General features: G+C 33.4%; 11 protein-coding genes and 1 pseudogene across 26 annotated transcripts; 6 read left to right on the forward strand and 6 right to left on the reverse strand.

Annotated features, from left to right (window-relative positions):
* Nucleotides 1-10830: 10830 nt before the first annotated feature.
* Nucleotides 10831-37756, forward strand: LOC128159834 (putative ankyrin repeat protein RF_0381). 2 transcript variants are annotated; one of them, XM_052823031.1, is made up of 9 exons: nucleotides 10831-10911; nucleotides 11427-11491; nucleotides 11719-11905; nucleotides 14132-14239; nucleotides 14544-14607; nucleotides 33315-33490; nucleotides 34497-34526; nucleotides 34646-34675; nucleotides 35558-37756. In XM_052823031.1, exons 1-9 carry the CDS (start codon nucleotides 10890-10892, stop codon nucleotides 37084-37086), a joined length of 2211 nt encoding a protein of 736 aa, XP_052678991.1. In that variant the 5' UTR covers nucleotides 10831-10889; the 3' UTR covers nucleotides 37087-37756. The 2 variants fall into 2 exon arrangements, with proteins under 2 accessions (XP_052678991.1, XP_052678992.1); XM_052823032.1 differs by lacking the exon at nucleotides 34646-34675.
* An 18071-nt stretch (nucleotides 37757-55827) lies between these two features.
* Nucleotides 55828-133656, reverse strand: LOC128157864 (A disintegrin and metalloproteinase with thrombospondin motifs 9-like). Of its 5 annotated transcripts, XM_052820519.1 has the most exons (40): nucleotides 133403-133650; nucleotides 132986-133314; nucleotides 129782-129932; nucleotides 111380-111693; nucleotides 110136-110219; nucleotides 102542-102666; nucleotides 94506-94546; nucleotides 92049-92154; nucleotides 87744-87893; nucleotides 87224-87365; nucleotides 86975-87079; nucleotides 84553-84695; nucleotides 83614-83677; nucleotides 82695-82809; nucleotides 82217-82353; nucleotides 81928-82057; nucleotides 81704-81802; nucleotides 81341-81507; nucleotides 79995-80115; nucleotides 79541-79676; nucleotides 78876-79080; nucleotides 78309-78473; nucleotides 77822-77986; nucleotides 74881-75183; nucleotides 73299-73466; nucleotides 72154-72393; nucleotides 71768-71926; nucleotides 71289-71468; nucleotides 65874-66038; nucleotides 65403-65576; nucleotides 63100-63270; nucleotides 62580-62771; nucleotides 61290-61425; nucleotides 60953-61044; nucleotides 60769-60851; nucleotides 60489-60628; nucleotides 60094-60188; nucleotides 59752-59856; nucleotides 59463-59571; nucleotides 55828-59145 (listed from the first exon to the last, which is right to left on the reverse strand). In XM_052820519.1, the coding sequence occupies exons 1-39, from the start codon at nucleotides 133494-133496 to the stop codon at nucleotides 59479-59481; spliced, it is 5784 nt and encodes a 1927-aa protein (XP_052676479.1). In that variant the 5' UTR covers nucleotides 133497-133650; the 3' UTR covers nucleotides 55828-59145; nucleotides 59463-59478. The 5 variants fall into 5 exon arrangements, 4 of the variants coding, with proteins under 4 accessions (XP_052676479.1, XP_052676480.1, XP_052676482.1 ...); XM_052820520.1 differs by lacking the exons at nucleotides 132986-133314; nucleotides 133403-133650 and adding an exon at nucleotides 130625-131511; XR_008239870.1 differs by lacking the exons at nucleotides 55828-59145; nucleotides 59463-59571; nucleotides 59752-59856; ... (2 more) ...; nucleotides 60769-60851; nucleotides 60953-61044 and adding an exon at nucleotides 62254-62311 and having other exon boundaries at nucleotides 61348-61425; nucleotides 133403-133656.
* Nucleotides 133657-141083: 7427 nt separating this feature from the next.
* On the forward strand, nucleotides 141084-153556 carry LOC128158907 (peregrin-like). Of its 6 annotated transcripts, none has more exons than XM_052821884.1 (16): nucleotides 141084-141152; nucleotides 142266-142939; nucleotides 143104-143975; nucleotides 144230-144383; nucleotides 144629-144793; nucleotides 145082-145210; nucleotides 145319-145507; nucleotides 145985-146102; nucleotides 146448-146549; nucleotides 146654-146764; nucleotides 146917-147129; nucleotides 147496-148095; nucleotides 148600-148683; nucleotides 151222-151328; nucleotides 151484-151626; nucleotides 151864-153556. In XM_052821884.1, the coding sequence occupies exons 2-16, from the start codon at nucleotides 142298-142300 to the stop codon at nucleotides 152060-152062; spliced, it is 3828 nt and encodes a 1275-aa protein (XP_052677844.1). In that variant the 5' UTR covers nucleotides 141084-141152; nucleotides 142266-142297; the 3' UTR covers nucleotides 152063-153556. The 6 variants fall into 6 exon arrangements, with proteins under 6 accessions (XP_052677844.1, XP_052677845.1, XP_052677846.1 ...); XM_052821885.1 differs by having other exon boundaries at nucleotides 144662-144793; XM_052821886.1 differs by lacking the exon at nucleotides 148600-148683.
* Nucleotides 153557-156724: 3168 nt separating this feature from the next.
* On the reverse strand, nucleotides 156725-163677 carry LOC128161641 (inhibitor of growth protein 3-like). The gene is made up of 11 exons (XM_052824962.1): nucleotides 163521-163677; nucleotides 162449-162520; nucleotides 161699-161805; nucleotides 161265-161330; nucleotides 160923-161019; nucleotides 160495-160545; nucleotides 160030-160233; nucleotides 159707-159780; nucleotides 159145-159308; nucleotides 158625-158901; nucleotides 156725-158046 (listed from the first exon to the last, which is right to left on the reverse strand). Exons 1-11 carry the CDS (start codon nucleotides 163546-163548, stop codon nucleotides 157933-157935), a joined length of 1254 nt encoding a protein of 417 aa, XP_052680922.1. The 5' UTR covers nucleotides 163549-163677; the 3' UTR covers nucleotides 156725-157932.
* A 188-nt stretch (nucleotides 163678-163865) lies between these two features.
* On the forward strand, nucleotides 163866-171678 carry LOC128161643 (aminomethyltransferase, mitochondrial-like). The gene is made up of 7 exons (XM_052824963.1): nucleotides 163866-164055; nucleotides 166169-166546; nucleotides 166794-166872; nucleotides 167310-167455; nucleotides 169406-169592; nucleotides 170021-170137; nucleotides 170727-171678. Exons 1-7 carry the CDS (start codon nucleotides 163969-163971, stop codon nucleotides 170945-170947), a joined length of 1215 nt encoding a protein of 404 aa, XP_052680923.1. The 5' UTR covers nucleotides 163866-163968; the 3' UTR covers nucleotides 170948-171678.
* A 724-nt stretch (nucleotides 171679-172402) lies between these two features.
* Nucleotides 172403-177992, reverse strand: LOC128161639 (calcium-independent phospholipase A2-gamma-like). Its single transcript, XM_052824959.1, has 8 exons — nucleotides 177867-177992; nucleotides 176428-177264; nucleotides 176020-176174; nucleotides 175503-175769; nucleotides 175144-175201; nucleotides 174671-174862; nucleotides 174152-174347; nucleotides 172403-173864 (listed from the first exon to the last, which is right to left on the reverse strand). The coding sequence occupies exons 2-8, from the start codon at nucleotides 177238-177240 to the stop codon at nucleotides 173581-173583; spliced, it is 1965 nt and encodes a 654-aa protein (XP_052680919.1). The 5' UTR covers nucleotides 177241-177264; nucleotides 177867-177992; the 3' UTR covers nucleotides 172403-173580.
* Nucleotides 177993-178222: 230 nt separating this feature from the next.
* Nucleotides 178223-190906, forward strand: LOC128161640 (protein SHQ1 homolog). 2 transcript variants are annotated; one of them, XM_052824960.1, is made up of 15 exons: nucleotides 178223-178263; nucleotides 178491-178573; nucleotides 179202-179269; nucleotides 179396-179460; nucleotides 179798-179926; nucleotides 180443-180609; nucleotides 181755-181867; nucleotides 182436-182524; nucleotides 187825-187878; nucleotides 187997-188097; nucleotides 188407-188460; nucleotides 189054-189177; nucleotides 189373-189493; nucleotides 190114-190153; nucleotides 190587-190906. In XM_052824960.1, exons 1-15 carry the CDS (start codon nucleotides 178257-178259, stop codon nucleotides 190854-190856), a joined length of 1485 nt encoding a protein of 494 aa, XP_052680920.1. In that variant the 5' UTR covers nucleotides 178223-178256; the 3' UTR covers nucleotides 190857-190906. The 2 variants fall into 2 exon arrangements, with proteins under 2 accessions (XP_052680920.1, XP_052680921.1); XM_052824961.1 differs by having other exon boundaries at nucleotides 178257-178340.
* An 885-nt stretch (nucleotides 190907-191791) lies between these two features.
* On the reverse strand, nucleotides 191792-203018 carry LOC128161638 (ankyrin repeat and KH domain-containing protein mask-like). 3 transcript variants are annotated; one of them, XM_052824956.1, is made up of 10 exons: nucleotides 202790-203018; nucleotides 201983-202059; nucleotides 201404-201590; nucleotides 199895-200005; nucleotides 199566-199635; nucleotides 198544-198764; nucleotides 198348-198368; nucleotides 196611-196685; nucleotides 194512-194589; nucleotides 191792-193494 (listed from the first exon to the last, which is right to left on the reverse strand). In XM_052824956.1, exons 2-10 carry the CDS (start codon nucleotides 202043-202045, stop codon nucleotides 192308-192310), a joined length of 2013 nt encoding a protein of 670 aa, XP_052680916.1. In that variant the 5' UTR covers nucleotides 202046-202059; nucleotides 202790-203018; the 3' UTR covers nucleotides 191792-192307. The 3 variants fall into 3 exon arrangements, with proteins under 3 accessions (XP_052680916.1, XP_052680918.1, XP_052680917.1); XM_052824958.1 differs by having other exon boundaries at nucleotides 201404-201559; nucleotides 202790-202826; XM_052824957.1 differs by lacking the exon at nucleotides 194512-194589 and having other exon boundaries at nucleotides 202790-203016.
* A 4894-nt stretch (nucleotides 203019-207912) lies between these two features.
* LOC128161636 (serine/threonine-protein phosphatase 6 regulatory ankyrin repeat subunit B-like) lies at nucleotides 207913-229121 on the forward strand. Of its 3 annotated transcripts, none has more exons than XM_052824955.1 (8): nucleotides 207913-208205; nucleotides 220999-221054; nucleotides 222515-222701; nucleotides 222955-223065; nucleotides 224052-224121; nucleotides 224473-224708; nucleotides 226113-226232; nucleotides 227308-229121. In XM_052824955.1, exons 2-8 carry the CDS (start codon nucleotides 221004-221006, stop codon nucleotides 228555-228557), a joined length of 2025 nt encoding a protein of 674 aa, XP_052680915.1. In that variant the 5' UTR covers nucleotides 207913-208205; nucleotides 220999-221003; the 3' UTR covers nucleotides 228558-229121. The 3 variants fall into 3 exon arrangements, with proteins under 3 accessions (XP_052680915.1, XP_052680913.1, XP_052680914.1); XM_052824953.1 differs by lacking the exon at nucleotides 207913-208205 and adding an exon at nucleotides 208983-209076; XM_052824954.1 differs by lacking the exon at nucleotides 207913-208205 and adding an exon at nucleotides 218558-219596.
* Nucleotides 229122-254859: 25738 nt separating this feature from the next.
* Nucleotides 254860-267961, reverse strand: LOC128161644 (uncharacterized). Its single transcript, XM_052824964.1, has 8 exons — nucleotides 267820-267961; nucleotides 259525-259601; nucleotides 257852-258038; nucleotides 256857-256967; nucleotides 256551-256620; nucleotides 256032-256234; nucleotides 255824-255844; nucleotides 254860-255494 (listed from the first exon to the last, which is right to left on the reverse strand). The coding sequence occupies exons 2-8, from the start codon at nucleotides 259585-259587 to the stop codon at nucleotides 255478-255480; spliced, it is 672 nt and encodes a 223-aa protein (XP_052680924.1). The 5' UTR covers nucleotides 259588-259601; nucleotides 267820-267961; the 3' UTR covers nucleotides 254860-255477.
* A 4493-nt stretch (nucleotides 267962-272454) lies between these two features.
* On the forward strand, nucleotides 272455-273912 carry LOC128161172 (putative ankyrin repeat protein RF_0381; annotated as a pseudogene).
* Nucleotides 273913-279219: 5307 nt separating this feature from the next.
* Nucleotides 279220-285719, reverse strand: LOC128158982 (uncharacterized). The gene is made up of 3 exons (XM_052822005.1): nucleotides 284640-285719; nucleotides 284067-284284; nucleotides 279220-281829 (listed from the first exon to the last, which is right to left on the reverse strand). The coding sequence occupies exon 3, from the start codon at nucleotides 281654-281656 to the stop codon at nucleotides 280388-280390; it is 1269 nt and encodes a 422-aa protein (XP_052677965.1). The 5' UTR covers nucleotides 281657-281829; nucleotides 284067-284284; nucleotides 284640-285719; the 3' UTR covers nucleotides 279220-280387.
* Nucleotides 285720-288358: the final 2639 nt, after the last annotated feature.

A 288358-nucleotide genomic window follows, 5' to 3' on the forward strand; every position in this document is an offset into this window, starting at 1 on the left:
GTGTGCTATGCTCTGTTCGATTAGGATCTGCGTATTGGGGATTTATGTCTCTCAGCTTATGCGTTATGCGAGAGCATGCTCTACATACGAGCAATTTCTTAAGCAAGACAAGCCACTAACAAACAAGATGTTGGAACAAGAATATCACGAACCTTGATTAAAATCATCTTTACGCAAGTTTTTGGTTTATACGATAGCCTTGTCAGCAAGTACACTGTTTCATTTATAGACATGCTGACTGACTTTTTAGCCTGGCTCTGCTGAAAGCAGAGTCCTGGCTGTCGGCAGGCATATCGCCAATGTTACCATAAATAGCAAACTTCAAAAGTAAACAAAAAACAAAAACAAACGACGTCGAAGTAAAAGCTTCCGCTATACTAAATAGTTTCACAAAGAGCCATGTTTTCTCAAAATAGTTTCACAAAGAGCCATGTTTAGTCAAAAGTGTTGGCATTTTGCTCCTTTTTTAATTTCGAGAGAAGTGTCTATCTTTTTTAGTTTTCTTATTAATAACGTGTTTTAAAAACAAGACTATGCATTTTAGATGCAAACAATGCGCATAAATTTTATGAACAACTTTGCTGCGCGTTGAAGAAATGGGGATTGAATATACAACGCTAATTGCAAAATTCAAGGTTCTACTAGACAGACATATTTTTGTTTATAAGCCGCTTACAAAATTTTGTCGCTCTCTGGCGCTTTGCCGACATTAAAACATGAGAGATCTAGAGAGAAAGAGAGAGATAGAGAGATTTATTTCAGTCTTTACTACACAATATGCATATATAAACAGGTCGAGACCACTATATTTTGTGACGTCGGCATAAATTTGCATACTAAATTAGCCATCTGTTTACTTTTATCGACAAACCAATCAGGTGAATGAGTTGCAAGGCATTGTGGGCTACTACAAGTTTCAGTGTATACAAAACGTATTGAAAATATATACCATTTTGAATTGTCCTTTGGAAACTCATTATGAATGATTTTTCAGAATTTATGAAATTAATATGGACAGTTATGTCTGAACTTCAATTTCTATGCTCACATTTAAAAAATATTGCATATGAGGACTTAAATCAACCTATTTAAATACCCCATTGTCACTGTTCAAAAGAGAGGTACGTCCTATAGAATTAGAAGCAGCGAGTACCGTTTTTTCACATGATATCCCATATTTAAAGCAACATTATTAGAATGCGCGTTGATATTTTCTTCAGGGACATTCATCAGATTGCTTCACGGACAAAATACTATATGCTGCACAGCTTGCGCTTCTGCGTTTGTATATTTGTGCATTTCTACTACCGTGGCTATTCACGTATGTTACAATTGTACAGTTACCTGTATTTATTTCTAGTGCACAATGATAAAGTCACCAATACACAACTGTGCAGTTTTTTCTTATCAAAACCTGTTTGTACTTGTATGCGTATGTTTGTCAGTCGTTTGATACTGATCATTTTTGAAGCAACAATTGATCAACTAAAACAACAGTATTTTTCAATGTGAGCATGGAACAAAGTTAATGGTACGTAATCTTTCCTTTTTTACCTTCTAAAGTAAAAATCAAGATGTACAAACATTCCGGCAAGCAATTAAATATTGTGAATAAAACAGACAAAAACCACGTGCGTTTTTTGAATCGTAGACACGTTGTAGACCGTCATGCATTGCAACTCATTCACTGGATTGGAGAATCTGTTTGACGAAAATACTGTCACGTGTTAAATAATGCTATCCATATAAGGTAGTGTACCCGACCTGATAAAAGACACGCCAAAAGAGCCCAGTTTTCAGTACTTCAGTACTTTGATTAATATTTGTCAGTCCATTCCCTATCACTACTGGCTCTAAAAAGTACTGAAAGTGCCATTTTTTACTGATAATTTCTGATATTTACTGATATTGTACTGTTGGTGCTGAGAATTGCTGATATTTACTGATAATTTTACTGCTGTTACTGATAATTGCTGTTGGTTCTGATATTTACTGATATTTACTGATGCTTTTGCTGTGAGCTCTGATAATTACTGATATTTACTGAGATTTACTGTTGGTACTGAGAATTGCTTATAATTACTGAGAATATTTTAAGGCCCAAAACTTTGTCTTTTAATTATTAAATAACACATATTTCAGATTTAAAACAATTTATTCAATTATATATTCTTAAGTTTTATTTATATGATATTAAGCTTCTTTTGAACTTCGGAAACTCACAGATCACATTTTAGACAATATTAGAAAGCCGGTCAAAAATTGGTACTTAAACTTAAGGCAGACTCCACAAAAATTTTAATTTCTAAATGCAGTGGACATTTTTTTTTCAACAATGAAAAACCCCATAATTCTTAACATGATTATTTTTCTTTTCAAAATAGAGAGATACCCGGTTAGGACTTTATAATGTCTTTGAGGTTTTACTTCACAGAAAGATTCGCGAGGCAGTATCTGTGTATAGTATACATACTTTCAGCAGATCAAGAGGTTTGAATGTCGCAATTCAACCTTGTAAATTGTCAGTCTGGCACCTTGTGTATGACATTACGTAATATCCATATACAGAAATCCATGGTCTTGAGAATATTTATTCAAAGAGAAAAGTATTATTTTTATTGACAACAATATAAATAACGTATTAGAATGATTTTCATATTCATCATCTTATTTGTTCCGCATTCAATTGATTAAAAAAAGTTGGATAAATAATCTCTCTCTCTCTCTCTCTCTCTCTCTCTCTCTCTCTCTCTCTCCTCTCTCTCTCCTACCATTTGCTGAAATCAAAATAGGTAACAATCGGCGAAGAATAATTTTTATTGTCCGACCTTTCACTCTTTCTCTTTTAATACATATGTAATATATCTTCTGTTGCACGGCTAAGTAATGTTGTCATGATCTAGTTCTATTATTGTAAATCTGCCCACCCTGCTCTCTCTCTCTCTCTCTCTCTCTCTCTCTCTCTCTCTCTCTCTCTCTCTCTCTCTCTCTCTCTCTTGCTCGCATATATATTACCTAGTCCTAAAATTTGAGTTTCCAAGTCAAAATGGCATAACGACATTAGCACGATAAAGTTCTATTTCAGCATCACAACCGCCATTTCAAACACAGATTTCGAGTGTAAACTTTTCTAGGACTACAAAGAACACCAGCTTAATATAGTGAAAAAGTGTTACGGCTTATCATGCTTTAATTTTCTCTCTCTCTCTCTCTCTCTCTCTCTCTCATCAGATAATCTATTATAACGTCTTTTGAGGCGTCAATGCAGAAAGGCATAAGCATGATTATGTCCCATTACAGTATTATAACCACCGATTGCTACAGCGATTTGATTGAAACCCCCCTCTCTCTCTCTCTCTCTCTCTCTCTCTCTCTCTCATTAATTCTTTATTCATGCACTTGTATGCGGTTATATGACCAGCGGCTATATAATTTTGAAAATAAGACACACAATTTAACTGATTTTCCTTAATCAATGAACGCTTAGATATTTATTCTCCACGCCTAAAAGCAAGCAGAAAGAAATATTTTGTATGTCTGGGATTAAGAAAAACCTCAGAACTAACAGAGAGCACTCAGACTATACACACGACAGTGTGACCACGGCAAGGTGTGAAAATTGACCACCTGTGTATATGTCTGGCAGTCGCTGAAAAGATTATTTTGTATGTCTGGGATCAAGAAAACCCTCAGAACTAACAGACAGCGCTCAGACTATACACACGCAAAGTGACCGTGGCAAGGTGTGAAAATTAACCACCTGTTTATATGTCTTGCAGCCTCAGAATAAACAAATATAAATGGCCGGGAAATACAACGTGAAACAAAAGTGTTTGATTTTATTTTGAAAACAAAATTAGTGATTATGGCTGGGATAAAAACATCTTTAGTTTATAATTATAAATATTTAACACGGTTCAATTAAAGAGTTGATTGCTCAAAATTTAGAATCATTAAATAGATGTTTATCAATTACATAAAGTGGTTAAAATCTTTATAATGTTTTTTTTTTACTATGGATTGTTCTATATATACAATGTAACACTGTAGTATCGAGTGGATTGGCGCACGGGGATGGGATATATAGCAATTCTGCAATTTCTATATTCATTTATATATGTGCTGAATTGTGTTAATCAGCTAAAATAAAACTTAGAACAAGAACAAATAGAAAAAATATGCATTGAAATAAATAAGCAGATTATAAGAAGAATTATCAAATCTAATTTTTGTGGTTGTAAAAAAGAAGTTACTGTTGATAAAACTTTAGTTAGATCTTACATATTTCTTTTAATAAAATGCCCGGTATTTGTTTACCGATAACTTTAAATAAATATAATTTGCATGTTACAGTAATTAAAATTAATCTCTTAAAATCCCCTGCCTGTAATTCTCAGTAATTATCAGCAATTCTCAGTACCAACAGTAAATCTCAGTAAATATCAGTAATTATCAGAGCTCACAGCAAAAGCATCAGTAAATATCAGTAAATATCAGAACCAACAGCAATTATCAGTAACAACAGTAAAAATATCAGTAAATATCAGCAATTTTCAGCACTAACAGCACAATATCAGTAAATATCAGAAATTATCAGTAAAAAATGGCACTTTCAGTACTTTTTAGAGCCAGTAGTGTATACACCGGACTGACTACGGTTTTACCGTTATTCATGATCTTGACAATGAGCACACGGCCGGTGTGACCGGTCGGCAGGGGATGCTTACTTATCCTAGGCACCTGATTCCATCTTCTCATCTTTTAGAGGTCCGTGTTGCTCTGCTTGAATTTCTATTTTACTTTATATATATATACCTTGTTACCCTGTTTCAACAACAATCATCCAAATTACCTAAATCAATTGAAATACTTAGATTTAGCACCATGGGAGACAAGCAAAGAGCTGCAGCGTATTTCTAAAGTTTTTCCTTGCAGCCTGCAAAAGGGGATTGATTTTTTAAAACTCGCTTCTCGTAATTAAGAGAAATCGTCGTTCAACTTTACAAACTACCCAAACAAGAATCTGATAAGAAAGAATGCATGTACAGCGGTGGTGAAAGAGAGTATTATCCAAACAAGAACCTAACAAGTCTTTCTATAGTCTGCACTACAATAAAAAGGAACTACACTATTTTAATTAGCTTTTAACACAATAAAATATAGAAAAAAAGACAATGTTAGACAAATTGTAACCGCAAAGTAAAGTTGCATCTAGTTTTGCAAAGGGTTTCTAAGCTATCGAAAACGCTACTTTGAAATTCAGCAACGTGAGAGAGCGTTCATATTTTGCCTATAAAAATGGAACGATAAGATAAGCACATCGTAAAGTTAAAACAGCAAAATATGTACATGTATGTTTTATAATGTGAACAGGTTTATACACCATCAAACTTATTGATAGTTAATTTGTAAAATGTATATTTTAATAAAATGATTTCTGTTAACACTGTTCAATATTTTATCGCCACGTACTCATCTACAGATTATGTCTCACCTGCTGTATCCTTGGTTGAATTACAGCCGTACACGTGATGACATGGTAAACATGTGCACTCTTTTGAACATAAAGAACCGTAAAAGGGATAACGACAATTTTCAGAGCAGTAATATCCGTAATAACCAGCTGGACATTCTACAATTAATTATAATTTGGGTAAAGAAACAAATGCTAGATTAATAAAATCAAGTAAAAGTTGATACTAATTGTTTGCTAGTTACATAAATACAAGCAGCTACATCCAAAAATTACGAAGCATTTATTATCCTAAAATACTGATTATGATCATAATCATAGTATTATAATTCATAAAGTAGCTAAAATGTACTCCCTAAACAAATCCAGGAATGTGTAAAGCAAAACATAGGGCTGATAGTTAACATTGATGCTCTCTCTTTGTAAAAATCAAAATACAATAGAGCAAAGTAAAAATTACAAAACTAAGTTAAAAATAATGGCTACTTTTTATCCAAATAAACTTGTTCAGCAATACCTTTGCAAATATCTCCTTCTTTGTAATAATTGGCGCAGCATTCCTGATCATGTGGTCTAACAAAGTAAACATTGGAAAATTTAGTTTGATAACTGTAAAAATGAACAAATCATTTAATAAAGAAAGGTAAAACATTTTACTTACGTGTTGGAACACTTGCCCTCAATCTGAAATGTCAGTATCACAAGCATTGCAAATATACAATTCAATACAACTATCAATGTCATTTTCATCGCAAAATTAAATGTTGCGATATCCCCGTTTGGTAAAAAAGAGATTAGAATTTAGCATACGTGCAGACTGTATGTTAAAGAGATTACTGAACATTAAATGCCAATGAATGCAATATGAGTTGTTTAACATGTGTCTAACCCTTTTGACGTTTGGTTAAATAAAATTTGTTAAGTTCAATTCATGCAATATGAGGAAAGGAACTGGGAAAGGATATAGATATCTATCAATTCAAAGTTTGGTGTTTTCAAATGTTTTTAAATTACACCAGATGGCACAATTTCCTATTTGTAATTGAGTTGTAATACAAGCAATAATTGCTTCCTTTTGTTTAAACCAAAATCCAAAAGCCTAAAGTCAAGGGGCTATTTGTTTGAGTTGATGAGATATTTCTAAATAAATGAAAACAAACTGCAACACAATGTGTATGAAATTATATCAAATTAGTGCTTCCCATGTTAGTTGTTAATTATTAATTTCTATGGGCACAAATTGTTCTCTCCCATTGGCTGGCTTATTTTTAGATTCAAATGAAGCAGAGTTTATTTAAAAGCTTTTGCAAGAAAAAATAAAACACTTGTTGTGGCCTTTAACTCAACATTAAGGTATATTGATGATGTTTTATCCGTTAACAACAGTTACCTTCCATCATATGTTAACTCAATATATCATAGTGAGCCTGAAATAATAGATACCATAGATTCTGGAACACCTGCTTCATATTTAGAATTTTTGCTAGAAAAAAGACCTTAATCGTGATGATTTTATAGGCACGTAACATCAAGGAATTGCCTCCCCACTTTATTGGGAGCATGTAAAAATAGAATTGTAGGGGGAAATTAATCGTTTAATTAATGATATATGAAGTTAAAGGTGTGCTATGCTCTGTTCGATTAGGATCTGCGTATTGGGGATTTATGTCTCTCAGCTTATGCGTTATGCGATAGCATGCTCTACATACGAGCAATTTCTTAAGCAAGACAAGCCACTAACAAACAAGATGTTGGAACAAGAATATCACGATCCTTGATTAAAATCACCTTTACGCAAGTTTTTGGTTTATACGATAGCCTTGTCAGCAAGTACACTGTTTCATTTATAGACATGCTGACTGACTTTTTAGCCTGGCTCTGCTGAAAGCAGAGTCCTGGCTGTCGGCAGGCATATCGCCAATGTTACCATAAATAGCAAACTTCAAAAGTAAACAAAAAACAAAAACAAACAACGTCGAAGTAAAAGCTTCCGCTATACTAAATAGTTTCACAAAGAGCCATGTTTTCTCAAAATTGTTTCACAAAGAGCCATGTTTTGTCAAAAGTGTTGGCATTTTGCTCCTTTTTTAATTTCGAAAGAAGTGTCTATCTTTTTTAGTTTTCTTATTAATAACGTGTTTTAAAAACAAGACTATGCATTTTAGATGCAAACAATGCGCATAAATTTTATGAACAACTTTGCTGCGCGTTGAAGAAATGAATATACAACGCTAATTGCAAAATTCAAGGTTCTACTAGACAGACATATTTTTGTTTATAAGCCGCTTACAAAATTTTGTCGCTCTCTGGCGCTTTGCCGACATTAAAACATGAGAGAGAGAAAAAGAGAGATAGAGAGATTTATTTCAGTCTTTACTACACAATATGCATATATAAACAGGTCGAGACCACTATATTTTGTGACGTCGGCATAAATTTGCATACTAAATTAGCCATCTGTTTACTTTTATCGACAAACCAATCAGGTGAATGAGTTGCAAGGCATTGTGGGCTACTACAAGTTTCAGTGTATACAAAGCGTATTGAAAATATATACCATTTTGAATTGTCCTTTGGAAACTCATTATGAATGATTTTTCAGAATTTATGAAATTAATATGGACAGTTATGTCTGAACTTCAATTTCTATGCTCACATTTAAAAAGTATTGCATATGAGGACTTAAATCAACCTATTTAAATACCCCATTGTCACTGTTCAAAAGAGAGGTACGTCCTATAGAATTAGAAGCAGCGAGTACCGTTTTTTCACATGATATCCCATATTTAAAGCAACATTATTAGAATGCGCGTTGATATTTTCTTCAGGGACATTCATCAGATTGCTTCACGGACAAAATACTATATGCTGCACAGCTTGCGCTTCTGCGTTTGTATATTTGTGCATTTCTACTACCGTGGCTATTCACGTATGTTACAAATGTACAGTTACCTGTATTTATTTCTAGTGCACAATGATAAAGTCACCAATACACAACTGTGCAGTTTTTTCTTATCAAAACCTGTTTGTACTTGTATGCGTATGTTTGTCAGTCGTTTGATACTGATCATTTTTGAAGCAACAATTGATCAACTAAAACAACAGTATTTTTCAATGTGAGCATGGAACAAAGTTAATGGTACGTAATCTTCCCTTTTTTACCTTCTAAAGTAAAAATCAAGATGTACAAACATTCCGGCAAGCAATTAAATATTGTGAATAGAACAGACAAAAACCACGTGCGTTTGTTGAATCGTAGACACGTTGTAGACCGTCATGCATTGCAACTCATTCACTGGATTGGAGAATCTGTTTGACGAAAATACTGTCACGTGTTAAATAATGCTATCCATATAAGGTAGTGTACCCGACCTGATAAAAGACACGCCAAAAGAGCCCAGTTTTCAGTACTTCAGTACTTTGATTAATATTTGTCAGTCCATTCCCTATACACCGGACTGACTACGGTTTTACCGTTATTCATGATCTTGACAATGAGCACACGGCCGGTGTGACCGGTCGGCAGGGGATGCTTACTTATCCTAGGCACCTGATTCCATCTCCATCTTCTCATCTTTTAGAGGTCCGTGTTGCTCTGCTTGAATTTCTATTTTACTTTATGGATTTTCGATATGGCGGTTTGTTATTGTGATTTCCACTCAAACATATTGAATAAATGAAACATAAAATGAATTATGCAATTTTTGTATCCATTCAAGACATATTCGTATATTTGAATGGAAAGTCTTTTATTCCATCTTTGGATAGACATGGTCAATATTGCAGCACATTGATATCAGTTTGTACTTATCAATGAAAGTCTAATATCCTGTTTGATAAAATAAGCTACGAAAATGATGCCCCTTATTTCTATTCCTTGGATTAGTTTAAATCTGAATTCTGGTGTTAGTTTAGCTCAGCTACATATTCAGCAGTGTAATTTCTTTAAGGTAGTATGGGACATCTCCATGCTGTGACGATTTGTTTATCGAAATAATAATAAACTGAGGCGTAATGATATCAGTATTTACTTTCCCGATAATGTCACCTAACAGCGTAGCGCAGTGGGTTAGAGGGTTTACTACGAATCTGTAAGTCACGAGTTCGAATCCCGCTGGGTTTTTTTTTTAATTTTTTACCTGTTCAAATATTTGCAAAAGCTTTTTCCGTTTTTAAATATTGCAAAATTTGAAAATTCTAAACCGGTGACAGTATTCTAATTATAATGTACTTTAATCCACTTTAATATCAACAAATGTCCCATACCACCTTAAATGTATTCATATTAAACAAATTAGATCCGCAGATGGGGAGGGGTGTGTTAAGCTAGTGTCATATTGCAGAACATTTTTTTTCATTTAAATTAAATTAAAACAGATAATGAGATAAAATTCAAAACACTGATCTCTGCATTCCGCAATATTTCTATTTTGTTTTGTTTGCAAAGGCACGCATAACTTACATGAAAAGTGTTTGGATTACATCTTACATGCAGTGTGAAGGTTTTTGTCTTGAGCTGTGACGAAAAGCGGTTAAAAATATCTACATGTACGCACAAAAGATTGTAATATTTTAGCAAATCTACTATTTTAAACCAAATGAAAAGAATGTCTGTAAGGGTGTAGAAACCATCCTACCCAGGGGAGGGGATTTTTTTTCATGATCTTTACATGCCTGTAATATACATATTATTGAAATTGTTTGCTGTCAAAAAAGGGGGCAGGTCCCTTGCGCCTGTCCATCCCCCTTCCTGATGATATATGCCTGTTTAAACTCTCTGTCTTTCAAAGAGTATATGAAGTTCATTTTCAAACTATATTCATATCATGGAGTTGATCTCCCTACTTTTTAAGAGCATTTAAAAATTGAAGTGAAAATCAGGCAATTAACAATAAAATCAAAGTATTAGTTAATACACAACAACACCATCCCAACCACACCCTGATAAGAATGCCATGATTTCGAACCTATCTTTTTTTTTGGTTGTCAAGAACTGTCCCCTCCCCCACTTTCAAAACCGATGCTACGGGCCTGCAAAAATCTCCCACTAGTTGAGGTTTGTTCACTTAAAATGTTACGCTAAATCGCCTAATTATGGTTGATTAAGCTTTGCAGTACATTGTTAATTACGACAATACTTATAATATCGAAAATGAAAGAACCGGGAATACCGATTTTTTTTCGGCTTATCGACGCTTTAAAATGTTAAAACGAAAGTACGTTTCGTCGATCTAGATACGTTTTACTGGTTTGTCCCTTGAAATTTATATATTGTCATTTTTGTTCACATTTGATATTTGTTGAAATATTGGTATGTTTTAATCATATATCTTTTTTTATAGGCGCATATATACAGAACCCTTTAAAGAAATTGAGTAGTGAAGCAGAACTTCCTATTTAGGTTGTCCAGCTCAATATGCATCCTTTTGATTGGATTAGTAAGTTATTCATTCAATAAGAAGAGGTTATGTGTTTATACATCATAATAATAATAACGAAGTCAGAGTAATACATTTTGAATCTTATCTTTTCTTCTTTTTTACTTTTTTGTTTATATATGAAAGAGTTTGATTGCTGCAATGGTGGTAGGGAAACATGCATTTCTTCATATATTTTTGTATGCATAATTATTCAGTCTTCATAACAGAAAAGTAAACTTTAAAAATACACTATGTGTGGAAAAAACTTAATACATGTGAAACAAACAGACGTCGTAAGCATGAATTATTAACAAATATAAACATCAATCGATATTTATCAGATCTACTTATTATTCTACGGGTTACATACGATATTCATGTGTATTAATCTTAAAATATAATAAAGAATACAATTTAAACATGGTGAAATATATTGCTTAATGAATAAAACTAGGTACTTTATCTCGTCATCAAGATTTTTATTTAATTTATGTTTATTTTGTGTAATGTATTGCTAATCTCCATTGTTGTAGTAATATTCTGCTTAGACTGTATCTTATTTACGTTTGGATCAACAACACCTTCTTCAAATCAAAAGGTTAGTCTTGGTAATAAATCTACATCATTGCAAGTTATAATTATAATACAAAATCGTTGCCTTCCAATAACAATTCTTATTCTATTACAAAAATTATAAATCTAAAAAAAATTCAACAGATCTGCGGCGAAAAAAAAAACCAAAAATATCTCAGAACATCTTACGTGAAAATCCATATTAAGATGATAAATATAGAAAAGAGAAAATAAGTATATGCCATTTTTTAGGAAGTATACAACTATGCCATTGATGTCTGGCCCGTTCTTAGCTGTCCAAATAATGAGTCGGAATGGCAAGCAGCTGCAGTAAGGGCTGGCTGTAGTGGAACACGTGGATACCATTGTGTCCCGGACAAATTCCATTCAAGGCTCATTGAGTTTTGCTACAACAGAACGCGTATTTTTGTACCTAAAGGTAAGGTGTTTTCATTATTATTCAAGACCTGTCAATCCTAATATATTAAATAAAAACACCAAACTGAACAGATTTAAAGATACTTCCTAATTGTCAAACAATACAATGTATGATAAAAACATACGAACAGTGAAGGATTTAGGCTTTATTGTACACTTCCGACTATTTGTATTTCAAAATACACTACAAGTGGAAAGTGCACGAAAACCATGTTCCTCCAGGCAAAAGCAAACTCGGTGATAATATTTCTAGTTAAATTTTAAATTTATTGTATAAATGGGAATAAATCATTTAGAATTTGTTAAGTGTGAAGAACGATGGTAAATTTGAAAGAAAGGATGGGCGAATTATAAATTTTCTCTTTTCGAGATATTTTTTGTAATTTATAATAGCGCATATTTATAAAGTTTTAACTTCAAAAATTAAGTTGAGTGGTTTCAATATAGCATAGCAATTGTTTGAAAACATTGGTAAGAACAACATTATTAATGTATGTATAGAAAAAATCATTCTCTTGTTAAAGGGGCATGGTCACGATTTGGGTAAACAATTATTTTTCCGATTTTGATATTTACAATGCCTCAGAAAGACATTTTCAATAGGCAACTGAAATTTGATTGTCATTTGTTGAGTTATAAGCGAGTTACAGAGATTGAAATTCCTTGCAATATAAACATAGCGTTTGTTTACATTTTGAACGTTGAATTAAAAATTTCAGTTCTAAACCTAAAACGAATGTTTTAAACTTTAGGAACTGTTAGTCTATGCTTAAGATAAATAAACAATAGACAAATAAGCTGGAAAAAGATTTGTTAACTGGTATATTGAACCCATGTAAACAAAAACAGGGCACGAGCCTTGTTTACTTGACAAAGAATTGTGAGCCCTGTATATTGCTTAAAACTCTACAAATGACTCTCAATTTTTTTTTTATCATTAGAAATGCATTTCTGAAGCATTATAAATAATAAAAACATAAATTAGAATTTGACCAAAATCGTGACCATGCCCCTTTAATGTTCAATAATTAACAAGGAAGTATCTATTAACAATACTTTATCTTAGGAAAAAGGAAATCAAGTTTTACCGCACTTCTTGTAATCTTGTTCATTGTTTTCTAAAACATCTATCACCACTGTAATGTTTCACACTATTACAACATATCACTAATTCAATAATTTCGAGTTTTGAATGTAATTATTTCCGTAGTACCAAAATCCCGTGTATTCAATTTGTTAGCATTTTCATAAAACCGTTTAAAAGTAATTTGATACAGTTTTGATACGTTTTTTGTATAAATTGAAAATCTCACTATGATGGAGACTTGAACATATCAACAATTACATGAATAAAAATTGGAAAAGTAAAGGAGTAAGAGTGGTCGAAAGTACATGGAAACATTTAAATTCAAAGTTTTCTTTAGCTTTCTTTTAAAAAAATAAACAAGTATATTTTTAAAATAATATATTCTTATAGACTATGACGTCGTCGGGTTAGGGAATTTCTGGACTAACATGTCTTTGAGTTTACTTAAAATATGGATTCATCCATTCTTATGTCACCTGAATAACAGTTCATCATAAGTAATGTTACACTTTCTACTAATGAAAATTGAAAATGCTAAATTGTGGTTTAAAAAAAATATATGTTCGTTTTAATTAGCTCGATTTAATGAAAGTTCAAATAAGCTTTTCTGGTAACTTTTTTCCGGCGTAAGTATGTACAACCGTCTACTTACTTACAGCCAATTTTAGTCAAACTTGACATAGAGCATTTTCAGGTGAAGATTTAAAGTTTTATTTAAATAAATGGCCTCAACCTCATTCAAGGTAATAATATATTTCAGAAAAACTAAGAAATTGTTCACTTCTATTCAATCCCCGGGGATAGGGTGGGGCATAAACAGGGTTAAATTTATACATCAGTGTGGATAGGAAATATTTTGTAATAATCTTAAAAACTTTCTTATAAACAGCTTGTGTACAAGCATAGATAGATTCTATCTTTTAAAAATTATCAAATACTTGACATTTAACATCGGAATATGTGCAGAAAAAAATTTAAGCAAGATCTACACCCTATAAAGTCTTCCGGACTGCTTATATTTGACTAGAGAGAGCTGATATGATAAATTATTGTTATTGTTGCGCAGGTGAGAGATATGCCGCCTAGCGCGTCATCCTTATTTTTCCTACAGTTCTTAAATTCGCATTTCATATATTTAAGAACACTGTCTAGAACTTGCTTCAAATGGAGTTCTAAACTACGTGAAATGCCATGAGTTTACAAAGGGATGTCCAGAAAATCATTATTTTAGTAATGAAATATACAAATGTAAGTACCAGATTTTATAATATTACTGAAGAAATTAAAATTAAGCACTTTCAGCACAAAATCAACTGTGGGCTTATTCATTTTTTTTCATGAAAATGAGAAAAACAAAAATTTACTTTAAATCCTCAAAAAAAATTATTAACATTCACGGTCGACTTTCAGAATCTCCACAAAGTGTTTTCAGTTAAACTAAAGCCGGTGTATTTACATGCACATGTTGTATCTTTTTGCATGAATTGTTCTTGTCAGTCTCTTTTAATTTAGATAGCAATTCAGATTACATACTTAAAATTTCAATTTTCAGATCCATTCTGTCTAAGTTTGGCTTTCCAATGTTTCACTTCGGACATCAAATGCCTGGATCAAAAGTAAGATACACAACACACTTCAAAAACATATTAATAATTATATTTGTTTGTATCAATTTATTTGGTTGAATATCCTCAAAACCCAGTAGTTAAATGATTCGTTTTGGAAATCGCAGATCACTTGTTCGAATAAGCAAGCGCCTTTCTTCAAATTTACTTAATCTTAATTTTATAAGCATAATTTTATCCAAAATTGCAAATTTTTCGCTGATTATGCATTATGCTGCCTATCACACTTAAATAATTTCCTTCTGATTTAGAAAACAATTTCAAGGTGTAGTAAGCCATATTTCATGAATTGAAGAAATTTCTTTTATATTTAGGAAGCTCCTCCGTTGGAATAGTTTAGATCACAATTTTCTCAACAAAATACCATATGATAATCATTTTGTTTTTGAAAGGTTTGGCTAAATGGTTGAGCCCAATAGATTATTTACTCACTTTTCTCTCTGACTTCATTGATATTGATTTACGAAACTAGAAGCATAGACTTTTCCTTGATATTAACTACTTGATAAAAGTAAATTTTAAAGTAACAAAAACTAAGGTTTTTAGCTCACCTGAGTAGCAGTGAGATTTTTTTGATCATTGTTTGCCGTCGTTCTCGGTGTCGCAAGCTTTTCACATTGTCATGTTTTTCATTTTCATAATGGCCATGCCCTTTTAAAGGGGAAGATAATTTAGAATATCAGAAAATTTGTTTGCATTTTTCAAAAATCTTCTTCTCAAAAACCATTTAGCTAGAAAAGCTCAAATTTGTGTGGAAACAGTTTCAGGTCGTGGAGATCAAGTTTGTTTATAGCATGGTCCTTATGGGTTGGGTGAGGCCACAATGCGGAATGAAGTTTACAAAGGAATGTATAGATAAAAATTTAATACGAGGGTTGTCCCAAAATAGCGTAGACAGAACGCATAACTTAAAAATCTGTTCATTGCTATCTTATTAGATTTCTGTGTTTTCTTCAACAGCCCTTTGGCAAACAATACTGAAAAATTCAAATCTGTACTTTATTAATTTCTTGAGAAAATGAATAATTAGTAACAACAAGTTTTGTATGGCGGTGCAATGTGCGACGTCAAATATTTCCAGTCTTAACGTTGTTGCTACACCCCCCACATCATTTATGATAACATATAAGTTTTATTTCCACAAATTTCTTGAAAAAATATTTTCTTTGAACATGAATCCTGAGTGCACATTCAACATACATGTACATTTCTTGTTTTGTTTAAAAAAAAATATTTACTAATTACAAACGATATTCAGACTCCAAACGTGCCCTGTATTACTTGTTGTCTAACGTTCGTCCTACCGAAATGTGTTGTTCAGCATTTTCACGTCCATTTCTATCGGTTTCTTTTTTCTCTAACTGTCATCATACTTGTCCAAACATGTTCAAAATGCATTTCTAGGTGATTTTGTTAATTTCATTTACTTTAAAACCCGCGTAGGATTTGTTTCAAGGTCTTTACAAAAAAAATTCCCTTGTCGCTGCGCCGCCTTAAACGCTGACGTCGTCATTTTATTACAAGTCAGCAATTCAGTTTGTCACAGCTATAAAATCTTTTAAAACTTTGTAATAGCCAAAAAAATTATGGGTATATAATTGTATTATTAACAAATACAAATGTAATTTTTATTTGAAGTTTTTCATTCAAAAAGTACTTTTCCTCGTATTTTTCATTTCATCATGTTGATTTTCAAATTTCTTTTTTGACATTGCGCCGCATGTCTAATTTATGATTAAACATTCTTTTATATCACTTATTTAATCTCAAACAATATTTAATTTTAAAACATAATTTAAATGCAAATTACTTAAACCCCTTGCGGCACAAGTTTTATCTGTCTGTGTCTTCGATTAACTGAATAACGCCACTTGTCTACGCTATTTTGGGACAACCCTCGTATATCTTCTTTAAAAGGGAGTAAGTCAAAAACATGTTTTAATTATATAAATAAAGTGGCTTAAAAATCATACTACTTGAAATAAACTACATAATTAAGTTCCAATGCACCCTTGAACATTTTTTTATCTATTTCGGTTTGGTTAACATGTACAATGCACACAATGCTTTGAATAAAACGCTGATTCATGCCTTTCTGTTACTGAAGTGACTGAACAAAATTGAAGGTGTTGAGGTTCACGCGTAAATTTAAAGAATTATTGTAAATTCCTTATTAAACGCCAGGAATTCTTATCCGCGTAAAATCGCAAGAAGCACACCTCGCGGTTTTAAAATCATGTCATTTTTTTCTGAGAGTTGAGAACTATAAGATCTAGAAATGTGAAAAAATGTTCCGCGTTCACGATTTTATATTCTTGCGATTTGATGCAAAACAGCGGGATCGCGGAAATGAATACTCGCGTAATATAAGGAATTTACAGTAATAACTGTAGGCATAAATATATGTATCTTTATTCAATAAATGACAGCTGTTAACCTGCTGCCATTCAAAGTTGAAAATGACCTCGTCTAATTTTTAGACGGGGTCACGTGACCCCGTCTATTGGTTTAATGTCAGCCGAAGTCTCAAACCGGATGGCACGCGTAGAACACATGAATTGAGTCTACGCGTAAGAAAATAGTGCAGAAACTTTTCATGCATTTCTGTAAATATATATTATAAAAACACGCATTAAATCGTTTTAAGTCCTTTAAGTGTAAACCAAATTCTATAAAGAAAATAAACAAATAGCTTTATTGATCAAAATATTCTTGCTTGGGTTCAATAGTTGTAGTGTTTTGTGGAATGGAGTTACGTAAAAGATTCAGTTGGTGTATGACCTCATAAAATCAATAGAAGAGGTTGAAGGTTGAATCAAAAGTAAAGTTCCCAAACGCAATGTGCCGTTTTTGAAAAGTTGTGAATTTTAATACCGAACTTCATGCGCGAGCCGAGGTTAAAATCTGGACGGGTTATTTAAACAATAAGATGCTTTCTGTGGTGATTCATTCGGGATATGAAGGTAGCGACATTGCAGGAAAAATACATAACCCGCGTTAGCGTGTTATGTAAATTTTTCCTGTAATGATCGCTGTAGGTTTAGACCAATCGGAAAACAGGGCGTGTAAATTTCAGTCCTGTCACTTTCAGCCGCTGTAGATTTCGACCAATCGATAAATGGGGCATGTAGATTTCAGTATGGCTGTATCTATAGAGTTATGAATCAAGGAAGGAGTCTTCTCGTTATCAAACATACTTCTTATAATAAGAAATTAATGAAATTTTGACACAGTCAAACGGATAATATTACCAAATGATTCTTTTAGTTTAATCAAATTTGACCTTTTTGTTTTCGCATAAAGGTCAGGTCAAGGTCACTACCTTTTTCCTCAATGTAAAGGATGATAAAAATAAGTGTAGCTCTTTATAGTTCTGTAGACATTTGTTTAAAATTTGAAGATTCTATTCTTCAATGAAATGATAGAATATCAGAATGTGTATCAGCTTATACTTCTGAATTGAAATAAATACGTACACTTAAATTGATATTGCTTTGCCCGCATTTCCTCTTAAATTTTGAAAAATTCTTGATTTTTTTGTATGCTTTCAATAATAAAATATTTCTGATTTTTATGTATTATGAAGACTTTATATAAAGATATAAATTGACAGAAAAGCTAATATAATGACCATTTAATAAGAGAGAAAAACTGATTTTATTGATTTTTTTCACAAAAATCAAGGTATAGAATTGGCGATTTAAAAAGCTTATAAAAATGTAATTTGATAGGCAAATCATATTTTAAAATCATATTCTGAAACCCAAGTATCATATCATTAGTTCACTTTAGTAAAAAAAATCCAACATTAATGTTATAGTTTTTAAAATCCTAAAACATACTCATTAATCTGCAGCAATTCTAATTGCGAAACATGTGATATTTTCCTAGGCCAATATTACGCTAAAAATATAGTCCTTGTTAGATTCTAAACATTGATTACTTTTTTCTATGCCAAGTTGTATAATAGTAAAAAAGAAAGAAAAATATACTATTTTGATTTTCTTTCATCTTGATTTAATAAACAATTAATCAAATTTACGTTTGACAAGTCGAAAACCAGAAAAGACCCCTTCCTTAACTATAACTTTCCGTAAGAAATAGAGGAAATTATGCTTGGTAGATGTAAATATACACAGATATTCTACATATTTAATAGCTGTTTCATTGGCTTCCAGTCTACACGCGTTATGACTGCTGTTCATCTCTAAAGAAATTTTGTACATAGAAAATAAAAACAAGTCTGAATTTGCCTTCTCGTTCGTTGGCTCTTTAGTTCATTAAACTGAATTTAAATTTTGAACAATGCATTGTAAGCAAAATCTATATAGATTATACATTTTGGGTGACCAATAGATAAATTGATATATACAATCTTATCGATTGAAGAACCAAGTTAAATGTTAATGTTCATGTTGTCCAGCTTAGTTGGAATATACAATCATGTAGTTGTTTAAATGTTATGAGACATTTTCTATTCGTTTTAAGGGACAAAACCAGTCATATTCATGATTTAAAAGAATTCTTCATCAATATCTTAATGACTCTCATCAGAAACTCAGCTGATCTTTCTCCAATTGAAAAATATCTCGCACCAATATAAGACCTATGAATTCAGAGAAAATGCATGGTTGTTATGTTTTAAATTTTTAATTCATCGTGTGGTAGTACATGTAAATGAATAGGACTTATCTCAATTTTAAGAAGATAAAAAGTACGTTTTTATCGTAGTTTTAAAATCTAGATTTACAAATCCTTTATTGTAGCTCTTCGAAAAATTTGAAATTAAATCGCTTTCGAAATTAAGTTCATTTTTCCAAGACACGCATTAAATTGTGCGTTTTATAAACGAGAGTGTATTGAAAGGACAAAGATCTCTGAAATGACAAAATCCTACAACATTTGTTAATTTTACTGTTAATAGCGTTAACTTTGCATATTTTAGAAAGAAGATGGGTGAATAAGGTGTGTAAAATGCCCATATGAAGAGAGATAAGATATTCAAATAAATCTGAATCAATAGCTAAAATTTACAATTTACAATTATCATGTATAACAGCCAATCAGGAAAGGTCTACCCCAAAATATGACATGATTCATTTACTTTTAATCTCCAATTTCTAGTTTTATTGATTTGAAAAGCAGATGACTGAATTGTGAGTATGGTTTTTAATGAAATTTCAGAAACGGTTGTATCGTGATTCGTGTAAATGATGCACGAGTTTACACAAAAATAGCAGTAAGTGGCGAACGAATTATTTTTTACCTATTAATTTTATTTGAATCGCTGCAAGAAAATCATGACAGGTTAGACAGTCTAAAAAATCAAAATGGCTACCGCGACAATTTTTTTTTATTGTTATAATAGCGAGCGCAGCGAGCTCCATAGACAACGTGTACGAACGGAGGAAATTCGAGTTGAAATCTGCACATTGTTCAAAGAAAATTTTGTGGACCCGCGTGAAAACGTTCTACTATCCCAGTGATCCTTTGCAGTGCATAGCAACATGGCGAAACAGGAAGCGTTTCTAAGGAAAATTCTTACCTGTAAATCGCATACATCATTTTCATTTAACAATAAAAAATCCGTTTAAAACCATTAAAGTAAACAACACATATGCTTACGTAAAAAACTGTACCTATGACGTCATTTCCTTCCCCGAATTTGTCCGACAGTTTACAAAAACTGTCGAGCGCAAAAATGTTAACTATGACGTCACAGTGATCTCGGTTTTATATCCCCGCGATACATTTAGAGGTGGATCAAGCATCTGTACTGAATGTAACGTGTAGGAAGTACTCAGTATATAGGGCGTCACCGTTAATACTGATACTGCGCTCGCTATTAACGGTGACTCTTTGGCTGATTAGTTTTGTTTTGATGATTTTTTTTTTGCTCAGTAAATACACATGCAAGTTCCATGCTAAATTTATTGTCATATTGATCTAATCATTGTATACGTTAGGTAGGTGACAAAAATTATTAAAAAAGAAAAGTCTTATCGTTATTAGATCTACGTGTAGCCACGTCATTTTGTAATGAATAAATAAAAGAAAAAAATTAAACTGTAAAAATATCTACATGTATTTGTTATACTTGCATATGTGGTCAAACCTTTCAATAATATTGGAGATCACACACTAAAAAGAGGGGGAGGGCACATATGTCTACAACGCTTATATAGCGTACAAAAATTAAAAAGATTAAAAACACAATTGATGTCACACAGGAAAATAATCAAAACACCGGTAACAACAAGGAACAAAATAAGAAATAACAGAGACACACAATTTATTGATTTTAATGATCATTATTAAAAGGTAAAGTAGAGATAAAAAATAAAAAAAACCGGCTTTGTGTTTATCAAAATATTTTTATAAGTCTGTTTAACATTTTATTAATGCTCAGTGGTAGTTTTTTGTTTAAGTGTATAAGCCTAAGAAGGGACCATTGGAATAAAAGTGTGATGTCTTCCGGTTCCTTGCGGTGGTAAAAGTTTTCGAGACAAAGCCAAATTTTTTTTGGTTTGGTTAAGTCCACGGGTTGCATTTAACAATGATGACATATGTGTGGCTCCTTCTGCGCTCGCCCCAACGGTCACACCGTAAAACATATTACTTGGAATAATCTTATTGTAAAAAAGAAATATTTCTAAAGTTAGATGCCTGTGTTTGTTATCGGTATACAAAAGTTAACTTTGTTCGGTAATTAAACAGTTTGAGAGTTTTCGGAGTTTTCAGAAACCTTGTATAACAAATACCGTCCGACTTGTAGATTTTTCCTTTGATCACTAAATAAATAAATCTGACGATTTAAATTATTTACCTAAATATAGTTGTTTTGATTTTCCCGGTTAGTTGTAGTTTTTTAAAAATTTTCTTGGGGTCTTATTTTACATAAAATACCGTTGTGTCATTTTTTTAACAATTATGAAGAACAGTCCCGGCCAGGATTTAGCAGCAAAATTATGACAAAGTATCAGGCAATTCAAAAAGCCAAACTTTAGCATACTAGATTGAAACAACTAATTCAAACTCATAATTTTTGAAACATAATCGAGGAAAACGTGAACAATTACAAATTCAAACTTTCAAGACCCCGTCTTTCAGTACTCTCAGTACTTTGATTTATTTCAACTCAAGTTCTACGGTAACTGAGTAAGTATGCTTTAATTGTAACCGGGAAATACATTCTCTAAAGTCAGAATACCATGGTGAAATTACAACAGCAGACACTTTCTACGAGACTTGGCATCTGGTGACAATTTTCACAACTATGCGGAGATGCCTCCGACACTAACCTTTGCTTTTAGATTTCAACGAACATATTCGACGTTGGTTTGTAATCTAGTGGAAAGTCAAAGGTAAAAGAACGGTCTCAATTGGTATTGTTTAAAATATTCTGATACTGATGCTATATGATCTTTAGGTAAAACAAACCGGAATAAATGGTGTGACGTCATTAAATAATGCAATATGGCAGTTCTCATAGTGACGGTAAATTTAAATTAAGCGATCGATTTTCTTAGTTCATTCTACCGGGATTTTTAATGAAAATAAATAGGATTTACAATTGTAGGATATGATATATTGTACAATATCTTTTAAGTTTCCTTCCCTCTCAAAACCCATTTTGCCAGAATATCTTGAATTTGTGTGGAAGCATTCTTAAGTAGTGTGAAAACAAATATGTTTAAAACCATGGTCCCCGGCTGTTGGATGGGACCACAATATATAAAGAGAAAATCTTTAAAATTTTTCTCAAAAATCATTTGGCCAGAAAAGCTTGTGTGGAAGCATTGTTTGGTACATGTAGTGTAGATTTTTTGTTCAAATGATGGTCTTAGGTGTATAGTGGGGCCACAATGGGGGATGTTACACAGACAAAGACACACACACACACACACACACACACACACAGATATATATATATATATATATATATATATATATATATATATATATATATATATATATATATGATTGCGCCCATGAGAAAAGGGTGCTTATGACATTTTTTGCACATTATTAGATTTTTACATAATTGAATGAAACACATCTTAAAGTTGTAAAATCCAAAATTTTATTGCTATACGCTAATTTTAGGTAGAGGTTTTGCCCGTATACAGTGATGCTATTTTAATACAAAAATCACGACGTCGTGTTCACATACGCAACGTCAAGTAAAGGTGATCACACAGTACTGTGAATTAGCCGTTTAATAAACGTAAAATACAGCTTTTTGTTATCAGTATCTTATCACATTGTTGAATATAGTTGTATGCCTGCATCTATGCTATTCATTTATTGGGCTTTTTTTAAATCATAAATAAAAATGTTTCTATTGACAGCGCTGTTCTCTGCCAGTGTAAGGTTATTATTCAAAAAATAAAATGGCGGTTGTGTAGTTACGGTTTATTTTGGGATATCAACGAGTAACCAGTTATGGAGTATTCTATGTGAACATATTTGATTTACATAAACACTGTCTTTCCATCTAAACTATCAATAGCTATAATATTTTAGTAGCTTTTGTTCTTAAACAACATATCTGATTTTCGTGACATTATCAAATATGTCATATTTTAGTCGTGAACTTTGAAAACAATATCAGAAGTTACGTATTATTCATGATCCATTGTACAACTTATTGATACAATTATAGTGGCATCACTGAACTATTCTTTTGAAGTTTTAAGAATAGTTTCAGTATTAACCTGTACACTCACAAACACAATAAAAAAAATGAAAAATAAGTTAATTAATTATTAAGTTAACTAAGTTAATAAATAAAAATAATAATTCTAGCACTGTCGGGATCATACCCTTTACACCACCCCTTCTGTTCAAAAGATTTTTCCATTCGACTTTGTGCAGAATTTATTGAAAAGAGTGCCCCTTCCCTGGATCAAATGATATTTCCAATACTGATAAATTTCCCCTAATTTAAAATGGTATTTCTTTAGTGTATGTGGGATATTTTTACTTTCCGATCGCTTGTAGGCACATTTTTTTTTCAAACTACTGTGATTGTTTTTCTACAATGCTTAAGGCCCCCCCCTACGCCTTTGCTTACACATTTAGGGCGTGCCCACACCTGGAGAACAACATCCAGACGATTATTATCTGTGCATGACTATCTTACAGCAAATATGTAGGTTTAGTATTATAGAGAAAACATGCAGTATGCAAAGATTGATTCAGTGTTTTGAATGTATATTTCACTATCGGTTTAAGACAACTATCAACCGTCGATTATCCATTATCTAAAGCTTATGCTTGCATTTAAACACACCGTCAGTGCGCTGTATTCTAGCTGTATCATTATTTTTTATGTTGTCAGACTTACAGTGGAAAACCATATACCAGTTACCTTTTGTCAACATTAAAAGTACCAAATTACAATGGCTGCAATTTAGAATTAATCACCACATTCTAACAACTAATAAATATCTGTTTAAAATAGGAAAGGAATGTAGTAAGTTGTGTAACTTTTGTAAACAACATGATGAGACAATTTTTCATGTACTATGGGAGTGTCCTAATGTTCAAGAACTCTTTCAGCAATTTTTTGAATTCTGTCAATCAAAGAGAATTACAATCCAAAGAGATCCTTTAATTTTTATATTCGGGCTACACTCTGACCCTATTTCTACAGAAATTTATTCTATCTTCTTGGTTATGAAATCCTATATCTGTAGGAAAAGATGTCTTAATGAAGCACTAACAATTCATGAATTACTTATAGATATTAAAACACATATATCAACTCTGAGGTATATAGCTATCCGAAATTGCAGATTAGATGATTTTAATAAGAGATGGGAAACTTGGCTTTTTCTTCTTAATAGACTTCACTGAACAATTATAGCAGACTCTGACTGTATAGAGATGATATAAAACTATAAATCAATTACTTACTCATGTTCAACGACCAATTCTCTCTCTCTCTTTCTCTCTCTCTCTCTCTCTCTCTCTCTCTCTCTCTTCCAAGGAAAATTTTTGTTTTGAAGTAAATTTTCTCAAAGCTGTTATCACTTTATTGTATACAAATGCATTTGATTGTTCAACTTCAAATAAAAAAAATCAAAAAAAAAAAAAGTTATTGATTAATTAATGCTGATCGAATTCAAAAATAAGTTCGGATATAAAACACGAGATAGGTTCAACGCTTATAATATTAAAGTAAAACATGGTTTTTTTATCGGTATTAAAGCAGAAAATAGCGAGTCAATAATTTTATATATGGTAGTAACAATATGAGCTGTAATTATGATGTCAAACATTTTTAGCAATAAATTATCACTCACTATCACTAATTATCACTAACTGTTTGGAATACTATTCCGAATTCTTGTGTCACCGTACATATGCATGTAGGTACTGGCACAATAACAGTTTCTCATTTTTTTTAGGCATACTGCGTGCGCCTAAAGAATCTTGATGTATTTTTTAAAATATCACGCAAAAACATAATGTACAAATGTTTATCTCCTTTTTTTATTTGTAACGTACATTTAGAAGTCAGGTCAATGTATAATTAGGTTGTGGTTATCCTGTAATAGGAATCACTTTTCTTTTATCTTTTTGTCAGTACTTCATGACCATTTTGTTGTTCTGGCTCTTTGTTTAAATACATAACTGGAAATAGGAAGATTTAGTTTTTAGAAAAAGATAAGAGTATGATTACATCATTTCTGATTTATTCTCAGGAATCAACATCTAGATGGTGACGTTCTGCATACCGGTATTTAACTTCTCTCGAGTTCATTACAAATAAGGAATCAGACCACTAATCAGGAATTTGACTGTTTAACACCTTTTGAACAGTATTAAAAACAAATTTGACATCATAAGGGAAGAATTAAAAACAAAAAATAAATATTTACATTACAATTTTCAATACAACATAGAAGAAAACTTTTGTTTAAAACGTCCTTTTTAACAAAAACACAGCCGATAAGAACATAAAATGGTGTTTTGATTAAGTTGTACACTAAGTAAGTTCTTTGTTTGTACATTTATTTACATCCACAAAATATCTTTCCCTTTATTTCTGAAGAAAATTAATTGTAATTCATAGCCCTGTAGAAACTGTAAGGACTGAAATCTACAGGCTCCGTTTATCGATCGGTCGAAACATTTATCAACCTAGCTAAGAAAAATCCACGACTGCACGAAAGAATCTTGATGATGTCAGACTCGACCTTCCAATTTAAGACGACTTAGCTTTTCGGTTTATTTAACGTATTGATGTACATTACCAATGATTTAATTAATTTTACTTACTCTTAACGACCAATCCATTAAATTGTTAACAGAAGGATGTAAATATAAACAATAAGATACTTTTATTGATGATTCATGCAGGTTATAACGGTAGCGGCTAGCGATCATCGAAGAAAAAAATTACATAACCTGCTAAGGCGGTTTATGCTAAATTTTTTTTATATTATTTTTTTTTTTTGCAATGTTGCCACCTTCATACATTGCATGAATCACCAGAGAAAGCATTTAATTGTTTGATTCGCACTTATCATACGCACCCAATTTTGCCCCTCTAATTCATAAGAAAAACGGGTGTTTCTATAGAAACTGAGAGAGCTGAAATCCTCACGATCCATTTTAGACATTAAATCGATCGGTCGAAAAGAAATCATGGGCAGAGATACAAACAATATGCGCAAAAAGTGAGATTTAGTGCATTTTCAACAAATTCCAATAGGGTCTTCTAAAAAACTTTATAACATTCAAGATTACACAGGAAATCGGGGTCACTAATATTTTTTTTTATCTAAGAACAATTTATATAACAGTAAAACTTCATGCAGGAAATTTCATCAAAATATATAGAGTAGAAATAAATAGACACGGCCTAAAAGAATAAAAACAAGAAATTGTGTATTTTTAAATGGCATATCAGATTCACTTTGTACATGTAAATGTAGCGTTTTACTTAACATTAACGATTCTGTGAGGAAACACAAGCACGTTATCTAAACTTAGGACAAATTAAACAATACAAGTATTTACCGGATCGGTGAAATGTGTGCAGAACTGCAGACATTTCATCTGTCTTTTTTTAAAAATAGATTATTTACTGTGTTCTTTTCAGCTTGTTCAACCAGAAATGTTTCTAGTTACTGCTTTTTTAATAATCTATTAGAAAATGATTTCGGAAAAAAAGCTAGTTTATAGAACATGTATATGCAGCATAAATTAAAAAGTCGTACATCGTTAAAACAATATTGGCAACGGTGCTTGCTGAATAAAGACGATACATGTACATGTATTATTAGTCTGTATTTGTTACGTTCATTTTTTTTTTTTTGCATTCTTAATCAACGCACTATTAGCGTAGATTCCTGTTTAAAGGAATAAATATCGGGAGAAGCGCATCTTGCGAATTATTTTAAAATCTCGCTTTTTTTAACATATGTAACCTTAAATTCGGCATTCGCGATTTTAGGTTCTCGCGATTTGATGGATACTGCTGAATCGCAGAATATAGTACTAGCGTAATATAATGAATCTACAGAACATGTATGTGGTCTGAATAATGATTTCCTATCTTTAAAACAAGATAATTTTTTTTATTTGTGAAAAAAATAAATATGTTAATATCAATGCGCTGTAAAAAAAAACAAAAAAAAAGGTGAAGCAGACACCTGAAATTAATAGCAAATGAATAGCAAAAAAACATAGCCAATTTGGAGCATTGAGCTAATATCGGGAAAAATAGAAATACATGTAGTTAATCAAATTTGTGTGCAAATAAAGTATAAAAAAAAAGATTATTTGAAAAAATGTGAAAATTAATTTTAAAAAAGGTATAAAAACAATAAGCTATGAAAATGACGCTTTATAAATTTTACTCTTTTCAGACGACGTTATGACGCAACGTCATATGTTTGTGACGTTATTTCTCTGTTTTGTCAAAAATGTCATAAGCACCCTTTTCTCATGGGCGCAATCATATATATATATATATATATATATATATATATATATATATATATATATATATATATATATATATATATATATATATCTATGTATATATATATGAGGAAGAATATATAAAAATCTTTTCAAATCATCTACAAAAGCAAAAACTTGTGTTAAAGTAAAAGTTGTGCAGATTTAAGTTTGATCAAACCATAATTCCCTTGAGAAAAGTAGGGGCACAAAGAGCGGATTTTTGAAATCACTACTTATTCAAAGGAAAAGAGAAAAATCATATACAAATACTTAAACAACAAAGGGGGCTTAGTTTGTACCATAAAACTATATGGATAAAAATTGATAGAAATGTTTACTTTTTGTGCAATATCTACTCCCTCTTTTCGTCAACATATTTTGAATTTAATACTGTAATGCTGATCTTTAGAAAAACAATTACGTAAAAATGATATTTTAAAAGAAATACCAAAACACGTACATTACAAAATATGCATCATATCCCGATGTATAGATTTGATTCTGTTGTTCAGTTGAGCAATGGGGCCTATGAGCTTTTTGTTTTAAACATTATTACTCAGAATATTAGTAGAGATTATATTGTTAGAAAATTCATTGAGCTCTGGGGTATAGAATGGAAACGTGTTAAAATAATAGAATGGGTTTTTTTTATTAAATCATTCATGTTTTTTCTTTTGGTTTAAAAAAAGTTTATTAATTTCAAAGATACAAACTTTATTACAGAAATGATTCTACCTAACATGTTTTGATATGTTTCGATCTTGAATGTGAAAAAAATTCAAATGTATATACAGTTTTGAAATCATTTTTAGACTGGGTCACGTGACCCCGTCTATTGGTTTACTGTCAGCCGAATTCCCAAACCGGCAGGCACGCGTAGAACACATGAATTGAGTCTACGCGTAAGAAAATAGTGCAGAAGGTTTTCATGCATTCCAGTAAATTAATGTATCATACGGGTTATACACAGATGTTTTACAAATTAAATAGGTGTTTGCTTCCAGTCTACTTGCGTTATGACTGCTGTTCGTCTCTAAAGGAATTTTGTACAAAGAAAATAAAAATAAGTCTGAATTTGCCTTCTCGTTCGTTGGCTCTTTAGTTGATTAAACTGAATTTAAATTTTAAACAATGCATTGTAAGCATAATCTATAATAGATTATACATTTTGGAAGATTTATACATCATATAATATATACAATATTATCGATTGAAGAACCAAGTTAAATGTTCATGTTCATGTTTTCCGGCTTAGTTGGAATCAGGCTTGTGGTGAATTATATTGTAAAATTATGCATTACATTACCATTACTTCATGATTTTGGGCATTAAATTACCATTACCATTACTTAATTTTCTTGTAGTAATGCATTACATTACCATTATGAGTAAAGTAATGCATTACCATTACTTTGTGAAAAGTCAATAAGTTTTTAAAAAGTAATTTAAAAACTAAATAAAGAGTTTTTGTAAATATTTCATAAATAAAACATGCTAAAAAATATTAACAGGTTCATGTTCACTATCAGGTTCAAATTTGATGACTTATACAAGATTGCTGTTGCACTTGCAGTTCTCAAAGTAAGGTTGGTCCCGTAACATTTACACGCTAATGGCGGGGTTGACAATCTCTGTTATTTATGTGTCTGATTTTCGGAGTATGATTTTTAATGAAAGGAACGGTTGTATCGTAATTCGTGTAGGTGATGAACGAGTTTACACAAAAAGTAGTAAGTGGCGAACGGATTTATTTTTACCTATAAATTTTGCATGAATCGCAAATGAAGAAAATCGTTCAAGTTCAAAGTTCTTGGAATTTTATTGTAAAAAAATATTTCTAACGTCAGGTGCCTGTGTTTGTTATCGGTATACAAATGCTCACTTTGTTTGTTAATTCAGCAGTTTTAGAGTTTTCGGGGTTTTCATAAAACTTTTATTGTACGGATACCGTCCGACTTGTGGATTTTCACTTGGATCACAAAATTGAATAAATCTAATGATTAAAATCAAAGTACTGAAGTGCTGACGTGAGTTGATTTTATCGATTATCATTTATGTTAAAATCAAGTTATCTTGCGTGGCAATTAGTTTCTAGTCTGTATTTAAATTACGCACCTTTTATAATATGAATTTTGATTAGACTTTTCAGATAAGAATTTAGAGAAACCCCATATGAATCACGTTGTGTAATATTTAAAGATAGATTTCAAACTATGTATTAGTAATCGAAACAATTCTAAAAATTGTATGGATCCAAGCACTAATGATATTGAACTCCAGCCTCGTTCAACCAGTCGCTCAGCTATCTCCGTTAATCTCCGACAAGCAAGAGAGCCTCTCTGTTTGTCGGAGATTTACGGAGACAGCCGAGCTTTTGGTTGAACGAGACTATATTAAACTCTGGCGTAGGAATACATGAGACTACATAAATATCTAAATTGTTAGTATTATATAAAATCTTACTATTTTCAATGTGTTTATAGATAAGTTTCCTTGAAAAATAATGCTTCAACATACATTACATCGAATCTTTCTATGATATTCAAGAACTAAGACTTGTCAGCGATGATGATTTGTGCTTAGGTCCAAACATTGTTTCACTTTTGGTTTGCCAGAGTGACTTCATAGGAGAGTTGATTAAAATCAACTCCCAATTATCTACTTTGATATAGTTATTTGATTTTCCCGGTTAGTAATAATTTTTAAAAATTTTCCTGGGGGTCTTATTAGTCCCCTTCCGGTTTTCACCAAAGGGGACTATAGCTTTCCTCTGCACCCGTCAGTCCATCTGTCCGTCCATCTGTCTGCCCGTCCGTCTGCCTTTCCCACTTCAGTTTTCCACACTTTTTAGGTCTTTCCACCTTTCAGGTGAAAGACCTTTTGTATTTCTTATGTTTTTTATTATTCTTATAATTTTTCTTTTCTATTTTCCTTGGGACAACTTTTTTATTTCAAGAGATATTGAAACAATTTTTTCTTTATGTTATTGGCCATTAAAAGTTATGGTACCAAATGACCCTTTGCTTGATAACTCCCAGAACTTACAAAGTTATTGCCCTTGTGTACGAAAAGCTTGTTATCGCTACTCCTCTGAAACTATTAGAGATAGAGACTTGGAACTTTTACCAATGTCTTCAGTACACTTAGAGGGTTCTTCAATCTACTAATACCGAAAGGATCCGAGCCCCCCTTCTATCAGTTATTGCCCCTGAAAGTATTTGAATTTCCATAAAATCACTTCCAACTTTTTTATTATTTATCATAGAGACTTCGGACCACTTGGGATGGAAGCGTCTACCTTGGCCAAACAAAATGAGATAAAGGTCAAAGGTCAAGGTCATCTGCAAATCTCTTAATTAATGAGTTTTTTGATCTCTTTTGTTTAGTGTAGTAAAGAAAAACTTTTTTATGGATGTAATAGGAAATCTTAAAACATTTTAAAATGTATCCCCTTGGCTCCTTCTTTTAAATAGTTACAGAGTTATTGCCCCTTTTGTACGAAAAGTTTGTTATCGCTACTCCTCTGAAACAATAAGAGATAGAAACTTGAAACTTTTACCAATGTCTTCAGTACACTTAGAGGGTTCTTCAATCTATTCATACCAAAAGGATCTGAGCCCCCCTTCTATCAGTTATTGCCCCTGAAAGTATTTACATTTCTATAAAATCACTTCCAACTTTTTCATTACTTATTATTGAGACTTCGGACCACTTGGGATGGAAGCGACTACCTTGGCCGAACAAAATGACATAAAAGTCAAAGGTCAAGGTCATCTGCAAATCTCTTAATTAATGAGATTTTGGATCTCTTTTGTTTAGGATGGTAGAGAAAAACTTTTTCATGGATGTAGTAGGACATCTTAAGAAATTTCAAAATATATCCCCTTGGCTCCTTCTTTTAAAAAGTTACAGAGTTATAGCCCCTATTGTACGAAAGGCTTGTTATCGCTACTCCTCTGAAACAATAAGAGATAGAAACTTGAAACTTTTACCAATGTCTTCAGTACACTTAGAGGGTTCTTCAATCTATCATACCAAAAGGATCTGAGCCCCCTTTCTAGTAGTTATTGCCCCTGAAAGTATTTACATTTTTATAAAATCACTTCCAACTTTTTCATTACTTATTATAGAGACTTCGGACCACTTGGGATGGAAGCATCTACCTTGGCCGAACAAAATGACAGAAAGGTCAAAGGTCAAGGTCATTTGGAAATCTCTTAATTAATGAGTTTTTGTGTCTCTTTTGTTTAGGATGGTAGAGAAAAACTTTTTCATGGATGTAGTAGGACATCTTAAGGCATTTCAAAATATCACCCTTTGACCCTTACCATGTAACAATTATAGAGTTATTGCCCCTATTGTACAAAATGCTTGTTATCGCTACCCCTTATTAACCGTTAGAGGTAGAGACTTGAAACTTTTAATAATGTATTCAGTACACTTAGACGCTCGTTCAATCTATCATACCGAAAGGGTCCAAAGTCCCTTTTATAGCAGTTATTGTCCCTGAAAGTTTGAACAATCAATAAAAACACAAATAACTTTTGAATCAATAATCATAGATACATCGGACCACTTGGTATTGAAGCGTCTACCTTGTCAGATCAAAATGACATAAAGGATAATGGCCAAGGTCAAGCAATAAAAAATTGCAAACTTGATCGTTTGACACTTTTTATGAAGTAACGCAAAGAAGTACTGTATTCTATCGAAACAATCTTATGTCAAACAAAAAAAACAAAGAGGTGGAAAGACCTCTAATTGTTCGAGAACAATTAGTCTACTAGTTTTTCTTTACGCGTTTGAGGAATAATATGAAATTTGCTGAACAGCTTCAAAATGTGAAACTACAGATCAAGTTTACACTATTGTAGCGTCTGGTTGACATACTTTCGAGAAAATTAATTTTTTATATTCCAATTTTTTAATGTTCGGGTTCGTTATTGGGCTCGGTGTGTATCAAATAAACGAGGAAAGTATGTTGTCAGTAATAATATCGTGCATTTCTTGGACCATTCCTTTTATTGTTTCTAACAAACAAATAAGTTCTGTAAAATTGTGTCAAGTATTGTGTTGTAAACTTAATCGACAGGGTTTAATGTATTATTACAACAGGGTTCGTTATCGGGTAGGTCTGTTGAGACGGTAAGAAATGATATTCTGCATAACAGTGCATTGTTTTCACAAATTTCTACAAACCGGTAGGGGACGTGTATTGCTTATGCTATACTCTCAGAATGCTTGTTTTACATGATATACCGTTGTGTAAATTTTCTACAATAATGAAGTAAAATTTAGACAAAGTATCAGACAATTGTAAAAAAGTCGAATTAACATAGATTGTAACAACTAATTCAAACTCATAAACTAGGGAAGCATATTCGAGGAAATCCAGGACAATTACAAATTCAAACTTTCAAGACCCCGTCTTTCAGTACTCTCAGTACTTTGATTATATATCTTTTTAGAAGAATACATGTACCTTTACCTTATTATGCTTAAAAAGAATAAAAATGATTTCTGTGCCGTTTAAATGATGACTATTAATTTAATGAGTGGCCAACTTTCAACATGGACCTGAATTTAAGATGTTCATTTATAATCCGTTTTGTCTTTAAACACATGTAAGTAGGAATTATTTAAAATGTATTCTAGATTTGATTGTTTCATCATTCATTATTTGAAGAATTAGCAATGATTATGTCATATATTGATAGGTTTAAAGAACAGCAGAACAAAGTAAGGCATCCAGACTGTACAACAACAGACTGTGAAGGGAAGTTACCCCCTGAAATAATTGTAGCATTGATTTTGATAGTGGTCGTACTTTGTTTTGGTGTTTCCATGTTGTTTTTGTGGATATACAGGAAAAAGATTGAGAAGTTAAAGCCAGGTAAGTAAAATTTTCTAATAATGGACAACAGTTATCTCTAATTCGTCTTCTTCTAAACTATGTTTACTATTTTTTATGAAATCTCATTGAAAGTTTTCTTTGAATTTGTTTTCACAAAGACCTACTTTTTTATATGGTCCATATATTTTGTATTTGACGACATGAAGCTGATTTGATCAGAGTTATGCCTATAGTTGCTCATTGGAACGATGAGGTTCCTTGTCTCATGTTTCATTTTATAACTGTTTATAAACTCATTAAATGTCATTTTTTATGCAGACAATTATTGCAGGACAATTTTACAATTTTGTCCTATCAAATTAACTATAATTGCAAAATGATTTTAAATAATAAATCGTCGACCGTTTTTTATTTTATTTTTAGAATTACGGTTTTTTTAATTTTATAGAATTACAAAAAAAATCAAGTATTTAAAGTTGATTTTAATACTTGTTGCTATAGGAAATGAATTTTTTCTTATTATTGATTTAATGTTCAGTTCAGTCGAGTTAGCTTTTTTTCATCGAATGATTCACTTCATTTAGTACATGTTTCAAATCTTGATCAATGAATTGTTGCTGATACCAAATGAATTGGTACACATTAAGTCCACGCATAACTGCTCAGTGATCATGCTATTGTTACAATTATCACTTGGTTATAATTGGCAATAATTAGTCATTAACTAATCATTGTCGCATCTAGGATTGAAAGAATAAACCGGTGTCTATTTAAACGAATGAAAGTTATGTAAATAAATGAACTTCTGTAACAGTTACATTAAAATTATATTCTAAAGGAATACCAATACATTAAAATCTGCAATATATCCCGAAGTATAGATTAATGAACAGGATGGGCCACATCGCTAATCTCAGCAACAACTTAATCATAAAATTTTCAAAAAAAACAGTCGGCGTCTGCTTACCAAAATAAATGAAACAATCTCGACATCAATCTTTATTATTTTCTTCTGTCAATTCTTATTTACTAAATCGTATTTCAGATTCTGCTTCTATGGAACAAGAAGAAATGGGTAAGCATATAATATAGGTTAAAACGCTTACACCATCTATACAATTGATTCAGAGAGATTGAAAAGGAGAGTCAGTGATAACATTATATACTATTTAACAAATTTAATTATGATTTCAGTTGAAAAAAGACCAGCCGTTGGCATATCGGGTAAATGATTTTTTTTTTATTAATCTAATACTATTTCAGTTTTTAAAAATGCTTTACCGTCCGTTTTCCTGTCACAATTTTGTTTGCATACAGTTTTTAAACTTTAGAATTTAACAAATCATCGTTTATAATTTGATATGTGTTGTAATGTTGATTTGCAATAATTATAATCATGGAGACCAGCAAGTTCCTAAAGATTTTTTTTTATCAAAAGACATACATGAAACTTCTTTTTAATTGAACACATATGCATTATCCAAACTATACCCTAGAAAATGATTGAAAGTTCTGTAGATTCGTTATAATTTTACATTTAATTTAAGTACATATTGTAGATAATAATCAGTTACAGTATTAGTGGTAGTGTCACGTTTATGTGCAATTACGTTTTAGTTTTTATTCTATTTTTGGGGTCAAAGGGCAATAGAAATAGCTTTGGAGGGAAAGGATATTTAATAGATTTATATAAAGCACTTCATCTCATAGTCGTCAATCCCTTGTCATATCTCTCTTTAAAAGCTCATTGTTTAATAATATTTGTGATATGTTCAATATTAAACGGAGGCAAAATACAAATTAAACCAGGCCATTAAGTGAACTAATGGTAACTGAATTGTTAACATGGTAACTTCATTACCGCGTAACAAAGAAAAATAGAAACAAGAAGACGATGAACTTTATATGATAAAAAGAAGTTATTCAAGCATTTGGTTAGCTGAACTAAATTGTTTCACATTTTTTTTACGTGTACTTGATATCCATGAATTCACTTTTTTATTACTGCAAGTGTATAAAATATATGAAGTGCGAGTTTAAAGCATTTTAACGCCATCAGTTTTTTTAAAATAAATAACCGTTATAAATAAATAATTTCTTTCACAGATGATCTACAAGTGTTAGGAAAACTTCAAGGCGAGCTTGTTTTTGAAGACATATATCTCTCATTGCTGTTAAGGAGACATTGTCGAAATGGTGTTTTTAAAAATTTCATATATTTGTTGGAGACGAGAATAATGAAAAAGCAAAAGAATGAATATGATGTTAACCTTCTAAAAATTCTAACAACACGTGACGAAAACGGTTTTACCTTATTGCATTATGCAGCAGAGGGAGGTTCGGTAGATATTGTGAAAGCGTTGATTAAGGCAGTGGATGAGGCGAATGAGCATTTAGAAATGGAGGACAGAACAAATATAGACGATACAACACACGATGGTCTCACAGTGTTGCACATTGCCTGCAAGAACAAAAATCGCTCTCTTTGTAGACACCTATTGATTGACGAAAACTATAAAGATCTTCTATACAAAAAATCGAAGCAAGACTGGAATGCAGCACATTTTGCTGCTATGGGAGGAGACGAACATATAATGAATATGCTCGGAAGTAGGGATTTAGATATCAAAGATGTAACAAAAAATGGACTGAATATTTTTGACATTGCTTGCATACACAATAACACGGAGATGTGTAAAGATCTAATGAGCCGTGAAGATTTGAAACTTCCATTAGACAAATCTGATTTACGTGGATGGACAATCGCACACTTTGCAGCAATGGCTGGAAACGCAGACATAATTGATTACTTAATTGCGAAAAAAGTCCAAATGGTGAAAACTAAAAACCAAAAAACCATTTTGCACGTGTGTAGTGAATTTGGGAACGAGGAATTGTGTAAAAAGATATTGAAGCATTTTGGCAAAATGGTGCATGACAAAGATGAAGAAGGTTGGAATGCACTACATTATGCTGCAAAAGGAGGAAATCTGGGGATATTTAAGAAAATAGAAAGATTCTTTCAAGGACGTGTGTGCGAAACAACAGATGACGAAAGAACAGTTTTACATATAGCTTGCATCAATAACAGAACCGACATTTGTCATTACATTTGCAATAAAGAATCATACAAAGACATAATTAATAGTACGGGTGAGTTTAGAGGTTGGACAGCAGCTCACTACGTCGCCGTAGAAGAAAGACATGATGGAACTGAGGAAACTCTTATTCGTACGTTAGTAGATGGTGGAATAAATATAAAATCTACTACAGTCGATGGACTCACTGTGTTGGGAGTAGCATGCGAACACCGAAATGGAAACCTGATCAACTTCTTGTTAAACGAATATAATGACTTATTGGGCGTTGGAATAGAATATTTAGAAACCGCAGCTAAAGCTTCGAATGATGATTATATTGTTGCTAGAATTCAGGAAGCTTTAAAACATTACAACGGAGAAATAGTCCATGTAAAAGTAAGAAAGGTATCAGAGAAAGAAGGCAATATCAGATTTGAAAGAAAACAAGGATCTGAAGAAAATGTTGCTATGCCAGAAGAAGAAGAAGAAAGAGATAGCACGTTCGCAACAAAACAAGGATCGGAAGAAAATGAAGCTTTACTAGTACCTGGATGATAAACTTTCCAATTTTTTCTGACTTAATTGTCATTTTATGTTTAAATTGAAAATATTGATTATATTCAAAAGTGTGCTAGTGAATGACACATAAACCACGAAAAGATATATGAAACAAAGAAAAAACGCCCCCAAATGTTTACTTTTTTTAAATACCAATTGCTAGATGTAATACCTATTTTCGGCTGGCTTGTCCATCACATATATTTTAAAGATCATCATTTAAAAGGCATATACATTTCGCACATAAAGCATTGTAAACATTCTTCGCTACGTGGGGGGTTATAACATTTATTCTTTAATAGTTAAACTATATTGTGTGTATTCCTGGTAAGAATGATTCGTCTAATCAAAACAATTTAATGGGATGTGGTGATATGCATGTATTTGTTATTCATTTTGCTTTAATACTTTGCATTTCTTCACTTGTGAGTGTTTTGCTTTTGTCAATGATGTAACGATGTATATCCTTAACAATGACGGGAACATTTTGTAAAAGTGAATGCCTATGACAATGTTTTCAACCAATCCCCATAGCGACCACGTTATTCGTAAATCAAAAATATTGATTTATGAAAAATGAATGGGATAATTTGTTGCGTATATATCGGATCTCTCATGACTTGCTATGGTATATGATTTTTATCCAACGAGATATGTGTTTTAGAAAACACACAACGAGTTGGATAAAAATCATATACCATCGCAAATTATGAGAGATTCTTTATAACACATGTTTTACCACAAGATAAATCTCAATCTTTTGTTAAACCTCAATCTTTCTGTAAACAATGTAATTGTGAGCCGCCCAACACATTCGCTGCAAGACGTCGACAACTTTATGCATGAAAGAAAGTTCCTTGAAGATAAACCAAAAAAAAATTCATTTTTCTTGTATATTTTTATCAATTTACAAAAAAACTGAAACAGCATTAAATGCTGCACATTTATAACTGTACCCTTTCAACAGAATTATTTTGTTACTCTTTTCATTCTATGTCAATATAATATAAATTATGACGTCACGTTGCGTAAGAACACACAGTGGCATATCAAAAATCAAGCCCATGAGTGATATCCACCGAATATTGAGATAAACATGTGATAAATATTATATACTTGAGTCCATAACAGTTTATATAAATTTCAGTAAAAATTTTCAATTAAGGTCCAATCGTTTTCATCAGTTTTAGACTAGACTTTAACCCGTGCGTGCACGGGTTGGCATATAACATAATTATGATATCGGACATTTACGAAATTGTCACACCGTATTGTTGATATTTACATAACCAAGCTTTAAGCCTACAATAATGCTATTAATTTCAATACACTGCTTAGTCAGAAAAATCTAATTGAAAAATCTCGGGACAGGCCTTCACCATAGTTAAAACGCCTCCAATATATACACCCGTAGCATGTAAAAATTGCAGAATCGCTTCGAAACGATTTTGGAGAAAATTAAAAAAATCAATGAAGTTGCATTGAAAAAATAAACCAGTCAAATTATTCACAAAAAATCATTTTGGGGCTGTTAATACCTTTCATCTGAAAATCTAATTCATACTTATGATGAAAGAATTTAACACTTTTCACATACTTTTTTCCTCGCTTTGAATTTACGTACCATGTTGACATTCAGAACTCCCGTATTTCCTTTGATGAATATATGACAAATTTTCAATGGAAAATTACACGTATTTGTAGTATCGTTTTTTAGTTTATCCATGCATTTCACCAACTTTTTTCTTCGCTTTGAATTTACGCACCAATTTGACTTTCAGAAGTCTCAGGATTTTTCGTATTAAATGCATTGAGTTAGAGTTGTCTCCCGTATTTCCTTTGATGAATATATGACAAATTTTCAATGGAAAATTACACGTATTTGTAATATCGTTTTTGAGTTTATCCATGCAAATGTGATATTTTGGAAACATAAACTAAAGATTATCCTGTGATTTAGCGTGAATGTAATACGCATGCACAAGATTGTAAAATCCCGAAAATTCAGATGATTTCCCCGGAGTTTTGAGAGGAATTTTCATTGATTATTGATTAGCGAAGCGTGTTTGAGGAAAAATAAAAACAAACTAGATGCTGTCATTAGACAGTAATACCTGCACCAAGTGTTTGCACCAAAATAACACTGTTTTATACCAGTTTAATTAAAAATGAAGGCCACATGCAAGCTGTGGTAATACATTTAAAAATTATAATTTTTATAACTGAAGGATGAGATCCCTCCCCATATGATAATACACATGAGCAGCACTTGTGCAATGTGCAATTTGGGGTTGAACTGTTTGCAGTGAATTTCAGTTAATCAATAATCTTAACATTTCATGTCATAGAAAGTATAATGCTCTATATAATTATTACAAACAAAATTAAAAATTAAATTATGCCCCCTCCCCGTGGCGGTTGCCGGTCTCAGATTTGATTCTGTGTACCTACATGTACATAATCGTGTGCACAGATTTAGAGAAAGGGTGGGAGTGAGGGGTCCAGACCCCCCCCCTCCCCCCTCCCATGAAAATTCATTTATATCAATTGTAAATTTACCAAAAATACACTTTGGACCCCAATGCTCTTAGAGACATGTAAACGCTCTAAGCCATTGCGCTTCAATGTTGTTTATCTCAATAGGAAGTATACATCACAATATTCAGGTGCCCTGCACTACCTTAAAGCTGTTATTTACCTAATAAAATAGTGCAAGTGGATTTGAAGAATAGGTCATAAAAATGCATGCATGTTACAAATAACTGATCTTGTCTGAAGTTACGTACACAACACAGGTCTGCAGGTCTCATTAGCGGGTACTAGTTTTACCCAGCTCTTCGATTGTATACATACCATACATGTCATTACATACATGTCTGTGTTTTCCATATGCAGAAAAGGATTAGTTAAGATCAGCTAAAGGAATTCATTATTGTGTTTTAATTGGATTATCATTATGATGTTGACCAATATAGGTAAGCATAATACATGTAGTAGCAGTAGCACAATATAATGATCGAGATGCCAGCATACACAAGTTCTACTTTCACTTTCTAAATGTGATCTCCCTTTGACAGCATACTGTATCATCATCTTTTAATATTCAAAGAAGCTTATCATCGTTACCTATCCTATCGCATTTTAAAGTTTCTGTCATTGTAGTTGCAAAAGTTATTTTTTTCATTTGTCAGACTTGCACTATTGAGTTGACCCCATATTGACCCTGTAAAAACAACTTCTTATTAAATTTGTGTATTACATGTAAGTAAGTGTAGACTCTTATCATTTTTGTATGAGTTATAATAGGAAGGAAGGAGTATTTCTTTCTTAATGTATTATAATGCATCAAATACAACGTAGGTCATGACCTTATGGGACTGTTCTGACCCCACGGAAAATTGAATTAAGCAATTTCCAAAATGTTAATGTGCATCAGGAGAGAAAAAGCAATCAACCAATGGTTTGAAATTTGCTACTGTACACATGTAAGAATGTATTAAGAAGACTGAATCTTTAGAACCAGGTAAGATTGGGGGGGGGGGTGAATGTGGAGTATAAACATTTATAATTTGAATCATTTATATATAACAGTTTATATTTGAGTTTGTTTGGGGATTGGGGTTCCAAGTAATATATTTGACAATTTTTTAATGTAATTTAAAAGAAGACTAGGCCATACTAAATTCATGAACATGAATAGTATAGAACAAAACACAAACTAATACATGTATATATACATAGGAAGTATTAATTACAAAACATAGATGATTGATCTATATCTGGGTTCTTAAATTGAATCATATATCATGTACATATTATATTATTGTTTCTTTGTTCAAGGCATTTCAGATGGTATGTAGGTCATGATCCCAAGTGCTCTTCCTGAAATTATCAAATATCATAAAAACCATTGAGATCCCCACCTTAATCCAAAGATATTATTGCCTGACGTCATGACGTCAGGCATATCTAAGGTTTAAAAGTTGCAATCTCCGAAACAGTGCAGACAATTGGACAAGCAATATCATGATATTTCACAAAAAAGATTAACCGATGCATGTTTAAAATGTCAGCATTTACTTTCATAATTGATGAAAATGTTATATGGCATGTAAAAACAACAGCGAGCAAGAGTTTTCCAGTAAAAGGGACGGCCGGTGTAACGAAGAATATTGACCCGGGTTGAAAATTGACCCGGGGGTCATTTTTCAACGTTGAATATTGACCCGGGGGGTCATTTTTCAACGTTGAAAATTGAGACCAAAATCGTGAAATTTATACCCGGGGTCATTTTTCAACGGTATGAGAAAGATTTTTCTTAACTCTTTTGACCACGACACGTTGAAAATTGATCCTGTTGAGAGTTGACCCCAACTTCAAAGTTTTGATCTGAACTGGAACTTACTCTACACGGTTAAAATGTAAAATCACGCACATGTTTGAAAGTTTCAGTTTTAAAATGTTCATACTGTCCGATACATGCGGACGTGGCTGATTTATTTTAGCTTTATATGTCTGATTAATCATTTAAATTTGATACTGAAAATATAATATTCATTTATTAATACAATACTATGTAAATAAAGCTAAGAAGATGACCGTTTTTTCAAAATGGAACGGGCGAGTCAGGCTATAATAATTTTTGACAGAATTGATTTTTATTCCCTCATATGACAGAATTTAAAGTTTAAACTTGTCATAATCTCTGATAAATATATCTAACGAATATTGACTGTTATCGTTACTTTTCAGGCAATTCAACCGAGAGCTTTATTCGACAGGCACATGACATTGTATATTTTTCTAATAATCAAAAAATATAACCTCTATACTGTTATATTAAACGGGTATATATATTTATATTAAGAAAAAAAAATAACGTCAGGTACCTGTGCTTAATTTGAAGAAGTCAGAATATTTCCCGGTCAAAATAATAAATGAATGGTTGTCATACTGATTTTTATCCAACAAGTCGTCAACAATTTTTATTTATCTTATGCGACTGAACAATAGTTTTTCATAAACTTGCCAGATAAACTATTTTTGAAGCACCCTCCAACTTTCTGCATGTGCAAAGTCATAGTTCTTTTAAAAAATATAATTCATCTCTATTATTTTAAGTTTTCAGTTCCATTGTTTACCCGTAAAATAGAAACACAGGCAACTGACGTCATATATTTTCCCATAATTAAAAACAAATGCCCTGTACAGTAAAAATGTAAACATGCAATTTGAAAAAGTAGGCTTACATCTACATGTACAGTCAGAGGATGGTTGATCTAAACATATTAATGGTACATATGAAAAGGCATGCAAAAAGTTGAATAGATAAAGATTTCTCAAGCATACTATTGATAGAGAAACACTTGTTAAAGTTCTGCTTTTATCAGACCTAGACTGGAATATGGTGATGTTGTGCGGAGCAACTGTATCAAGGAAAACTCCGACGTGCTTAAACATGACTGTACAAATTGAAGCAACTAGGACATTAACAGGGATGAAAGTTAATTCTTCTAAAATCATTTGATATAGTGAACTAGGTTTGGAAACCTTACAATCCCGAAGGGACTAACATAAACTAATTCTATTCTGCAAGATTATTTAAATGTTTTAGCATCACAATACATGATACATTTAATTCAGTCATTTTTTCCAACTGTTCATGCATATAATCTTAAGTCGAGTGACCTTTTTCACTATCTACCACTATGTCGGACTTCTTATTACAATAGCTTTGTTCCTTCTACATGTAAATTATGGAATAATCTTCATGCAGAAACGAAAATTTCATCAACTTAATCTATTTTTAAGTGAAAACTTAAAAATAAAATATACCAAAAGCTTACAAACACTTCAGTTTAGGCAATAGGAAAGAAAATATTATTTTACTTCAATTGCGGAATAAAGTTAGTAATCTAAATGCTTACTTATTTAAGGATTTTTTAAATGATAAGAGTCGATGTTTATACTGTGGGACTAAATCTGAAGGAAATTCATTTTTTTTATGTCCAAGATACACTCAACAAAGAGACGAACTTTTTAAACAACTTATTGACTTTAGTGTACCTTTTCATATAAGTATATATTTTATGGTAGTTCTGATTTTTCATATAAATAAAATTGTAAAATTGTTTCACATGTTTATAGTTACAATGTATATTAGAGCTCCCAAGCGTTTTTGATTCTCTTAAGTTACAATACTTAAACATATTTAAGTATTATACATGTTTATTTACTTATTATATAGTTCCCTTTTATTTACTGTTCCTTTCAAATGTGCTGGATCATGAAAATCTCATTCTTATGTTTGTATCTCTGCAAGTATAAATGAAGGTGAAAGGTTTGTTAATGTAGGTGTGAATGAACATGTCTACCAACAATATGTCTTAAAATCATATATGGTAAATGTTCAGATAATTATTTAATATTCAAGTATCCTTTGTCTTATATACACAAAATATCAATAATATTCTGTAAACTAGTAATATATATATTCTTATGATCATAGATCATTTTATAACACCACTTCTTGACTTTGTATGTTTGAAAGGGTCTACATAGGCTATGTCTGTTATCCAATCCATTTGAATTTCAATAAAAAACGTTTAAATTAAATTAATAATGTAGGTGCCTGTGATGGGAAGGTCAACCTCTACTCCACCGCTGTTTTATGATCTTCTACATATTTCTATTCAAAAAATGCAATTTACCAATTTATTGACGAAAACAATTACCGTTAGTAAATTTATCTAAATTTTTGTGATCAAAGCAATTTAGAAACTATTAAAGCAAAATTATTTTATGGTCATCTTTAAAAATTAGGTTGCCAACTTGCTACCGATTCCATGAAGCAGAATTGTTTATGCCTATAAAAAAATAAAACAAACTCAGTGGGTGCAAAAACAAAACTCACAATATGACATACTGTAAATTTTGTATTTACACCCACCCAGAAAAATTGCAATGAACAATATTAAAGTTTCAATTTACTGGGTGAATGTAAAACCACAATTAAACAACGTGACGTATTGTAATTTTCTTAATTATTTATATTTGTACACTTATCCAGCGAGTTTGAAAAAAGGAGTGTTATTGAATTGAATAGTTTAACGTGTAACCATGTATACAAATACATGTATTCTTAAAAAAAAACATCTTTTTTTTAAATATAGTAATCACACAATACAGCAATACGCGAAAACTTTATTATGAATAAAATAGTTATTACATATTTAAAGGGATAATATGTAAATTCGAAAAAATAATCATTGAAGTCTCATTTTTCTCATTTTTTGCCCCCCCCCCCCCCCCCCCCATTTAAAACATGTGAACATGTAAATCTAAAGAATGAATATGTAAAAACTGATAATTTTTAATGAAATAAACTCAAGTTATAAATATTGATTCGTTAATTTGTGCTTCTTTCCTGTTGAATTTTGAACCGGTTTCATGATCAAAATTCAACGATGCGGGTCAATTTTCAACGGATTAGGGTCTTTATTCAACACCTTTCGTCTCAATATTCAACGTTGTAAAATGACCCCCGGGTCAATTTTCAACCCGGGTCAAAATTCTTCGTTACACCAGTCACCATGCAGAGCACGTGTGTAATCCTGCTTTAAAAATAGATCAGCATTCCTCCATATTTGAACGGTTAAAAAGGGGGAGAAGGTCATCGCAACAAGTTGTAACATATTGTCTTTTACGGTACAATGTAAGAAATAATTGGTGTTGGATTATCATTATAACAAGAGAATAATCATTTTGAATTAAAACAAATATATATTTATACAGCTGGAATGTTTACTGGAGGAACTAAATCGCCAAAGCGGGGTGTGACCCCATTTTCTTTTAGTTGGGCGATTTCATTAATCTTGAAAAGGGAACATAACTCGCGTGTCTTACTAAATGTACAATACCACATTTAAAAATTATTAATCAAGTGTGTTTTTAATTCAATAGATTTCTTCCAAAACATACATATATGTAGCTGTTACAAAACATGTCAAAAAATTCAGCTAACCCTCCCCCCCCCCATGGATCTCTGCCAATGGATGAGTTCATTCGTTGCGTGAACGGTAAAGCAGGATTTCGTGCCAAAATGTCTCATTCATAGTTTTTTTGCGTCGATTAGTTGACGAGTCTGTTGGGATCATGCAATTACCCAAGAGCACACCATGTGTTTACATCAAAGGCACGTAGCATCAGGGGTTGGGGTGAGGGAGGCTGCTTCCCCCTCCCCTCTTTTTTGACAGCTGGCACTTTCTTAACTTTATAGGATAAATGGAAATATCATGGATGTGCCCCCCCTCCCCTCCACTTTTGTAGGAGCATGCAATAATGAAAAGTTCTGCAAATAAGGAATTCTAATTGAATTGAAGTTACAGTTAGGGTTTTTTTCATGAATTTGAGAATTCACCCTTTTTTAATTGCTTGTCAAGATAATTTTAATGAAGCTGCCCACACACATTCAAAAACAATACGTGTTTGTATACCCTCTCATATTTAATAAGGTTGGAAGTTTTAAAAAATGCCTTTCAGTTGATTTTGCAATTAATATAACAAATACAATTTGAAAAAACGACTATTTACTCTCCAGCTTTCAAACTTACATGTACTTATATGGTATGTGTGCATTCCTAAAAAATTTAATTAATGAAATAAATGAATTTCAAGTGATATATATGTACATGTTCTAGATCGAAAAAAGACTAACATTTCGTCATAAATTTGCATGTTCCATTTATAAATTTATGATCAGCAGCGAAAATTAAAATTCATTTCTGATAAGATAGCCTAATTGATACATGCATGCTTCCATTGAATAATTTTGTTTAGTCAGGCAAGCTTTTTGGAAAGCTATTACTTGTTCCCTCTTAGGTCATGGCGCATCAGATCATTATGGCATGTAAGTCATGACCCTAAGAGGTCATCCTGACCCCCTTAGAATCAAAAATTGTCAATTATCTTTAAATTATTGATATTTGATGATCCTATCTCTATTTAATCTTTAGTATTAAGTCTCTCGAATGAAATTTGGAGACTTATTGTTTTTGTACAGTTCTTAATACATGTATTATTATTGAACCTTGTAGGAAGAATCGTAGACTCTATTGTAAATGGTAACTTGAAAACGGACAAAAATAATAATATAGGCTTTTCATAATCATATATTGACTGTTACTGGCAATATATAGGGTTTATTAGATCTGACCCCTGGGGTCATCCCCATCCCCCAGTAATTTGAAATTACCATATATCTCAGAAAGTGTTATAATCATGACCCCTAAACCATATATATTCATGTTTCTGATGTCAAGGAGCATCAAATGTTATGTAGGTCATGGGTCCTGTTAGTGGTCCTGACCCCCTCAAACACCAAGTCCCTTAATATCTTCAAAACAGTTGAGATCCCCACCCTTAAACCATATATATTCTTGTTCCTTGTGTCAAGGGGCATCAAACGGTATGTAGGTCATGGGTCCCGGGGGTGGTCATGACCCCCTCGAATAGGAAGTGCACGAATATCTCAAAAACGGTTGAGATCCCCACCCCTTAACCATATATATTCTTGATCCTTAAAGGGCATCAAAAGGTATGTGGGTAATGGGCCTCAGGGTTAAATTTAATTTTTCAAAACCGTAATGCACATCTATGGAACAGTTCCTATCATATCCCAAGACATGATGTGTCTATCCATTAAATCATAAAAGGAGTTCTAGGATCTTTTTTTTTTTGAAGTGAATTTTCTGCTACTTTTTCACTCCCTGGATGAAATTTAAATTTTTAAAACCTTACTGCACATATATAGAACAGCCCCTATCATATCCCAAGATATGATGTGTCTATCCATTAAATCATAAGAGCTCTTTGATCTATGGTTTTTTTTGAAGTGGTAAACGTCAATTTTCTGCTACTTTTTGACTCCCTGGATGAAATTTAAATTTTTAAAACCTTATTGCACATCTATAGGACAGCCCCAATTATATCCCAAGAGATGACGTAGCTACTCCAAAAGTTGTAAGAGGAGTTCTGGGAACCATACTTTTTTTGCCAAAAAAACGTCATTTTTTGTTGCCCACTGATCCCCTTAATAAAAAAAAAATTCTGGAACCTGATCACACCTCAATATGACACCCCCAATCATATTCTAGAAGATCATTTGGCTACTGCCAAAAAAAATGACGTTTTTGAAACCAGTTTTTTTTGTAAAAAAAAAAAAAAAAAAAAAGGTCATTTTTCAGCCATTAAATGACCCCCAGGACAAAATTGAAAATTCCGAAACCTTATTGCGCATCTATAGGATACGATCCCTAAAACATATTCCAAAAGATGATTTGTCTACTGTTGAAAATGTTGGAGGAGTTCGAGGAAGAAGGTTTTTTGTGAAAAAACGTCATTTTTTACCAATTATTTGACCCCCAGGACTATGAGAGAATTTTTGAAACCTTTTTACAAAACAACATGATACCCCAAATCAAACTCCAAGAGTTCAGTTTGCTGGTTTCTAAGATGTAAGAGCAGTTTGAGAAAGTAAAACGTGACAGACGGACGGACGGAACAGAGTAACAACAATATACCCGAACTTTCTTTAGAAAGTGCGGGTATAATTAGTCATCTTCAAGTACCAATGATGTTTAAAATATATAAACAAAAGACAGTACTCATCCGATATCTCGGTATTAAAGCCCAAAAAATCGAGTCTATTATTTTAATATAATATAATAGTAGTGTGGATTTGGCAAGAAAGTAAATCATTTTTATTTAATAACACTCTTTTTAAACAGATCATTTTACTCTTTTTTTGCAATTTGTAAAAAAACGTAAGCAGATTTTTACAATTCATATTATATGACTTGAAGGTTATTTTTGTCCTTTTTTTATTTTCAAAACCTCGTAATGATGTTTGATTATTACTGTGTTAAACCAGTTCTAAGTGTGATTAATAGTAACAGATTTACAATTCAGTATAGATGAGTCTATGTCCTAAGATGATCATGAGGAATAAAAGGAAACAAAAAAATATTCTGAATGAGTTTTTTTAGACTTAAATGAATGAATATATTATTAGGGAAACATTGAGTTTTCAGTGATATTTCGGGGTGATACGACCTACAACATTATTCAGAAAAATACACAATTTGCACATACTTATCTGTCTATTTATTTTTCAAGAGGAAGAATTAAGAGAATTGAAATATCACCTCGTGTAATGAACATAATACAATATATATTTTTTAAATTATTAGTGATACAATCCCAAAAAAATCTATTTACAAAACAAATACGGCAAAAATGTTAATTTTTTAAGATAATTTTTAAAAAATAAAGCTATAGGCCCAATAAATGTACCGGTAATTACCCAACTAATCCTTATTTAACGCGCCGGTCCTAATATTTTTATTCTAAATTCAGGTTGCAATTGTATATTTTTAAAAAGCAATACGCTTGGAAAACACACAATGAAAAACCACTGAAAGAAGTGTTTTAAATATTACACATGTTTACCTACCAGCTGAAATAACTATAAATCTGGATATCAGTTCTTCACAATATTTTTAATGTACAAAAAAATAAATTTTCTTACATCGAGATATGACCATTCTTATAACCTATAACCTAAGAAATCCAATCTGAGTTCAAGTAATCAGTAAATATAACTTAATTTGCAATCATATCGATGATTCTAGCACTGCTTGTTATCTTAAATTTTGTGTTACATTTATGGAACGCCATAGCTGCCTTAAGATCAATTTCATACTATATGCAATAGTAACAATTATATATGCAGTGGTAACATCATTATATCTAGTGCTAACATCATTATATGTAGTGCTAACATCATTATATGCAGTGCTAACATCATTATATGCACTGCTAACATCATTCATTATATGCACTGCTAACATCATTATATGCACTACTAACATCATTATATGTAGTGCTAACATCATTATTTGCAGTGCTAACATCATTATATGCAGTGCTAACATCATTATATGCAGTGCTAACATCGTTATATGTAGTGCTAACATCATTATTTGCAGTGCTAACATCATTATATGTAGTGCTAACACCGTTATATGCACTGCTAACATCATTATATGCATTGCTAACATCGTTATATGCAGTGCTAACATCGTTATATGTAGTGCTAACATCGTTATATGCATTGCTAACATCGTTATGTAGTGCTAACATCATTATTTGTAGTGCTAACATCATTATATGTAGTGCTAACATCATTATTTGCAGTGCTAACATCATTATATGCAGTGCTAACATCATTATATGCAGTGCTAACATCATTATATGTAGTGCTAACATCATTATTTGCAGTGCTAACATCATTATATGCTGTGCTAACATCATTATATACTGTTATTTCACAATTATATTCAGGGGTAAAATCTTTATATAGAAAGTGGCATTATCATTTCATTATGTCGTCAAATCATTATGTGCAGTAGTTTATTCATTATATGCTATGAATTAATCTTTATATGACATGCTTAACTCATTTCATACAGAGCTAAACTTATAATGAACTATTGTTTAATCGTTTTGTTATATGGTACACTCCTCATGTGCAGTTGCAAAATCCTTTTATGCAGTGCAATTATTTGATATTAGGTGATAAGTTCATTATATGCAGTACTAACATCATGTTATGGTGTATTAAAACCATCATGTATGGTGGTATACCTTTATGTATTGTGGTGAAAGCTTTACATGCAACTGTAAATCCTTTATATGATGTGACATATCTATAATATGCCGTTGATGAGTCATCATATTATAAGGTCAGTTCTTTACATGATGTGATCATTTCATTATATGGAGTGGTAACTTCTTTATATGCAGTCGTAACTCTTTATGATGAGGTTGTAAACTGGTTCTCGCTGAAAAGTTTTAATGGGGAGGAGGTCCAGTTTTATTTTTAAAAAGATGCCGCGTTCATTGTGAGGATGCACATTTCCTGGTCAACTTGACGTTTGTTTTGAAAAGAGAGAGAGAGAGAGAGAGAGAGAGAGAGAGAGAGAGAGAGAGAGAGAGAGAGAGAGAGAGAGAGAGAGAGAGAAAGAGAGAGAGAGAAAGAGAGAGAGAGAGAGAGAGAGTTTTTATCTGTCCTTTAAGGGTGTTGTTTACTCAGGGTTTGAGTTCTCAAATTCGGATTGTTATAAAGTTCAATGTCAGGAGTAAAATTTGTTCTAAACACAAAAAGTATCTGTGAAATGAATTATTATTGATATAACATTCGATATTTCTACTATATTATGGAATTATGCTAAAACAAAAATAGACTTTTAGCCAAACAGAGGAAATTCGGACTAAATTTTGCAGATTTTGTTTTCTGCTAAAACATTTTTGGAAGTACTCTAATTTTAATAGTTAAGATTTTATATTTTAGTCTATATAATTTTGCCTATTTTCTGGTAGTTTTACTTCATTTATTCATTATAATAACCGTATGGCATGAATTAAAAAAATATTGAAATATGCTTAAAAACTAGAAAAGACACCATATCTCAAAATTTTGATCATTGACCTCATATAAATTATATGCCAACAGAATAAGATCAATATTAGTGGTTTAATACTATAAATGTTTTTATATTATCATCATTCAATTTTTTGTAAAATTGAATCAAAAATGGGTAGGAATTTGAAAAGTGATAGAGGAAATTCGGACTGGAATATGTCAAAAAATTGTGAAGGAAAACATAATGCTTTGTATGTATTTAGTGTCACTGCCATTCATAAATTGTATTTCATTTTCAAAAGTGTTGAGCAATTTGTATTATTTTCACAATTAAGAAAATCTCAATCATAGTGTAAAATTTTAAGTGATTTTCCTTTAATTTTCCCAAAATATACAATGGCCATTAACTCAAAAAGTAGGTCATTGACCTACTTTTTTGAAAATAAAAAATAACACTACAATAAAAGGTCTATAACACACAATAGTTGGTTTTTCATTATCATCAGTGGAATATTTTTTCATTCTGAGTAAACGTCATCTTTAACATCGATATCATAATATCAATCATTGAACTCATTTTGTGTGAAAAATCGAATGTATTATTAATGCTTTTAATTTAAGGGTAAAAAATTACAAAAAATGAAGCAATCAAAGTCGAAAGACCTTTGTTTAAATGTACTAGGTAGGTGCTATTCCTCGCTGATCAATGCCTCCAACACAAAAGGAATAGACAGACATAAATAAAAATTCGTTTTCATTTTTTTTTTTAAATTAATTTGATTTTTAAGAAATAATACAGAAATTGGTTGGTCTTAACCTCTTTTTATGGTTGTTTCATCCACTGTTTAAAATCTAAGCTCCCCGGGCATGTATTTTTGTATTTTAAAACCTACAAAGAAGGTGTGGCAGTTCCTGTGCTATTTTCCATAAAGCTGTTGCAGATATCTTCATATCATTTTTATAAGACCATTTAATACACGATTCCAAAATTTTTTTTCGGAGGGGGTGGGGGTGCGATGAATACTGAAGTTTGCCGAAGGAGTGGGGGGAGGTGTGTACGAGGCAAATTTTTGATAATTTCATGGACATTTTTCTGGGGCGGGGTCCTCCCCGCGACCCACCCCCGTTCAAGACCCCCATGCATTAAACAAATTGTAAAATTGTTACACTGAAAAATGTTACTGGTTTCATAGCATATCCGATTTTTGTTTCAAAGAAGCATATTTTGAAAAATCTAACTTCGAAAAAAAAAACCTCCGAAGTTAAAAACGGTGTTTTAAATCTTCGCAAATTTCATCGTGTCTAGTATAGCTGAGTGGTTACGCAGGATGGCCGAATAATCACCGAGATTAACTGCTTGGTATTTTTAAAATTAATTTTTGATCGCACAAAAAGGTAATACCCCTATTCCGATGGTTTTGAAAATAATTAATGTCCGCATAAATAAGTTTCAAGACGCTTGTCATTCTATTATTATGAATTGTAATCATTTGCTGCTGAACGAGGGGTTTTAAAACAAAGTAACGCATTAATCGATAAATTTAATGGTTTGGTTTGTTTTGGGTTTTTTGGGGTTTTTTTTGTAAAATATGTCGTTTTCAAAATATATGTACATATTGTTCGACATCGTTAAAAGCAAGCCGTGCAATAATTTATGAATCAGCAGAATACGGATAAGTTTGTTCCAAGAACTACGGTTTATATGGATGCTATTAAAATTATTAGTCCCCTACCGGTTTCACCGGAGGGGACTATAGCTTTCCTCTGCGTCCGTCAGTCCGTCTGTCCGTCTGTCCGTCCGTCTGTCTGTCTGTCCGTCGGTCTGTCTGTCCTACTCCAGTTTTCCACACTTTTTTTTCTTTATGCGCTTGAGGAATAATATGAAATTTGCTGAACAGCTTCAAAATGTCAAACTACAGATCAAGTTTACACTTTTGTAGCGTCTGGTTGACATATTTTCGAAAAAAATAATTTTTTATATTCCAAATTTTTAATGTTCGGGTTCGATATTCTGCATAACAGTGCATTGTTTTCACAATTTCCACAAACCGGTAGGGGACGTGTATTGCTTATGCAATTCGTTGTCGGGTTGGGCTGTTTAACTGTTTGGTTTGATTCGGGGTACAGAAGTCGGTAAGAAATGATAGTGTGCATAACTGCATTGTTTTCACAAATTTTTACCAGCGAATACAGAATAGACTTGGCGAAATTACGGGAGATGAAATAAAGAGTATTATTTTACCTATTTTGTATTTAATTTCTATATCAACTATATAGTTTTAATTTCCTCTGTTCTTTTATCTCTGATTAAAGCATGACATCTCGTTTACAATAGCTCTGAAATAGTTGTGTGCTTGGAAGCTTTCATAGAATAATACAAACCGGTAGGGGACGTGTATTGCTTATGCAATACTCTCAGAATGCTTGTTTTAAATAACAATCAAGAGCAAAGTAACTCAATTTAAACGTTTTTGAAGAGACAGAATTAGATTAATTAATTAAGCTCCGAAGAATTGCATGTATATTTTAAACACGATAGCAAGTAGAAATCAAATTGTTCTATGTTAATATCAAGATACATAAAGTGATCTACCTAACTGTGTGCACGGATCTAATAGCAGAGGGGGGGGGGGGTTTAAATTTCTACACAAGTACAATCATTTTTTGAAATTTATTTTACTTTTAAAATTAAACGCTTACTCTACTAAAAATCCATTCGATTTATCACACACTGATTTATCAAGAACAGAGAAACTCTCTCTCTCTCTCTCTCTCTCTCTCTCTCTCTCTCTCTCTCTCTCTCTCTCTCTCTCTCTCTCTCTCTCTCTCTCTCTCTCTCTCTCTCTCTCTCTTTTCAAAACAAACGTCAAGTTGACCAGGAAATGTGCATCCTCACAATGAACGCGGCATCTTTTTAAAAATAAAACTGGACCTCCTCCCCATTAAAACTTTTCAGCGAGAACCAGTTTACAACCTCATCATAAAGAGTTACGACTGCATATAAAGAAGTTACCACTCCATATAATGAAATGATCACATCATGTAAAGAACTGACCTTATAATATAATGACTCAACAACGGCATATTATAGAATTGTCACATCATATAAAGGATTTACAGTTGCATGTAAAGCTTTCACCATGCCATAATACATAAAGGTATTACCACCATACCAAATGGTTTTAATACACCATAACATGATGTTAGTACTGCATATAATGAACTTATCACCTAATGTCAAGAAGTTGCACTGCATAAAAGGATTTTGCAACTGCACATGAAGAGTGTACCATATAACATTACGATTGAACAATAGTTCATTATGAGTTTAGCTCTGTATGAAATGAGTTTATCATGTCATATAAAGATTTATTCATAGCATATAATGAATAAACCACTGCACATAATGATCTTACGACATAACGTAATGATGTTATCACTTCATATAAAGATTTTACCCCTGAATATAATGGCAAAATTACAGTATATAATGACTGATGTTAGCACTCCATGTTATAATGTTACCACTGCATATAATGATATTACTATCGCATATAAAAGATATACCAATTCATATAATATGAAATTGACCTTAAGGCAGCTATGGCGTTCCATATACATTTATTTATTAATAACTTTCGGATGATCAAGAAAGTCATTTTACGTTGGTTGATAACTGTATCTAAATGTCATTATATATTCTACGAAGCATATCCTTTCCTTATAGTTAAATATACACAGGCCAAATTTCTGACGCCCCAATTTCAATATTTAATTGTTTAAAAAACCTTCACATCAGTTTTTAATATAATGACTTCATCAACTCTGAAATATCCTTAACGAATGTTAAATACATGAAAGATGTAAAAAAAAATTTATTATCAGGATTTATAGTTAAAACCAATATCCTTTAAATTATATTCATTCTAACATGACTTGGTTGGAGGTCCACGTTAAAAATATGCGTGTTCGATATTCACGCAAATCAATACACCGGACTCATCACATGTCAATTATCTAGACACAATAGGGGGCGGTGTATTTTCTTCAGATCTATTTAATTTTAATTGGCTTGAGTTCTGTTCTAAGTTAGTAAGATCATATAAAGAGAAATCTTCGTCATGAGGAATGGGCTACACTTCGCTCCGGCCATTATCTTCATTAACTGGTGGATAAAATGAGTTTTAGGAATAAGTATGACAATAGACAATATAGATATTTTTTGCTGTTGCGACAATTAACATGTTTAGCAGCGATCCCCTAAGGATTAATTTTCGATCCGTGCCTGACCTAGTAAAAGCATCAATAGTGAAACAGACTAGATTTTATGCAAAATGTTCCTTAAAAGTGACATACTGACGAACGAACGGACGAAGCTAACGTATATATCTCATTTACAGTAAAAGCGTGGGACAATATATAACATGGAAACAAAATGAATGCTAAAGAATCTGCATCAACTCAAATCGAATAAATAAAATAAATAAATTTTAAAGAAAGTGAAAAAGACACGAATAAAAAATGTACAAATATTTTGAAGGGGAAAATATACATTGTATTAAAGAAGTAACGTGAGAGTTTATCTAAAAGTAGAAGATACAGATTTTAAAGGGGCTTAAAACGCAGTTCTACATGTACTTTGATACTCTTATATTTTTAGTATTTAAAAAACAAAAATAATTTGATATTACTTAATTAAATTTAAATCATTTTAATTAGCTACTTTTTTGCATTTGCTAATGACGAATTCTTACGTGAAAATTTTCAGCATGGAATTAGTTTCGAAATATTTCTCATACTAATCACATGTGATGCATTCTAACTAATGAACCTCAGGACTAGCGGGCCTTCGGCCAAATTAACCTTCAGACTACTAGACAGTGACCGTAATTAAAATAAATATTTATTTAAGCCATCTTCCAAGTAAAATGTGGTTTGATCCAATCAATTAATCATCAAACCTATTACAGTGTACTCCTCTATATATGTGTTTTTATTAATTCCAATGCTCGTGTACATTCGCCCTCTCCGCGCACCTCCGTCGGGATGGAAGAAGGGGGTCCCCGGCCTTTTTTGTTTGTGCCTCCCCTCCAAAATAATCCTAGTTTTCTTTAAAAGCGCACAATTTCATTATACATGTACCTTGCTAGTGAAAAAAGCTCATTTGTCTAATTCGACAATTTGCATAGAGATTATAGTTACTTCAAGTTTCATTTTGATATTATAATAGTTATAGCTAACAAATAAAACAAGTAAATGTTACGTTACAGATAATTTATTTCTTAAATATTAAAAAAAAACAATATTAATAGATTCACAAAACATTTCATAACACTCATTTACCCTTGAACAAACATACATGTTGTGTCACATCAGTCATCCAGATATCCTACAGTGTCTGAGTTACTGTCTAACATTTCAACGGAAAATAAAATAATACAACCATCATACAATAACCAAAGTCAGGAGAATTTACAACATTCAAACAAAATGAAATTAACAAGAACACAATATTTGCTCGTCACAATACATTTTCAGCAGGTATTGCATTATACAAGAAAATGTTGCTCAAAGTTCATAAAAATTTCAACTGTATCTCCTATCAAAAGCTGACACAGATAATGTTATAAATAAATATTAAATGTTTCATACATGAACATAATGATGTAAGAACATACATTCACACTAATATCATAGACGAAGCAACAGCTGACATCAGAGTAAAGCTGAGATCTTGGTCTCTTCCAGGGGCTGCTTCATAGGTAAAAATATGTACACACACTGGAGTCTTTGTCTAATCCCTGTATAATCAACTCAAGTTATAAAGAAAAAAATTATATTGATATAAACCTATTCAAATGAACAGTTTTGTGATAAATTATTTAAAAAAATGATAATAAATCAGTCAAGAAAAGCATCTTCTTTTTTAAAAAAAATTGCAATTTTTTTCAAATTTTTATCAAATTTTTTTTTTCAAAGATGATCTAAATGAAATTTACAATCAATAATTTTCATATTACTTGTACATGGGACATGTTTCACAGCTAAAAAAACAGTAAACAAGATAATAGGAACATCAACAAGTTATATACAATCATATAAATAATTCATATGTACAAGTTTATAAATTATATAAAAAAGCTACCATATTTACAATTCTACCTAATTAAAACATGACATGAGTCAAAACTCAATTTTAAAAATGTTGCAATAATAAAATCATTTTCATAAAAAAAAGACTTAAAAAATAAAAAGGTTTCAAGTTTTTGGTAGAAATTTCAGTAATCCTTAAATAATCAGAAAACTAATATGCAAAACAACTGTTTAAAACACCTTTAATTTAGGTGCACTGTGGAGTCATTGTTCGTAGGGGACCAGTGTTTGTGGCTTTCGTGGGTAACCCTTGCCCATAAATTTACATCCCCACGAACCTATATACACAGGCATTTGTTCAATATTTATAAAAATTATCATAAACTTGCTACCAACAAAATAACTCCCATCCAAACGAACCAGGAACATTTTGGCTACCAACAAACATTGACTCCTAGGAATAAAATTGATTCCACAGCGTATGAAATAGTTCAATTTCAATTACTGGTATATCATTGCATTTTGCAGCTAAAGTATATCAAAAACTGGCCTTTTAGTTTACATAATGTTAGAATCTATTATATAAAACATCCATACAATATGAAACCAGCTGCAACTTGTCTTATGTATATTCTGAAGAAAATAACTTTGCATTATCAATTAATGGGGCAGTGAGTGTTTTTATTCAACTATTTATTAAATAATTAATATATTAGCTTAAAAAAATAATTAAGAGATTGGTGCACTTGTGCTTTCTATATCTTAAAAATGCAATGTTCACTGAAGGAGTATGTAAAGGTTATTAAAGCTATTAACCTATAACATTACAATGCATAACTTGAAAAATGATAACTACCTATAACTTATAACAAAAGACAGCTAAAAGTATAATTAAAATAAAACCGGTATAGCATAAATTGAATAAATTACTACTAATGCTTATGATAATGACCCCACGCAATGCAGATTATTTCAACGAGGTTTGACCCAGGGTAAGGTATACAAAATATGTGTTATAATCTATATATGAAAATCAAACAAAATTATTACCACAGTATTTATTTAGACATTTTTTTCCAATCTTCCCCCCCCCCCCTTTTTTATATTTTTGGCTTACAAAGCATTCTCAGATTTATCAACTAGATAATCTTTGGGTATAACTGATTTATTCATAGAAATGATTTGGTCTCCATTTCAAATACCGTAAAACATAAATATTCGGAGTAAACAAACATCAAAACTGGTTTGACAAGAATATAATGGCAGTGATGTTACAAATAACTTTTGATTTTAAGAGAGCCTGAGATTGTTATATATTTCAGCAGCAATTAAGCCTGACTTTGCTAGAGGTCTGTTCTTTTCAGACTCCATTAACCTCATTTCAAAAGAGAAAGAGAGCAAACACTCTTCAAAAAGAGATCTCTTTCTTAAAATATTAGAAATAATAACAGGTTTTTTTTGTTTTCTTCAAGAACCCCCCACCCTTTAACAAAACACAAAAAATAAAATTCATTACAACAAATTGAAACCAACCATTTGAAGTTTTAAACCTACTCTTGCTGCATGCCAACAATCATTGCTGGATGCCTCTCCATCTTACAACTATTTGTTCTCAGCACTACTGATATAATTATTAATATTGCACATGAATATATACTACACATATCTTTACAAAAAAACACAATCTGATGTAGTTTGTTGTTCTTGAGTCAGGACAAAAAAATGAACCGACAGAGTACAGACTTCCCACTGTTATCAACCGTGTATAAAATGTACACATACATGCATGTATTAACATCTGTTTCATCCTACATGGCATTGTACTACCCTGTTTCAATATTCTCTATGGTCTGAATAATCATGAGAACTTATCTGATAATCAATATGAATTAAAATTTAAACCAAATATTTGCTAAAAATTATGAAAAAAGGTTTTCCCAACAGGCATCATAGCTTTGCCTGCATGGTGAAAACATAAGGAAAAATTACAGCATTTTCCAGAAAATGATTATAATGATAATGAAAAAATTCAATGTAGTTTTCAGTATACTTGAAAATTAAATAGTAAATGCATAGAGTTTACATAGGAAGGCGATGGGTTTATTGAAATTATGTACAGAGGTGATTGGTGACAGATGAGAACTCATTCAGTGAAATGTTCAGATCACAATAAATACATGCAACATTGGTTTGGCTTGGAGATCATGATTTTCTTTGCTGCAGCTTCCAGGGCCTCTGTCAAATACCTTCTCCTGGAGTAAAGGGGACTTCTTTTAGAGAGCTAGGGTTCAGAGCACCTGCTCCTGGACCTTTAACCTTTGACCGAGCTGCATCTCACCCTGTGTTCCCATGCGGGATGTCCCTGACTACCTGAATACAACTGAGACTTCTCGAGACATTTGGGGATCCAAGGACGGAATAGCGAGTCAGGCACTAGGACTTGGAGGATTTGCTTGTTTAAGTTTGGTTAAACCAATTGCCTACAAAATTGAACATGATAAAACAACTTAGCAAACATCTAAAATAGGATTCCCTTATATTTAACATCCAATGCTTTAGTGGGAATTTAATGTGATTCCTATAAAAATTATCATTCTGAATTTTGATACGGGTTTAATATTGTCGATACATTTTATAAATGAAAGAAATGTCATTGAAACCCCAACAAATATTTGTGTTTTAACAGTATTAATTTAATTGGTGTGTCTTATAAACATTCAATATTTATCTTAAAGAGACTTCACATAATAAGATTTCAACCTAGGACTTGAGTGGTATCTGTGGTTCATTAACTGACCTATTCAGGACATTGGTCAATGCCGGGTGTCCAGTTGGAGTCCAGAGCCGGGGTCAGGGACACACTGACCACAGTACCCTCCACACTGACCACGCACCAACTCACCGTCCTGTAAACAGAAATAGCATTAATATTACATAATTATGATCATATTTAATAATCTACAATTAAGGGAATTTTTATTATTTAAGGGTCATCTTTAAAAGAAAACTGTTTCCAGGTAAGAACCTTCATTTACAGTTGACAATTATCTCTGAATTCATTTCATTGTGGTAAATGAACTACTTACGTTGAGTATCTGGATATTCTTGGAGGCGCTGGGACCCCTGAGGGACCAGCTGGTGTTCTGGGACACTATAAATCCTGTCCCTGCCAAGTTGATGCTGAATCGTCCCTACAACACAACACAACTCTGTAACCACTGTATCATAGCTGTCTTAGCACATTGCCATCATAGATCAAAATATTATATTAGGCATTTAAAAATGTGGAGCTACACCACATCATTTCACGAGGATAAAGAATTAAAGTATTATAAGATATCATAATTTATTTTTAAAAAAGCAAAAAAAAGTCTTTGTAAAAGATAATGTGTCCACTAAATCTGCCAGGGATAGAATTGGTAACATACCTGAGGGCAATTCCCCTGGGAACTGTAACAGTCACCAGCAGTGGCGAACGGAATGGTCTTTCCATAGCTGCCAGTGGTAAATGTGGAGTCATTGGCTAAAATAGATACAAGGGATGCATGTTTTATAATTACTACCCTCTTTAGCAACAGTATAAATTTTGCATTTGCTAACATAAAAGGAAAAAAACTATGAACATAATTTGCTTTTATAGATACATGGGATGTATGTTTTATAATTACTGCCCTCTTTAACAACAGAATAAAGTTTGAATTTGCTAAAATAAAAAAATAAAATAAACTATGAACATAATTTGCTTTTATCAGACCATGGCACTAATTCAGTAATAGTCTTTTTGGTTTCTTCAAGTAGTCTGGAGTACAACTAGTATACTTACTGATGACTTTGAGTGAGGTAAGGTCAATGCGTATTTTGGTGTATGTGGTGTTGCCTGCCTCCTTATAGAGGTTGCTTCTGCATTCCTTGCAATTTTCTGGCCTTGTGCCGTTATTCGGACAATTATTTGGTCTTTGTAACCTACAAAACAAAGTAAAAGTAACGCATTAAAAACATACTATGGACAATCTTCAATTAATTCCTGAAAACACTGAACCTTAAAGTGAAATGATTATATCATAATGCACTTGTATGAATAGGTGATATATTTATTTACTTACTTCAAACCATAGACTTCAGCAAAGTTGTCAGCTGTTAAGGAGACATATTCTAATGGCTCTTTCCTCATATTCTTGCAATATATCTGTCAAAAAGTTAAAATTCTATTATATATAAACTATTGCAATGAGTATTTATTGTACCTTTTCTCTTATATTCAACTGGGTCAGTAAAACCCAGACTTACCTGGAGTATTCTTCGATTGACCAGTAAACTGTAGGTGTCGTCATGGCGAATCTTGGTCTTTTCCTTGAGTTCTGCACAAGATCTTGCATAGCCTAGAAAATTTAATGGATTTTACCTTAATTGATACAGTGCCAGATAATCAGATTTTACCTTTGTTATGAATCTTCCTGGTCAGATTATAAAACTAGCAGTGTATTAAGAGATATCATATATGATATTCTAAGTACAATTAATTTAGCATGGTTCCTTTTAAAAATCTATGTGTTTATAGCTTTAAAAAAAATGTGGATATTTTTACCCTAAACTACAATATTTTGGGAATAGAAATCTTTCTTACATGGTCCAGTGTAACAGTCCTGTTGAGCCTCCGGTCGTAACTCAGGGTTGCACCGTTTCCGAGATTGTCGCCTTCCAAGGACGTCGACACAGAGAACGAGACGCCTCTCAATACCCCAACCACATCGTGCGGAACACTGAATGATAAAAATTAATGTAAAAATCAGGGCTAGGTTGCATCATCAATCTCCCTTTTAAAAATTACGCATTTAATGATAGCCAAAGACTAATTATTTATCATCTAATAAATGATTTATATATGACCTATTACAAATCTTTATCCTTTTTTATTCTTTTGTACATAAACCACACCATTTCTACAATGCAAATTCTCATTTATAAACATATCTATTGATCTATTTTTTTTTTTTTTTGCTACACCAAATACCAAAGGATTTTTATCTTTGTTATAATAAAACCTGAAAACTAGTTATAACTAAACTCAACCTTATAATCTGTTAATATCATATGTAAAAGATGCAAAATATGGCTGCTAAAACATTTTCTGAAAATGTGGTCTTGGCATCCACTTGATAAAAAGCTCCTTATAGTAAATGATTTAAAATCTAGCCACTCCTTCTCAAATATTGCTGATTTAATACAGCATAAAAAGCTACTGTGCAAAGGGCTTTTACGCATTGGACATTGTATTGTTTCATCATGTGTCCCTTGTATTGTAAGCCTGTCTCCTAATGTCTCATGAGCATCTCATAAAAATGAATATCGTTCTTTATCAACTTAAGTGAAAATTGCCTATATTCAAAAACATTATTTTAAAACAAAAACTGTATCGATATGGTACAATAATAACAAACTTCCTTTAAGTAAAAAAATGGATGATCAAAATAAGTTTTAGTCATTCCAACAACAAGTTTTTCAACTCCTTGAAGACATTGGGAGCAGGCTTATTCATAAAGCAATAGATGGGCTTAGCAGTGCTTGTTGAAGCGGTGAAAACTACTTACTCCCCTGGACCTTGCTAACTGCACCCACCAAGTGGGAAACAGTGCAAGAGATTTAGTGCTAAAACATAAACATAGTTCAACCATTACCTCAAAACACACACACATCAAACAGGAAGGACACTTGAAAGGTAGAATTTCCATCAAGTTTATCATAAATTAGTATATAATATATTCACAAGTATATAAATCAGTTAGTTGACATTAGTTTTGAATGAACTATTAATTATTTACCTAACCATGCATAAAGGAATATATCAACTTAAGAGAAAATTGTGCTTCTAGTGATTAATTCTATTTATTTGATAAAAGAATCAAATGGTTCTTACTTTCCCCCATGACCCCATAGCCCAGTGATGGGCGGAGCCACAGTCTCCATAGTTACAGCGCTGTACGGTGGGCGGTTTCTCCTCAGGGCGGCAGCCGTAGGGCACAGATCCAGGCAGGACCCACCCCTCCTTCGTGACAGCTTGACAGACAGTCGTTCTGGTTTGCAAACCATTCCCACAGGTAGCATTGCACTGTAGATGTATAAAGCCTCAAGTTAAACCAGAGTTATCTTCCTTAACACATCAGACATCTGTTTTGCACCATTTTTTATGGAAACAATTTATTATTGCTGCTTTATTGTTTTTAAACCTGCATTCTTTAACTTAATAGCATTTTCAAGCAGCATAACACAGTGATCAAGAAAGAGCAACAACCACTATTCTCGATAGGCAAAAGGAGTGACACAAAGTCTCAATTTGCAAAATATACATTAAAATAAATTTTCCATCACCTTGATTTGTTTTATTTTCCTATCATAAATAAAATCCCAGACTAAAACCAAGGATTGGTAGCCCATACCTCTGACCAGGGAGAAGTGTTCCAGATGTAGGGACAGGGGAACTCGTTACAGCGGCGCCGAGACTTGGGTTTGTGCAGCTGACCACAGAATGTGGCGTCCACCCGCTGTCCCCGGCGATCCACACAGTACACCTCACGGTTCTTTGTACCAAAGCCACAGGTCTGGGAGCACTGCAACAAGGACAATTACAAATTGTTACATCAACATAATGTTAACAATAAAAGATTTTTTAAAAAAACCAGTTTCAATTTCAATATTCCATCAAATTGAGTGATTTAAAAAAAAATAGTTTTGCATAGTAAAGTATTTCTGTCATTATAGAAATTTTTTTACCAGCATGTCAAGTTTTTATCAAATTTAATTTCTTTTTAAGTACGATAATAAAGAAAAGTCATTGAACTACAGAATTATGATTTTAATATTAATAAAACAAATAATAATATAAAACACAAAATACTTGGCAGGATCTTATTTTACCTTTTAAAAAAACTAAACAGCCATTTGCAAAAACTTGTGAAAAAGTCTGAACTACTGAATCATATACATTCTAAAAAAAACTTAACTTTAAGTGCAGGTGATGTGATAATAGTACACATATATGATGAACAGTTCATCCAACACAAGAATTTCCAAACTGACACTTCATAACAAATTTAATTAGAAGGAAACAAGTACGGATCATTTAATTAAATTTCTCTATCTTCCACTTTCTTTTTGAAATCAGCATCTTTATTGGAGCCTTCATTTAATGCTGGAATACTGGCATGCCCTCTCTGATAGTTTCTCCATGTTTGGGTGTTAAATTCCTCCTCCAAACCTTCAGAACATGCAATAGTGCATACTTAGACGGTCGCGAGCAGCAAGCTTCCGTGTGACCTAGATTCCCAGACAGACCCTCCTCCATCACAACCAAACGCTAATTCAATCAACAAATCGTGACGCAATCCCAGAAATACAAATTAAATTCCTCTCATTTTTTTCATCCATTTTTATGTTCTTCTAAATTACACCTTCTTAGTATTACCGGGTATTCAATTTTTTGGTTGGCATATCAAAGAAAATCTGATGTTGTTGTTATTTAGTTATTTTCTCACATATTTTATATTCCTTTGTAATAATCATACAGACATCCAATTAAAGTTTGGCCTTGATTTTACTGTATAATCAGAGAGCAATGCCCTTCTTAATTTTACATGTTCCAATATCTGTAACAATCATTTAGGAATGAAAAACTTAGACAGACAAAAATGGTTTCCAGCCAACTTAAAGCTAGGACAGTTTATTGGTAAAATTTAAGAGGGATCAGAAATTTAAGTACCTCATTTAACTTTATGCTCCCATGAAATGGATAGATGTTACAGTGTGTTACAAGGAACACTTTTTGTTGCAGAGGTTGTTTGGAAAACAGTGAAGTCATTTACTAGCAATAAAGGGTTCTGAGTAAAATTTCATGAAATAACAGCCTATCTTTAATTGATTCATTATCTTTGTACTAGATATGTAAACAGAGTGCAAATAACTACACAAAAAGCATTCCTGCCACAGTTGGAATACAAACATGTTTTTATCAAACACCAGCTCACAGTCTGCTAGTCTGACGTCTGTCATACACTGTACCGGTACAAGGGCTAGTGTACTAAAAGACTGATACTAGAACAGTCAGCCCCCACCCCACACACTCTTACATCTAGAGCTTCCCAGCAGCGAGACTGAGCAAATATCTTTTTAATGATATATGCTCATCCTCTTTTGAGAGCAATAATTTAACCATAATTCTGAAGATTAAAGAATTGTGAGAAATTATGGATGCAGGAGCTAGATGCTTGGTAAACCAAACAAACCACTTGACATGTTGATCATGGTGGAGTAAATGGGGGGAGCAGTGGGTACAGTGTGGATGGTGTGACATGTCTGACTGTGAGGAACTAGCTATCAAAGGAGTCGATCCTAAACCGCTAAAACTGAGCTATCACCAATACAGCAGCAGCCACAGAGAGAGAGAGGAGTTTCTATGACTGATGCCACAGTGACCACAATAGGTCTACCAACAGACTCATTCCAACCCATTTATCCATTTTAATCATTTCTTCCTAAATCTTAAGATATGGGTCTGTCAATACTTCGTTTCATAAGAACTGAGTCTAAAATCAACAGAATTCTGTGTACTTCATTTCTATTGTAAGCAACTGTTGTCACCAACTGAATTGTATCCTCTACTAGAACTGCTTCCTATTGAACTGTATTTGTCCAGTTAGGAAATCCCACACTGGACAAGGCTGCTGCCTGATTTGACAAATCTTACCTGAGTCCAGGAAGTTCTTTTCCAGGCAAAGTTGGAACATGGTCGACGGCTACACTCCTTCTGAGTTTTGGGTTTCTTTTTTGCACTACAATATGAGGCGTCCACAACTTGGAAATATCGAGTCTTGCAAATCAGATTTCTTGTTTTTACTCCTTTACCACATGTTACGGAGCACTGAAAAAAATAACCAATTTATTATAACTTTATGAAAATAGTGTGCAGTAATTCTACTCTGAATATGACAACCATGGCTTAATAATAAAGATGCAAAACTATAAAACAAGCATATAATGCAGTGCCAGGCATTAACAATTTTGATTCATTAAAAACATATTTCTAATCATTCTATCTAATAAATCTGTAATATGTTTTAAGTTTAAGGTTACTAGATCTGACTTCACTGTAAGCATGAATTCATTACAACCATGTTCACCATAACCAGGTTTTACTGTAGTTGATTCAGAGACTTACCCTGGACCACTTCTGTCTGTACCACTTCGGACACCTGCCCATGTGACACTGCTTGATGTTTCGAGGTTTACCACTGGGGCACTCCGAGGGGTCTTGTTCCGTTCCAGAATCATCTTCACACCTGACTGACCGCTGCTGGTGGCCTCTTCCACAGGTCACTGAGCACTGCAAACAAAAAGATACCGTTAGTTATGTTTGAAGATCACTCTCAATTTGATACAAAGAACCATCATGCAAAACCAAAGGGTGGGTTGTAAATGAGGTGAAAAAGGGAACAATTTTACTTAACATCATATCCAGAATATTCATATACGGTATTCATTTGTTTTGATCTAGGTACATTATGCTCTGAATTTACAGTGTAAATACAAAGATTTACTTTGATTCCAGCCTGACAAAGGGTGGGGTATATTCTAAGTCAAGGTACAAGACTACATACATGTACCTTATCTGTAACACAGGAATGAGTATTTAAGGGCGATACAGAAGCTACCACTACCATATATTATCTCCAACACTAACTGAAGATTCTCTATGAATTGCAATACTGTCCTTGGTACTTAAGTAACAAAAAGAACAGTCAATTGCAAAAGGATCTTGACCATACAAACAACCTGCAAGGCCGAGGATAAGAATAGAGGTTGTCTGGCCATTACTCTCATTAACCTTATGACTTTACCCAACCCAGTTTAGATCCTCAAAGGGGGAGAGGATACTCATGAATAATGGCCCCTCTTTGAATGATTTCCTGCATCAATCTCTTGATATGGATGAGTTTCTATCAATCTCCCTGCATCAGAGGGACAAGACCTTATTTTTCCTGTCCATTTACTGCACCACTTGTATTCTTATCAGCATGCAGTTTGATTAATTTGATTTAACATCTTCATAATTAATGTTTACAAGCCATTTCAAGGGTAATTAATCTTAAAAGATTTTTTTTTTAAAAAGCATACAGAATTAGGCTTATGTTTGGAAGAACCTCTTTGGTTTCTTGGGGTATTGCTAAAACATGATAGAACAAGCTGCAAAATAAAAACAAATAATTCTCTGTGGATTAACCTAGACCAAGCTTTTTGAATCTCAAAAGTGTAAAATTACAGGTGGCTTTCCCTGAAAAACAAACAAGGATTATCCCAAGGTTTGAATCCACTGATCTAGCACACTTATACAATAACCTTTTTTTCTCCTAGCTTCAACAAATGAAAATAAATGTACAAAACAGAAGAAGAACCAAAGAGTCAATTAAACTAACATTACAGTGTTTTTCGTCTCTGTGTTTAAATGCTTGCAGTTCTAGACAAAACCACTTGATGAGAAGGCAAATCATTAATCTCAAACATTCAAAAGCAAGAAGCAATAACAGAGACACAATGGTCCTATAGAACTGTTAATTTCTCTGTTAGTTGCCTCTTTGGTTGAAAAATTGTTTCAATTGTTTTTTTTTATGCTTAGTCTATCTGGCATAAATTACTTTGCACTTATTGAGACCTGCACAACAGCTTTTCAAAACTAAAACAATGGTGTTCATCCCGAGCTCTGCTGGAATGAAACACATTCCAAACCGTGGAATCTCACACATTTCTAAATTTCAAGGCTTTCAATCATCATTTTTCTTAAGTAATAGATAATTTGAAAGAATCTTTGCCAAAAGGATTCGGTAATTCCAGGTTGGACTGTAATTTTTAAATTTTGCAGAGAGTTCCATGCCATACTCCAACAACATCCACTCATTTCTAACACATGCCAGTTTTCAAAACTGAAGTATGTAGAGACGGGCCAGAATTGACATTTATGGGTGGAGCTACCTGCTGAACATGAGGCAGACTTTAAGAGAATTAGTCAGGTGTCTACAAGACTGATGGGGCTGCAAGCAGGGTATTTCTCCAAAATTTAATTGTTTTGAATAATAAAGCATCCAAGGCTCAGAATATGTGGGTTCTACTGTAGATTTGAAAAACTGACAAGGAAGCTCTCTAGGAGTGAAGGAAGATAAACTCTATGGGGCTCCATGACATTGTGCGTTACTCTTAACATTTATAATTCCTACGATGTACTTTTTTAAAGTAACTATTTTTAGTCTTCCACAGGAAACAATGGCAGATTGGAGATAATAATGTGATAAAAATATATACAAAAACTATGTAATTTTGCACCTTCTCATTATTTAATAAAACCTTAATGCCTTACTCCAATCTATCACACTGTCATTAAAATAGCTATTTCATACGGAATACAACATTCCCAGACAATGAAAGATTTGCAGAGAAAATGGGAAGTTTTTTGCCTTTTAAGTTTATATCATTTTGTAATAAAAGTACATAGTACAGTATGATTGTCATGGAGATATTTTAATGATGAATTCTGCCAAAATCATAAATTACCATCATTTGGTGCATCATCTGTACTACAATGCCAAAATACCTGATAAAAATATTCTTAAGGGAAAAGTGAAATGAGTTTGTGGAGAAAATTACTTCTTAATGACATAAAATTCAACTACTTTGGCTGAATCAGTAATTCATATACACTTGGGAATGGTGGTGCAATGGTTTTGGTGGCATAGTGCATCGGTTAGGTGGTGGTAAGTGGTTGGTGGTAGGGGTGGTGGATAAGGTTAAAAGTGGTTGAGTATCATTGCCAAAGCAAGGAATGGAACTCTCTCTAATTTGCCTTCTCAAAGTGGTTTAGAAACATGACAAGTTGTATCAAAAATAGCTTTAATATGACAAAAGTACAACATCTTCATTTGGCATAATATAAATATAGTAAATTACAGACTCAAAGTGTCTGGCAGAATATATGTATATATATAAAACTATCGTAATGATATAAATATTGCTGATAAAATAAATATATCCAAATATAAATAAGCTAATTAAAAATAACAAAAGATCATCATAGTATCACAGTTAAAACCAAATACAATCAAAATTGCACCTAAAATGACTAGAAAATATATACTGAAAAATAATATGCACAACAGATTACCTGAAAAATAACAAAGCACACATTGAAACAACATTAATATTACAAAATGAAAAAGAATCATCACCAATCTTATCTCATCAATCCTTTCTTTGTGATGTTTTTTTTTCTGTCATTGATATAGAATGTTAAATATCATAGTGGTTGTTTTGTCCTTTCTATGTTGTATAGAAAAGTACATTGTAAAGTGCAAAAAGGTTTCTAGGACATGAAAAACCAGAAAAGTTCAATATTTTAGCCATTATTTAGATAATTATGTCCGGTTTTGATTCCAATATTTGTTTGGGTGTTATACCTTAACTTTATTCATCATGTCTCATTAAACCCATTTAAAAGAAAAGGATCTGAACAGAGCAGAAAAACAAGTTGTGTTCCAGTAGAGGCAAGGCTGCTGTTTGGCTGGTATATACACTGCAGTGGAGGCTGTTGAATTTACCACCCACTGATTATGTAAACAGTGATTGTCTGATCATTTCAAAAATGTGATACAAAGTCAAGGTTCTTCCTTTACTGGTTCAGCCTGCACATAGTGATTCCAACAGGTGGATGCTCAGCAGAAGAATTCACCAGATCAGCATGGCCTAATGAAGCAATGGTTTTTGCAATTCCCTCCAAGTTTTTTTCAAAAGGGAGAAATAGAATATCAATTAAGAAATTTCTTAGGTTTTTTAAATGGTTGTCCTTGCAATGTGAAACAAAACAGGTAACTTGCTTGTTCTGTTAATCTAAGTTAACGGATTTCATTAAAAAATGGGGGGCCTAATAAATCCCTGATTTCCTTAACTAACTCTTTACTTACATTATTACAATCTGTATTCATTTAAACGCAATGGTTTTGTGCAAAAAAACAAAAAAACATGGTGTGCAATATGTTAGGGTTGCACCTTAATGTACAAAAAGATCAGAAATGTCAGATAAATGCCACAGACTGACAATCAAAAAGGGCTGTAAAGGGAGGTAAATCTGTCTGGACTGGGTGGATCACCAACCGATATTAAAAGGTCATAAATTGCGGTGAGCAGTTTTACTTTCAGATGGCAACAAGACACCCAGGGCAGACTTGGAAATTCGTCAATAAAAAGTTCTACGGAGCTGCCCTAGTTGGCAGCCTTACAAAATATCGTACAAATTGTAGAGAGTAAAAGAATTCTTCAAGATTTCCTTACAAATTGTTAAGTGAAAAAAAAGTAAGAGAATAACAAACCTGAAAACAATTATAAACTAGGTCATAAAACACGCAATCAAGGGCAATAACAATTACACTTATAATTCTGACAGGCTGTAATTGTTAATATTGCTTGGTGCGGGAGTTCTTCAAACATTGTTTATTACTGGCTTAGATCACTAAGGAGCATTTCAATTCTTCTTTACAGAATCTGCGTCACTTTGCTTTTCATCATGCGGTGGTTCCTTACATCATAATCAACAATTTAATTAACACTGCCCCACAAACTATCTGGTACATTCGTAAATTATTACATTTTCTTCCTGTGGGAGGTATTTCAGCAATTTTGTAATGCGTAAATTACAAAGTTATATGCACTCAAACTATGAAAAACATCTCTGACATATTTACAAGTCTACTGAGTAAACATACTAGGAGGTTTGCTGATGTTTCATAAAAAATATATGGTATGTTACATGGCAATGGAAAAATAAACAGCAAAACATGAGGTAGACATCGAAGAATCATTAAAGAAAAAAATCCAATGAGAAAAGATTGCATAGAAAAATAATAATTTTACAAGTTAAAGCTATCATGGCATACTGTGAATGCCTACAATCCAAAAATCTACAAGTATACAACAACAACACTTAAATCTAACAGTTTCTCCTAGTCCAAAATCAAAGGATATTCAAATACAAAAAGAATGCGGTAAACACAATCCATTAAAGAATTATTATAACTTATAAACTATATATATTTGTATCTAAAAAAATAATGTTGAATCTCTCTCTGTATCTCAACAATTCAGTCCTTCAATAGCCAGTGATCTTGGTTCTTATGAAGTAAACATGTATTAAAATATTAAATACTTCATTTTGTTCAAACTCTGTTATCTCAAAATAATGACATTTTATGCCTCTTTAATAATGATAAATAAACTAATTATCTTTCCAATTATACCAATTTTCATTTGAATGTCACATAATTTGGGATAAAAAAGTTTGACTATTATCTTGTATCAAGGATACTATAAACCTATGAAATTCTAATAATTAAAATCTCCGTCTCCTTTGTTGTTGTCTATAAAAGTCTGACCAGTATTTTCTTCGGTCGAAGCCCTGCTGGTTTTGATTCCTCACCTGGTTTCGATTCCTCACCTGGTTTCGATTTCGCAGCTGGTTTCGGATTCGTAACTGTTCTAAATACTGTCTATCTCGCAACATTTTATAATATCTGTCATACCATCTATTGCGTCTTACCGATTGCCAAGGGTCCACCTTCCAACGACGTTTTGTCTTGCATGGGCCGTTATTGCAGGCTTGGCGTACGATTGGACGCTGAGTGCTGTTACACATGGAGTCTTGGAGAATCCGGGTGTTGCCTTGTTCACACGTAACTCTACGACTTTGTACTCCATCCCCTCCACAAGTCACTGAACACTAAAACATACAGGAACAAATTGTTAATGCTACCCTTTCAATATCAAACAGAATGGGACACATTGTTCTGACACCATAAACTGAGAACAGACTCAAGTCCTGAAAAATGTTATATTTTTGATTTTTTGACTTCCACGTATTGATAATAATAAAAGGTTACCCTTTTGATGAATATTTAACCGTACAAATACAAAACAAAAATTCCATAAAACCATTGAAAGTAATTTGAAGTTGAATTAAGTCTGCTCTCCTTTAATTGTCTTGGGGCCCGATGTGTGTGAGGGGTGTAAAGGACTGACCTGAGACCAAAGTCCAGTGGTCCAGGAAGGGCATTGCGGCATATTACACTGCTGCGTCTCTTTGGGCTTGAGGCTGACATCACATCGCTCGCTGTGTTCGTTGTTTGACAGGCACACAACCAGTCGTCTCTGCCAACCCGAATCACAGGATGCAGAACACTGAGACAAAAGAAAGGATTTATTTAACCAGCAACGAAACTCGTTTCATTTGTTTCAGTTTTCCTTTTTCGGAAATAACTTTGTTTTATGATTTACTGAATATAACATTACAGATCACAACCAGCATATCATTTACTTCCTATCTTTTATTTCATATATTAAAATTAATATGAATATCAGCTTTCAATTTATCTCATACATCAATGAACCAATTGTACTGTCAGTACCTTTGTCCATGGACCTGTCCTCCAGTCACTAGAGGGGCTCGATTCTGACGCCGAATTACTCTTATTCATGACATTGGAGTTAACACTGGTCTCTACCGGACAGTCAGCGGCAGCCTTACAGCTTCTGGTGGTGTCTGGTCGGATGGCGGCGTTACACTGGTGATCTGAGGTCCGCTGATGGTTGTAGTTGAAACATATGACCTGTCGGACTATCTCCCCCTCCCCACAGCTAACACTGCACTGTAACAGTACAAAACACAAGTAAATTAGACATGGTATATAAATTACACTTCAACAATCTTCAATCATGTTAAAATTTCAAAAGGTAATGCATTCTGTGATACATTGGGCAAAACCATTTTAACTTCAAACCATAAGGATAGGTGGATGGGAGAGAATGTGTCATAGTATCAATGGCCATTTATCATATATATCAACACAGATTATTGAAAAGCAAACCATTTTTCTCTCAAGATGTCAAACTTAAAGTACACAGCAAGTATTTGAAGACAATAATTAATTTTACAAATTCTTGCCCCTCTCCCATGCTTTTCAGTCTAAAAACTTCCGTTTCTAACCAAGAAAGGTTCCTATATTCATAAATCATCTATGGATTATCTCCCCTTAAACTGATGGCTGCAACTCAAAACGTGGATTTTAAAAGCATATAGTGTCACATCAAGCCAGTTAATATCACTGTTAACAGGCTCTTTCAGCATTAAAATCTGCTTGGCTGTCAAAGCTTGAGCTGTGTTTCTGCTGCAGTGGAGATCCAGAATACAGATAGATGCTTTCTTCGCTGTGGAGCTGTCAATTCTTATAGCATACAATGTCACGTCATAGTTATGGGGGAATCCTTCAACCCTTCACTTAAATGTGCCCTCACAGCTGAGGAATGTGTATAAAGTGCAACTCTTCTCACCCCTATTCATATCAAGCAGAGAGCATGTGAAATCAAACCTGATTACTATATTTTTGTGTCTTGGTCTAAGCTAAGTATACAAGAGAGATCTATGAGTATATAATAGCTCTGACACTTAAATATACAGGAGTACAAGACAAGTCCTACTTTTAATCTGTAATGTTCAGAATGCATACGGTAAGCCTTTGATACCTTTTAACACAGAAAACGGTCCCATATTTACCTGTCCCCAGGGTCCAGATCTCCAGTACCCACAGGGTCTCTCCGTGCAGACCTGGGAACTGACCGGTCGGTCCATGTAAGCACACAGGGCTGGGCTCCGGACATAGCCTTGGGCATCTTCACATCGCACAAAGCGGTTCCGCCGTCCCTCTCCGCATGTCACAGAACACTGCAATCACAAAGAGAGCTCCAGACTCAATATCAAGTTCTGTTCAGACCCATCTATTCTGTAGTTATTATAAATTGTATCAATTTACGCAAGTACTTAATATTTCAATTCCACCATTTTGTGTCAAATCATGAGAATATAAAAATTTCTAATGCCAAACTTATGTTACAATATCATGTAGTTTACAAATATCAGAAATAGTAAAGCAAGATTTTTTTTAAAAATCCACGAGGGGTAAGTTTTCTTGCAATTTTACACAGATATTCCTTGCATTTGATTTGGAATCGACAGTATCTGTTGCCCTTTCAGTCTATCTACCGGTATAAACTACTTATAATGTTACATTGCTGATTGGATCTGTGTCCTCAGCTGACCCTCTCGCTGCCTTCAGTGTATTAGACCACACAGATGCCCTATGCTGTTAAACATGTGGACTTTGAATAATTAATATCGCTTCTCATGTTATCCTAATACCATCGTTACAAGCTGGCAAGATTTCCTACCAGGATAAGCTTGTCTGAGGCAGTAGATCACTTTACTCTTTACCTTGTTAAATTCCAATTAACAAAACGCATGTGAGATGCAGACTTTTAATGAGAGTCTTGTCTGATCTCTCATACAATGTTGGAATTATGATAATTTTCTTGGCTGTCTGCTCTGGTTCCTTTCCTAGTCTTCATCAAAGCTTACAAATTAGGAATCTATTTAAAACCTTAATCAAAGAAGTTGGCCTTGAGTTTTAAAATAACACTCAATTGTAATTTTAAGATTTGATCGAAGACTGGATATTCTGCAGTTTTAAAATAAGACCATCCGTTAAGCATGCTACCATGAAAACCCATCTTCTTTAAAACTCACTACAGACGTACTTCTCTTAATGTTCTGGATTGAGACATGCACGCAGTGGATTTGATACAGCAACCTGTTTATTATCATTATTGGCTATTAGAGAATCATTGAGAACTCAAATCTTGGCTAGATAAAAAAGGTAGGGAAAATGAACATAAAAAGATCTTAGACAAAAAACAGATTATCCCTGTTGGATTAGCTTAATGGACTGACACATTTTGAATAACAGCAGACTCATCATATTTGACTGGTACTAGCCTTACTTCCCTCCCCCCGAAAAATCCAAACTCCATCAAGGTCAAAAAGGTGCTCTGTTGAACTGACAATTAAATTTGATAGAATAAAAATCAGCAGACAGTTTCCAGTTTTAAAAAGCATTAAAAAACAACTTACTGTTGTCTTAATCTCTCAAAATTTCTTTGAACCTCACAAAACCTGATGCCAATTTACACATTTTGTGATTGTTCATTTTATCAAGTTCATGCATTAGGCAGATCGCTTGAGCTCTGATATGAGCGAAAAACTTTTGCACTTCTCCCAAGTGCAATTTCAAGTATAAACTTACCTGAGACCAATCGCTGATTCTCCACCTGACTGTGTTGTGATTTGCTGCAGTGGTGGTGGTGGTGGTGGTTAACCTTTCAGTGGTAGTGGTAGGAGTGGTACTGGTAGTGGTAGTGGTGGTCTTTTTTACATCGAACGCCGCTGCCACCCTGGGAGGCATCAGTGGGCAAGGTCCCATGTAACATTTTCTGGTGTCGTACGGCCGGCTGGAGGGGTCACATGTCCCCCCGCGTAGAATCTGGCCGTCTGTGCTTCGGCATTGGACATTACGGACAGAGACTCCATGTCCACAGCTGACTGAACACTGAAACCAAAAGAGCTCAAGAGTCAGCGATATCATCATGTACAAAATACAGAGGCCCTATCTAGAGACCCATAAATAACACATTCTTCACAAAATAACTGGTCCTTTTAAAACATCTTCTTACATGCCAACACATTAAATATTTGGTAATATTTGTCCTTTTAATAAGATTAAAATATTATTTTCAATATTAAAAGGGAATATAGCATTCCGATCCTTATCACTGATATTATATTTCACATTATTTTTTTTATCTAGATAACATAACTGATAAACAATAAGTGGTAGCTACTGCATCACTTGAAACTGAAACAAAATTGATGAAATAATCCTCGCCACTGTCTCTCTGACACATTGAGGTGACAGGGCGTTTGCACGGTCCCTCATAAAACATCCCTTTTTTAAAGCCTTAGTTGTTACCTAGAATGGTTTACAGGATCCTTATGAATGGGGGAGGGTCTATTATCTACTCATGAATCTCAATGAAGCTTACAGAGATAAAACATCAAGGTTATTAAATTCTGTAGAGGATCCCCTCGGCGACCTTCGGTGACCCTGTATGTCTATAAATGTCCTATCACCCTGTCTCCCTTTCCTTATCACGTCACATCAATTCTCACTCACTTATATCCCAGCGTCTTCCCCTCCCTCTCTAAATACGTGGAAAAATCATGGCCACTAATGTTTGACTTGATTAAAAATATTTCCTGACGACTTTTTTGACCTACCCCTGGCCTTTTCAACCCCTACTCAAAAATGTATAACACCCAAAATAATGGCCCGGTCTTGACAGTGAGATTAAGTCTAATCAAGTTTCCATGGCCTGATGTTTACCATGGGATAAAAATAAAAGTACTCTCGTCATGGTGAATGTATTTTCATTCAATCGGCTCCTCACCCACTTGATACATTCTAATTAAACAAAAGTGGACCAGAGCTTTAATTAAAGTTCTCCTTAATTTCCAGAATTTCAAAAGCTCTAATCTTTTCTGTATAATTAGCAGAGGTATGTTAACTTCTGAAGTATTGTTTTCATTAAGGATTTAAATGTCTCTATATAAATCAAACTTATTTTCTCATTTCTTCAACAAATATTTCAGTTTGAATTTGATATTTCAACAAGGACTTTGCATAATGCAACAATAAAAATTGTACTCATCTGGTTATATATATACAAGCTGTATAAATGCACTGTTAAAAGCAGCCATGAACTCTACTGTCACACTGACATTTCAACAAGATCTTTGCAAAATAAAACAATGGAATTGTATCCACGTAATTGTAATTTAAGAAGTAATTACATTACAAGCAATCTTCGTTTGAAGCCCTTAGCTCCACCTTCAACGAGCATCAAACTAGCAGCTTTTGTTTTATTGAAGATAGATAGCTAGATGCTTTTACTGCTTGTCACTTCAATCATTTCTACTCATCAATAATCCGTCAAGTATTGAACAAGGGGGGTTAACTCCAGGTCTATCACTGACCTTAATCCTAATGAGAGGCTACACTCACATGATCTTTTACTGCAGTAGCAGAGCCTCAGACATAGCTAGGAGAGCGACTTATGGATTATCTGGAGCCAGGAAGGAGAATTAAGCTGTCTAATCTAATACATGACAGATAATCTGAAAGATCAGGGGCAGATAATCCATCACACCACAGCTTCTCACTGACTGATAACCTAAATGAACCTAATCAGCTACCGATCTGCTGAGGGAATTGACAATAATCTGGGTATTTCATCAACCCTGTGAGTAGCTCTCAAAGAGAGTGGTCACTTGCATGTCCGATTGGATCAAAGGCCTCAAAGTTGCTGGATACTCAGGTTTAACATAAAGGTATACGGCACCAATCCAACGATAAAACAATTATCTGTATCTTATTATTGCTTTGATTTATTCAAATCAAAATCTATTTTTCTTTTGCTTAATCTGCTCAAACATATCTATTCGGGTAAATAGATGTGAAATGTAATAGGGAAACTTGTCAGAATTTACTTCAATCACTCTTGGTATCAGCTCCAGACTGTATTCACTTTATCTTATACAAATAAACTTGTCTTGCTAAAGACTGAAAAAAGTCTCTATATTGTGTCATTGGCAAATATCTCAAACAATATATTGCTTGGAAAATGTGTGCAATCAAAGGCAGTTAATATAGAAGTTTTGGTATCCTATTACATTTACAACCGTAGTATCTTTCAATGTTTGTAAACAGAACAGTATATACATTATGTGTCTTTTACAAATAAACTTTCCATTAGTGTAGAAAAACATTTGATGCCTTTACAAAGGTGAGCGTCTTACAAAACACATCCACTTGTAAACACTGGCACCCTACACCAAACTATAACATGTTATCAGCCTAATATCATAGACCTTAATCAGCTCATTAATGAGGCCTTCATCAATGCATAAATCTTGGGATTTTCATTAAGCTAAGCATGTAAAATGAGTCTGGAGAAAGACTAGACCAGGATTTGAATCTGGGCTTTCTTAATTTTCTCTACTCAGGTGCTCTACACACAGAGCTATCTGTTGCTAGAGTTTGAACTGGTTAAATTGACCTTTACACATCTATTATAACCACACAATCCCCCCCCCCTCCTTTCCCCTACCCTGCCCCTAAGGATACCTACCCTCTCCCAGCCAGAGGTGTGCCAGATGGGACAGGGCCCCTGGTTACACACTTCCATGTTGGAGGGACGACTGCTTCGGTCACACTCTTTCTCTGGGACTTTGGTTTTGCCTTGGTAACAGTTTATCTTTCTGTGTCGAATGCCTGTCCCACAAGTGTGTGAGCACTAAAAAATTAACATTGCACAATTAAGATATAGCGCTTATCAAGTCTTCAAGCACACAAATTTTTAATCTAAATTACACTTGGTCATGCATTTTTATTAAAAAGTAATTGCAATTTTATTTTCTCTGAAAGTCATATCTATTATTCAATTTTGTTGTTGATAAAATCTATTAGTATATAATTACCCCAAAAGAGCATTTTAATTGCAAATGTGATATCAAGATTATGTACTGATTGGAAAAAAAATGATTGTATAATTATTATTAAAAATATTAATTAATTATATGATTATTTTTGAGATATTTTGCTGTAGATATCCGTACCCCATTCCAGACACTAGCGTGCCACTCCGGACAGGGCTGTTCGTTACATTTCCTGATCATCACTTTGCCGGTGTTGTCACACTCGGAGTCCGGGAGTTCGTTCTGTCTGTAGTCCATACACTGCCCAACCCTCTCCTGAAAGCCCCCGCCACAAGACTTGGTGCACTGCAACAAAAAAAGAACATGAAGTCATTGGCACCTTTTTATTATGACTTTATCAGCTATTTACAGAGTTAGCTTTGTATCTCTGGTCTACAATTAGTTTGCTCTTTACGAACTACATGTATCGTATCACTGGCACTGCTGATAAAAGGTCAATGCATCTGAAATTGATTCTTTCCAACCTAGTTATCATGCAATACCTATGATATAGAACCAAAAAGGTAGTAGATATGTTTATTCTATAATCTATATTCATAATAAAAGTTAAGCGATATCTTTTATGACAGGAAACATGTTGGATAGAAATCTAATTTTCTCCATGTGTGATTATACAAGCAGATGATCCGCAAATTTCTTAAATTCTACCAGAGTTCATAACCTGGTGAAAACATTGGTAATTCTCACCCTTGACCACTCAGTATACTGCCACTGTGTGGGATTGCACTCCCCTGTACACATGACAAGGTCCCCTGGGCGGTGCCCCACCCCCCTACACTGGTCCTCTGAGACGCTTTCCTCCTTCCATCCTGTCTTTTTCACACATTTGACCGTCTGTTTGGCCACACCCTCGCCACACCTGGCAGAACATTCATGTCTTTCTGACTCCCACCTTGAAAAAGAAACATCAAAGTTATTGCCAAGATCCCTCTAATATTCGGTCACCTAATTGCCAAAAAATTGTTATATTATGTAGTGGATTTCTTTCAAAACAATGCATTCTGTGCCAATTTACATTTTTAGATTATGTAACTATTCAATAAAGAATTGAGTGCAAGTTTTTCATGTAAATAAAGGCTGCCTGAGCATCTTTATATTTACATGTTGCTTTCCAAGAGCATGATCCTTCTGTATCAATTTGTCTACATAACATAAACATGGTCAACTTAATCCTCTACCACAATTCTTGTGTAAAAACCCAAAATACAGTCTGAGTTCACAAAGTCTGAAACCTATTTTTTGATTGTACTAACTCAATACACTAGCTGAGTGTACTCATGTTTTAACCTGAATGTACTCAAACTTTTACACAAGTGTACTCAATTTTTACTTGAGTGTATAAACAACTTTACCTGAGAGTACATCCCAAGTTGCATCGCTTGATCCTCGGTATTGGTCTGGTAATCAGGAAATGCTCACACTTTTTGTCGGAGACAATTATTCGTTCCTCATCATCACTGACACACACAACGGACTGCTGTGTGTAACCTATATATACAGGAAAATAAATCAACCATCAATCTCCTTCACTTAATAAAAAATGCACAATATTCTTAGAGTTAAATTTAAAGTCTTACAGTTTAATCTAATGTCGTGTCAAATGCAAAGTAAATCATTTGAAATGTTTATAAAACCACAACTTTAAATGTTTCAATTTTACAGGTAATAGTGCAATTCCTCAAATAAATAAAATTAACCAACCACACATGTTAAAACATAATGATAAACTTTTGTGGAAAAAAATGACTGCAGTTAAGTACTATATCTAGTAACATTGCGTAAGGTCATAGATAGGTGTTATTTGACCTTGACATGTGCTGTTACATGGCCCCCATGGTCCTTCCCCACTCCACACAAACCGCGACTCCACATTCAGGACATAGCTGTACTCAATGTTAGGGGGGAATAACTCTGCAACGGACAAGACCTGCAACCAAAAAATCACAATATACAGTAATGTTCTTCTATCTTTACAACTCATCTCATATCAATCTAAAATCAGAGGTAATATGTGTATATAAGTGCATAGCGTAACAATGTTTTTTGAAAAATTGCTGATGCATCAAAGGAAGGTCACACTCTTTATCTAACATTATTAATATAATCTGTTTTTCAATCCTGTAAATTGATTATCACACAATAAGCAATGAACCAGGTACTTATACTTGAGCAAATTTAAGATCTGAGCAAGCAGCTGCACAAGTGTACAGACACTATTCATCTTCTTGAGATCTTAAAATACAATGCAAATTTTTTTTTCCTTCATTAAGGAATAAAGCAAAAATCATGAAAAATTAGAAAACAAGAACATTTCGACAGCGGAACAGAGGAAAACACCCCGGAACAATTGTTATTTCTGACAGAAAACAATATGTTACAATGACGGAGAAGAGGCTTGATTTGTTTAAGTTTTGGATACATGAGAGACCTCCTGACCCAGACTCCATGATAGAAAGCAGGGGGGTGATTGATGTAAACAAAAGGGGCTACATGATCAACCGAGTGTTTACTAGGAAGGGAAGGCTCATCAGTATATATAGACATACAGTGGGTCAGCAGAGGCAACGCTGCATGCAAAAACTCTCAGAAACCGCCTCAAGAATTGAGACAGATTATCACTGATGATCAATGTTCCCTGTATCTCTTAATCCACCAATTATCTGGAAAAAACTAGATTAAGCCATAAAACTGGCATTACAATAACCAGATTAAAGGTCTTGGGTGTTCTACATGAATTTTGGGGGGCTCAGAAAAAAAAACTTAGCAAGCTTAAGAATCCTAGGAGTTAATTCATCAGAGGGATCTTTACTTTGTAAGTGCTTTACTTAAAAGAGCTCAAAAGAATATCAATATTTGATACAATCAAAATACAACTTGGTGCCCTACCAACATTAAGTACATTGAACATTTGCTTCTAATATAAAAATATTGGTACTTGATTACCCTCAGGAGAGAAAGATTTGTGTTGAAAAATGTCTCTTAGCAAAAAAGGAACATAACTCATTTCTTTTATTACCAGTATTAAAAAAGGTTGCACCAAGAAAGAATTCCAGCTGCAAAAGAATGCAAAACCATTGGAATGACCAAAAGGGGTTTAACAGGTCCCATGACTTAAACTGGTTGCATTAAGGCTAGGCTAGTGAGCCACTCACCCACAGTGAGATGCTTTCTTGTATTGGTCCAGTGGCATTGATGGTCTCCATCAGAGCGCCCGAGCCACTGTACTCGATCCAAGCACCTGCCACACGGATCCTGGTTTTGGCCACGTTGATGGTTTTGTTCCCGTTCAAAATGAAATACTGACTCTCATTCTTTAGTGCTAAAAAGAATCATTAAAAAGAAATTTATTGACAAATTCTTTCAAAAATAAAACATTAAAAACTCTAAAATATACAGAACTCTTTGTCTACCTCTATTAACAGAGGAGCTTATCATCTCTATTTTTCAAAAATCTTGAGTTCATTCGAGCTCGTCTTTGCTTGATAAAATCAACAGAAACGCCTATATCAATGCACCTAGATAATTGCCGTCCTCATCCAGCCCTGATACTACTCCGTGCTGCTTGATCAGAATGTCTCTTGCTCCATTTGGAATGGTATGAACATAGTTGTACCCTATAGAGAATAAAAATAGATTCACAAAATACCCTTCAACAAGAGAAATACAATAATATGTTATTGTCCTTTTATTGTTTACTGAAAAACATACAATTTTGGAGGTAGGAGAGAAGGAAGCTCACCATAAGTTAAATTGACAAGGTTGAATCGGTTGTAAACTCGCTCCATGCGACATGTGGAGTTGTCTCCTCCACAAATTCCACATCGATCCACCACCAACTCAGAACCCAGTTTGTTATCACAGCCAGCTTTCTGTAAATCACTTCCCAAGTTTATCATCTTTATTACCTCCAGTGCATTTTTGATGCACCATGCATTTGAAATTGAGTGCAAATTACATGTTCAAGATGGTTACAATAGAACAATCTTTATATTAATCAATAAAGGTTACCCAGATGATCTTATTTTTACCTGGCAGATGCCATTCACACACATGTCAAATGTATCAGGTCCACACTTAGTTCCGTCCACGACTTTGTCTTTCAGTAGGTAGTAGGCGGAGCTGGAGGAGGCTCGGCAGTACAGTTTACAGGCATCCTTAATACGAACTACAGATGAAAATAGACAATATACAACATAAACGAATAGCCAATATACAAATTTTCAAAAAGAAATAGCTTATAAACAATTAGTATGTATATATATAAATACATATAACACATATTTAAATGGAATTACAAATGTATATATAACTATATAAGCAATCTTGATCACTTTTAGAAGGAGTCAAAGAAATTCAAACCATTTCATTTTAGCAGTGAAGAATCTCACATTTAACAATAAATAATGAGCATTTATTTTTGTTAATTGTATACTTATATCAGATTTATGAATGAGGTATAGATTGGAAAGTGCTCATGTCAACAATGCATGTTGGAATCTAACGTACTTCCAGCATACTTGGGGACCCAACGCACGTTGGAGGGGAGACCCTGCAGCTTCAGATTGTTGTCAAACACCGAGCACTGAATCTCACGAAAATCTTTGGTGCCTGGATCACACGGCTGCAAAAGATAAAATATACCGACTAAACAAAAATACCAAGGCCATGCAATACTGAAGTCTTAACAACATCCAAGAGTCTTGTGTATCTGACTATAAACAATAAAATAATATTAACAAACATTAAGAGCTGTGAACAGAAAAAAAATTGGAAAAAACATAAAAAATGAAGCCCTGTTTCTCAGGTTATTCAACTCCCAAGGATCCCGGCTCCCGTAAACAAGGAAAAACCCTGCCAATATGGCGGAACTTCCTGGGACCACAATAATTGATGTTTATTTATGTGAAGAGATGAACGACTTTGAACCTGTTCACCTCTTGGACTTAGTGGGCAGATTTCATTATTCACACAGTCTCCTCATTTGCTTCTATCACTCAAAACAGTAGCTTTATTCTTGGTATAAACACCTGTTTTGTGTTAACTAGGGTGTTTGGCTTATTCACATTTCTTTGTTATCACCTTATGATTAATTAGATAACAATCAACTAGGGAGCAACCCTTACAAAGTGCTTAGTTGCAGATTCAATCATGTATCCCCCATCTTGAGAGGTTAAAAACTAACTTCCTACTACCTAAATTCTGTTACTTGTCTCATTATACATAATTGTCAACTTCACAGAGAGCCTGCTGGGAGGTTGTAGGTTTTGTTGCAGTGCATCATGGGAGATCATTAACACACAAGTTATTGTTGTCAGGTCGTTGACTCCTGTGCACTTCCAAGTCATTAAAGCAACATAAAACTTGCATTTTATCTATTGGGAAAAGGCAAGAAAAAGAGTTTTGGAGATCCATAACCTGACCTCACCTTGTTGTTACAGGATTTGTATCTGGTTCTGCGCCCGGTACAGTACAATCCTCCATTGGCTGGCCTGCAATGACAGAACATTGAAAAGTACAAGACATTACAAGAAAATGCAGCACCGAAATATTCCATTTACTTCTCTCCTACAAGTTTTACAACCTCTATTGCTCATCCTTCTCTGCAGGTATACACCTTGCACGACGTGACTTATTGCATGCATTGATTTGGTGCACTACACTAATATTTAAGAATCAAGGTACCAAGTTAAGGCTGAAGAGTTGATGAGTCTTTTGATATTTGTACTTCAATAAATTTATGTTTTGCAAAATCAGATCTGAAATTCTGATATAGCTTATTTTGACTCATTTTAAGTTTCTAGTGTTTCTTCATATAAAACTGCTGTTAAAGAGTGAGTCTTTGCATATTAAAGACTAACCCTAAGCTGTTACATTTACCTACTCCTGGTTGGTACATTTACCTACTCCTGGTTGTTACATTTACTTACTCTTGGCTGTTACATTTACTTACTCTGGGTTGTTACATTTACTTACTCTGAGCTGTTACATTTACTTACTCTGGGCTTCTACATTTACTTACTCTGGGCTGTTACATTACCTTATTCTAAGCTGTTACATTAACTTACTCTTAGCTGTTACATTTACTTACTCTTGGCTGTTACATTTACTTACTATGAGCTTTTACATTTACTTACTCTTGGCTGTTACATTTACTTACTCTGGGTTGTTACATTTACTTATTCTGGGCTGTTACAATTAATCACTCTTAGCTACTACATTTACTTACTCTTGGCTGTTACAATTACTTACTCTGGGTTGTTACATTTACTTATTCTGGGCTGTTACAATTAATCACTCTTAGCTACTACATTTACTTACTCTTGGCTGTTACAATTACTTACTCTGGGCTGTCACAATTACTTACTCTGGACTGTTACATTTGCGGATTGCCATACGAACACCTCCCCCACAGGTCCTGGAACAGTCCCCGTACATCTGCCACCCTCCCCAGCTCCCATCCACAGGTTTACGGATAGACTTTGGTACACACTCTCCATGTTGGCACCACTGCAAAAAATCAAACATTTTACATCAATTCTTCTTCATTCAAAATTGTGACTACATAGAGATACTGATAGTTTGTTTAATATGTTGTACTTTCTTCTGTACAAAAAATTTTGACTTCATGTAGTGCAGTTTCTTAAATGTCTAATTCACATTGTACTTTCTTTTTTACAAAAAAATTGTGACATCAAACACATATCTAATTCAAATTGTACTTCATAGAGATAGCTTGTTAAATGTCTTAATCATATTGTACTTTATATTTGCTCATTACAGCGCAGTCTGTCTGGGAACCATGTGCTCATTATCAAAATCAAAACTATAAAACACAATCAGACAAGTATCATTTCTGAAGGATTATTGGGAAACATCTGTAACACATTGAAGCAACTTTTTGGAAAGCTGATTTTCATTTCATATAAATGAGTAATAATTTCCAGAACAAGGGGCAAATGATAAATCAACTGATACAACTTTTGATTGTCTATGACCTTTTTGACTCAAATTAATCAGATCAAGGTCATTTTTCCTCCCTACGCCCTTCCACCGACTTAACATTTTTTTCTTTATTGACGTCAGTAATCATTTCCCACCTTCAGAACAGGTTTTGTTTTTCATAGAATACTGATGAAAAATAAAAAAGGGGGTTGCACAGAAAAATCTGGCGATTTGCAACTTAACATAAAACACCCTGGCCTGTCTCACCTGGAGATTCCTACACCTCAATTAAAGGCAGGTTACTATCAAGATTAGGGCCCCTTATCTTAATGAAGAGTGTTTTGCTCATAAAAATTTAATACTGAAGTCATGAGCTTTATAACTGTATACTGCTTAGGAAAAACTTCCTGATGATTTGAATCTGTTAAGAGGATGTACACAACAACTTGCAGCACTGGAACACCTTTTTTAAAAACATCTGTTCCCCTCAAGTGTTTCAAACTAGAAACACAGTTATTTATTGAGGAACTTTTTCAAAAGATAATTTTTAATTACCTCCCCTGATGACAAATTTGTCTCCCTTTTCAGAACTCTCCAGGACATAAAAAATAGGATAGTGCTGTTGCTGATCAGATTTTTAATAATGATGAAGCAACAAGCAATAAAACCCCCTATACAGTGAAGATTGTTCGATGTTGCTGCTGTGTGGGGTATTTGAACTATGCTCAAGAATCAAGGGGAAATAAACACAAGGGAACTGTTAAATCCTAATCATATAATCTACAAACTACCTGCAGAAACTTTACTGTTTGTGGAAAGCTTGGCCTTCTTAAATTGAGACACTGTTCACTTTTTATTTTTGAGGAAACATAAACTCACGAAACCTCTGGCTATAAAATATGGGGCAATTCTAGAGATTATGAAATTTTAATAGATTATCAGGAATATTGCCAACCAGTAATCGTCTGTAAATTATTTCAGCAAATAAATCTATTAATGCTCCTCGAGTGATCCTGTTAAATTGTATGATTAAAAGGGTGCTGGCTGCACTTCTCTGCAGAAATAAGTTTTCTTTAAAGTTCCACTTGATGATAAAATTTTACATATGAAATCTTCAAGAATCAGACAACTTCCAGTGCCTTGATACTAAGTGCAAATTTGTATTTGTGAAGAATAATGTAACTGTTAAGTGTTGCCTACTTTTGAATACAAATTGTACAACCGCTTCTGTAAAGCCTGTGTTCTCCTGAATATCTGTATCAACAATCCCGGCATTCAATTTCAGAACACCAGAACAACAAATTAAAAGTGTTTTGCTGGTATTCTTTACGTACTGAATTCAAGTTTGATAAAAAGCCACTTCTTTAACAGTTTATTTTTCCACAACATATGTTAATTTTTTTTCACATAATTCTGATAAAAGTAATCTGGTTTCACTTTTCAGCACATCTTTGTGCCTCCTTCACTGCAGATAATATGATGTATATACAATTTAAAAAAATATCACCCAAATCAGTTATCTTGTCCATGCTGCCAACATTTGTAATGGTAGGTTTTACAGGCAGATTAATTTTTTTGGTGTGCTTTACTTGTATGCAAAAAATTAACTTTTTTCTTATAAAGTACACTTTTACTATAAAGAACACCATGCACTTCAAAAGAACTTTAAACACATCTGCCTCAGTGCAAAAATTAGTATGCCTTATTTTATTTTATAAGAAAGGAGGATAGGAGAACTTAACTAATGAATCAATGTGTATGAACATGTGATTGCAAGCAGTTGAGAGAGAGAGAGAGAGAGAGAGAGAGAGGGAGGGGGGAGGGGGGAGAGGGAGGGGACCAACCTTTTGAGCTCCACATATTGTTCCATCTGCCCAGGGCATGTGTAGAGTTTGACAGGACTTGGATTTAGACTTGCTATCTGTACACCACAGTCGCTTACAGTCTTGCTATTGAAATCAAGAAAAAAATATTTCAATACATGTTTCTTTATGATTTTTTCCAACTAATTATGCAAAATTCTTTAATTAATCGATAAATAACAGGTCTTAATAGTCTCTGTCTATTAGACTAGTGACTTGGGCGATTATTACCATGTAGGGACAAATCTTGAAGTCTGGTCCAAACATCAGTTCGCACTGCTTGTCGATCCTGTACAGTTCTCCAGCCTCCCCCTTCTCTGCTCGCACTCTCCTGCGGCCAGGCTGATCCAATAAACACTCCGCTGAACCTGCACTGCATCATACAACAAAGCATGTCAAAATATCATAACTTTTGAAACAACAAAAGACATGTGAAAATTTTTGTAACTGAAATATTTTTTATGAAAATTGTATTTTTTGTAACAGGAAAAAAAATATTTAGTGTAGTATGGAGTTTTGTACATGTAATTGTAAAAAAAGCTTTTAAAATATATTGTATCTTTTGTAACAGAAGAGAGAAATGTAAATACATTTAAAAATTTCAGCATATTTATTTCATACTATTTATGAACTTTGCAATAAATTTTCTTTTAATTTTTATTTTCATGAAAGTTGCCGGACTAAATGATAATTAAGGCACTGGAGGTACTAGCTTTGATGGTAAAGGCCTGCACTGCCTGACAGTACTTACTCAATGAAGCGAGTGATGAGTTCGGAGCTGCAGTGAGACCAGGTCCAGGGGCTCGTTTTGTGATCCAGAGAGGGGGACATAATGTGGTCAGTGAAAGGGCCTTTCAGAAACTTCTTACAACTTTTGTCATCATCATGAGGTAGGCTGAACCTGTAGTGAAAGTACATCATAATTATATACATCTACATCATTAAATCTCGATCATTAAATCCTCTAGATAAATTAGTACAATAGCCATACGGTCTATTTAATTTGAATAAAATTCAAATTTATACTCAAGTTATATGGAGACAGGCAGGTTAATATGTGACTGATTTGCATGTCAGGCCTCTCTTTGTGAAAAAGTTACATGTACTTTTTATAATCACAATTAGTGCAGTCCTCCCACACCCCCAGTCATTCCATGTGTGAAAAGTGTTCATGACCCTGATGTAACAGGTCAAAGATTCAGTGTCATTGAGATGCATGCTTCCATTAATTAGCAGCTGATACATGGTCGAGGAATGCCATCCCTTTCATAATGAAAGAGACCTCTGACTTGTAACTTTATGAAATGGACACGAACGGTGGGGAAAAGACAATAAATGTATATCTTTCCTTCACCTTTGGATCCTTAAAATTATTCACAAAGTCTGAATATGCTTTACTCAGCATCCATTCAAAAGTAAAAAAATTCTTACCCCCCCCCCCTCTCAAAATGTCTATCATTAGAAATAAGCTATAAAAAGCATAAAATTTGGCTGAGATATAATCTTGGATTATTTATTGTTTCTGTGTAAACTTATATAAGAAATTTTATTATTTTAGTACTCTAAGAAGTGATCAAAGTTTGAACTATTATGAATACATGTATGCTTTTTATTTGCACTTTAGCGCAAGCAAGATGTACTTCTTTCTATGCCACCATGCACTTCTAGATTCATACCCCCCAAAACAGACCTCAGAAACACAATAGGGAATGCTGATATGGTATATACATGCACCTGCTGTTTTTCTTTGAAGTACTCATCCTACATTGTCAGTGAGTGACCTCACGTAAAAAATAAGAATATTTTTACACACAATAATATTCATAACTTTAAAAATGTCAGGGTCCCCCTGGCGGTTTGCTACTTGACATCAAACAATGACTGTGTGAGTATTTGGCAATAATCATTCAAATCTCTTGATACAATCTGATTTTAGCTCAGATAAAAAAGCAGAGAGGCTTCACAAGTTGATGGGTTGTAAAAACAGCTCCTATTCCCCTGAACCTGTCAAACACATAGTCAGACAGCCATATCTTTGACTTCATTCACACAGGTACTCACTCACCTCGCGGATCTTAATTACAGCTGCAAAGTTAATTGAAATTCTGGTCATTTAATTGCCAAACAATACTACACTCTATGATGAAGCATTTTGTCCAATCTCCATTTAACATGCAAATGCTCAAAAGACAGTCAAGTCAAGGTGGATGTCGAGGGAGGGGGTTAATTAATGAACGGACATGATTCTACCCTTCTTCAAACTTCTCCATATCCATTGTAGATTACCATTTCAGAAGGAAATGAGCTTGAAACTTAAATCTACAACTGTTTATCAATTACCCATTAAAATCTCTTTCATAGGTTGAACTTGGGCTCACAGCAAGAGAAAATACTTAATTTAGTAAGAAAACAAATATAGCAAGGATTCTGCAACCCGTTTTTGAATTCCTGACTTAATCTTTCTGCACTAAAAATCAATTCAATTTTCTCTCTTACTCATTGGAGGACACCCAGACAGTTTATTTCTTTTATTTAAAGATTTCAAACATAAATTAATTTAAACCTCTTCAACTCTTTATTGCTTTGACATAATATGCAATGAATTTTTATTTCCCAAATCTTAAATGTCTACTCTAGCTGCAATTGAAAAGAAATAAGAAATTGGCAGTAAATGAAAATATCAAATCTGTCTATTTTAGATTCATAAAAACCATTCAGACTTCTAAATTTAATCCCTATCATGATAAAGTTTTTATACACCAAATAACACTTCTTCATAAATTGCTGTAATTTTTGTCATTTCTATCTATCGGAGTTTCTATCGGTGCCTCTAATGATAAGTCTTGGAGATTACTTGGGAGCTTTTAATTCGGGTTTGACACAATTATCCCTCTAGACTGGATACAGGAAGTTACTTTGAGATCTCCCTGCAGGTTTCTGTGCAATATTTTGCAATCTATCTGAATTATTTGTCCCTTAAATCATTAAGATGCTGAGAAGCTCCATATCACACAAGTTGTGCTGGGAATTTGAAACGGAATCAAGCATTTCTTATCAGCATTAATTGCCGTAAAATTAATTTTAAAATCATTATCGAAACAGCATCCTTAATATTCTTTGATAATATGAAAGATTTTACTTGGCATAAAAAGTCATTAGGTACCAACATTTTTATTTTAAGTTTCTATGCAACCGGGATCAGTTTCTTTTCTCATTTTATCATCTTTAACCTAGCTATTTCAATTTTTTTCTCCAGTTTTATAAGAAAAATAAGCAAGAGACACCATTTCCAACATTTATAGAATCTTTAGATCTAAAAAAAAAAAAAAAAAAAGGATAATGATTAAACGACAGACACTGCAGACTGTCCCTGAATAGACAAGAAGACACTTTAAGCCTGACTATAACAGCAATAGGCACCCTTCTCCCATCACCCTAAATCACCAAGGTTCAATTCCTGCCTCTAATTTATTACTTAATGCAACAAAATACCTAATGTTTTCTTTGATAACACTGCCACTTTCTTTATATAGGCAGACACAGACAAGCACTTTTCAATTAGAGCTTCTACAATTTCGCCAGCACAGAATCCTGATTTATGAACTCCTCTCTTACCAATGCCTAAGTATATTAGTGGCTACTTTAATGAACTCTCAAGTACCTGAAGAACTAGATGAGGTTCCCTGTTAGCTTTGTGTAAGAGAAATCTAAGAACGGTGAAATGTGCATACACCTATTGTACAGGTCCTTGACTATTACTTGACCTCGAGTTCCGGAACTACAGCTCTGATAACTTGGGTATCCCTTTAACGTATCGCCTAAATCTGGACCACAGTGTGTATGAGAGAAGTCTGAATCACACCGAGTCCATTTGGTCTATTAGCCACACATTTCAGAAGATGAAAGTTCAATGCATTAATATTAGCCGATGCTGGCAGTGTCATCCACTTAAAAAAGCCCACTTGTCTAAATGACCTCAAAAGCGGTCCCCCAAAACTGGTTACATGCATAGGTCAACTGCTGTCATACGGACAGGAAATGGTGAATTAGGTCAGCCTATTCACACCTGTGTAACAAAATGACCTGCCGTTGAAATTGTAACAGGTAGAAGAAGCTCCCTATAACCCTTTATTTCAACACAGCACACGGGCCTATAGTAGACATGACCAATCTTTTACCTGTGCACCAAGATACCACACATCTATGATATTTAGGTCACAGTGAAGTACACAGTAGTAGTATGAATACATATCAAGAGTGCACTGCCGATTCAATGCCCAACCTCCATTCATAATTACGTATTCTATCAATGAACATCTACCCACCATATCAATATGCACAGTCAGCATTTACTTAGATCAAATCTCAATAGGGATAGAAAGAAAAATATATTCATACGATAAATTATAGATATCAAAGGTGTTGTATAAATAAACAGGAGGATATTGATGGCTTCTATTTTGTGGAGTGGCTGTATCAGAATAACAATTATTCAGACTTCATTAAGGCAAGATGTGTCAAAATCACTCTCACAATGAAGACACTAATAGCACACTTAATTAATTGACAGGAAATAAAAAAAAGTTACAAAGAAAATCCATAATGAATCACATCTATCTTATGTGTTATGTTTTTTACGCTTGTAAGTTATGTATAGCATGCATTATTTACAATTAAGATCCTGGGGTTTTTTCTGTTCTCTCTCTGTCCACAATTTAGCACAACTGTGCAGCCCTTCTGTTTGACTGATTGGTGTAATTTTATTTATAAACAATGTTTTGAGTTTTTTTCATTATCTGTATATGATTTTTTCAACAAAAGCACATTTTATTTTCAACTTCTTTCTTATTCAGTCATACACAGTTTTGTGGAATTTTCAGTTATATATTATATCAAAGTGGTCTGATTAATGATAAATTCAGGTGAACAGCTAAGGTTCTAAAGTTTGGCAAAAAGACGTCCTCTCAATTCAGCCACACGGCAATTCTTTTTTTAACAATCTGTGCAAACAGTGAAAATAGTAATGTTGAGGAGACAGCAATGCAGGCCAACTTACACATGTCCAAGTTCATGAGCAATGGTATAGGCAGCACTGATTCCGTTGTCTTCGATGATGGAGCAACTTCTTCTGGCATCACACATTGTTCCCAGCTCTGCCAGTCCTACAAAATAAACCAAGTTCATAAAACAGGGATGTGTTATAGAAAAGGTGTATTGGTATCACAACCTTGGTGCAGTGGAAATCTGCTACAGTTCATTAACCTCTGTTGCTAGCAAGAAATTTATAAGCAATCATTAATTTTGGGGGAAGCTCTATGAAAAAAAAAACTTTTATAATATTATTATAATTGACAAAATCTGACATTAAATTACTGTTTCACCAGATATGGTGAAAATTGTAGGGGATCGTCACTTATTCTTTGCGACAATCTGCCATGACTTCACTTTTTAGGCATCTTAATTTCCTCTCTAGAGCCCATGGAATTTATTTTTCCCCTCAAGGGAATAAAAATTAGGTTTTCTGAGGATTCTTATTTCTGTAAAAGTATGAATTTTCTAAAGATCAGACTGTGGTAGGCCTGGTTAATTATAAATCTGACTCAACATGAGGGGATTAATAACAATTTATCATTTCTTTTTAAAATTCATCGTAAAATGTCAAATCAATGAACTCGAATCTCCCATAGTCTTTAAAAGCTTATACTTTAATTGTCTCTGAATATATAATATGAAGAATTCCAAGATATAAACCACACAGTTAAGAATTCAAAATTCCTAAAACTAAAAATGTTAACTTTAAAGGGTCTAGCAAGGGTGAAGTTTCAGTAACTGATTTTATTCACTATAAACAAGATGTATATATCATAATATTGCAGGATCTCCCAAAACATTTTTTATATGGTGGCCTAAAAGTTCCAAGATGGTTACATTCCCAGACAGCTGAGACGACCTTGACATTCAGTCCCCTCAGCTGCACAATCTGTACGGTCAAACTCAGCCTTGGGGCCCCACCGACAGACCCAGACAATAACATAATGACTAAACTACGTGACTTCAAATCTGTGTCAAAGAGCCAGTATCTTTGTTATGCTGGGGTAATTTTGTTTTCTGCATGTAATTAGCATGTAATTTTAGAAACATGCAGAAATCAAAGGGACCTAGCAATTAGCACTGTTCCCAGATTTCACTGATTAGGAACTTTGTAAGGGACTGACCTTTTGCGGATTGAGTTTTGATTTCAATAAGCGAAGTTATTTTAAAATTTTAGATGAATTTTCTCATTTCAGATAATAATAATAGCATATATTGGGCATACACAAATTTGAGCATATACTGAGTTGATGAAACAATTAAATGCATACTGAAAGTAAGGTCTTGGCTATACAAATGTATCTATATTTTTCTATTTAATGAAGGCTAGTAAAGCAGTAAACTAGAATATCTAGTCCTAATGATAGGTAGACACTGGGTAAAGGTGTCACTAATTGCTACCTCTTGCCTTACCGCTAAGTATATCTACAATTATGACCTCCCACATACTAACCTATTCTAATAATGTAGTATCAATCATATTGGAAAAGAAAGCTTTCTTACAAAAACCAGCTTAAACAAACCAAAAAACTACTAAATATTTCAAAAAACCAGCTAGCCCATTCCAAACTGTTCATTAATTTCAGAGATCCCGATAAAGCCCATAGGTCTAAAGAATCTCTTCAACATCACAGAGCCCATTTCTTCGTCCAGACATAATTATCAGTAATTAATTAGCATGAAAGCGGCCTGAGTGTGAACTTAACTTGACCTAACATGATCAGGCTGTGAAATATGGACCATCATTGGATTTCACCATCATCCATCATAGTCATTACAGCGAGATCTCACTGCTTGTAATTAACGTAATTAAATAAGGAACAAAGCTATTTTGATATTATAGCAAGCTCAGTCTAGACCCTGCTTTGAAAATAAACCTTAACCTTGCATTTATTTGAATGACATATTTCTATCCCTATACATTGACAACAATGAAATTTTCACTCAAGATTTTTCGTAATAAAATGTCAAACAAAATATCTGCACCTTTTATATTGTTAACAAAATTTTGGCACCAGATAAATCATCTGCAAATGGATTGCAAAAAATACTCAAAATCCGTACCATAAGCAATTTTTGAAAAAAGAGAAAGATCATGAAATTTAAGATTTCTGAAGGAGCCAGGTGTGAGAGGAAGTGAGTCAGTGGTACAAGAATAGTTCTGATTCCTGGGACACCTAGCTGTTGTTAGGTGACGGTGTGAGACAGACAGAAATTCCCCGGACAGGGTTCACAGTATTGAGGACTCATGCTAAAATTGATGGAGTTTTCATTCAGACAGGACAGCCTGCTCTGACAAGTTGAAATGTCCCGTGTGTTTGAGACCTGAATTGACATTATAAAGGGATTTTTAAGTACATCCGAACATGGATTAGGACACTGGATGTTTCTACTTTTAACAAACAGAAAATCTGGCACTCACCTAGTGTGTCACATTTGTTCCTGGCTCTGCAAATGTCGTGTCTGAAACAGAGAATAAGCAAATATTAATTTTTCTATAAGCTTCATATGCTAAATCTATTGTGTATTATTTATGTACGAAGTATCATAGTAAGTGCTTGCCATTAGAAAATCTGCATTCACTAGAATTACTAGAAATCATTAAATAAATTAATCTCCAATATGTTTATAGAAATTAAATAACAGTTTTACATTTTTGTGATATTATTTACATGAAAAAAATATCAGATTATATACATTAATTGCATCAAATATTCCTAAATAAAATTTTCACTGACAAATTTCATTATTCCTATTAAATTTCTGCTATGCTACTTTAATACAGGTGTGTACTAGCATGTACTAAAACACATGAAATAAATCATCTTTAAAAGTCAATTAAAGCTAAAAGCAGCGCAAAATTGTTACAAGTTCCAACAGCTGTCACTTTATAAGAGTACATATAGTAATACTATAACACGTCACCGTTCATAAAAGGCCACATCAACCTTTGAGGTAAAATTAAGACTTTTTCCTGAACATATATGATAAGTTCAGGAGCACTTTGTTAAAATTTTGCGGTTTGTGCATGGATTAAGAATTTACTAAAATAGCAGAAGATATTTTAAGAAAAGTATCTTTCTTGCATAGGAGTATGAAGTTCTTCATAATGGGGTCGATGATGATTTATTTGAGCTCTTTGGAAACCTCAGATTTAATGGTACAACCATACAAAGAATATAAACCAATCTGAACCCCAATTTGAAGCAACAGTCAATCTTTTGATGCAAAGTATGTATGCAATTTTATTTCAAACCCAAGTTGTACACACAATACAACAGGGGAGAGCTGGGACCTAGACCCATGATGAATGCACTGTTAGTGTATACTGGTCTTCTCCTCGGCCCTGATGAATGACCAGTGGTCAGGGCAGACGTACAGAGGTGTTGGACCATCACTCTAATCACCCAGTCAAGTCACACATGGCACTATGCCACCCACGTCCTCCGAGCGCTACCCTCAGCTCGAGCCAATGGCCGGCAAAAAAGATGAACCCTTTGAGAAGACATCCATCAAGGTTACTGCAAAGGATCACCCTGCTGAAGCCAGAAACAAGTCTGAAGAAAAGCTCTGGTTGCTTTTGATTTCTTGTGCAAAGTCAAGAGATTGTTCCAGACAATTATTTAATGCTAGCACTTGGTCCATTCACTTCTCTCTGATGAGTTTTCATGATAACTTGTAGATCCTAATGCATACAAAGTAACTCTCCATCAGAAATATTGACCCCTCTGTTTTTATAGCCATTACTTCATCCAAAAAACATGTAGGCTAAGTTTAATATGATATTGATACGGTTCAGCTGCATTGGCAATTAAAGAAAGACAGGACATTGTCCTTTGCTGGCTCTTGAAAGAACACATTTATGACCATAAATCTCACCAATCATGTCTGTAGTCATGTGATTAGCCCGTCGGATTTATCTTTTCTCCACACCATCTTCTTTTAATAAATCTCTTGGGTTAATTAACCTCCATCACTACCAACACCATTCTCAAATGGGAAAACAAACGGCAGCCATGTTATTGTATCCAGTGTAATTGGTAGCAGCAGTTGTCACCAAGAAGGGTGGGTCCAAGACCTTACTGTAGCCCTCTGTACAAATTTATGCAGTGAGGGACATGTACACTAAGTGAAAACTGATGCTTACATTGATTTGGACATGGAAAACAAAAATAAACAGATGAATTTCAGTTTCTTGATCACCAATACAATGTATCTCAAATACCATGGATATGTCAAAGTCCTTTTAAAGTCTCAACAGCTTTTTCTTTTAGATTTTTTACCTCATGACCTCAAATGTTGTAAGTGTTCTCACAGTCCCCAAAGAGTTCAAGATAACAACAAGGTTTGACTGCATTTGCATTTCTGTAAGATATATGTCAATCAGATGGCATACAAACTATAACTTCTAAAAACCATTGATATCTGCAAAGAAAAACAAGTTATGTCCTCATATAATCTTTTCCATATCATCTTAACCAATGTCAGACCAACCAATACAATTCACTCATGTTCCAATGGCTTATCATAACAATGACTCCTGAGAAATATTTTAACTTTCCATTTATCATAAAACATCAAATTCAAGAAACCAGGTGACAAAACACAATCACAAGTAAACAAGAACCCTGAACAATGCTATTCTCTAGGCTGTTTATGTTTCACACTCAAAATTTTGATAAAATCTGTAGCATACTTTTGCTATCATGACTTGTAAGATTTTACTACAGAATACTAAAACTGTGGATTTTTTTTATATTCTAATTTAATCTTAGATCAACTGCAAGAGACATAGTAATTAACTTTACATACAAAACTTTACTAGTGTATTTTTGTAAACAAAGATTGAATGATGTATTTCATGGATATTCTGTGGCTTGTAACTTTGTATGTGACAAATCTTATTACCACATTTTTGCGTGACAAACTTGAGAGAAAATCAACCCCCAGATGTTTATGAAAACACAGCTGATCATTATTTATACATAAAGCCCAAGTGAATGACCAGATGACGAGCACTATAACCTCCTAATACATCACTCACCCAACACACAAAGCGTGAAAATCAACAAGACTTTTATAAGTTTTTTTGCTCTTGATGATGGAGGTATGATGTAAAATAAAATCTTGGAGCCAATTCTTAAAACTCCCTAATGGTGGTAGCTCGGGTCAGGTATTTGGTCTATCTGTCATCAGTAGCCCCCCAACGCATTGGTCTGACTTTAGTTGCCAAGACTTTACGTCAGAAGAAGAGGGGATGTTTTAACAGGAGAGTGACCGATTGGGCAACAGCCGAGTTTTTACTGTTAAAAAAGTAGATCCTGAAGAAAAGCCATGGTGATGGATTCCAGAGATGGACACTCGATATTCATATCTCAATCATATGCCTCTTTTCACACTAGATTTCCACACAAAGATAACCTTTTTATACCCCTCTTGAGCAAAAACATCTTGAGCATTAGTTATAAATGATTGCAACATCTTGAAAACTTTTGCCATTTTGCATTTCATGATCATCATCAAAAACTGCACACCTTTCTATTAATATAAAGTGCACCTGTTGTCAATTCTTGTTGTTTGAAACAATTTTTTAGTTAATTAGGAACTGGTCTACATATATACAAACATAATTCTGGTAAATGTTCTCGATTGAGTCACAATTTTCATGCTGAGATCATTGTCTATCTATAGAGCAACCTGAGCAACACATTAGGTAACCACAGAACTCCACAGGATCATAAGGTTTAAGGGGCTGTCAAATTTTTGAGGTATGCAAATATATGTTAATCCATCTAAACCAAAACATAACGTCTTAGAAAAAAGATTTGAGGATTGGAAGGGGCTCAAAAATGAAAGAATTTGAAAGATAAACTACATGCTTAGAAAGAAACCTCAAGAATACCAAACCCTTGATGCAAAACTTACAAAACAGCAAAATGATGAGTCACTTATCTCCCTTGCATTTGGGAAAAGAATATCAGGGGTCAACATTATATATATTCCTTTGCTAAATATCAGTTGATCTCTTATAAGAATTGTATGTTCAGGCAATCCTTGCTTACAAATTTCGTTCACCATTTCCATTACCATAAACCCCCCCATTTCTGATATACATTGAGAAGCATATATCCATATGCATTAAGACATAATTATCCTTGACATCACAACATTTTAATCCTTCAACATTTATCTAGAGATTAAAGTTGACAAAGATGATGATTATCTTGCAAAATTCACCATTTATCTGAAGTTTTCCTCTCATGGGGATTTACCGCACAACTACTTTGCAAATGTTCCTTTTCAGACTCCAACATAAAAAGTTCACTGACACACTTCGAAGCATCTTTAATTACATCCTAGCTTACCAATTAAATTTACTGTCCTCAAATTGCCCACACATAATCCTACAATTTCTTACGTTTTGTTATTGGCGGAAAGTGAAACCTTATCATAAATACAAGACGTAGTAGTAAGTTTAACATTCTAACCGAGAACCAGTTCCATATAACCTTTCCTTCTGGGATATAATTTAAGAAACAGCCACATAAATGATACATTACTGTATTGTAATAAAAATGTTAATTGAGGCAAAAAGAGTATTGAAAATTTAGTCAACGTCAGTGCATATCATAATCTTTATCAGATTTAATGAATAGGATATATAAATCTAAATAACTACTGCTATATGAAGACTTATGGGACCAAATAAAACAAACAGTGCTTTTGCTTCAATTTATCTCTCATGTTTCATCTGCAGATGTCAGAATAGTGTTAAAATAATTTATCACCAGTATGTGCAGCTTATCATACAGTACAGCAGTAAATAGGCAAACAAATTCAGGCCCTATATAGTCCACTAATGTCAAAACATTGTATTAAACAAAATCACCAAATTTGTGACCCTTAGTGCTAAATGTCAACCTCAAGATCCGGTTTTATTATGTATGACCCACAGTGATAATAAATGTCTACACATAATAGATTCACTTTCATCATGATGTTCTTTATTGATATTTAATTGTTTGAAGATCAAAAAAGCCTTATTTAGTGGTATTTAGGATTTTCTTGTCATTCTGAGGTGAAATGGTGAAATATATATATATATGTGTATTAAGGCTGACTCATATAACCACATTCAATATAAATGTTTTATGATAGAATGAAAATAATTCACCACCAACTTAACTCTTTTGTCAATATAATCTTGCATAAAACCTCATTAAGAATGCAATAAAAAATCTCTAAAATTGATTTACATAGGATTGGATCATTATGTTTGACCCATTGTAATAATTGGTCAAATTGTCAGCTGGACCTTTGAATTAGCACAAGCCTGCTAAACCTTAAATACTGTAAATGAAATGGAGAAATTTATAACCAATTTTCCTTCCAGTTATTTAGATACAAATAAAACTGGCATTGTGTCATTAGCAGGCTAAAGGAAATAAACTTGCACCTAATATCTGCTCAATTACATGAGGAGATAGAGAAATAAATCAAGCAATAAAATCAAAGTACCCATCCAGTAGGAACTGTGTCATAGTAACCCCAATATCTTACAGGGTGCTGCCTCCATTCAGGCCGATTAAGCCTCACTAAACAGGTGTAAAAGGACCCCCTCATTCCTACCCCATTGCAGACACCCAGATATTGACCACTGTAGCCTATAGCTTGTTGCTGTTTTGCTAAGATAATCAAGCGTGCACTCTTAAGAAATCAATTTTTTTCATCAAACTATACACAACAGATTACAATGCTAACAATATGCTTTAAGCTAAATGTTCATCTCTCAGTATTTTGCATCGTTAGTTCAAAGCAAGTCACCAGCAAGTTGTAACATTTGTAAGGAGATGTATTCATAGATCAACCAATCATTTTAAGATGTTCACTACACCTGCAGCTACATGCATTATAAGTAACACTGAAGTCGAAGTACAAATACAAAATGGATATATTACATGTATGATGTGCAATATTCAGTATCCCTTTGTAACTAGTCAACTTACTTTCAACCTTAACAAACTTTAACTTTGAAAATAATAATGAAGAGAGATCTTTTCTTCCAAACATGAAATTCTGTCCAAACCAGCTCCCCCTGCTTCTTGCAAGAGTGCTATGAGCTTTCTCCACTATCTGTGGCTAAATCAACATCTTAACAACCACCTGTTTGCCAAGACTACAAAGATCTCCTCAATGTCATAAAAACTCCAGAGAGTAACAGCGTATTGTTTTAGAGGTTAATTTATGAAAACCGACTTCCTTTCCTCCGATTTACAGAACATCCTGTTGAGCTTCTAGCAAAGGCATCTGACCGTATAGATCTGTTTTAGATTGCTTATACAACCAATAGATTAAATATACATACAGTAGAACAGTGCTGAGCAACTAGAAGCCAATGCTATTAACTCTCCACCCCCTGAAAAAATTATTTGCTTGAAAATTCTTCAGCATTATATGTTAATGTCGAAATGACTCCATGTATTGAGATGGCTTTGTACACATCATATAGTGCATGTAAATGCATGCTAAGTGATTTTTCCAATCATATGAACACCTCGATGTACATAGTGTAGCAAGTTGCCAATCATATAAGCACTCGGAATTCATAAATCTTCTGCTGGTAAGCTATGGCCCTAGTAACTGCATAGCACCTTATCACACTTCTGTTACTATAAGAATTAATTGATGTCCAAATATACCTCCCTGTTCCTAAAATGAAAACACTCCCCTATCCCTTTCCAATGTGATGAAATGATTACACAACTCATAGATTAATGAACTTGTAGCTTTGAAATTCAGCAAAGGTGCCATTTTACATCAGGTAATGAAGTGCACTTCATTTTCTACATAATTTGAGCCAGATTGGATTTGGTGTTGGCACATTTTAATTAATCTCTCAAAATATCAGCAAAGAGCATGCTTTTCCAGTAACCTTAGAAAAGGCACTTGAGATACTTGTTGCACTCTGATGTGCAAACAAAGAAGATTCAAGTGAGTACAACATCCTAGTTATGAATAACCTATATTTCAAAACACTTTTTCGATTACAAATGTATCTTAGCCTGTTCAAAATTACTTCACAGAGCAAGGTTGCTTTTTAACACTTTGCAACCTAACCAAGTATCGGTACAATTTTTACCTAACCCGACTGCATCAATCTTTATCTTTAAAAGATCAGAGAAGGTAAGATTTGCATCCTCAAAAATACTAAATGGATTCTTAATTAGATAATCTGGGTTGAGTTGTCTAGTCCCATGAACCAGTTGCCTTGGATTAAGCTTCAGTACATGACCACCTGTCTACCCTCATTTAAAAAATAAAACAAAGAATTTGACAGGAATTTTTCTACATTATTTAAACTGGTTATAGCCAAAATTCAAAGGAGGTTTACACAAGAAAAGCAGGTTTGATTTGTTTTTTTATGATGGAGAGTTTGGAAAAAAATGTCTTGATCAGTATGGAATTCAACTGCTAATCCGGGGCAGAAAGCACACACCAAGTTTACTTGTCTTTATCACTTTCTTTGATGCAGTTGGGAGCAGACCAACTCAAAGAACAAAATCTCTGATCCCATTCTACAATGTAATTAAAAAAATACAGAGGGGCCATATCCCTGCAGATTTCTATCTGTCTGTTAAACAGATTAACGGATACATTTTTCTACAGGAATCTTAATTTGACATGGTTTGAAGTTCATGGAGATAAACTCATTTAGGGTTGATATTTACAATGAATACAATGCGGCCTCTTGTATTTTCTTTAATAATTCTGCAGCGCTACATAACAGAGGCACTGTTCTCAAAGGAGAGTTTGCCAATTGTACAATGTCTGAACAGGTGAGTTGACAGGAGAGCAAAACATCCAACATCTATAATGCTCTTCTTAGGAATGTTAATAATCTTTCATTAAATAATTCACTTTCTAGTACTTCCATATTAATTTTCAATGAGTTTTTGTTACAACTTTACGAATGTGCTTGTTACCCCCAAAGCCAAATGGTGACTGAGCAAATTATAACGAATTTGATATTCTTGATATTGCAGCATACTGTAAATTCCTTATTTTACACGAGTACTTATTTCCATGATTCTACTGTTTTGTATCAATTCGCTGGAATATAAAATCGCAAGCACCATTTTTTTGTAATAATTTCCTATAGTTCAAAACTGTCTGAAAATTAAAGCAAGATTTTAAAATCTGCGAGGGTTGCTTCTTGCAGATATTAATTCCTCATGTTTAATTAGGATCAGGATTTAATATAACTATTAACATGGCAAAAATACTGCTGGTCTTGCACATGTAGAACATGTCTGTACTAACTATCTTTATAGTGAATAACATGTTTTATATGTTTATACAGCACTTGATCAGAAATCAGGCTGCAACATAGCTACACCAACTTTGGCAAGTAATACAGCGTAGTACTATTTGGCATAGTATATTGTTCTGACCCTTTACCTTGTTAAGAGAACAGCCGTGTCATAGTGGTCGGGATCATTATCGTCTGTGGGGTTGGTAACATACTGCCAGGTGCAGAAATCTTTGAGAGACTCAGCCGAATTGGATGTTACGCGTGGTCCATCCTGTTCAAAAGAATAAAAGAAAACTGTGTCAACAACAATTGCAAAAGATCTAATAGATCAAGTAATATAAACATTAAAAATCTGATAGCTACAAGATAAGGTGAATTCTGGTGTCAAAAATAAACTTTATCCTCATTTTCTTCACTAAAATTATCTACCAATGTCATGTTGTATGTCAGTCAATGTTCGTTTGATCATAAACCATATGATTTTATATAAAAAGAGTACTTCCATAACCTATTTAAAATATCTAGGTACACGTGTGGCCTATAATTTTATATTCAGAACCAAAGCAGCTTCAATAAATATGATTGATTGGACAATAAACTATAGATATTTTCGTCATCACAAATGACAAAAATCGGGGAGCGTCAACAATTTAGCTGTCACTTTAAAAAGTCAAATAAACCATCTCAAACTTAAAACCTATCATCTGCGTCAATCTATTCCCTTAAAAAATATTTTGAAATTGTGAAAACTCTCCACCAAGATCACAATCTCACAGTTGTGGTTTTATTCACGTAAATACTTCTGGTATATCAAGAGTCAATACTTCTGAAACTGCTGAAAAAAGGGGAGGAGTAGGGGAAAATTGGTCATGTTGTGGTTTTTCTTGGGTGGTGCAATGTTGTTGCAGTTGTTTGCTGACTCAGCATGCTAAAACAACTATTGTTGTTGTTTACATCATATCGATGGGCTTGCAGTGACTGCATTTACTTTCATTCTCATTATCATCATGCAAGGCATGTCTTTTTCTTCCGTAATCTACATGAACCAGAGGAATGCTGGGAAAATGTTTGTATTGATGGTAGGTGAGAGTCTTCCAGACACTAAGCAATCTAGCTAATGACGAGGCATGACTGTAAAATATGCACATCAAACAAATGCTTTAGTTGTGATATATATATCATCATGATGCAGAATTTTACAGCCTGGTAACCCTTTCTCCATTTCTCCATGTTAAAATGGCAAATAGCTCTTTGTAATTTAAATGTTTTGTAATAATTTCAAAGTTTTAGATTAAGGTTACTTTAAAAAAATTTTGTGTAAAGCCAAAGATACTAAAACTTTGCAGCATTTGCCCATGTATGATTTCAAAGCAATTATTAATGAATTCATATGCAAAGTTTGTGAACAATTTGCAGTTTATAGACCACTTTCACCCTTATAAGTTAACCAACATTAGAAACATTAAAATTATATGTACTTGAAATAATTCCACTTGATACGTCATCTAAAAAGCAAAGCATGGGCAGGTAGCATTTTATAGACCATATAGGCCTCCCAATTTAAGAACATAAACCAAAAAATAAACCATAAATACAAACATTAGTAGAGCAGCTGGAGAGGATTAAGGATGGACGTCCCAACAAAAAAATAAAAATGAAAAAAAAAAGATCCTGAAGCGGGTAAAACTCCACGTTCTGTTGAATACTTAGTACTTAATGATGTCTGCCTGTGCCAGGTACTAGGTTTGGTTTTTATGGGTCAACCTTTAATCTGCATCCACCCCTAGAGTCCTAAGGCCAGAGCAGCAAGTGCTACCAAAGCCTGCATAAAGGACACAATGGTCTCTACACTGTTCAGGACAATCCTGTGGTACCTTGAAAGGTCGTGACCTGGTCAAGAATTGGTATGTATATGTATAAACCAAAGGTGATCTCCATCTGAGAGTCAAATTCATCCATGGCAATGAGTTTGAAAGATTTTTAAAAATATGAATTTCATATATTCCTAATTTAAGACTCTACCTACTTTTCAAAAGAAAACTCCTTACTGTTTAACAAAGCTAGGGTTTTTCATTAGGAATTTTTCTTTAGCCTAATCACCTCCAAATTATATTACCTGATAACCAAGTAAAAATAACTGACTCTGTGAGTGGTTGGTCAACAACGAAAGGTGACAAAATTTGGATGAGCTTAAGTGGATTTTCTTGACATGAGATTAAGGGGGGGTTAATCGATTATTGATTCCACTCACCAGATATAAATGGACCTCAAACAGCAGTATCACCAAACCTAATCACACTCAAGTGCTTTTATCATCCCTAATGCCATAAAAATCTACAGAATCTAATAACAAGTACTTATTATCCAGTTAAACAAAAAGAGTCTTAATATCGCCAAAGACTTGGGATCTGTGTAGAATTTTTTGTTAAGGTAATTATTTTGCGTTGTTTGAAGGACGTTGGATTCCGAGTTCATACAGAGTAACCCTTCACTGTACTATGCATTTCCTAAAGTAAAAGTCAGTTTAATTAAAACAGTAAAACGATGGTTTATATTCATAAACAACAATTTGGGGTATTTAAAATTCATAAGGTTAATTAATCACAAGAACTTTTATCAATTTCAATTACCTTACCTAATGTATAATATATGTTTTTTTATAAAAGCATTAAGGTGTTTATTATTATGGAGTTTTGATCCTTGATAAAGCATATACATGCTCTCTGTAATCGGCCGTTAACCTGCTTCTTCTACGCACCTATTGCGTGTTGCTAGACTGATTTTTGACCTGTTCGACTCGATTCATTCACAAAACAATACTAAAGGTTACAAGATATTTTTTTAAGCTTCTCGGTATTCTATCGGATTTTCACCCCCATAAATTAAACCCCCCAAAAAACTCTTGCGTCTTTCATCTTCACGCTGCCCTTCTCTTTTCTGGCGTAAATTTTGGAGTTGATTTGCATTGTTGGTGTTTACGGGAAAAATAAGTAGTTTCCAATTTATTTATGCATCCAATATCAAACATTCTTATCACCCTGAAAATTCAGTGCGGACAAAATTCTCTTGTTTGGAGCCACTTTAATTGGACTCCAATTTCAACCTCCAGCAAATTGAATATGAAATTCAAATCCTCAATAACAAAATATATAGCAAGGTATATTCTTCACCTGGGAAGCTTGAAATGATGAATGAACAGATAAAAAGGGCATCTTAAGATTACAACAGTAAATGGGTATTACATCAAACTCACAAGTGACCCTGGCTGTGATGCTATCGCTATCTGGAGTGCCCTGGTACCATGGGGAAAGGTAACTTTCTCTGTTGTTAGCATGTCTAAGCACCATTACAACTTGTGTTTTGAAATAATTATGATAATCCCTACAGACTTCACACATTCATGTTTCATCTTTTTTTTCTTTACTCAGGTAACCATGCTTCACAAAGAGGTAACTGTCAATACTTTATATAAATAAATATATATATATATATAATTATATAAAGGTTTTATTCATGATTCATTCATATTTAGTCTTGACCTGTAAGATAATACCTTAATATTAAATTCAAACAAACTGCATGCTAAAGGATATTAATGATTCCTAAGGATAGAAACACTTTTTGGCCCTTTTAAAATCTTGTAGTTCTTTCATCCACTGTCAGCCAAAATGAAAACAATTGATATATGCACAAAGTCTTCCTGAGAGAGCAGAGAGACAAAAAAAAACCCAATCTTTTAACAGTTTAAGATAAAACACAAATCTATACACTTTCCAACTCGCATAAAACTGTACCACATCCATCAAAACAAGTGCAAAGCAGATTGATATTCTAAGAAACAAACACAAAAAAAATGTGATAGCTCCAGCCCCCCATCGATTCTTCATGGGAGCAAAATACTTACAGAATTAATGAATAGTTCATATATTGACAAAACACTGCAATATAATCTAGGGTTTTTCAACTACACTCAAATCTTTAAGTTTCACCGATTTAAAACAAGACTCTATATGTTACATTCATTTTAAACTATAAATTTCTGTCTGACAGATAATATCTCAAATACACCAAACTTCAGGATCGGCAAGTAAAATTCGTGTAGTTCAGTTGCATCTCTGGCTCATGAGACTCTTGTAAAACCATTTTTATTAAGGTACCAAACCACCAGCCACGAAATTTAGTTTAATCTTGTTGAACTGTGAGATGTCATACAAAAGGTAAGGTTACACAAGAAATCTAATATTTTCTGCCCCATTCACCCAGGTTCCAAAGAGACAAGGTGGTTTTTAACAACAAACGTCAATCATTAAAGGAAATGACATCACCTCAGAACCTTCTACTGACAATAGTCACAAATATTGTACAAACTCAACACCCTCTGAGAGATAAAAAGCTGATATTCAACACTTCCTACAGCAGCAGGATAGCACCAATTGATCCCTTTTTGCAGGAAACTACAGGTAAATTGACCACTGAAAGTTAAAAGGACAGGTAAATTGACTAGATAAAGGTAACAACTCTGAAGCTAATATCCCAGCATCAGTCAGCAAGGGCTTAGTGTGCCTTAACCTATCACTGACACCTGTTGATAGCTGGTAACGACATCCTTTTTATTTGTCTGAGTCGGGAGACATATGGGCCAACAGTCACGTCAATCTTCCCCAGATGCCTGCTTCTCGCTTTCATACAATGTCCACATTCTTAAACTGTTCTTTTTTTTGCTAAATTTAAAGTGAAGTCTATGATCCCTGATCCAAGAAGCTTGAGAGGTGGTTTCTGAAGAAAAATGTTCAGGTGTTTCAGTAGTAAAAAATGCTTTTGATTTTACAATGATCTAAGTCCTGATAATCCACTAAATCAGTCCCAAGCTTTATACCTGCAATGCAATCTGTGCAATGGAAGACTCTTTAAGTTGACCCCTAGTCTACAAGCAAGTGTATTATATAACTCTCTACTGGAGAAATCAATGGTATGGTAGGATTAGCAAAGAACAACAGATCAAGACAACCTTCGCATTTTTTCTAAACTTCAGTCAAACAACTCCCTGTGATCAAAATGATTCATAAAATCAGGTGTCTCCTGCAAGATTTTTTTTCTTCTCCGCAAGGTCTTTTTGTTCAAGTAATAGCATGATCACCATCACTGTTGATTAAGTTTCTGTTCACTTCAAGGAGTTTGTATGTCTAGCCAAAAGTATTTTGGACTATCCTGTGTGTCGGACTTAACCATATTGGTGTCCTTTATTATATTCATTGCATGGGCAATGTTACAAACTTAAATGTTGGCACAACTTTTCTGAACATTTTTTTTACTCATAAAAACATTTTTGAAAGAAAAATTTCAGCTGATCTGCAATAATTTTGGAAAGAAGGTTTATAATCTATACAATACACATTGCATGAAAATATTTCAAAACTCTATTGATCTTATGAAATTTTGTCTCTTTTAACTTCGTCAGCAAATATTTTTCCCCTCTAAGAAAATATCCATTTCCCAAGAGGTCATTCATTAATGTTAGCAGCTTTGAACCTCTTACATTACCACCGCCCATTAGATTTCAAATCTGGGCTGAATGTTACCCTTTATACACCACAAATGGACCAAAACAAAAGACCAGCATTTCTACAGTTATCCAAATCAATAAAGCTGTTGGCCTCCTTGAAACGCCCTATAATACCTATGTGAAAGGTTTTTAATTTATTGTTCATAAACAGGTAGGTAACCTGCATTCCATTCATGAATTACTTACACCTGATCTGAAGGCAATAATTTGACAGCTTGTAACATTGTTTTATTTGTTTATGTATGTGAATTGTACAATAGTATATGTCTGGGATAAAAAATTCCCAGGGGGATATTGCTGTTTGATATTTAAATTATATTTTAGTCATCATACTTAGGCATTGTTTAAATAAATCAAATTTCTTGAGAAGGATGTGTTAAATGATTTGTTCATAATTCAACTTTTACCCCAAACAAATCACTTTTGTTGTATAACAATAAAATACTTATTTCTAAATGCCTCAACTAATTTTCTATTAGGTATGTATTATTATTACGCATCATGACCTATACTTGAGTCTTATCGCAATCTCCTTTTTTTTTTTAATACAAAAGCGTTATTTATGCTCATATGTACTAAACTTACCACTAGCTATGAGAAAAATTGTCATCATTTTTCATTGTTAAATGGGCACAGTACTGTGTTGTACCTTATATATAGCTAATAACCATCCCTAGCATTGTTGGGGTATGTAACCACAGTGAAAAGATCAAAAGGCCCAGAAACCTCTGGACCACACAGACTTACATAGATCATTCCTTTCTTAGTCCAAGAACCATAAAACTGTCCTCATATAGAAAACAAGCCTTTCACTGGGAACTAATAGGACATGTACATGTAGGTAATTCACCAAATAGCTAATCCTGCTAAAGCTGCAAAATATTTCTTGTGCTTCAGGGGTGTTTTGAGGTCAGTTTTTTCACACCAACAGATAAAGCACTTGATTTGGTGGTTTCAAAAATCCCCTCAAAGGAAATTACAATGCATTAAGACGAGTAATACAACTGCAAGTGCTGAAAACAAGTGTCAAGACACTGTTCTGTACAATGCCACTACAAAATCGCTTTGTGTACTTAACAAAATCCACTCCAAAATCTTAAACCACTGAACAAATTACATGACTACCTTACATTTTTGAGATGGTACACGTATACAGCTTATAAATGAAGTTTAATATGGTAGTTTTCCAGACAGTTTTCACATCTCATGAAAAAAAGCACATTTATTATTTAATGCTTTATCAATTGACCACGTAGTGTATTTTTTGCTTTAAAATATAAACCCCTCCTGCAGATAAGCTTATAGAGTTGTTGAGTAACGCTTCTACCAAGAGATGACCAAAGGTCACCGTGTGAGTGGGATTACTGGATACCACCCAGGTGCAACAACACACCTGAATGGATCCGTGATTGGATGTACAGAAGAAACACTAGATGTACGGAAAAATCATACATGTGGGTCCGAGGATTATAGACTTACTTCCGAGTAATCAAGATTCTATTCTGGGAAACTGTCTGTTTAAATTTTTTATTAAGACGGTGAGGAATATTTAATAGCTTTGGACAAATAAATGTTGATTTTATTTAGTAATTTTATCAGCTCTTGTCATACTGTGTTGTAGGTGAAAAAAGTTCACTCCTCAACTACGACTTAAAATTTTTTTAACTCATAATCAATCCTTAAAAATCACTGCAAAGAGAGTATTACTGGGATTCTTAACAATGGAATCCTTTCTCTGAAAACAGACAGAAGAATTACCGGTACTATTTCCCCTGTTTCTATTGAAAAGTTTTTTTCTTCTTCTTCTTCTTCAGAAAAGTTAATCTGCTATTTATTTAGCTGTGAATGTTAAGAACATGTATACATTATTGCTGCCATAGCCTGGCCTCAGCCCAATGACCCACTAAACTCCGACAAGATTCAGATCAGAGCTAGATTATCAAGATGTATTTTCAGAAATTATCTTCATTTACCCCCTTCTTCCTATAACCTGATCCTAAGCAGACAGCTCGTTTGGGTGGCAACATTTGCACAATGTGATATATAATATGGAGCATGAAGGATTAAAATAATAACACACTACACTGTAGATAAATTGTATCATCCCTGTAGAATTGACTGCCTGTCTGGAGGCCTTGATCCACACCAGAGTGTGGGGTGATGACCACTTCACTTACCTGTTCTGATCGGAAGACTGCGATTTTCACTACCACAATATTGATGAAATTGCTTATTGAGGCATCTCTGTATATACTGGCAACCTACAGAGAAAAAATCATAAAGTTGTCAACATCTATATTTAAAAATTACAAAACACAAGTTTCTATGAATATATGCATGTTGTGAAACAGCAGATCTAGGCAGGCAAAAGGGGACTTATTTCATGCCCTGGCATTTCTTCAGAACATGTAATAATAATTTATTTCCTTTGGCTTTTGGCCCCTATTGTCAACATCCCCCTGTCTCCCATGTAAGACATGGTGATTTCATACTGTCTGTACACCTGTCTGCAAAACCCTTTAACCTGCCAAGCATTCTATCCCACCCATTCAGGGCAGTTGCAGTATTTCATGAATCACTTCATTAGACAAATTGTATTTTAATCATATAATTAAATACTCCACTCTCCAGACTGGTCTTTACCATTGCATAATTGTAGTTGTTCTGTAATTAAAACCTGGGTGTGCAATTGATGAAAAGTGTCAAGAATAGGAACACTTTCTATAAAATCCCTAAAGGCATATACATGTATATATTCTGTATTTTTCCACAATTATCTCTGAGCTACAAAATGCATTAAAACATGCAAGAGCATGGTTTTTAGCACATTCTAAGGCCTATATGTTTGGTCTGAAATGAGGTTACTTGATTTTAGGCTAAACAGGAGTCATCATAAACCTCCTATTTGTCCCCACCCCCTTTCCCCTTTTGACTGAACCATCCATCCTTCCCGTGGTTCACTGTGGTAAAAAATTAATATCCTAAACAAGACACAGAGTGTCTTTTATCTCCTTTTGTGGGCACAAGATGAGAATAGAGAGTTACATTCATCTTCCAGGTGTGTTTTTTAGCACCTTGGTCCTCTTTTTCCATGGAGGTATGTCACATACCTTGTACTCTATCTCAATGAATGGACCCTACGTCTTCTCTATAATACTATGGTACAATTTTGCACAGAAATCAGTTTATTAACTTGGTCAGAAATTGCACTTATTAAATTCTACAAAGTAGGATGGTTGAAGACAACATTATTCATCCATTAACTCAAGACTATACCCATCAAGCATCATTACATCAGTTTAATTCTTGATATATAGCTGTGTTAAGAACTTTTGTTAATTAAACCTCTTACCCTTCTAACAAAAAAAATGTTAGCAAGCTGCTTTCAAACAACATTGCAAAATTTTTTGGCCATACTTACTATTGACATCAGGGTTAAGATGTATCTTTCAAGGTCGTTTCCATGGTATTTTAACATCTTGTTGTCTGCAGCGACCATAACTTCCACATTGCGTTTATATGACGTTGAACGCTTTTGACGATGATGGTGTTGTGATGATTTTGAGGATTGGAATGATGGTGATGATGAAGATGAAAACGATGATGACTTTAATGATTTATTTACAGGTAAACTATTTACAACAGTTTGTGCACTTTGGGAATTTAATGAAGAATTGATATCTATGTTATTCCTAAGGTTGAATCCATCTTTCCTCCTAGTGTGTTTATAATTTTCTGAAAAAAAAAAGAAACAAAATTTAAAAAAATAATATACTATCTCAGCATACACTCATAATTTAATATTTTACAAAGATATATGTAGTAAACGATGAAAGAACTTTATTGTGTAAGAGTCTGCTTGTCAGAAGATTAAAACAAATGCAGGTGGTTGTAACTTGAAACAAATTGCACCCTGTCATACTTCTCATTGAAATGTTCATTGAAGCAGAAAAATAGTCAGCTTTAAAAATCCTTTAAAAAATATAGATTTAAATGGAATGACTATCACAAACATATAAATACTAGACTTCAATGACTCATTGACAGAAAAACTAGGTCAAATATAATGAGGTCACATATTACGTTTCCTTTCACTTTTTTGCTTATAATAAATGACAAGCAACTTAAGAATAAAGGGGGATATTCAAAGCAGAAAATTTTTCATTCAATCTTGCCAGGTGTTGATTTGCTTGTTGTTGACAAGTTATAAAATGTCTTTTCTTTTATGAAATACCAAAACGTATCTGAATGAAACACAATACACACACTTGCCTTCAAAGTTTATTAACCATTAAATGACAGATATTTAGTGAACAGCTATCCATAATGACAGCTTTCACTAAAATTTGAGAAAAAAGACAACTAAATTTTTTACACCTTTATATTCTGAAGAAACTTACACCAATCTCATTTATTTTTGCTATCATAACCAAGATCAGAATTCCTTTTCCATTAAAATTTTGAATTTTACTATTTTCATATTGCCTTTCAACCAGATAACCCTCCTTGCTGAAGAATGGACAGTTGACTATTAAATTGACTTCAAAGAGCTTAGCTTAAAGACCATCTCCTGGTAGTCCCAATCCCTACCACAAATTCCAAGACACTGCATGAAAGACACTTTTGATTAATGTATAAGGAAATCTGTTTCATGAAAAAAAAATGAAATTGAATATTTTTTATTTTGTGTATCAATCATGGTGTTTTTGCTGATAAGCCCTAGAGGACTCGCATTACAAAAGCAACACAAGAATATGGACGGTCTTCTAAATGTCCAAACAAGAAAAATATGAATAAATGTTTTTTTCAAAACCTGCGCCCCCATGCCCAATTTTTCTTCATATTTTATTGGTGTAGACTCATTTGAGCTTACAAGCAATTTAGCACCTCCCTATCTTAGTTTTATCTGAGGAATGTGGTTCCCCTGTCAAAGTTTTGTCTGCTTTTGATTTGTTATTGTTTCCCCGTGATTTTAACAACTTGATGCATTAAAACTTAATTGGGTTGGAAGATGTACAGAAGGATAGCTTTTAAGATCGAGATTGAAAACGGCAACCAATTACAATTGTGTTTATCAAACTGCTGAATGATTATAATAAAAGACACAATAGTCTAAGAAATGATGCCTAATCATAATTTTTACAGAAGCATCTGCAAAGTCAAATTGCCTATCTTTGACATTATAAAATTCTTGTACTGTCATCTATATTGTTTACAAGTTCATTTTTTCTTTTTCCCCAAAAAATAAAAGAATTTTATGCATCAAATTTTCTTTACAAATAGAAAGGCAAGTTGACAAACTCATATGAAGCAACCAAAATACTGCATAATACCCTTAATGCCCTCTTCTCCTTCAATTTAACTGATTTCTAAATTTCTTGGCATTCGACAATTCAATCTCTTCAAATGAAGCAGTTAAAAGCTCCAGATCTCAGTTCATAAGCCACTTCAATAGCTTGGCTTTCTTGGCATCCCCAGGCACCATTTTTTGGGGGTTGGTTCTCCAGAATCAGCAAAACTTCCAAAAGTACAGCAATGCATGTGAGCACCATTCAAATTGGTCTGCACAAGAAACGGTAGCACGCCCTGCAGACCCTATGTATGTCTTGCAATCAAATCTTTTGATCTTAGTTTTATACCTTCCAATTCTGTTGTAGTGTCAATTGAGGGTTGATAAAGGGGATGCAATTGTTTTATGTTTTATCTGAAAGGTTTCTAAGGGTCAATTACGGCAGATTGTGGAGATAACGGTTTAGTGTCTAGGGCAGTGATAAGCCAGCCTATTAAAGTCTGATTCAGTCTGGAGTAGTTACGGCTTCTAATTGTATATATGCTCTCTCCTCATATCAACAAACATGGAAGAAAAAGTTTTTATCAGGCAATCAATTTCATAACATTGATTTAATTTGGATGATAATATAACTCAAGTTTTTGATAACACTGTATTTGCGCTATGATATTAATGCAGATAATATATAAATTATAACTGAGATAATGTGTATGCGTGAATTGTCAAGTATTTTCTCATGGCGTTCTCCATTGTTACAATGAGAACAGGGTTATGAATGAGTGACAATCAGTGTGATAAGTGACAATATTCTTTGAGGGCATGTGCTGTATTTCTTCCTCCTTAAGAATTTTTAAGCATTAATATTCATTCAAAGTGAATTAAAACGTGTAAAACATGTAACATTTGAACCCTCATTCATTCCGACTCCATGTCATAGAAACAACAGAACAATACTGAAAATGTCATTGGACATCGACTGCAATTTGTCACAGGCCCCTGGCTGCCTGACTGGCTTAAACACACCTGACCATACTGTTGGATACCTGCTGACCTTGAATCCACCTGTCTCAGGTTACCATTGTACACTGGTCAGTCCATTGAGGGACTTAAGCTCCCCATTCCTAAGGGTGGACAGGTCCCACAGATTCTTGTAACTGATAATGTCAAAATCCATATAAAACCAATTCATTCTCGTGCAAATAAATGGACAGATTTTTCTCACCCTCTAAATTCCTGATTTACCTTACTGAATGATAGAAAGGTTGACCAAGTAACCATATATTGACATAAGTAACAAGTGTGTTGCACTAAAAGTTATTCTTACATCTTATCATTTATTTCTTGGTTTGCACAATATAAGTATAGTAGAGAGCTTTATATAAGCAGGCCAGACTCTCCTTAAATTGCAAGTAATATATTCAATTAATAACACCACTTCTCACCAATTCCAATGCACCAAGATAAATTTTCTTGGTTAGCTCTTGTTATTAAAGGATCCTCTCTATTGGGAGAAATTTAAAGGCTCCAACTGGCTACAATCAGCTGTTAGCATGCTTTCTGGCCACTAGCCAAACCGCAAACCGATAAACCTTTACAATATTCTACTATTTCTCAGGTTTGCTTATTCAACACAAACAAATCGGAGGAAATCCTTGATCAGCAAAAAGACCTCGCCATCACTACTTCCTCATCCTCAAACAAATTTGATTAATGTTTAAATATTGGTTCATCCTTGCTAATTAATAAATTCATTTTGTTAATAGTGTAAATGGTAACACTGCTAGTACTCCAGGCAAAGCCACAAATAAAAACATTTTAAACCGAATCAAAATACATATACATCGTAGAATGCATTTTGAACCCCCTTTTGTTAAATCAAAATTTGAAATTAATTCATTACGAAGAGGAAAAAGACAATTAGGTAACGCCTCAAAAAGTAATCAGGCATGAACTAACTGCACTTAGATGGAAGCATTTGATAATTGAGGACCACATGCAGAAAGCATACCAACAAACCCAGGACCTGTATAAAATCATGACATCATGTGAGATTATAGCCTGCTCATTGAAACGGTTTGTGACAACATTTGAGATTAAGATTATCATCATTATGACAGATACCAAGAGCTCTCTATCAATTAATGGCTGAGCGGGGACTTCACTGCTAGGTTGTCAGGACACACAGAAATCAAGATCTTATCAACGGCACCCGACTGAAAACGTCACGACACAAATCAACCAAAAGACATACCTACAGTACTATACTTCCTCTACTCAGTGTAACCTTCTTCAGACATTTCAAGCTTATTTATAATCATGGATGAGCAGAAGCTTACAAAGGGCATGCTCTCTTGAATACCATTGCAGGTTGATGTTATGACATTCTCATGCAAATGCCACTTATATAGAACTGGGTCACCACCCCTGCCAGATCCGTCCTAACCTCTTCCAATCAGATTACTCTAAAACAATGAGCCAAGTCATGACACCTGTTGGCATTAGACAATTCCATTAGACCTCCTGGCTAACCCCAGGCCCTAAACCCTTCCACGATACCAAATTATTTGATTCATCGCTGGGTAGTTCCACACCCTGCATTGTCAAAAATTATGTGATATTTAACACTGAGCCAGCAGAGACAACAATTTGCTGGTACAGGTTTCTCCTGTCTGAGTCAAGAGGTTCAAGAAGCTACAGACATCCCTGAAACATAAAACTAAAGTGCTTCATTAGAATATGGGGAAAATTATCTACACAAAACAATTACCTGCAAAAATTACAACCCACCCCACTTATCTTTCATTTTTATTGCCTTTTTATCTACTTGTCATGCTCTCCATGTATAAAGTTCAAAAGTGTCATACCTTTTTTTGGTCTTGTACCCTTTCCCCCTTCAAGAATATCTTTATTTTTAAAGTTTATCTACATCATATTAGATATAACATTGCAGTTCGAAACCATCTTTGCTGCACAGAATGTATCAATGGAGCAGAGCATTTAGGAGAAAACACTAACAATTTCAAGAATTCCTTTTCAAACAAATGTTGTCGCAGGTCAGTGAGTATTTGGAGCAAGAATTCAGGTGACCGAGATTTGAAAACTTGTTTGATCAGTGTCATTTTTGAGCAGAGCCTTGAACAACTTGAATCAAACATATGTACTGATGATAATGAAACCATGAAGCTTCCAGCATCTGCTAGATCACACAGGAAGTTCCAAAAGATCGGTGTAACCACATTGCCACATCTTTCTACATACATAATGTAGAGGTCAAGGTCATCGGGGTTTTTTTTCTGTCTTGCTGTCTGATGAACAGATACCAATGTTTCATCACATGCAGGACTTGATTAACCAGACAGGGGCAAAACAAAATTGCTTCCAGTGATCCCTCCATCACAGTGTCTGCACACACAAGTAATGCACCTACCTTAATCTAATTAGATACAGATTATCCTAAGCTATACCTCAATTAAGAGAATAAAGTATGGTAAATAGGAAATTAACACAGCCACTGGCTCTTGCTATGGTGCATGCTTCTTTCAGGATATTCAATTATAACATGATGAATGTGGCATTGGGCTGTGAGATTTCTACTTTTTAAATGTTCTGCACTCCAAGACAGATAGCCAATGATAAATACATGACACGAGGGGGATTAAGCATTCAGTGGGTGGTAGAAGCATACGTGCTGGATTGCCCACACTCTGGGTATCTTATCACCTGATTGTAAGCTTAAATGACAATTAAAACTTGTAGATGATAGGGCAACTGTGTCAGTGACATGGCTTCCGCATTTCTTCAATTTTTTTGCATGCAAAAAAGTTGATTTCCTGCTAAACGATTTCTTTCTCGCTGGACCTTCCATCTTTATCTAATGGTTGTACCAGGTGGTTTAAATACCATTCCTTTTTTTAACCACCAAAATATTTTTTTCCGTGGTTTAACAACCTGTTTTAATCAGCAACAACCAGATTTCATTCTTCAAGAATGTATATGCACCTAAAACATAACTGAGAAAAATATATTACTGTTTTCAGTAAAAATATAAAAGAATAATATAATGCATTAATTAACCTACCAAACATAAAATGACCAAAAAACAGACATTACTCTGAGCTGTCAAAAAAAAAAAAAACAAGCCAGTTGTTTGCTGGTACCCAATCCTGTATTTTGGTCAATGTCCCCATACTTTCAACAATGTGGACTGGTACCCTCATTTACGAGCTTGAGGCCAACGGCCAATTATAACGAGGAATGTTTGGTAGGACCTTTTTGTCAACTGGTGACTCATGTGATGAGCATGAAAAAAAGTTTGAAGTATTAACCGCAAGTCTATGAATATTTAGAAGAAAACAAATAAAGTGAGATACAGATTTGTAAGACAGATAAGAAAGACCCTTAAGGCTCACCTGAATATTATTAAACTAACACCTCTTTAGACGTAACAATTAGAACTTCAGGGAAAATCACATTTAAAAATCTATGAAACAGACATACTTGTAAACATTTGATGTCATGCTGCTGTACAATTTGGAAGCATGTGAATTTCCCATGCTAATTGAGAGGGAAAAAAATGTACCAAAGCAGAATGAAAGTTTTGTAGAACTGACTCTCATTACTGGAGAATCTGTTCTTTTTCTAAAACTAAATTAAAAATCTGTGGGAGATCTAGTAGATGTCTGTTGCATTAATAACACAATGAAGCCTGAAAGCACCTGACTATTGACGTGATCCAACACCCCATCAGCCAGTCAAAGACATCAGCACACCTGTGAAACAATCCATTACTGTAGCTGGTAGCTGCCTTATATCATAATCCATATTAATATCTGCCAAGTCCACGAGGTTATGGAACTTTTACAAATCACCCTTGTCACCAGGAATTAGGAAGCATGTAATCAAATTAATTCTTGCCAATTTGTAAACAGAAGCCCAGTACAAATCACCCTTGTCAAAAGGAGGGAATCAAGAATGGAGAGTTTTGGCCTCTGAATCATTCAGCATTATGAAAATGAGGGCCCCCATCTGTATGGGTACATTAAATTAGTGTCATCCTACCTAAGACAATCATTCCCTTCAAGTCAGAACTCCATAAATTTCAAAATATTTGTGAAACTGGATGTTGAGTAGGCACCTTGTCAGATGACAGGTGACAACTGATCGAGGATTGTACTACCTGTGTCCACTGCAATCACTATAGCCACAGGTACATGGTGCATGCTGCACTTATACTGTGATGGTCATATAGTTTTAATGTGACCTTCCTAAGAGGGAGATTTAGGAAATAGACAATTAGGAAAGGGACATTTACTATAATAAAAAGAAAATCCCTAAAATCTGTATTTCTGTAAGGTAAATCAGTTGGTAACAAATAGAACTTGATTACATTTTTACACTTTGATTCCTTGTTTAATTTCTCCCAGTGATTGCTGGTTTTATTGACCAAAGGATCCAGGTAAAGTAAGAGGACTCAAGGGACCCTCAACTCCAGGTGAGAGAAAACTCTTTATCTGTCCATGTTATACACTATTAGAGCCAATGTGATAATAGATGGAAAACAGTTGGGATCTAGCTATGCCAAAGCCCATCACCACCCAACCACCAACAACGGGACCATTTACCGCCGGTCCAATAAATCAAACCCTGTGGTTAAGCGGCAGTGTCCTAAGTAGAAGAACATTAACAGGTGTATGACTGACAAGGTGTCATTTAGTCAACTTCCAATTATGGCTGCTACTCGCACCAGGCCAAAATCTCTGTTCCTGTATCTCAGTTTAGGATGACCTAGTGTTACTAACAGACAAGGGCTAAAAAATTGCCTGGGGTCTAAATATCATATTTGGGAATGGAGGATTGTACACTATTTAAGATTTTTCAATTTTTTTTTCTCAGTAAACTAACATCTCTGTCACTACTTTGGACAAAATAAGAGGTAAAAAATCCTTTCCGCCTTAAAATGTTACTTTAAAAAATCTGGTAGAAAAATTTTTACTGTCAATAATTTCATTTTTAATATCGGATCACATTCATTGAATGCACTGAGATAATTCTGAACAGGTCATAAGAAGCAATACACATTTCACTAAAGTGACAGTTCACCTGTTTACACGTCTTATCATATAATATACCATAATACCCTGAGAATGGTCACACTAGTGGAGAAAGGAATTCCGCATTATGCCATCCCTTGTAATACACCAAAATTGACAGATTAGAGGGAAAGAACAGTGATAAATATAAGCTGATAAGTCGCCATATTAGTACCACATAATTCAGGAGTACCCCTCCGTCCCAATGATATCTGGCTGCTTAAGACCGAGGGGTACGCCTTCTGGTTGAGTTCGCCATAAGTTAATTCACCAAGATGTATTAAACAAATAACTAGACTAGTACTTAGCGACATAGTTTTTGTTAGGTGGTGCATGGTTCTGTCCACAGGGGCGCTCTTGGAATACAATCTCTACGAACCTCTATCGAACTAATGGCATTTAAACTGTATCTATTTATCAATATTTGTTGTAGGAAATTATTTGTAAAGGATTTTTTGGTTAACTTGCTAATCCAAATATAATCTTTCACAATTTATGTGGAGTACACAAGCTGCCGAAAGTCTACAGCAATTACAATCCTTTAGAGATTTTTGAATACCTTTAATCAAATTTATAAGCATGAATTTGATGTGCACAGAAATTCAATTTGGAATTTTGCACTGCACTATAATCCAGTAAAATTCTATTTTGTGATTGCAATATTTTAACAACTAATTCCTAATCTGTCTTTTGGTATGGAAAAAAATCCTTTCAATCCAATGATCTTTATAATTCTTCAACACATTCCATTAAATCCTCAGTCTACTTTTAATTAAAAATGTTTGCTGTTGGTAGGTGGTTTTATATTGTCAACCAAAATAAGCAAGTTCACCTAATTGTTAGGGAAAAAATGCAAGCAAACAAAATCATCTCTATGTTTTGTCTGGAAAGAAAAAACCAACATGAGAAGAAATTAGTGCGAATATTCTCGTCACTTTAGCTTTACGTGTTGGCTAATCAAGGTTATGAAAGTGTTTGAAGTGCAGGGATTTTATATTATCTGATCAAGCTTCTTTGTACCATTGGAGACATGGGCAAAAAAACATGAACCATTTTCTCCGATTTTCTTTTCAATTATACTTGAATGGTTGACTGTTTTTCTTCAATTAAAGTTTGACCTCTTTATATCCCTAATATGCCAGATGTAAATATTATTTTCTGACATTATGAATGGCTTTTAGAATGAGCTTTTTCAGGTTAATACCCCATTGAAAATAATAAGAAAGTTACCTTTTATAGGATTTTTAAAGTCTGAATGAATGGTTTGCATAAAACGTTCTGCCCAGATCTATTGCAATTCAATAAAGAGACTGATTCACCGCTCAAGATTTTACCTTTACAAAATGATAAATTAGATTATGTCTATGACCACTGCCTAAATCTATCTCTTGTCAACATAAACAAAAATATGTGCGAGGGACAATTCTTTCCCGATCGTCGTTGTCGTGCACTATGACAGGTGAACTTTTTTTTAACGGCTCTCATTCACAACTTTTCCGCACTGAATGACCTGGGTTTCCTAAGTGTCTTTATGAATGGAAATATTAAAATGATACTACCATGTCTCATTTAATTAAAGCTTTGAGGTATTTCTAATCAAAACACATTTAGAAGATTGCTGTTAACTGCAATAAAAAATTTGTTAACAATTCCAAATATTTCTAGTAAGGCTAAACTTCAAATTACACTGCACTTTTGGAGAATTCTTTACCCACCATCAAAGAGAACGGCAACTCTTCCTATAATCCCCTTAATTTGCATTTAATTATTGATGAATAAATTATAGTAAAATTGACTCTGAATGCAAATATATATATATTTTGGCTGAGACCTGGTAAGGAATGACACAGTAGCAGTGGAGAAATTATTTGACCTTGACAAATAATGATCAATTGACCTTGACATTTACTCATTAACCCTGACATGCCAAGCACTTCAGATGATTTATATTTTACTTTGTTGGTATTTAACTTTTTTTAAAAACACCACACAGGCATTTGCACAGATCAAAATTTTTTAAATATCATTACTGCATATAACACAAACAGCATCAATATTTAATGGTAACCCTAGTTTATAATAGCTTTTAAAGCATCCCATTTCCAGTTATGCTATACTTAGACGAAATACCTCATGACCAGACTGTCATCAATCTAGAAATTTAACAAATGACATATAATGACTTCATGTTAAAGTGATACAATTTGTAATGGTTATGTCAAAAATTTTAATGCAACTTCTGACTCACTCTTTAAGGCATCAGCTAGCTTACATATACATTGTATCTACATGTATCTGTATATTAATCTCTTCACCTAGTTTTTTCCCATCTGCTAAACCTCTATGATGATGCTATTTGTAAATTTCGGCCATATTGGTACAATATAGATGTATAAATCTCAATTTTGAAAATATTTAAGTCTACATTGGTCGCAATTTGATAAATTTTCAGAAAACAAAAATTCTTTGGCTCAGCATTTAAAATTCTCACACCACATTTTCCTCTATGCAAGATAAATCTCTAACCTACATTCAAGCAGTAATACTGTGAAGATTTCTGGAAAATGTTACAAATTCATGATAGATGAAAACTGATAAACTCTGTTATAAGTCCAGTGAATACAAATATATCTCCTGTTATTTTTTACAGAAATTCAAATAGAGTTTCTTTATTTAAGCTTAACATTTAACTCTTAATAATCCATAGGATGTTGAGATCTGGAGAAGTAGGCGAAACGCAATAATCTTGAATTACTCTTCAACTTCAGTGCATATCCCAATGTTAACTATATATTTATTCAATTGATTTCTGCTAAGAAGGCAAAGATTTAGCAATTCTCTGTGTAACAGTTGTTATCCAAAAAAAAGTTAGCAGTCAGGAAAAATTTAATTCTATAAGAGCCTTTCTTATTTACATGAAGTTTGTATCAGTGATAACTATTCCTTTCAAAGCTGATGATTTATAAAAGTATCTTTTGCCTAAAGTGTTGTGTTAGAAAAAAGAAAATATCTGGAAAATGTTTGCTTCAGAAATATTGAGTGTCTAGCTCAACATATCCCTAAAATTAAGGTTTCAAGTTTGTAAATACATGGGTGGAGAAAATTTTGCAACATAAGCTGCAACAAACTTGGGAATTAAGTTCTAAAGTTTCATTTGTGCAAAGACATCCACCAAAATACATGTCCCAAAGACAAACAATTATGTCAATATCTGATTTCAAATAAAGTGTATCTTTGGTATAAGAAGTTACATAAACTTGACAGGCACTTCAGCAAAAGTACAAGCCTAATACTGCTGGAGTTAATCCTAAGCTTACATAATAAACACAAACACACAGGCATGCAAAAAACCCCAATCACCTCTAAGTCTGAGTGACTGCAACAGACTTTATTGAACATTAAATGGTGAGTTGGAAGAAAACAAATTGGGTTCTCCCGTCTCTTATAAGCTCTGATCTCTTCCATGAACCTGAAAATCTTGGTTCTCTTTCATCTTTCTGTCTGCAAAATGCATTATACATCTAGCCTATGATGCAAGATGCTGAGATGAATTTGTCTAAACAACCACTACTTTAATTATCACTCTTTTGCAGAATTCACACAGCAATGAGCCTTTAGTTCATAGGCTCCTGCTCTTCCTCTCTCTTTACCAACAGATTTATTAAATAGTTGAAATCAAATCAAATAACACACTTTCAAACTGACAATAATATTTGAAAAAATGTGCCTTTAAAATGTCACGGTAAATTCTGAAATTTACAGAAGAGGTGGTTTCAGAGAGGCTATCGACAAATCAGTTTTCTCCTTCACCTTAAACCATGTGAATTAGAAATTATAAACATTCAGAGGACTTAGTCAGATGGTGGTTATTTTTTCCAAAGGCCCTAGCATTTGTTATTTCAACCCCTTTCGTCTTCAGGAAGGGGTATTTCCAGATGGTCCTACCATCCTTTGTCACACTCCCCTTCCATCCTCCACCCCCTCCCCCTTTGAAACCCCTTTCAAATTCTTGAGACGTCTGAGAGTCTTTAAGTGCTATTATGTCTGATGTAGGTTCTGTATACAATACCTGTGCCAAAGGCATGAAGAGTGGCAAGATTTGTTCAGATTTTGCTTTCACTGTTGTAAAGATTTACACCATTTTTTTTTCTGAGGCAATAGGTGACCCTCTTATGTGTGTGATTACATTGGCAACAATGTGCATTCTTTTTTTGTCTGAAGTCCGACACAGAACATTTTTGCTTACATCAGTTCAATCCCAAAATAATGCAATTTGTCTGCAATTAGATGCACTATCAGGATCCTTACGACAAAATAATCACGTAGGGCTAATGCTCTTTTTCAAAATGTTTTCAGAAATCTATTTATGGACTAAACCTTTGATAGTAAAATCTACTTTGTCTCCAAATAAGAATTATTTCAGACATCAACTTTATTGCACACCTGAATAACCAGACATTTCAATTTCATTCCTTTTTGCATTTCTCTTGTTCCAGAACTGGAGAAAACTCCAAGGAATGATTCCTCAGATACCTTTACTGATGAGCAACCATGTTACAAACTTGGCTGTAGTCCACACCAGTATTGGCTGGATCAAGGCATGACCCATACCAAAGAAGAAGTGCTTTCACCTGAGCTGATAATTTGGTCATAATGTTCATGCAATTTTACACTGAATTTCATAAAGTGGCCATGGGCTGTAGGCCAATACTTGATTTACATAAACATCTCTATAAACACAGGAAAATAGCCAACGTTGGACTTCTGTCACTCACTGGGCAACAAAAATAGAACAGTTCCAAGTACCCCAATTGCATTTCTTCTCATTTTTTATGTTGCCCTTCACCATTCACTACACAATTTACACCTGAAGCATTCATAGTGTTCCCATGGATATTTGTTTTGGCCCTTATACAAGAGACAAAAAGCTTTCAGACAATATAGAGATAAGACAAAAGGATGATCCGCATGCTAGTCTGCAAGAATTTCTTCACACTTGATTCACCCCTTCAGGATTGAAAAAGACTCTGGTCTTTATTAGCAGCATGAGGCTGATTAATTTTTTGTGCAGCTAGACACCATTTTCTGATAATAAAAAGTCATGCTTGTGCAGGTTTTTTCTGAGTGAGGAACTGTAATGTAGCGCCCTCAATGCAAAGCAGCAAGCTGTCAAAGAAACCATATTTCACAGGATAACAATAAGAAAACCCTTTGCATGCAAGAAAATGAACCAAGAGAAGATATTTGATGAACTTTTGAAAAACCTTACAAGTGCAGGGGATCATCAGAAACCATCTGCATGCCAATAAATTAAATATTACTCAAAAAGTTATTATGGCATGACATGAAACTGAATTCCATCACCTTTTTCTTCATAGTGATAAGTGCATTTTCTCGACCATTTTCAAATTATGCAAGCTGGGAAATATCTTGGGTACATTGTGCAGTACGTAGCAAATTCTTGCCCTTGGTTCAGGAAGTACAGAGAATTCTTCACCTAATTATATGGTTCTATATGACCAATATTTCATGAAGAACTTGTTTCAGGTAATTCTCAGACAGTGAGCTCAACTCAAGGTTTCTTTCTGTCCCCTTATTTATACACTTCATCATAAGAAGTTTGAGTCATTTTGGATGCATCTGTTCCCTGATACTTGTGCCCTGTAGTAGTGTGTGTATGACTACAGACACCACCAGAGCTGTCATTCCCAGTGTGTTTTGATCCCTGTTCTCCCCCACCACATCAAACAATGGCAACATGCAATCTTTGCCAGATCTGACATGTAGACTCTGTGATGGTAAATTGTTGTCAAACAAATCCAAACCACCACATGCAAAAAAGCACACCCACAAGCAAGCCATCAAAAGAATAGGAAACATTACAAGACCAAAAGAACCTCTTCTTCTGCTATAAAGCAAAAAACTGGCCTTCATTTTAACAAAAGATTCTATAAACAAAAGACATTACTTTCCCTAACTAGAGAACAACTATAAAGTAAAAAAATATGTGGTGCAATAAAAAATAAAATTGCAAGCCAAAGTAATTACCACAGTTTATTGCTATGGGATCAAGATCAAATGCTCAAAACAATGAAATAACAATAAAACTGCCATTGGAGAAATTGCTTGAGATAAGGCTGTTGGTGTCTTTCCCTCTGAATTTTGTTAACCACATTGTCTGTTAATTTCCATACAAAATGAAGTGAGCTGTTTTCTGCATCACAGTGTGTTAGCTCTTGCATAATTGTGGGCATCAGTGACATAACAAATGATGGGAAATGACACACTTACACCATGACAATGTAATGCAAACAATGCTGACTCAAGCACAGCAACCGAATCACTCACTACATACAAACCCAATCTTGTCCAAAACATCCACACACCCATATACTTATGGTTATAAGCAATAGATGCTCCAATTCCTCACTACAAGGCAACTGTAGGTACCCTAACTCAGCATTTTGCTTGATACATAAATCAAACATTCCATGTTTTTGTTAGTTTTATTTTGCAAAGGTATAGGTGTCAATTAAGTCCCAGGCCCAGTGGGCGAGTGAAAGGAATAACTCTGCAGGTTAAGGCCGATAATCATAGCCTTGTTTACATGAACAGTAGAAGTTGCTTATGATGTAGAGTTTAGGAAGCTGGTCATTTGAAAGGGACATCTCCCCATGTGATAGTAAATAACCATAACAAATTACAACAAATCTATAATTATGGTTTTAACAATTTTCTTGTTTACCCTCAGAAATCCACAGGTTGCAATTTAGATGGTGGAAAATAATACCATTCTTCATATCAAAACAAATAAAAGAAAGATACACAAATGATTAAGTTTTTTTTTATTTCTATCTTTCTAAAAGCCTCATTGGAAGTTCTTAAGTTTTTATTTTTAGCTTACTGATAAATGAAAAGACTACTTTGCACAGTCCATAAATTCTACAAGTCATCATGAACTTGTTCACAGTCTTTAAAGAAAGTTCAGATAAGATATACACAAGCTCTTTATGATTATACTGCCATTTCTCTAAGCAAAGCATAGAGATAGGCAATCTCACTTTTATTCATATGCCTGATAGAATGGCCGTTAGAACTTCTGTACGATATTTACAGAAAACGATTGGAGGTAGAAAAGGCTTTGATATTCAAAGAATTTTCAGCTACTTGTGAACAGGTCCAGTTTGTTAATAGAGGTCTTTGATTTCAGAATCATTGCCTGGACAATGATGTCATTATACACAGTCTACCATCATCTCTATGCATCAAGAGCCATCAAGTTTGGCACATGCTGAGTCCAAACAAAATTCAACCATCCTCCTAGGGGCCAGAAGTCCTCGTAGTCTCTTACCCTTAAGTCTATTCACCCCAAGTTTAACAATGGCCTGAAAGTCGGGGAGATCTGGTCACTTTCTCTCCGGTGTGAAGTGACTAAATGAGGCAGATATGGCTCAAAAGGGCCTTCAAGAATTTTATTATACTCCAGACGTAGGTTTTAAGACCAGTTGCCATCTGTCAACCTTAAAGAGTGAGAAACTGTAGCCAGGGCTACCGTTCAGACACAGGTCAATGATTCATAAAGTTGCTGAATTTGTTTACATAAAAAAAACTCTTTCTTTACCACGAAACAAAAAAAAAATCTTTTATGATGTCAAATGAAACTGTTCTCTTTTACCTACACTGTTGTCTTCACGTTTCTCTACGTGAGAGTTGATAATTACTGGGGTAAAACACTTTCTTTTCTAGTACACAGGTGCCACTCAAGAGATGTTTGTATAAAGGTTAGGAATTTCATTCACAAAATTGGAATAAAGAAGGATGTTTGCTGTTACAACTAATGTCACCTAACATGACTGATCACAAATATGGCCCATTGATCATCAAGTGATGCTTGAAAGACAGACACTTTATTATCCACAAATCATTGATGTAAGAAATATAGTGAAACCACAAACTGCCATAATTGCCATCAAACATTGAAACGTGGTGCCCATAATTTTACTGTTAAGATAATACCTTAAAATCTGACTCCATAAATATTAGACTTCATTGAAGAAACATTAAAAAACAAATTACATTTAAAGACTGAGAAAAATCTTAAAGAAATTTTGTCTAATATGACTGGTAAATAACTCTTCCACATTTCATAGTAGTTCATCCATAAAGCATTAATTAAGTCAAAATTATTAAAGATCTTAACTGCCTGTGGTTACTCTGTCAATATGGATATATGTAGAATAATGCGATTGTCTATGACACGAACTGTGATAAATAAAAAGAAAAATTTTGCCTACTGTAAATTCCTTATTTTACGCAAATACTTTAATTCCGCGATTCCACTGTTTTGTATCAAATCCCGGAAATTAATTGTGTAAAATTGGGATCACCAAATTTTTTGTAATAATTTCTGTTAGTCCAAAACTGTCTGGAAAATTAAAGCAAGATTTTGAAACCGGCAAGGGTTGCTTCTCGCGATTTTAGGAAGAAATTAATACCCCGTGTTTCATTAGGAATCTATAGTATACGGCAGTCGTTTAGTTTTCAGTGTCTCATATCAGATGCAGATTACAAGAAAAAACAGTTCACAATCTAACCCCACAATGAATTCAGTCTATTACAGTATTAAGCCACGTAGGTCACTTATCAAGTTGATATTATTTTTAAAAACTTGTATTACAAATGACCTTGATACAATATACAATATGTATACAGGTATCTATCTTTTCCTCACTACCTTTACATATACTTTCAGCTGCATATAACATGAAATGTACATATTTTATGATAAAAGCACCTTTACAATAAAAGAAAATTTAACTATAAACATTAAAATATTTAATACAAACATTTTTATGGCAAATGAAATAAAATCTACTATAATTTCAGAGGAATATGTACCGGTAAGTGAAGATTTCCCCCTTATCAATTGTTGAAAGGCCCTTTCTCACGTTTTCTGAATGAAATCCAAATCTTAACATTCAATACAACACAATCTCTACTGTCAATCTTGGAGCTTTTAATACAATGTTCGAGGTTTGCTGTCACCCTACGAATTGTCCAGATGTCAACCGTATCCAGACACAACAAAATGATGCACTAAACTGACCTCCCCAGTCTCCCCTAATCTGTGTCCATTTCTCAATGGTATTAATGCTATAAAATCTGTGTTTTCTGTACATCTAAGTGCAAAATGCATATTCTAGCTGCTTAAATACTTTACCAGATATATATGTGCTTTTATTACAACTGCATGAATATATAATATGGCATTCTTATATATATATGATTTTAAAATAAAAGGAGAGAAGAAGGAGACCATTTTATTCATGACAAAGTTGTCTATGTGCCTTATGATTTATATGCTCAAAGAAATGGAAAACAGTTAATATAATGCACATTAATAAAATAAGGAAATTCTTGTTCCAATTCTATAATAAGACATCATGTCTCAAGAATATTGACATTCAGTTTTAATACTAGTTTTACCCTGTGTAGAATGAATAGGGTCTTTTACGAACAGACTGAATGATTGTATTGAACAGTTTGATCCGAGGTGCTTGAAGTTCATATTCCAGAAATTGCCATCAGTTGAAAGGCCTTGAGACTTAATAGCTTTTCACCCATACTGGTCACTACTAATGCCTAGTATTTAATCTTTATATCAGAGTTATTGGATTATAATCTGCCAACAATGCTAATCCTCTTATGTGTTTCATCATATCCATTGATTCATTCCAGTAGTCAGAAGAAAGTCCAGCAAAAGTTATTGTTCAAGACAATAATTCAATTACCAGTTAAAACCTCTGTAAAAGATTTACTTATACATGTGCTTGGGTTGGCCTGACCAAAGTATGGATTTGACATTATGGGCACACATGTACTATTCTTGGATAGAAGACTTTAAACATTATGACGCTATATATGTAAAGATCAACAGCAAGCAACCTGTTCCTTACCCAGTTCTTTGGATTAATTGTGAAACTGTGTCTAAATAATGAAACAGAACTTTACCCCCGTTTGTTTATAACACATCAGTGTTTTCTCAACTAACAAAATCTCAGGTAAACATAAGAGGAGGGGGTCCAGTGTTCAAACCGCAGTGATCCACTGGACATACAAGAATTTTACAAAGCAAAGCAAACATGGTCTATTACTAAGTGCTCATTCCATCCATACCATGTAATTGATGCATGAAATGCATTTGTTGAAAAGACCTCAAATCCCACCCAGCTTTTAAAATTAATTCCTCACACTTAAAATCAGGGTCCAAAAAGGCCAATTCTAGCTCCTTAACTTCATTAAAGCAGACTCTTTTAAACCTATACATAATTCAATTGCAAAGTGTCCGTCACAATCGAAAATCTGTAAAGCTAATTTAATAAGCATGCTTGTTCATTAGGTAATAAAGCAAATTGCCACCCCCTGTAGAAAAATTAACACCTACCTCGAACACCACAGTGAGAGTCCTGTGTTCTATTTTTTTGCACATATGAATGTTTGTATATATAATGAGGCAGGCTCCCAGATGCAGATGGCTCATACTTTGAAATTGGTTCTATTAAATACTTCTCTCCTTGAAAATGGAAGGCACCAGTCTAAAAAGTTGACAAGAAATAAAATGAGACAGAAAAAGATTAATTCATATCCACATACATTGTACAATTTAACAACAGGTTCAATCATTTATAAGTTAAGGGTTTGAGCATCACAATAATGGTCATCATGTTTATTTGTACAAGAATGCAGAAGCTCATAAAGATTCAAAGTACAGACTTCTGTTAACAAATAAAATGTCCTTTTTGGCAATGTGTAATAAAATTGTCCTTAAATATTGCCAACTGAGGCCAATACATATTGATAGAGATATATCTTTAACGTTAGCATAGATACTATAGGGTATGTCTGTAAGCCCTCATTCTTTCCCCATGTGCACCCATGTGCAGATCTGGAGGGGGGGGTCATTGGGTCTGGACCCTCCCTTGAAAATTCAAATTCAAATTAAGTCAACATAGTAAAATTACCCACAAAAATGCCTCGGACCCCTTGGCAAACTAAGATGTCCCTCTCACCCCCCCCCCCCCCCCCTTTGGGAAAAATTTTGTGGGTGTTTGGTCACGGTAGTTAGGTAAGACTTTCGACAATTCCCAGGGTATATTAACAAAAAACTATATATGACTTATTTTTATATTTACGTCAGCCTTTTTATTTCTTTAAATATATTCAAATAAAATCTGCAATACTCGACTGAGGGACTGTACGTTGATGATCATCCTTCATGGAATCTCACCGCGGCCCTTAGGGCTTCCGCTGGGTCATTTTTCATGCCTGTCGTCTCTGATACTTTTTATGGCTTTTCTTCCTCCCCCGACATATTGTGGAAATATCATGCTTCTGTTTAGACACATGCATGTATTACCACCAAAAACGACATCTTATTCATTGAAAGGCGCCATGTTTTTTCTTTCCTTTTTTAACTACCACGTGACACATCCCAAAGTCACATGATAGCTCTACGTTGCAAATGATTTGGTTACTGAAGGATGTAACATTAGTGGTTAGGATTTCTACGATTAGAGGGTAAATTCTTCTCAATGATGTTCCGACAGCAGATTATGGGACGTCAATATCTATTAAAGACCTATTAAAGGATGACAAAATAGCTGATTGCTGATGATAGCTTAACTTCTACATGGCGAGGAAAAAAGAAGCGACAACCAAATTACATGTTTCCCGTGTCTGTTCTCGCTAGGTATATTGATACATCTAATTACAAGTGATTTGCAAACCATAAAACCCCCGCTGATCTCCCAAGAATTTGCTCGTGTTTGTACACTACATGGCCGACGGCACTAAATTGCGTAAGATAATTTACAACCGTACACATTCAATATTTTCATTTGATTAGAAGATGAATCAAGGCCCTCATTGACAAATATTGACCTTATTTTTCCTTTAATATCGTCTCGGACCTTTTCAAGTCACCGAAAAACAAACTTGACTCTTGTGTCGTTCAAACAATTTTTACAGTGGTTACGATAATTTTTAAGTTGAATGCATGCTAACCCACTGCTCAGATAGGATGCAACACTTCACGGAAGTTCACGGACTCTGCTCTCTGTGATACAACGATCCAAGAATGTAGGCCTTAGCCGCTTACACGAAAAAACATATACATGTAGCTGTGGTTTGGGACTTTACATATATACATGCAGTATATCATGTACATAAAACAATACTGAGAGAGAGAGAGAGAGAGAGAGAGAGAGAGAGAGAGAGAGAGAGAGAGAGAGAGAGAGATTTTCTTGATATAATATACAGGTGCATCCGATCACGTTTGGAATCTGTGTTTGTAAACCGGCCCAGACTCATAGGATCTCATTTATTTCCGTTTGCCTACAATCGCGGTCATTTGTATAATTCTTCACCAAGTCTTGCTCCGATTCACTTAAATCGATCTTTGTTTATATTACAACTGTCGAATATACACCATAAACCTAGTTCTACTGAATCGTGTGTTTTATCGTAATATACACTGAGAAAACAGAGGTCAATTTTTATTTTGCATGAAAAGCATTCCGATGGAGCATAATGATTACAGACACCGAGGGTAATTCGCTGTAAACTTTGTCATTTAACGGTTGCTTTTTCACAACCATGTTTCTTTTTAAATGGATTTGGACACCCGGTTCCAACTTTTATTCATGTCTGAAGAGTTTTGCACCGGCGGGACCTACATATTTAAATGCTGACAATGAACTCTTTAATAGTTGCCATATCATATCGTCTTCTACGTGTACGTCATCTGGGTCCACTTTTTGGCACGTCAATAATCAGTAGTTCTCTCTCTCTCTCTCTCTCTCTCTCTCTCTCTCACGTTTCAGTGATAGTCACAAATACACTATTTTTGTCAGTTTATCGTATACCGTAATTCCAAGTTTTAAAACGTCACTCCAATATCTCACCCCTTTGAAGTCTGACAGATATGACAATCGTCTGTATATTCGAATAGTACACCGAATCGACTATTATGACCTCCGTACCGACATTAGAACAGCACAGCTTGCAAATTTTACGACTTTACCTCTGTGCAACCTTGAGGATGTTAAATTATTCTAAGGCTAAGGTGAGATATCGGCATAATATGAAATACGACGAGACAGGGATATAGTATACTCATCTTTTCTCGTAGAAGGTCATAACGGGCGCTGTAGTAACTTTGGGACGCCGAAATGTGTATTGTTACGATGCCGTGATGTAATGAAATGACTGGCAGACAACAACTTACAGATTTACCAGACGTACTACAGCAGACGACAAAATTTTACGAGTTTGTCACACCTTTACAACTACAACTCTCTCTCTCTCTCTCTCTCTCTCTCTCTCTCTCTCTCTCTCTCTATGCTGATGCTGCGAAAGCGGTGTCTCGATGATCTCGTTCACTGATCATCTCTAAGAAAAAAGGAATCTTGCCAAAACTAGCACTTCAGTGGTGTTTTTCATAGTAAGCGATGCTTTTGAACGATAATTCCTATGTGTATAGTCTAACCAACCAGAAGAGTGCAAACTCCACGATGTCCCCTCAGTTTAGGGTGGGTGGGGCGGGTTACTTATACAAACAATTGAATTTGTTTGATTCCATCGTACTTACCAGTCCTTCACACAGGCTAAATACACCCCTTGAATTTAAGTCTTGGTTAATCCGTCCAGAGTAGAAGCATTGAGATAGTCCCACACTTTTATGGCTCTCATTCCTCCAAGTACTATTCCCAGAGAAATGCTGCACAACAAGAGTCGGTGCTATAAAATCCTTGGAAAAAGTAAGGTCCAAAGAAAAATTTCTCCCAAACCCTGAGAGCACATACTGAACACTTGAATCAAAATTTTGCACATATCTAGTACTTCTTTTTGATATAAAATGTGTGCTATGAGTATTTCCTCTACTTCCGATGCGCACCGGGTACACTACTTCTCGTAAACCTGAAAAAAGGCAATTAAAAACATTTTTCAAAAACAATTGTAAACTTTTAATTTGCAATTTAAAAATTAGAAAGTGAAGACAACGTACCTGAACCAGCACTTTTAGGACTCTGCTTTTGGCAATAAATTAGCATTGGAAAAAATAGCAAATAATAAATTTGAAATAAAAGTTTAAATGCCATTGTTTTTTCATTGTTTCCCCTTTAATTCCATCGGTTTGTCTTCTCCCTCTAAACCTTAGCAAACGCGATCGAAGCAGTATAGTGTACTTGCCATGTGCCTTTTGTACAGCTATATTAGGTCACGCCCCCTCTATAGGTTTCGACCAATCACGTTGTTTTGAGTGCCACATGAATGACAAAATTTTTTCTGCTGCTCAATGGATATTTGTATATAAACAAGCCGGCCGGCTTGCTACAAAGGAGGTCAATGGCTGTCAATGTGTTTGGATTAATATTTTAATTCATTCGACAGTGCGTCCTTAACAGTTCTATGTTGACCGACCGTTTAAATAATAATAATTAAAAACATTTCAGATAGATAAAGTATACCTTTAATTTAATATACGTACATAATATTTTGAAGTACATCTGATACTTTCAAGCAATTAAACACATCAATAAATAAAGTTCAAAGAATTAAATTCTCTTTCATAACCAATTAAGAACAAGTTGAAAGTTTACATAGAAAGGAAGACAACCCTGCTTCTTTAGAACACGGTGTTTCGTGCGTGATCAAGCTTAGCTCTTTGCCGATTATCGCCGGATTTTCTCGTTTCTTTCTTTTTATCGGCTTTATATCAAGCGGCTCCTTCACCGATTAAGAAATAAACCAATACACTTCAACTCTAATCTTCATTAAGTCGGGATCTATAGATGAAATATACTTTGTATGCCGTGTTTCGAAGCACATTGTGTTTGGGTAACATTTTTTATTGACGTAGTTTTGCCTTTGATCAAAAGTTAAATATTCAGTATAAAAATGATTTCAAGATAATTTCGCATTTTCAATGGTTGGCGAAATAAGCAAAAGAGAGATAACTCCTTTCTCTTTATTTCTCTCTCTCTCTCTCTCTCTCTCTCTCTCTCTCTCTCTCTCTCTCTCTCTCTCTCGTGATATCCAGTTGTTTACAAATAAACTTGGAATGTTTTGAACAATGCGAAAACAATACTACTAGCATAGATGAACCATGAACCATTAAACGCACTTACTGAACGGGACGAGAATGTTTGGCGCATTGTTCTGTGTACTTTCTCTCACTGTTTGGGTCCCTGATACACTTACTTGTCCCTGGCGTTGATATCACCAGGACAAAATCAGGAAATCAGGAAAACCACACACTGGTCACTCACAGTCCTTCCCCACCCCCGCTTATCGCGGACAGCTTCACGCATTCGTTGCTTCAGTTGAACTATGTAGGTTTTTATCGACAAAATAACACATTGTTTTGATCTAAGGCTTTAAAAAATGAAATAAAAAAGAAAAACGAAATCTGTTTATCAAACACGTTTCTGTAGCGATAGCGCCCACTTACGTAATAGTGATGCACGTACATACGTTTGTTTACTTGTATACAACTGAACTCTATGTACAGTACACTATATAAACTTATATGCATATGCGTTAATTAAACTACATATTTTTTGATAAATTACATAATTTGAACTCGGTCATTTCTCATCTTTTGAAGATATACATGCTTACAAAATGTAACGCTGCACTATGGAACACCCTGTACAAAGCGTGCGCAAGTATAAAAATCGGTAGATTTACTAAAGTTGTTTACAAACATTCTTTATTGGTTTGAGTAAAATCGTAAATCACTATGTCCCCCCGAAGAATCGATTTAAAGGAGTAATCGTGTCAATGCGGCTGAATTATGCCCCCAATAATGTCGCACCAACCTGTGACGTCATCACAGGTACCCCACGGATCGCGCTAACGTTAAAGACAGTCCGGGTGCGTCAGTAAACGGTGATTTAACTTCCGGGCCATTTAGATATATAAATTTTTATGGTCTCCTCCTTGCGTTCTTGTTATGTACATTCCAATTTAATGAAGGAGTGGAAATGTAATAATCCGACATATATTGAAACATAAGACTTTGCAATGAAATAAATCTGTTTTTAGTGGAAAACGTCAATATTTTTTTTAGCTGTACTTTTAGTATTCTTTAAACCATTTTTTTTAAAATCATATTCCATACAGTTTGTGTGCCTCTGGTTGGACCTAAGTATTTCATTTCTATAAGGGGTTGGTCAACAAAACAAAGTGTATACATATAGTGTGCATCGTCCAGGTATGCATATCTATCCAGGTCATGGGTCTTGAGAGATTTCACGCGCGACAAATATTCAGTGCTAATAATAATATCATAGATTGATATACTGCCTGCAGCTATGTCTATGGTACCCAGCATTGCCAGTTTTTAAGGATAAAGGGAAAAGGCTATATATGTCAATACTTAGTCTATGGATAAGGTACATACTATTGAACTCATCACCTGAATTTCGAACTAGCGGTGGTTCATTGTAATCTTCATTCTTGTAGAGTTTTTTGTCTGTAAAAAGTATATAAAACTCGGAATTCTCTAATGAATAAGCTATTGACATTACGTTGTGTACACATTATAGATGCACATTTACTGTTATGAGGGGATGATCCTTTTACAAATACACAAACCACTGAAATTTTAAAGACGGTACAATCTTTTTTTACTGAAAGTGGTCGCTTTTCCAAAAATGTCTAAATTTTTGAGGTGATATTATATATGTAGTAGACTGTTATGCATGTATATTTATGTGTATTCATATCTAACGTTATTACTAGAATATTTATAAAATGTCATTATAAAGAGAAGACTATCTAAGTTAGAACTTGTGTCTAATCTATTTGATTTAATCAATAAAATATGTTCAATTCAATTTAGAGAGAGAGAGAGAGGGTTTACAATAGTTTTAGTACATGCATGTTTATAATGATATAATTATAATATCAATATATGCATGCATATCGCCATATGCTAGTGGGTTCAGTATTCAGTTAAAAAATATAAAACACTTTCAGATGCTAATTTTCCAAATTTTATATATCTGGGTTAAAACACGATGTCCTTCAGTTAACGCAATCGGCAACAAAACCCTAATATAAGAAACCATTGGCGGATCCAGAGGGGGGGGGGGGTTCCGGGGGTCGGAACCCCCCCTTTCTCTGGGACATATGAATTTTTTTTGAAAACGTTTAATGCCTTTTTAATGTCCATTTTTCCATTTTATAATAGAAATACTGTAATTATCTCAAATAAATGCTTTTAAAATTGCTTATTGAAAGAATTTTGTACTGCGTCCCATAATTTTGTTCTTATATGAAAAAAAACCTATCGACTTTTTATCGAAATAAAGTATATAAGCTGTATCGCTAAAACACAGATTTATAATAACATCTACAATGTATTTTCTACTCTTAGACTATTTCTTTTTAAAAAGAATGATGATAGTTCATACAGTTTTGAACTGACAAGCCATCGAGTAAAACGACGTTCAAGTACGCATTCGTTTTACTTTAAAAAGCCGCTTTCAAATTAATGTATTATTTAGTTAAATAAATAAAGTAATAATAATAGACGAGTTTTACTTCTTTTTATACGAAAAATACAAAGAAACTTACATGACCCGCTTATGCGAGTTATGCTATTTTTCTGGAATTCTAGACACCTTCATACCCACATGAAACACAAAAGAAAGCATTTTTTGTTCTGTTTCCAAGAATCGGAAATTCTGTTACAAAAATACCATGTAAAGGGTTTATATGTAAACCACTATGAAAATGCCCACCTTTTTAAAACTTTTCTAAATATGATCGCATCTGTACTAGTCCAGATGATGTAGCGCACCCATAACAGAGGTCACATCAAGTTCCGGGACGACAATTACTTTTACCATTGTATTACACACATACCATTTATTCAGCAGATAAATTATTCCCATTCTTTTGTCATATCCTATCATTTAGACCTTTATTTAAGAAGGCAATCGATAGAAACCAAAATCGATAAATAGTTCAGAATTTAAAAACATCATAGACATCATTTTTTTTTAACCAAAATATCCATTTTTATGATAGTTTGTCGTAATTAGTCTGAGTTATTTTTTGTTTCTTAGTGTTTCTTTTCTATCAAGCATATATATAGACACACTTTCTCATTGCTGGGTTTCTTTAGGCTGGATATTATGCAAATCTTCCTTACCTAAACCAAAACGGCAAAACGTTCAATAATGCAGTGCATTCTGATGATGAAATAGATGTGAAATAGATAGTGATGAGATAAATGTTTATTAAATACAGTTGTATACACACGCTGACGGAAAACGGTCAAAAAGTCATTGTTTATTGACAAATGATAAATTTTGCACATATTGTTTTTCATAAAATGGAACCCCCCCTTTTCAAAATTGCTGGATCCGCCTCTGGAAACAGTAAACGTATTATAAATAATGTATTTTATTTCTAAGTTTAAGTTTATTTTCAGTACAAAGTTAATGAAATAATTTACGAATATCGAATAAATTAACGGTCATATTTATATATATATATTATTGTAACTTTGCTGCTGCTGATTTCAAAGAGTCGGTCGACGAGCTACATGTATTTTGATAACCTCCTGTTACTTCTTTGGAATGAAAATGAAAATCAACCAGATATTTTTGGTTATATATGTGTATATATTTTTTAAATTTATCAAAATTTTGTCGGATTAATTTTGATCAATAAATCATGTTTTGAAACCGATTAAAAAAAATATAAAAGTTTGAATGAGCCTTACTTGGCAGGATTAAACAAATTAGTCAGCCTTACTAGTGACATTACCAAATTAATTTCATTCCCCATGACAGGGAGTCAAATATTATTAAGTTTCCGCATAGTATATAGAGATACTATTTAGTTTCAACATCAAATTGAAGTTTTTAACTTGAACGCAATACAAAGTAGTTTTATCTTAATTTTGTTTTTTGTTTTTTTGTTTTTATTTTAAAATGATTTCTTGAAAATTTTTCTTGAAAGACAAATTGTTTCATTACAAAAATGATCAAAATGCTTTCTTGTTCATGATTCTAAATGTTAAGTGTTTTCCTTGGTTTAAATAATGAAAAATATTAATTTATTTATCTTCAAAATGGTCAGTAACTCTTCGTCGTCTCTCGCGTAAATAAAAATCAGAATAATGCAAAAGAAAGCATCGAAGATAAGTGGTTTTTTTTTCTTTTTATAAGGAACTCTTTTATGTATAGAAGTTCCCTTTACAGGGAGCCAAATATTGGGTTTTTTATACTAAATCAACTTTAGCTGCAGGACTGTAGCTCCCGGTCTGAAAAAATTCGGATGGACGACCTGGGAGCTACAGTGCCTCCCATAGGAAAAATCTGCAATTTACGGCGCACAAAAAATTGCGCTAATTGTGGACTTATTAATCTCATTTACGATCACATTCTGTACAAATATTTAATCCCAAAAAATTCCTCGGACATTTTACTACAGATATTGTCACTTCACTTGCCTCTTATATTCTTTTAAACACCATCACAGCCCTGCAAATTAAAGTGGTGCAAGTTTGTTTACATTTAAAAATGGCGACTCTCGATCTCGACGTAAATTAACATACTTCATTTTCCGAGGTCGGTTATCATGTTAAAGAGAAAGTCTGAGGCAAGTAAAGTGACGATATCAGTAGTAAATTGGCAGAAGAATTTAATGGTACAAATTATTTTTACAGAATTTGAGTAAAAATCAGGTTAATAAGTCCACAATTAGCGCAATTTTTTGTGCGCCGTAAATTGCAGATTTTTCCTATGGGAGGCACTGTAGCTCCCAGGTCGTCCATCCGAAATTTTTCAGACCGGCAGCTACAGTCCTGCAGCTAAATCAACTTATATCGAAGGAGAGGTAAGTAAATGATATTCATCAAAGTCAGTTCTACCTTTTTTCTGTGTCTTTTTTGACTACTACATTTCTAAAAATTAATTTCCAGAGTTTCTGTTTAAAGACAAGATAATTTGTTTTAAAACATAGAATTTATTTTATAGTTCATCCTTTTTACAGATATATTATTTTCTTAGTAAAAATACCGATTTATTCCGCAATAATTAGTCTCCAGAATGGCCGATAACTCTGTATCAAATTTATTTATCCCAGCTGTTGTGAAAATAGGAGAGAAACAAATATATTGTAAGATGTGAAAAAAAAAAAACATTTTTGTTAATATGAGTTTGTTTATATTTATAGTGAACCTGACTTTAAATGTTTTTAAATATTTATGATGTTGTAAGGATTAAACATGGCGTTTTCTTATGTTATTTTTCTCGGTCTGTTTTTTATTTAATACAAGCACTGCATATATTCTTACAGGAGTTGGGGGGAGAAGAAGATAGATTACAGATAATCATTTAGATTAGTTTAAAAAATAGCACAAACATCCCCACGGGTCCGCCCCCCCTCCCCAATTGAAAATGCAAACGGGCTGGGGTACCTTGTAAACTACGTTTTGTATTCGGCCAATTGGCCAAAGGCCGACAACTCTTGGTTTTGTTTTTACGTCGAAGGCCTCTACATCGTTTTGTTTGTGGTGGTGGTGGTGGTGGGGGGGGGGGGGTGGGGGGTGGATAGGTATGTGGGTCATATAAATAAATAATTGGTTCATATCTCTCTGAAGACTAACAATAAATTTTGGTATAAAGATTTTTAAAAAAGATTTTCAGTAAGAGTTTCCATTTGATAAATAAATATTTGATCTTTGGCTAACTCGATAAGATAAAATCTAATTTATATATCAGTGATCCTTTTGATTTGAAATAAAACTAACTAAATTTAAACAAACCAATTTAAAGTAAGCTGATTTAATTCATTTTCTTAGCTTGTTGTAGATGGAGGCCATAGTAAATATACTATGTCGAATATACATTTAAATAACATATCGTATATCATGGTTCTGCATGGCATAGTAAAATCAGGCTACCTGTATACAGTACATATGTACATGTTAATTTTAAAGTGCTTATAAAATCGGAGAGTACAAAAGACCTTTCGTAGTTCTAAATCAGCAAAGCATTGAAATTTGAAAAAAAATTCAGCACAAATTGCGACAATGTCCTGTTATAAATTATATATGGTTATACATGTAATTGTTTGGCATTAAAACTTTAAACTTATGATTTTCAAATAAAATAATAAAATTGATTTTTTTTAAAATGGATGGAATTAACGGGAAAATTTGAGTCGTTTGCATGCAGATATTTATTATTATTTAAGCGATGTGCAAAGGAAAAAATGTAGCCCAAAAGGTGATATTATATATGTAGTATATTGTTTATTCACGTATATTTATTTATATTCATATTCAATTCATAGTCATAACTAGTAATGCAGTTAAGCTTGCTCAGTTAACGGCAGTCTATGCGGAGAATGCGAGGGAGTGAGTCTAGGGGGTCTCTACCAACACCAACAGCACGGAAAATCCAAAAAGCAAAAAACCAAGGATTGGCTCCAACCCCCCCCCCCCCCATTCCCCCCTTCCTTCAACCAGCAAACAATTTTTTTCGACGCTACCCTCTACTGGTTGATTCCCCAGAACATAAAATCTTTGAAATATGATATTTTAATGAAAAAAGAACCCTCGTAAATCAATTTTATTTCCGCGAGAGACCTAAATAAAAAAGATCAATATTATTTGGAAGCAAATTTCGCGCCAATTGTACCGGAAGACAAAACTAAAGAAAATTCTGCGCATTACATTGCGCGCAGCGGTTAAAACCTCAACTCGATGGAGGACGCCTTGATAAATTCAGGTAAAAAACGTCACTTTTACACATCTTACTTACATTGGATATCTGCTTGATTAATACAGTGATAAGGAGAAATAATTGTAGAATTCATTGGTATAAAATTCAAGATTTAACGTATTTGAATATCTGTCGTATGCTAAAGTTTAGTGTTCGCCTGTCGCTGTTCATTGTTCGGGAGATCGACCATGGCTTGTTGCTTGCGCCCGATTTATGCGTGTCGACGCAGGCCTAGGTGATATCTCGTTGCGGTGTAGTGCGCGCTTTGCAGAATTGATTTTACTGCTATATATTTCGTCGTTTGTTTTCAATTAAACAAACGTATATTGTTTTTGAAGACCGGGATTCCAACCCGGGGATGCCTCTCTTTGCAGAAAACACGGGTCTTGGTCTATAAATAGAATTAGTGTTTACTTCCTGTGATATTGTAGTTTGAAGATATTCAGCAGGAAACTCTTCTGATAGTTGTGATTTCCTGTCCATGTAAATCCATACACACATCCCCCATTTTCTTTGTTCTCCTTGGTTCACAACTGGCCTCAATATGTTCATAATACACATGTATGCAAAGCCTTTACCAATAATCAATATACTTGGTAGTGTATGGCAGCTGTGTTTGTATGCCACACTGTAGGGACAAAGTCATCAAGTTGCGTGAGTGTACAGGTTTTGGGTGACATCTGTTTTTCAGTCTGATATTAATAGTTTTATGCATCTGAACTGTGACATAACATTTAAATAAGCTCTACATAGCCATTTAATGAGCATTTTGTTATTCCCTTGCATTGGAGTTCTAGTTGAAACCTTTTGTGCTTGTAAATAGGGGAAAGTATGTGTGTGAAACAGAGAACTATAAAATTGATATTTTTTATCAGAATTTTAGTTGTAAGCTGGCTATTAAGATCAAATTGTGTTCAATAGCTTGTGTAATAAACTCTCCAGAGAGGAGAATTTCTGCTTTGTAGAATGCAGTTCCTGTGCTTCTTTTTTACGAATATTTCATATTGCAATTTAGAATTGAAATAAAAAAAAATATAGATGAAAATTCAGTGATGATCTTTGAACTATAACCATTAAACACATCAAGTATATATTACAATGTTTATAACAATATTTCAGGCTATGAAGCGGAGTAATTCAGCACAGACCTCATGATGGTGTATGATTTTGACGTGAAGGAATTCTGCCAAAACTTGAAGGCAACCAAACCGCCATATGAATGTCCAGTGAGATCATGTGGAAAAGTCTACAAGAGCTACTGTGGGATTCAATTTCACCTGTATAACTTTGACCATGATAATCCTGAAAACAACTCTCCCTCTCCAGGGAAAAAACCTGGGAAGAAGAAGACGAAATGGGGTCATCATAGAGCCATGCGTCGATCCCCAACGCCACCTGAGTTTGTAGCTCCTCCCCGAAGAGAGACTTTAACCTATGCTGAAGCCCAGCGTCTTGTGGAGATTGATTTAGAGGGCAGACTGCACAGAATAAATATATATGAACCTCTTGAAATCATTACCCAGGATGAAATTGACAACCACAAAAACACAGAAAAGGAAGAAAAGGCAGAGAAAACCCCCCTGAAGACTAAAAACTGTGAAAATCAGAAAGCCCGTAAAGAACCAACGGCTGGAGCACAACCCATAGTAAAGTTACCAGAAGCGCAGTTCAAGGTCATAGATGATTATATTAAGCCAAGTAAAATTTCACAAAGACAAAACTCATACTATCGTTACATTGAAAAATCAGTTGAAGAACTTGATGAAGAAGTGGAGTATGATATGGATGAAGAGGTAAACAGTTGTCAAGTTTTTCCATGAATTGATTGTTTACTTTTGGAAAACAGAGAGCATTATAATTTTATATTTATTTAACTACATAACTAGTCCTTTTTGCACCCAGAGGCACATTATTTAATGTCCATCAATGATTTAATGTGTCTTTTTTCCATTTGTAGGACCATGCTTGGTTGGAAATCCTGAACAAGGGTCGAAAAGAAGATGGCATTGCTCAGGTCAAGCAAGAAGACTTTGAGTTACTAATGGACAGATTTGAGAAAGAGGCTTTCTTCCAAAGCCAAACCTCAGGCAAGGACCTTGGCCCTTCCATTGATGAGGATGCTGTGTGCAATATTTGTCAGGACGGAGAGTGTCAGAACAGTAATGTGATTTTATTCTGTGACATGTGTAACTTGGCCGTGCATCAGGAATGCTATGGTGTGCCCTACATTCCGGAAGGACAGTGGTTGTGTCGGAGGTGTCTACAGTCACCCTCCCGAGCTGTGGACTGCTGTCTGTGTCCAAACAAAGGAGGGGCATTCAAACAGACAGACGATGGCCGCTGGGCACACGTCGTCTGTGCCTTGTGGATTCCAGAAGTGGGGTTTGCAAATACTGTGTTTTTAGAACCCATTGACAGCTTTGACAATATTCCGCCCGCAAGATGGAAATTATCATGTTACATTTGTAAGCAACGAGGGAAGGGGGCGTGCATTCAGTGTCACAAAACTAACTGTTATACAGCTTTTCATGTTACATGTGCACAGCAAGCAGGGCTGTATATGAAAATAGAACCTATTAAAGAATCTAGTGCTAATGGATTGACTGTTAGTGTACGGAAGACTGTGTACTGTGATGTTCACACACCGGCCGATTCTGACTGTACGCCGTGTCTCACGGGGGCGGACAGCTCAGAGGATGATAACAAGTCAGCTTCCGCCAAAAAGGCAAAGGAAAAGTCCAAACTGAAAATGAAGAAAGCTCGCAAAATCTTAGCAGAGAAACGCAATGCTCTTCCGGTTGTTTCAATACCCATTATTCCCCAGTCTAGGTTTGTTTTTATTGAATATAAGTAATGTCATACAAGTCCTAATTCTACCTAATGAGGAACACCATTGAAGTACATGTATTCTTGTATAGTTTTATCATGTTTATTTTTATTTAATCTTATATTTTATGAAAGTTATTATATGGGGAAGGCATTTTAGAATGCTTTTTCCCTTCATGTAAGGCCATACTTACAAAAATATTCATTTTTTGCTACATCAAAGATTTATGAAAGTGTTTTTTCCTCCTTTGCTATAGGTTGTCCAAAATTGCCAACATGATCAGTCTACCTAAGAAGCAGCCATTCTTGACCAAGTTATTAAGTTACTGGACACTAAAGAGGCAGTCCAGGAATGGGGTCCCTCTTTTGAGGAGACTCCAGTCAAATCACATGACCAGAAACAAACATGAGGTAAAAGATATAGATTGACCAGAAACCATCAATCAGCGTGTTCAAAGTTCAAATTTTGTAATTAATCTATAGTGTACTAACAATCATGTGATGTCAGTGAAATTTTATGGGAATTTCACTTTTTCCAATTAGATGATAAAAAAAATTCCCAAATGCTTTTTCAAAATAAAGATAATATTAGACAATTCAATCGTGATTAGAAAATTTATATATTTCTTAATATATATATATGCATTTTATTTTAGAATATTAGGAAAGTTGTTGCGCATTCATTTCAGACCAAAAATGATAAGCAGAGCAATGCTCTGAAGGAGCAGCTGAAGTACTGGCAGCGGCTGAGGCAGGACCTGGAGAAAGCAAGACTATTGGTGGAACTCATCAGGAAACGAGAGAAGCTCAAGAGGGAGCAGGTTAGTGCATGTGTATACACTAAAACATGGCTATAGCAAAGCATCAGGGGCAAGCAATTTGTTTTAACTGTATTTCATGATATCTTGTAGGTTTCTTGTACACTTTTAAGATTAGGAATAAATTCGATTAGGAAATGAAACTGACTTTTGCTTTTTGCGTTAATTTGTTCTGTGTTTTTTCGGTTTAGTATTGCTAAGATGAATTGCACTAGTAGGTGCTATGCAGTTGTTTTATGATAAGAATTTTAACGAAAAATTTTATTGTTCAACTTAATGGTATATTTCCAGTTAAAAGTCCACCAGATGGCAATGGAGTTACAGCTTCAGCCATTTGCTGTGCTGTTACGCTCCACATTAGAGCAACTAGTGGAGAAAGACACGTCTAATTTCTTCACAGAGCCTGTTTCATTAGATGAGGTAAAAATTTCCATTGATTATATAATTATCAGCATATTGCATAATAGTATCAGCAGGTATTTGAAATCCCTCCCTATTTCTCTACCATGTATTACCACTATTACACAGGTTCCAGATTACCTTGAATACATTGATAAGCCTATGGACTTTGAGACTATGCGAAAAAACATAGACAATCACAAGTACCACACAATGGATGAGTTTGAGACAGACTTTGAATTGATCATTAAGAACTGTATGAAGTACAATGCCAAAGACACTGTTTTCTATCGTGCTGCCACAAGGCTCAGGGATCAGGTATGCTATTTTAATAACATGTAGTTATCTTAACGATCCATTTGGTAATTAATAGTATTGGTTTGTTTGTTTTTTATTGGGGGGGGGGCATGCATTACCAAAAACATCTGATTTTTGGCCCCCCCCCCCCCCAATTCTTTGACATGGCTTGTTAAAAATGGTACATACTATTATATATATTTCTGCACAATTGTGTAGTGGTAAAATCAAAATGAAATCTTTGTGAAGCATAATCTAATTTAAATTAGATGTTGGATCCGCTCGCTTACTCGCATCACTGTGTGGCGAGTAAGCGAGCAGATCTAACATCCAATTTTATTAGATTGTGTGAAGTATGACTGGACACATCGATGAATAAATAAGAATTAGCTATAATGTGTAATTGCTCTAAAAAAGTGACCTCTGCCCTATTTTATCCATATTTTAAGATAATAAGACAGAATGATGATATTGAATTGGTTGTTCGTGTTTCTGTAGGGTGGTGCCGTGATACGAAATGCCTGTCGTACTGCGGAGAGAGTGGGCTATGACCCAGCAACAGGCCTACACATGGAGCAGGTGCCATCTGTTCCTGAACCAGTCGTCTTAGAGGACAGTAAGTACAGTAAAACATGGTTATAGCGAACAAGCTTATAATGAACTGATGCTTACAGCAAAGTGATTTTCATTCCCTGAAACTTTATTACATGTTGTAGACTTGATGGATATAATGAATTACATTTATAACGAAGTGAAATCGTCTGTCCCTGGCATTTCATTATAAGCGTGTTTAACTGAAGATAGAAATTCTTAATAACATGCATGTTGTGATGTATAGTGAATCTCAAGTCAACAGAAGATGTACATTCAATAAACTTGCACAATGCATTTGAAGGAAAAAAAATAAATGTTGCAAATGAAGAGATGCTCAAGAGATATTCATGAAATTTTGTTTTTACAGTTGATAGCTTCTTAGAAGATACAAAGGATGGAATGCCACTCGAAGAACAACTAAGGATATTATTAGACAAAATGGATGCCGCTAATGCCTCCAGAAAACCTGGTATGTTTGATACAAGGATGATTTCTTGAGAGTTGTATTTGGAATGGAGAATATAAGCTTTTTCTAGCTCGACCTTTTCAATAATGTTATTTCATGAATTACAGGAAAATCTAAGCTTGCCAGAAGGATTAGAAAGGAGATTGTGAAGGTGCGGCGAAAGTTAGCCATTCAGAAAGGCCAGCATGCCAGTGATATAGAAGACACAGCAGATACAGGTAAGAAAAACTAGCAGGTTGATGATACCAGTTGATACGCATCTAAAATACTGTTGTCTTACAATATGTATTTTCTATTGATGATTGATGAAAATCTTTTTACAGGGCAAAATATTTGCATAAAACACTGTTTAATGTTATTTTTTCTACAGCTTCTGAAGTTAATGAAGACTCGGCACATGAAGATGGACCAGACATCTCTACACCAAAGTCTAGCAAATCAGAGAAGTCCACTTCCAAAGGAGCTAAAGAAACCCCCACCAGGGGGAGGGGCAGAGGAAGAGGTCGTGGCAGTGTAGGGCGACCAAGGAAATCTCGCAATGATTCTGAAAGCGAGTCTCCACTTGTAGGAGCAAGGCTTATAGGTTTGTTAAATTAGTTTTCCTTAGGAACAATTTCAATTCAAATATGTTAAAAAACATGGTTCAAACATTGCCTTGATCAAAATGTACTCATTAATTCTACCATTTGTTTATAAATAGACAATTTTGGAATGATATTACAGAATATGGCCATGTTATGTTTTTGTATCATATTGCATGAAATTGTGTGTTGCAAAACAATGAGATTCAGATGATAATGTTTATCAGTTCAGTGGCTGATAAAAAGCTGTGTAAAAAATTTGTCCTTGCTCAAGCTAAATGGCAATCTAAACCAAAGTTTACCTCTATGTTTTGTATATAGCTATTTGTAAGAAATTTAACACAGGATCATTTTGTGGTGTTTTGTAGAGAAGAGAAGGTCCTCTGACAGTTCAAGAACAACAGAATCCTCTAGTACATCTTCAAAGGACAGCAACTCCTCACATCCAGCCCACAGCGGGGTTAACAGGCGTACCTCTGTGTTGTTTGGTAAAAAGAACTTCCGCAGCAGTAAGAACGATAGCTCTGCCCCAAGTAGTCCAGGAACACCCACCCAACCCTCTACCCCACCGCGCAGAAATTCCAAAGGGGGTCGCCCTTCCAAGCAGAAAGGGGACCACACTGACTCTCCACAACCCCCAGTGTTAGAGCCAATGACATCGGGACGGTCTTCCTCGAGGGGACCAGCTAGTCCAAAGAGTCCTGGTGTCAGGAAGCGCTCGGCCAGTGCAATAACCTCCCCTGACAGGGAATCTAGACCAACTCCACCCAAAAGGACCACCTCTCTCAGTGAGCCTCTCTCTTTTTCTGACCCACCGGACATCACAAAGAGAGATAGCTTTCGCTACTACCGAGGCCCCGATAATTTGCGGAGTTCGTCCGATTCGGACAGCACGTCGGTTATTAGTTCCAGTGACGAGTCATTGACGGATAGTTCTCTTGGCAGTTCAAGTTCCAACAGTCGCTCAGGTATTAAAACATTTCTTTTGTGGAGATTAAGACAAGAATGCACACTAAGTTAAGAATGCACAAACCAGAATATGTGTATGTGTTAGCACTTAGATCAAGTCAGTCGTGTGACAGTTAGGCATAAGTGGTCATCTCTGAGGTAGGAATCGCTGTATCTATACATGTCCTGTTAATAATTTTCAAGTTGCACTTGTAAAAGTAATAAGGCTTTTAATGTTGACACTATCTACTGGATTTTTTTTATTTGATAATGTGGCAAGTACAAAGCATCTCAAATTACAATCAGACCCTGATTAAACAGAAATAATTGGATAATTAATATAGGAAAGAGTTCATTTTCAAGTGATCAAACAAAATTCAAATCTGATGCAAGGCCCTGGCGTTTTGATACAATTAATAGGCAAGAGATGCTTTGTGCTCCTTCCCCTCTGCTTGTGTTCTCGTATGCTCTTGTACAGCATGTCATACTCATGCTTGGTGCGTGCTTTTTATTGCTGGTTTTAGAATTAAATTCAAACGGACTCCCCAAATTATCTGAGGAGGGAACGGAGAGCGACTCCTCTGCCTCTCCTGCTGCACGCCACCAGGGTAAGCATGAAAACCCCGCCCCCCTGACACCGAATACTCACCGTAGTTCTAGATCTCACTGTAACAAGGCTGTAGGGTTGTAGCTTAGCTTTATAACATGTTCTTAGTGATATTAATGCGACACCAGCTATATACAAGGTGCACTTGTACTAATTTTAACATTGCTTTTGTGTTTTAGCATCAGATTCTGTAGACTTTGTGGTTGTGAAGTGCTTGTGTTTTGCTGACACTAATGATGATGTATGAATATGCACATATATATGTATTGATATAAGTTAAGGTTGTTCATAATGTAAATTTCAGTTCTCTTCCAGAACTAATGCCACTCTTTCAGAGTATTTCTTTGTAAAGTGAAGGATTTGTTTGTTTGTTTGTTTTTGGAAAGGCATAAGCCAGAATGATGATCTTAAAAACATACTGTTGTTATCATGGTTATAAACATTGATTCTGTGCGTGATAGGGGAGGGTTTTGCTGAGAAAGGGGTGGGAGGGAGTAAGTTGATGTTAATGTATTGTCTGACTAGGCTTCTGTCTCTTTGCAGTGTTTCCCTCTGAAAAACATGGATGCTAATCTTCCTGGTGTGTCTACCTCAACAAAAAGCATTCCACACAAATCCCCTGTCATTCTAAATTTGCTTTCAAAAAGGGGAATTTTTTTGTTTATCTTTCGAATATTTCGTAATAACTTTTCCCTCCTCATTCCTGTAATTTGATTTGAATTTTCTTATACAAACTGGTTATTATGCCAAAATCTTGTTGTAAACCTGTCGAGTTTGTTTTTTTCTCTTGTCTTTTTCTGGATTAGACTCTGCAAGCATTATGTGTATTTCAGCTAACTGCAAACCATTGAGTTCAAAGACGTAACTATTAACAGACTCGACAGCTAGTTGTATGTGTTTTTCTGGGGGAAATCGCTGCTTCTTGCATGCTTTGTGAGTGTCATTTTCAAGCTTCACATGGCAAACTTTCACAATATAGCCATAGATAGCTTTTCTATAAATGCAACACCATTTCTAAAACTCAATCATGTAAAAAAAAAAATGAAAAATGAAATCATAAGGAATACAGCAACCACAGGTGAAGTTTGAAAAAAGTGCAAAAAATATTTCCAATTAGCTCAAACATCATGAAGGTTGTGTGGGGAAAAAAATTATTTCAAAAAATTCGAAATACACACGGTTCCAAATATTGATGAAAAGAGTTTTTATTTTTCACCTTGGAGACTATATGTAGATTGAATTATTCAAAAAATGTATTGATCTGAGTTTAGTGAGAATAGATTTTAGAGGTAATGTTTTTCAGCCATTTTTTCTTATTTTTTTCCCTAACAGCAGGGTCATCTAAGCTCTTAAATAGTGGTGTTTCGCTGTGGACCTCTGTTACTAACACACCTGCATGCTCCCGCACCTCTTTCCCTGCTTTTTCGCATGCCAAGCTTGTGTGTGAACCAGATTGTATAGAGATATTTTTAGCTGGTCGTTGTGACAAGGCTTTAAGCCTGGGTACAACGAATCAGGCTGGGTCTAATTTGCTAGAAAATGCAATGGGGGTTCAAACCTATAACCTTAGGTCTCAAAAAGCTTTCCGTTCAACGAGAACTTCAAAACAGACTGATAGGAAGGAAGCTTCCAATACGAGCTTGTCGCAGAAAATGAAACCAGGATGTGAAAAAGAAGGCAGAGCTGGAAGGGACTCGAATACTGAATCTCTACCTCAGAAAAATTCAAGTCATAAAAAACATTGGCATTTTGACTTAAAATCATGCAATACAGACAATTTCAATGCTTTAAGAACACAAAGACACGGAATTTCTAGGTTGTGTAAGAATTTGCAAGATTCTCGGAACTCTCCAAATTTGAAAACACAATGTTTAGATAGAGTTAAAGAAAAATTAGAAAACTCCCCAGAACAGACCTGGGTCCTATCCCAGCTGGTGCATATCAAGGACAGTAAATTGAGACCTAGAAAGCTGTCCTGTGAGTATACTTCCACAGACTCACTGAGCACTGAATCTCACACTCATTCCACTGACTCGCCTAATACAGGTGTGAACAAAGCTGATGTAAGCAAAGGTACATCTGTCAGTATTTGCTGATGTTTGCTGTTATATTTACAATGGCTGAGTTTTTCTGTTGGCTGAGTTTGTTTTTCTTGGCACATTTTGTTATTCCTTTTCTAAAAATAAATGTGAGTGACATACATCTAATGCAAGATAATTAGGTAAATGAGAAATTGAAATTAAAGAAATTTCTACCTTGAATAAAAAATAAATAAAAAATAATGATTTGAAATACTGACTTGAAATGATTATTTACATGTGTGTCATTCTAACATCTTGCTTTATATTTTTTGGGATTTTTCTGTTGATTTTGGGAATTTCTAGAAAAATAACAACTGAGATTATTTTGTAAACACTCATTAGTTAAAAGAGAAAATTGATACATGTAATTGATTCATGTTTGCTTTGAATTGTTGATTTTATCTATTGTGAATGCTTTGTTAGGCATTCTCTTTAATAGAAAGTCGGTATCTTTGTAGGGCGGGCTCACCGGAGTGGAAGCTGCGACTCGGAGGACCTTATCCCCCTGGAGCCCCTTGACCTAGTTTGGGCTAAATGCCGTGGATACCCATGGTATCCTGCATTGGTAAGTGACCAAACTTTCTATCATCATTTCAACATTTCATTTCCAGACTTTGTTAAATTGTCTTTCAGATGCCAATATCTGCTATGATGAAGTTCAAAACTTTTTTTAAGTTTTAAGTTTGACTGAATGTTTTAATTTATGATTTCATAATTTAGATCATCAATCCCAAAATGCCAAAAACTGGTTACTTCCACAATGGTGTCCCTATCCCTGTCCCTCCGGACGATGTGCTGGCTCTCCAGAGGAAGTATGACGAGCCCGTGTACCTTATCCTGTTCTTTGACACCAAACGTACATGGTAGGTCGCTGTTATAATATTACTGTACGTAAAAGCTCTACAGCATAAAGTTGCTCTAATTAGAGTCTCATCTTTATCAGTTTACTTATTGCATCATACGCATGAAAACATATTTTATTTAATTTTAAAACTTACATTTGACTTCCAACAAATTCAATTGCTGATTTGTTTTCATTTTTACAAGGAACAAAAGTTCTTCCCCCTTATTATTTACATACAAAATCTGCTATATTGCAGGCAATGGTTACCAAGAAACAAACTGGAGCCTCTTGGAGTGGACTCAGGTCTAGACAAGGCCAAGTTGTTAGAGAACAAAAAGCCCAATGTTAGGAAAGCAGTACAGAAGGCTTACGAGAAAGCCATCCTCCACAGGTGTAGTGTGACGGGGGAACCCAACCCTCTGTCTGGGGATTCGGAGCTAGAGGATCAGGACTAGGGACAAGATTGTTTGAAGGGACCTAAAAATACCCAACCCTTGTGGGAAATTCTACTGAAGTTTTTGATAGACCTAAGTCTGTATGCTGAAGTGTTTGAAAAATACCCAAGCCTAAGGAAAATTCTATTGATCCAAATCAGTGGGATTAAAATCCGAGTTGGTGGATTAGGACTAGAAGTAAAAATGTCTGCAGTGTTTGTGAGGACAATCCAAATGTTAAACTGATTATGAAGTATGCACTATTCCGTTCTTTGCAGACTGCTACTCAGATCTGGTGTACAGCAAATGAAAATTTGGATTTGATGATGCTTGCAAAAAACTGTGGTCTGTTTTGTGATTGGTTTCAATAAAGTTTGCAAAAAATGAACTTGTTTTAATGATGAAATTGAATTTGTCTTTAATGCTATTGATCTTCAGAAGTTTAAATTAATTATTGTTGGTTAAACCTGTTTCGATTTTATGATAGTTGTAGAAAAGTATTCAGTGCAATGTTATAGTTTGCAATTTTCTAATGGATTATTAATGTGTACATTTATTTGAAATAATTGAAATCCATTCAATAGTTGAAGTTTTGTGTATCATTTTGTCATGAGATGGCATGAACAAAAAATAGGGTCGGATGTGAAACGAACAAATTTTATGAATATAATAAACTCCTATGAGTGTGTTCACTAGATAAATTGGCTATTGTGTGTTATTTATATTACTGATACATGTATATGTAATTTGATGGTGCATAGACTTTTCTCCTTGTATTTGAAACAACAAATGAAATTTATTGTATTTATTTGCAAGCAAAATTTTGCAACAAATGAAGACCATCCCACCTCATTGAAAGACCATAGGATTGTCTTTCCAATGTCTACTGTAGAGATGCATGTACTAGCTTAAATGAAATTGATTGTGTTTGAAAAACAAAATGGAGTTCTGTTATAAACACGCAAAGGAACTCATCACTTTTATGTGTACTGTTAATTGTTATTATTTATTCCATTTTATCAGTCCTTTGTTTTGGGGTGTTGAGAATTCATAAAACTTTGTTTCTGTTGTTGTTATCCATGTTTCTAGATGTGTAAAAGTTTAAGATGTATTGCATACCAGGCAACAAGAAGATTCTCTGGGATCTTTTGTCATACTAGGTGTCTCAGAATGCAGAACATTTTTTTTTCATGTGTGTTCTGTAGATATTACATGTTGAAGAGTTTTGAATGTCATGTTTGTACATGTATGTAGCAACTGCAGTGCGTTTCATATAGATTTTACAATGAACTGGGTTGTAAAAAAAATTAACAACAACAAAAAAGCATGTTTTAATCCATGAACTTGAAAACAATGTCAGATATGTGTAAATTTACTGCCAGTGTTTTAAATTTCTTTGATGATGCATGTTCTGTTCCCCATTTTCAGCAGCATTTCGTAATCATTTTATTCAAACATATTTTTAATGAAAATAAACTTGAGTTTTGTACAGAAAAATAAATTGTATGAATCTTATAGCCTCTTGTATTTAACTCATTAAGGTTTCGAGTCATGTCAGGAGACTTTGGACTAAAAGAAGACAGAGTTTAAAGGAATAGAGAGAGAGATGCGACAGAAAACAGACGTTTTAATGAGAGTGAGCAAGCTCACATACGCCATGCTCCCACATTACTTGACAATGCTACACATGATGAATGGCAGGGTATAAATTGTATACATAAAATGATTTAAAAAAGGGGCAAAACTCTCAGAAAAATAACTTGTGCACATCGGAGGAGTTGAGCTGACAAATTGTTTTGGTAGTGTATTAAATACTGGTAAAACTTCCAAGTTTAAAAATGTTAATAGGACCAAAAATCGAAGAACAAGAGGCCCAGGGGCCACATCGCTGACCTGAACAACAATTTCATTTGCCTTAACTCTAATCAAATTAGCATTACAGCACCAAAATCAAAATATCTTGACAACTACCGGTAAGTACAGTAGATCTTGCTCAAAAAATTTATAACAAATCTGCCGATTTCTATCCACATGTTTTTATGGTAAATATCAAGCTACTTTTGTTGTAGCTGTAAGATGATTTTTAACCGGGTTTTCCAACGGAAAAATTTGGTTATTAAAATGGTGAAAATGGCGGGCAGGTGGGTGGGCGGCTGCCAAAAGGGTACCCTCATTGTATGGATAACTCCTCCTACAGTTTTCAACATAAGAAGTTGTTCTTTTGCAGATCAATTGTACATATATCAGAGGTGTGCATATTGCTAGGATTTTGATTTCTGATAATTTATCGAAAAAATACTAGCTTTTGAACTTAGTCATTTTTTGGCAAAATATTGCATATAGGGTACCCTCATTGTACGGATAACTCCTCCTACAGTTCTCAAGATAGGAAGTTGTTCTTTTGCAGATCAATTGTACATATATCAGAGGTGTGCATATTGCTAGGATTTTGATTTCTAATAATTAAAGAAAAAAATACCAGCTTTTGAACTTAGTCATTTTTTGGCAAAATATTGCATATAGGGTACCCTCATTGTACGAATAACTCCTCCTACAGTTTTCAAGATAGGAAGTTGTTCTTTTGCAGATCAATTGTACATATATCAGGGTACTCCATTTCACTGGATACGGTTTGACATGGATTATGGATACAGTTTACATAAAAGAAAACCCGATTTGCTGTCACATTCACAGCTTTTCACTTGTTCTCTATTCCTATATGCCCCCTCCCCCCACTTTATGGCCCTACTTTTTTCTAGGGAATCATGATTTGATCAAATTTTAATCTGCACAACCCATGCTTTCACACAAGTTACTGCTCTTTGGGCTAAAAACTTTCCCAGAATATTTTTATTTTTAGTTTTTAAGGGGAAGATTTTTAAAGATGTTCTTTATATATTCTTATGTAAAAATTCTACCCCTGGGGGCCATGATTTGAACAAAATTGAATCTACACTATCTGAGGATGCTTTCACACAAGTTTAAGCTTTCCTGGCCTAATAGTTTTTTAAAGATTTTCTCTATGCATTCTTATGTAAAAATTCATCCCCCTCATTGTGGCCCTGTCCTACACCTGGGGAACATGATTTGAACAAACTTGAATCTACACTACCTGAGGATGCTCACACAAACACAAGTTTAAGCTTTCTTGGCCTAATATTTTTTAAAGATTTTCTCTATACATTTTTATGTAAAAATCCATCCCCCATTGTGGCCCCAACCTACCCCCGAGGACCATGATTTCAACAAACTTGAATCTACACTACCTGCCTGAGGATGCTTCCATACAAGTTACAGCTTTTCTGGCCTAATAATTTTTAGAATATTTTTGAAAAAAAACAACAAATTTTCAATAATTCTAAATTATCTCCCCTTTAAAGAGGGTGTGGCCCTTCATTCGAACAAACTTGAATCCCCTCCACCCAGTGATGCTTTGTGCCAAGTTTGGTTGAAATCCATCCTCCAGTGGTTCTGGAGAAGATGATGAAAATGTGAAAAGTTTACAACAAGGACAGTGCCGCCAACGACGACAGACAACGGACAAATTCTGATCAGAAAAGCTCACTTGAGCTTTCAGCTCAGGCGAGCAAAAAATTCTTTACATTGTATCTTTCCTACCTTCAAAGTTGCATAAAATTCTCTGCAGTGGTTGAAGTGGATTTGTACCAACAGAAAAACAGGACCGACTTACAGACAGGTAAAAAAATGTTCACCCTGCAACTTGTTGAGGGGGAATAAAATTGTTTTATAATCTCGATAATCGAATGAGATTGAAAACACAATTGATTATTTAATAATATCACAGACTAGGGACCAAGGCACTACATGTACATGCGGTATTGTGCATTTCTCTCCCCAAAAATTAAGTGTCAATAAAGAGTTTTAAAAATACGAGTGAAGACAGTTGAAATCATATTGAAAGTACATGTGTAAAAGATTACCACAGCGACATCATAATTAATGTATATATGGCGTCATAAAAATTATATTTTGATAAATTAATGTTTTGGAGCAAAATATGGATGTTTTCCATTGGATTTTCAACTCGGAGACATTGAGCGCATGCTTGCTCAAGTAACTATGATGTGTATACCATATAATTATACAAAGAAAAACGTGTAAAAATCGTACTTGAACAGACCTTCACTCTTCCAAAGGCACAATATGAGGGGAGATGGCAATATTTTCATTTGTTTGCAAAATTGCAAGAATTAGCCCATTTAAGTGATGCCATAGATAAACAGCTTTTGGACAATGACACAAGGTATATAAGATTAAAGTGATAGATGTATAACATTTTTGATTTGATTTTGATAACATACTATTTAAAAATTGGTTAAAATTGGGGGCAGATATTTGACCAAATCAAATATAGTCCTTTTAATTCAAGTTTCATTTTCAATCATTTTGAGATGCCAAATTTATTTGTTTTAAAACTTAATTGGTTTCTATATACTTAGAACCAGTACATAAAAATAAACCTTGACTCACATCTTTGACAACTATCAAAACCATATAGTTTATATGTGAATGTACCAAATTGTGGATATGATAATGGATTGTAAATTTTTGATATCTGAATTAATAATTCCTAATGTGCATCTTCTAGCAGCAATTTTTAAAAGTCAGCACGTTGTCAATCATCAATTAGAGAGAGAGGAGAGTGATAAAGAAGAGCGAAAATTTCTTTGCTAGTGTTTTTATATTTTATTATAACAAAGGTACAAAAAATTAATTAAGCAACAATCAACACACAAGAAGCACTGAATTCTGGGAATCATTTACAAGTAAATAGTTTCACTTTCTTCCTGCAAAACAATATATATCTACATAACAATACAAACTATAGGAAAGAACAAAAGCAACACAGCAAATATGTAACACTGAAAAGGCACGTATAAAATTAAAAAAGAAACCAAATTTACAGCTACATGTATATTACACCAATGGATGAATCATGAACTACATTTACAAATGTGAAAGAGAGTTGCTTTACTAGACTTGCTCACTGAGTTCAGAATAACTTCCATACTGTCTATGATATCTGAACTTATGTAATCTTAGTGTTGCACACCAAAAATACTGGCTGGTGGGTATTTATAACAATATTGGGGAAAACGATCAACATGAAAAGGGTTTTACTATTTTTTTTTTTTTTTTTTACATTCTATTTATTTCTTTACTTGTAAACAATATCCATGGTCAGAAATGATGCTTCCTGGCACTGTTGAAGTTGGGGGGAAATTCTAAACATCAACTGCTTGTGGCTGTTACAGATAAATATGCACATGTCTGGGTGTTTGCTCTCTATTAGGCATTATAATGTTTTATTTTTTTTTAATGAAAAATGTGAGTTTAATTCATTTTTCAAAATTGTTAATAAACATACATCTGCCCTGTTTTTGTTTGTTGTAAATACTGTACATATATAATACACTGTCTCATATGCAATATTCATCATATCCATATACATGTACAATGAATCACCTTATATGGTACATGTATATCCAACAAAAAAAAAACCCCAGTTTGAACAGCCATTCTTATTATTGGCACAAAGAAAAACTGGCATATGTACAATTCTATGAATCCCTCATTGATCTGCTAGATTCTAAGTCATCAGAATATTTCTAAATGTTGGCAGCAGTTTGAACAATAACCTCTCAATTGTCTGACTTGTTCTATAGCAATGGAATGGACAAGGCTTTTATACACACATACAAAACAATATGAATCAGTGTTACGAGGACCAATTATGCATACCGGTATGTGCTTGCCAATCCTTACAAACATGAGAACATACAATCTTGTACACTATAAGTGTGTTAACATTCAAGATCAAACAAACTGATATCATCTTTTTTTTTTAACGTTATTGCACTTTAGCTCAGCTAGTTCCTTCTACCGCGACGTTTAATGGCTGCCGTACACTGAGGACAAAACCACTTCCCTTTTGGAGCCTGGGTCAGGCCAACACAACCGTAGTGGAACCACTCAATGGGGCACTGCAATAAACAAGAAAGTATGTGTAATTTACCGCTATCAGTGACCATTCAATGGGACAATGCAAAGAACAAGAGCACACATAAAATATTTCTGCGACCATTCAAAGGGATACTACAATTAACAAGAAGAGTGTACATGTAAATTATTAATTGGTCAGAGCACAGGCGCTTGTTTCTGTGATAAAATTTATCCCTTGGTATGGTACATGTAAAAACATCAAGTTTTATTATTATACTATAGGGTGAACTTTAATTACAAACACCTATCGGTCAGAGACTGTCAGCAAATTGACAAGCACTAATTTATAGAGGTGTAACTCTAAACTCTAACTCGTACTGTTGAATCATTAAAATTTGTGGGCCAATTTTTCCAGAATCCATGTATTATTTTACAGGTTCAAGGGGACAAATTTTCAATAATAATTGATAATGTGTTTTATTATTCCTTGATGATATATAATTTGTGGGTAAGAGGGATCAACAAAATTTTTAAAAAGAATCTACATCTTTGGAAGCAAATTAACAAACACCAATATCTACATTAATACACAGAAAAAAATAACTAAACTGGCACTTACATCATCATTGTCACAGCCCACCATGTCACCATACGACACCTGGTTACACAGACAGTAGCGGGGCTCATTGGGGTCATTTTGCCAGTCCACCGGCTGGCCGTTCTCGTCCACTATCTGGAGGTCGCTAGAGGCATCCTCCACCATGGGGGAGGCCACCTGGGCAGAGAGAGGGGTCTGTGGGGTGCTGGGCTGCTGGGTGAGGGACAAGGACGGAATGGAAGAACTGGCCAGCTGATTCTGAGCTTCCCGGATTAGGGTGCTGGCCTTAGAAGTGGCTCTGTTTACAAGAACAATTAGTATGTAGTTTAAGATCTTACGCAAAAAATCATCCAGAATAACTCAACTATCTAAAAAACCTTGATAACCTTTAACCATTTAAAGGATGTGTAAACAGAGAATGATGAAGATCAACTGCTTACTTTTTGGAGTGTGGCACTTTGTGTGATTAATTCTCGTCTATTCTTTGTATTTAAGTACCGCTATTACATTAATACACTAATGGTATATAAAAAGTGCTTACTTTTTGGAGCGTGGCACTTTCTGTGTGATTTCAGCCACGGGGGTGGGGGTGGAGGGTTGGGAGGTATAGATATACTCCTTGGTGGACAGCTCCTTGGTCAGGTCTTTGGCCATGGCCACATAGCTGGCCTTCATGCTTGGGGTCCTCCTTCCCTGCTGGCCCATCTACCGAAAAGCATGTCAAGATAAGAGCAATCATGTGTAAAACTTGAAGCATAACCCTGTTTATTGTACACATTGTGGAAAATACTTAATAATGTTGATGAGCATTCAACATTTCTAATAAAGATACGACAAATCATGAATTCACAATTTTCATCAAAATCTTTTTGTGTCATTTTGTTCATTAGTCAAGTTGTCACAAGCATAAGCAACAACATACTTTTCGTATCCATTTTAAAGTCAATATCATAAAATTAAGTACACTCATGTTCATGTTGTTTAAACTATATTTCAAATATGCATGTACATGATCACATTTTTCTGAAACAAATATTGAAAATTTATCATTCCTGCAAGTGCATCAACTGCTATGAAATAGGCCTATAGACATTGACTCTTACCACCTGTTGTGTTGCTGCTATTGCTTGGGATGCTGCCGCTGCTATTGCAGCATTGCTACCCGCTCCCATATGACCTGAAAACAAAATAAAACTCAAACATCTTAACCCATTTTCAATTCTTAAACTTGAACGCAAATGTACAGTTTATGTTTGATAATACCATAACTGGCTTAATTTGATAATAAACTCCAACGTCTGAACCCATTTTCTTAAACTTGAATGCAAACGTACGGAATAAATCATCAGTATTTATTTACCCATACTGTGTCACTGTGGAATACAGATCAGTATGGTGCTGATATAGCACATCAGCATGTACTTACCCAGACTGTAACTTATGGACTGTGTAGAGGTAGAGTTGAACATGGAGAGGGACGGGGAATTGGACCCAGAACTGGACTGTCGGCGACTCTGACCGATGGCCTCGCGGGCGGCCTCGTTAGCGATGGTGGACAGGACTTTCTCCGTGGCCATGCGCTTCTCTGTGTGATTGGTTACTTGTGACTGGGCATGAAGTAACTTCCGCTCTAGAGAGAGAGAAAAAAGTTTTATCGATATCATGAGTATTTAGTACAATGTATTGAATATAACTTTTTAAAATAAATTATCAGGATTTTTTATTTTAGTAAAGAACACTTTGCATGACTACCAGTACCCCTAGTAAATTGATTTTATTATTTAAGAATATGTCTGCATTTGAATTCAATTAAAAAAAAAAATTGAATGTCCTATAAAACACTCTGTAAAATGTGAATTTCTAGTTCATTAGCAAAAAATCTCATTCTTACTTTCTGCTCTGTTACTGCCCAGGGAAGGTGGTTTATCCAACTCCAAGGACCCTAAAATCATCAAAAATAAAACATATCGAGTTTAATGCCTAATAATTCAAGATCTTACATGCAATGATCATTCATAGCACTTGGGTTTAATTAAAGCCAACTGTTTTTTAAAATAAAACAACAACATTGTGTTCTACATGTACATTTGGAAATACATTTATAAATCAAATGCTGCTGACAAGAAGGATTGTTTATGAGTCTATGGAGAAATTTCTTAACCTTCTTTATTCCGTGTAAATTTACACAAATAAACTTGCTGTTTTATCTAGATAGCATACACGTAATAACGTCAAATAGCCTCCATGCTATTTGCCCATGGTGAATAGTCATTAAAACAATTCACCTGCCGCATTAGATTTTCCTCGCGTTTAACCTACTTTTCTCTAACACTTCTGTGATTCCTGCATTGTCCGCCTCTAGTTCCATTTTAAATTTCGACAGCTCTTGGTCCAGTTTTCGTAAATGTCTGTCCACCTGATAAAATTTAGCGGAGAATAAGGCAAAGACCAAATAGTATAAGTCACAAATAAATTGAATTCAATTTATTAGTTAAAAGAATTAAACCTTTGTTTTACTTAAGGAAAGAGATGTACCGGTACATGAATCACTTTAAGATTTGTTGCATGAAAACAATTTTCAATAATTAATGCAACCTAATTATGAATGAAATTGTAAGGGTACCGGTATATGACTTAAAAGTGTTTAATCTAAGAGCATACCAGGTCGTATATGTGATTTGCGAGCTGCACTTTTTCATCAGCATCTTCTAAGGTCTTGTAATAATCCTGTTAAACATAGAGATCTCAATCATAAATAGTCTACTCAGACTAGAGTTAAGTCCCTTTTTCGAAATCTTTCTAATTGCTTACACAAGTGAGAAGGAATTGGAAACCTAATGAGCAATTTTAGCTGTTTCCTAATAATTTTACTTGTAAATTCACAAACTTCTGTGTCAAATAAATGATCACTCAATTATGCTACACAGAGTTAACCCCACTGATAACAATTATTTATCTATCTCCATCTCCTTTTGAACATGACCAAACATTAACAGTATCATACTGTGAATAGATCACACCATTTCTAACTGTGGAACCCCCCTCCCCTAAAAAAAACCCCCAAAACAACAAAACATAACCCAATCTGTGTTTACCTGTTTGATCTGTTTGTATTGTTCATCTTTTAGTTCGCCCTTTATGTTGGGTTGTGTACACTTCTTGAAGAAGTTCTTCACTCTTTCATCAAGATTGTCCAAGGCATCTGTCAATTATCAAAAAATTGTTTGAAAATTTTCTGAAGCAGCTACCAGTACTGTATATAGGGAAATACCCCCCCCCCCCCCCCCCCCCCATTTTACTTTCGTCCACCTTGTAATGGGACAAATTTACGACTGGACGAATTCAATTTTTAATTACGTCTTAATAAAAAAGAGTACTATTACACAACTGTGTCTGGGTGAATTCAAGATGGGGCGAAACCATTTACATGTGTAGAAGGGCAAAAAACATCCCCCCGTTTACAGTACTCTGTATTTGATCAAACTCAAGCAAAAAGGAAATATCCTATATTGCAAACCAAGTTTAAATCAAATGTGAGGTATTCAACAAGGTTGTCAAGAATTTTGTTCTTACAAATAATTTCTGCACTAACCAGACTGAATCCCATCTTTCATTATCTACATAAGCTCAGATGTGAAAATTAGGAGCTGCAAGCAACTTTAACAATGGTCAAAACAAGGTTGGATTACAAAACAAGTATGAGTCACATGAACAAATGTCAATTTCCACATGCATTTATTTCAAAATCAAAGGTTTTTTTAGACCCGGGTTTAATTTGTATTGTAAGATAGTCAAGCATATTGATACCTTGGATGTCATGAAAAACAGCATTTTTTCTAACTTACTCTGAACTTGTAAATCCATTTCTCTCATTTCTGTAAGTCTTTCTCTCATCTCCATTGGCAGGTTCTCTATCACTGAAATTTATATCCATAGACACTAATAAGGGTAAACCTATAAAATCATTATTTCTGCATACTTATTCTCTTGACTATAACAACTGCAGCTAAATCCACCATTTAATAAAATAGGACAAGAAATAATCAAGTTACCCATAACATCATGTATACCTCTGTTGTTTTCGCTAAGTAACTCTATAATCACCACAATGATCATATGCTAGATAACAAATTTTTAAAAAAAAAAGTCAGGCTTTTTACAGTAAAATGGTGACAATCGCACATCGTTTATTTACATATTTTTCAAGCAAAACATTAGTCTGACCGGACTGACTTAGGACAGAAATTTTGTTAATCCGAAGTAAAATCTATTACTAGTAGTCTGTGACTAACAGACTAATGTTAGTGTTGAACACTAATAGCTCCTAAATCTCGACAGTCTTCTTCAATTTCTTGTGTTGATTATATTGGAAATGTCTAAAACCTAGCCCTCTGAAGAGTTTAAACAAATTTTTCTGAAACAAATCTTTTTAATATATTTCTTTTCAAAGTTGTTCGGAGCATTGTTACTTTGCAGCGACCTTTAGCATAATGAATAAATAGAACGGTGGATCCAACTGTGCATGTTTCCAGAAAATTTGAAATTTAAATGTGCATGTGATTATCGAGATATTACGCAATAAATGGTGGAAGCAGAAACTTGGGACAGAGTAGAGTAAAATATACCATGAATGGCATGACTCATATTAAAGTTATGCCGATGGCATCTTTAAAATTATTAAAAAATTATCTTTTGTAAATCCAATATTAGAGAATTTAAATAAAACGGACATAACTTTTAAAACTTCGTTTTACAAAAGTACAAAATATTTTCATGATTATGTCATATCACAGCACACCTTCTCTGTATTTCAACATCATTTTTTCATGAATGAACATATTTGATTCGAAAGATGAAATTGTATTTTGTTATTAAACACATGTTTGATTTACAGGTGCATTAAACATTGATACTTACTCTCCAAATAGTCTTCTAAGTACAACATGGTTAGCTTGTTTTTAGTCCACTTCTCTTTCTTTCGAAATTGTTTATCTACTTTCACTTTTCAGTATTGAATATAAAGATGATTCTCAAGGTCTTCCGAACAAAACATGCGCCAAAAATATTTTGTTACGCTGGTTTTCATTGGTCAATAATTTTGCTAAGAGATTAACGTTTTACCAGAAATTTTGACGTCATATTCATCAAGAGCAAATAAAATAATGATTATTCATATTTGTGTTAACCTTATAATTGTTATTATTATAACAATCCATAAGATCTTGTTAGAATAATTTATTATACAAAAAAATACACATCGGGCTCGAGGTTCCGGTATATCATCTGCAAGTTTCTCACATCGTATGATCGTAACGGTAACATCGTTGCGATTGTAGTGCCAATTTAAAAGAAAAACGACATAACAATGTTGTCAAGGAAACTTTTACCTAAGAATGTGACAAATGTCATAAAAGGGTTTGCATGCCAATGTAGAAATTATTCGCAAAACGAGGTAAATATAAAGTTTTCGATGCATTCCAGATTTAACTGGTTTACTTAAAATTGTGTCAGATAAAGTTTCAAAAAGCCAAATACACTGTACTGTGCTCTCTGTTTGGTTAAATTATTGCTGCTGTGCATCAGAGCAGTAAATTGTTGTAAATCATGCAATGCACAATTACCGAAGTTTTCGATCTTTAATGAATGCAATTTTTATTCTTGCGAACATACAGCTGCATACACCTGCTGTTTAATGAATTTTTACATGTGTAACGGGATATGAGAAATAATAAAAGACCAGGCTCAGGCCCCCTGAATCTGCTACCTGAATCATTTTTAAGGTGCTCTAAAAATTGAGTTCTGGTACACTGGCAATCAAACTGGTCTGACTGCCCCCCCCCCCCCCCCCCCCCAACACATCCCTTTGAATCATCTTTGGTCTTGAAGATAAGAATGCACACCTCACACCTCAGATTCCTTCCCCTTGCGATGGGATTCTGGGGGCCGCCTTTGGCCCCAAAAGGTCCAGGGCAGATCCTTGGTGGGGGGGTTCAGGGGGGGCAAAGCCCCTCAACAGAAAATTAATTTGCGAGTTTTAGTTTTCCTGTCATTCCTGATCAGAAATTTTGTAATTTTACCAGTTACATTAATGAAGATTTTAGCATGCATGTGATACTACATATTGGAATTAGAGCCAGATCTCATGAATTTTGTTCCAGAAAATATTGATATGAAAGTACATCATTTAATAGGTTTGTTTAAACATGTTAAATGTAGAATGGTTTTAGTTTTAAAAACAAATTCAGTATTTTCGCAAAGTACAATTAGTTATTGGAAGGGGATTGTGGTGAAAAGTCTACTGAGGCAGTTGCCTCATTTCCACAATGGAATCCCCTGAGATGGATGGAAGAAATAATGACAATTATTAAATCACTGATTCTCTACAAATAGAGGCAGAACTATCTGGCCACCAGCATGCAAAGAGGTCTGACTGTCGAATGTGAATAACATTGAAGTTTAAAGCAATGGAAAGCATCTCGGTCGTTTTATTAAGGATACATGATGTGTTGTACCGATGCAAATTTTATGCTGACCAGTATTTGGATGAAAAATGGTTGCAGAAATGCAGAAATCTCTACTGGCGTGCGACCAGTTCTCGCCGAGTACCATTTCTCGCCAGAACATTGTGACGTCATTTTATCAACACATAAAATTATGTACGAAAAATGACGTCCGATGTACTGGCGAGAAATGGTACTAGGCGAGAACTGGTCGCACGCCAGTACTCTACACCGTTTTGTGTATTGTGTAGATCTTCTCTTACATAGAGACAAGTGGATCTAGAACTAGGATATGAATTGATAATGCTGCTAGATATAGATTATGAAGTCATAAAATTTAGCTGCAGGTCTGTAGCTCCCGGTCTGAAAAAATTCGAATGGACGACCTGGGAGCTACAGGGCCACCCATTGAAAAAATTGCGCAGAAAAACGTGTGCTAGTTTTCGACTAATTTACCTTATATATATGCAAATTCTGTGAAAACAATTAGTACCATTAAATTCTTCATGCAATTTACTACTGATATCGTGTCTTCACTTGCCTTGGATAGTCTTTTAAACACCATCACCAGTCCCGTAAATTCATTTGGTGCACTTTGTTTACATGTAAAAATGGCAACTCTCGATCTCGATGTATATTCAACATTTCCGAGGTCGGTAGCGTGTTTCGGAGAAAGTCTGAGGCAAATAAAGAGGCGATATCAGTAGTAAATTGCATGAAGAATTTAATGGTACTAATTGTTTTCACAGAATTTGCATATATATAAGGTTGCCTATAAATAGGTTAATCAGTCCAAAACTAGCGCACGTTTTTCTGCACAATAAATATACAATTTTTCAATGGGTGGCCCTGTATCTCCCAGGTCGTTCATCCGAATTTTTCAGACCGGGAGCTACAGACCTGCATCTACATGAAATTATGACGTCAACAAATTGATTTGCTTCATCAGATCTTTTTTAAATGATATTCATATAACATAAAATTAATCCTTTGTGATAATACCAATAATCATGCTCTATTAATATGAGGTATAACTTTAATTTTTAATTATTTTTCCATTAACAGACTTTGAAAAAAACCTGTTTGTATGACTACCATGTCAAAAATGGTGGCAAGATGGTTCCATTTGCTGGCTGGAGTATGCCTGTCCAGTATACAGAGGGTATATCAGAGTCTCACCTTCACGTGCGGTCGGCGGCCGGTCTGTTTGATGTCTCCCACATGCTGCAGACAAGGGTCACGGGGAGGGATGGAGTGGCCTTCATTGAGAGCATGATTGTGGGGGATGTGGGAGGGCTGAGGGACAATCAGGGCACCCTGTCAGTGTTCACCAATGAACGGGGAGGGATTCTGGACGACCTCATTGTGTCCAAGACGGAGGAAGGGTATCTGTACGTGGTCTCCAATGCTGGCTGTGCTGACAAGGACTATAACAACATGCAGGTCAGGAAATGTGAACAAGTGCTTTGTTGGACTGATGTAGTTGAGGCTGATTTTATGTGTTTATGAAATCAATTGTTGAAAATTGATTTTTGTTGAAAATTTGTATTACATGTACCATATTCATGAATGAGATGACAGTATGCATTTAGCCTTTGTAGGAACCATTATTAGAAAATGGATTGTATTTGATTAAGATGTAACTGTTTAAAACAAACTACCCATTAATTATTATTGTATATCCCCACAGACACAAGCAGAACAATGCAGGAAAAAAGGAATGGATGTCAATGTAGAAATTATTAGCAATGGACTTTTGGCCTTACAAGGTACACTTGAAAGCATTAATTAAAAAACCCTAATACATAAACAGTCAGAGGTGAGACTGATTTCCATCATATTTTGTCATGTTTCCATTTCAAAGTTACTGGTAATTCTTCCAACCCATTTACTCCATAGTACACTATCATGCCATGGTCCCAGTGTAGAGAAACTTCTTGACCCACAGTTGAAACCAAAATAAATTAGTGTGCCCCGTAAAACAAATGAGATGATTTAGTGTGCCCAGACTTATCAATTTGATGAGAAATAATGAAATACAGTCATATTTATTTACAGTCTGAGGTTTATATTCTAATCTATGTCCTAAAATGAAATCATTATTTTTAAAAATGATGAAATTCAGTCTCACCCCTGATTGACAAAAGGTGAAATCAGTGTAAATTGATAGAGATGGGGAAACTTGAATAATCTTTGTTGCGTTTAGGACCATCCATGTCTAGTGTACTGCAGGAGGGAGTAGACTTTGATCTTAACAAGCTTCCATTTATGACCAACAAGATGGCTACAGTGTTTGGTATCCCAGAATGCCGAGTAACAAGATGTGGGTATACAGGAGAGGATGGAGTGGAGGTAATAGATGAGTTAGAGTCGGTCAGACTCAGATATTCTGTGGTTTCATTAATATTCAAGGGTATCAATTTTCGTGGATAAAGAGAAAATCACAGTTTCAAGGATATGTAAATTCGAGGCCAATGACCCTACCAATACAAAATCTTAATAGATATTGCACTTCAATGAACATTTAATTTCGGGGATCAACTTAACAACGAAATCCACGAAAATTAGCATTCAACGAATATTGATGAAATCACAGTATATTACAGCATCGTTAACAAGGGATATAAAGAAGTAGTTTAGTGACAACAGTCACAAATTCTCAATCGACGATATCAGAGTAAATGATAATGTATGATGCAAACTGTGATCATCTGTTCAATGTTATTTACTAGAAAATTTCAGGACAAAACTTCCATCCATTGAAGGTTTAAATTTCTTACAGGTATTAAAGTTCCAAATGCATCATCACAAACTATGGCCAATATGTTTGATTCTCTCCCATCTGGCTGTGGTTGCTTGAGACAAGAATATCTAGTAGTTCATTTAAATATTATTATTATATTATTTCATTATTATACAAAATTTATAAAGCGCCATATATAATTTATGATAAATTACTCTATAGCGCTGTACATATAAAAAGCTATTGGCATAAAAAGCTAAGAACATAAATAATATACCTAAATACACCAAATTTAAAAAAAAAATAAAAATACATATAATAACACTAAATTTTGTTTACATGTTAAAATCAATGCTGTGCTGTCTCTGTACTCAATAAAATAAAGTTTAAAATGCGTAAATACTTAAGAATAGTCTGGATAAGCCTATCTGAAAAGATAGGTTTTCAATAATTTTTTAAAATGAATAAAATTTCCCTCTAATCTAAGATTTTGGGGAAGGTTGTTCCACAATGTAGAACTGGCCACGTCGAACCGCCTGTCACCATACGACCTAGTCCGCGCACGCGACTGAACAAGGTGCATAGAGCTCTCTGAGCGCAGAGACCTATTTGGCTTGTAGACCTGGACCAGTTCTTGTATATAAAATGGCGATGTTCCGTGTAAGGCTTTGAAAAACTGTAGGATCAGCTTGTATTGAATTCGCTGCTTGATTGGAAGCCAGTGTAACTTGACCAGCACTGGTGTTATGTGGTCATATTTCCTAGTACCTGTTATAATCCTAGCGGCTGTGAAGTCTTGACAAGGAACTGGTACATACACCGTGTAGTAAGGCATTGCCGTAGTAAAAACGAGAGGTCACAAGTGAGCATACAAGGGTTTTACTAGCGCTTTCTGATATAAGGGTCGAATTCGACCAATTTTCTGTAGTTGGTGGTAACATGATTTTGTGATGTTTCGAACCTGGTGATCCATGTTCAGTAACGAATCAAAAATGACACCTAAATTTTTTACAATTGATGAGACGCTAATATTGACCAATGAAAGTAAAGCACAGTCTGGAAATGACCTTTGATGTGGTCCTTTATCATCCAATTGCAGTTTACTGCTTATGCAGTAACACTGCACTGCCTGTAGAATTAAAACAAATTAAAAATTGATGTAACAGAAGACGCATGAATATCACGATACTTTATGACAAGCAGCTTTAGAAGGAGAGTGCTATACGGCCTCTGGATCGTGGCTAGAGACAATGATTACTAATGATAATTTTGAAAAAATCATAGCGACTCTGACAAAGGGAGATAACTTTTATTAACATGAAAGTTTTCTGTTTTGGTCATTTTATCTTCCCAAGTCAAGGGTTTCTGATCCGCACCGCTTTTCACAAAGTGTGAGAAGCGGTGCGAATCAGAAACCCTTGACGTGGGAAGATGTGGTCATTTGTGTCTGAGCAAGTTGATCAGAACAGAATCTCTATTAATTAAAAATATTATTCATCCTAAGTGAGATATTTTCAATACAATTTTGAATGGTCAAATTCAACCCTTTATCTATTCAGATCTCTGTGAGACCAGACAGGGCTGTGGATTTGGCCCAGGCTCTCACTGGGTCATCTAAAGCCAAGGTCATGCTGATCGGCCTGGGGGCCAGGGACACACTGCGCCTAGAGGCAGGACTTTGTCTATACGGCAGTGACATCGATGAAACCACAACTCCAGTCGAAGGGTCGCTCACATGGACTATAGGTGAGATTTTTTAATTACAGGATAGGGTGTTTGTTTTTACAAATTTCATTGATGCTCCTAATCCAGATATTTATGTAACATTTTCAAATTGTTAAATATTACAGTACTACAAAATGTATAAAAAAAGAAATACCGGTAGTTTGAATTGTCACTTTACTTCTAAATGAACATTGTATTCAAGATAATGATGTTCATGACACCAAAGTATCACCTGTGGTGAATTAATACATGAATTTACATATAGTGGTTTGTGATTAAAATCTCCATGACGAAGAGTTACAATCAAACGTCTTACACATTTTTTGCTTGAAATTAAAAGTTGATTTTCAAATTGTAATTTAATGTTTAAAATATCAGAATAAATGCACCTTCATGAACCAGTTCAAATAGGGGACTGACAATAAATTTAGTCACTGATTGTTTTGTAGGAAAAAGAAGACGAGAAGAAGCCAATTTTCCGGGAGCATCAGTAATTTTGAAACAAATTAAAGAAAAACCTCAGAGGCGACGAGTTGGTTTCATATCCTCAGGTGCCCCTGCAAGAGGTAGGCTAAATTAATGCTGCCATCTACATTTGCTTTATCTTTTGGTTTGTTGTTTAAAATATAAAAAAACCTGACATGTCTTTCACTTGAAATAGAATGCAACATTGATTTGATATTAACCACTTTCTTCATGTAGATTTTAAAGTTAACCATATGTATAGTGAATTTGATCTTCAACTATAGATCAACATCAAGAATTACATGAATGTATAACTTTAGATAAATGATAAAGATAACCAAAAAATGACACTAACTTACATGTACATATTAATACAAATGGGGTTCCTGATTATACAATACTATATAAAATTCCTTATTTTACACGAGTACCGATACTTAATTCCGCGATTCCACTATTTTGTATCAAATCACGAGACTAAAAAATCGCAAGCAGCAACTTTTTTCTTTATAATTTCCTATTGTTAGTTTAAAACTGTGTGAAAAATAAAAGCAAGATTTTAAAATCTGCTAGGGCTGCTTCTTAAAATTTAATGTGGATATTAATTCCTTAGGTTTAATTCGGATTGATTTAGGAATCTACAGTACGTAACAATATTGCTTTAACAAGAATTCATTCTCCTTTTTATAGGACACACCAAAATTTATGATGAGTCAGGCTCTAGTTTGATTGGTGAGTTAACAAGTGGTTGTCCCTCTCCATCTTTGAAAGAAAATGTCTCCATGGGTTACGTGAAAACGGCTTTCACCAAAAACGGAACCAAAGTGAAGTTTGAAGTCAGGAAGAAAATGATCGATGCTGTCGTATCCAAAATGCCCTTTGTGCCATCAAACTACTTTTCTCCAAAATAAACTGTGTGTGCTATGTATCCAATTAGGTTTGTTTTGCCTTTTTATAAGAATTGAGAATGAATTTATTGTGGAAGGAGATAGTTTTTTTTCATGGTGGTGCATTTGATGTTAAGCTATACAGAAAGAATATTGTAGTGTTTGATACATAAAAGTTTAAGCTACATGGTTGTAGCTGTGTGATATTCTAGGAATTTTTAAAAGTTTTTTTAATCTCTCATGTGTGAAGAGATCCTGAAAAGGTATATAATGTGTATGCAAAAAATGTATAAGTTGATGAATTGTGTGAATCTCCGTTTAACCTTGATCTTCAATTATTATCAAATATTTTGTATGGAGTTTTTATACCCATGTACATTTGTTTTGAAGTAGTGCTTGTAATATTACATGTATACACTTTACTATGGAGAGGAAAATTTTACATTTTACTCTTACTTACGTATGTCAGGGCATTATATCAAAATGAATGAAATTAACTAAAGTTTACTTTTTGTCAACATGCATAAAGTGCTTTTTTATACATTAATATTCAAATAGTTATTTTGATCTGCATGTAAGTAGATCTGAAATACAGCACCAGCCTAAAACTACTTCATTTATTAAGATAACTATTTTTTCTGCATGTGTTGATATTCATGTTTTGATTCCAAATAGGTACTATATAACATTGAATTTTTTGCAACTTCGGAAAAGATAGCTATTTAAATATCATGAAATTAAATGATATAAAACTCGTTTTTTGTTTTTTTTGCAATGGAATTGTTTCTGGTTTAGATGATGCTTATCAAGCAAAATGTAGCAAAAATTACACCCCACAGAAAAATTCAGCATGGTGCAAAAGGGGGTACCATGAGTATAAGGTGTCATATACTAGTATTGTGTAGAATAGTTTCAATTTTTCTTTTGATCACATGTACATGTGTGATGTTATCATATGATAACCCCCCCACAAAAACTGTTGCATCAAATTTGAATACGTGTACATTTCTGTCTGCAGGGATTTAATAGATTTGCAATGGACAAATATGTTAAATCAATACGTGTGGACACAAATAAAATATTTTAAACTTTAAAATTTGATTAAAAAAAAAAGAGGAAATACCGGTACATGTAATGCCAAAAAAATATGTTTCATCATTATGGCAGTGTACAAGATGATGTGCACTAGTCTAGATGCATGCACAGAGGGATTCTTCTTATTTGGTGCTTAGTGCTTAAAGTGAATCAATTGAGCAGTCTTATCCAGAGATAAAGTTTTTGAAAAATGTGGACAAATTAGGAAAATGTGCATGTGGCCAACTAGTCTACAAGAATATTGTGATTGTTTTGTATACACATGTACATGTACCGCAGTAACTTTGTTTCCTCCAATATAAGTCTCTTGTGCAAGTACTTTGTTGACAAAATGGTTTATGAATCCGAAAACTTTATTTTATCACATTAAAAAACAAAACCAAATGATTGTTTATAATGTTTTAATTCCTTTCAAAGAATCAACAAGTGTCCATTTACACAGTAAATGATTTCCTTAATGGCACATAACAGACACATACTCACAAGTACTGCATGTAAGAAATTAATTATACACTCATGTACATTACATGAATCTATTACATTAAAATCAGTCATATAAAAAATCATAATGCCATATAGCAATAAATAACACATATGAGGATTTGACATGATCCTAGCACTAACCAGCTCAACCTCCTAAAAATCTATGATATGTTCTAAAATCATATCTCTCACTAATTTCTTAAACGAGGCAAAGTATTGTATAGGGAAAAAATAGCAGCATGCGTATCAAGATGACATAAGAAAGTCATGAAATTATTAACACAATGATGAATAGTGTGGCACCAATACACCTATTATGAATTTCTGTTTGCACCGAGAAAAACATGAAAAAAACAAATTGAATACAGAATGGACATTAAGTCAGAATATGTATTATACAGAAAAAGTGTTCAGGGAAGAGCAATATACACCATGGAAGTATTCTTTGCATGGAATGACGTTCGGTAATGTTCTTCAACCATGATGAATACAATCGGAATGATTGGCAAGACCAAACATGTGTGACAAAGCATGGAACACCAGACGCATGTTTTAAAATATATTTCATGAAAGACAAGAGTATTCAACAGAGAAAGTACTATAAAAGAAACTAAGGTAAAATGTACTATAAAATCAATCCTGGTCATTAAATAAAGAGAGGAACAAATCGCACCAAGGTTAATTGTGATGAAAACAGTTTTGTTGAAGGAGGCAAAATCAGTATTTCTCCAATTACATTTAAAGGTAAGAATTAAAATATAAACAAATTATATACCGGTATATGCACTTGACTAGTACACAACATTATTACAAAAAAAATTCTTTCATTTCTCTACATATCTAATTGCAGTTTACAAGTGTTACATGTGTAAATATCCATTTACCATTAAATGTTTATTTCACATAAAACATGTAATGCAAAATCCTTATTTAATTAATAAATTATGTCATACTTTCACAAAATACAATAATACTTGAAGCAATTGCTTACATATCAAGACAACACAAAATATAAGGTCATTGAAAGTCCAGACAAAAATTTGATATCACATTATTAAAAATATGGGATTCTTAAACTATTATTTTTTCCCTCCAAAAATTCCTGCCTTTTTATTCGACCTCATTAACTTCTGTCGTCTGCTCCAGTCGGCAAGTCTCTGGGTCTGTTTCCTTGGCAACATGAGCTGGTTGCAAGCTGCGACAAGCTTGTGCTCATTCTTGCGGATATACATCCTGGCATCTTTTTGCATCTGTTTAATTTTCTCCGGCTTAATCTCGTTCAGCATGATGTTGTCGGACATGTAGGGATTAAATCTGTAATATGTCGCTGGGGGCAGAAGATCCTGCAGAGTCATGTGCACATCTAAAAAAAAAATACATATACATGTACCACTACATCACAGCAAAGCCGAGAGAACAAGAATTGACTAAAGGATATTTAATTGTTTAGAGAACTACATGTACACGCAATATGAGCTAAATTTTTGTTGATGCCCCCTTAAGCCAGAGCTCTCAGATATTTCTACATACCGGTACTTAAATATTGTTTACATATTTCACTTCTATCAAAATACAAAGGCAAAATTTTTAATATCTTCACATGGAGCACACTTTTTCAATGCCTCTTCTATACAAGAAACAATGGCTTACTTTCAGTATTTGTAGCACTATCTATGATATTGTCAATCTGTTTCTTCGCTGAGGGTAGACTAGACATAAGTTCAATATTTGGCTCATAGCGACCATTTCCAAGGGAGATAACACTCTGAATGGGTTCGTCGGGCCACAGAAGTTTACACTCGTGAATGGCGACACAGGCTGGGTTGTTGTGCATGATACCTCCATCCTGTAAATATGCAATGTAAGGAATAGAACATTTCAGAATGTTTCAAGAGATAACTATAAATTTCCTAATAGTAAATATCTGTTTTAACTTCTCGATATTATCATAATATTATCTAAGAAATACAAATGGAAATACTCATAACTTGGTGTGGTTTTAAAATCATTAACCCGCTAATTACATTTCTGGAATGCATGGACATTGTTATGAAACTTGATGTTTGATCTAACGTTATAATAATGATTATACATATTAAACAATTTAAAACAAGACAGGCTATCTGACACAGCAAGAACAGAACATTATAATCTGATAAATCTTTTTACCTGATGAATGTACTCATCCAGAACGAAAGGTTTGTAGAAGCCCGGGGCTGCTGAGGAAGCCCGGATACACTCCCACACCCTGTGTTTACAGCTGCCCGGGTACATGGAGTAGACCCCGGGGGGCAGGTTGTAGGTCCGGAACATGTAGCTCTGTAGCTGACTGATGTTGGATAAGGTAGATAAAGCGGAATACTGTAAGGATTGAAACTTTAATCAGTACAATAAAAAGAAGAGTTAGATTTGGTAAAAAATGCTCATATGAATATACATTCTAGGTATCAAGTAACTGTACTGTCTTTTCAAAATTAATTTATCTTTTAAAGAAAGTTAAAAGGGAAAAGTTCCATCTTAAACTTATTGCCAAGTGCTACAAATTTTTTAGCTTTATAGAATTGCACTGTAGAGGAACGTGACCATAGACTTGATTGATAAATTTTAGGCATTTCAACAAAAACTGGTCTATTTTATCTTACCTTTGGACAAAGAGAGTCTTCTGAGAAATCAGAGAGGAATTTGTCTCCCATTTTCTCCCTGCATCAGAAACAAAACAAAATTCATTTTCTAAAGAACGTGTACATCTATTTCTGCCTTTTTGGAGCTTAACAGATGCTATATAGAACATGTATTTATAGAATGTGTGTTCTGTATTGGATCCATGAGTGGGCAGTAAATAAAAAAAATTCAATCCCAAAACAAATTTTCTTTGTGGTATATTACATGTTACAGCTTATAGTCACTTTCTGAACTTGATAAAAAAAATAAGGAAATTAAATAAAGAAATAACACATTTATTGTTTAAATGGATCTAATACATAATTGCTTCCTTCTTTACCTGAGAATTCGTTCAAACAATTCCACGTCATAGAAGGAATGATCCAGCACCAGCTGACTATACCCCCGTGTTCTGTTCTGGGTAAACATCTGCCGACTACACTCTATGTACAGTTCCTCACACTCTGTAATACTTCGCCGAAACAGGAACAAAATTGCCAGAATGAGTGAACCTGTGCTAACCCCACACACGTAATCAAACAGCTTGTAGATCGGTTTGCCGCAATGGCGTTCTATTTCCCTGAGGGTCTGTAAGGCTACCAATCCCCTGAAAAATTCATTAAATGAAATAAATTTTGATTTCCACAGAACATGACTCAAAATCATGTAATAACATAAGTAGGATTCAATTATAAGATTTGCTAGAAGACTAATACTTAATATTAAGGTAATTTAGAGATCGAGCTTATATTATATAATAATTCAAATTCTACTTGAAGTTTTTACCAGGTTCACCTAGAGCAATGTTGCTCTGAAGACAGCAGATGAATTAAGAATAACTGCTACATAAGTCTTACTTTGTTCCGCCTCCATCAATGGTAAGTATATTGACCCCGCGACCCCTGGGAGGCTGGACGTAGCCAATCAGTGACAGGGCCTGGGAAATCTCACTCTGAGTTAATTCACTGGATGTGTTTAGCTGCATTTTCAGTAGTACTGATAACAGACCATGCTAAAAATAACAATGGAAAATTATTGAAACATGGGAAAGTTGTTTGTTAAACAGACAAACCATAAACAGTCATTGCATTAAAGTTGAAATTCATATTATATTATTTCTGTTTCAAATAGAGTCAAATTGCAAAGAGCTTATGTAGCTAAATTTTGGATATGCGAAAAAGGGGGAATCTTTTAATATCATGATTTAAAAAAACTGTAAATTCCAAGGAGTTTAATAACCATCAATATAAAGTACAATATGTTACCTTCATAGCAGTTTGTCTTTCATCTGGATATAACATTAAGTGGTGACAAAAGTCCTCCAGTCGCCTGAGTTTAGAGTCTGGGGATTCGGCACGACTTATTAAATTCACATGCTCCAGTGTCTTTTTGGAAATTGCAGAGCGTGACACGTAATCTTTTCTGATAATCATTTTCTTCTTTACTTCTACTGTTGGTGTAGGTTCCTTAGCACTAGTGGCCCAAAATCTGTCCAGCAAATGCCACAACCCTCGATCCTGCACTTGACTTTTCTCAACCGTAGCATTTTCATTTTGGTTCTGTGCATTTTCTGACTTGGACAAAGGTATTGGTCTGTACCTTGGTTCAGGCTCTGCAGTTGGGTTATAAAATGACAAGACTGAGCTTTCTGCTATCTGGGTGGGAAAGTCTTTTGAAATAGCACTGGCCTCGTCCTCTATTCCAATGTCAATATCTTTTGATTTTTTTGCCTCGGTTTTCTTATGAAACTTTTCTTCGATTGATAAAGACGAAACTGAAACATACTGGACATAACCTTTCACAAAATCTGGGGTTCTGATAACTGCTTCAGATACACCATCATAAGCATCTTTTAATTTGTCCTTTAAATTACTGGGTATTCTTCGATCTAATAAATCAGCTTTTTTGTTCTGTGTTGGAGAAAAGTGGAATTTCTTCACAGTTTTAGGATTCCCAGTCTTACGCTGTCCTAGTTGACTTGTTTCTATGCTCTGGTGGAGATACTTATAACTTAGTGGACCCCCGACAGTGCTCTCCAGTATCCGCTGACTTGCACAAGATGCCCGCAGTGCAGACATTCCTATCTAAAGCTGTTTAATCTTCTGAAATGATAAAACATAGAAATGACATTAAATTTAATTTTTATAATAATTTTTTTTCTTGCACCTTAGGTTGAATTTGAGTATTATGCAACTGTCCTGAATGTAGACCTGTGTGTTCAGACTGAGGTCACAAAGGAGATCTGGGTTAGTAGGTCAGATAAATATTATGTTCAGAACAAGTCCAATACTAAACATAACAACACACGTCTCTTGATGGCGAAGAGTTTGTCAATTCTATACATCTACAAAGTACATGTGTATTTACATCTTAGCATATCAATGTTACGAAATGGTCCAATAATTATGAATATTTTTAATACTAATAATCACGTCACTGGCTGATTGGTATAAAGCCATAGCCTATACATTTAGTAACTGATAAACTAATTCATTTTTATACACACTACATTTTCAACAAGTCATACCAATAAGTGATGTGTAATTAATTAATAATCTGGAAATGAAAATTTCAGGAATAGCTGAAGATAAACTGATAAACAGATCAAATCAGATTTATCGGTTCATATTCACTTCTGTCGGGTTTTGGCCAATACTTCAGTCCCGATATCAATTTAAAAATTAAAGTGAATATGGTTTGTTACCTGTTGTCTGGATCAAAGTTCCACAAAATAATGGTAGGTTTCGGTATTTGTTTACAAACGTCAACTGGTAAGAAATGCGTCACGTTCTTGATGGTGTGACACCCCGACACGTTAAAAGGCGGTTTTTGATTGGTTGATATGAAATATGCCGATTATCTTGTTTTGAATGACTGTAAGTTATTCGAATTAATTTTGATGCATTCACTTACAAAACATGTAATTTTTAAGATTTCATCATTTCTTATAAGCTGTGCATCAAGCTTTATCGGATTGAAATATTCATATATTAAAGTTAGTAAACATTGCCCCACCTACATTTTAAACCAATAACTAATCAGGTTGTAATCTTAATCATAGTCTCTAATACGCTTTTTTAGTTGTAAATAGAGCATGAAAAGTAAGTAATCTTTAAACACAGAATGTAAATACACATGGCAGGATTGATGACTGTTTTGATGGTTTAAAAGTCATTTTGTAAGCCTATGTTGTCTAACATATTTTGAATATGTTATGAAATAATTCATTTCAAGATAAAAATCCAATTAATTAGCCTGCCAAATCATCTGAAAGTAGAAATCTTGTCTTTTCAGCTGAAAAGAGTGTAATTTTCAATTTGTATTTTAGGAAAAAAAATGTTAACTCCAGATTTTCAATTAAAGCAGGATGAAAATAATCTCACAATCATCATTATTGCGCCACATGCACGGGTAAGTGTATTACTCTGTAATCTGCAAAATGGATTTACAGAGACACTGTCTCTGTCTTTTTAATGAATTGTAAGTTTTAACAGAGACATGCTGTCTCTGGTTTTAAAAAGCTAAAGGTGAGCATAAATGTTGAAATGAATTTATATTTACACATATTTTTTCAAATTTCAATCCGAATCTTTAAAGTTTTGTAAAATTGTATTTTTATTCAATGCTTAAAATAAACACAAATGGTTTCATATGGAAAAACACATGTATATACAATAATTTGTTAAGGTTAGTTTTACAAATTTGTTATACAGTTATAACAAATTATGGATAGGGTAGTTTTACTGTAATGTTCACATCTGTGAGATCTTTTAATGGCTCAAAAAAGTAATATACTTGTGAAATTGCAGTTATCATTGTTATAATAGCACAAGCTGTAGCATTATCATTAAGATTGTATTCATGATTATTAATGATTTGACCATTCAATTATGAATGTTAGAAAAAATATATGATACATAAATGTATATGAGATGTTTATCATACATTTGATCTAACCTAGAAGTTTACGACAATTTACAATACATTCACAGCACAATATTTTTCAAATTCATTCATGTGTTTTTACGTATATTTTCAGGTAACTGACACAGAAATCTTTATAGAAGATGATGAATTCAGGTTTCATTCAAAGCCATATTTTTTAAGGTATGGCTTAAATCATATAATTTAAAAAATCATACTATTAAAACAATGACAATATAGCAGAAAAAAAGGCAATTTGAAATACTGATGAACTTTATGAACATATTAGACTCCTCAATTCCATTTTAGGCTGTGTCTTCCTGGTAATATTGTGGAAAATGGGCATGAAAAAGCCAACTATGACTCTAGTAAAGGTATGCAAAGTATCAGTGGTGCATATTGTTTAATCCTTGTCCCTCTGGTAAATAACAATGTTATTACATGTATTAAATTTTATAAAATGTATGAGAAATTTGAGTTTAGTGTTAACCAATTTAGATATCTGTTGAGTTATTTATTTTTACATGTACAGTTAAGTCTTTAAATTTTGTATAAGATTTTATTACATGTTCAGTTTTATTTACACATTTGTGTTTATAAAAGGTAGTAGCAAGGTCTTCTGAAGAATCAATATTTTAGAAACACGGGATCAATTTTTGTTGACTGATTCTTAATAAATCAGGCATTACTCAACTTACACCTCACATACAGGTATATTTACCATTGTGGTACCTAAAGAAAGCCCAGGAGAAATGTTTGAAGGACTGGACATGCTGACTTCTCTTCTGACTCCAAAGTCTCAGAAACTGAAGAAACCAGTGATTGAAGTCATTAAGAAGGGTATAAGTTAAATTATTTATCAAAATTAGTTAGATTACTGTTAAATGCAATTACAGCAACCATGATTATACAAGATTCATCCTTTAGTTGTTCCAAGATGGAATATTTTGTATTCTTTATAATCATTAATAGTTATATACAAAAAGTATGACTGTTACAAGTTTAAAATACTGTGAATTCCTTATATTACACGAGTACTGCGATCCCGCTTCTTTATATCAAATCACAAGAAAATAGAATTGTGAACGCAGAACTCTTTACCTATTAATTTCTTTTTGTTCTAAACTCTGACAAAATAATGATGAGATTTTAAATTCCGCTAAGGGTGCTTCTTGCGATTTTACTTGGATATTAATTCCTCGCGTTGAATTAGGAATCTACAATATTGATACTTGTAGAATTAGGCACAAAATTAGCATCTAATACAGTACTACCTCAGCTATAATGTGAAAAATAAGTTCAGACCCATATTTTGATATAATGAATATTCTTATTCTGGTATTGCTTTTTAATCAGATGAAGATGAGAAAGTAGAGGAGGAGGCTCATTTAGAAGAAGAAAAGCAGGAGGAAGAGTTTGATTGGCATGTGGAACAACAACCATATAAGGAGAAAGAATTACTATTGGACGGCCAGACATATGGGTTTGCCAATCAGAAGTCGGGAATATTCAAAAGATTACAGGTCTGCAATTCTTATGTAAATTAATGTGAGGGTAATTTTAAATCAATTTGCTTATTAATTATATTTTACTATACATAACAACACACATGTTGTATTGTTGTGTTTCAATTTACCTACAAAATAAAGCAAGTATTTGAAACTGTTTTAACGAGGCCGAGTACAGAACGAGTACGCACACTTTCGCGCAGCGTTTCATTTGTGTCGTGACATCATCTTTTTGCATTGTTGACGCCATGGCGTGATAGTTTCAACTGCAGATATTCCGTGAAAATTGTTGAAAATAGCTCATTTGATGCGTAAAATTGATATTATATTGTGGAATAAACATAAATATCTCGAAGTATAAGCTATATTTGGGCTCGGGTCGAAAACGTGAAGAGGGTTCAGAAAGCCTAGCCCTCTGTCACGCTTTCTTAACCCGCCTAAATATAGATTAATTCATATATTTCGAAACAGTAACCATGTCATGTATTTTATATTAATGGCCCTTAATATGTGATGTTATATATTTATTTATTACTTAACTATATCTGAATGTTTTGATAATACTATAAAGATCACCATTTCCATCTTTGTCAAATAAAAAATAGCCATTATCTGACAAAGTTGGAAATTGGGCATACAAAAAACAACTTTGATAAGACCCCTGGAACAAACCAGAAGGTAAAAAGTTTTTTTTATTTGACCTTTTGATGCCTTTTAGCAATAACATTAATATGTAGATCAGAAAACGAAATCCCTAGGGCAGAAGTTTAAAAAAATGTAAAAAATGTGCAAAATTGATACATTTCAAGCAAAATCCCATAGGGTCCTATGTTAAAAATTAACAAACTTTGAGATGACCCTTTAAACAAACGGTGTGGTAAATGTCTTATTATTTAATCTTAAAATATTAATAATATCAGTAGAAATTCATGTAAAAAATTTCATTCAATTCTAGGGCAGAACAAATTAGACCCGGCCTCGTTAAATCTTAAGTCTGTTGAATCAAAAGTGAAGAAGTAAACTACATGTATCTCAGCACTGAAACAATTAAAGTTTGCAATTCATACACTAATGAACTACCCTGTACACTAAATGAAGTGCATTATTTCTGAGACAGTTTTATATCAGTCCTATCATCTGATACATGTGGTGTTATATAGGATGAGGTCTATGAGATAGTGGATTTACCGAACCCTGAACACTGTCCACCAGCAGACAGACGGACGATGAGGGAACAGGCAGAAACTGAAAAGTTTGATCCAGACCATTACATGTAAGAAAATCTTAAGGAAATTATCACCAACACCAAACTCTAAGATTTTTGATTAAATATTGGACAAAACTTATGTCTCCTTTGCTGTTTATTGTGTTTTGTCTCCCTTGTGACCTACTGTTGTAATCTTTAGATTTTGTCTACTTTGTGACCTACAGTTGTAATCTTTAGTTTTATTTTGAATTAACGATATATTCCCCTTCAAATCAATTGTGTATTTATTGATTTTTGATGTCATTAATTTGGTTTAGCTGTGTTTTTTTTTTCTTGTTGGGTTCATTGTGAATGGTTTGTTAAAAAAAAAAAAAAGAGCCCACCCCAAAACATGAGTTCATAGGCCTTAGAGTCACATTTTTTTAAGGTACATTGTTTAATCATCCAAGTAATGAAAATAAAATTAATTAACACCTTTATGTAGTTTCTTTGGAAATGTAAATTTAAAAGTAAGAGGTATTCATGAAATTAACACTTATTCTACCATCATTAACAGTGATGATGCCACAGTATTACCTGTTGATATCTGGAATCTTCATTATAAAGCAGTGTAATTTCTTGTGTTTGATTACAGAGCTGATCTGTATGATGATGATGCCATACAACAGATAATGAAGTATGATCCTCCTTGGTGTTATATGTCAGAGGACAAGGACATAAAAGGTAGGACTCTCATACAACAGATAATGAAGTATGATCCTCCTTGGTGTTATTTGTCTGAGGACAAGGACATTACATGTGAGACTCTCATACAACAGATAATGAAGTTTGATTCTCCTTGGTGTTATATGTCATAGGTCAAGGACATAACAGGTAGGACTCTCATACAACAGATAATGAAGTTTGATCCTCCCTGATGTTATATATCAGAGGAAAAGGACAAAAAAGGTAGGACTCTCATACAACAGATAATGAAGTTTGATTCTCCTTGGTGTTATATGTCAGAGGTCAAGGACATAACAGGTAGGATTCTCATACAACAGAAAATGAAGTTTGATCCTCCTTGGTGTTATATGTCTGAGGACAAGGACATTACAGGTAGGACTCTCATACAACAGATAATGAAGTTTGATTCTCCTTGGTGTTATATGTCAGAGGTCAAGGACATAACAGGTAGGATTCTCATACAACAGAAAATGAAGTTTGATCCTCCTTGGTGTTATATGTCTGAGGACAAGGACATTACATGTAAGACTCTCATACAACAGATAATGAAGTTTGATTCTCCTTGGTGTTATATGTCAGAGGTCAAGGACATAACAGGTAGGACTCTCATACAACAGATAATGAAGTTTGATCCTCCCTGATGTTATATATCAGACGACAAGTCATAAAATGTGGGACTCTCATACAATAGATAATGAAGTATAATTCTCCTTGGTGTTATATGTCTGAGGACAAGGACATAACAGGTACGCAGGATAGTTAAGGCAACATTTTGCTTTTAAACAGCAGTAAAAGGAGGTCGCTTTGCTTTTGTCTATTCATTTATGCATAATGAATAGTTCTAAACTATTTTTGGTGTTATTGTAAAGCTATGGGTCTCCTTTACTTGACCATGTCTAAATTTGACGGTCACGTGACTTTTTAGGGTCACGTGGACGTCTTTTAGATAAAAATCGTCAATGCTACATTGAGACAAAAAGTCCAAGGGCAAGGCAAAGAAATTTTAGAGTAAGTAATATGGCAATATATTCAAAATTATCCATACATCATAGAAATCAATGCTCATTCAGTTGTAAAGTTTACTAGTTATGTAAATTTCTTTAAAAACTGGCTACTTGTTCCTAAAATAGTGCATTTTTGCATATTTTCATTAAATTTACAAAGTAAACCTTCATCTCTCAACAAATGAGCATCAGTTTTTATAAAGAACTCATTAAAGGGAAGAAAATGATACCAAGTTTAATAATATCTATAGCCGTCTTGCACTTGAACTTTTGCATTTAATTTCTCAATCTAGAAGGTCTCTCAAATCAATACACATTTCAAACGCACAAGTGATCCCAAAAGGGGAGGTAACTCTTTGAGCGATAACTCTTCTGATATAGGCGCGATGTCAGTTTATCACATAATCCGAATTAATTTTAAGATATGTTTCAACAGTACATTATGTAAATGGTTATTTAAACATAGTGCTTCTGTTTTATTTATTTTAAAAGAGACAAGATGGTTACGATGAATCGTCCGCATTTCCTCTGTCGTATCATGGATGTAAACAAAAAACCGTTGTGTATCAGTTTTCTTGGTTAACCGAATTCGCAGAGTTATTGAGTTCTTAATATTTTTTTAGGAATTGGAGAAAAATATATAAGAGCTAATTGTACACAATTATTTGAGGGATTAGATGTCAACAGAGACATAAATGAAGCCCCTGAATATTATTAATATAACTAAATTATTCTCATAATATATATATATTAAAAAATAAGATATGGAGTATTTTTTCATTATTTATAATTTAATGTCAGATGAATGCATGTGCACCCTTTGCCCAATGACTGCATATTGTATAGCACTGCTTGGGTCTGTTAATTTTATTCTGGGGAGGGGTTCAAAGGGGTAATTTTATTCTGTTTGCCAGGGGCCAGGTACCATGATGAATTAAATTAGAATTTGCCATGGGGTCTATACATGTAGATCTGCCCATGTATGAGGCCTTTTCCCATATCCCCCATAAGCAATCAACAGTATATATTCACTTTGTATCACACATGTAATTAAACTCATTAAAATTGACTTTTATTTTTATTCAACACATGCAAAATGATTAATATTAAGGAGAGGGGGTGGGTTAACATATCTATTCATTCACAAAATAAATTCTAATCAATCATTTCTCATTACCGAGAAAGGAAAGAGGGTGTGTAAATCCTGCAACAAGGCGATCAAAAGCCATTTTTGGTTCACATCAATATATTGAATTTAAATAAGTCTGACTTCTCCTATGTGAGAGACTCTCCCCCCCCCCCCCATTTACATTCTTTTAAATATATGCAGCATATAGCTTTTTAATATATTAACTTAAGTAAATACCATCCCCTTTCCACTTCTCAAACAAAATTATGAATATAAAAACAATTATATTTGGTTTATTTGTTTTATTAATTCAAGAAGATAAAGGGAGTTTCTGAAAAAAATTTCTGTGACAACATCTAAACCTGACATATGCATGCAAACTCAAAATTGCAATTTCTTTTTATGATGTCAATATGTTTATTGTATGACTTCTTAGTTCTGCTCCTCTTCTCTCTTCAAAAACACATGCAGTCTTCAGGTTCTTAAAGTTCAGGTTTTTCTTTTCATCATTTCATCTTGTATATATGACACCAGGATAAGGGTGCGGGTAAATTATCACCAATAAGAACATCATTTATGTAAATCTCAAGACAAAGCAGGTACCAGCTAAAATGAAAATTATATATATTTCAGTAAGTTTAACTTTGTTATCAAAATGGCTGAAGGACTTGAAATGGAGGATTTTCTACAATTTGATAGTCAATGGAATTTATTTAATATCTTAATAAAAATTTCATTATGTTTAGATGTGCATTTAATTTTGCACAAATTCAAATACAGTTTTTCGGTTTGATCGATTTGAATTTATTCGCATCCTCACCCCTGATATGTGCATGATATTAGTTTAATTACACCCCTTTATTTTACCCGACCTGACCTTAAAAATGCACACACACTCTCTCTCTCTCTCTCTCTCTCTCTCTCTCACACAAACATACACACACACACACAACTGATTTATACAAGATTGATATTATATAATGCTGGTGCAGTCAGTGTGAATTAAATCAAACCATGTATTGTTGATTTGTTGATGAGCAATATTCAAAATTGTAGATTTATAAATAACATAGGTTTATATCAATCATTTTAAAACCATTCGTACATGAAAATGCTTTTTCTAATTGAATTGTCTAATAGAATAATCAGATTGGTCATTATTTCAATGATAAATTATTGAACTTAAACATGTATGTTATTTACTTACATTTTCTTCCAGCCTTTTTTTCAAATCAGTGTAACACTTTTCAAATTACTCTGCAAATAACAAAATATGATTATGGAAAGTCATCCAATTTAATTTGCATGCACATAAGGACATGTCAACATTAATTTGAACATTTTTGTGAAAGGTCTACATATATTTTGCATGGATGGGTAAAATGACCATCACTTCAAATTTTATTTGAAAGTTATACACATACACATTCTACACAAACAATACCATATACATGTATAACCATGAATGTTGAAAAAATCAGATGGAGACATGCAGTCATTTGTTTATTATTATTTGGGTTTTTTTATTACCAATAGTACAGCATCATAAGTATGAACCCAGGTGACAATATTTCAAACAGTGTTATGATAGTAATATACTGAGTAATAAAAACTAACTATTGTAATAATTAAGAATTAATGTGCATAAACATCTTATATCAACTGGATGAATGTGTAAAAAAAATATAAATGAACTGTCATGGAAGAATTTTGAACACAGTAGAAAGTTGTTATTGATCAGCTGTTCATCAATTTCCAGAAAATGAAATCAGCATCTTTTAGCCTGCACTGTACTGATTTTCAGAAAATCAAATCAGCTGTTTTCACACAGTCTTTGTATTGTTTACTTACAAATGGAAAAAAACCCCAACAGCTGTGTAAAGCTAAATATTGTCAGTACAAGTACTATGAACTGATTCGTGTCGATTGGTGAAAATGATCAACAATTTAACGGACTGGCAATAAAGCTACATGTACAATGTACATTGTATAGGCCTAAATGTAAACAATGCAGTCTCTCCTCGTGTTTAGAACGAAACAACACATTAAGTCGATCAGAAATGCATCAACAGTATAAAATCACAATAAAATAGTTATTAAGCTATCTGGTACATTACAAATACACTTTATATCTATTCTACATACCTGATAAAATCAAAAGATCGCCATAATCGGGAATACCAGCTACACGTGTTTACATCGTCTGACGAGCACTTTTGGGACGCAGATTCACACCCATACGACAGATGCGTTATGGAAATTCTTCGTATATTCTGATTGTTGTAAACTTATAAAAACATATATGAGTGATTCGTAGTTATAATTTTCTTAGGAAGTATTAAATCAGTCATATTTTATGCTTAAACTGCTGTTTTTGGTATATTTTCTAAATATGGTAATAGAGAGGTGGGGCGTATATTATGACGTCATAACTCATTATCCCTTCATTAGCATATCAAAACGATGTGTTGCCTTATCTGTCCTGCGTAGGACTCTCATACAACAGATAATGAAGTTTGATTCTCCTTGGTGTTATATGTCAGAGGTCAAGGACATAACAGGTAGGATTCTCATACAACAGAAAATGAAGTTTGATCCTCCTTGGTGTTATATGTCTGAGGACAAGGACATTACATGTAAGACTCTCATACAACAGATAATGAAGTTTGATTCTCCTTGGTGTTATATGTCAGAGGTCAAGGACATAACAGGTAGGACTCTCATACAACAGATAATGAAGTTTGATCCTCCCTGATGTTATATATCAGACGACAAGGACATAAAAGGTGGGACTCTCATACAACAGATAATGAAGTATAATTCTCCTTGGTGTTATATGTCTGAGGACAAGGACATAACAGGTAGGACTCTCATACAACAGATAATGAAGTTTAATCCTCCCTGATGTTATATGTCAGAGGTCAAGGACATAACAGGTAGGACTCTCATACAACAGAAAATGAAGTTTGATCCTCCTTGGTGTTATATGTCAGAGAACAAGGACATAACAGGTAGGACTCTTATTACAACAAAAAATGAAGTTTGATCCTACCTGGTGTTATATGTCAGAGAACGAGGAAATTACAGGTAGGACTCTCATTACAAGGTCTGAAGGATTACTGTAAACCAACATTTTATTTGCATGAAATGTATGTTTGTTGCAGTTGAATTTACAGAAGAAGAAAAACAAAAAATGAAGAACCTGCCCAAGAAAGAATGTATCTTTTGAATGTTAATATAAATGCTATCCATGTCTCAGTAATCATATTTTGTGGTGACTTTATTATTTTTGAGTTCTATATTAATATGATACATGTACCACCTTAACCATAAAAGATTTATTGGATGATGCCATGGTAACAACTTTGTATTTGGGATTGATTGACATTCTCTTTGGATACGCCTACAATGTGAGAATAAATGAAGGAGATGAAAATGTGAGCACTATCCTTAATTAGCTACATGTATTTAAAGTTTGCATTTTTCTTACTATATTGTTTTAAAAGTCAAAATACAGTTGCTATCTACACTTTACCCATAATACTTGATTAAAAATCAAAGTGTGGTACTTAATGATACTACATTATGAATTAAATATGTAAGTTGGTACAATGTCAAGTATTATATTTGTGTACTCAACAATTTACGGTACTGATACTGTACCAGTAAATTTGTAAAATTATTGGACGGGGTATTTCAGTTGTGATTTATACATGTATGTAAACTAGTCTCTGTTCTATCTGTAGGTGGAGTCTGGTTGGACAATCTGTAAACTTAGTGCCACCCTATCCTGGTTAGAGGTAAGACATTGCCATACTTTCTGTATGTAACAGGTGGTGAAAAGTCAAGTCTCAAGTGGGAGTCAAACCCAGGACCTCTGGTTTACAGTGCCAGTACTCTAACGACTGAACTTTTAAGACCTGATACATTGAGTGACACACCTGTTAACCCTGCGACATGAATTCATCAATAAAAAATAAGTATAAAATCACTGTTTGTGTTTCTGATGTTAAGCAGTGTATGTGTGGGGGAGGGGGATGATCTATAGAAAACAGACTTGTAATTCTGATATTTGCATATTTGCGCCATTTTATGTTTTAGACATAAAGGCATTATAGAATACCATAACTACAAGTGGCATAATCATTATTTTTGTTTTAGACATTCATTTGTTTAGAAAGTTTTGTGATGCTACAGAATAGATTTTAACAAGTAACTTTCTTGTTTGTGTATCCGACATTCAGCAGTGTGGATGTGTGTGGGTGGGTGGGTGGAGGTGCTATAGAATAGTAACCTCATTGAATGTTTTTGTTAACTATATTACAGACATTCTGCAGTATGGGAGAGGTGCTATAGAATAGTAACCTCACTATTTATGTTTATTATATTACAGACGTTCAGCAGTGTGAGTGATGTGGTGAGGTCCTGTATCAGGAGAAGCCTCTGTTATCCCCTGTACAGACACTGGGACCTCTCCCAGACCGTACTACAGGATGTACACAACATACTGGCTGCTGGTAAGTCCATTATAGTGTGTATAGGATTAATTTGTTGCATTGCTGTGTCAGCTTAGTTTGGTTTGGTTCTTATTTTCTGTACAGATTAATTGCATGAGGCTTTATAGACACTATTAATCTAAAACTATGATAAGAATACATTGCAATTTGGGGCAAATGCTCTTTCCTCTTTACTGCAAACATTTCTTGTAATAGGTAAGCAGCAGGTGTTGAAATGTCTGCTGGACATACACAGTATACTTGGCAGCTCCTACCCCAGGTACATCCTCAATGACCTCTATATCACAGACTACTGTGTGTGGGTACAGACAATAAGGTTAGTACAGTAATTATTTTTTACCTTCATTTATAATGCCAAATTACTAGTATAGATATATATTAGTTTTGTTAGGATGGAACTGCTCAATGATGGCTGGAAACATGTTGTTCTTGGTTTGTCTGGCATTCAGTCTCTTTATCTACAACTTTATTAAATCTTCCTCCTAACTTTCAAATAACTTTTGTTCAGGATTGATGTTAAGTCCATTGCTTTCAAAGACCAATAAATTTAATCTAACTCGTGGTATTGGATTTATTACCACTGGTAATTGCCATGTTTGTGTGGTTGTCAGACTGCATTTATCTTTATTAATGAATAGATACAGGATAGTGTTCACCATTTCAATTCTGAAAACAATGCTCTTATTCTGATGAAATGATCATGCTTTCATTTTCCAGAACTGTATTCACTTTATAGAAATAGATACTTAGCTTTTAAAGTATATGCTTTATGGTTATATTAAAAGTAATATGAAAAGCATTCTCTCTTTCTTCAACTGTCTATGTAGGGCTTTACACATTGAAGTCACTTTAAAAAGTAAAGATAAAACAGAAAAGACTAATTCAGTGAAAGATAAGTAACTATGTAATATTTAATTCTCAAATTTAATATTTCAGTAATAAAAGACTCAAGACTTTGGCATCAGCATTGGAAAAGGTATAGTTCAATAAAATCAAATAACAGTATCATTATTTAATTAGATTTTCTTTTTCAAAGCTATAAATGAAGGCTATTTTTATGATACATGATTGTATAAGTAATGTCTAGCAGCATAAAAAAATGTTTTAAATTCCATGCACATGTAGTGCTGTCAGTATTTTGTCAATAGACACTTTGAAGGCAGTATCATGTGAGTGTAAGGCTATCAAGTGATTTTTAAGAAGCAACATACTGTAGTTAGCAGATGCATTACATTTATTATGTAAGAAAACCAACAGCTAACCTATGAAAATGCGTTTGATTTTCCCAACATTGGTATTTCAAATAATTTGATATGATGGCAATTTTTTATTTTATTCTCAGTAGAATGAATCCTTGGATATCAATAAATATTTTACCAAATATGATTATATTTACATTAATTTTACAGAGAACAATTTCAAAAAAGGATGTGGGATTTGAACTGGAATCCATAGAGACAAATCCAGCAGATACAGAGAAAGGAGATAGTATTACAGAGGAAGTATTAGTTGATTCACTGAAAGCTGTAAGTATAAATCAAGCTGGCAGTGACAGTGATGATGACAGTGAAGTCAGTGACAATGACACTAGTGAAGACAGGGATGATGTTAGTGATGACTGTGCAGAATCTGTACAGAGTGAAAAAATATCTTATTCTAAAAAAGAAAACATCCCATAATTTAGATCTTTGTAACAGCAGAGCCAATAAAAATGATATTGATGATTTTTTACTGTTTCATAATTCAATGACATTTTTTAAACACAGGAAAGATTATCAATTCTGCACACATACGTTTTTTATGGTTGTGTTTGTGCAAACAATATTAAGTTAAACACAAATAATTCCAATATTTAGACTACTTCTTGACATGATTAAACACTGGACCAAAGTTGTAAGTGCTCACTCAGTGTAATGTATTTACTTTAATTATGAAATAATCACAATGTCATTTATTTCCTCTTAGCTTCCAAATAATTAGGAATGATGCATTTACCTTGACCTTGGTTACGACCCGAGATCCTTATCTTTGCTAAGGTGGGAATTCATTGTTATATTTATAAAACAAAGCTCCAGTCTTATATTTGTTTACAAATAATTTAAGGAAATTTCAATTTCTCTTAAAAATGACTCGTGGCAAACAAGATAAACTGATTCAATACGTTCATAAATACCTATGATTATCAACAAAAGAAAGCAACAGTTGATTGAAACATACACCAATACAACACATTTGTAAACAATAACAAAACTCTGGTTTTGTTTACAAAACAAAGAGTTTCAAACTTTGTATCTAGCTTGTAACTCGATGTTTGACAATTAGACAAACTGACAAAGCATTGACAATGTAGACTGGTTATTTTTAGTTTAGTTAATTTAATATTGAACATTGGATTTTGACGTCTCCATTGTCTGAATTCCAACAAATATATGACGAGGGATTTTTAACTACTCCATTAGCAATATGATGTAGTTTGTTTTGTTAAAGGAACTTATTCACGATTTGAACATACATTTTTTAAAATTTTATTGAATGCAATATATCCCATGTAGACTGGTTATTTTTAGTTTAGTTAATTTAAGGAAATTTCAATTTCTCTTAAAAATGACTCGTGGCAAACAAGATAAACTGATTCAATACGTTCATAAATACCTATGATTATCAACAAAAGAAAGCAACAGTTGATTGAAACATACACCAATACAACACATTTGTAAACAATAACAAAACTCTGGTTTTGTTTACAAAACAAAGAGTTTCAAACTTTGTATCTAGCTTGTAACTCGATGTTTGACAATTAGACAAACCGACAAAGCATTGACAACACTCATACATGCATCAACATTACAGACGTCAAAAGTGGAAAAATAAAATTTTAAAAATGTATGTTCAAATCGTGAATAAGTTCCTTTAACAAAACAAACTACATCATATTGCTAATGGAGTAGTTAAAAATCCCTCGTCATATATTTGTTGGAATTCAGACAATGGAGACGTCAAAATCCAATGTTCAATATTAAATTAACTAAACTAAAAATAACCAGTCTACATGGGATATATTGCATTCAAAATTAAAGATATAAATTGTAATAGTAAGGAACATGTTAGAATACATTCAAACAAATCCTTACTAATAGGAAATGGGTTTTTTTAAAACTATTAACTTTGGAAACTGTTCACATAAGTAGTGTTCAATATCTTTTAAGTTGTTTTTTCGTGCATTCACGAGAACAGTCTTTCCAGACTTTGATACATTGTATACATCAAGGCCGTGAAGAAGGAGATGCTTCAATATCTTGATTCTTTCTTCTTCTGCATCAGCTTTATTGGTGATGAAAAATGCTGCATTCCAACCTTTCTCTGTAATTTCCTTTACCATAAACGGATACACTTTGGCAATTTTCACAACCATATCATAATGTGCATTTTCGCATGCGACATGGAGGATATTTATTCTGTCATGAGATGCTTTTTGTATGGCATTTTTATTGGTGTTTATCAACAGCTGTAGTATATCAGTATGTCCATTCTTTGCTGCATAATGTCCCACGTGTTGTCCGTTAGAGTCGGTATCGGTTATAAGGTTTGGTGCGTTACTCATGATATATTCGCATATTTTATACTTGCCAAACTCACATGCTGTGTGGAGACAATTTTTGCCGATTTTTTTGGATTTGTTTTTTACATCAACGCCATTTTCGAGAAGAAATTTCACTATATCAAGATGTCCATTTTTTGTCGCATACTGAATAGAATTCCAACCTCCGCCGTTTTTAGCATGCAGTAGTTTCTCCAGATTTTTGTTAGCCTTTACAAATCGGCACACTTCCAAGCTTCCTCCTATGCACGCCAAATGAACTATATTTTCGTTATTTTTCTCATCTTCGGCAAATAAATCACAACCTTGTTTCAACATGAGATCAAGAATATGATATTGACCAGCATTTGCTGCATAGTGTGCAGGATTCATACCAAGGTTGTCTTTTAGAGAAAACAAAGATGCATGATTTTCTAAAATATATTCACAAATTGGGTAACATCCGTGGTGTGCCGCAATGTGCAAGATATTTGATCCCTCGTTTGTATTCTTCTCAACAGAAACTCCCATATTGCATATCCTTTTGAAAATGCTCAAATTACCGCCTTTTGCAGCGGAATGTAAACAATTGAACCCATTGGAATCAACTTCTTCAAGTGAATGCTTATCGAATTTATGTATCAAATATTGAAACGTTGGAAAATCACCTGTAACTATAGATGTTCGTAATTGATGCGAGTTTTGAAGTTGGCTGATATGCTGCGGAGGCAATACAATGTCTGCAAGAAATAAAATATATATTATCCACCCATTCACTAACAATAAAAAGTTTACCCCATCGACAGCAACTGTTTCCAAAGGGAAAAAGTTGCTATCGAGGGGGACAATACATTTTCTAATGTCCTCAATGCAAGTAAATAAGTATTTTGTTTTAACAACAACAACAACAACAAAAACAACTTTATTTATCGGCGATGCTGAGTTTTTATTAATGGTAAACAAGTAACAGTGTAGAGGTAGCGACTTTGATATCTTGATAGGAGTTCCGACATAAAAGTAGGGGAAATCGAATGTTGCTGGTAAATAGTTACGATGACTATTAACCCTGGGCAAATAGAACGAACACTTTTTAACGGTGAAGGCTATCTAGATGAAATAGCAAAGTTTATTCATCGTAATATGACATAAAAATACAGAGGTATATTCAGTGATATATATATATATATATATATATATATATATATATATATATAAAGCACAGGGAAATTCAATTTTGTTGGAGCTCCACCCCGCAAGCCTCGGTCGGGGGGGAGGTCCAACAAAAGTGAATTTCCCTGTGCTTTATATATATGTCTATATCATTCACTATGGGCAGGTATATGTCAATTTGAGAGTTATTGCAATGTTTGTGCTTATATATATATATATATATATATATATATATATATATATATATATATATATATATATATATATATATATAGGTAAATCCAGGAAAAAGTTACAGTGATCGGATAAAATATAGAAAACTTAAATGAACAAAAACACAAAGTCCAAGTTAAACATAAGCGCTTTCATTTCCATCTACAGATTAGTTGTAAAACATCTGAAGATGAAAATGAAAGCGCTCATGTTTTACTCGGACTTTGTGTTTATATATATATATATATATATATATATATATATATATATATATATATATATATATATATGCAGATGGTTTAAACATTTAATCATTGTTAACATTGGAATTTATGAAATTGAAAAATAGCTACTTATTTAAACTGCTCTTTTACCATCTCTTTCTTTGTTTGACACAGTAGATATTTCCATGTGTTCAGAATTCATTTCTTGAAGAGGATGGCTTTCTCCTGCTTAAATAAACATATTTAACACATTTTTTTGTGATGTTAATTTTTCTTAATACAGTCATACAGTCATATCTGCACGCTTATAGTGCAAGTCATTGAAAACAGACCTGGGTATATGAACAAAGAATACCAAATCATGTAAACATTAGAGGTTATTTTACTGCATTACTGATATTAATTTACAACGCTATTTCAGCATAACGTAAAATTCGCTACTTGGAAAGGACGCATTTCGTCTAAAAAAAACCCCCAAACATCCCATCCTTTACAAATCATTGTTCGGATGTTAATGTAATAACAAAACATTGTCAACATTTTGCAATTTTAAAACAAAATGTAAAAACTATGGTATATACAAAACATCTCGACATTGAATTATTCTCTCTTCAAAATTTTCATGGTATTTATCATAGACCAGCTGTCTAACTTTACCGGCGTATTTTGATATACTAGTATCGTTTTAGGTCGAAATATTAAAGCCCGACTCTGCTGGCGACCTAAAGTGATGTTTATCTGTCCGTCCGTCTGTCTGTTCGACTGGGATCTCTTGTCCGGAGCATATCTGCTCTCCCTTTGACCCAAATTAGCTCCTACTTCACCCACAGAGTGCCTTTGGGTAAAGGGTGTGCAGCGACCTTAAACCAAGTTTCAAGGTAAAATGTGAAGTCATATCAGAATGATAAGAAAAATCCTTATCCGTAGCGTATCTCATTTCTCCTTGGTCGAATTTGGTTCTTACTTCAACCACAGGGTGCCTTAATTTGGCCAAAGGGTAGGCAATGATATTGGATGATGTTATATATACTTCACATAGCCTAACTTGGCTCATACTTCACATAAGTAGAGCTTTTGTGTAAAGTGTGTGCAGTGACTTTGAACCAAGTCAATCCCATTTGCTTAATCTTGCTCGGATGGAACAGAACATGCGTGATATAATGTAACGGGTAACGAAATTGGACTAAAAGTTTTATGCCAGTTAGAAAAATTTCTAAGTTACAGGTCAAAATCAAAGCAAATTTCTCTGAAATGCTTTGTAAACTTTTATCCATTAATTCAGAGGGGCCCTTTAAATTTATGTATCATATATTGAAATGTTCAAAAATCACATGCAACTAAAGATGTTGGTAATTGATCCGCAGGGTTTTGAGGTTGACTAATATGTTGCGGAGGCAACGCATGTACATTGTCTGCAAGAGATAAAATTTATATTATCTCTCCATTTACTAGCAATAGGAAGTTTACCCCTTTAACAGCAACTATTACCTAATATTTATATTCATATTAATGTTTGTTTGACATAGAAAATTTATGTATTGTCACTGGTTCCAAAGGCAAAGCCGAGGCTAGGGAAGTAGTTGCTATCGAGCAGGACAATTTATTGGCCTATGTCCTCAATGCAAGTATACATGTATAAGTATTCTTTTTTAACAAAAAAATTATTTATCGGTGATGCTGATTTTTTTTTTATGGTGAACAAGTAAGAGTTTAGAGGTAGCGACTGTGATATCTTGATTGGAGTTCTGACATAAAAACAAGGGAAATCGAATGTTGCTGGTAAATAGTTACGATGACTATTAACCCTGGGAAAATAGAACGAACACTTTTTAACGGTAAAGGCTATCTAGATGAAATAGTACATTGATGAATGAAATATATGTACATTCGTTATAATTTTACATTGAAAAATACAGAGGTATACTGTAAAATCAATAGATTTTGTGGTGGCTCAATTTTCGTGGAATTCGTTGGTATCCCTCATCCTTGAATATACATCCACCGCAAATTAATAAATCAGGATTTAAAGTCATATTTCCTTTTGTACGTATAAGAGGATACACGAAATTATCGAACCTCGAACCTGTGAATTTTATACAATCCATGAAAATTCGCCCCTACGATTTTTAATGAGTCCACAGCAATGAGAATATATATGCATGTGGTTTTAGCATCAAATCTTTTGGTAATATTTATATTGTAATTAGTGAAAATGAAGAATAGCTTCTTTTTTTTAACTGCTCTGTTACCATTTCTTTCTTCGTTTGGTTCAATAGTCATCTCCGATTGTTCAAATCTCACTTCTTGAAGAGGATGGCTTTCACCTACAAAAATAGACATAAAAATAAACACATTGTTTGTGAGGATAGTTTCTTAATACAGTCATATTGGCATTTACTGAACACTAACTGTGTAATAAAGATGTGCTAGTCATTGAGAACAGACTGGGTATACGAACACACTATACCAACTCCAGTAAACATTGAAGGTAATTTCATTTACGTAATACAGTCCTTTTTGTCAACGCTACTCGAAATTCGCCGTTACAAAAACTGATGACCTAGTGCTCTTACGTGTACACATCGGTTTGCTTAACCTCTGTACTGTATTTGACCCGTCAGGCAGTAATGGGTACGATTGAGCAATTTTCGACAGAGTTAAGCCCCTTGGACGTAGAAAAATTCAGATAATTTGCAGTTTCCGTTCATTTTCTTTGCAGAGGATGCACATATTGGAATCGAATTTTGTATACAGTTTAATCATAATGATATCTAGGTCAAGTTTAATTTTGGATACAATCCAGCTTTTTGGGGAACAATAAAGCATTTTTTGACACAGTTATGCCCCATGGAATTCGCAAATTTCCATTATTTGCAGTTTCCGTTCATGTTCTTCGCAGATGTTTCCATAACATTTTCATAAGGGGGCATAAGTGTTTTAAAAACATCTCTTGTTTTTCTTAATCCTTAATACTTCACGCGAATATGAAGAAACATAAATTTTCACTAAAATGCATCGTGTTGTGGAGGATTATTGCTTCTAACAAAACATGCAATTACTTTTACTCATCTGTGATTAAAAAACCAAAACATGCATAATGAATACTTGAAACGTTGGTGTTAAGTTAGTATGGGCCACCTCTAAGTTGTGACGTTCTAATTATCAAAATAAACAATCAATTGCAAATTAGATGTCATCTTATAGTTTCTTTCCATAAATTGTCACCTAACAGCGAAAAACAGTGGGTTAGAGGGTTCACTTCGAATCTGTTAGTCATGAGTTCTTGCTGGGGATTTTTAAAGTTTTACTTTTCCAAAACATTAAACATTTAAAACTCATTTTTGGTTAAATAGTAAAATTTTAAATTTAAACTGCTGAAAGTATTTTGATTATAATGTACTTTAATTCAAATTCAAACATGAATATAAAGAGATGCCCCGTACCACCTTGAAAACACTTTAGTTCTTGACAGTGACTATCAAGACTTAAAGTAAAATGAGAGAATTTTAAAAAATACTTTCGAAAGATTAATATTCATTTTCATATTGATGTTTTTAATTGCATGAAATATTTTTGTATCGGTTTAAAGCCATTATATACTCTTTTTTGCAGGGATATGAATAATAGATGGAACAGGCATACGGGTATTTACATGTTATTTAGTTTGTTTCCGCTGCTAAAAAAAATACCAGAGACTTTGTCGAAAAGTATATTTTTGTTTTATTAACGAATAGATATGATTCATCTACCATTTTTATAAGTACATATCAAATTGGTTGCATAACTTTGAACGGTTCACATGATCTCAGTACAATAATAAATGTATTCAAAAGCCTGATAATGTTTACTTGTGCTCATACTCCCTGATCAGGGCTGGTGAGCTATTAAAAATGAACGTCACAGATTTCTATGTAAACAGAAGGGGAATTATACACTAAATGTAATTATAGCATAATGATGTTGAACGAAATGAATTACGTACATACCGTTTTCCAAATCTTGTAAGCCTAAACATTAATAAAAATAATATGAATATGGTATATGTTATATATAATACTACTATGACAGTAGGCGATTTGTACATTGCCCTATTGCTTTTCATAAAGATAAACTACAGAAACGATTATATGACACTATTGAATTTAGTTAAAGCAAACACAAAATGTAAATACACGTCTATACCTTTTTTTCTTTTGATTGTAATGTTTCTTCTCTTGATGAATACCACTAGCAAAACGGCCAGTATCAAAGAAAGTATACCAAATATCACAGCCATCACAATAGCTGTAACATTGCTCGAGCTGAGGCTATTTTTCATTCCACAAATAAGGCTTTCTTCGTATGTTTCGTTTATCATAACTCTAGTTTGTTTTAATATATATCTGGTTTGGTTTATCATAGATCTGGTCAAGAAGATCAAAAAAAAAATATGATTTATAAGAAATAGAGTTTTTAATGTTAGTTTTAATGAAACATATTTGCTCAAAATATTTTATTTTAAAATGAAAACATATTAACTCTCCGTCTGACTCTCCATAAATTAGAATTGCTGCATGCATTGACTCTAAGAATCAATTTTGTATTCACGTTAATAATGTTATCAGACATTAAATTGGTCATATTGTTTATCATCGGATAAATGATTACTTTTTGCAAGATATTGTCCATTATCACATGTTTATCTCAAAATACGGTGGATATCACTCATGGGATAAATTTTTGATATTCCACTATGTGTTCTTACGCCACATGACGTCATAATTTAACATTAAGTAGCTATATGCAGACTATTGACGTAGGTTGAAAAAGTAACAAAATAATTCAATTGAAAAGCGTAGAGTTATAAATGTGCAGTATTTAAAGCTGATTCAGTTTTTTTTATAAATTGATAAAAATATACCACAAAATGAAATGTTTGTTTGCTAATCTTCAAGGAACTTTTTTCCATGCGTAAAGTTGTTGACGTCTTGTAATGAATGTGTTGTGCGGCTCACAATTATGTTTACAGAAAAATTGAGGTTTAACAAAAGATTGAGGTTTAACTTGTGGTAAAACATGCGATAAAAAGAATCTCTGATGATTTGCGATGGTATATGATTTTTATCCAACTCGTTGTGTGTTAAAATCATATACCATCGCATATCATGAGAGCTCCTATATAATCGTAGAAACACACTTTGCCGAGTAATGAGAAATACACTAACTTGGAGTAAATGCAATTGAAGTCGGCATAAAAACACTTCAGCGTTGTATTAATTGCAAGGCAACTTGGATCTAGAAACAAAGGAAATATATTCGATATAAAAATATGATTATTAGATTATTATCTAGTCTGCGTCAAATATGAATAAATAATTTATTTTTATTTTTTCTGCTGTTTTAACTTCCATTAAAAATAAACTGGCATACTTTGAAGGATTGTTAAATAAGTTATGAAACACATCACGTCCAATAGTGCCAAAAAAGTAACCAAAAAACATGGCAAAATCGTGGGATTAACTTTGAAAAGTTATACCAAAACAAAATTGCTTACATTTATATATTTCGTTGCTTAAATAAAATTTGTCTGGACACCCGAACTCAAACGTTTTGTTGCAGGAAACATGATTAAGAATTCCATCAGCAGCTAATTCAAGGCAATTCCCTTCATAAAGACAAATAATATAATAACGGTGAATAGGCATACAACACAACCCTATTACTGATGTCGAATAAAAAGGGTGGTGTTCAAATTCATAAAATGATGCCGTTATGGGAGACATGTTTACACTGTCATCTATAACCAAAAATTTTCACTTTAAAGGACTATATATGATAAGGGCCTAAAATGGCCCCGTAAGATGAACATCATCATTTTACTATCATTTTTGTTTTCCTAGTACAGATATGTGTGTTTACATAATATTCATTTTGATTCAAGGCCCACAATTTATAAATATGGCATTGTAAAGACAACCTTTTCCCGCCATTTTTGCATTTTTTTGCGTAAAACAACTTGTTTTAAAGCAGTTTTTCCTTCCGAAAACATAGAGCGCATTCTTGAACAAATAAAGTATTTTAATCAGAGATGTATCTAGCCAAGACTAATAAGCGCAAAAAAATTCTTTGTTTAAGCATGCGCATTATATTTCCCATTCGTAAATAGATGAGAAAAATGTCAATTTTGGGCTGATTTTGATTGAATTATAGAAATGGCGTAACCTCTGACGTCATATACTGTCAGTGAGTGCAAAGTAATCAAATAAATAGATGAAAAATATATTTTATATCAACTCTTCTAAAAAATTAGTTAACATTTTATTGTACCCGAAGCACTTAAAAAAATGGCGAATTATGGGGACAAAATTTAACTCTTATCATATATTGTTCCTTCAAACTAGGTATTTCGAATTTTTTGATAAGAATTTTTTTTATTTTTCCGAAGTAAAGATATGTATATATATATATATATATCTATATCTCGGTTTCTTATCTATTTACCAGACAATTCTCTCACTCGGCCTTTCTATTACCTTTGGTCAGTGATACCTTTTTTTAGTTGGAGAACGATTTTGCCAGATTTGGTGAACTAGTGAATGTCATTGTTAATTTAACTGGATCAATTGCTTGATTTTTGATTTTGCGTCACTATGGTACAAATTTAAAATATATATAAAACAATCTATATTTTATTCAGAACAATATTTAGTTCCATGTGCTTTCGACATCCTAACAATATTATCAAGTATACTATATCTATGATAGTATTTCGTTAACGTTTTAGTGACATAATATAATGTTAACAGTATATTACTAAACATTGGAATTTGGTATGCACTTTTTTGTAGCAGAAATTGATTATGTCAAAAACATATTATGGTTATCATTTCAAATTAACCTCAACGATATAGAAAACCTGAGTTCACAAAACTATTTGAAATTAAACGGATCGAAATTGATAAGAATGGGTTTCAAATGCTGTCCTACTAGCTTATGAAATTTTTTATTTTAATCAGTCCCATTCAACAATTTTAAAGGTCATATTAAAATGAATGTTTCAAACCTTTCTGAAACAGGATATTGGCACCCCTTGGGTAACAAAACTCGATGAGAGAAGTCAGATGTTTATTTGGAACGCAGTGATATCCATGTGTACCGTTACATCCTAATCGAGAGGATGCCATTCCCCAACCTTCTCTGCTAGTAGGACAATGTTTAACTGAAAATATTTGGAATGCATACTCGGACATCTACAAAGAATGATATTTTCTTTTAAAAAATCAGGATTAATGCATTGTATGATAAGTATTTACAGATACATAACGTGTTTCAGAAATATTTTAACAACTCTAAATTATACACATATCTGTTTTAAATATTCCTTTCTAGACAAAATAAAGAGACATACAGATAAAAGCATATTCAGTTAACTGGAAAATGGAAAGGGTGTCGATTTCGGAATAAGGTTTCTGACTCGGAACGTAGGGTTTGATAGGTTATGCAAAATTTAATAAACACACAATACGCATATTCATCATCAATTGATAGTCATTTGATCAAATATATACAGATACATAATTTTAAAGTACACGGTTTTTTAAAAGTTTATTTTAACCATCTCCGTATATCATTTATTGCTTACCGACGAAGTCAGTGTGGATAAAATTACCAGGCAAATAGTGATGTAATATACACTACAATCCATGTCCTCTAAGATATCTAAAAAAATATTAATAGTAGGTGACATTTACCTGTAATTTATTGTCACTGAATAGACATAGAAGGAAGTTTATTTAAACTAAAATGTCACTGAATTACAGAAACACCATTGAATTAAGAAAAAAGCATATGTAGATCTAGTTTCATGATAAACGTTGTGAAAGGAAAAACGATAAATAGTCTTTGTTATTCTTTTAATGATGTCTCCAACTATAAAAATGTAATGGACATTGTGAAAAACATTTTTTTGTCAAATTATCTTATTACAATCTGTATAAACGGATTTAAACCCCTAATGTTGCTTTGCTTACTTTGATAAGCTATATATGATCTGTCGTTGTTCAATGTTTTTTTGTCTAATTACAAAACAAATGGAGTAAATCAAGCTAGTGTAGTGTAGCGTGTTAGGAACTCAAAGGACAAAAACCAACAAGTACATGTACTATAAACTGTTTTCTCATATTTGTATGATTCTTTTTCCCAATCCAAAAAAAATTAATTATATTTTACATCAGGTACAGATACATCATAACAAACAGTTTGGAACTGACCGATACGTTCAACCAGATGATCGCATCCAATGAATCGTATTAACCAAAGGTCACTATATAAGTTTGCTTTAAAGTAATATCAGTTTATTTGTTTTATGTCAAATAAATATATCAATTAAATATAAGCATGCTTAAATTCAAACAATGAAATGAAGTAATAAACAAGCAACTGAAAATACCTGTTATGTCCGCTGTAAATTTGTTATCTATATTTATTTCCGTATGTGCATGGCCATGAGAGTTTTAAACTGCGCTGTAGGTAATGAATGTTTCATCATAATTTTTGGGAGTTGATTTTAATCAACTCTCCTATGCAGTTACTCAGACAAACCAAAAGTGAAAGAGTGTTTGGACCTCAGCACAAACCATCGCTGCTGACAAGACTTAGTTCTTGAAAATAATTGACAGATTCGATGTAATGTATGCTAAAGCATTGTTTTTCAAGGAAACTTATTATAAATACCTTGAAAATAGATAGATTTTAAATGGCACGAACAATTTAGATATTTTTGTAGTCGTATGTATTCCTACGCCAGAGTTAAATATAGACTAACTCGACGCTCGGCTGACTTCGTAAATCTCCGACAAGCAGGGAGTCTCTCTTGAATGTCGGAGATTTACGGTGTCAGCCGAGCGTTTGGTTGAACGAGACTAGAATTAAATATTGCTTGGATCCATACAATTTTCGAGAAATATTTCTATTACTGATAAATAGTTTGAATGAATGAATTTCATCTTTAGATGTTATTTAACATGATTCATATGGGGGTTTCTCGACATTCTTGTCGAAAAAGTCCAAATGTTCATATTATGAAAATGTGCGTAATTCAAATACAAATACATGTACTTGTCATGCAAAATAACATATCAATGATTTTAAAATAAATAAACATCGACAAAATCAGCTCCCGTCAGTTCTTCAGTACTTTGATTAATAAAAGGAACGTTGTATCGTAATTCGTGTAGATGATGCACGAGTTTACACAAAAAAGTAGTAAGTGGCGAACGGATTTATTTTTACCTATTAATTTTGCATGAATCGCAAATGAAAAAAATTGTGTCAGATAAGTCAGTCTTAGAAATCAAAATGGCGACCGTGACAAATCTTTTTATTAGCTCACCTGAGCTGAAAGCTCAAGTGAGCTATTCTGATCACATTTTGTCCGTCGTCCGTCTGTCCGTCTGTCTGTCCGTCTGTAAACTTTTTACATTTTGAACTTCTTCTCTAAAACTGCTTATCCAATTTCAACCAAATTTGGCACAAAGCATCCTAATGGGGGGGGGGGGGGTGGGGGCAAATATAAATTGCAGAAATAAAAGTCCGATCAGTATTCAAAGCGGAGAAAACCTTGAAACTGTAGAAAAGGGGGGGGGGGTGCATTTTTAACAATCTACTTCTCAAGAAATCCTGAGTCCAATTCAACGTAGTTTATCATAAATTATCCTTATGGGAAGGAAAATATAAATTGCAAAAATTAAGGGATAATTCTGTTTCAAATCTGAGTTATTACGAAAATAATAATAAAGGAAAGGCGTGTTTCAATCACTTTAATAGCTTCGGGTTCGGCATCCGGTAAAATGGGTAGGCAAGACTTGGCCTGGGCAAAACAAAAGATTGGCAGTTATTAATCTGCCAATCTTATTAGAATTTCAGTACATTTGATGGACCAGTATATTTGTATTCACTGTAAATAATGATGCAAAATAATGCGTATTTGGAATTGACGATTGCCGATCTGCCCCGGCTTTTATTTTGCCACGGCCCGGGTTTGCATACCCATTTTACCAAGACTCGTATTCCATACTTCTAAAACGAGGTTTTTTGTTTAAAGCAGCCCTGACATTATACGAAAAATGGTCGATCTGACTATGATGAATTTGCTTGTTGTGCAACATTTCGCGTATGAAGGGAAATTTTTGAAACATGCACAATATATATTGGTGCCGATTTTGTGAAGTAAATTGAGGCTAAATATTTCAATGCATTGACAGTTTTCACACATGACGTTGGTGTTAGCTTGTTCTGATTTTCGTTTCGTTTTCATTATGCTTCGTAACCTGGGAACTATCGTCTGTATTTCGTGATTTTTACGTATCAAATCAAACAGATACTTCGGTAAATCAAACAGTTAACTGTTTACCTGCGCAAATTAAGCAAAATCTGATGTATCAAAAAAGTACTGAAATACAATTCATTCTATCGGTAATTCGGCATTATCTTTTGCGTAATGGTAGATTAATGCAATAGGTTTTGTTAAGATGCTGGGCATTTTCTCGAGTTTATTCAGTTTAAATAGAGTTTGATACCGCTGACGGAAATATGTAGGTATATATACATGTACCGGTATATATATGATTCATTTAGAAAAAATAAATTGTGTTCTTTATTTGTTATAGTGCATGTTTCTTGTGTTTAATTGTTTACAATTTCTATTTACTAACCATATTTGAGTGTTAAGCTTCGAATTATAAGCAAGATACAGAGATTTGCTCACAATTCTATGTTTGTACACAGATCTTCAAAAACTAAAGATTAAAAAAGTAAAAAAATTGTCAATATTTTTAAAGAAAATTTTCAAAGTCTGTTCTTCGAGAAACCAACTTTAACAACTTATTGTATTGTAAACTTAACCTTTTTTCGTCATTATTACTCCTACTGTACATGTGATCCTTGACTGTGTTTGTGTACATTTGTATAAACTGATTTTCTCAAATACCAGTGAACTGGTCTGGAGGGAATAAAAGAATTAAAAATCTTAGGCCATTCTTTTTTTCCATTTTAAATGCTGAATAGGAAATACCAAGTTAAAAATCTTAAGCTGAATGTAATAAACTCATGTGAACAAAATATGACTCAAACCTAGGCGAACTGTGAGCTCTGTATCTTGCTTATAATTCTACGATTGACGATGAAATTTTGGTTGAACATTCGAAATTCTATATGATTAGAGTACCGGTATGTTAAATACTTGTACAAACAAATAAAAGAATGATATTCTGTATAAACCTACTCTCTGGGGCCCCCTCTTTATACAATAAATAATGTGAAATCTACATCAATTTTCATAGTTTTGTAACGTGTCTGCCTAAACACGCTAATATTTATTAAGGGTCCCCTCAGATACCTTGCTGAGGTGTTTGATTTTTATGATAATTGTTTAAGATATATACTAATTTTCTTTGTCGCTTCCCTAGCGTTTATTGATTCAAAACTCAATTAAATATAAATATTTGAATGTATGGGCCCTAGCCGCACTCTATGCGTCGCTTACGACACACCCCGTCGCTTCTATCAGTCACTTCAAGCGACCCGTCGCTTATATCGGTCGCTTCAAACAACCCGTCGCTTCTGTCGGTCACTTCAAAGCAACCCCACGAAGCACCCTCGTAACTGATAACAAATGTCTACCCGCTGAATTCAACAAGCAACGCTCACGAAAACAAGTTGCTTCTATACGCCAGTATTATTGTTCTGCAAATCGCTGAGCAATATTGACTTACGAACAATAAGCTTACCTGGAAGTATTCACTTCAGCGTCTATACTGCGACTGACTGCTGACTCACGGCATCTCCTATTTATATCCTTTGATCACGTGATCTGAGATACTCGGAACAATCAAAGAATCGGGCGTTTGCAACTTCAGAGCGTCTCTCGGTACTCATCACCCATTTTCATTTACCATTTATGTTACAGTTTTTCAGACACGAGTAAATAAAAACGACATCTTTAAAACAGTTTCCATAGTTCTGACACATATCTGTTGCGGGGACAAAGTAATTATTGCTATTCCTAAGAAAATATCACAGCGGAAAATTATCCTGGTTTGTACGCGAGGTTAATAACATTCATTTAATTATAATGGAGAAGACAAATTAAAATTTTGAATGTTTTTAATTTGAGGAATTGAGCACATTGAGGTACAATTTTCTTTTTCACATTTATACATGTAGGATTATTTAAAAAAAAAAACAATAACTATTATATTTTTTTAAAAAATACAATAACTAGTAAGTAGTTGATGAAAAAAATGTACCTATATGCTCTCATATATTTTGATCGCTTTACAAAGTGTGTGTGTGTGAGGGGGGGGGGGGGGGGGGCAGAACAAAAATATAGGGAATTGGAAGTTAACAACTTAACAGTGTACCCCTACCAAATGTTTAGTTTTATATATTGCGTAGGATTTTCTTATTCTGGTAAAAAAAATAGTATTTCATGAATGTACAATGTCAAAGATTACGTGTATGCAAAAATAAGTGTAAAATTCGAATAGTTTACAATATTTATTTTTTGGTATTCTACCGAGGGACCATATGGCACAAAATTTTGAACGCCCATTGTTGCTCAGGTGAGCGATGTGGCCCCATGGGCCTCTTGTTGTCAAAGTTCTTGGAACTTATTGTAAAAAAAAAATTTCTAACGTCAGGTGCCTGTGTTTGTTATCGGTATACAAATGTTCACTTTGTTTGTTAATTCAGCAGTTTTAGAGTTTCGGGGTTTTCATAAAACTTTTATTACGGATACCGTCCGACTTGTGGATTTTCCCTTGGATCATAAAATTGAATAAATCTAATGATTAAAATTATCTACTTTGATATAGTTGTTTGATTTTACCGGTTAGTAGGAATTTTTTTAATTTTTCCTTGGGGTCTTATTTTACATAATATACCGTTGTGTCAATTTTCTATAATTATGAAGGCCAGGATAGAGTAAAATTTAGACAAAGTATCAGACATTTGCAAAAAGCAGAATTAACATAGATTGTAACAAATAATTCAAACTCATAAATTTTGGAAGCATATTCGAGGAAATCCAGGACAATTACAAATTCAAACTTTCAAGACCCTGTCTTTCAGTACTCTCAGTACTTTGATTATAGAACGAGGCAAGTAGTATTATGTTTTTTTATTATCCCGATATCCAGCTGGTATATCAACAAAAAGCTAACTGCAAAGGAATATTTGTATTGAGGCAAGTAGTTAGTTTTTACAATCTTTACTCTTAAAACGATTAAGAAGCTATCGCACTTACATGAAACAAGTTCATAAAGTGAATTACAAATATAATTTTTTTGACAAATAAACCATTAAGACTATACTTCATTAAAATGGTATATGGTTTTTGATGATGTAGATAATTAAGATATGTTTTTAGAACAATCTCTTGTGCAAAAATTATTTCAGGACCTGTCGCATTAGAATTTTTTCTTCTATTCAGTAACTTTCAACCAAGAATTCTATATAAGATTTATTTTTTGTTTAACACTTATTTCATTAGTGCATTTATTGCTTTTCATTTTAAAACACATCAACTTGTTTTGAAACATCTTTAAGTAGAAAGATGTATAAATGCATGTTAGGCGATTGTTTATGCAATATTGCATATTTTCTTAAAGCTTGTAAACTTAAAAGAAATTTATCGATGTAAGTACGTTTGTTATGTGGATAAGATAGCTGCATGGTTTAAATGCATTTAATTATGCATCATGCATTTCCTTGTCTGTATAAATAAAACAACCCCAGTAACTTCCTTGTTTAACTTTTTCATAAAATTGAAAGGAAAAATACTGAGAGAGAATATATAGCAGCAAAAGGTAAATTAACACTTTTTATATATATGCATGAAAATGCGTGCGAATGTTCTATCTATATTCTATAGGTATATCTTTGTTCCAATACAAATCCATTGAATAACACTAGTAATTCCATTCATTTCCTGATTGTAACATTCTACATAATACTCTGAGGTTTTAATAATTTTGATCAATACCTCATATCTGATTGTATGTCCTTGACAACGTGCAGTCACGCTCGTAATGATATCGGCAAATGTTGCGGGATAAAAAAAAAATTACTGGATTTTAAACAAAATTAATGAATATCATAACACATTTACAGCAATTATTTTCCTTTTATTTATATATTTTATGAACTTGCTATCCATACTATTAAGGTCACTTCTATCTGCATCATACTTTGAACTATATCATAAAGATTATGCTGTGTTTGTTTTTTAAACACTATAGCGTAAACATGACTAATTTAAAACATGCAGCGGACTGTTTATTACAATGGAAGTGCATTATGTAGGTACAATATGTAACTTATAATGGCTTTCTCATTGGTAATATTCATATCATTTTAAGTATATTTTTTAGCATGTAAAATATTCATGTGGTTGTATCTGAAGCTGGGAAGTGACTGTATTGTATTTCCGGGATCGAACTTGATAACGCATGTCGATTTGTTTATACCACAAAACAGGATATGAATCTTCTAACTAGCATGAGAAGTGCATGTTGTACATGCTTTTACATTGTGTATACTATATCGTTAGCGTTCACTTATAATCTCGTTTTATTCAGGGAGAAGGCGTTTTTAATTTGAAATTGTTTTGAACGACTAAGCAATGGAACCAAACGACTTTGACATACATAATCAATATTCTTGATACCCAATGAGCGAGTAAGATTATTTTTTAGATTAAGAGTTATAAATAGAATACAGCTGTTTTGCATTGTAATTTATAAAAATCTATCATATGTAATAAAGATAATTAATTAGTTTGCAATTAAAAGACCCTTTTTTTTTTATTTTTGATTTATCCTAATTAGTATATACACAATCTGATCAGTAATGTGAGTTTATCAAAAAGTGCATGTATGCATGTTTGTCTCGATTGAGCTGTTTGATTATATATAGATTATTAAATGATAATATGGTTATTTAGCTGCATTCAAATACTTAAATGAGTTCATTTTTCATATGTTATATGAAATAGTTTTATAATATAGCATATTATCGAATTCTTTCAAATGAGTATACTGTAAACAACTTTATGTTTTGATTAGATTTTCAAAACTCTAATACGTGTATATACTTGTGTATGAAATTAGAATTGTACAGTATTGTTATTATTACACTTAAATAGCAGGTAAATTCAATATTAAAGATTTAGCTAAATTAAAGTTGACGAAAGTGTGACTTATTAGATTTAAATGTCTTCTGTTGCTTAAAACAAACAATTGGTATCAGATAGACGAGACATTGAATTAAGTCTTTAAATTGACATATTCCTAAACATTGCCTACCTAAAATGGTCACGATTTTTGTCAAAATTTATTTTACCATTTTTGATATTTTCAATGCTTTAGTAAGTTATTTAGAATAGTCGAAAACAATTTGAGTGTCAATCCTCAAGTTATTAGCCAGATAAAGAGCTCACAATTCTTTGTTATGTAAAGGAAGCTCAAGCCATGTTTTGGTTTATATTTTTAAATGTTGAACAGAAATTCCAGGTTAAGAGCTAATTGAAATTTGACAAACCCTAGAAACTGTTTATTAAAGATGCCTCAAGCATAGGAGTAATAAAAATAACAATACAAACATTACCTCATAATGATTTTATTGGCGATGAAGGCCACGGCTACTTACAATAAGGGAGCCAGGCACCAATAATTGCCTTGTTGGGCATCCCCAAACAAAACAAGCAAGAATGGTGAGCCCTGGGAACAGATGCTCACCTGCTTGATCACCTAGCATAGATTAAAATGCAAATACTAAGTCATGAGGCAAATAGACGCCAGGAGAGCTCCCATTACTGGTAAACTTGTTTACAGCCGTGACGATTCGGTTGGTGGAAGTTTAGATCGACCAATGAATGTTTCTCTGAAAATATAACAAGAAAAACACAAGAGAGCAGCGGAACTAGGTATCGCTAAAGTTAACATTTTTATTACATAAAAAAAGATTCACGGGTTTTGGAGCGAGGGGGTGGCTTTTTTCGAGAAGACTTACGAACTTGCGTATGACGTCACAGATTTGGTTAAGGTTACTAATATCCAAAAGGCCAAAGAGCCTGAGGACACTGATAATACTAAAGTCAGGACAAGACCCATATGCAACTTGGAACAAGCTTATTGGCCCTTCGATAAATAGATTTAACCCTAAATGTTTAAATACTATTACCAAAGATGCATAAAGCATGAAGTAGTAAAAACATTACCTCATTATGGCTTTATTGGCGATTTAGGCCACGACTGCTTACAATAAGGGAGTCAGGCATCAATTATTGCCTTGTTGGGCATCCCCAAACAATACAAGCAAGAATGGTGAGACCTGGGAACAGATGCTCACCTGCTTGATAACCTAGTATAGATTAAAATGCAAATACAAAGTGAAATAGGAAAAGTTGAGCACTACTGGTGAGCCGAATAGATGCCATGTGACTATGCCAAAGCATAGGCTGCGCCACCAGGAGGGTAATCCCCCAATCATTTAGCTTTGGCCCAATTAAAGATAAAGTAAATATTAGAAACTTTTTTTTTCATCGAGTTGTTAAAAGATAAAAATAGCATTCACGCCACAAAAAAATGAAATAGCTTGCCAAAAAAAATTGAAAAAAAGACAAAATCTTATATACTTGATCTTATCATGTGACAAAGACAGTACAACAAAATTAAACTAGGTATGAAATTACAATATCATAGACCTTCAGTAGTCTATGAACAAATAATCTATGACCCAACAATTAGTCATAGCACAGCCATGGCCCATTTTGCCCAACTGTAGGTGACACTTTGACCTTTGAATCATTCAAAAATTCTTGCAATGCCTGTTGCAATCTATACCAAAACATTTTATTTTTCCATTTCAGAAAGGTGGACCTTATTTTTGCAAAACATGCATGTGTTGGCTTTATTTAATTCAGGGTACCTGATGTACTTACCCACAACCTGATTAAAAGAGGAGCCACATAACTATTAACCCGCATTCTTGTTCTCTACATGGCCGCTGATTAATACCCCTCCAATGAAGGCGTGGAAGAATCTGGGACCATATAATTATGGTGGACGGTAGTAATTGATATAGTTTTTTTTATCACAGTAGTTAGTTTGTAACGCAGGTCTGCTAATTTAGCGCGCCTGTTACCTATTTTGGCTCCTTTGGAAGTGGGTATGTTGTTACCACCATTGACGAACATGTGGGGTGAATTTTGTACCTTTAGCAGTGTTCTAACTTTTGAGCAAATCTCTTCCTCCCGCATTCCCCCTTTGCCTTGCCAAAATATGGTAGAAGTATGGCGATATAGTTCTAGGTTGGAACCAAACTGGGATTTTCTAGCGTAGCAAAATGCGTCCTTAACAATGGACGACCCAAGGTCCATTTCATCTAGGACCCCCCAAAAATAATAATTAAACAGATTTTAAAATTCTAAATGTGTTGGGTGACATTAGCCCTAATTTCTTATATACTTCAACATGCAATTGGACATCATCTACCCTAGTTAGCATTATCCTGTGCGCTTGTACCCAAAACCCAAGCAGCGGATGCTGCCCCAATGCGGAACGAATGAGGTTTGTATGATTGGTTGTCTAACCCCAATTTTCTGAGTGCTAAATCAAATACTGATGCAACTTGGTACCTAGTGACTGGTCTTCCTGAAAGGTGGCAAAAATATGCCCCCGGGTTGGTGGGTCTTGCCTGCATGAATGATTGAACTATGCGATCCGGACATGTGGGCAGCAGTGTAGGGGTTAGCGATATACTTGAACGTTTTCCTATCTGGTCAGTTTTTGAACGTCTAAGAAAAATGTGCATCATACTGTTATGTGCGAGATGGGTTACGTCCCCATATTGAATGGCATAACCTGTCTCATTCTCTGAGTGATGTACCAGCTCCCCGATCTGCTGCCTCTTCCATCTCCTTGGCGCAGCAACGTCTTGAAGCGGAGGAGACCAAAGCTAAGCTGCAGTGCGCGCGGAAGGAAGCCAAACTACGAAAAGAACAAGCCTCCATTCAAGCTGACCTTGAGGTCCTTACCGCCGAAAGAAATGCTGCCATGGCAGAAGCAAAGCTACGTTCCCTCGAGAGCATGGAGCCTGACTATATATCCATTTTTTCTGAATAAGTGGCCGAACCTGTCGTAAAAATCGATGATCCGATTGAACGGGCAAGGAACTTTGTCAAAGAGATTAGTCTACATCCAGTAGAGACAATCTTTAAGGAACCTCTGACAGAAACGTTGAATGAGGAACCCCATAAAGTAACAGAGAAAGTTTACAGTGAGACAGTCAACCCAGTTACGAGAATATCTACGCCTGTTCCCAAGAGATTGGAATCATCCAAGAACACTGTGTATGATATTTCAAGCTTTCTACTAAAGAAAGATCTCATGATCAATAAGCTGGTCAATTTTGATGATAAACCTGAGAACTTTGTACCCTGGAAGACCAGTTTTAAGTCAGTTATTCAGGAGGCCTCAGTTTTTCCCTCTGAAGAACTTGATCTCCTTATCAGAAGTTGGGCCCTAACTCCAAGGAACATGCTAAAAGCATCCGAACAGCGTCAATAGGAAATCCTACACACGGCTGTGAGACCTTATGGACTAGACTGGAGGAAAAATACGGCTCACCTGAACTGATCAACAGCAAATAAGACCAAACTTACGAATTTTCACCGACTCAGTGCGAACGTACGTTTGTATGAACTCTCAGATATCTTGAGCGTAACAATGACATTAAAGGGAAATCCAAAATACAGCCAGCAATTTAGTTTTTTTTACTCATCAGTGAGAGTGCTTCCCATAGTCCAGAAGTTAACACCTAGTTTGCAGAATAAAAGGACTTTCAAAGCCTCGAAATACATACAGAATCATGGAGTTACTTACCCCCCATTTACCGTATTCTGTGAATTCGTGAAGGAAATGTCGACTATGATGAATGACCCTGGCTTACAATTGGCTCAGGCCTTTGTCAAAGAGACACCAAGATTCAACCAGCAGAACTTCAAACCTGTGAAATCAGTGAATGTCAAGAAAACTGACTTAAAAGACCCAGGAAGAGACTTTAAGACTGCAGTAAAGAGATGCCCTATTCGTGATGCCGAGCAACCTTAAACGAGTGCAGGGCTTTCAGAAAAAAATCTGTTCGTGACCGTAAACTATTACATATAGAACATAACCCGCGTTACAGATGTTGCGGATCAGACACGCAAACGTTCAAGTCCTGCCGAGCAGATATAAGATGCGAGGAATGTGGAAGCTCACAGCACCCAACAGCTCTTCATCCACCTGAAAACCAGATACAGAATAGCAGGGAGGGCGAAAACATCCTCACAAAATGCACAGCGGGATGTGGTGCGCAGTTCACCGGAAGTTCATGTTCAAAGGCTTGGTTCTTGTGGATGTATATCCGAAAGAAACCCTTTCACAACGTTTACGCATCTATGCTTTGATTGACGACCAGAGCAACTCGACGCCAGTAAGATCAGAACTGTTTGACTTTATGAATGTGCCTCACTCACAAACACATTTCTTTACACTTACCTCTTGTGCAGGGCGCATGAAGACGAGTGCTGGTTACGTGGTAATGGAGCTACCTACCATTACCGAGTGTAACGAGGTTCCTAATGAGAAACATGAAATACCGTCGCTTGGCAGAATGAAACACCATCCGCGTCTTCAAGACGTACCTTTAGCTCCCATGGATCCACAAGCGGAAATTCTACTTCTAATTGGACGTGACCTTCTTGAGGTCCATTGTGTGTTGGCTCAGAGACTTGGACCTAAGAACTCACCTTTTGCATTGCAGTTAAAACTAGGTTGGGTAGTCATTGGAGACGTATGTCTCAGCAAGTCGCACAACCCATCGACTGTTAATGTGTAAAAGACCAACCTTGTTACCTGTGAACGTCATTCCATTTTTCAACCTTGTTCTAATAGTGTCCATCTAAAGGAGAACGTCTCATTCTGCCGACATGATGTTGGGTACAGCATTTTCGAACGAAACAAGAATTATGACGAAGTTGGGATCTCTGTCGAAGATCGTAATTTCCTCAGTGTTATGGACAATGGATTTGTGAAAGATGAAGGCGGGAGATGGAAAGCTCCATTCCTTTCAAGCATCCTAGACCTCAGTAAACGAACAACAGAAGTCAAGCGTTGAAGCGTGCACAGATGTTAGACAGGGACCTAAAGCGGAACCTGATAAAGAAGGAGCACATGATCATATTTATGAACTCCATAACAGAGAGTGATGCGTTAGAGATTGTGCCACCTGTTACTTCGGGATAGGAGTGCATGTTTTTGCTTGTAGTATATAATCCAAGAAAACCGGACAAGATATGTGGAGTTTTCGACTCATCAGTGAGCTTTGAAGGTCTTTCACTCAATAGTGTCCAACTGTCAGGACCTAATCTAACTAATGACTTGCTTGGTGTTCTGTTACGTTTCCGAATGGACAAAGTAGCCATCATGGCGGACATCCAGCACATGTTTTACTCATTTCTTGTAAGAGAAGAGGACAGATATTTTTAAAGATTTTTCTGGTACAACAATAATGACTCGGAGAAAAAAATTATCGAGTATAGAATGAAGGTTCACCTGTTCGGGAACACACCTTCACAGGCAGTGGCCACTTATGGTCTACGGAAAACAGAAGAGAATGAAGACAGTGATGTGAAGAACTATGTGATGAAGAACTTTATGTAGACAATGGCCTTATCTCATTGTCCTCTAGTGGAGAAACCATTAGTTTGTTAAGGAGGACTCAAGGTGCGTTTAAGAATGCAAGAATCAGACTCAATAAGATTGTGTCAAACGATGTGGAAGTCATAAAAGCTTTTCCGGCTGAGGACCTGGAAAAGAACTTAATGTCCCTGGACATTGGATCCAATGATTTGCCTGTCCAGCACAGTCTAGGCCTGTTGTGGGACATAAACTCGGACAGCTTCACATACAACATACGCATTCTGGAAAAACCCTTCACAAAGGGAGGGCTTCTTTCTGTTGTCAATAGCTTATTTGACCTTTTGGGTTTTATTGCACTTATAGTGATACATGGCAGAATTCTGTATAGAAAAGTGGGCGAGTGCAACAGTAGTTGGGATGATCCCTTACCTAGTGACCGAGAGGAAGAGTGGACAAGATGGAAGGACTCCCTCTGCTCTCTGGAGGACATGCACAATCCAAGAATGTTTACACAGATTTCATTGAGCCGTTCTCACCTGAGAGAATTACATTTATTCTCAGATGCCTCTGAGAAAGCCATCTCAGCAGTGGCGTACCTTCGTACAATCAGCAACTCTGGTGATGTACATGCTGGATTCGTTATTGGGAAGTCTAAGATAGCCCCACTTCAGACTACAACCATCCCACGTCTCGAAATTTGTGCAGCGGTCCTAGGCACAGAGTTGGCGCAGGCAGTGTTCAAACACTTGGATATTGACCCAGATGAAGCAACGTACTACACAGATAGTAAGGTAGTACTAGGTTACCTGAACAACCAAAGTCGCAGATTTTACAACTATGTCTCAAACCGAGTAGGCGTCATCCACAGATGCCCTAAACCTCTACAGTGGAAATACGTACCAACTGTGCAGAATCCAGCAGACATAGAGACTAGATGTTTGACATCAGTAGAAGAGCTAGCAGAGAGTGACTGGCTTAGAGGACCACTTCTACTCAGATCTCCTCATAGTAAAGACGAAGTCCTTACCTTTCCTTTGGTCTCTCCTGAAGAAGACAAAGATGTTCGTCCAGAAGTGAATATGAAGAAAACAGATATATGTACATCATTTTTGGCAAGATTTGAACGTTTTCAACCTGGAAAAGTTTGGTGCGTGCTGTTAATAATATGAAGATTTGCAGATTGAAACGAGGAGCTACAGATTCATCAAAGTTTAATGTTGAGGTCATACAAGAAGCTTAGCATTTCATCCTTCAGGAAGTACAAGCTTTTTTTTTTTTACAAGGAAGAAATTATGTTCGTAATGAACGGTTAACCTGTTCTGCCTTCAAGCAGCATCGTAACCTTGAACCCATTTATGGACAAGCAGGGCATAGTACGTGTTGGCAGACGCCTAAGCCAATCTAACCTTCCTGTTGATGAGAAGAACCCAGTAATCATCCCTGGAAAATCTCATGTTGCAAGACTTAATTCTTGTGTCCCATTTCCACAGCAACGTTTATCACCAAGAAAGTCTTATATCAGAAGGTGCAGTGAGGTCCATGTGTTTTGGATCACTCAGTAATACAGTGTTACCTGCAGGTGCGTTACCTCCAGGAAACTCCGAGGAAAACTGGAACATCAGTGTATGAGTGACTTACTGTAGACAGACTGCCGCCTGGTCCTCCTTTAATTTCTCAGCAATAGGTGTCGATGTGTTTGGCCCGTGGACTGTAGCTGAGCGCAAGACCCGAGGAGGATTATCCCACAGCAAGAGATGGGCGGTACTTTTTAGCTCACCGAGACGAAATCAAGGGGAGCTTATGCTATACCCCAGGCGTCGGCGTCCGGACCTGGTTAAAGTTTTAGTTGCATGTCCTGTATCTAAGTTATTACATCTCCTATCTTCACTAAACTTGCATGGATGATGCATCTGGACCTACTTATGGACTTGAAAGATTGGATGTTGAATCTGGGACCTAACTTTAAGATGCTGGAGGAGGTAAAGGTTTTTGAGCAGGTTAAAATTTTTGTTGCAGGTGCCCTTTGATAGCAATATCGAAGTAACTGCTGGTCGTAATTTCACCAAACTTGCATGGATGATGTGTCTTATGATACTGATACACCAGACAGGCTTGAATGCTGAATCTGAACTATGGGTTTTGGATGCTGGAGGAGGTTAAGGTTTTAAGTGCCGGTTAAAGTTTTTGTTGCATGTGCCCTCTGACGATTAAATCTTTGTTACTATCTGTCTCAACTTCACCAAACTTGCATGGATGGTGAGAATCATGATACTGATGCTCCAGACAGGCTTAATTGCTGAATTTGAGCCATAGGTTTCAGATGCCGGAGGAGGTTAAGGTTTTAGAGCTGGTTAAAGTTTTTTGAGCAGGTACCGTCTGATGACTATATCCTAGTTACTACTGGTCTTAACTTCATCAAACATGCACGGATGGTACTTCTTATGATACTGATGTACCATACAGGCTTTAATGCTGAATCTGAGCCATAGGTTTCAGATGCTGGATGAAGTTAAGGATTTCACGAGCTGGTTAAAGTTTTTGAAATAGGTGCCCTTTGATAATGATATCTTAGTTATTACTTAAGTTTTTGGAGCAGGTGAAAGTTGATTAAACAATAATATGAATGAATCGCATGAAGGTACCTTAAGTTGCAGAGCTTGATCTTCATTATCAAGGATGCTAAAAACTATATCTTAGTTTTTACTGGTTCTAACTTCACCAAACTGGAATGGATGGTATGTCTTATAATCCTGATGCACCTGAGAGGCATAAATGCTGAATCTGAGCCATAGGTTTTGGATGCTGTAGGAGGTTAAGGTTTTAGAGCTGGTTAAAGTTTCTGAAACAGGTGACCTCTGATGATGATATCTGTGTTATAACTGGTCCTAACTTCACCAAACTTGCATGGATGATGCGTCTTATGATACTGATGCACCTGTCAGACTTGAATGCTGAATAATATAATATCATATGATATTGTACAATATGATATTGGTTTTTATAAAATAGTATTAAATCATATGAAATTGTATTATATGATATTTTTATATTATATTATATCGTATCATACGATATTGTATAATATGATATTTGTTTGTATAATATTTGATTATATCATATGATTTTGTAGTATATGATATTATATTATATATTATTGTATCATATATACAATATGTATCAAATTTTATTGTATCATATGATACAATATGTATCATATATTATTTGATAATATAATATTTAACTATATCACATGATATTGTATCATTTGATTTGATGTTGTATCAAATAATATTATATCATGTGATTTAATATCATATTAAGTATCAAATATGATACTGTATCATACAATCCAATATCATAATGATAAAGGTGGTCTCTTACAGGTGATACCTCATAAAGGTGATGCTCGTCTCGGTGAGCTTAGTAATCTGTGATTACCTATGTTTAGATGTTTGACTTCAAGAGCCATCCACATATAAGTCATAGAAGAGATGAGCGCTTCATCATTCATAAGAGCACTGCAACGTTTTGTTTCTCTACGTGGTTCAGTGAAAGAGATACGTTCAGACCGAGGGACCAACTTCCTAGGTGCCCTGGATGCGATTCAAGCAGATGCTGTTTATACAGATAAAGGACCAATCACGGATTACCTTCACAACAACAGGATAACATGGATTTTCAATCCACCCCATGCATCACACAGAGGAGGATCATGGGAGACGATGATTTGGATCTCGCGTAAGATACTTGACGCCATATGTTATTGAACCCTAATGCGAAACAGTTGTCCCATGAAGTCTTGTGTACATTCATGTGTGAAGTGTGCGCAATTGTGAACTTCCGACCTATTTGTTTGCAGCCATATGAACCTGACAGTCCGCATGCCATCAGTCCTTCAATGCTACTTACCCAGAAAGGTTTCATAGACAGTCCTCTAGAGACTTCTGGTGACATAAAGAAAATATCTACAAGGCTCAGTGGAAACACGTGCAGCACCTTTCCGATACCTTTTGGAAGCGTTTAAAAGATAGACACTTGCAGAATCTCCAGGTAAGATGGAAATGGTGTGAGGAGCGTCCTGACGTGCAAGAAGGCGACGTGGTCCTATGACGTGACAAGGAGTTACAACGTGGACAATGGCCCATGGGTTTGATTGTGAAGACTTTCAGCAGTAGCAATGATGGGAAGGTGAGAAAAGTTGAGGTTCGCGTGGTCAGAGATGACAAGGTTACAACATATATTCGACAAATAACGGAATTGGTGCTACTGATTAACTGAACCTGTTCAATTTATTAATGTGCTTTAGTTTGCATGTTGTAAAATAATCTACTTGTTCGATTTTGTGTCATATGATTTTAAGAATGTGTATGATATAAGGTGGGGAGTGTAATGTGTTAGAAACATTCTACGTACTAATTACTGAGTAAACATTTTGAGTTTCACATGTCGGCCGGAGCTGAGCTGTTTTGCTAGAGAGGAATTTCTCAATTTGTGTGAATTGTGTAGTGCCATAGTGTAAGTACATGTTTATCTCATTGTGTATGTATCTTTACAAAGATTTGAGTTAAATTCTAGATTGCATAAACTTGCATTCTCAATATAGTTCTGTATTTCTCCCTGATGTCTATCGACCGACATGACCTATTTTCTGCATAGTGCGCAGATTCACGTTTTGCATAGCATGCAATTGATTTATTGTATAAGCATACAATATAAGGCTGTATTTTCTCATGCAGTATTAGTTCTTGGCATATTTACGATGTAAAAGTAAATGTCAATGTAGTTATTTCGGAAGGACTTCTAAATATGTGGTTGCTGATGAAACTAAAATCTATGGAAAGCAGTTTGAGTCATTAATACATTTATATACGGAAATGTATGGGGTCGCATTATTGTCATTGTTATTATGTTTTTAAATGTATGTGAATTGAAACAACAATTCATTTGTCTTTTGTAGATTTTTACTAATAAAGTATGGAAACAAGTGTGCAAACTTATTCCAGAACAACCCTCTTTAATAGAAAATCATTTTATGTCATCATTGGGGTCACCCCATCTAAGTTAGCAACTAAAAGACCCAAATTGACGTACTATCAATTTGCAATTTTAACTCTGTGTTTTGGGCAAAACATCTGTCAGAAATGATTTCAGGCACTGTACCTATACACTGATCATGGCCCGCCATGCTTGGCTGTAGCGGCTAGATGGGCATTGGTTGGGTCTGATTTTGGCCTAGAATATCCGCCACCGCTAGGGACACCTGTGGCAACTGCTCGCTAGAGAACAACGATGTTGTAGTCTGTGCTGGTGCCACAGGGTCAATGGGTACGGGCGCTGACTGGGCTTGGGAGTTAGCGGCAGCTGCCCCATCGTGGCGCCTGGGTTGCCTCTTAGACCTTGTCGTTGGCTTGGCCGGCTCTCGATTTTTCATCTTTAGCGAAATTGCTTGTGAATTTTATCGAGAAGACTGACAAACTTTCGTATGACGTCACAGATTTGGTTGAGGTTACTAATATCCGAATAGCCAAAGAGCCTCAGACACTGATAATACTAAAGTCAGGACAATACCCATATGAAACTTGAAACAAACTTATTGTCCCTTCGATAAATGGATTTAACCCTGAATGGTTAAATCCTTTTATTCATGTTTAAAACCTATTAGCAGAACAATCAACTTTGAAAAAGGAACAATTACCGGTAAATTGAACTAATGTGAACAAAACATGGCGCGAGCACAAAAGACATTCAAACTTTAGTTGAGAAGTAGAAATGCATTACTTAAGCACTGCAAAAAATAGAATAAATTTTGACCAAAATCGTGACCATGCTGCTTAAACACGGTATATCTATCTAAATTATGTTTTATGGAGATGCAAACACATGCAACTATGTGAAAAAATTGTGTGTTATTTTTCAGTCGGTATGGTTTGGTCTGCAATTCTGATTCTGATGCTATCAATATTAGTTATATCGGTAAGTAAAATGAAACACCTATCCCTAGCTAATAAGTACATTAATTGATCCAAGGAATGCGAAACTTCAATCAGTTTTTGCTTAATCTTTTAAAATAATGCATGAAGCCAACACATATTCTAATATATTTTCTTTGTAAAAGTTTTATAATACAATTTCTGCAAATAATACAGATAGTATTTATGAAACCCACCAAAAACATGTACATTTGTTATATAAGTACAGTTGGATACAATTTCATTATCAGTTTCCTACGATTTTCCGAACATCTGTTGCCTGTCTTAGTGGTTTTTATTTTACATTGCTCTCAAGAACCATCTAACATCTATATAGAACCTGACACAAAACGTACTTTGGTAAATTACTTTCTGCTTAGACGAACGTCTAATTCCCTGTTGTAGGAAAGACGGGAAATTATAGTTTTTTAAACTGAATTTAATTCTCAACAATATTCTTGCAGGGATTTTTAAAGTATGATTTCTTTTGTTACACCAGATGTTTAACTTATCATGCAATGAATATCATCCATGGAATATCTTTTACATGTAATAATGTCGATTATCGTGTCGGGTATTTACTAATTACTTTTAAAAATGAAGTATTTTGCATCAAAAAGCCAAAGAAAAATATTTTAACATGGCATAGCATTCAAACACGTTATAATAAAATGGATCCCTCAATATTTGTTAAAGTATAAGTACCTGAGAGATATATCAACATTGAAGAGAATTACATACCATTTAAAACAAAGTCTTGGTTGATTTTTTCTGTTAAATAGGCAAATTATCCATTAACTGAGATTTCTGAATAACAAATATCAGACTTTGACTGATAAACTTTTTGCAGTCAGTATTGTTTTTCATAGTAACATCCCTAGCTTGAATTAAGCAAAATGTACCATTGAATTGTGTTGAATTTAAAAAGGATATAATTATCCATAGATACACGTACGAGAAATACAATAAATGTAAATCTTTTTTAAGGGAGCATGGTTAAAATTTTGGTCAAAAATTATTTTTCCGATTTTATGGCATTTTTAATAAGCAACCAAAATTTGAGTGTCAGTCGTTGAGTCATAAGCGAGTTACATAGCTTATAATTCTTTGCTATGTAAACAAAGCTTTTGTTTACGTTTTGAATGTTGAAGTGAAATTCCAATTTTGGACCTAAAATGAATGTGTTAAACGTTAGAAACTGTTAATTGATGCTTAAAATGAATGACAAGATAAACAAATCAGCTTAATTTTTTTTACCGGTATATTGAACCTATGTAAACAAAAACAGGGCACGAAACTTGTTTAAATGGCAAAGAATTGCTTATAACTTAACGACCGACTCTCAAATTTCATTTGATCATTAGAAATGCATTCCCAAAGCATTGTAAATAATGATTTATTGACCAAAATCGTGACCATGCCCTTTAAAGTATTTTATTATCTAATTTATCAATATAATTGCAGTTTTCCGATTATGAATTTGAAGTTTTCCCTGTTGAAGTCTGTCCTCGAAACACGGAAGAAAGTATCAACGCATCACTTCGGTTAAACTGCAACACAACACATGGATATCACTGTGTACCTAACAAAAACTTTACATCTCTCATTGAATTTTGTTATCCAAGGGGAGAGAAGATCCCATTTCATAAGGGTACTATAATTATACATGTACTGTCTCTTGATAAAGTGTGTAAAAGGCAAACTGCAACTCATCGGAAATAATAAATAATTGACAGGGTGTTTTTAACTTTGAAAAATTTAGTCTTTCAAGATAATTAATTTTGATGCTAAAATATGTTATATCCTATTTTGATGCAATGATTAATAAGATTAAAGGGAAAAGCGATGTCTTTTTGCTGCAAAACTTATTTTCAATACTTTCTACCAACGCGCATACTTTACAGGTAACTGTTTAGAACTAGCAGACGTTGGTATTCTGAATCATGTAAAATGCGACAAGACCTTCCTTTGTGGTTGTCCTGATGAATTCTACTTCAGCAACGAACTCTACAAATGTACGTACATGTACATGTATCAAGGAAAAAATATGTTTAAAAGCAATTTAACTCTTCATTTACAAGTTTGAAAATATTCAAAAAGACTCCCGACTAAAAATTGTAATTTTCATGAAACTGTTTCAACAAGGTGGTTTTGATTTCACAGTGGTTAGAGTTAAAATTATAATACTCTGTCCTGAGTTTTTGCTTCCACCACTTTATCCAGATTATCTGTTTTGAAACGCCTACTCCATCCTTCAGGTTTTAATACACTACCCCCCAAAAAAAGTCTGGCCTGAATGATAACGTTGAAAAATTATGCGAGGTATTCCGAGTAGTTCCGAATGGAGAAAAGATGTAATCATTCCTATTATAAATCTTCGTAAGAAATCTTTTTCGTTTCTTTGAACTTTTATGAGTGAAAAATGAAAATTTGTCAATGAAGATATCTTGTATATTTTCCCTTTTATCTATTTCAACTGTACTTCTTTCACAGGTGTGTGTATTTTTTATTATTTTGTTATTAATTTGTTTTCTATGGTTAATGAAATGATAAGGTTAAATGTTCCTGATACACCTTTCTGGATAATGATAACGGAACAGACGTCTTGTTATCATATCTCTTGTCTACTTTTTGAAACAACAACAACAACAAAACACAGCAGGTTAATTGTGTTTGATAAAAGGTCGCATTAAATTGACTTCCATTTGTAGTGTTCTACATCAGTTCACGAAGCAGAAGACAAGTTTACATTTTTTAACATGTAACATGGATGTTAAAAAGTGTGGAAAGTGTAAAAAAAATTAAAAGGAAGATGATTAGGGGTTATGTTGTCTCCTAATAAAATTGTAACGGACGCCGTAATGACCACAAGGAGACCTGGTTTATTTATAATATTCGTAAAAGTTTTCGGATACGCAAAAAAAATACTTTGTCAGAATAGTTTTCGAATTTTCTCAGAAATTTATTCACAGTAAATCTACATGTACTTCTTATTATACAGATCCACTGTGCACAAATATAAACCCAAAATTTGGATGCTTCAGCGCGGACATGGAATGTATTGTGTCAAGGTTAGCTATACAATTTGAATGCTAAGTTATCTGTAGATTTCAAAATAAATAAATTAAAACTAAAGAGAATACCAAAATTAGTTATAAGCCAACTGATATTTAATTGTAAAGGAGATTATATCCTAATATTCTGAAAAGTCCTGAAAATAAGGAAATTACATGTAACTTAAAAGATATTGATCATGGTTTTAAGATATAAGAAATAAACTATGTTAGTATGGAATCATCAGTACTGAAGATATTCCATAACACATCCAAAGCCTTTAAAGCATTGTAAATATGTATGCATTTTTATCTACGTGGCATGCATTATAATACTGTTACTAATCATTATCATATTTTTATTTTAAGATTTATGGAGAACATGACAAAGATACAGAACTATTCCAACTATATAACTGACAAAAACAACAAACACGAGTATAACTATTCCAACAGCAGCATCGATACAGACAACCGAAAAGATAACGCCTTTGTTCTTAATTGCACTGTAGATAGGGTGGTATCTGTAACTGTGACACTGGTTCTATCTGTAATCATTATTATGATAACTTTTCTTCTGCGGTGGAAACGGGACAGAAAAAATGGTATGCTATGCATTAAAATACGATTATCCAGTACTAAAGCATTGTCAACGCTTCAACACGCCTGATTGCTATCTGGGCATTGGCATTTGTGCATGTGATGCAACAAACTCATGGAAGAAAATAAATCGGTTAAGAAAAAATAGAAAGTAATGTTAAGTATGAAAGGATGTTGTTTTCTCCGATGAAAAGAAATAAAAACATCGACTGATGATAATGTAGACCTATATTTTGTATGTTATAAAGCTTTAATTGTATTGTTATTTTCACTTTCAAATACTAGGTTAATGACATACTTTTTAAGTAAATGGCCATGGAATATTTTATAAAATTAATAAAAAATACCTTAAAATCTGTATGGCATAGGTTTTAGTAATTGGGAAAATATAACAGATGAAAAGCACTTAAAAAAATTATTTGAGTTTATGAAGGGTAGGTGTAGTTAAAAAAAATGAAGATCTTTTTAAAATATTGCAATCCGAATGTCTTCTTTTAATTTGCTAAACATGACAAATTAATACACTTATAGTCAATAACAACTTATATCGACAGATAATGAATAACTCAAACTATACTCTAAGTTTACATATATTATGCCAAAAATCATTGACTAACAGACAGGAACGTTACTTTTAAACAATCAAAATTTAAGAATCCGAACCCTGAGTAAATAACATCCTTAACAAAAGATTATTATTCCCCTGCGCATCTACTCTCTTTCAAAGAATAATTGTGCAATGTTATAACATGCTGTTGTGATAAAAAAAAGTTGAAACAATGTATCAGAAAATATTTGTCCAAAAGAAAAAGGATTGACAGAGCATCCTTATAATAATGCTACAAAAATAAGTTTTTATCATTTGTATTCATACCAAATAAATAAAATAAAATAAATTAAATAAAATAATTATATGAATTACAGCTTCACGAGTTTTGGTTGGACTAACTACTCAGTTTATTTATTTATTTTATTTATTTTATTTATTTAAAAGTGATATACAGTGATGATATTGCACCGAATATAACTATAGTCATATATTTATAAAATACATGTGACTGTTTAAATAAAAAATCAAAGAATTTAGTTTCTTTCAAGAAGATACTAGTACACAATAAAACAGATGAATGTAATGATGTGTGATTGAGTCAATAGAAAATCACTTATAATAAACCTTTAGAAGTATTTTAATTGATACTTTTATACTTAAATGAACGGTTTTATCTATTTACAACTCTATATCTATTTTGACTCCTTTTTTAAAAAGTACATCTTCTACAATGATATTTTTATAAATACCAGACATTGTAAAGTTCATACATGTATACATATATCGACTTTGTATTATTTTTTGTATTTTTCTTCAAACATTTCTTTTGAATTTCACAATATGTACGTATTATTTGCAGACCACAAATCTCTGCCATGTAGGCCCATTGTTAAATATTCACCTGCGCCTTCTCAAGATCCACCAGTTAAAACGTTGTCTTCTGAATCAGATTCCAATATTGATGGAAATATACCACTGAGTGAGTAGAACAGTTAAGGCCAACGATTTAAGTCAAATTTAATTTTTCCATTTTTATTGTTTACAATGCTTCAGTAATGCATTTCTAACGAACAACGAAAGTTTGAGTGTCAGTCGTAGAGTAATAAGCAAGATACAGAAATCGCAATTCTGTGTCATGCAAACAAGGCTCGTGTTATGTTTTTGTATATATGAATTCAATTTTCCTGTAAAGTACTTTTTCAGTCTAATTTTTCTATCTGCTAATTCGTTTTGAACATGAATAAACAGATCCTAGAGTTTGTAATATTCATTTTAAGTTTTAACCTGGCATTTTCTTTTTAACATTTAAATTGTCGACAAAAACACGACCTGAGCTTATTTACGTAGTAAAGAATATTGAGCTCGTATCTCGCTTATAACTTATGACGACTGACACTCAATTATGGTTGACTATTAGGAATGCCTTACGGAAGCACTGTAACATTAAAAAGAAAAAATGACCAAATTCGTAATCATGTCCCTTAAAGGGTTACAAACTTTACAAACTCTATTGTTGACTAAATACTAACACGTGTATACCTCGACCGATACTTGATCTCCCACTTCTTCAAAGGCAAGCATATGATAATGTTAATAAATAAATAAATAAAAGACTTGGTATTCAGGGATGATTTGTTAGTACTGGGTTATGCTGACCATATTGTCATCATAGTAAAACACCAAATAAGATTTAATACGATAAATTCTTGAAATGCCTGACCTTCATTCAAACATCTTTTCATATCTAGCTAGCAACTCATATATTTTTTATCCTTGTCCGCTGACTAATTATAAATGTTGCTTTAAATAATTTATGACCCCTAAAGATACCTTTCATATAAGATAAAGGTAAGATATCTTTAAAAATATCTTTAGATAAGCAATGAAATTGTCACCATCTTTAAATATTTGCCTTGTTTCGGGTTTTTACATAGTACTATTTCTTTTAGTTGACAGTAAAGGCTATTGACCATTTTGTTTGTTTGTAAAATATCGTTTTATATTTTAAACACACTTATAAATGCGTAAATGAAGTATGTTATCACTTTTTGCAGCAAGGGCACGCAGTAGTCGGCATACAGTTAGTGATTTGAATCCGATATCAGCCATTCGACGAAGAATCATGGAAGGAAGACAGCAATCATCCGTTGAAACTGCAAGGAAACAATTAGGCCGTAGAGGATTTAATCCCTTACATATTGCCGCTAAAGAGGGCAATTTGGATGCGTTTAAGACAACTTATGAAGCTTGTGATGATATCACATCCACGACAACAGATGGGCGCAACATTCTGCACATTGCCGCATATTACGGGAGTTATGACATTTGCGAGTACATTTTGATTGAGAAGAAAGAATTGTATGATAAAACAGACAATTACCAAATGTACCCTGCACACTGGGCCGCCCTTGCCGGGCATGTAAACATTCTGGAACTAATGTCAAACCATGGCTGTGATTTAGCATATAAAACTCGTAAATACGAAGAAAACATTGTATTGTTTGCTTGTATGAACACGGGTTTAGATGTGTTTAAATTTGTGGCAAAAAATGAAAATTTAGCTACTTTACTTCACGCCAAAAACAGAGAAAATTGGAATTCAATTCAGTATGCAGCCAAAAATGGAAATCTCGAAGCAGTCAAGTTTCTTTACGAGAATGGCGTTGATATTAAAAACAAATCCCATAAAACGGGGAAAAATTGTTTACATACAGCTTGTGAGAAAGGATTCAATGACTTATGTGCATATATATTGCAAAAATGTCCAGACCTAATACAAGAAAAGGACAAGAATAACAAACATGTCGGTCACTTTGTGGCAAAGAGTGGTAATACAAATATCCTTAAAGAATTGTTAAAATACAGAGGTAAATCGTTATGGAAAAAGGCCACTTCAGACAATGTCAACGTTCTGCATATTGCCTGCAAATACGCAAGGCTTGACATGTGTATTGAATTCGAAAAACTAGATATTCTTCATGATTTGGTTCTTGAACTCACTGAGAAAGGTTGGAATGCTGCTTTATTTTTAACAGAGAGAGCTGAAAATGAGTTGAAGCGAATTGAAATTTTGAAACTTCTTGATAAACATGGCCTAGACGTTCATCATGCATCAAGAGCAGGAAAAACCATTCTATACAATGCTTGTGCAAATCAGTCTACAAAATTAATCGAATACCTATTACAAAATTATCCTGATTTGTTATGTCTCGAAAGATCTATTGATGCTAAAACTGCCACAGATTCAACTGAAATTAAATCACTTCTTGATGAGTATCGGCAAAAAATAGTTGGACATCAATAACCATAAATTTTTGTGTTGTTATTAATTATGACTACTGACTTATTACATATCTAAGGCAATGTTGTTTTCTTTAATTTTAGCAAGTGTCTAAGGAGGCAACCTTTTAAAAATGTTAATATTTTGATATGCAATTAGTTAATGTACAACTATAAAAGAAACAGTTTCGGTTAAACCTGTGTTTTTTTTTTGTTTAATTTCATAATATAGTACAGTACCACGCATGTCAGCCATTTCAAAATACTACATGTACTAATTTTCTTCGTGTTGTTTCACTATGTTTCTTATTGGAAAAAAAATTAACAAATTTGTTTTAAAAGAAGATAGCGTTTTTGAAAATGAAAAAAATAAATAATCAAAACTGTATTTTATACTTTTGTATAATTAACATTTATAATTTTAATTTAAAATACAAAAATTGTGATATTTTTTTAATGCATCGTTTTGAAATTTTAGTATTTTTAAGCAACGTAAGGAATGTTTTTGTACGACAGACTAACACACTATTGTAAATAAACAAATAAATTATTTTTTGAAATTACCTTAGTGCAATATTCAATTGTTTATTTTGGTTATAATGTATTGTAAAAAATAGCACCTGTAAATCATCATTTGTAAAAACAAAAATAAATAAAATTGATCAGTATGATTGTCATGACCCCGTGATAAAAATCATGCCAATAATGAAAATTTGACAGTGGGTTTTAGATAATTGAGGTTCAAGTATATTTGGCAGAGGTGGAAATTGATAAAAATCCTAAATGACGTCATCATATTTGACCTTTGCCCATTTTACATGACCTTGAAATTTTATGGGCATAAATGCTGAGAACTGGTAATGGTTGCGTACAAATTTCAGATTTTTACCATGAACGAAACACAAGATACACATTTTTAAATTATAGAAAGCTAAAATGCACAAAAATCAAATGAACACCATTCAAAGGTCGGTTTCGAAGTTATTAGATTACCCTATACCTTTTTTGCATTGAGTAATTGATAGGTATGATTTACATTATATTATTTCCATAAGATAATGGATTAAAATATATTTTACATAATATTAAGCCATTGAGGTATTTGAGATAAATTTTTAAATGTTTCATTTCAAAGTGTTTTTTACTATCCAATTCAACTGCATTCATTTTATAGTAGTTAGGGTGTTTTTTTTTTAAATGAAAAATTAGTCAACAGTAAATTTATACAAACCTACCAACAGTGTTCACATTTGTCAAAAATATTTGATCAGCTTTGACAGATGTACTATAATTAAGGTAATGCATAATGAATTTAAGCATAGAAGTAAAAAATATATATGTAAAAAATATGCACAATATTTTTGTGAAGTACACAAAAATGAAGATGTTTTGTGCGCATATATAAGTTAGCATTAACTTTTGACGTATTGAAAGGTTTTTTTTTTAATGTTAATATCAGAGTATTACCCCCCCCCCCCCCAACTCTCCGTGTGTTACAAAAGCTACTAACTTTATTACAAACCTTTGAATAAAGATTCAACATCAGTAACGCTATAACCATTTTATAACGCGCTTAAAGGAGCATATTCACGATTTTGTTCAATTTTTTTTTCCTGTTTTTATTATTAACAAGGCTTTAGGAATGCATTTGTAATGATCAACCAACATTTTAGAGTCAATTGTAAAAGTTCAAGCAACATACAGGGAACGCCGTTCTGTGTCATGTAAACAAGGTTTTTGCTCTGTTTTTGTTTACATAGGTTCAATATACTAGTAAACAATCATTTTGAAGCTGGTATTCTATCTTCTTATTCATTTTAAGCATAAATAAACAGTTCCTAACGTTGAACGCATTAATTTAAGGTCTAAAACGGGAATTTTTACTTCAACGTTCATAATATAAACAAAAGCTTTGTTTACAAAGCAAAGAATTGTAAGCTCTGTAACGTGCTTATATCTCAATAAATGACACTCAAATTTTGGTTGCTTACTGTAGTCTCATCAATATTCGTTGAATACCAATTTTCGGGGATTTCGTTGTAAAGTTGATCTATGAAATTAAATGTTCATTGAAGTGCAATTTTTATTAACATTTTGTATTGATAGGGCCATTGGCCACGAATTTCCGTATCCTCGAAACTATGATTTCCTCTATATCCACGAAAATTGATACCCTTGAATATTAATGAAACCACAGTATTAGAAATGCCTTACTGAAGCATTGTAAACAATAAAATCGAAAAAATAATTTTTCGACCAAAATCGTGACCATGTACCTTTAACATGCATTAATTGTAATAATTTTTGTCAAGATTCATTTTTCCGTTTTTATTGTTAACCAAAATTTGAGTGTCAATCGTCGAGATACATAGCTCATAATAATTTGTTCTGTAAACAAAGCTAAGGTGATATTTTTGTTGACAGTTTGAATGTTAAAAAGAAATTCAAGGTTTAGACCTAAAATGAATGAGCCAAACGTTACATAACAATTTTTTTAAAGAATTGTGAACATAAATATCTTGCTTATAACTCTACGAATGTCACTTGAGTTTTGTTTGACTACTAGAAATTGCTTCACTTTAGCATTGTAAACAATAAAAATAGAAAAATTAAATTTGACCAAACTCGTCAACATGCTACTTTAACACTAAATATATAGTTTATGTTTATTGTATCATATTTTTAGGGTAAACAAGTAAAAATATAATTCTTATTTCATCTCCCAAGCTTGAATAAAAAGTACTGATAAACATATTCACAATGTTGATATACTGCGGTATATAAATATGTGTCTTCTATATATTTAACTAAACTATTAAATATTTAACAACGCATTGTCTACAAGGAATTAAAGGCAGTGCTATTTAGAAAAAGAAAAGAAAAATCTTTATTCAAAATAAGGGTGTGCAGGTCTGTACAGGACATTGATCTCTACGGATGGCCAGAAAAGTCACAAATAATCCGTTTAATTGGGAAAATAAAATATCTGTAATTAAGCTTTCCATCAGGCAGAGACACCAGCCTAGCTTTACTCCAGAACTTTACAGATTAATGTCTAATCTAAGTTTCCAGACAGCTTTTACACAAACTCTGTATTTAAACATTTCTTTCAATACAAAACTATAGACAAATTTTATAAAAACATTTAAACAAATTTTTGCAGTTAACAAGTATAAAATAAACTCCTTTAATTTTTTATTCTTATTTAAAGCACTCACTTTCAGTAAAATTTATTTTTACCAAATAAGGTAAATATCTCAATTGATCCATTCTTATATGTTACATCAAATTTCAACAAAATGTCAAAATATTTGTAAATATTACTTTTGTAAAAACATTTACTTTAAAAAAAAAAATTTCAACAAAGACAGCACATGGAGATACGTTTAATGAGAGAAAAATATTTTAAAAATAATCTTAAGTTTGTGCCCTTGAAAACATTTTAAATAACCACAAGTAGGCATAACATGAGGTGCAATAAATTAAAAAAAAAAGCCTTTATGGTAGAACATTAATATTTCTTATGTTTCAAACAGATTTTAAATGACTTGAATCAATTTCTCATTATTACTAGTACTTGTTATTAAAAAGTAGTACGAAGAACACAAAAGTTTGAGTTTATGAACAATGCTGACCTTTATATAGGAATCACAAGCATTACAGACACAAGCAATACCATCACATCAACGAATTCAGAATAATATTTTTAACAAAGATATAATAAAATATATGGTTTAAACATGACATGTTATTTCGGCTGAAAATGTAAATCTATAGTAATTACATGTAAATATCATTATGATGAATATAAAATTGCAATAATTATTAGGGGCCAGGTTTGAAAAAAAAGAAAGTGGAAGACTTGATTAATAAAATTAAAGGTGTCAGCTGTATCTAAATTCATCTTTAGCAGTTTTTAAAAAAATCAATTTTTAAAGATAAAGCTGTTATCATCTTCCTGATAAATGAATTCTACCGATCAAAGGGCCTTCTGCTGACATAGAGGCTATATCAATTCGTAAATAATATGATTTATTGAAACTGGCTTTGTAAATGGTAACCCAAAGGTATCCTGAAATGAAAAACTTTCAAAAGCTCTGATATGTTTGTCATGTATTCTCAAGAATTGATGCTTTAAACATTGAAGAAAAGCTTCACTTGACTGGATTATTCAGTATATGTGTACGTGTTATCATTGCGTACAAAATAATACAGTAAGTGTACTATTAGTTACATATCATAGAAGATCATCTTTAGAAAGCAGTTTTTTAAAAATTGTATATAATGTTTTATGAAATCACTCAAAACTTTTAAAGTTGGTAAAATTCCAGATACGTTGGTAATTATAATCATTATTTTGATACTAAACAAATGGAAAAGTACATGGCTATAACTATAGATAACATCTTTCTACTGATGATTAGGAAAAAAATTTTTTTTTAAATGTATAGGAATCAATTCTATTTAAACATCTAAAATCATGATATTTCCAGCAAATTTGAATTAAATAAAATGTCAAATATACACAATCTGAGAACATTTCTTTTTTACGTTGACGTGAAACGTAAATCTCACGTAATTCATGTTTTCAAAAAGTTATACATAATTAAAAATATAATATTAAGTATGAAATAATGCAGAGTTATGTCTCGATATGTTGTTTAAAAAGCTCTTCAATCTCGTGAGATTTGCCTGCTGTTCTAGGATCCATTGTTTTTTTTATATATTCAATAAATCGGGATAACGGCTTACTGAATATTTTACAACTTTTCTTGACCGATTTACACATGCATTTTACAATATAGTTTTTCTTGATCTAGTTACATGGTAAACATTCAATTTACGTTTTTCTAAGAAATGTAAGATATTAATTCTTGCTCTTTCTGCTCCTGCTTTATCAGTGATAAAGAGAGCTGCATTCCATCCTCTCTCTCTGTTATTTCGTTTATCAGGTCAGGAAATATGTCGGCTATTTTGACACATATATCAGCTTTGCGTGTCTACAGACAATGTGAAGGATGTTAATATCGTCAGTGGTGGGATTATAACTCCTTGGTATATTATGAATAGTCACACCTTGTAACAAAGATATTTGAATACTTTGAGGTTACCACTTTTGGCTGCATATTGAATGGAATTGCATCCTTCACTATTTGTTGCATAAAATAGGGAAGCAATATGTTTGTTACATCCTACAAATTTCAATACTTTCACCGATACATGCAAACAAAACTATGTTTCCTTCATATTTTGGAGTTCTATAATTTGATTATGATCCAACAGCACAAATGATTTGAATATAATTAACAAAACTTATAACTGTCAAGTTACTTGAAATACGACAGCAGATATATGTAACAAAAGCTGTAAAGTGATACTTCATATAAAATTGCTTAGAGGACGATTCATCTTGGGCAAACATAACATAATTGATGATTTAATATATGTTCAGTTTGGCAAATTATACATACATAAAACATCTAATAACAGTAAATAATTCAAAGCAAAGTGTAAGATCTCAAATCTTTAAATGAAATTTTGTAGTATGTGATGAAATTATCAAATTTACAAATAAAAAATATCAATGCATCTATACCCGATATATTGATATTTATAAAATAAAACTTCTTGCCATTTTAATGGTTTGAGTTCTCTAAAAGAACCCGTACCCTATTACAAGGCTACAGGTCATTTTTCAGGTTACGTATTCTGATACGCTTGCCAAAACAGTACTTCCATCCAATCGCAACATCTTGAGCCTTTCCGACAGAGATCGTATGTATTGCAGGTGTCACTATGTAAACAATATTAAATTTTACTATATATTCTTAGCAATGATGCTTACTTTAGATACAAGTTATACATTCAAAACGAATTTCTAGGAAAAAATCTACTTGACATATTTTTAAACAACATTTCATTTACAATTTAGCAGCAAAAACATAGGTGCATCTTGCAAGGCATGAGAACTTGTTTACGTCGAAGATACATGTGCTTGAAAATAAAGCCCAAACCTTCTCACCCCTTAAAAACATTACGCATAAAAAAATTAAAATGACCTCGCTTGATTACAAAACTTGAATAGTCAGACATCTTATAATTTTTTTCATCTCATAAAAGAAAACGGTCACAGTCGTGGCAGGAATTACACCAAATTCAAAGGAGAATTTGAAATTATTTTGCTTCAGCCATGTTTTGACGGTGAAATGCTGTTGTGACACCTACATAGACGTCAATGACACCCCCCCCCCACCCTTTGACAAAACTTACTATAAACACGACACTTCACGTCTGTTGAGATATGAGCTAGACGTCATTAAATTCAACGATATTCCCTAAAATATACCACAGAAGAGACTGCCTAGCCAATACTTAAACTGATGAGAAGCGTCTTCGTTTCGAATAATATTCCAACATCCAGTAATGTTTATATATTGGAGGTGTTTATGCCCATCTTTTCATGAGATTTGGAGCAGAGGGGCGAACCTGATGTTCGAATACCAAAGCTAAAATTTAGAAGAATAGATCTAAGTGGCATTTCCTGCTAGGCATATCTGTAATACGATCTTATTATTGTCGTACTTTGTCAAAACATTTGGCTTTTTATTTTGTTACCGTAATTTGCCAGTTTTTAAAAAAAAAGTTTTCTTCACTTATTGCTTACGATTTATCAGATGTAATAACAAAGAAATGAAAATTAGCAAACTGAAACCCCATAAATAAATTTAAATTATCATCTGAGCTTTGTTATTTTACTTTATTTTCGTTGCAAGAAGCATATACTGTTTATCTGTGCACCAGCAAAATCTGTTTAAAATAAAATAACTCAGTTAGTCTAGCAATGCTCTTATAAGATTATTACTTCTCCATTTCCATAAATTGCTAAAATTTCAAAACAATCGTGATATTTTAAAACATGTTTATATTGTAAAAAGGAAATTTTGACTTTACAGTCAAATAGATAAAATATTTTATGCTTCAAAAATAAAGATTCACATAGATTTTTTATGAAATGCCGTGATGCTGATTTTTTTAAGTCATCAGCATTATATTTAGTTTTCATTGTAACACGTCAGCATGCATTAATTATTTCAAAGATTTATGTATTCTTTAACTATGTACTAAGTGATATCCGATTTCTGAGTGAGTGCATTTTTACAATAACGAACAAATCAAGATTCAAATATGATTCTTCACAAATATTTTTAGAACATTTGGGATATTTTTAACAATTTTATCCAGGCTTAACGCTTTTCAGTTCTTTCAGTTCTTTGATTCATATTTATCTTACCATACTGCGAACGTAATATTTCAAATGCTTGTTCGTAAAGATGGATAACTATGTTGTGTAGATTTCCTATAGTTTCTTTTCCTGTGTCATTTTCCTCGCTAATTACGATAACAAACAAGTCCTTTTCAAACGCTGTCATCATCATAGTTATAATGTTTTGTTTGAACTGACAGCTCTTTGTATTGTGTGTTTGTTTTTGAAGTTCTTGGGTTGTTACCGTCACTATCGAAGTCAAACCTGTCTAGTAGTAGAACAGTGTCTGAAAAAGATTTTTTTATTAGGGCAATTGTTGTAAATGTAAAATAAAACGTTGGGTTTTCATCGGTTTATACCGATAATTCAGATATTTTTCAATAACAAATAACATCAAATTTCTTTCCTTAAAAAGTTTCATAGCTATGAATTATTGCATTTATTTAGAAAAAATTTAACATTCTTCATACTTTTGCTTCAATCTATAGATTAATTGTACAGTTTTTATAGACCATAAAGGTTTGCACTGAGTCTGTTTCCCCTGGGTCATCGCTGGTATAGGTAACAAACTGTACCTACCAATTTTTGTACTTTTTACTCATAAAAATAAAAGTTATATAACTTGCTTGACATCAAAAAGTCTGTCAATACATTCCGACAGGTGAAACTAAAGAAGGTATATTTCCTGTCATGCTACAGCACTGTATCTTGACACAGCCTGTGCTACTATTAAAACAAGAGGCCCATGGGCCACATCGCTCACCTGAACAACAGTTCCTTGTAACATTCTATTTCCTAGCATATGTTAGTTCTATTTTAAACTTTGAACCCCTTTCTGGGGCCCCAGTATTGGTCTGGGGTTTATGGTTGGCTTTAAAAACTACACTAGTTGAGGACCCTTGCATTATAATCTCAAACTGTAGCATTGTAGTTCTCAAGAAGAAAATTTTTAAACATTTTAGATATATATTTCTATGTTAAACTTTGAACCCCACTTGAGGCCTCAGTATTGGTCTGGGGGTCTTGGGGCCCCAGTATTAGTTCGGGGGTCACGGTTTTACCAATTTAGAATCTACAATAGCAAATGATGCTTGCATAGTAATCTCACAAACTGTTGCAATGTAGTTCTTGAGAAGAAGATTTTTAAAACATGTTCCCTATATATTTTTATGTTAATTTTGAACCCCTTCTTGGGCCCCAATATTAGTCTGGGGGTCACAACTTCCACAATTTAGAAACTTTACAATTTGAGAATGCTTGCATAGTAATCTCACAAATTGAAGCATTGTAGTTCTCCTCCATTAGATTTTTAAACATGTTCCCTCCTATCTTTTTATGTGAAACATTGAACCCCTTCTCCTGGAGCCCCAGTATCAGATCGCTTCTATAATTTAAATTTTTCATTATTTGAGGATCCAAGTAAAGTAATCTCACAAAGAATGACATTGTAGTTCTCGAGAAGATTTTTTTAAAACATGTTTCCTATATATTTCTATGTTAAACTTCGAACCCCTCTTGATGCCCCAGTATTAGTCCGGGGGTCATGATTTTTACACTTTAGAATCTACAATTGCCAAGGATGTATGCATAGTAATATCCCAAACTGGTGCAATGTAGTTCTTGAGAAGAAGATTTTTAAACATTTTTCTTATATATGTTAAAATTTGAACCCCGCCTGGGGGCCCAGTTTTTGCCAGGGGGTCACAATTTTAACAATTAAGAATCTTCCCTATACATACAAGCTTATGTATAAATATTGGCATTTCTGGTGCAGTGGTTCTTGGGAAGAAGATTTTAAAACATTAATCATATTTATTTCTATGTTAATCTTTGAACCCCGTTTGGAGCCCCAGATTTAGTATGGGAGTCATAATTTTTACAATTTAGAATCTTCACTATATATACAAGCTTTTGTGTAAATATTGGCATTTCTGGTGCAGTGGTTCTTGAGAAGAAGATTTTTAAACATTTTTCCAATGCATTTCCATGTTAAATTTTGAACCCCGCCTGGGGCCCCAGTTTTGGTCCGGGGGTCATGATTTTTACAACTTAGAATCTTCACTATATATACAAGCTTTTGTGTAAATATTGGCATTTCTGGTGCAGTGGTTCTTGAGAAGAAGATTTTTAAAAAATTTTCCAATGCATTTCCATGTTAAATTTTGAACCCCGCCTGGGGCCCCAGTTTTGGTCCGGGGGTCATGATTTTTACAATTTAGAATCTTCACTGTATATACAAGCTTTTGTGTAAATATTGGCATTTCTGGTGCAGTGGTTCTTGAGAAGAAGATTTTTAAACATTTTTTAATGTATTTCCATGTTCAATTTTGAACCCCGCCTGGGGCCCCAGTTTTGGTCCGGGGGTCACGATTTTTACAATTTAGAATCTTCACTATATATACAAGCTTTTGTGTAAATATTGGCATTTCTGGTGCAGTGGTTCTTGAGAAGAAGATTTTTAAAGACATGCACCCTATTTTCACTGTTTCGTAATTATCTCCCCTTTAAAAAGGGTTGAACCCTTTATTTTAACAATTTAGAATCCTCTTTTCATAAGGATGCTTTGTACCAAGTTTGGTTAAATTTGGCCCAGTGGTTTTTGAGAAGAAGTCAAAAATGTGAAAAGTTTACAGACGGACGGACAGACAGACGGACGGACGGACGGACGGACGAAGGACAACGGGTGATCAGAAAAGCTCACTTGAACCTTCGGTTCAGGTGAGCTAAAAATGACACCCCCCCCATAAAAAAAAAATCTAATTATCCTTGAACCTTGGGTGAAAATATTACATTTAAATAAAATATAAATATTTTTGATAATGTACCGTTTCTGAGTTGATTACATCGTCTTAATCTTTTGCAACAAATAAAAACACAAGTAATCAGTAAAGCAGACACAGATATGCCCAGTAAAATAGCCAAAGCTACGACAACTGCTGTTGGGCTGCTTTCTGTCGTAATATTACTACATTGATTGCTAGTGTCTTTTACAGATTTTTTGGTGGTAGTGACGTTTTCTTCAAATTGCTTGTTTTTCAGTACTCTAAAGTTTTTCAAAAGCAAAAATCTAGTATAATGTGGAAATTAACTGCATTTCAAACAAATATTGCAAAGTTTTGTCACAAATGTCAACTATAAACATGATTGGAAAGAAAAAAGGAAAACTCTACTACTGAGAATATTGTAGACTTTTATGTCAATGTCATAATACCTCAAATAAAATAAAAACGGAATGTTGCATCAAAGCAACAAATAACAGGGGATTCTGGCTGCACTTTTCAAGTAAAGCATTGACCAAAATTTGTTACGTGCTTAATGTGAACTTCAAAATATACGAGGTTGTGTTGTTCTATAGTCGGATATTTACATCGTAAACAACGAAAGAAGGAAGCATGGCCGAGAAATAAAAGCATATTTACATACCTTTTAGCGAATATTTCATAAAGTTAACATATGTTCCAGTACTGTTCAATTCTCAACAAATTACACCAAACTACTTTATTAGAGTTCTTAGATTTCTTATATTTTAAATCTGTTTTCCGGTCAAATACACACGACATTCCACTTTCAGTCATGACGTCATCAATGTGTAAATCAATGTGTAAATCTACGTTATGAAGTCTAATTTATAAAAAAAAATGTCTCTGGTATATTTTATGGATTTTTGTCTTCGTTTTGATGTTTAAATTTTTAAAAAGGTATTTGTTAACTCAGATTAATTATTTGTTATTTCAGTGAATTACATGCATCTTTGATTCAATATGCTTCCTTAACACCTCTGCGTTACCTTTGGATTGGTAATTTTAAATTTACGTAAACAAACAGGTAAACGATAATATTTTTGTTTTCATTGAATATATTTAATATTATAAGAATGCTTAAAAAGCAGATAAAGAGCACATTTCGTGAAATTATTTCTTTTTAATGAATCATTAACGATCTCTGATCCCCAGCCATGTTCGAATAGTTTTAATTCTCCAGATTTTTTTTAAACATACCATAAATCTGCCTTTAATATAAACAAATGTAATTAGTCTTCTGGTGTTAATATTACGATCACTTATTCAACGAAATACTTTGCTTAATGGGTCCACTGAGATACACTTTATGTAAATATATCAAGCCACAGATGCACAGGTTTAACATTCTTTTTATTTTATTTGATAACATTATATCCATCGTGTGCAAATAAACAATAACTTCGTAAAATGCATGGATACTATTTATTTTCTTTTAATTTCATCTTATTTTTGAAGGACAAATAACATTTTAAGGACCCCCCACCCCCACCCCCCCGCCCAACAAATTAGAGGCCTATGGTCTGAAAACCTTAAAGATATCGCATTTGTTGTTATATCATTCAGATTTATTGTTACAAGATAAATTCATACCCATTTGAAGTTAGCTTACAGCTTAGCAAATTAACTTACTTTTTAATTTGATCTGTTCAGTTTATTATCAGGCAGGGATGTACGTCCTTGTGATTAATTATATGAAACGTGAAAAATACAAACACGCCCGCTTCTTGTTTATATATTCTTTTATTTTTATGTCGAATTGTTCGTCGATTAAATTGTTCTTTTTTAAACCATTGAAGAAGTCCATAAAATAAAACAATACAAATTTATATGTTTGGTAATTTACACTGTATTGTGTAACCTAAAATTTTCATAGTACTTCATACTTACGCTATATCCGAATTGACACAAATGTAGCGCGCATCAATTTTCTTCACCGTTTTGTGAATATATCACATTAATAATGTTTAACATTGTAGTACACATAAACTGAACTGATGTTGTAAATGTATAATTACATCAATTTTCGCTTCGCAAAATCACTCTGAAATTTATAGCTCGAATCCGATTAGCTACATGATACAGAATATGATAGGATAAAACTTAACTCAAGTATTTCTAACATTAATCGTGCACCCTTCATCCTATTCTATCCTTGTCAACCTTCATAATAGCAGTACTGTAATGAAGTAAAATGTTGAATAAGTTGTGTTAGATGTATATAAAGAAACGAAGCATATGGTACATGTACTATTTAACATACATCTAGCTTCACACGTCCACGTAGATGTATACGTTCAATTGCTTTATCTTTGTCAAAATTCCTTTAAAGTACTAAATTGATAACAAGGCATTAGTATTTTATAAAGTTAATACGTTATAAAAAACATTTACCATGTTTAATTGTGTAAAAGGATTCGATTTTCCGTAACATGAAGAAGGATCCCAAAAATAATAACGAGGAAACACCGGTAGAAGTAAGGAAATATTTGTAAATGCTTTTTACCTTTACGAATAAATTTGTCTATTGAATCAATTGTTTAACTAAAGTCAAGTAAACTGATAACATCTTTCATAATCACCTTTTTTCATAAATAAGGATTTATCGTTGAACTTCTGTTTGTGTCTATGTTTTTTATATTTATAAATCCAAGCTTGTTAAAATATGCCTCGGTTCTTCATATAAACTATGTGAGCAAGAAATAAATACCTGCATGAAATTCAATTTAAATGGTTTGTATTGTAAACAAATATTAAATTTAAACAACTCTATCCCTTTATATGTAATATTTAACTCACTTTAAGAGTGTAACCTTAATAACAAGCCTCATAATTTTAAACTAAAAACTTAACTAATTTTTCTAAAATTAAAGTCATAAAACTGATACTTTCTGATACGTGCAATAATATGTAATTTATTATCTTAAGGACAATCTGCAGCGAATAAACTCGGAACTGGCTCATCTTACACATACTTAACTGATTTCTGAAATAAAAAAAACCCCACTTTTATCCCGTTTTTCTGGACCACACATAAAATTCATTATCCTAAAAGTGGAATTTACTCTCACCTTAAAGAAAATACATTTTAAGAACCACTGCATTACAATTATTTCTAAGTAGTTATATTATTTAACCTTCATTTCGGTCAAAACAACTGATGATTCAAACTTACAAAAGAGAATATCGTTAAGCCATTTCACCATTCATACTTACTGCTTTTATAAACACAAGGCTTTTGCGAATACCACAAATTTATGTATTTACAAATTTGCTCCTATATTTCATACGAAATATGATTGTATTGACACTTATTTTTTTCAAAACCAAAACAAGTTCTTAACAGATTAAACAAATATGTCCGGGTTTAAATTTGCATGATAAACTTATCAAAACTTCCTCAAATGAATTTCATTTCAATCTCATTAAAGGAGATGTCTGGCTATCTTATACGCATGTGGACTAAAATGTTAATTTTTCCTAGACTGACTTTTGTTTATACCAAAAACCGACAAAAACTGTTGTCAAAAGGTAAAAAATCAATAAATATCAGGTTTACCTGTTTTTTTGCATACGAACTGCGCATACGAGTTCAGTCGGCTATATTGTTTAAACGCTGTTTATGCAGATAGAAGTAAATAAATGCTAGCATGCCGTATGTAGTTTTGTTTATTAAGGTTTTCCGCTGGGAGCGGAAAACCTTACTATTATTCTGAAAAATTTTCAAATTTCTTATTATTATTTTTTTCTTCTAGACGCCAACTTTGATCTTTAATATCTCGCTCGTTTGTACATCGATTGTTTTGAAATTTTCAGGACTGATAACATGCCGCGTGATGTTGTCGTTGCCTATTTTAGTTGAGGAAAATCCCTATCCAGTTTTGAGTTATTCCCCTTTTAGTAAAGTTTAACGACTTCTTTTGTCCAGGGGGTTTAGCTTTAACGATGACTGGCAGAGTCTCAAAGATGGGCTGGTTTGGAAGCTAATAGATTGAATTTGTGCGAGATATATTTCATTTATTATTTAAATGCAAATAAAAGGGGTGGTATAGATGTTGAAACAAAGGTAAGAAAAAAAATCAAAAAAATTCGCGTATTTTCCGTGTTAGTTTTCTACCTGATAAAAATTTGTTATAACATGTATTTTAAAAGTTCTTGGTCTTACTCAGACCTTTCATTCGGTATGCCGAAAAAAGGGCTGGCCCTTATAATTAGGGAGTTAGAGGCGTCCAAAGTTTCTTGTCAATAACTTAAAAAGGAATAAAAATTTCTAATGCATTATTGAACCAAAGTTGTAAAGAAATTAATGTTGAATCCTTCTATAGTATTCAATTTAATGTTTTCGTAATTTATAGTCAGTATTTGCAGAAACAATTGTTGTCAGTTCGGTCCATTTTTGGGGGTGCGCACGTTTATGAGGTTATGAAAGGGCTTCTTGTAATGCACTAACTGATACATGTAGTGCGCAAAAATAATTCCACATAAAATTCCCAAATGTTTTTATTCATATGTACATTTTCATTTCATATAGATGAACGTCTTTGACCTTATTTTTGTTGTTTGTTTCATAACTGTGCCCCTGTCTATATTTAGATGCATTACGAGGCTCAGGTAACCGATCGATAGGAGAGTCGCTAGCTGTATTCAGGCCGTCGCCTAGACGATAGTGCATGTGCTTGTAGAGCTGGACGTACACGTTTAACGCGTCGCCCCACTGTGTTACTGTAACAGAGACATTTTGAATTGTCTCAGTACTGGGAGATGTGTTAATAAAATGGTTCCAATGCATGGTAATTAAACTCAACTTTTCTACAATACGTATACACGGCCGTCTTATAAAGCACAATGTGTATTACTGACATGACAAATGTACGCTGGCAATTTAAACGAACGCGGGATTGCTCCCGATAGAACAATTCTTTTACAACAAAAAAAGAATACTGATTTGCGATGGATATAATATAATTATCATCGTGGAGATGATTTTTAAAAGCGAACTTAATATTTGTATACAATAATATTTTAATCCAAAGCCGCTAGTTTTAAGTTACGGTTATCAGGGATATTAATTATGACTTGCCCCGCGTTTCAGGTTTTTTTTACTTGCAAAACATCTACAAACGAAAATACCAAACAACCTTCAGCAGCAACGTATAAATTATTTATTCCATACACAATTCTAAAGAGGTAATTATATATATTTAATAAATGCTTTATACTTGTATACATTCGCTATCTTCCATGGAAAAAAGTGGCATGGAAGAAATGTTGTTCAATGTTCATCAAATACGCTGTAGTCTTAGCAATCGAAAATAATTAACAAACTGTATATTGATAGATTGACATATCAACAAACATTCAGACCCGCAATGTGTTTTTTGTACAAGTTCTATAAAATGTAGAATCAATGACTGAATTCTTTACCGTTTTCCGTGTTGGTTATTTTGAATCACGTGTGTACGTTATGTGTAGCCATATAAATGAACACTCTAAGTGTTTAATTTTTATAAGAAATTGTGTACAAGCAGAGCAATGCAATGCTAGGACAATTAAATTCCAACAATGTATATGGTGAGGCCTGTCAGACTGATACTGGTTCTGCTTGTTCTATAAATAGCGAATGTAAGACGAAGTATTTGAGTGTTATATTTTAAACAAATATAAGTATTGCTTTCTTAAAAGCTTGCATTACTCAACAAAGTATTTTATTGGAATCATTCTAAGTTACCTTAGCTGCATATATGTACCGCTCGGTCTGTATCCCGGAAAATTGACTACCATCCGAAATTTTTCACACAAGGTCTACAGACTTGCAGCTAACATCACCTTTAAAAATACATTTTAGAATTTGCCGCTGTTTATAAATTCAATAAAAAGGCGCCAAGAATCAAGTGGTAATTTGTTGCTTGATATGGGATTTATGACGTCTATTCATATTGTTTTCATTAAAATTATTTCATTATTTCAAGCTTGTGGGTGGAATGAAATCAGTTTCACATGTTATACGACATAAAGATGTCCTCTCCCCACTTTTTCTCGCAGCAACTATTTTTAAAAAATTTACATAAAATAAATTGAATTATCATGGAGTTGCCCCCCCCCCCCCCCCATTTTGGTAGCATGTAAAAAAATGGTATGAAAATCATGAAATTATGAGTGAAATGTTGAAAATTTTGGAAAATTCAAAATTTATTTTTCTTTTTTTGCTTGTCAAGATTTGTTGGATGAGTTTGCCCCCCCCCCCCACCCCCACTTTCAAAAACGATGCTACGTGCTTGGAAATTACTCATTTCTTTATTCCCCTCCTTAATAAACAAGACAAACTAACAAACATAACCGATCCAGATAAATATAATTACATGTATCAAAAATAAACTTCAAAAACAAACTACACATTCATCCTTTACCCACAAAATTGCCTTTTCGATATTTGTCATCGTTGTAGACCCGTGTAACAATCTGTTAAGTAGGTGCTTGCACGACAAAGAACCCTTTGCTGATCTACATTTTCATAAATGCATACAAAGAAAAAATATATTTTGATTTATTTTTGAATTTCTTTTGATGTAAAAAAGGGAGGAAATTGGTTCTCAGTCTCTCTTTATGCCTGTTTGTTAGCGGTTAATCCAAGTTTATTTTGAATATCCTTTTGTAATTAAAAAAATGCGATTTAAATTTTTTTCATGCAATATTTCGGATAAAGCAATGAAGAGTTGTTTCTTGAAATTTAATTAGACCAAAAAATTGTAAAATGCTAACATTGAAAATTAATTTAAAAAATGATTCTTTGAGACAAACAAATTGACATAATCAATAAGAGTTTGACAATCTCTAACTGCAGGTCTGTAGCTTTTAGTCAGAAAAAGAATCGGATGGACGACCTAGGACACAGATCGTCCATTCAAATTTCTTAAAAATTGCCATTACTTTCGTACGCGGACGCAATATTCACCGAGACTACATGGTTCGTATCTTAAGTTTTTAAGTTTAAACTGCTTTGAAAGGTAATATTGGTTTTCTGATAATTATGAACATGAATAATTAAATAAAAATGGTTAAAATTACAGTAAAATTACCGGCATCGGTCTTCTCCGTGCGCGGATCTAGAAGGGGAAGGGTTCCAGACACCCCCCCCCCCCAGCGAAATTTCTTTCAATTACGTGTACATTATAAACTTACCAAATATGCCTCGGACATCCCTTGGCAAACTGAAATAACCGTCTGACTTTTCAACCCCCACCCCGGAAAAAATTCTGATCCGTGCATGTTCCCCGTCCTCGAAATACAAAATTATTCTTCAAAACCCCCTGTAAAATTTCCAGGATCCCCCCATATATACTAAGAGATTCATTGACGCTTGCGTTCGATAAAAATGCGTGTAAAACGTTTGCCAATGGTCTTTTTACCTTCGTACCGGGCATAACCACAGTCCCACTCTGTGAATAAAATGCGACGAATCAAACTAGAGACAACGTGTTAAGATCTGTATTTGCTTATAAACATGTAGTATCATCGTGCAAAATGCACTGTTCAATTATATATATATTTTTGACTTTACTTGTAAAATTCAACATCTGTTTCGTATTTTTTTCTCACAGTTTATTTCTTACAAAGTTACTTTTTTATTTAGTGATTAACACTTTTCAGACTTTATATGTGATTTCAAAGAGACAGAGTGTCATGTCTCAAGGACTGTTAATCTCTTAAAACAACATTGTGCAATTATCAGATTTTTATTTTTTGGACATCAGAGACTCATTGAGTTTATTTAATTATTTTATATCTGTGAACCTTTCACTCAGCTTACTTATATCATTACCTGTCAATTTATACTCATTGTTAAGATTCTTATAAATAGTTATGTACAATTGTCAGTGCGCAGTCTGGAATACGGCGGCCAGCCCCGACCACGTCCGACTCTCCCAGAGTCTTGAGTCCGGAAGCCACTACTGGCCATATACGACTTGTTTGTGACATGTTGTTATAATGTTGCTATCGTTGAGTCTCGTCCAATAATGTGGAATCTTGCATCAATTGCCTGTTTATTTCTCTGGAACTGTATACTGGTGGACCTTCGGGAATACGGCAAACCTACCCTTCGTTTTAGTTTACGGCCTACAGCGCGCCACAACCTTATACCTTATACACTTTACGCCAACATTCCCTCATCCGGTTCGTACTGCACACGACCGATGCAGATCCAGACGAATTCTCTATCACCGAAAAATCTACGCGGTCACAGAAATATAATACTTTGTTTCTCAGTGTTTACACATCTAATATTGTACTATGGTCAGCTATCAATGTTTTGTAATACGTCACAAGTATGACGCAGCTACGACGGAAAACCTAATCGTTGCTTGCAACGAGCACGTCTCTAGTTTATTGTCTGATACGTCAGATTCCTCCAACTTTAGAATTATGTTGACCATTCAAATATTCAAAAGCGGCAAGTTGTGGAGCAAATAACTTTTTATCAATGTAACTGCAGGATAGTTAATTAATATTAATCGTTGGTGATGTTTTGTTTTTTATATTCAAATATTTAATTGATTAATCGATATTGATAAAAATTATACAAGTAATATAGAATCATTCGTTGAATATTATGATAATTTCTGTCGGGACGTGAACAAATCTATTATAAATCTCTTCAGGCTTTAATGGATTTGATCATACCCCGATAGAAGTTATCACCGTATAATATTCAATGAATGATACCTTAATCCTTGAATAGACACGGGCAAATATTTTTTTAATTCGTTGATTTCAATAAAAGTATTCATCACAAGCTGAAACCCATTCATGCATACTCGTTATTTACCTATTTCATCTGAAGTATCGTCATGTTCTGGCTGGTTGTTCTGTGAATCGATAGTGATCTGTGTTTTATTGGAATCAGCACCTGTTTTCTCATTTGGATTGTCAATAACAACTTCAACATATCTTAGCCTGGGTTTAGGTTTTGTATCTAGAAAGTAAGTATTTTGTTTAGAAAGATTTATATTTTAGTAGATTTAACATCAAAGCTAGATTGTTGGATATATTGTTGGGGAACAAACAAAAAGCATGAGAAAATTTGTTCAAAAAGTTTCAAAAATAAGTATAATTGAGAGGAGAGAGAGGGTGGGAGGGTGGGTTGATAACAAACGGAAATAAGGATACATGTATATAAATTAAGCTGACTGTACCTATACGCAAAAATGCAGTCCAAATTTTAAAGGTGAAATATGTTTTTTGGGAAAGCTTGTCTGGAAAGATGAGCGAATAAACAGGGGCGTACAAAAACGATAAATTGTGAGGTTATGAGCATAACAAATGCACAAAAAAAAAATAACATAGAAGAATTTTAATAAATTATGTAAAACAAGTGATAAATTTGATACTGCATGTGTATGATGGCAGCTTTTGCCACCAACGTCTGTAAATCTCCAGATTACACGAAGTCCACGTGAACTTTAATAACACTTGAAAAAAATCTGAAATTTTCAAAAAAAAACTGCCGTTGCTATGGACTTTTCAAAAAGTAAAAATTTCTGTGTGATTTTTTACGCAACTTAATTTTCCATAGCAACAATACTTCTCTGTTGCATAACAAAGCTTTTTGCGGTATATAATGAAAATGAAGATATATTTTTACAAGTTCCAACTAAAACAATCGCAAACAATTTTAAAATTGGGAATTAAAGCATATAAAAATCATCTTCAATTTCTCACTATTTTCCTATTTGTTGACCTTGTTGCCATAGCAACGGATGTCAATTTTCATTATAAAATATATATAGCATGAACGTTGATATGGATGTACAAATTTAACAGTTTCCAATTTCAGCTTATCAAAAAACGCAAAAACTTATTTCAACAATTTGTAACGGTTTACATGGCACCATTTTTAACAAAATGGTTTCTCCATCAATTTTCTGATATAATTAAATAATTCAAAATAGGACAAAGGCTGTTTTATGTCTTTGATAGATAACATTAGTGAGCAAAACCTTCTAATATGGCTTCAAAGTAGGAAAGTTTTGCTATTTTCCCATCTTTTGCCTCGATTACTATGGCAACGGTTACCCCTAGCAACCAACTTTTAGTGTTTTATTTGCGTTTTACACTTAAGTGTGTCCATGTATGAAATAAAAGAAAAATTGGTGTTTATGCGTGGCCAGACCCTTTTATAAATCTTTGATTCTTACACAGAATTGATCTTAATTAAAGCTTCCACTGTGATTTAATTTTATTTGGCTGTGAGATATGTAGTTGTACAAGAACATATCTTTGCAATGCATTTTAACATCTTAATTTTCTTTCATACAAAGTATATGCATGATAAATTTAATTGTCAATTTAGGCAGGAGTTTTGGGGATTAAGAATCTACATAAATTTTTCAAAGATTCAACAAAGATTTGATACATGCATGTCTCCGTATACAGCTCTTATTGTTGATAAAATAAATGAACTCTTTCTAAAAATTCATTTTTATATTAAAAATACATGCAATCAAAATTTAAAGGTTTTATTGTTGTCTACTAATAAACTTATTTGAGCACTGTCAACAAATCGGAACCCCATCAACCATATATTTGATCGTAAAGAATAAATATTCTTTTAGATTAAAAACAATACCAAAAGCTAGACTCAACTTTTCATTCATAGAATTACATAATATAAATCTGATGTGATAATATCTCAGTGATTAGCTTATACGTTGATTCTCTACAAAATGATAAATAATTCTGAGATTTACTGTTGAAACCAAACTGATAATTTTTATTTAGATTATAACAAATTTAGATAAAACTGATTTACGTAATCGGATCAAATAAATCCCGGATTTTAACTTATTCAATCTTCAATCTTCAATTTAAAATTTGACCTTTCATCTTGCTCTTTGTTATATATGCATTTGGCTTGTGAGTGATAACCATATATAACAAAGACCGAGAAGAAAGGTCTAATTTTAAATAGATTGAACGTTGGTAAGGAAGAATTGCACCTTTGGTTAAAGGGACACGATTTGAGACACGATTTGAGATCAAATTTAAAAAAAAAAATTATGCACAAAATTGTTTATTGGTGCATTTTAAATGAATGACCAAAATATTAAATGTTAAAGTCAAGTTACAAGCGAGATACAGAAGTAAGAATTGATAGTTTAGTAAACAAAGCTCGAGTCTTATAGATGTTTACAAAAATGTAGAGAATTACCATTTCTTAGACAAAATGACAATTAAAAACAATTTCAACTAATTCAATATCTTCTTAAATACTATTATCAACAAAAGAAAGTTACATTTGATTGAAATTTACACCAGTACAACGAATATGTGAAAATGACAATATTCGAGCTTTGTTTACAAAACAAAGAATAATGAACTCTGTATCTTGCTTATAACTTGGTATTTGAGTTTCAAATTTTGACATAGCATTATGAACTTCTATATTTATCAGTATGAACATCGAAACTGGAAAAATAAGATTTGAAATTTTTAAGTCAAATCGTGTCCAAGTCCCTTTAAAACATATCAAGGGAAATACATATGGGCAAGCAAAATCACTTAGATTGGTAAAACATACAATATTTCTACTAATTTGATAATTATTCTGTGTAAAATGATTTGTATAAGTAATCATTTTACACGGGGATGGAAAACCCCCAAAATATTGATTTGTAGGATAGAGCACGTACAGATGGGGGCCGTCATTGTATTAAATGAGAAAGCTGACATATAAGGCCACGAATATCCCCAAACCTCATGGATAAGGAAATTAAGTTTTTTTTAGGTAGATCTCTCCTTCCATAGCTACCCCTCTCCTTTAAACGGCTTTATAACCGTCTACAAATGCTTATAAAAATGAAACAAATAACTTTTCGGAAATTTGTTTGTAGATTGGTTGTACAATTTATCCATTTTTTAATGTATAAATATCTCGAAAAAATTTCTTGCTAAAAAGTAGGAGACAGACTTTATTGCCCCCTTCTTATTTGCGGCTTACATGAAAGAATAAAAAGAATTTAACTTTGTATTTCCCAGTATTACCTACTTTAATGAAAGTCAATAGTATTTACGGGACGGAAAATATCCCTTATTACCAGCGGTCAGCAGGCCACTCTCATAGTTCAAAATATGTAGTGGGCATATATGCCGGTATATTAACCATATATGAATTATGAAATAGATTTTATTTATTTAGATAATGAACAAGATATTTTTATCAATGTGTCTGCAGGATAGGTAACAAATAATAGCCTATTTGGGCGGCTATAAATAAGTTAATTGTGTCCTTCTTGCAAAAATGCTATCTTGTCTTACACTTAAAAGGGTGAAAAATCGGCATGTTATTGTTTTTTTTTGGAGGGGGGGGTTCAATAAGCAAAAGAGCCATGATTTCTTGGTGATTTTAAGGAATTTTACAGTATTTATTTAGTTCTTGCTGTTGAATTCTCAGATAAAGAAAAACAGAAAATGAAGAATTTGCCCTAGAAAGAATGTATGTTTTGAAAGTTGATTAGAATGCTATTAATGCATCAATATCGCAGTAATCATTTTTTGTGATGACGTTGTCTTGTTTCATCGTGTATTGTTTGATTAAACATGTACCATTTTAACCGGAAAAAGGATTTATTAGATGATTCCAACATGGTATCAAGTTTGTATTTGGGATTGATTGACATCCTCTTTAAATACGCCTACAATGTGAAAAGAAAAAGAGATAACAATGTTAGTGCTATACTTAATTAACTATTCATAAGCAATCAATACTTTTGACTATAATTATTTTTATACACAAAAACTATTGATGATGTTTAACAATACATTGTTCTGTAAATACTTATCGGTAGGTGGAGTCAGGTTGGACAATCTGTAAACTTAGTGACTTCCTTTTCGGTTAGAGGTAGACACTACCATGCTTTCTATATTAAACAGGTGGAGAAAAGTCAAGTCTCAACCGGGACTTAAATCTAGGGTCTCTGGTGTACAGTGTCAGCGCTCTAACTACTAAGCTTTTGAGACCTGATATATTGACTGTCACACCTGTTAACCCTGTGACATGTATTTATCAAATAAAAATAAGTTTAAACTCACTGTTTGTGTTTCTAATGTTAAGCAGTGTATGTGTGGGAATGATCTATGCGATATAAACTTGTACTTCTGCATTTTGCATTTTTTTATGATTTAGACATATAGGCAATATAAAATAACATAACTACAAATGCTATACTCACTACTAATGTTTTCGACATTAATTATTTGTATATATATATATAATTTAATTGTTTTTAACAAGTCAAACCTACTTGTTTGTTTTGCTAACATTCAGCAGTATAGGTTAGTGGAAGGGGTGCTATAGAATAGTAACGTCATTGAATGTTTATTATTTTGTAGGCAATCAGCAGTATAGGGGAGGTGCTATAAAATAATAACCTCACTATTTATGTTTATTATATTGCAGACATTCAGCAGTGTGAGTGAGGTGGTGAGGTCCTGTATCCGAAGGAACCTATGTAATCACTCGACAGACCCTGGGACCTCTCCCAGACCATACTACAGGATGTACATAACATACGTACTGCTGGTAAGACCATCATAATATTTGGATAGCTTTAATGTGTTGCTGCATCAACTTAGTTACATGTAATAGGTTGATTTTTTTGACTGATTATTTGTATGATGCTTTACAGTATTCATCTAAAACTATAATTAGAATATATTGCAATGGATTTTGGGCAAATGCTCTTACCTCTTCACTGCAAACATTTCTTGTAATAGGTAAGCAGCAGGTGTTGAAATGTCACATACACAGTATACTTGGCAGCTCCTATCCCAGGTACATTCTCAATGAACTCTACATCACAGACTACTGTGTGTGGGTACAGACAATTAGGTAAGTACAGTAATTATTTTTTACCTTCATTTATAATGCCAAATTACTAGTATAGATATAATCTGTTTTGTTAGGATTAAACTGCTCAATGATTGCTGGAAATATGTTGTTTATGGTTTGTCTGGCATTCAGTCTCCTTATCTACAACTTTATTTAATCTTCCTTCTAACTTTCAAATAACTTTTGTTCCGGATTGATGTTAAGTCCATTGCTTTCAAAGACCAATAAATTTAATCTAACTCGTGGTTTTGGATTTATTACCACTGATAATTGCCAAGTTTGTGTAGTTGTCAGACTGCATTTATCTTTATTAATGAATAGGTACAGGATAGTGTTAACCATTTCAATTCTGAAAACAATGCTCTTATTCTGATGAAATGATCATGCTTTCATTTCCCAGAACCGTATTCACTTTATAGAAATAGATAGTTAGCTTTTAAAGTATATGCTTTATGGTTATATTAAAAGTGATATGGAAAGTGTTCTCTCTTTTTTCAACTGTCTATGTAGGACTTTACACATTGAAGTCACTAAAAAGTAAAGATAAAACGGAAAAGACCAACTCAGTGAAAGATTAGTAACTATGTACTTTTTAATTCTCATATTTAATATTTCAGTAACAAAAGACTCAAGACTTTGGCATCAGCATTTGAAAAGGTATAGTTCATTTAAATCAAATAACAGTATCATTAATTAATTAGATTTTCTTTTTCAAAACTATAAATGACGGCTATTTTGATGATACATGATTGTATAAGTAATGTCTAGTTGCATAAAAAAATTGTTTTAAATTCCATGTGCATGTAGTGCTGTCAGTAGACAGTCAATAGACACTTTGAAGGCAGTATTATGAGAGTGTAAGGTTATCAAGTGATTTCTAAGAAGCAATATAGTTAGCAGATGCATTATACATATTTTTATTATGTGAGAAAACCCACAACCAACCGATAAAAATGCATTTGATTTTCCCAACATTAGCATTTCAAATAATTTGTTATGGCAAAAGAGTAAGCGGAAGAGCCAAAGACCAAACCAGTGTAACTTTTGATTTTAATCTCAGTATATTGAACCATTGGAAGTCAATAAATGTTCTACCAAATATAGTTATATTTTAACATTAATTTTACAGAGGACAATTTCAAAAGAGGATGTGGGATTTGAACTGGAATCCATAGAGACAAATTCAGAAGATACAGAGAAAGGAGATAGTGATACAGAGGAGGTATCAGTTGATTCAGTGAAAGCTGTCAGTTTAAATCAAGCTGCCAGCGACAGTGATGATGACAGTGAAGTCAATGACAATGGCAGTAGTGAAGACAGTGATATTGGTAGTGAAGACAGTGTAGAATCTGTTCACTGTGAAAGGATATTAAATTCTCAAAAAGAAAATATCCAATAAATTAGATCTTTGTAACAGCAGAAACAATTAAAAATATATTTACGCTTTTTATTTCATTATTCAATGACATTTTTCAGACCTAAGAAAGATGATCAGCCCTTCACACAAATGCCTTTTATGGTAAAATCTGTGACACAAATGCCTTTTGTTTGTGCAAACAACAATAATAACACAAATGATTTTATTAGTTGTACAGTATTTAGATATGTGAATGTCACCACGTCTTGGCAATTGACGTTTTAAACATCTCTCTCTCTCTCTCTCTCTCTCTCTCTCTCTCTCTTTTATAATGATCCATATAAATTAAGTAAAAGTAGAAAAAAGTCTATCTTATTGGTTTTTACAATCAGTATGTGGTATCTAAGGAACATTACTTTCTTTTGTAAATACAAAATACTTACAGCATTTTTGTAGACCTGAGGAGAGTATAACTTCCTCGGTCAATTTACTTTTATCTGGTCTATTTATAAAAACATCAGAAGACAATAATTGTAGTTCTTGTAAACTGTTTTGTATTATGTTTTTGTGTTTTTTGTCAGGTCTAACATATTGACCAAATGCATGCTTCTCATTGATGTATATCTTGATTCAGAAAACTATAAAATAACGTATCTCAAAGTCACTCATTGACCTTGATAGGAATCATCAAAAATGTCTTAAATCTTAAAAGATAATGACATTGCAAAGCCTTTGTGATAACAACACCAACAACAGATTTCATAAAATATTTTGTCAAGCAATCGGAATTAGTTTAAATCACACAACAGATTTCAAAATCATTTTCAACTATTCCAATGACCTGCTATTAAAAGGTTTGAAATACAGCAATATTTTATAGTGTTTATTATTTTACTTCTTTTAGAGTACGTTTTACATAATTTGTGAGATTTTTAAAAAGACTTTTTGATCATATTTTAACAAAACAAAAAAACTAGTTTACAACATTTATTTGTTGAAATTTAGACAATAGAGACATCAAAATCAAATATTGACAGCATGAAATTAACTACAGGTATGTAAATAATTAAATTTTCTATAGGAGATGCAACCAATCTACATTGAAAATATAACTACTAGTATTAATGAAAAATTATATAGATAAGTATGATAGTTTGATTACAGAAGTATGGTAACAAGGAGCATGCATAAATGTACATGTATATTCAAACTAATTTTTAATCAAATGAAATTTGTCTTCTTGATACTATTAAGTTCGGATACTGTTGGGACAAATATTGCTCAGTATATTGTAAATTGTTTTTTTTTTCGTGCTTTCCCTGACTTTGCTATATAAGGATATGTTTCAATGTCTTGATTCATTTTTCTTCTGCAACAGCTTTATCGTGGATGAAAAAAAAATCTACACTTCAACTTTTCTCTAATGTCCTCTATCATTGAAGGAAAAAAAAAACTTTGGCAATTTTCACAATCATATCATAATGTGCATTTTCGCACATATGGAGGATATTTATATTGAGATGCCTTTTTATGGCATTTCAACAACTGCAGTGTATTAGTATGTACATTCTTTGCTGCGTAATGTCCAGCATGTTGTTCGCAAGAGTCGGTATTTGTTATTATTGGTTTATCGATATGTTGCTAAAGCAATCCTTTGGCTACAAGAAAAAAGAGTATATATTATGTACCTATTTACTGGCTATGATGAGAATAACCCTTTAAAAACAGTTATTTCCCGAGGTGAAGCCAAGGGAAATAAATGCTATCCAGTGGGACAATTCAATAAGCATGCTAAAATCCTTATAATAAGTCTATATTTCTAGTCAGGAGTTTTACCACAGAGCTATATCTAAGGTTCATAGGACCTAAAACTACTGCTTTTTTCTCCGAGTATGGAAACATATTGCTGATAGTATAACAGGAAAGTATTACATTTCTAGTAATAAGACATCTCGATACGTACTAAACTTATTTATTACGTACATACCATTTTCCAAATCTTGCAAGTCTAAAAGCATAAATAAAAGATACTAAGTAATATAAATAAAAGATGAACTTTTGTGTAAATATTGTTCTAATATAAGGCGATTCATACGTTGCATTATTACTTTCGTTAAATACAGAAACAATGACCATATAGTAATAATGAATGTTTTGTTAAAGATAAGATATTAAATGTAATAACATGCATATACCTTTCTTTTTCTTAAGTCTAATGTTTCTTCTCTTGACTAGTAAAACTGAAGCCAGTATCAAAGAAATTATACCAAATATCACAGCCATCAAAATAGCTGTAACATTAATTGAGTTGAAACAGTTTTCCTCTCCACAGATGACGCTTTGGTTTATAATAACTTTGGTTTGATTTGTTACAACTCTGGTTTGATTTTTGATAAGTCTGGTAAAGAAGATCACACAGATAAAATGATAAATTAAAAAGCTTTATATAAGAAAGTTATGAGGATACATATATATATGTACTTCACATATTCGTCTTAAGTTTTCTAATATATAAATCATAAGCTCTCAGTCTGACCCTCTAGAAATTCTAATTGCTGTCAATTGCTTCTGTAAATCTATCTTGACAAGAGGTCAAAGTTGTAATCAAAAATACGTTAGTCATATTCTTATTCGGATATATGTTTACTTTTTTGCAAGATATTGTCTTATTATCGTAGACACACACTTCGCTAATCAATTAAAAGTATACGAACTTTGAGTAAATGCAATTGAAGTCGGCATAAAAACACTTCAGCGCTGTATCGATTGCAAGGCAACTTGGATCTAGAAACAAAGGAAATATATTCAATATGAGTGTGTTAAGTAGGATCATAATGAAGTATGCATCAAATGTGCAAAACCAAATCATTGTTAGTTGTTTCTTTCCCTGCTGTACTAACTTTCATTTTAAAAAATCCTGAATTTTAAAGGTAGTCCAAAAGTGAAAAAAACAGTGCCAAAGACATGGAATTAATCGTGCGATTAACTTTGAAAAGTTATATCATAACAACACTGCTTACATTTATATATTTCGTTGCTAAAATAGAATCCGTCTGGGCACCCGAACTTAAACGTTTTGCTGCAGGGAACATGATTTAGAAATCCATGAGCAGCCAATTCAAGGCAACTCCCTTCAAAAAATAATTACTATTATTATGGTGAACACACATAGAAGACAACCCTGTTACTGATGCCAAATAAAAAAAAAGGTGGTTGGTGAAATTTCATTATATATATAGTGCCTGTTTGGGAGGGTAACAGTTGAAATTGACACCCCGAGAAAACCATTGTCAACCGACGCGAATTTTGAGGGGTGTCAATTTCAACTGTTATCCTCCCAAACAGGCAATATTTATTTTGTTTACTGAATGTCTTAATTTTAAAGAAAACTTAACTGCTTTTACAAAGGAATAACGTGAATTCTACGGAGAACCGTACCCGCATAATTTTCGCGCATGTAACAATTTTTAATGTTACCCGTTGCTAAGTGCGTTGCTAACGCTGAGGGTAATAGAAAGGATTATGAACTGCGTCTAAACCAATCAGATTTCAGTATTTAACGTGAAAGTATAACAAAAAAAATTATTTCATAAAATGTCGTCGTCTCTGGTAGATTTTGTTAAGCAATGCCATCTGTAGCCCAAAATTTTCACTACTGTAAAAGTGATTATTTACGCTGGTGGTACGTTATTGCGTGATTTACCACTTTAAACTTTGTATTGTTGTAAACACACGCGTGGGGGTATTTTACGCGGTTTTAAGCTAACCGTGTAACTAGTGTAAATTTCCTCCATGCGTAAAAAACCTATTTTACAATAATTTTCGTCGCTATAATAAAAATTTATATAAATTAGATTTCATTTCAGAACATTATTAACATGTTGTCTGACACCCTAACTTTATAATCTAGTTTACATGTGAACATACTTGTTGCAAATAACAGGAACTTTAAAATGGTTAATAAATCGCATTAAACAGTTTTTCAAATGTTGGATTAAAAAAAAATGTTTCAAACCTTTTTCAAACAGGATATGGACACCCATTGGGTAACAAAACTCAATGAGAGAAGTCAGGTGTTTATTAGGAACACACTGATATCCATGTGTACTGTTACATCCTAATCGAGAGGATGCCATTCCCCAACCTTCTTTGCTAGCAGGACAATGTTCAACTGGAAGTACTTTGAATGCATACTCGGACATCTAAAAAAGTGATATTTTCTGTTAAAAAGGCAGGATAAAAAATTAAATTGTGTTTAATTATAGCAGATATAAAATCATAGCTCTAAATAATATTTACATATATCTGTTTTAAATCATTTTGAATAGCACCAGAACACATTAGCTTGAGAACGGGAGCAGCCGACCATTTAGACCCACGGGGTTGTTTACTCTTTTTTTGATAGAAATTCCTTTAAAGGGACTTGGACACGATTTGGCTTAAAATTTTCAAATTTTATTTTTCCTTTTTCAATGTTTATAATGATAAAAATTGAAGTTTATAACGCTATGTCAAATTTGAAAGTCAAATGTCATAAAAATTGAAGTTTATAACGCTATGTCAAAATTTGAAAGTCAAATGTCAAGTTATAAGCAAGTTACAGAGTTCGTAATTCTTTGTTTTGTAAACAAAGCTCAAATATTGTCATTTTTACATGTGTGTTGTATTGGTGTAAGTTTCAATCATATGTATCTTTATTTTGTTGATAATAGTATTTATGAAGATACTGAATAAGTTTAAATTGTTTTTACTTGTTATTTTGTCTAAGAAATGGTAATTCTCTACATTACATTTTTTTGTAAACAACTATAAGACTCGAGGTTTGTTTACATAACAACCAATTCTTACCTCTGTATCTCGCTCGTAACTTGACTTTAACATTCAATATTTTGGTCAATCATTTAAAATGCACCAGTAAACCATTTTATACATAAAAAATAAAAATATCTTTTTTTTTTTTTTATCTCAAATCGTGTCCAAGTCCCTTTAATGTCATGTAATAAGTTGAAAGGTATGTCATTTCAGTTTGTTTACATTTATACTCTTTTGTCATGTTAGGACATTTATCAAACATTAATCCGCTTTTAATATTTAAATGCGTTAAAATGGTAAGCAATAATTATATAAGTATTGTACATGTTTTGCTGTTAACGAACATGAGTCGCATAGACTTTAAACATGATTGTATGACAAATGTAGCAGACGGTAGTGCATGGATGGCGGTTTTCACATCTCAATAAGCTTCGATATGTATACAACAAAATACCGAGACCTATCTGAAAAACAAATGGTGAAAAGACATGCAGGTGAAAGCATAATTAGTTTACTGGAAAATGGAAACTGGCAAGGATGTCGAGGATAACCGCCCTCTATGAGCAGAAGTATACATCATTTAAACTGGTTAGGGAACCAGTTTCAGGGCTTATGCACATAACTGCACGGGCTATTGTGAATCTAATGTACGGGATATTGTGAAATTAATGTAGGGATCTTACATACATCATTACAGGGGCTGCCACGCTGTGATGAGGAAATATACAGAAGCTGAAATGTTAGATACATATATATGTTATTCACATACAGACGCTGGGTTAGCGCTTTTCAGTACTATCAGTACACTGATTATTTCCATGTTTAACTGTGTCGGTGAAGATTTTTAACAACCCATGATTATCATTTATTGCTTACCGGCGAGGTCCGTGTGGATAACATTACCAGGCAAATAGTGATGTAATATTGACTAAAATCCATGTCCTTTAAGATTTCTAAAAATGAAAATAAATGGAAAAATCACAAATAAAACTAACTGAAATGTTTTTGCCTGTGATGTTTTGTCACTGCATAGACATAGAAGGAAGTTAATTTAAACTTCAAACAAAAAATGTCTCTGAATTACAGAAACACTATTGAATTAAAAACGCGTAGGTACATTTTTAGGTTTCTGATATACCATGCGAAAGAAGAAAGAATTATATATATATATATATATATATATATATATATATATATATATATATATATATATATATATATATATATATATATATATATATATATATATATATATATATATATATATATATATATATATATATATATATATATATATATATATATATATATATATATATATTCTTGTTCAAAATGCATATGCGAAAAATTAAGAAATATGTACGATAGGAAATAACAATAAACGTTTTCAGAGGTTATGTTTTCCCGGGAAATCCTTCTCCCCTATTGGTCAATTCTTGTATTTTTCGCAATAGATCCTTCGCGTTAATTTTCAATGACGTTGAAAACGCATATATTTACTTTTTACCTTGTTATTCCATTAACTACTGTGATCTTTTAAATGCTTCTAAATGCAACAACTAATCACTGCGAATTTAGTAGTAAGTGCGAAATAGTTCTCAAAAAGTGATTTCTATGTTATCAGTTAAGAAATGTATTTCATGATTGTTAACAAAACACCATGTTTTACAACTAATCAATAAAAAAGCTACCTTACGAGCAAAATTTCAGGAGTTATTTTTCATTGGTTATATTTTAATGATCGTCGATCTCAACTCAACAGTCTATGTGATAACATGTTTAAACCGCTTTTGTAAAACAACTGCTCTTGCTGTTACTAATTTACTCCCTTCGTGATTTACAATTTAATTCGATTTATTTAAGTAAATAATTTATTTCATCAGTAAGGGAATGTAAAATTTATTTAAGGTAGCTCGCGGGTTTTCCTGCTTGTGAGAAAACCTACCTTGAAAATTTGTCCACGTGATCCATAGGTTTTATAGTTTTATTTCTAAAATTTATTTAAGATTCGTCTGCGCGGTAATAATGATATCGTGTTTCAAATACAGGGTCATTAATAAAATCAAGCAACGCCATTTCAATGAAATATATAGTAAAATGCACATTTTCACCGAGAAACGCATTACAAAACTATGCTCCAAAATTTTAAACGATTCAGACGAAATTAATCATACTAAACACAAAAACAAAGGAGATAATTATGAATCAATTTATAAAAAAATATCAGTATGTGTTCTGAACATATTATTGGCAAAAAAACTTTAAAGATTTCAAAGATTTCTCAAAACCTTATATTTTCATTACGACGTTAGCCTGACGTCATCATTTCCTTAATTCTTAGAACACCAAAATTGAAATGCATTTATTGACAAGACTAGCTGTTTAACGCATTATAGAACATGTAAATGCTTATTAGACATTATTGTTAATGTTATCAAATGCAATTAATGTAAGGCTGTAAAGATACAGAAAATTGCTAGTTTTGTTTTTATGAAACTCTGAGTCAATCAATGCAAAAATAAAATGCCAGGCAACTACTGACATTGTAAGTAAGTAATCGAATAAAACAGTTATCTCAAGCCAAAGAAATTTTAGAATTTAATCGGTAGTGCAGATTACGGAAGTTATAATTGAAAAAAAAAGCGAAGTTAATGCATACATTCTATTTTAAAACATGACTTTAAATGAAGGAGTTCTAACGCACACTCATTCTTTATCTTTATAGAACAAAATGTGACAATTTATGTGACATCTTTAAATTTTCAGCACTTGATATATTATAAATCTTTGTATAAACAGTCATAAACTGCATATAAGCTATTTAAAATATTTTCTTTTATACTTCTAAATATTTACATTCCAAATATTTTTTGCATGTAAAGTGTGTGAAAAGTTACTGCAGTTATAAGACCGTAACACACACAAGGTACTCAAAGGTTAAAATGACGAGTTTTATTATGACGTCACAAACGTTGAACGCTGTAAAATGCAACGTCACAAGCGAGAATCAAAGTTCACGCTTGCGGCTGTTTCAGCGGCTCTTCCATTTATTTGAACTTACTCTAAGGATAAAACAAAAATTTTGACCTATAAATCACATTTGCAGACAAGACAAGAAGTTAAAAAAATGTGTGTGTATACAAATTTTCATAACGCACAAGCGCGCGTTACTCAATTTGTATGCACACACCGCTGCAGTTATGAGACTATATCTTTCAAAAAATAATGATTCAATGCTTAAATATCTCATTTGTCACTTTAAAATAAAAATATGAATTTACTATGACGGTCAACTCTTTACGTTGATTCCTATTGTAACGTCAGCAAACCCGCGAGCTACGTTAATATAAGCATTAAATTATTTATTTTTGACGTCTTCGTGTCAATAACTGACGTCAGTTGAGCAGACAAATTATAACGCGTTAACGCGCGTTATTCAATTTGTTTGCTCACCTGACGGCAGTTAATGACACGACGACGTCAAAAATAAATCATTCAGTGCTACTGTATAGTGTTTGGTTACTTCCAAACGTTACCTTTATTCTGTAAATAGCAAAGCTGAATCTATTCTCGTTACAAAGATATTTAATTTTAATTGTTTAAATTCCTGCAAGGAAAATTATGCTTTTTCATGAATATTGATGAAGGAATAGCGAAACCGACCTCATTGCGCAGGTCCGCGGGAAATCAGGTGGGCGTTATTGTTTGCTAAATTAAATTAAGGTTGAATATCCCTCTAATAGGAGAGATAACCTCTGTAGAAAAAAATTTCACTTGGTTTCTGTTAACTCACATATATTAAGGCATGTAGCAATAAGGGAGGAAGCGCTGGGTCCCAATTTAAGTTGGAAGGCGACATTTGTTTATATTTAAATATAGAAAAAGAAAATTTGAACAGAATGAAATGAACATCAACTTTTAGCAGGGGGAAAAAGTAAAGAAAACTTTAACCAAAAAACTGCAAGAAGCGAATCATCTTGATCAATTTTTATGAGGCAATATCTGCATGAATATCCTTCCTCATTCCCAAATGGATTAATTTTTAAAAAAAAATAATAAAACTAAATTTTACGTACTAGTTTGAAACTTATAACATTTCAAATGTTTAAAATTGAATATGGGTTTTCTATTCTGAGAGAGCAGATATGGGACAACAAAAATTGGAGAGAAAAAAAAACCAATATCGCATTTTCTTCAAAACCCATGTATTGAGAACATATCAATTACTAGAAGATCATTCATTTGATCTCCTTTTTGTGTTTTAATAAAATGTTCTGGTTTACATTTGTAGCATGTCTAAAACGTATGGATCCTTTCACTATTATCTTATCCAAATTTAAAAACAAAAAATCTGTTCTGAAAAATTAGAAAATGTGGCATTTTATTATGTACTGTACATGTAAAACATGTGTGTAAAACCTTCAATAGTCTATGATGAAGAAAGATAACTCTTGCTGATCGAAGCAATTTTTGTTACAAACCTAAACAACAAAGTGCAATTCTGAACTAAAAAGCAGCGCTTCTCTATGTTTTGTAATATGAATTGGCAATGTATATAACTATATATTATTTTCATATACAAATAATTTTTCTAATTTTATGCCGCGATGGTAAAATTTTACTTTTTCTTATCAATATGTCTAGTTTTCTTCGAATCATGATTACACACATTATCAATTTTTGAAAAATCTAGCAGCCCTTCGTCACTTCAACTTTGTTTCATTTGAATCTATTAATATTGACTTTGATGAAAATCAATATGAATTTTTAAAAAAAATATAAGGTAAAATTAATAGCAGAGGGATATTACACATTAAAATGTGCATCCGTTATGATTCAGATATGTTTAGTTTAATCAAAATTTATTTAGTAAAGAATCTGGGCGCACAAGATAGTGATTTTGCAGGAACCGTCGACCGAACCAATTGGGGTTTAAATGTCTATATCTTCGAAATGCTATGTACAAGTTTGAACAAAAATCGATTACTCAAACTATATTATGTTGAGAGTTTAAGTACAAGTCTATTCTGGCTATTTAATAAAACTCACAAGATTTCTGAAAAGGGAAAAAAAGGGGTAAACCGATAAAACTTTATATTGGAAATTTTAATACACATGTATCAGATTATACATGTATTTATATTGAACCATAATGTTGCTTTGTAACTATAAATAAGCATTGTATATCTGTGAACATACACTTACATACAAATATGATATTTAATGTAATACAATAGTTATAGTAATTCAACAGGTGAACTCAGAACCTTTTACTTTCAACAAGAAATTTCTGGACAAGGTAAAAAATATTGTTGTTTTCACTTTCAGATAAATAAGCGTTACCATATAATAAAAATTCAACATTAAGAAAATATGGAAGTGTCAGGATTGTATTGATCCTAACTCTGGAATATGTATAACAGTGTAATAAGATATATTCAGTACTTTCAACTTCGCCGCAAATACAAAGAGGCGAGTCGATCAACTTTCTTTGAAACAAATGAAGATTAAGACCACCACATTCTAGTCTTAGTTTGGAGTGAAGAGTTTGGCCTATTTTAGTACCTAAATTTAATAATTTGGGATTTTAATCCTACTGGTATGTAAGTATGTCTTAAAGCAATGTAATGAAGGATTTGATTGCACATTTTGGGGTAAAGCATTCCATTGTCTTATTGTAGCTGGGAAGAATGAATTAAAATAAAGCTTTAAGTTAGTTCTTGTATTGATTTCTCGCAGTGGGTGCATTGTTCTTGTGTTGTAGTTATGTCATTGAGTTTTTTGTGATTTGATGATAGTAGATAAATAATTAGGAGTCATATTGTGAAATTGAATAAGACGATGATTTTCCATACGTTTCGATAATGGTTCCCATCCCGTTTCTTTATATAGCAGATGTCTGGATGCCAGTCTATTCCCTCCCGTAACTATTCTTGCTGCTTCCAATTGTATACTTTCAATCTTATTGACCAAGTATTCTGGTATGTTGTGCCATATAATTTCTGCATATTCTAAGACTGGTCTTACAAAAGAAAAATACAGTTTTTGCAAAGATTTCCTACCAAAAATATACTTGAGTCTTCGCACCATACCAAGGCGCGAATAGGCATTTTTAACTGTTTCATCTACATGTATATTCCAAGACAAATTACTACTAAGAATAACGCCTAAGTGTTTATGGGTTTCTACTTCTTTCAGGTGAACATCATTAAATATTAGGGAGGGATGGAAGGGTTTCTTGACTTTATTAGATATGGTTAGACATTCCGTTTTGGTTGGGTTAAAAGACACAAGCCACTGTTTTGACCATTTATGTATTTTTTCAAGGTCTGCATTTAATAAACATGCTGAACTATCAGCATTATCAACAACAATATAAAGTAATGTATCGTCAGCAAATAATTTGACTATACATTTAATATTGGTGACCAAGTCATTTATATATATAAGGAAAAGTAAGGGACCAAGTATGCTACCTTTGGGTACCCCAGCATTAATATGGTCAATGTTTGATTTGCTACCACTGAATACGACAGTAATCAGTGGTAAAAATTGTAAGTAATTTCTAAACCATTCGATTAATTCTCCTCGAACCCCAAATTTTTTAAGCTTGTACAGTAGACCAATGTGCCATACTTTGTCAAAAGCCTTGCTTATATCGAAAAATACAACTCTAACTTCTTTACCCTGATCGATTGCTTTGTAAAAATCGCTAGTTATACTTAATAACTGATTGACCGTAGAATCATTTGGTCTAAAGCCAGATTGGTGCGGTGTAAGAATATCGTAAGTGAGAATGAAGTTGTATAGATGTTTGAAAATACACTTTTCCATACATTTACAAAGAACACTTAATAATGATATCGGCCTATAATTGCTAACAATATTGCTGGCGCCTTTTTTGAATACAGGGATAACGTTTGCAATTTTCCATTGGGCTGGAACTGTAGACTTACGTAGCGATAAATTAAAAATCTTGCTAATTGGTTCGACAATAGCTGGCGAAGCTTGTTTTAGTAATGTTGGGTTGATGCAATCCGGCCCGGTAGCCTTGCTCGTGTCTAGTGTTTCTAAGACATCTTTAACGTCTTGTGTTGAGATCACTATGTTCGAAATGGTACATGTATCAATAAAACTATCGTAGTTTGGCAACTCCGTATTTTTATCGTTAACTACTGCTTGTGAACAGAAGTAATTGTTAAACAAATCTGCTTTAATTTTATTGTCACTTATTGCAGACTGTGTTCCTCACTTTTAATTGGAGGATAAGTACTTGAGTTTTTAGAACCGCTGATTTTTCTTAATATCATCCAAAATTGTTTAAAGGTTAAGATTACCTGTTTTTAATATGTTCGAAATCTTATCGTAATATGTTTAAATTTGTTTTGCATTCCTTATTTTATTTACACATACATTTCTTATTTTTCTATATATTTTGCCCAGTCATAGGGAGAATTTGTTGTTTTAGCAATAAATGAAGACGTTTCTAGCTCTAATAGATTTCCTAATATTATTATGCAAATATGTTGAAAAGTTGTTAAACTGAAATATAATCATGTTTTACAAGACTCGAAAATTTGCACACCATATTGACATTCAGAACTTTCGGAAATTTTCATATTAAACGCACTGAGTTAGACTTATCTCCCGTATTTTCTTTCACGAACAATATATATAGCAAAGGACTAAGTGCGGTTTTACGCAATTTTTGCTCCCCAAAATCAAAGTTTTAGAAAGAGCTTTAAAATAAGGTGAAAGATAGTTAAAATCATATTGGAAATAAAGGTGTAAAAGGTTATCACCACAGTGACGTCATAATGTAGAAATGACGTCATGAATATTGCATTATTTTGAAAAATTGATGTTTTGTAGCAAAATATGGGTGTTTTTCGATGGTTTTTCGACTGGGAAACATCGAGCGCAGGCTTGCTCAAGTACCATATTTTAGAATAATGTGTATAACTATCTGAAGAAAAACATATGTTAAAATCGCACTTGAGCAGACCTGCGCTCTATACTTCCGAATGCAAAATATAGAGCAAAAATGAGAATATTTTCATTTGTTTGAAAATTTGCGGGAATTGGGCCATTTAGGTGACGTCATAGATACACAGCGAAAGAGCAATGATGACTAAAATCATTATTATAGTTATAGGCATCCTCTTCACAATAATTTGTGAAGATTTTATTTTTATACGACACTATTTAAAAATTGGTTAAAATCGGGGGCAGATATTTGACCATACCGCACATAGTCCTTTTTAATGAAATTTATAAGAATTTGTATTATCGTTTTTGAGTTTATCCCTGCAAATGTGATATTGTGGAAACATAAGCTAAAGAGCATCTCGTGATTTAGCGTGGATGTAATGCGCATGCGCAAGATTGTAAAGTCGGAAAAAAATGCAGACGATTTCCGGATTTTTAAAAGGAATTTTCGTTGATTATTAATACGAAGCCTGATTGAGAAAAAATAAAAACAAATCGGTAATCTCCAAATACCAGTGATGTTAAAAATATATAAAACAAAAGACAGTACTTTTCCGTCAACCAAAAAATCGAGTCTATTATTTTAATATAGTAGTATAGATGAGTGTTATACGTTTTAAACATAAATAGGATAACACTCATACAAACTAAATATAGCCTCTTGAAACAATGTACAATTGAATAGCAATTTTGTATAAAAGTCTAAAATTTGCTGTCAAACCACTTGATAGATTGATTGATATTCAAAAGGAGGCATTACTTTATTGACAGGAACTTAAATGATTTTCATTATTCAAAATTTGATATCTTTGTTTGAATTCAGCAATGTAATTTACAACATAAAGATAACTTTTATAAGTAAACAAAACATGCGGTTTCGCTGTCAATCAAAATTGACGCAAAGTATAGCGTGTATAGCTTTAAACAATCAATCCTCAATACAATGATTAAATCATGACAGTTTACATACCATTGATTTACATGTCTCTCTAAGATTTGAAGACATTTTAAAACACAGCGGAATATGTTTAAAAAATCCAGAATGCTCTGGATCTTGGTGTCGAAATGGGAAGCAAAATCACAATTAAGGTTCCTTTCCTATACCGTTCTAAATGACAACGAAAGCTGTTTTAAAAAAATTAATACACATTAAAGAATGCAGCAAATGAAAAAAAAGGTTACCTTAAATGTCCGCTGTAAACGTGTTATCATTCTATATTTATTTCCGGATGTGCATGGACCAGAAAGTTTGAAATTACGCGGAAGGAAATAAAAATCTAAATTACACGTGTGCATATTCAGTGCAAGGGTATCGATTTTCAAATTTTGGCTAATCTTATTCGATTTTTTAAATGTTCACGTGTTCTCTATAGTTTTTGCTTCTCCTTTGAAAAATGTCAATCTTAACGAACTTAAAATATTATGAGTTTTCATAGTACATATATCCCACCTCAAAGAATGGATTTTTGCTGCTACCAAATAACTTGATACACATCAAGTCAAGATTTCACGGTTTAGCGATCATTCTGTTGTTTCTATAATCGTATCATCATAATTGTCAATGACTGCTTATTCACTCATCATTTTTGCATCATTGGTGGAAAGAAAAACAAACTGGTGATGTCACTTAGAAAATAAAACTAAACAAATAAATAAATTAAACACTATGAAAACAAATAAATACTTGTAAAAATAGTAAAAAGTACAAGTAAAAATACTTGTAAAATTCCCAGTCGTCTGCCAACTCTTGGTACTGTTAAAGGTTCAAACATTGTCTTTCGAACATATTGAGGATATCGGTAAAGTTATTAATCTAAATTGTTAAATAGGGATGTGCGGCGAACTTGTGCATTTGAGGATAAAAGTATGAACATTCTGAAATAGGCTTGTTTCCGCCCGAATCTTACCAAAACTGTTGGCAAAAAAAGCATTAAATATGTTTTGTTTTGTATGCAATTTATGCAAATTTTAAGAACAGAGCAATTCTTTTTAATAACTTTAAACAACTAGAGAGCTGCGTAGCTGTCGACTTGTTTAAAAATTATGACGGGGGTTCATCGGTGTCCTTCCTACAACCATTTACTTAGAAAAAGGTTGAATCTTGCATACTTTAGCTGTAACTCTGCCTCAAAATAGGGTACATATGTATCCTTTTTCTTTCAGTCGGCATGTGATATATTTTTAGAGGAAAAAAAATAGCATATACTTAGAACGTCTGTGTCGACGTTGAATTTTTATAGAAAAAAAAATAAATGTCAATTCAAAACAACCTGTGTTATAGTAAATCATATTTTTAAACTGAATTTAATTCTCAACTATATTCTAGCAGGGGTTTTTAAAGCATGATTTCTTTTGTTTTATCATATGTTTGACTTATTATGCGATAAATACCATCCATAAAATATCTTTGTCATGTGATGGAGTAGCAATGGTTATTTACTTACTTTTTAAATGACTTATTTTGCATCAAAAAGCCAAAGAAAACGGTTTTAACGTGTTATAGCATTTAAAGACGTTATAAAATTGATTACTCAATATTTGTTATAGTATATGTACCTGAGAGATATATCATATCAAAATTGAATTAGAGAATGATATAGCATTAAAAACAAAGTCTTGATTTATTTTTCTGTTACATGTATATAAGCAAAATATCCATTGATATTAAACAAGTGAGAACTGAGATTTCTGAATAACTAATATCAAATTTTAACTGATAAACTTTTTACAGTCAGTGTATTTATTCTTAATAACATCCCTAGCTTGAATTAAGCAAAATATACCATTGAATTGTGTTGAATTTAAGATGGATATATCCATAAATAAACCAACGAGAAATACGATAAATATAAATCCTTTTAAGAGGCATGGTCACGATTTGGGTCAAAAATTATTTTTCCGATATTAATGTTGACAATGCTCCAGTTAGGCAACCAAAATTTGAGTGTCAGTCGTTGAGTTATTAGCGAGTTACAGAGCTTACTATTCTTTGCTATGTAAATAAAGCTTTTGTTTACGTTTTGAATGTTGAAGGAAAATTCCAATTTTAGACCTAAAAAGAATGTGTTAAACTTTAGAAACTGTTTATTTATGCTTAAAATGAATGAGAAGATAAACAAATTAGCTTGACTTTTTTACCAGTATATTGAACCTATGTAAACAAATGACCAAGAATTGTGAGCTCTGTATCTTGCTTATAACTTTACGACCGACTCTCAAATATCATTTGATCATTAGAAATGCATTCCTAAAGCATTGTAAATAATAAAAACAGAAACATAGAACTTGACCAAAATCGTGACAATGCCATTTTAACGAATTTATTATTAAATTTATCAATATAATTGCAGATTTCCGATTATGAATTTGAAGTTTTCCCTGTTGAAGTCTGTCCTCGAAACACGGAAGAAGTATCAACGCATCACTTTGGTTAAACTGCAACACAACACATGGATATCGGATAACGGACGTCGAACGGAAACGTCGGTGAGATATAACGCCATTAGGTTGAATTTGTTATCCAGCAAGGTGCACACGTGACTTAGTCTTGATTTTATTCCTTTTTCATGTCTTGTTATCATATCTCTTGTCTACTTTTTGAAACAACAACAACGAATCACAGCAGGTTAATTGCGTTTGATAAAAGGTCGCATTAAATGGACTTCCATTTGTAGTGCTATACATCAGTTCACGAAGCAGAAGACAAGTTTACATTTTTTAACATGTAACATGGATGGTAAAAAATGTGGAAAGTGTAAACAAATTAAAAAAGATGATTAGGGGTTATGTTGTCTCCTAATAAAATTGTAACGGACGTCGTAATGACCACAAGGAGACCTGATCTATTTATAATATTAGTAAAAATTTTCGGATACGCAAAAATACTTAGTCAGAATAGTTTTCGAATTTTCTCAGAAATTCATTCACAGTTAATCTACTTCTTATTATACAGATCCAATGTGCACAAATATAAACCCAAAATTTGGTTGCTTCAGTGCGGACATGGAATGAATTGTGTTAAAGTTAGCTATACAATTTGAATGCTAAGTTTTCTGTAGATTTCAAAATAAATAAATAAAAACTAAAGGGAATACTAAAATAAATAATAAGCCAACTGATATTTAATTGTAAAGGAGATTATATCCTAATATCCTGAAAAGTCCTGAAAATAAGGAAATTACATGTAACTTAAAAGATATTGATCATGGTATTAAGATATAAGAAATAAACTATGTAAGAATGGAATCATCAGTACTGAGGATATTCCATAACACATCCAAAGCCTTTAAGCATTGTCAATATGTATGCATTTTTATCTGCGTGACATGCATTAAAAAACTGTTACTAATCCTTATCATATTTTTGTTTTAAGATTTATGGAATTATGAATTTAGGTTTTTTCAAGAAAATACATGTACACAATAAAATATATGAATGTAAAGGTGTGTGATTGCGTCAATAGAAAATCACTTACAATAAACCTTTAGACGGATTTTAATTGATACTGTTCAACGTAAATGAGTAAAACGGTTTTATTTATTTACAACTCTACATCTATTTTGACTCTTTGGTTTAAAGTACATCTACTACAATGATTTTTGTGTAAATACCAGACATTGTTAAGTTCACACATGTAAAAATATATCGACTTGGTATTATTTTTTGTATTTTTCTTCAAACACCTCTTTTGAATTTCACAATATGTACGTATTATTTGCAGACCACAAATCTCTGCCATGTAGGCCCATTGTTAAATATTCACCTGCGCCTTCTGAAGATTCACAAATTAAAACGTTGTTTTCTGAATCAGATTCCAATAACGATGGAAATATACCACTGAGTGAGTAGAACAGTTAAGGCCAACGATTTAAGTCAAATTTTATTTTTCTATTTGTATTGTTTACAATGCTTCAGTAATGAATTTCTAACAAACAACCAAAGTTTGAATGTCAGTCGTAGAGTTATAAGTAAGTAAAGAACTCGCAATTCTTTGTCATGTAGACACGGCTCATGTTATGTTTTTGTTTATATGAATTCCATTTTCTTGTAAAAGTGCTTTTTCAGTCTGATTTTTCTATCTCCTAATTCGTTTTGAACATGAATAAACAGATCCTAGAGTTTGTAACGTTCATTTAAAGTTTAAACCTGGCATTTTCTTTTCAACATTTAAAATGTCGACAAAAACACTACCTGAGCTTATTTACGTAGTAAAGAATATTGTGCTCGTATCTCCTGACGACTGACACCCAATTATGGTTGACTATTAGAAATGCCTTACTGAAGCACTGTAACATTTAAAACAGAAAAAATCGACCAAATTTGTTATCATGTCCCTTAAAGGCTTACAAACTTTACAAACTCTATTGTTGACTAAATACTTACACGTATATACCTCGACCGATACTTGATTTCCCACTTCTTCAAAGGCAAGCATATGATAATGTTAAAAAATAAATAAATAAAAGACTTGGTATTCAGGGATGATTTGCTAGTACTGGGTAATGCTGACCATATTGTCATCTTAGTAAAACACCAAATAAAATTCATGAAATGCATGACCTACATTCAAACATCTTTTCATATCTAGCTAGCAACTCACATATTTTTTATCCTTGTCCGCTGACTAATTATAAATGTTGCTTTGAATAATGTATAACCCTTAAAGATACCTTTTTATATAAGATAAAGGTAGGATATCTTTAAAACTATCTTTAGATAAGCAATGAAATTGTAACCATCTTTAAATATTTGCATTGTTTCATGTTTTAACATAGTACTATTCTTTTCAGTTGACAGAAAAGGCTAATGACCATTTCGTTTGTTTGTAAAATATCGTCTTATATTTTGAACACACTTATAAATGCAATAAAGTATGTTATCATTGTTTGCAGCATGGGCACGAAGTAGTCGGCATAGTGATTTGAATCCGATATCAGCCATTCGACAAAGAATCATGGAAGGAAGACAGCAATCATCCGTTGAAACTGCAAGGAAACAATTAGGCCGTAGAGGATTTAATCCCTTACATATTGCCGCTAAAGAAGGCAATTTGGATGCGTTTAAGACAACTTATGAAGCTTGTGATGATATCACATCCACGACAACAGATGGGCGCAACATTCTGCACATTGCCCGCATATTACGGGAGTTATGACATTTGCGAGTACATTTTGATTGAGAAGAAAGAATTGTATGATAAAACAGACAATAACCAAATGTATCCTGCACACTGGGCCGCCCTTGCCGGGCATGTAAACATTCTGGAACTAATGTCAAACCATGACTGTGATTTAGCATATAAAACTCGTAAATATGAAGAAAACATTGTATTGTGTGCTTGTATGAACACGGGTTTAGATGTGTTTCAATTTGTAGCAAAAGTGGAAAATTTAGCTAGTTTACTTCACGCCAAAAACAGAGAAGGTTGGAATTCTATTCAGTATGCCGCCAAAAATGAAAATCTTGAAGCAGTCGAGTTTCTTTACGAGAATAGCGTTGACATTAAAAATAAATCCTATAAAACCGGGAAAAATTGTTAACATACAGCTTGTGAGAAAGAATTCAATGACGTATGTGCATACATATTGCAAAAATGTCCAGACCTCATACAAGAAAAGGACAGGAATAACAATCATGTCGGTCACTTTGTGGCAAAGAGTGGTAATACTAATATCCTTAAAGAATTGTTAAAATATAAAGATAAATCGTTTTGGAAAAAGGCCACTTCAGACAATGTCAACGCTCTGAATATTGCCTGCAAGTATGCAAGACCTGACATGTGTATTGAATTCGAAAAAGTAGATATTCTTCATGATTTGGTTCTTGAACTCACTGAGAAAGGTTGGAATGCTGCTTTATTTTTAACAGAGAGAGAGCTGAAGACGAGTTGAAGCGAATTGAAATTTTGAAACTTCGTGATAAACATGGCCTAGACATTCATCATGCATCAAGAGCAGGAAAAACTATTCCATACAATGCTTGTGCAAATCAGTCTACAAAATTAATCGAATACCTATTACAAAATTATCCTGATTTGTTATGTCTCGAAAGATCTGTTGATGCTCAAACTGCAACAGATTCAGCAGAAATAAAATCACTTCTTGAAAAGTATCGACAAAAAATAGTTGGACATCAATAACCATAGATTTTATGTGTTGTTATTAATTATGACTGCTGACTTATTGCATATCTAAGGCCATGTTGTTTTCATTAATTTTAGCAAGTGTTTATGGAGCCAACCTTTTATAAATGTAAATATTTTGGTATGCAGTTATTTCAAGTACAATTATAAAAGAAACATTTTGGGTTTAAACCTGTGTTTTTATGTTAAAAAATGCAGAAGTTTTATAACCATAAACGGATGCTGTATGTGATCGCTAAACTTAAGATGTTTGTTCTCTTGCCAGATTCTTTTTGAAGAAAATTCATTTCAACCAAAAGATATGATGCAGTTATGTGATGTCAATAAAAGAAAAATACTTCTCCCCAACCTTTTTATATGGGAACAATTTAAATGATTTTTATATTTATTTGAACCATAATTTACAATATTGGGAAAAATATTGTTGAATTTATACAAATTTAATATGGTATCAGTTATTCTGGGACACATTGTCCTATTAATTTTCTTTGTGTTGTGTCATCTTATTGAAAAAAAAGAAAGAAATAATCAAATATGTTTTAAAGAAAAAAATGTTTTAAAAAATGAAAAAAATAATCATGAAAACTGTATTTGGTACTTTTGTACATTAAAGGACGACAGACCCAATTCAAGATTTTGCACCTCTGCGCAGAAATCCGCGCATATGTTATGAATATGACTGTCGTAATTACGTACATCAGAATAAGAGAGAATAATAACGTCAGGCAATAATTAATTATGTCCTATTTTAAATGATATTTCTGAAGAAAAATGAACCATGCAGTGAACTTTGACACGACCCCTCAAAAAATTTTGGTCGATGACATACAATTTTTTTCTGCTCATCGATAAGCTAATTAACTTCTTAATATAAGATAATATAAAATCTATTGCAGAATATTTAAAAATATCAGTTGTTATACCACATCCAGAAATTTGCCATTACTTTCTATTATACAATGTATCTGAGGATTTTCTTACCCAAATTTTGAAACACCCCAAGTAAAATAAGGAAAATGTAATTTCTTTTTATTGATTTTTCACTCGCCATTTACTGATTCATATTATATTAAAATTTGAATTAAAATATATTGTGAAAATGAATTGGGTCCGCCGTCCTTAACAGTTACGATTTTAATTTGAAATACAAAATAATTTTGTTATATATTTTGGAATGCATTAACGTAACATCGTTTCGAATTCTTAGTATTTTTAAGCAACCTACACATATAGCACAGTTATGATATTTGTTGTACGACAGACTTACAAACTATTGTAAATTAACAATAAATCATTTTTGATAAAAAATTGAGCCACAAAAGTTTAAAAAGCTACTTTAGTGCATTATTCAAATGTTTATCTTGCTTATAATGTAGTGTTAAAATGATAGCACATGTCAATCATCTTTGAAGACAAAAATTAATAAAATTAAGAAGTATGATTGTCATGACCCTGTAATAAAAATCATGACAATAATGAAAATTTGACGGCGGGTTTTTAGATAATTGAAGTTTAAGTATATTTGACAGAAGTAAAAATTGATATTTGAAATTTTATTTACAAGTCTGAACACTGGTGATGGTTGTGTCCAAATTTCAGATTTTTATTATGAACGAAACACAAGATACACATTTTTAAATTATAGAAGGCTAAATGAACACCATTTAAAGGTAGGTTTCGAAATTATCAAATTACCCTATACCTTTTTTGGCCTTGAGTTATTGATAGGGATGATTTACAGTATATTATTTCCTTAAGATAATAGATTAAAATAACTTTTACATTATATAAAGCCATTATTTTGGTTATTTGAGAAAATATTTCAAATGTTTAAATTCAAAGTGTATCGTACTATATAATTCAACTGCATTCGTTATAAAGGAGTTAGGGTATTTTTTTTTATATTATAAGACACACGGGTAGGTTTAGGCAACTCCAAGTTTAATGACCGTCAAAATTATGATCAATTTCAAAACTGTTTATTTTTATGAAAACAGTTTTAAATATTAATACCAAGCAGATGCCGTGCCATGGTATCACGTGACAGTTAAAAATATATCATTTTTTTTTATCTTCACAAAAAATCAAAAAGTGTAACACTACCCTGAAGTTCATTTGTATGTTTGATACAATAATTCGATCGGTAATTAGTTCATGTTTATTAGTTTTACTGCTAGAATCATATTGTTAATGGCATAAAATAAATATTGTCAATATTTATTAGAATCCCCCTCAACTTCTTTAGTTTTATCAAAAATACTACGTATTTTTCATTTACAACAACGAAGCACAGGATTCTAGCAGCACTTTTCAAGTATTTTAGATCATATACTTTTGATATTTACCAAATTCATCTTTAATAATATTCGGGGTAGTGTTACACTTTCGCCTTTTTTGAACACGCTGACAGAGTAAAGTCCGGTCAAGCCATAAGAAAGTCGATCTGCTAACCTAAAACACTCGCTGATAAAAAAAATATATCCACGGCTGTTTTATCCTGATTATATCCCAACTGACACTCATCTAAATCTTAGGTATCGGTATTAAATAAGTTTTATATCGGCATTGTTTACACTGCATATCGATGATTTGTCTCCCGACATTGATCTTCTCTATTAAACATGCTTTTAAAGACGTCATCAATGATAATCACACGTAATACAGAGAAATGGAAGATATATTTAGTTAGAAGAGTTTCTAGTGATATTTTACGCTTGTAGTTATTATAATTAAAACCAGAGATAAAGTTAAAATTGACGTGTTTCTGAGTAAAATATGCTGCTTATTGTGACGTCATATCGATCAGAGGAATTTTTACTCAATCAATCGCTAAGAGTTACCCGCGCAATAATAAATTCATAGAAACTTAGCAACAATGGTCACATTTGTCATTAAGATTTGTTCAGCTTTGACATATGTACTAGAAATTTTATCGTTTCAGCTTTTTAAATACTGCAAAGGTTATAAACAGTGAATTTAAGCACAGAAGTTAAAAATTTATAGATACAAAATAAATGTTAAAATATGTTTAGCATTGAGGATGGCTTTTTCTTTCATATCTTATATGATTTATATTCTTGTTTCCTTAATAAAAAAAATTTGAATGTACAAAACTTCATTCTTAAGTGTTTGAACTAGTTTCCACAACTGTCTTATTAACATAGCACTAAACCATTTGAGCAGAAGGATAATCCCATTAGCTACGGATAGAACGAATGAATATTTTCAAAGTTGACTAAAATAAGAAATTTTCTGTGAAGTAAACAAAAAAGAAGTTTTGTTAGCCTATATAAGTTCGCATTAACTTGTGATGTATTGAAATGGTTTTTTGATGTTAATTTTAGAGTACGACCCCCCCCCCCCCCCACTTAGAAACCGACCCCACAGAAAAAATTTCTGTAAGCGGTCAGTAACAAATCTAATAAGTGTTTTGTTTTGTCGAGGACCTAAAGTTTGATATGTAAACAACAAAAGATAATACATAACAATTTAATTCATAGGCTTATTCTCTAATTTTTGTACCTTTCTCGCCAGTCGTCTGAGCAACCCTGAATGCCATTGTATATATATATATAGAATCGTTTCATTACGTCACAGGCAAAAGAGGGCTACTCTAAAATAGTTTGGGGCTTAACAATTCAAGGTATGGTTGAACGTTTGTGTAAAAAAATCAGCTCAAATAACGTAACGTCCGCCATGTTGCCGTATAAATTTTTACGCCCGCCATGTAAAGAAATTTATAAGGCAATCACGTGACGCGATTCATCCAATGACGTCGAGACAATCTAGTGCGAGGCAAAACAAAACGCGCTAAAGGGGGCATATTCACGATTTTGTTCAAATTCTATTTTCTGTTTTTATTATTTACAATGCTTTAAGAATGCATTTGTAATGATCAACTGAAATTTTAGAATCAATCGTAAAGTTTTAAGCAAGGTACAGAGCACGCAATTCTGTGTCATGTAAATCAAGGTTCGTGCCCTCTTTTTGTTTACATATGTTCAATATACCAGGAAAAAATCTTTTTGAAGCTGATATATTTTTATTCATTTTAAGCATAAACAGTTCCTAACGTTTAATGCATTCATTTTAGGTCTAAAATGGAAATTTTTACTTCGACGTTCAAAATGTAAACAAAAGCTTTGTTTACAAAGCAAAGAATTGTAAGCTCTGTACAATGTAACTTGCTTATAACTCAACAGATGACTCTAAAATTTTGGTTGCTTATTAGAAATGTCTTACACAAGCATTGTAAACAATAAAATCGAAAAATTGACCAAAATCGTGATCATGTCCCTTTAACATGCATTAATCGTAATGATTTTTGTCAAATTCATTTTTCTATTTTTATTGTTAACCGAAACTTGAGTGTCAGTTGTCGAGATACATAGCTCATAATCATTTGTTATGTAAACAAAGCTAAATTGATATATTGTTGACAGCTTGAGTGTTAAATAAATTCAAGGTTTAGATCTAAAATGAATGTGCCAAACGTTACATAACATTTTTTTTAAAGAATTGTGAACATTAAGTATCTTGCTCAAAACTCTACGAATGGCACTTGAATTTTGTTTGATCACTAGAAATACTTCACTTCAGTATTGTAAACGATAAAAAAAGAAAATTAAATTTGACCAAAATCGTCAACATGCTACTTTAACTCTAAATATATAGTTTATGTTTATTCTAGCATTATGATATTGTTAAGGTAAACAAGTACATATGAAATTTTTATTTTATCTCTTGAGCTTAAATAAAATGGACGGATGCACATTTTTACAATGTTAATTTAACCTCGGTATATACGAATGTTTTTTCTATTGTTTAACTAAAACCATTCAATATTCAATGATGCATTGCCTACAAGAAATTTAGGGTATTGTTATTTGGGGAAAAAAATCTTTACTTAAAATAAGGGTGTGCACGTTTGTACATGACGTTGATCTCTACGGGAGTTAAGAAAAGTCACAAATAATCCGTTTAATTGAGAAAATAAGATATCCGTAAGCTTTCCATCAGGGGGAGACACCATCCTTGTCTTACTCCAGAACTTAACATAAATATGTCTAATCTAGGTGTCAAGACGCATACACAAACTCTGTATCTAAACATTTCTTTCCATACAAAATTTAAACAATTTTTAAAAAAAATGTTAAAGCTTTACAAATTTTAACAAGTATAAAATTAACTCCATTAATTTTTATTCTCTCTCTGCATTGCGAAGATTTTCTGTTTTAAGCACTCACTTTCGGTAAAATTATTTACTGAGTACAATTCTCAAATAAGGTAATTATACATTTTTAAAAGTTACATTAAATTTTATCAAATACAGCATATGGATATAAGTACTGATTTTTTTTACAATAGTCATAAGTTTGTCCCCTGGAAAATATTTTAAATAACTACAAGTAGGCATAACAAGAGATGAAATAAAAAAAGTCTTAATAGTAGACCATTTATAATCCGTATGTTTCAACAGTTTTAAATGACACTAATCATTTTCTGATTATTATTATGTTCTAATCATTTCATGGTAGTACGAAGACAGCAAAGCTTGATTTTACGAACATTTTAATGTTGACCTTAAAATTGGAATTACATGCATTACAGACACAAACAATACTGTCACATCAACGTCTTCAGAGTAATATTTTTAACAAAGACAACATAAAATATTATGGTTTAAACATGTCATTTTATTTCGGCGAAAAATGTGAATCTATAGTAATTACATGTACATATCCTAATGATGAATATGAAAATCGTAATAATTATAAGGGACCAGGTTTGAAAAAAATGTGGGCATTTTGATTAACGGATTAAAGGCGTCAGCTATATCTTAATTCATCTTTAGCATATTTTTTTAAAAATCCATTTAAAAAAGATAAACATCCATTTGCTGTTATCATCTTTCTTAAATATCAATTTTATCAGAGCAAGGGGTCTTCTGCTGACATAGAAGCTAACAAAATTTGTATATAATATGATGTAGTGAAATTGGCTAAGTTGATGGTAACCCAAACGTATCTTGAAATGATTAAAACTTTCAAAAGCTCTAATATGTTTTTCATGTATTCTCACAAATCGAGGCTTTAAAGCATTGAAGCTAGCTTTACATTATTGGATTATTCAGTAGACGCGTACGTGGTATCATTGCACAAAAAATGACACAGTAAGGTACCATTTAGTACATGTCATAGACGATAAAATTTGGAAAACAGTTGTTCTTGATTTATGGAATTTTTTCAAGAAATAAAGCTATTCTCTTAAAAATTGTATATAATTTTTTTATTGAATCAATGAAAACTTTTTTTAGTTGGTAAAATTCCGAATACGTTGGTTATTATAAATAATCATTTTAAGGATACCAAACAAGGGAAAAGTACATGATAATGAGTGTACATAACATCTTTTTACTGATGATTAGGAAAATATAAAAAAATGTTAAAGAATCAATCATGTTATTTCCAGCAAATTTAGATTAAGAAATGGCAAATATACACAGTTTGAGAAAATTTTTACGTAAAACGTAAAACGTTTCACGTAACGTTATCCATGTTTTTAAAAAAATATTCATAATATGCTATGAAGGATTAAATATTGCAAGAGTTATACAAATTTGTCTTCAAGATGTTGTTTAAAAATTTCTTCAATCTCGTGAGATTTGCTTGCTTTTCTTGGATCTATTGATTTTTCAATATTTAATAAATCGGGATAACGGCTTAATAAATGTTTAACAAGTTTTCCTGATCGATTTGCACATGCATTATACAATATAGTTTTTCCTGATCTAGAAACATGGTAAATATTCAAATTACGCTTTTCCAAGAAATGTAAGATCTCGATTCTTTCTCTTTCTGCTCCCGCTTTTTCAGTGATAAAGAGGGCTGCATTCCATCCCTTTTCTGTGGTTTCGTTTATCAGATCAGGAAACGTGTCGGCTAATTTGACACACATATCAAATCTTGCGTGTCTACAGGCAATATGAAGGATGTTCATGTTATCAACTGTGGGATTTTTAAAAAAATCTGTGTGTGGTGAAGCAATAACGCTGAAATGTTCCATCAATAGTGTGAGAATATCCATATTACCACCCTTTGCAGCAAAATGACCCACGTGTCGTTCGTGCTTGTCAATCTGTGTTATAAGTGTTTTGTCTTTTCTTTCTTTCAAAATATACCTACATATTTCGATATTGCCTATTTCACATGCGGTATGGAGACAATTTTTCCCGGTTTGCCTTGATCTATTATGAATAGTCACTCCCTTGTCACAAAGATATTTGAATACTTTGAGGTTACCACTCTTTGCTGCATATTGAATGGAATTGCATCCTTCACTATTTTTTGCATACAACAGGGAAGAAATGTGTTCGTTAGATCCTACAAATTTTAATACATCATAGCTGTCACCTATACATGCAAACATGACTATGTTTTCTTCATATTTTGAAGTTCTTAGGGATAGATTACAACCATTTTCTAATAGGATCTCCAAGATACTATCCTGCCCAGCAAGTGCCGCCCAATGAGCTGGATTCATGTTGTATCTGTCTGTGATATCAAATAAATCTTTACGATTTTCCAAAATATATTTACAAATAGAGGGGCTTCCATAAAAAGCCGCAATATGCAAACTGTTTCGTCCGTCAGTTGTCACTGTTTCTATATCTACATTGCACTTAAGAATCTCTTTGAATATTTTCAAATTACCGCACTTTGCAGAAAGATGTAAGGAGTTAAACCCTCTGGAATTCAATTTTTCATACTTATCTTTACTATACTGCGAGCGTAATATTTCAAATTTTTGTTCTTCACCATCCACAATTATGCCGTGTAGCTTTCGTATAGTTTCTTTTTCTGTGATATTTTCCTCCATATTTACGCCAACAAGAAATTCCTCTTCTTCAATCGCAGAATCATCATAGTAGTGTTTGTAGTTATAATGTTCTGTTTGAACTGACTGCCCTTTGTATTGTGTGTTTGCTTTTGAGGTTCTTGGATTGTAACTGTCACTTTCGAAGTCAAACCTATCTTGCAGTAAAACAGTGTCTGAAAAAGAAGGTATTATAATTCTTTAAGATTGTATCTCATCGTTTCAAAATCGTAAGAAAGACTTAATGTAGCTCGAAAGAGATTGCAATGTAGTATTAAGTCAATTGTTAAAGGTATTCAAAAAATCAGAGGCTTCGATTTTTAAACTGAACATATGGCAGATATAATATACAATATAATGGCAGATTTTGTAAATGTTAATTCAAAACTTGGGTTTTCATCGTTTTCTATCGTCTTACATGTATTATGATATTTTACAATAACATATAACATCAAATTTCTTTGGTTAAAAGTTTCAGAGCTCTAAACAACCTTATAACGAGTATTTTAATATTTTTTAACACTATTACCAGCCCCATAAAGTTGACACTACAGTAATTCACTGAAGGTTCACGTCAAAACATAGCTGAGGCAAAATAATTACCGAATTCCCATTTGAATTCAGGGCGTTTCCGCCCCCGACAGGGGCTAATTTTTTATGAGATGAAAAACAATGTGTAAGATCTCTGACTATTAAGGTTTCGTAACGATGCGAGGTCATTTTAATTTTTTATGTGTCTTGTTTCCGGAGGGGGGTGAAAAGGACTGGGCTTGATTTTCAAGCACATGTGTAACTTCAACGTAAACAAGTCTCATGCTTTACTGGATGCACATGTGTTTTTGTTTCTAGATTGTAAAAGAAGTGTTGTTTAAAAAGATGCCAAGAGGATTTTTCCCAGAAGTTCGTTTTGAATTTTTAATCTGAATCTAAAGGTGTGCAATTTTGGTAAGAATATGTAGTAAAAGTTCATACTGTTGTGAGACCGGTAAAGTAAAGTGATGTGGTTTCTTTACATGAAAAAATGGCGACTCTCGATCTGGACGTGAATTAACACAATTCAATTTCCGAGGTCAGTACGCGTGTTTAAAGAGGTTCGCTCCTTTATTGTGTAACTATTTCATGTCACCTCTTATCTAAAAATGTTGCATCATATATGAATTCTATTTTTCTTTTTATATAACAAATGCCAAATAAACCATATTTAACAAAATTGTTAGAAAAAAATTATAAATTTACGGAGTTTACTTAGTAAGGTACTATATAATGTGGCGGGAGGTTTTCAGGAAGAAAATGAACAATTTTCTTAACTCAATAGTTTTAGAGTACTGTTACTTTAGCCTCCTAATTTTTAGCGCAGACTAAACTTCCAGATAGTTTGTGTATTATGAATTACTCATGTTGTTCTGAAAAATATATTTGAACAATATTTTGATATTTCTATCGAAACATTCTGGCATATCTGGCTTATATTTCACAGAGGTCAAGAAAAAATTAACTCAAATTTTTGCCTAAAATTGGTTTATTTTATGTCATATCTCTTTTTTTTTTTTTAGATGTGACCCCCTACTTTATTTACTTTTATATAAAACATTAAATGTATGTCAATTTGTATGTTTTGGAAAGATGACATTACTTTTATTTTTTTATTTGCGTTATAATTTGATCACTTCAAAATTTTGAAACAATCTTTTCATGTGCCGTTGTATTCGTTACGTACTGTCATTTGAAGCCACCAGTAAAGCGAGGTATTTTTAAACTCTGACTTGGATATTACTTTTATAGTCACTACATGTGCTTAGCTTCATATTGTATTGAAATCATAACTCAATAATAGTTAAAACTACAAATATTTGTTTGATATCTTAAATTTATCAATTCCCATGCCAAATGTAAGCAATAATTTCAGGAAAATTATCATTTCTGTTTGTGGCTTCATATTTCAAAAATGGCAACGCGGGTAGGTTAAGGCAACTCCGGAATAATGATCGTCGATATTATAATCAATTGAAACCAGTGCTCAATATAAATATTAAGTGAATGTGTTCGCCATGATAATATTTGTCTACTTCGGAATCGAGTCGATCTTTGAAGCTGCTGTGCAATGGTATCACGTCACAGTTAAAAATAGATAACTTTTTTTACCTTAACAAAAAATCGAAAAGTTTAACATTGCCCCGAAGTACAATGATACAATAATTCCGTCGGCAATTAGTTCATGTTCATTAGTATTACTGCTAGAATCCTCCTTCAATTTCAATTAAAATTCTACGTATTTTTTATTTACAACAACGAAGAACAGAATTCTAGTAGCACTTTTCAGGTATTTTAGGTTATATGCTTTTGATATAGGGCCTATGCCAAATTCAACTTTCATAATAATTTTTTTTGTTGAGGTGTATTTGTAATTATCTACCGTATCTGAGATGTTTGCATCGTCCTAATCCTTTGCAATAAATGAAAACACAAGTAATCAGTTGAGCAGAAACAGATATGCCCAGTAAAATAGCCAAAGCTACGACAACTGCTGTTGACCTGCATTCTGTCGTGATGTTACTAGAATTATTGCTAGTGTCTTTTATAGAATTTCCGGTTGTAGTGACGTTTTCTTCAAATTGCTTGTGTTTCAGTACTCTGAAATTTATCAAAAGCAAAAACGTAGCATGATGTCGAAATCAACTGCATTTCAAACAAATATTGCAAAGTATTGCCACAAATGATCCACCATATACATGATCAAAAGGAAAAGGAAAATCTACTACTCAGTATATAGTAGACTATTATGTTAATGTAAAACATACCCCAAATAAATGCATTCATGATCAGCTTCAAAGCACTTAAGCCTTTTGTTTATCATCAAACACTTTGGGTCTATACAAATGCAAAGAAATATAATAATTTAAAGAATTGGCAAATATGACGTAAGCTTATTATCGTTTAACATTTTGTCTATTTTTTCTTCACAACATGTCCTGACGCGGAGACTTACATTTGAATATTTCATCGCTGAAGAAGTGGTTCTCTGGGCATCCATCATCGAATGTGTCTGTACAAGGAACTTGATTCAGAATACCACTGGCTGCTAGTTCTAAACAATGGCCTTTGGAACGTGCATTAATATCATTATATTATACAGCTAGTGATTATTGATAATAACTAGATCTCGTTACGAGTAAAGAGTAGGTCTTCCGTCCGAATTTGTTTTATGAGATCGATGTAATATTGATACTCTCTGCCAAATCTGAGATCCTGATGAAAATAGGTTTTTTGTCTCGAGACCGGAAACGGACGAACGGAAGTGATTAATAAAAATAAAAGCTGTTTTTTTAATACATTTGCCTAGTTAACATCACTGTTTGTCATGCTAGATGAAACACCAAAGACAATCGGTTAAACTTGTTAAAACATGAGTTGTTTGAACTCTTCTGGTGAGTACCGAAAGTGATGGTTGAAAAAATAAAATCCGTTAAACTCATCTTCAATCAATTGTTTATCATTCATAAAAGTTCGTGTCTCAATCACTTACAGTGACTAGAATCTCGCGGGTATCAAGTTTGTAAAAAGGATAGGTACCTAAGATATTTGATATAACTCATCGGAAGTAGAATATGTTTTCTTATTTAACATATATAAGATCGTGTAATGATTTACCGGTATTCATTCCATTTAAAAAAAATAAGGAAAAAATTTAAGTGCTTCCAGTGACGACCGGAATTGACGACGATTCAAACAAAATACTGTAATCATGGATACATACTTCGGGCTATCATCCCACAGAGTTTGGTCGTTCAAGTCATCACTGTTTTTGAGATCCCGTGGAGTCATTGTTTTTTGTCTCTTGACAGGAAACGGACAAACGGAAATGCTCAGAGAAAATAACAAGAGGTCCAGGGGCCACATTGCTGACCTGAGCAACAATTGCCTGATCAAATTAGCAATACAGTATCAAAATATCTTGACAACTAAGTACAGTAGATCTTGCTATAAAATTGAAAATCTGCCAATTTTTTTTTAACTCTTTTTTTTTTGGTAAATAGCAAGCCCCTTTTGTTGTTGTACCTGTAAGAAGATTTTTCTCTATTCCTATATAACCCCCCCCCCATTTCGTGGCCCCACTTTTCTCTAGGGAATCATGGTTTTATCAAACTTAAATCTGCATAACCTGTGCTTTCACTTTTAGTACTGAGTTTTGGACCGAAAACTTTCCGAATATTTTTAAAGATTTTCTTTATATATTCCTATGTAAAAATTTAAACCGCCATCACGGCCCCACCCTACCAATAGGGACTGTAATTTTGCAAGCTTGAATTTACACTACCCGAGGATGCCTCTACACAAGTTTAAGCTTTTCTGGCCAAATAGTCCTTAAAAAGAAGATTTTTAAAGATTTTCTCTATATATTCCTATGTAAAAATTCGCCCCCCATTATGGCCTCACCCTACCCCGAGGACTTTTATTTGAACAAACTTGAATCTATACGATCTGGGGATGCTTCCACTCAAATTTGGGCTTTCCTGGTCTAATATGTTTGAGAAAAAGATGTTTAAAAATTTTCTCTATATATAAAAAAATTATCCCCCATTGTGGCCCCGCCCTACCCCCAGGGACCATGATTTGAACAAATTTGAATCTACACTATATGAGGGTACTTCCACTCAAATTTGAGCTTTCCTGGCCTAATAGTTTTTGAGATACTATTAGGCCAGGAAAGCTCAAATTTGAAAATTTTGAATTTTTTTTTTAACGATTTTCTCTATATATTCCTATGCAAAACTTGATCCCCCATGATGGCCCCACCCTACTCCCAGGGAGTATGGTTTGAACAAACTTAAATCTATACTACCTGAGGATACTTCCACTTTAATTTGAGCTTTTCAGGTCTAATAGTTTTTGAGAAGAAGATTTTTAAAGATTTTCTCTTTATATTCCTATGTAAAATTTGATCCCCAAATTGTGGCCCCATCTTTCCCCCAGGAACCATGATTTGAACAAATTTGAATCTACACTATCTGAGGATACTTTCACTCAAATTTGAGCTTTCCTGGCCTAATAGTTTTTGAGAAAAAGATTTTTCAAGTTTTTCTCTATATATTCCTATGTAAAACTTGATCCCCCATTGTGGCCCCACCCTACCCACAGGGACCATGATTTGAACAAATTTAAATCTAAACTATCTAAGGATACTTCCGCTCAAATTTGAGCTTTCCTGGCCTAATAGTTTTTGAGAAGAAGATTTTTAAAGATTTTCTCAATATATTCCTATGTAAAACTTGATCCCCCTATTGTGGCCCCATCCTACCCACAGGGACCATGATTTGAACAAACTTGAATCTACACTACCTCAGGATGCTTCAATTTTAATTTGAGCTTTTCTGGCCTAATAGTTTTTGAGAAGAAGATTTTTAAAGATTTTCTCTATGTATTCCTATGTAAAAATCCATTCACCCATTGTGGCCCCACCATACCACCAGGGACTATGATTTGAACAAAATTGAATCTACACTACCTGATGATACTTCCACTTTAATTTGAGCTTTTTTGGCCTAATAGTTTTGGAGAAGAAGATTTTTCAAGATTTTCTCTATATCTTTTAAAAAAAGAAGATTTTTGAAAAATACTAACAAATTTTCAATAATTCTCAATTATCTCCCCTTTAAAGAAGGCGTGGCCATTCATTTGAACAACCTTGAATCCCCTTCACCTAGTGGTGCTTTGTGCCAAAGTTGGTTGAAATCTGCTCAGTGGTTCTTGAGAAGAAGTAAAAAAATAATAAGAAGAAATTGTCCGAAAACTATTAGGTCTTCCGTTGGTAACGGAAGACCTTTCTTCCGTTGGTAACGGAAGACCTTAACAAACTACATTCAGATCACTTCCAAACATCTTTAAAAAAATTGGTGTAAATCGGTTAGATAGTTTCCGAGAAATCGTGAGCACAAAATTTATTTAAAAAAAATAATAAGAAAAAGAAACTGTACGAAAACTATAAGGTCTTCCGTTGGAAACGGAAGACTTTAATAAGAAACTGTACGAAAACCATAAGGTCTTCAGTTGGAAACGGAAGACCTTAACAAAATAAATTCAGATCACTTCCAATCATCTGTAAAGAAATGGTGTAAATGGGTTGGATAGTTTCCGAGAAATCGAGTGCACAAAATTTGTGGAAAAAAATAATAAGAAGAAAATGTACAAAAACAAAAAGGTCTTCCGCTGGAAACGGAAGACCTTAATAACTAGACACGATCTCGTTGCGAGCAACGAGGAGGTCTTCCGTCCGATTTTCAGAAGGAAATATGACATCATTGACTCTGATTTTCGACAACAAAACATGACATGGAAAAAGGAGTGAAGTACTAATGCTTTTTTGTATCGGTTTTTATAAGTTCTTTTACATTGCTTTTTTAAATATTTGCATTTCTTTCAATTAAGAAACAAAAGATTGAACTTCTTTTCCTCTGGTCCCTAGACACCCTAATTAAGTAACACAAGAGAAAACGTATTATACCTAATTGAGCTTTAATAACCTTTAACAAGATCGATCTCAGTAAAGGGCTATATTTCAAAGAATTAATACCTTTTGGTCCTCTTTGAGGGGCCAGCCACTATTTCTTGATATCAAATGAAAGGTCATATAATTCTGAACACATTTTGTTCAACAAGTGTTTAGAAATTTGTTACCGTTCTGGAGATATATGATAAAAGAAGGTTTAT

This window comes from Crassostrea angulata, chromosome 8, assembly GCF_025612915.1.
Source record: "Crassostrea angulata isolate pt1a10 chromosome 8, ASM2561291v2, whole genome shotgun sequence".
Classification (NCBI taxonomy): Eukaryota; Metazoa; Mollusca; class Bivalvia; order Ostreida; family Ostreidae; genus Magallana; species Magallana angulata.

Excerpts from the sequence above, each read along its gene's own strand:
- LOC128161643 (XM_052824963.1), top strand. The coding sequence starts at position 163,969 with ATGTTGTCAAGGAAACTTTTACCTAAGAATGTGACAAATGTCATAAAA. Across the intron at positions 169,593-170,020 it reads GTCGCTCACATGGACTATAG|GAAAAAGAAGACGAGAAGAA; the intron begins GTGAGATTTTTT and ends ATTGTTTTGTAG. Across the intron at positions 170,138-170,726 it reads CTCAGGTGCCCCTGCAAGAG|GACACACCAAAATTTATGAT; the intron begins GTAGGCTAAATT and ends TCCTTTTTATAG.
- LOC128158982 (XM_052822005.1), bottom strand. The coding sequence starts at position 281,656 with ATGGAGGAAAATATCACAGAAAAAGAAACTATACGAAAGCTACACGGC.
- LOC128161639 (XM_052824959.1), bottom strand. The coding sequence starts at position 177,240 with ATGTCTGCACTGCGGGCATCTTGTGCAAGTCAGCGGATACTGGAGAGC. Across the intron at positions 176,175-176,427 it reads AAAGACAAACTGCTATGAAG|CATGGTCTGTTATCAGTACT; the intron begins GTAACATATTGT and ends TGTTATTTTTAG. Across the intron at positions 173,865-174,151 it reads TAGTGCTACAAATACTGAAA|ATGTGCACATGACTCTGCAG; the intron begins GTAAGCCATTGT and ends TTTTTTTTTTAG.
- LOC128159834 (XM_052823031.1), top strand. The coding sequence starts at position 10,890 with ATGCATCCTTTTGATTGGATTA. Across the intron at positions 33,491-34,496 it reads GATTGAGAAGTTAAAGCCAG|ATTCTGCTTCTATGGAACAA; the intron begins GTAAGTAAAATT and ends ATCGTATTTCAG. Across the intron at positions 34,676-35,557 it reads ACCAGCCGTTGGCATATCGG|ATGATCTACAAGTGTTAGGA; the intron begins GTAAATGATTTT and ends TTTCTTTCACAG.
- LOC128157864 (XM_052820519.1), bottom strand. The coding sequence starts at position 133,496 with ATGGCATTTAAACTTTTATTTCAAATTTATTATTTGCTATTTTTTCCA. Across the intron at positions 87,894-92,048 it reads GCTCATGAACTTGGACATGT|GTTCAGCCTACCTCATGATG; the intron begins GTAAGTTGGCCT and ends CTTTCACTACAG. Across the intron at positions 71,469-71,767 it reads CCACTGGACTTTGGTCTCAG|TGTTCAGTGACTTGTGGAGG; the intron begins GTCAGTCCTTTA and ends TGTATGTTTTAG.
- LOC128161636 (XM_052824955.1), top strand. The coding sequence starts at position 221,004 with ATGGTTTGGTCTGCAATTCTGATTCTGATGCTATCAATATTAGTTATA. Across the intron at positions 222,702-222,954 it reads GAAGATCCCATTTCATAAGG|GTAACTGTTTAGAACTAGCA; the intron begins GTACTATAATTA and ends CATACTTTACAG. Across the intron at positions 226,233-227,307 it reads TGATGGAAATATACCACTGA|CAAGGGCACGCAGTAGTCGG; the intron begins GTGAGTAGAACA and ends CACTTTTTGCAG.
- LOC128161638 (XM_052824956.1), bottom strand. The coding sequence starts at position 202,045 with ATGGATTGTAGTGTATATTACATCACTATTTGCCTGGTAATTTTATCC. Across the intron at positions 199,636-199,894 it reads AAGCAACGAAATATATAAAT|ATCCAAGTTGCCTTGCAATT; the intron begins GTAAGCAATTTT and ends CTTTGTTTCTAG. Across the intron at positions 193,495-194,511 it reads GTCAAACAAAGAAAGAGATG|ACATTGTATTGCCTCCGCAG; the intron begins GTAAAAGAGCAG and ends TATTTCTTGCAG.
- LOC128161641 (XM_052824962.1), bottom strand. The coding sequence starts at position 163,548 with ATGTTGTACTTAGAAGACTATTTGGAGA. Across the intron at positions 161,331-161,698 it reads AATACAAACAGATCAAACAG|GATTATTACAAGACCTTAGA; the intron begins GTAAACACAGAT and ends TATGTTTAACAG. Across the intron at positions 159,309-159,706 it reads TAGCAGCAACACAACAGGTG|ATGGGCCAGCAGGGAAGGAG; the intron begins GTAAGAGTCAAT and ends GCTTTTCGGTAG.
- LOC128161644 (XM_052824964.1), bottom strand. The coding sequence starts at position 259,587 with ATGGATTTTAGTCAATATTACATCACTATTTGCCTGGTAATGTTATCC. Across the intron at positions 256,621-256,856 it reads TAGCAACGAAATATATAAAT|ATCCAAGTTGCCTTGCAATC; the intron begins GTAAGCAGTGTT and ends CTTTGTTTCTAG. Across the intron at positions 256,235-256,550 it reads TTCAATTGCATTTACTCAAA|ACTTATCAAAAATCAAACCA; the intron begins GTTCGTATACTT and ends CTTCTTTACCAG.
- LOC128158907 (XM_052821884.1), top strand. The coding sequence starts at position 142,298 with ATGATGGTGTATGATTTTGACGTGAAGGAATTCTGCCAAAACTTGAAG. Across the intron at positions 144,794-145,081 it reads AGAAGCTCAAGAGGGAGCAG|TTAAAAGTCCACCAGATGGC; the intron begins GTTAGTGCATGT and ends GTATATTTCCAG. Across the intron at positions 148,684-151,221 it reads TCCTGCTGCACGCCACCAGG|GGCGGGCTCACCGGAGTGGA; the intron begins GTAAGCATGAAA and ends GTATCTTTGTAG.
- LOC128161640 (XM_052824960.1), top strand. Across the intron at positions 178,574-179,201 it reads TTATTGCGCCACATGCACGG|GTAACTGACACAGAAATCTT; the intron begins GTAAGTGTATTA and ends GTATATTTTCAG. Across the intron at positions 182,525-187,824 it reads AGAGGACAAGGACATAAAAG|TTGAATTTACAGAAGAAGAA; the intron begins GTAGGACTCTCA and ends TGTTTGTTGCAG.